The sequence below is a fragment of the Vidua macroura genome, chromosome 5 (genome assembly GCF_024509145.1).
Source record: "Vidua macroura isolate BioBank_ID:100142 chromosome 5, ASM2450914v1, whole genome shotgun sequence".
In the NCBI taxonomy this organism is placed as follows: Eukaryota; Metazoa; Chordata; class Aves; order Passeriformes; family Viduidae; genus Vidua; species Vidua macroura.
In genome coordinates, this window is record NC_071575.1 from 36,856,758 (window position 1) to 37,145,115 (window position 288,358).

At 39.1% G+C, this 288,358-nt stretch overlaps 6 protein-coding genes across 12 annotated transcripts; 4 read left to right on the top strand and 2 right to left on the bottom strand.

The window, feature by feature from the left end:
- The first annotated feature begins 31,451 nt into the window (after positions 1-31,451).
- KRR1 (KRR1 small subunit processome component homolog) lies at positions 31,452-36,601 on the top strand. 2 transcript variants are annotated; one of them, XM_053978667.1, is made up of 10 exons: positions 31,452-31,582; positions 31,969-32,144; positions 32,620-32,754; positions 33,019-33,144; positions 33,239-33,322; positions 33,904-33,960; positions 34,454-34,624; positions 34,793-34,870; positions 35,000-35,093; positions 35,588-36,601. In XM_053978667.1, the coding sequence occupies exons 1-10, from the start codon at positions 31,492-31,494 to the stop codon at positions 35,728-35,730; spliced, it is 1,155 nt and encodes a 384-aa protein (XP_053834642.1). In that variant the 5' UTR covers positions 31,452-31,491; the 3' UTR covers positions 35,731-36,601. The 2 variants fall into 2 exon arrangements, with proteins under 2 accessions (XP_053834642.1, XP_053834641.1); XM_053978666.1 differs by having other exon boundaries at positions 31,453-31,582; positions 31,966-32,144.
- A 1,439-nt stretch (positions 36,602-38,040) lies between these two features.
- On the bottom strand, positions 38,041-49,153 carry LOC128808072 (glioma pathogenesis-related protein 1-like). Its single transcript, XM_053978873.1, has 6 exons — positions 48,794-49,153; positions 44,065-44,310; positions 41,978-42,087; positions 40,168-40,250; positions 39,026-39,052; positions 38,041-38,942 (listed from the first exon to the last, which is right to left on the bottom strand). The coding sequence occupies exons 1-6, from the start codon at positions 48,971-48,973 to the stop codon at positions 38,791-38,793; spliced, it is 798 nt and encodes a 265-aa protein (XP_053834848.1). The 5' UTR covers positions 48,974-49,153; the 3' UTR covers positions 38,041-38,790.
- A 1,952-nt stretch (positions 49,154-51,105) lies between these two features.
- On the bottom strand, positions 51,106-62,445 carry LOC128807747 (glioma pathogenesis-related protein 1-like). Its single transcript, XM_053978315.1, has 8 exons — positions 62,317-62,445; positions 59,729-59,874; positions 55,929-56,103; positions 54,512-54,757; positions 54,003-54,112; positions 53,199-53,281; positions 51,417-51,443; positions 51,106-51,332 (listed from the first exon to the last, which is right to left on the bottom strand). Exons 1-8 carry the CDS (start codon positions 62,443-62,445, stop codon positions 51,106-51,108), a joined length of 1,143 nt encoding a protein of 380 aa, XP_053834290.1.
- CCDC107 (coiled-coil domain containing 107) lies at positions 62,416-70,309 on the top strand. Its single transcript, XM_053977849.1, has 6 exons — positions 62,416-62,612; positions 65,098-65,303; positions 66,477-66,543; positions 67,683-67,773; positions 68,911-69,020; positions 69,632-70,309. The coding sequence occupies exons 1-6, from the start codon at positions 62,444-62,446 to the stop codon at positions 69,919-69,921; spliced, it is 933 nt and encodes a 310-aa protein (XP_053833824.1). The 5' UTR covers positions 62,416-62,443; the 3' UTR covers positions 69,922-70,309.
- Positions 70,310-72,309: 2,000 nt separating this feature from the next.
- On the top strand, positions 72,310-102,458 carry CAPS2 (calcyphosine 2). Its single transcript, XM_053978852.1, is given in 19 exon segments — positions 72,310-72,455; positions 72,750-72,858; positions 75,138-75,184; positions 77,207-77,271; positions 77,393-77,479; positions 80,220-80,407; positions 82,736-82,849; positions 87,292-87,359; positions 89,717-89,836; positions 90,907-90,981; positions 92,524-92,619; positions 92,727-92,820; positions 94,051-94,166; positions 96,227-96,303; positions 97,907-98,061; positions 98,602-98,632; positions 98,635-98,720; positions 99,801-99,897; positions 101,180-102,458. Coding segments are annotated over 18 exon segments (1,770 nt in total). The 5' UTR covers positions 72,310-72,455; positions 72,750-72,780; the 3' UTR covers positions 101,356-102,458.
- A 16,936-nt stretch (positions 102,459-119,394) lies between these two features.
- Positions 119,395-219,915, top strand: KCNC2 (potassium voltage-gated channel subfamily C member 2). 6 transcript variants are annotated; one of them, XM_053978208.1, is made up of 6 exons: positions 119,395-119,714; positions 120,401-121,151; positions 209,539-210,469; positions 212,867-213,034; positions 217,673-217,767; positions 218,787-218,874. In XM_053978208.1, exons 2-5 carry the CDS (start codon positions 120,519-120,521, stop codon positions 217,732-217,734), a joined length of 1,794 nt encoding a protein of 597 aa, XP_053834183.1. In that variant the 5' UTR covers positions 119,395-119,714; positions 120,401-120,518; the 3' UTR covers positions 217,735-217,767; positions 218,787-218,874. The 6 variants fall into 6 exon arrangements, with proteins under 6 accessions (XP_053834183.1, XP_053834181.1, XP_053834182.1 ...); XM_053978206.1 differs by lacking the exon at positions 217,673-217,767 and having other exon boundaries at positions 218,787-219,915; XM_053978207.1 differs by lacking the exon at positions 217,673-217,767 and having other exon boundaries at positions 120,405-121,151; positions 218,787-219,915.
- Positions 219,916-288,358: the final 68,443 nt, after the last annotated feature.

Consider the following 288,358-nt stretch of genomic DNA (forward strand, 5'->3'; position numbering starts at 1 on the left):
GAATTTCTGATGAAACATAGGCTTTTACCTCTGATGCTGGGCACTGTGGTCAGCCATGCTGGGAGCAGGGCAGGCTGGGTCTCACCTCCACAGCCTTCCAGGCATGTGAGGATGTTTCCCCTCACTGAGCACACAAAGAAGCATTTGTGTCAAGTTCACCCACTGCCAAGAGTGTGCAGGCAGTGTCTGAGCTACAGTTCCTCTGTCCCAACTTCTTCACAAAAATTACCTCGGCAGCAAATGTAATATCAGCAGAGTATTTACAAAAGCCAGCTGATGAGACATTATTTTAGTTTTCTCTTAAGAGAGCACAGGTTGGCTTATGCTGGCATTCAAACCCACACCGTGAACCCATTTCTGTTAGAGGGAAACAAGTGGAGGGAATCCTCTCTGAAGTCACCCACTAGAAATGTCCCTTAATGTTCCAGATTAGCCATTACACACACCTCCATTTACTGACATGGGAGCAGGCACACAGTAAATTGCCTAGCAGAAAGATGACAAATGGCTCCAAAATTATAAATGTGCACATCTCTTGGGTATATCATCTGCCTGTACTGCTTCATGCTGCAGAAAAAAAGAAGGGGTGCAGAAATTCCTTCTTCTCACTGGAACTGATTGAAACCACATGGAAGTCATCCTTCTTCAATGAGCTCTGGAAGTTTTTCTTTCGATACTGAAAAAAGCCCATATTATTTTCTCTTTTTTTTACTTTATACATATACATACATACTTATGAGATGATGTCTTGCAAAAGTGAGGAAAATGTTTTATTATACTTCTTTACAGGAGTAAATGTTTTTGTTGCTCAAGGAAACAGGATTTCATTGCTAGCTCTGCAGTGGTTGTGTGAGCATTTATGTTTCTGAAGCGTCTCAAAATCATGCATGTTGCCTTTGTTTCCTTTTAAGTTATCTTTAATTTTCCATCTGTCTCTGACCCACCCTGGTTTTGCCTAAAATGCCAGCTGGCCTGTTTAGCTTCATCTAAGGTGAAAAAGAAGTTCCAAACTATTTCTGGAAGACATTGTGTATTAGAAGGATCAGCACTTAGTGGCATCTTTTCACTTGCAACCCCCTAGCTGACTTAGTTTGGGGTTGTCTTCAGGCAAGTATCTCCCAAAAGGAAATGAGAAAATGAAATGGTTTACTGAACTGACTTTTGTGTGCTTAATAAGGATTGAATTAACACTTGTGTCACTCAAGCATACTGTAAACTAGGATAATTGTTACCATTAACAGCTAAAAAACCCCGTAATACTTCAGATCAGTGAATAGAATAGCTGCTGTACAGCAGCCTGAGTAACCTTCCAGCTGAATTAATGGCAGGTTCGTTTTTACAATGGTAATTTCTTGTTTATATTAGCTGAGAGTCTGTGGTTTCCCAGTGCTGGAACATCCCTCAGTCTTGGCATTGCACATTGTGTAAGTGACTGTCTTCCCAACAAAGGTTATAAATATGGGGGGGGGTGGGTTTGTTACTCTTGGGAGATTGAGAAAAGAACATTCTGATTGTAAAATACCACTGTTGAGACACTGGATCAGCTCTTATTTCACTGAATTTAGAATAAGGTTATTTAAGCCAGTGGAAGGGAATTTAGTGTCCGCATAGAAGTGATTTTTAAAGATTGTTTTTGTGGTTGCTTCAGACTGTGTTCAAGAAGGCCTGTTACTGAAGTAAAGTTCAAAAGGGTTAGGCTCAGAAGGGAAAAAATTGGATCTATAAAGGCAAAAGCTGCAACAATTGTATAGATTTCTCTGCAGAACAGATTTTATCTCATCTTCCCAGTTAGTTCCCTTTGAAAGGATAACTTCAAAGATGTTCTCTGCAATGACAGTACTTCAGTGCTGAACCACAGCAGCAAGGAGATATCAACAAGTTCTCTAAGTGAAGTCCTTTAAAGAAAAGACTAAGTGCCTTATTCTGTTCATGCTCAAATGCTAACATCTTAATTGTGCTGTGAGATTTAGATACAGGCATAAAATCAACAAAACCTTACACAAGCCCATCAGTGAGAGAGAAATATAGACGTGGACACTCACTGCATTCTTTGAGGCATTTCTCAAGCAAACTTCGCTGCTGGCTGGTGTTAAAATCATTGTGGTTCTCCTTCCTTTCTCTCAACCAATTTCTTTGACTGACTTGCCTATGACTGCTTTTTCTAGGACAGAAATCTGAGTGAATCCACAGCTACTTACCATATAATTCATTCTCATGATTTTGGTCAGTTGTGGCTTCATCCAAAGTATCCCTGGGTTTCCTTCCAGACATATCAGGCCAGGTTCTCTTTTACTTTCTGTTTCCGGCTGAGGGAAGTGTTTCATGTCTGGAAAATTACAAACCAACACAAAGCTCTTTCAGACAATTCCTTCATGATTATTACCAATAAGCACTTTAATTTCTTTTGGGGATGGAAAGGGCAGAGGGGGTAATTGCTGCTCCAGACACAGACACTTGCTGTGGATGCATGTTTACAGCAAAATGTGTGGTTTCTCTGCCCAGGGCAAGTTTCTGCCTAAAGAAGTTACCCTTCGATATGGGCACACAGCATTTCACTGTGTTGGCAGAGCAGCTACTTTTGAAGGATTTTTTCTTTTTCAAGAGGTGACTGTGTGTAACTAGTAACAGCTTCTTCAACAAAAGGCCTGATGACCAGAGCACAAACACCTCAAAACCTATTTGTTTCAATTTTTTTTCCTCTGGTAGTAATACTAAGTCATCTATTTTCAAGGATGAACCTTAATTTTCCTGAGCCTGACTAAAGGTCCACCACCAGTGGGTTGTTTACATTTTGTTTGCTGCTTAGGTCTTTTGAGTCACAAAGTATGGGCCTGCTCCAAAGCCCCTTGTCTGATGCTTTGCTAAGCCCATGCTTAAGATACTTGTGCTATCATTCTCTCTGCTGAAAGTAGAGTAGGACCAGTTGAGTCCTTAATGAGATATTTAAATTACTTTGAATGGGATCAAGGAAAGTGTGTGTGATTCATTCCCTACCCCAAAAGGAAGAAACTACCCAGCTACATGGGTAGTTTCCTAGCATAAGGCTGGCAGAGGACACAGTTAAGGGACTCTCAGAGAAAATTATTTCCTCTCTCTTTTTAAATCTCAGAAAGCATGGAAGACCCCATGGAAGACAGCTGCTTTATTCTCTCTGGGAGAGAGCCTGGAGGTTCCTAGTTTGAAAGAAGAATGCAGGGGGAGCACTGGGGATCTCCATCCTCACTGGCACCCTGGGGACCTCAGTGTCAGTGCCCATGTGCTCCTTGCAGGGGGTACCAGGGGCTGCAGCCACGCTGTGCAGCTGAGCCACGGGCTGCAGGATGTGTCCAGCACCACACTGTGGGCATGGGCCAGCCTCATTGCTCATGTCTCCCTCCATTGTGTCTCTGTCATTGTACAGATTCACAGGGAAAAACCCATGGATTTGTGTAAGTAAGTGCTGGAAATGAAAGCTTGAGTTTGCTGATGATTTTTCCCATCGCCCCATGCATCTTGGTATCAAAGGAATAATAAAAAAAAATATATACTCCAGCATTAATTCCTGTAACTTAATAAACCAGCAAGTTAATGCCACAATACTTTTTTTCTATTTTTAGTTTCTTCTGCAGAAGACATGAGTTTATTATGTTACAGTGTGAGGAATGTTTATGTCGGTAGCAGCTCTCTGATGAAGGAAAAATATTAGCTCAGTAGAGCCCAGGTAATAAAAGGGAAATCTGAATCTGACCTATGCTTGGATAAACATCAATCCCATCAAAATAAAATATCTTCAAATTTTAACTCAACAAATTTTAAAAATAAAAACAAAGGAAATGTCTTGACAATATCCTTTTAAATAACCTTCAGATCTAGAAGCACCATTTCTGAAAGTCTATTTAAATTCCTGTAAGCATCTAAATGACTCAGGGGACAGCAGGCAGAGGAACAGATAACAAAAATCAATACATGTTTTTAGTAAAGGACAGTGGCAAAGGAGAATGAATGTAAACAATTATAAGAACAGAAGATTGCTGTAGCTCTAGTAATATTTCAGTCCCTTTCTTCTTGTTCAATCTGCTGTTCAGTTTCCTTTACTTTAGACAGGGGAGTTGTTAAGGCTCTTTACAGCCAAGGAATGGAAGAAAGCCGCCTGCTTTCTTCTGTGTGCTTTTTTAAAAAGCAGAGAATAACTACAATAAAACACTTCCTGACTTTTTCAGGTTTTGAACAGAGGCTTATTGGGAGTGTCCATGGCTCTTTTGCATGTGCAGGCCAGCTGTGCTAAAAACTACTGTGTATTTAGAGCAATGAATTCACCTTTGAGGAAAAAAAGTCGCTAGAGGCTCTCTGGCACCCTTCACACTGTTACTAACTGGAGCTGCCCTTCTTGTTCAGGACTCCCTGGGCATTGATCTCAGAGCTTATGATGAAGGAGCCCTGCAGTATCGCACCAGTGTCACTTGAATAAGAATGAATCTGCTTTATAATGCAGTTTCATGGCTACTTAATTGTTTAAAATATTAATAATTCAGGATTCACAGGGATAGCAGCAAGAATTATGAGAAATAGAAGTATCTGTGAATTAAATAGGATTGCCAGAAAGACAAGGAGAGCTTGTGTACTTATTAACTCAGCTCTGTAAGAATATGAAGTGCAGGAGGTGATACTGGAAAGACCAGATGGGCTTAGCTGACACACTGGTCTCCTTGATCCTCACCAGGGCTGTGTCCTGTAGCACATGCTCAAATGCTTTGTTTGGCCCTGTTTTTAGGTAACCAACTTCAGCCCTACTACACCCCAATCTGTTAATTTTTCCCTTGTTTTCCCTTATCTTTTTTATTCATTGCACATGTGGCGATGAATCCCGGATTAAATGTTACCGCTGTTCCGTGTCACTGTATGGGCATGGACCAAGCAGGACCAGAAATGAAGAAGATGCAGATGTCTTGACTTCTGAAAGCCCCCACAGGTGAACCTCTGCACACTGGCTTCTGGAGCTGAGCTGCTGCCACACCCTGGCAGTGCCCAAGGAGAAGACTAACTTGCATTCATGCCACTTCAACTTCCTCCTTAGCTTGGCATCAGCTGGAGATGGTCTTAAACTTGGTGCAGCCATAAAAAGAGACCTCCAGACTGCCTGGATGTGACCCCTACAGAGGTGTGGTGCCATGGAGCCCCCCACAGAGCAGCCCTCCACACTGGGGTGGGACTGACCATGGGTAGGCTATGTTGAGTCACACAGCCTGCCTAAATCTGCCTCCTGGCTTGAGATAAATTTCTATTCCTTCTTCTCTCACCATGTTGGATGAAATAGCCCAGCCCAGGAAATGCCTCCTGCTCTACTTACCCAGGCTGTGCAGGGGCACAGCTGCTTCACTTCCTATGGCTGCAGAGATTTGAGTCCACCTCTGGAGTCTGCTCCTGTGTCATGCTCAGTACCAGAGCCACAGTGGATCTTTGAACATCTTCTTTGGATGGTGGGCTGGGTTGATTTCCACTGAAGCTTGAAATGAGATGTATTTTTTTCCCAAGGCATCAGTTGTTTAAAAAACAGTATAAAATTGTGGGGGAAGGGTGTGGAGGGAGGGAAGGCAGGGAGGGGGATAGAGCAAGAGGAGTGGGATTTTATCTACATGTGCAAAGAAAAGGCTTTTGCTCCATTAGTCATTGTGTAATGGAGCATCTGGCCTCCAGAGGCGTCAGGGGTGTCGTGATCTCATTGCAGTTGCAAGGTGGGTTCCTCCAAAAACAGTTAATAGGATCAGTTAATGCTTTTAAACCAGCACCAGCTGGAAAAATCCTGCTGTACAGCAGCTTGCCGGAGTGATGTCAGGAGCCCAGGGGCTAGGAAGGGGGAGAACAAAGGCACCACGGGGATACGATGCACCACTGCTGCCTAAACATAGGATACAAATTGCCCCTAACACTAAGCAGCCCTTCTGCTCACTGTCAGTCAGACAAACAGGAAAAGAAACAATTGAATTTGGGTGCAGCTGCTCAGTGTGCTGATGGAGCTGCCCTCTTCCCACGGCCATGGCTGTGTGGAGCGAGATTCCCCCCGCGTTTCCAATGCACGTCCCGGGAGCCAGGTCCTGCTGGCTTGTCTGTCCTGCCCACGCTGCTCTTGGGTCCTGTGTCCTGCCTGTAAGCGCCAGGCAAGTTCCAGCAAGGACTCTCTTATGTGCCACATGTGCCACAGTGAGCCCTGCTTTTCTTATCACTGTTATTGAGTTATTTTCGCTGGCTGTACTGAGAGCTGCACTCCACTGGGTTCATCCCACTCCATAAGACTTCTCTTGCCTCCAGCTGGAGGGGCAGCAGGCTGCTAATCTTCAAGCATCCTATCTTTGGGGAGCCTGGCAGAGGGCTTGGGTGGCAGTGGCACGACAGCGTGGTGGCACAGAGTGAGCCGGCTCTGGGTCCTGGCCGGAAGAGGTGAGAGTCTCCCCCTTGGGTTTCTGGCATGCCTGCTGCAAGGGCTGTGCGACAGGAGGGCTGGGCAGTGCTGTGGCGGGCAGTGTGTCAGGTGCAGGCTGGTGCCAGGCTGACTGGGGCATCTCCAGTGGGATTTAGAAAGGTACCGCAGTTTGGTGCCAGCGTGGATGTCATTCGTAGGTTTGCAGTGTGCAGGCATACTTGAGTGGAATTACAGCATCTATGGGCAAATGACAAGTTTTAAACTGCCTTTCAAAGTTTGGAAAGTCACATTTATAAAGCTTACAGAAGAGTGCCAGAAGAATAAGAGGAAACCAGAAGAAAGTTATTATTAATAAGCACATACGGTCTCATGTGCTGCATTCACATTGAGGGGATGCAACAGTACTCCCCCACAAAACGTCAAGAAGTGGCAAACATCCCTTGAGAAGAAAAGCAATGTGGTGTTTTTATGCTTTAATTTCCCAGCCAGTGATTGTTAGACACTTCTTTGTGATTAAGCATTCTCATTAACTAGAAGGGTCCTTTGCAGAGCTAAACTTAATCTATATGTAACCTGCTTATTGCTATTTGGTGACAGTGTATAGTTTGGTGCCAATGGATCTGTAGTTAGACAGAAATAAAACTGGGAGAGAAAAGATCCCTGAACACAGAGCCCATACTTGTGCCTGTGACAGAAATATGTTCCCTTGCTTTGAAGGAACATGAAATAGATCTTAAAGCTTTGTCGTCATCTTCCTGAAGGTTGACAGTGACGTACTGATAGGAGAAACAGCAAATGAGGTACAGACAGGGCAGTGGCACACAACAGATTGCATGACCTGATAGTCTGGTAGTCTGGTTGCTGTTAAAATACATGCACTTAAAAAATGCAGCCAAGCTTAAATCCAGATACGCAGGGAGACAGTGCAGAGCATCCTTCTAGGGAAAAGGCAGTGCTTCCTCTGAGGAAACTGTGACAGACTGGAAAAGAGCTGGAGACCACAATGAATATGAGCTGCTAACCCATCCCTTCTGCCAAATGATTAAAGACATGGGAATACTGAGTGGGAGTAAGTAGGATATATTACCTCCATGTTTGGCACCAGCACATTGGCCAAATGAATCCATTTCTTGTGTCAGCAATTCAAGGAGAATATTGAAAACTGGAGAGGATTCAAGTAAGAACTACCAGAATGTAAAAAAAAAACCACACAAAACAAACAAACAAAAACAAACAAAAAAAAAACCCAACAACAAAAAACAAAAAAACAAAAACAAAAACAAAACAAAACAAAACAAAACAAAAAAAACCAAACAAACCCCCCCCCCCCACCAAACCATGAGGAAGTCTCAAGGTGAGAAGTCTGTTTATCTTATCAAAAACAAGGCTAGTTCAGCCTGTGAATATCTATAGAGGAAAAAAAAAATTATTAGCAGATAACTCTTCAGCCCAACAAATATAGAACACTATACTATCAAGAGGAGTCAAAGAGAGAAGCATATCTGATTAAAAATAAAGTGTAAGTGCTTAACAAAAGGAGTAATTAACAATTAAGCTAGTCAATAACTACCTTAGATTGCATTATTTTTCTGCTCAAAGAGATGGTCTGGATAGAACAGGGGTTAACAGAGAAATTTGAGTTTGATGTTCTGCAAAATCTCAAACCAAATATTCTCAGCCATCTCTTCCAGATCTGCCTTTGAATTCTGTAATGAATTCTGTTCCTAATTCAATATGGGAAAAGGTTTTATTCCAGTATCTACGATTTCTACCAAATGGTTTTTGCATTTGTCTTTTGGTGGTTTTTATTTCCTGTAATGAAATTTTGGCTGATCTTTAGCTCTGTATGTATAAACATTGCTGGCAGCTAACAACTGGGCTTCAATATCCAAAGCTTCATAGGAGCATTCCATAACATAGCAGCCAGTTATGAGAATAAATTATTAGATTATGATTCTAATTCTCCGTCCTGAGGGAATTTCAGCCAAAATCCAATTTTTTTTAAAGAACAGTCACAGCTTTTCCCAAGGGCTTGCAAAGTGGAGACTGAAAAAACATCTGAACCCTATGTATTTCCTATAACCATATTTTATTGTACTTGTGTATTGTAGATAAGTATTCAGAAGCAGATAATTTAAAAAATAAATCTTGCATTGCTAGTTTGTGTGAAGCCTGGTGACATTTATTGACATGATGTGGCACCTTGTTTAAATGCAGAGCTTGCTGAAATGAATCTCTCTAATGTGATTGCCTATCCTTGTATGCTGTAAAGTCCAAACCAGGTGGGTTTTAGAAGATACTGAGGTATAGGATGAATATTTTACATTTGTTTTCTGGGGGCCAGAAGAGCAGGACTAGTATCTGAGCTCAGTTATTGTACTGCTTGCAGCACCTTGCCTGTGCCTTGTGTTTAAGAGAACAAAAGTTTCCTTTTTTGAGGGATTTCTGGGTCACATCATCCACTGGTTTTAGCATACCATTGTCACAATTTGATTACAATGATACTTTCATAATTTTTATTGTTGGTATTACCCAAAGAGATTACAAAGCTGTGGCATATGGACACAACACCCATGGCATTTTTGTCACAATTCATTTATGAATTAGCCATATGCATATGCTAAAAAATAAAAAAAAAAAAAAAAAAAAGCAGCTGTGTTTAAGGAGGAAATGTTGCCAGATGCTGCATGCAAAATTTGAGGAATGGAATATTTTTATTAGGGTAAGTTTAATGTGTTCTCTTATGTTGTCTGTTTGAATAGCTTGTTCAACTTACTTTTCTGCTCTTGATGCGGAGTGGTCCAAAGCTCTTTAGTTTCATTTTTAACTAGTCTGGTATGTGCAACACAGAGTTATAATCCAGATCAGGTGGATTGGTTGGGACACTGAACTCACATGAACACATTTTCTCCATGAATTTGGATGGGGCAAGCTCACATGTTTAACCAGCTAACTTTTTATTTGTATTTTTACCAAAACTGAGGAAGCAAAGGGGAAAATCCAGTGCAAACAGCATGGATTATTGTCTGGACCTAGTGGGCACTAACAAATGGATTTGCTATTTACAGAGTTTTAGATTCAGTGTTTCAGTGCTTTGAACTTCATTCTTAAAGTCAAACTCTGTTTTCAGATTTATCATGTACAAACATGCAGCTAATTCAAACCCTCTGCGTAGTAATAACAATAATTTCAAGCACCAGAAAGCACTGACAAATTCAGCTAAGAAATCTTCATACCCTGTTTCCATGCTTGTTTTAGAAGTCACTCCAAAGCCATGGCTCATACCTGCATTTCTGTTCCTATGTGAAGCCTAAAGCCTCACATGTTCAAAACATACACATCCTAGAGTCAGAATTTGAGACAAATTTGGTCTAGAGATACGTGGGGGTTGAGATGGAGTCCTCTGACAGAAAAAGGCGCAGAATCAACTTTGTTTTGTTATGTCAGTAACCAGTACAGCATGGATTCTTTAGTTCTGTCACAGGAAAACAGATGTGGTTTTGGTGACGCTTATGTTTCCTTGCTTTTGTTTCTTTTTCTTCTTTCCTTTCTGTAAGAGATGCCTCATCCTTGTCTGTATTTCAAAGCAACACTCCCCACTACAGGTCATCAGTGGGAAAGAGGAGAAGGTCATGGCTGCCCTGTGAAGAAGGCAAATAAAGATCTGGAGTTTTTAATCAGATCCTCTTCCCTCTGATATAAATGACCCATTGAAAACTTAAAAAAAAAAACCAAACAAACAAAAACACGCCAAAACTTTTATTTAAATAAATTAAATATAGATAAAAGATAAAAAGAGAATTCTGTGCTCTTATCAATTCATAAGCAAGTCAATTTACTAGCAAACTTGTTCTAGCCTGGCCACTCAAATGCTTTTGAATTTTTGGCACCAAATTAGTGCTAAGCTTTGGATGAGCAAGGCTGCACTGCAGAATTAACAAGGATAAGGGATAAAGTAAATAGATGCCTGTGTTCGTTCTGTAATTTATCAGCTTTTAAATTCTGAGCTCTGAATGAGAATCTGTTCATATTTCTGAATATGAAACTACAGAGGTGTGATTTCATTCTCAGCCTGCCTTCCAGCTGGCCTCCTTGCTTCTGGCCCTCGGCAGTCAGTAGCACTTTGGGAGTCCCTGTAGCAGCAGGCAGCTCTATGTCAACCACTCTAATGATCTTCATAATGTGCTGATAGTGCCTGCTGTGAGCTTCAGTGTGTATGAGTCATTAGTCCCAAGCAAACGTGCATTAGGTCCCTTGCATTCAGGGGAAGAAGAAAATGCCAGGATGGTATTTTGTATGTTCCAGCTACTGAAACGTGAAAGCAGGAAGAAGAGCAGAGGCAAACAAAGATACCATCCCAAGATAGTCTGTTCTGAGAAGCCCTTAGAGATATAAAGAGGAACATTATTGAATGGTATATTTGAGGTACAACTTTGTACAGGACTGAGTTCTGCAGGGGTGCAAGTCACTCAAGATTGTTCTCGTCAAACTTTCTGTTGGAGATACTTTCATGTATTGTGAGGTTACTTGTGGGAAATAAGTGTTTTAGACCCTTTTATTCATCTTTATCTTTCTCAGACTTGTTAATATTTCATTTGGAGTTAGATATGTACATGATGAAGGTGGAATTATTTCATCAGGACATCCACCCAATTAAATGTCCTCTAGGAATCATGGCAAGTGCATTTAATGCTCCTTCATGCTTCACAAAACAGTATAGGAGCATAAGAACTAAAGTAAAGATGTAATCAAGCATCTGTGTCTGTAAAGACATGGTTAGTTCTGAGAGGGTTATATCTGTTAAAAACAGACAGAATTCAAAAACACAGCTTTGCTCTGTATTCTTCTTGCATTGAAGGAGACTGAGGTAATTCACAAGGAAGCTTTATTTATGCAGTAATGACTCAAGACAAAAAAAAAAAAAAAAAAGAGAGAGATCTTTTAATTATACCCCAGTGACAGAAAAGAATGAAAGCAGTATTCATGGTACCCTGGAGATCACACGGTATCTTGGTGGCAGTTGTTCTGTCCAAACAAAATTACATATGAAGGAAACTATTTACATTTTGTCTAAATATATTCCCCTGAGGATTAATAATTATGGGGAAATTGGGAAAAAATTTGTTTCAAATCAACACTGATTATTTAAATGAGAAACTGGACATTAAATAAGGGATGAAGGATTCAATAAGAATATAAGATCAGTGGTGCTGTTTTCTAGGACATAGAAATACAGGTGCTGGGAGTCAGTCTGTAAACCTGGCTTTTAGGAACTGGATTTTAACTGATGTTGGCCCCACTGAGGATGCAGATGTGGCATAAGCAAAGGTAGCTGTATCCCTGGGGAGAAAAGGGACCATACCCACCCACTTTGAAGGAGGATGGTATTGGGGTTTGTAGAGTTTTGCTTCATTCCTTTGTTCAGAGAAACAAAGACATTTTCAATGTGTATACCTGAAATCCTGCTGCTCAGCATTACTAGCCTGGCTGGCAGAGAGATGCAGCAGCCCACAGACATGGGCATTTGCTTTGTCCCAGACACTTCTGGTAACAGAGAATGTTTATTTTCATATGAAAAAAAAAGGGGAAAAAATGTGTTATCTTTTATATTCTGTATTAGGTTTGCCTCCTTCCCTCTGGAGGGCTTGCACCTTTATTTGGGGTGATGCTGGGACTGGTGAGCTATTTTGGTCATTCTCCATATTTAAAATGTATAGCTTTTTGATGTGATTTTTTTTTTTTTTTCTAAAGCTGGGGGGAAGGGGAGAAAGACAATCACAGCCTTTCAAGGAAGGAGGGGAGGCCAATGGGTATTTTTGGTGTGCTCCCAAGTCATTAATTAGTATCAGCTGATGAGTCAAAAAAATGTGGCTGTCTGCTGACTTGTAACACGTCCTAGTAACAAAAAAGGTTCCTGTAGTGGCAGTTCACCGTTACTAATCCAGAGACAAGCCCTCTGTCAGCCCCACATCCAAATAAAGGCTGCTTTTTGCTTCATGTTTCCTTGTCTGATCTCTTGGTCCCCCCTACCGACCTCTGCAGTCAGCCTGATGGAAATAGGGTTTCTACAACAGCACCCTGTGTGTATACACACACACACACACACACACACACATATATATATATATATATATATATATATATATTCAAATTGAATCAATAAGGATACTAGATTGTGCAATATTTAATAAAACAGTGATCTCCATTGTTAAGACTGTTGAAAACTGCAAAGCAGTTTCAGGTCATTCACTGCCTGAGGCAGTGGCTGAAGGCCATCCTTCCCCCCATATATCATGTGCCCCAGCAGCCCAGTGCTGCTCCTCACTGCCCAGGAAAGGAAGCAGCAGCCCCAGCTGGGATCCACCACTGCAGAGACCTGGTTGCATCTGCTGCAAGACAATCCTCAGGGTCAGCTGTGATGGAGTAGGACTAGGGAAAGGCAAAGGCAGATGGCAAATGGGCTGCTCCTGCTCTGAGCGGGAGGCTGGGCTGCACCCACAACCTGCTGAGGTCCCTTCCTACCTGAGTCACCCTGTGATCCTCTAATCCACACCAGAGCTACTCAGGACCAGAAGCCCTTGCACTCACTTGCCTGAGTCAAATATTTTGCTCTCTGGCCTGCTTCCAGCCTTTTGGCCACACATTTGTACCTACATCATTATTTTGTGAGCTGAAAGTCTGGCCCCTGCTCTACAACTTCAGGATGTGCACAAAAAGAAAAGGACATAGAATTTTATGTTAGGGAAATTACCCAAACCTGTGTTTTCTGGTAGATTTTTATGGTTTGAGATGCAGACTTGCTATCTGCTACCAAAGCTGAGAGACAGGATTGTCGTACAAAACCTTAAGGGCCATGACAAAAGGCATTCAGGGAGGCTGAGCTGGCACCACTGGGGTTATTTGTCCTCTATGATGCTGTTTGACACACTTTGCCCACGACACAGACTGTTGTCCTTTCCTGACCAGAATAATGCTGTGGCAATGTCACAATGAGAGGTCAGACACATTGGGATCACAGCAGAGCTCCCACCTAGCCTGGGGTGCCACAGCATTGCACCCTTCCCTCTGCAGTGGCTGGGAAGCTGTGCTGCTTGTTTGTCAGGATACACCATCTGTCTGATCCAAGCTCTTCCTGCCTGCCCTGCACAGTTGTGTCACATGTCTTCATTCCTCTATAGATGCTGAAAGAAACACGTGTAATCAGGCAGGCAAAACTAAGAGAGACCACATGTGCAAGTTTTTGAAGAAGCACAGAACCAGAAAAGGGAAAGGGGATGATGGCCTCTTCCCTTGAAGGGCTGGGACCAGGGGAGCACCCAGCAGGAGTCAAATCCACCACTCATTCTCCTATGTTTAGTAAAAAAAGCCAATGATGTCTGCATTGGGACTACTCTCAGTGGTCAGATTTCAAAATCCCACTAGTGTCTGGTAGCAAAGAGGAACTGAGAGGGCCTTGGGAAGGTGCATACAGCCACATGGATTCCTTGAAGCTGCTGGTTCACCTTCTCTGTGCTTCCCCCATCAGAACCAGGATAGACCTTGTTGTGCAGGTCAGCTCATGCATCTTGTGAGCCATTCCCCAGCCCCAAAATTCACTAGTGTTTGAGCAGCTTGGAGGCTGAGCCCTGACTGCCCATCTTTGGACAGATGTAGTTGTTTCTGGCTCAGACATGTCCCCACCAGGGCACAGGCTGCAGGCATTTCACTGCCCATTGCCCCACATGCCCTCATGGTGCCCTCTTCCAGCTACCAGCCCACAGCAAACACGGGTTTGGGTTGGATGGGGAAGGCTTCAGCCAGCAGCTCATCTCTCTTAATCCCATGAACCCATCTCCTCATGGAACCACCTCGACCACAGTGTGACTGGGGGGGGGGGGAAAGAGCATTTCTGAATGTCTGCCCATGTGGTATGACCAGCAGTCTACAACATCTGTATTTCACACTGGGATTTGAACTGGCGTGTCCCCAGTCAAACCAAGGTGCTGTGGATCCCTTCACTCCCTTATACAGAGTAGTGAATTATCTAAATGTGAATGTGTATTATCTAAATTAGTTAATAGCTCTGATCAAATGCAGTTATCTGCTAATATAGTAAATGATAGCTGGGCCATAGCACCATATAAGTGATTGCTTAGGAAGGGTAGCATGGTTCCAGGCACCTGCCAGTCATTGCTCATAGTGTTTTGAGACCTATGAATTAGGGTTTTAATGTGAACTTTTTTTTTTCTTGTCTGACTAGTCTTACTTTCCTCCTGGTGAAGTTCTCGCTAGATGAAAACCAGGTAAGCTAAAAATCAGCTTATGAGGCTGTTCTGTATAGCTGCATGGATTTCTATGTTGGTTTTTTCCAGGTAACTGCATATTTCTACTCACTCTTGTTTGACAAGCTCAGAGGTAAGGAGCTAACTGCCATTTATTCATGTTCAAAATAAACTCTGTCACATCTCAGTTTAATCATGATCACTGAATCTGATTTTGAGGACAAGTGCTGCTCAGAACATGTGCAATGTTACAGTCCATGCAATATTTACTGGAAATATAAAGCAAACTAGGAAGCAGGGTGGGAGGGACACAAATATTTTGACACAAATAGACAGAAAAAGCATTTTTTCTGAGTTGTTAATTTTCAAAATAGAAATCCTGCAGGATTTCAAAACAGAAATCACTTTTACGTAATTAAGTCTTTTGAGAAGTTCGTCTTCATGCTTGTCCCTGCTGTGGGACGGCTGCTTTGCTGTCCATAATCAGGCACAGATGGTCCCCCCTGTAGCATCCAAGTGACTTTGTGGTATGGTCAGCAGGCCCCAAGGTGTTTGTGGGGCATGTGGCCTCTCCTCCAAGCAACCATGTGCCAGGAAGGGGAAGGGCTTTAGAGAGACCCAGATAAAATAATGAGAGAAATTAACACAGCCCCCAGGGGCCAGATTTTCAAAGATAAGCATACATGCACTGTTTCCAGTAGTGTTCCTCGGGTACCCAGTATTGTCCACACAGTTTCTACATTTGGAAATATGTCATCTGAACGTAAAGCAAATGAAAATGATGAGCTATTATAGACTTTTATCTCCTGTTCTGCATGAACACCGGGTGTGGAAAAAAATGTGTCTGCAAACGTTAGTAGTACTCTGCACCAAAAATAACTGGGTAGTTTTTGAGCAGGCTGCTTTTGCACGTGGGTGTCTCTCTTTCTGTTTCTGTTATTAGGCTTCACAGATTTCTCTGCAGAGCAGAGAACAACAAGCTGTTATCTTTTGAGGTGCCTCTGTGTTTAAGACCTTAGCTGCAGGTATCTTGGATATAAATAATCCCAACCACATCATGACTGAGTGTGCAGAAACAATGCACTGCTGCTCAGCCAAGCAGTCAGCATCGGGCTGATGTGGGAAGGCATTTGCTCCCATGGCAAATGCTGGCAGGCAGCCCTCATTCCCCACAGTGGGGAGATGCTTGTGGAGGGGTGACAGAACCTGACAAACATGTCCTGTGGACTTGGAGATAGACTGGTGCTTGCAGGGGGCTGGGGAGGAGGGAAGCAGCCCCCCCTGCCCAGCATGCTCTCCTGAATTGCCCTCACCCCTCGGAGGAGGTGCTGTAGTGGGAATGGTTGCTTTATGCACACAAAAATACACAAAGCTCTTCCTAGTGTGCTGCACATGGGACCTTCCTGGGCAGAGAAGGAGGGCCCCGGTGCCACGGAGGCACTGATCTATGCCAGTGCTGTGGGGGAGACAAGCATCTGACAACCATGATGCTGGAAAGCTCCTGGAGGCTTTCCACCATGGGATGTCCCCAACAATCCTGATACCCCTAGGTGCCTTTCCCTGTGGTGACAAAGCGTCACCAATGCCACCACACACCGGCTTTACCTGCTGCCCTCATGGGTGGGAAGGAACTGCCCGAGCATCTCGTGTCAGGGCAGGCCTGATTTTCACTGGTGCCTTTTACATGCTCCAGGAACTCAGAGGTAACAGATGGCAGTGTTTATTGCGTTGCAGTGGTGTCCCCTGCCAGCTTTGCATTGATCCAAGTCTGGCAGCACAGGACAATCCCTCCCATTCATAAAATCCTGGGATTTTCATTGTTTCCTTTGACACTGTTTTTTTTTGAATTATACTGATTTATACTCATGAATGGCCTAGCAATCTTGTAACAAATAACATGGTGGCATGGGGTCAGAGGCAGGGAGGCCAAACCATTTTTCTTTTTGCTCCAGTTCTCTCCCAGGCTGGGTGTGAATTATAGTCTGCAGTTAATGATGAAGTGCTGAGGCTGCTGGAACATTCTGCTTACCCAACAAAAGGAACAAAGCACATCTTTTAGCAAAAAGCAATATTTTTTTTTGTATTTGAAAGCCCAGTGGCGCTCAGAAAGCACTGAGGTTTTGAAGCTGGTGTTTAGGGGGAGGCTGAGTGAATGCAGCAGTAAAGCTGACAGTTTTAGAAGCAGGGACACCTAAAAAGCCTCCTCTAATAGAACAGTGATGCATATAAAATGACCCGGATGGGGTATAGGTCTAACTCCTGCTCATAGCCCTGGCTACAGCTGAGGGTAAATGCCTGTCAGAATAATATGCTGTTATGGCACAGTGCTTTCACAATCCCATATGCTGCTACAGCACAGTTATAACCTAAAGAGCTGGTGAAAGGGAACTGTAAATGTTAGGAACAAATGGGTAATATGACAATATAATAAAATTTCTCAGTACTAAAGCTGTGAGTTTGCCCTGGATTTGATAAATATATGAACTGGTATCTTCTGGCATGGAGATTCAGAGAAACCCTGGGCCATAAGGCCTCTCAGTGGGTAGCAGTAGCCTTGGATGCAACTAGTATTCCCTGAAGTGCCCTAACCCTTGGCAGGAAGGGAGAATTGTTGCCCTGAAGCACCTCACTCCCTCTCCAGAAGTGGGACAACTGGGAAAGCTGCTGCCCCCACAGTGTGATAAATACCCACACCCTACTCATTCAGCACCCTTCACATGGTCCCTATCTTTACTATAACTGTGGATCCAGCTCTCTGCTAGCCAAGCCTGGTTCTCCTCCATTCCCTGAGCATGCTGGGTCACAAATTTCATTACATGGCTTCTGTCTGGTACAGTGGAGATACACAATGCTGTAATCCATACTGTAGAGGGATAAAAAATAAAATTAAATATTATTTATACAGCATATTTCTTACCAAATATTATTAAATATAAATTTAAATTCATATGGACCCACTCACATATTATTTTAAATTTAGCTTTTTTTTTTCCTTGAAGTAATTATATATTTGATATTTAATTCACAATCATGAGTGTCCATTTTAAGGTTATCATGGGTATTAAAATAGCTTGAACTGAAGAAACACTGGTAGATAACATTCAAACACTACTTGTTTGTTCTCAAAGTCCTTGATAGCTCTAGGACAGGAGCTGATCATGTTGAACCAGAGTTTCACCAAGGAGATGCACCAGTTCTCAGAAGCAGCAGCAGCCACTTCTCCAGGTACAGAAGGAACACCCACTTTGTTTTGCTTTAGTTGTTTAAAATCCATGACTATGAATAAGCCTTTCAGTAACCAAGCATATAATTTCCAGTGCAAAATGTAGTTTGAAAAGTTACTGAAACATATGAAACCAATTTACCATAGTTTTAAATTTCAGTACTTTTACTAAATCCCACTTTCCATCCAGAAACAGCAGGATGCAAAAAAGAGTTAGCTTTTTCAATTTTCATTTGCTGTTTTTTGTTACACAGAATGAAGAACCTAAACAGGATATGTTAAGTTATGTAATGGCTTAAACTTGTTCACCATGTGTCACTCTGGATAGCAGAAAAAAAAAGTCAAATTCTGTGCAAAGACTGTATAAAACTCCAAATCAACACGTCTTTGTGGCTAGTAATCAGCAAGGTCTACCTCTCCCTTGCAAAAGAATCAAGGAGAAGAAATGTAACAAGATTAAAAGTAATTATTTAAAGGAAGGTTTCTTGCTGCTAATTTATATTGTAATTAAAGATACTGATTATAATCCCTTTGGTTGAGTTGAGCCTATTCACAGGCACTGTTCTCTGAAAATGCCTTCACTCTTTCCTTCAACTAGAAATCATTGATTTTGGTGGAGAGAGACTTTGAGGAAAAAAATAGTTACCCTTGAGCCTTCTGATGCAAGTGGAATAATATGAAGACCAAATCTGAAGCAGGACCTGGTGGCTAGGCAAGGCAGTCAAACTGAGTGCCATGAGAGGAAATGTTCTTGCTGTAAAAGTGGGCAAGAATAGTCATGCTCTCTTCTCCCAGCTTAAGGATCTGGTATGAAAAGGTTCCTGAACTTGTCCTGTTGCATTGTATGCCCTGACTTTACTTCTCCAAGGCAAAGGTAACTGTTATGGTTCCTCTGGAAGGTGTGATTGAAGGGATATGTGGAATGTTCTTGCTGGTCTTTCTTGTGTGCTACAGGAATTATTCATGAGGTGGTATCTGTTCTAAGGTTCCTCATTCCCCAGAGAGATGTCACAGACTGGCTGTTACCAAACACAGTATCATGAGTTACAAGAAGAGAAGTTTCCTCCTGTATGAAGAGGAATAAATGATGTACTGTGGTATTCAAGACATCAGAGGAGTCATTCTAACTATGAAGAGCATTGTCAAATGGGCAGGTGTTTCCTCGCTGTGATTTCAAAAAATCCCTTTAGCAACTTGGTATCCCATTTCCAAATGGTGTTGCTGTATGCAAAAACCAGCCCCATCCTGCTTTTCTCACCAAAGGCCAAGAGATGCTAACGTACTCTGGAGGCTTTCAAGTGATTGCAGAATACTGCTGGCTCTCAAGAGCACAATTTCATCTGAGCTTCCAGTATTTCCCATGGTGTTTATCCCTCTTGATTTTGCAGTCTAAATGACTCCTGACTCTCTGTGCATTACCCAGGGCCTGCTCTGAAACATGATGCATAAACATGAACATAAACAGCTCAAACTCTTTCACATCTTTGTCTCATTCCCATTTATTCTTTGGTACAAGGCATTTAACATGTTTTAAGTAGTTTTTATCAGTTACTGTTTAGTCTATTATCTTTTGACTATCATTCAATTATAGCGATTTTTAGATTCCTGCAGGGTAGATTTAACTAAATATGTTTGACTATTATCTTCATTGCAGTATTATCTTACTTTTTTTTTTTTTTTTTTTTTTTTTTTTTTTTTTTTTTTCTTTTTTTTTTTTGGTAATGAAGCAGTCCGTGGTGTCAATGCAAATGCTGTGACATTTACAGCAGTTCAGCTGGGAACATACCACCTGCATGTTCCTTTTATTTCTAATTTGCTGATGATTTCCAGCAGTGTGAGAGCACAAGCAAGCACTCTGTTTGATAGCAGTGTCTGCTGGTGCCCTTTTCTTTTTTTTTGTAACCCTTATCTAATTTTGGCAGGACCACAGTTCCTGCTCTTAGACCTGATAACAGGATCAGCACACAGCCCAAGCTTACAGTAAAACGCTTTGAGAATGATTAGGCAGGATTCTCAGTCCATGCTGAAGTGGGGCCACCTGACCCATGAGACAGGGTATCCTTTGGTTCTAGTGAGTTTGTTGGGTAACCACAACACTAATAATCCTAGCACTTATACTGCAATTGGCATGTCCTGTCTATCTTGCTGACCCCCTTTGTTCCCTCTCTCCTGATTTGTAAGTGGTCTCAAGCACTAAGGAAGAGCTGCTGCTTAACTACGGTGTTTTAGAAGTTTTTACATTTTTATAATTTATTTGTGGTTTCCATGGTGCAAACCTTAATGTGCAGAACAATGTGGGGAGAGAACTGGGAGGGTCACCAATCTTAAGGCAAGAAAGAATAATGAAATTAAGTACAATCATATGCAAGGAACAGATAATTTAATTTTGAGTGTTCATATATTGAGATCAATACCTTGTGTTAGACTAAAGCATATCACCCAGAAGGGCAACAAATCATCAGCTGATGCCATCAAGATGCTGAGAAACAATTTACATCTCAGCCCCCTTTTAACCGCATTGTACTTGTGTACAAATGTACTTGTGCAAAAAAATTCATTTCTTATTTCTGCTACCTAAACCTGATAATTATTATCTGTTGATAATTTAAATATTACCACTGAATCATTTATCTGAAATATTAATACCTTCTTAAAACTAGGCATTTTAAGACACTATAGAAGCATTGTCTGCAGATTTTGACAAACAAATGAAATTTTTTTCACAGAGCTCTTGGCAATTTTCCTGTGCTCCAATTCTTTGGAAGATTTCTTCTGCAAGTTAATTTAATTTTGTAAGAAATGTAGTCACTAACTTGACATAGGTGCTCAGGATCACCTCACCAATGCTGTATTTAAGCATTTACATCACTGTGTTGCTCACTGTTTTCTTGTCCATATATCTTTTTTATTTATTTTTTCACAGCATTGTTCTGAGCACTTCAGTTGCATTTCTTGACTTCTTTTAATTCACAAACACTACAGAGTAATTTCTTTCCAGCATCCTATTTCCCACCACACAGATCCAGCAATCCTCATCCCTAGATGTGTTGTTCTGCATTGCCTGGTGTTAAAATCCTTCTTGTTTGGGTGACTTGAGCTGAGCAAGTGCTCCAGCTCACTCTGCATAACTGCCATGTCATAAACAGATTTCCCTTGCTGCCTATGCATCTTCCACACACTGGCTTTGCAGGGTTCTTGAATTACTCTCAGGTGCTGAACAAAACCAGTGCCTTGGTCCTAGGCTGCCTGACTCAGAAACACAGCAGTCCATTTCATGACTGTTCCTCACTGTGAATCACTGAGGCTTAATCCACTGGGTCTGTCCTGTATTATGTAGTGGGGAGTTTTTGTTGATTCTGGTGGGGTTCTTCTGAGATAACACCCAACTAGCTTGTTACAACAAGTATGGATTAGCAGTCTGTCATGTCCACAATTGCCTTTTGCAGACAAACTTATAAACCAGAAAAGTAAGAGATATATTAAACAAAGTCAGCTTGTTCTTATGAAACAATGGCTTCAGTGATTAAATGTACATCTTCTTGATCCCTGAATTGCACATCAAGCTTCTCCATAATTTTACTCAGAATTAAAATCTTTCAACCAGTGACTTCCTACTTGTCATTTTTAATTAGCACATCACAATCTTGTTTAAAATGTTCTATAATGCCTCCAGTACTTAAGAAGTTACTGAAAAAATCATTCCTTTATCTTTTGGGACATTTGGGATGTGCATAACATGTTCTGGTCCTGTTACAGGAGTCAGCATCCTACATCTTCCAAAAGTTGAGAAAAAGCACTTTACTGAATGTTTCTGTCCTTTTATTGTCTCATTTGAAATGTATTTTAATCTTCTGCTATTGGAGGCCTTCAGTAATTTTATGTTCTTGTTTTGAGTAGACCTACTTTGAATAATTTTCCTCAAACAAATAGTAGATTGCCACAGTAAGAAGATATATCTATCCAGCCTTGTTCATGAGACACATGTACTAGGGGCTACCATGATAGACTTTCTCTGAGCTTGGGAACATTCTAGCACATAACTCATGCAGCTCTGGAATGATGGGGTGAACATTGGGATGGGTGCAGCTGTGATGCTCTGTATGGGAAGCTGTGTAAGGTTCCCTCTCCCCTATAACCTTGTGGTTGTGCTAAAGGAAGGCTGGAGCCTAGCACCCGCTGCCTGCCCCACGACTGTCTGCCCATTCTACTTCCACTTTTCTTTGGAGGCTGCAGCAGCAACTTTGTGCTTTACAAGTCTGAGTTCACTTGAGAGAATTCCAAAGCACCCTGCAGCTTTCCCAACCTGCTCAGACTTGGAGTCTCCTTGTATGACAGCCTTTTGAATTGGCCACAAATATGTTTTCTCATTAGCCATTCATGTATTAAATACTCATTTCAGTGATGAAATGCTTGCCTGGGTCTCTCTTAATGAACAAGTGTCAGATGTTTAGCACCAGTAGACTTTATTGCTCAAAGGCACAGGCTTCTTAGAGTTCCTCTCAGTCACTTCCAGCTCTGTCTGACTCAAAATAATGGAGAGGAGGAAAGGGAAAGGAAGAGGCTGTTCCTGTCAATGGGATTCCAGCTGGTTTGTATATAAAATCTTTCCAGGACACCCAAAATGCTTTATTCACCAGTTGGATGTCATATTCTAACTAAAACCAATTATTTGGTTGACATCTACAACCCTGCTGAGGTATGTGATAATGGTGCCCCTTGTCTGCTAAGATAAACACATGCATTCTCCCCGCAGCGAGCAGCCAAGCAGCCCTCGCCAGCGCCGGCAGTGGAAGAATGCACCCCTATTCCCTGCCTCTTTCTCTCTCCACCCGCCTGTCCTGGCGAGCCAAGCCCGTGAGAATACCCTGGCTTAACTTCCTGGCAAGAACCATCATTTTTATGTTGCTTTTGGGCAAACTTCAATGACTCATCTTGTATTCATGCTCATCTATGGTTGGCTTTTCTAAAATTTTTTTCTTCTAATGTTCTGATCTGCCAAGCTGCGAGTAGTTTGCTTAACAATGTGCAGTGCCTAGAGAACAGATGGGCTCTTCCACCAGGTAGCATACAAAAATGAAATTTTATCCATCAAACTTCAGTCTGTGACATTTTATTTGGAATGGCTGTTTTAACAGCTACTTTGCCACCCAGCAGCTCCATTGTATTTTCTTCTGCACTAGATATAACTTCATGACAAACTCAGCACTGAGAAGCCAGCAGTCTGCATTGTGATAGTACCTCACACAGGATTATCTTGAATTGCTCTCCTGCACAAACACATACTTAGAAAAAGTTTGTGTCCTTGAAAATTTACAGTGTAGGCAAGGAAAATGGTTTTCCAAGCATAGTAGCAGCTCTGGAAATGGATACCCAGGTTCTCAGGCACACTGTAGGGCTGACTACACTGATGGACTCCTCTTTTCCAGGACTGGTGCAAACTGTTATTCAACCTACAAATTCTGCTTTAACCCAGAAAAAACATTTTGGAGAAATTACATTATGTCTTTCCATGTGCCATTTCATGAAAAGCTAAGGAAAAAGACAAGAAGGAATGCTTCATACTCTGCTGCTCCACTTGTTCAGACTTCCTTTCCAGAGGGTTGAGTAGTATGATTTTTTTCACTGAAGCTTTGCTTGCTACTTTTAGAAGACAAATGGCACTTTCCTCAAATACACACTTCTCACTTCCATGAAATACCAAGGGGAATGGCTGAAATCAGAGCTAGCCTAGGACTACTGAGAAAGTCACATCTAGAACTGCTGCATTCCATACACTCAGTCCAAAAGTGCTCTGTCAACCCTCATGGCCATCTGTGCAAAGAAGAAAGAGTTTGTTCTTTAGCTGGCTGACATACTTATTTCCCTGTAGGTAAAAGAAATCGGATGTAATAGATTGGACATTCCCATATGTTGCTGGTGAATCTCAGCTTCCTGAAGCTGTTGATAAGTGATGCAATCTTGCCTAGAGCAAGAGCAGCACACAGACATGATAGGCTTTTGAGAGCTTTAAAGATGGATTAAAGCAGAATATTCACAAAGGCTAATTAAGCAACAACAGCTGCTCTTCACAGGTCAGTCTGCAGGCAGTGGGCAGGGGGAAGCTCCTCTGGAAATGACTCAGAGCACATCCCTACATTAAACTCTTGTTCTGAATCATCTTCTGGGAGAGCCTCTGCTCCCCTTGCAGATGCCCATCTCCACCATTTCACATCATTCATCTTTCCAGCTGTTTCCCCTGGGCTCCTCTGCTGTCACTGCAGACATAGACCAGGGGAAATTGCTGTAAAATCTATTGCAGGTGGAAGGATAAGCATGTTGTAAATGGCTTCACAGACTCAAACGGGGTTTGATCTTTACAGTGATGAAACACAGCTTGCTAAATTCTGTGTTTTGAAACTCACTGCTAATATTTTAAAGTGAAAAACAATAACCATATGGGATTTAGCAATTCACATGCCAGGTTATGATGATCTGCTTGGTTTGTCAGTTCCCATCTGCTCCTTTGAAAAATCACCAGGGGATTTCCTCACTGACTGGGCTGCCAGCTATCCTGGGGTGAATACAGGGAACAAGAAGTTTGTATTAGATTTTATGGGCTGGAACATTCAGCATGCCACAATCTCTCTGAACCACACGAATGTAAACCAAGGACAAACTGACTCTCATTAACCCCTGCATTTATGGAGAAAGAGATCTCTATTTACACAAAACTGGTGGAGGCAATGTTCCAGCTCCATATTTCACATATGTGAAAATATATGTCCAATGGCACAGAGAGGTAGGAGGATGAAGATATGTGGGAACAGGGCTCCTCTGTGGCTCATCCTCTGCCTGCTGGTTTCCTTTGAGCCTTAGTTATGGCTGCAGCAGATAGGTGCTTTTACAGCTTCTAGGGACAGCTGTCCATCCCCTACAGCTACACATATGCACATTTACTGATACATCTAACATGGACAAGAACTGAGGTTTTATGTGCTCTGTGGCACAGAAAGTGTGAGAATGTTCAGGGTGAGCCAGTGGGTTGTTGTCATGCCCTTCACCCTTGCTGTGAAGTCAGCCTTAACAGACTTTGCCCCCTGGAGCTTCTGGCACCAACAGCAGCAGTGAACTCGCCCACACAGCCTGGCCCGACTCAGTGCAAGGAGAAACAATGTGGCTGTCTGTAGAAAGTCCTGTATCTCAAAATTAATTTATCTGTGGTTCTGCTGACACCTTCTGATTATGCTTCTCTCCCAGTAAAAGAAAGGGCGTACTGAAATCTATTTCCAACCCCCTATTCCACTGCAGATAGAAGACAAAAGATATATTGCTAATTAAAATGTTCTATTCTGCTGGAAAGCAGTTTTGTAGGATTGATTTGAATAAAACTGATGATGCAGCCCACTCAGATCACTGGGAAACGACCTCTCTATTATGAAGTCCCAGAATAACATAGCCAAGCAATCTTGATTTCCGAATATCTGTCAAAGGAAGAACTTCTTAGTTAGTTACAGCATATAATATGGAAATTCCTGAAATGTCCTCTGCTTAATGAACAGCTGATATTGGCTAACCTCATAGAAATAAGAGAGAATTAGTACCAGCTGCAAAATGCATTCACTGGATAGTGAAACTGGCAGTTGGTATTATGCCTGCTATAAATATTTTTAATTAAAAATTGTTTTCTGTCTCTTCAATTGGTATAATACCGATAATGCTTACTGAGAGTTACTGAAGATGTAACAGGATTCCCCTTCGTGTATAGCAGAGCTATTTATTCTGCTGTAATGTTGCTACAGTGGAAATCGGCATAATAATGTCCAGATTCTAGTGCAAGAGAAAAATAGACTGCTGGAGTGTTTCAGAATAAAGCACATGAGCAGGCAAATTCCTAAATAAAAACCATGCTCAGACTCTGTTTTCTCAGGTATTACTTTATATCAAAAAACCTTTGCAGGGGGTAATTTTCAACTTCAATCCACAGCCCTGGGGTATTGTATGCCTCTAAGGACGGGTTTGCTTTTTGCATGCTTACAGAGAGCAGTACAGCAGATCCTCTTGTGCTGCTCTGGCTGGGCCCTGGCACAGCTCTCTGTCAGGGACAATGGGGACTTGGGGGTGCTCCTCCTGCCCTGAGTCAGAAAGGATCATCCCTTTTCCCGATTGGAAGGGCTGGGAGAGGCACTGGCAGAGAGGACACTTCAGTGCTGAACAGACCCAAGCCACTGGGCACCTCATCTCCACTTGGTGCTCTACTGCCATGACTATCCACAGGTGATGAGGTACACCTGCTCCTTTGGGGAATCAAGAGGCATTAAACCAGCTATGCCCTGGCAGGCACAGCCCATGTTAGGCATTACCTAAATAGGATGGGTACTGCAACAGCTGGAAAAATCTGCTAGCTGTCCCTACTGGGCCTTTGGGAACTTGAGATTGCTCTCCATAATGTGTGGGAGACTTTCTAAAGCTGATGGGACCAAATGCTTTCTCATCCCCACTTGACTCTCTTCCCCTCTGAGGCTTTGGACCAGTATAATGATTTAGGCATTTTCTTCCACTGTCCTCCTCAGGCCCCTGCCTTCGTCCTCCCGAGCTTCCAATACACCTACCCCTGACCAGCACTCACCCTCACTCTCATTTTTACTCTCCTGTGTATATCTCAGAGGTCCTGGTGCAGCTTGCCTTGGTCTGGTGTTTGCTTTCTGACAATTCCCAGTGACTCAAGTCAAGACAAAAGCCTCATTCTGTCAGTCACTGTCGGAATACATGATTAGGCACATTCCCTGCTCCAAAGACCTTTTGATCTAAACCTGCTGGTTTGATTTCATGACACTAAATTCCTTTCCCAGTTTGGCTCTCATCCTTTTCTTGCCCCTAAACTGACAGCAATTTTATTGCAAGCAAGTAATTTCCCAGACAAAGCTACGGTCTCTTTTACCCATAGGTTCTTCCTTCTTATTCTGAGTTCTTCTTTCTGCCACAAATTATGTTTGCTTTGCTATTCCAGCCAGCCCTTTAATATGCATTTATGGTTTACAGTACTCTCATTTTCCAGCTCCTTGTTACTCTTAGAGTTCAACAGGAACTGTCTGCTCTCTTTCAAAGGGAAAGATGAACTTTGCTTGCTGGGGCATTTCCTGAGCTTTCCAAAGAGAAGGCAGAAGCCCCACCACAGTGTGTTCTTGCCTGCCCAGGTTTGCAGTGGACACCAATACCATCATCTATGAGCACCTCTGCAGATCAATGGATTCCACAGCAAAGACAAGTACAAAACAAAACCAGAGAAGTGACTCACACCAGCCCAGAGAGATAAAGGAAGAGAGAGAGGGAGACAGAGAAATGACACCACAACCTCATCTGCCTGAGGGCACGGAGGTCATGTTAGCCAGGGAATTAAATAAAATGGACTTTGCTGAGGGTGGCTGGGCAGGATGGGTTTCTGTTTGATTATTTAATTCTTCCAGGCTACATCCCAGGGTCAGGTCACCTAATTTTATTCCAATAATGAAAGTACTCTATTATGAAAAAGAGATTACATGAGATTATTTTTGTTTCCATCCAATCCAATGAATTGGTTTTGGTGGCCAGTTTGAATGCTATTTTGACCACTTGACAGGTTTTATATAAAATACCTGATAATTTAAGAGCCGGTTACACCAGGAGAAAATCTCACTCACCCATGTGTCTCCTGCACTGTTGTAAACTAAAAGAATTAAGAACACCCTAAGCCAATTCTCTAGTTATTTGAATCTCTAGTTATTTGAAAACAATTGTCTAGTTATTTGAATCAAAAGGCAGTATTGATTATTTAATTATATAGAAATGATCCAGATGCTTAGCAATTACTACAGATTAATGACTGTCCCAGAGCAGTTAATGGACCTTCTTGCTGCCATCAACAAAAGCTGCTTATTAATCCCTGGAAAATGGCTTGCATAACAATCATAACCTGCTGTTAAAAGTTTATAAATAGATGAAAGTGTCACAAGGATTTATGAATGCTAAGGCTGAATGGGATCTGTGTGGTGTTTCTAGCAAATGAATGCCATGTGCATGAGCTCATCTGATTGCTTGAATTATCACAAAATCCCAAGTTGCTCTTTTGGATTGGAAAATGGCACATAAGAAAGTGCCAAGTGGCTGGAGTCCTATCTACTGACTAGGAAATAATTACTTTGCTGCATAATAAAGAGGCACCTTCCTTCTAACAGCAGTGCTCTGCCCTATTTATTGTATCATATAAATGTGTGTAAGGGAGGATGTGCTGTTTCATTCCTTCACTTTATTTTTAAGAGGAAAAAACACTTGCACATAGACACACACACACACAGAGCTGAGCCAGGTCCTCCCACGCACAGCAATGGCTCCAGCAGGTGTAGGGGCTTTGCTAGACTAGGATCTGTACTATTCAGACAAAGGTCTTTGAGACCTTCGAGAAGGTCTCTCCCTCCCCTTCTTCAAGAAGGTCTCTCCATCTTCTACCTTCTGTGCTGGGTAGAACACTGAACATGGTATGTGCTGCCAGTGAAAGGTGATTTTGGAAAATTTGTTGCTCCTGGGAGGGCATGCAGACCCTGTGGGAAGGGGTCATGGAGGGCAGGAATTTACAGCATGCAGCAGCACAGCATCGCCACATGTGGTAACTGTGCCCCACCACTGCGGTGGCACTCACACTGTCCCTCCTGCCTGGGAGCTCAGCTTCAAACCAGTGTGCAGAGGTGTTGGAGTCCAGGACATCCCTCTGGCTGCCCTGGCTGTCTCGAGACCCTAGCAGGGGTCTCAGAGACCCTGGCAAGAAGTCAAAAACATCTGTGGCTTCAATTTTAGCCCATGGAAAACTGCCAACTTTGTATGAGGAATTACAAGTCACAAGGGTTTTAGTAGTGTGATATTTAAACTAACACAGGGTGGAAAAATAGAATTTTGGGGTTTTTAAGATAAGGGGTTCAGGGGACAAGATGGAGGGATTTGGGCATGTCCTGACCTTCTTCTTGTTCTTGTCCTCCATGTCTTGCTGTGATAGTGACACTTTTCTATTGGTTTAAGGTAGGGACACACTGTCCAACATAAATGTTAGGTATTGGTAATAAACTGTAAACATAGTATACGTAACTTTTTGATATAAAAGGTAAACACTGCCCAAGAGGGCACACAGAATGTTATGGCCTCCTTGCTAGCCAGAGCTTGGCAGGTCAGAGAGAAACTGTTACAGATAAGAAGAAATAAACAACCTTGAAAACACAATCAGAAGCATTCCAGACTCCCTCTTCGACTGCATTTGGGCTAAGGGAAGCAAAGACTCTTTTCAGATCTCTCCTGGGGTCACCCTGACCTATAGGAACCCTGAGAGAGAGAAATCCACACAGAGGACCCTGCTCCTGAGGGGTTGCAGAATCCTCGTCCCAGCCACCTGGACAGCAGGGTCAGTCCCTGTCCCCTCAGTAGCCATTGTCCCTGTAGCTAGCTGTCATCAGCTTCCTAACCCCACCGAATGAGCAGTAGCTGGTTATTGCATTTGAGCTGTGAATAGTAAAAATTATATACACGTGCCGTTGTCTGGAGAAGCAGAGCAGGTCTGTGGGAGCATCCTGATCCTATTAGGAATTTAGAGAAGTGGCATCCTTGTATCCAGCCAGACTGCAGATACTGAGGTAAGAGGAGAGATGAGAAATTACTGTCTTCTTCAAACAATCAGAGAGGAGGTGACCTGAGGACCCTTCTCAAATCACATCTTCCATGTCTGTTAGTATTACTGCCTCTATTTTCTGTTATTTTCAGTGTATCTGTGTTGATCAGGCAAAGACACGTTTCAGGGCAGAACTGGATCACAGAGGGTTGCCCATTGTTAGAAAAGTCACAAGGCCCCAGTCCCTTGCCCCTTACCCCACACACGTTCACTTCTCCTCCAACACAGGGGCTCAGGGGCTCAGTGACTCCCCTGGAGCAGCAGCTGGCCAAGGGGCTGGGATGCAGGAGAGGAGAGGGCACATGAGTAGGCTGTCGCTGCCACTCAGAGATGTGGGACGCACACGTGCAGCAAGCACACTACTCAGGAGGTTGGCAGGCTGGAGGCTGCAGCCTGTAATTCCTCTTCACACTCTAAACACTCTATGCATTGCAGCCTCTCTAACTCTCTCCTCTCATTCCATCAGGAGGCTTACTCTCACTGCCCAGCGCTGAGGGCATGCCCCTTCTACAGACCACTTCCGTGATTTTTTTGGTGGGCTGCACCAGAGGAGTCGTCAGACACTAAACAAGAGCAGAACTAAACTAAGTATTCTCCCTCAAACTCTCCAAATCTGCTTTGCTACGCTTTCACAACACATGGCCAGGTTTCAAGTGAGAGAGACGCGCACTGTGCGCTTCACACATTTCCTGCGCCGCCTCCCCAGGACCCCCAGACCTCCCTTCGCATCGACCGGGTGCCTGTAGCCGGGCAGGACCCCGTCCTGTGCTCAAAGGCTTTGCAGCGCTGAGGACAGCCAGCCCGGCAAGCAGCCCCAGAAAGCTTCCGTGTCCAAGAGGTGGGAGAGGCAAATTTGCCTCCCTGAGCTCGTCCAGGGGCAGAGAACCTTTCAATGTCAATGGCATTCGGCATCCAAAGCCCGGTGCCGGGCCGGGCGGGGCGGGGCTGCGTGGGCGGAGGGGGAGCACATTCCCCACCGCCTCCATCCCTCCCTTCCGGTCCTGTCCCTCCCGCGGGAGCCACAGGGAAGGCAGCAGCTCCGTTCGGGATGCTTCGCTTAGGGCGGCGGCCAGTGCCATCTAGCGGGACCGGGGATGGATAACCAGCCTCCCCAGAGCACCGCCAGGACCTTCTGCCGAGGGCCTCGTGGGTTCCCCTTTCAGCTTCTTTCCCTTCTTTAGGAACCGCTCCCGCCCCCTGCTCGAAGGATGTTGACAGACAGAAATGAACATGAATGGCTAAAAGCGTGCATCATCTCGATGTCAAGCTTGCAGACAGAAAGGACCTGTGAAGTCCTGTTTGCTGTGGGAGATGGGGGTGCGCAAAGGGCTGGAAGATGGAGCAGGCGAGGAAAAACAGGAAGGAAGATCCGAAGGTTTTAGGAGGGTCAAAACTGATTTTTAAATTAGTATTTTACTGAGGTATAGATCAGGTGATAGAAATCTCTTTCTCATCATTTAGGTAATTAAATATCGTAGAGTGCCAGTTTTTATGAACAGATGCAGTGAACACCTGCCAAAGACGCCACTGTCCTGCCTCGGAGTGTTCTTGCTTTTAAAGATCTCCTCCAGTTTTTCACCCATTGGCTTTTCATGGTCTCCATAAAAGTCAGCGGAGGAGGCACATTCTTGCTCTTTCATGGAAGCAAATGCTCAGTTACAGGTACAGGAAAGGGCATGGAGAAGGATGCAGAGCATCCCCCAAAAAACCTTAAAGTACTTATTTACTATCCAGATTCATCAACTGAACAATAAGTTATTCAGCTGAAAAATCAGGTCTCACCAGGAACCCCTTTTCTTTAGTGACGAGCACCGAAGTACCCCGGGTATTCCCGTACGTGCTTTGGGGTGCAGGCCCCGCCCTCGCTGTCCCACACAAAGTGCGGGGGAAGTTCCGCGCGACCCCGCCGCAGCGGCCGGCCCCGCCCCTTCCGGCGCGCGCGGACATGGCGGCCGTGCCCGAGGAGGAGGCCGGGCCCGGGTCGGGCCCGAAGCACAGAGACAAGCAGAAGAACAAGAAGAAGAAAGCGGCGCCAGGTGAGGGCGGGATGCGGGACTGGCGGCTGGCCGGGAGGGCCGCGGGCTGAGGGGGCCTCCGTGGGGCGCTGCAGAGAGTACAGGCGGCTTGTGGGTGCTTGGGGCCGGCAGCGGCGGTGCCGTGTTGTGGTGCGCCCGCCGTCGAGGTACTCTGCTTCCTCGCCTCGGTCTGTGCCTTGTTCCTGTGTAATATACTTGAATAATCGTCTTGTATATGCCAGATCAACAGCGCATATCTCAGCTGCGGATTTCTTCTTTTTTTTTTTTTAAATATAAAGACTTTAGGCAGTAATTTTTCTAAGATCAGAAGAGATGCAAACCGCACTTAACAGTATATCAAGTTAATCTTCTTATAACAATAGTTTTGTTTTTTTTTTTAATAGCAGTTGATGAACCTGAACTCCTCACTGTGCCAGATGGATGGAAAGAGCCAGCCTTTACAAGAGAGGATAATCCCAAAGGGCTGCTGGAAGAAAGCAGTTTTGCAACATTGTTCCCAAAGTATAGAGAAGCATACTTGAAAGAGTGCTGGCCACTTGTCCAGAAAGCCTTGGGTGAACATGTATGAACTCTAAATCATTGTCATACTGCACTTCACCTTTTGCGACACACAGGTTTTACTTAAGCTAATAAAAATAGTGCAAGTTGCTTTTCTCATACTGTGTTTGTGAATTTCTACTGTGCTTGCATTTTGGATTAGCAGTGTCATTTTTTTGTCATCAAAATCGGTGAAGAACTGTGTAGCCAGACTTTCAGTTCTTTACAAATGCTGTCAGCAAAGTATTTGCAGCAGCAAATATCTCATCATCCAGGCACTGACAGCTTTATTGTGCTTGAAATCAGGAAGATGACAGAGGTGGTGCTTGGGGCCTTTTGACACATATTCAGTCTGGGTTTTGTCTCTGTGTGTGTGAATTTTCTTAAACTAAAAGTCACTTTAGAAATTTTGGAAAATAGATCTGCATTCTGTTAGTTAACTGCTTACTGCCAAAACTGAATTGTGATATTGAACTGGTGTTTCTTTTCAAATATTGCAGTATGTGAACGCAGCGCTGGATCTAATTGAGGGAAGCATGACTGTCACTACCACTAAGAAGACTTTTGATCCATATGCAATCATTAGGGCTAGAGACTTAATAAGACTTCTGGCAAGAAGCGTTCCATTTGAGCAGGTCTGTAATAAATCCTGAAAGTTTTTATCCATCATGATGCTTATATTTTGTCTTAAATTCTATTATAATATTATACTTAAATTCTATCATAAGACTTATACTACATTTTTAAAATGTGGGAATTTCAAGTAAGTCAAGTAAAATAAAACATAGATTAAAAGTAAATATGTCTGAAAGCAAAGGGAGAAGAATAAATTGAAGTATTCTCTTGACTCTTATGATTAATACATTTGAATTCAGATGACATTGCCTGCATCTCTTTAGGCAGTTCGTATCCTTCAGGATGATGTTGCATGTGACATCATTAAGATAGGCTCTCTGGTGAGGAAGAGAGAGACTTTTATAAAAAGAAGAGCACGACTTCTTGGGCCAAAAGGATCTACTCTGAAGGTATTTCCTATAGGTGTAGTAACCACACAATATTGAGACCCAAATTTGTGTCAGGTCTTCATATTATACTAATTTTTTTCTTTTTTTGGTTTAGGCCCTGGAACTGTTAACAAACTGTTATATTATGGTGCAAGGCAACACTGTTTCAGCTCTTGGACCCTTTAGTGGACTAAAAGAGGTAAGATGAGGTAGATGAGCCATTTGTGTAACAAACAAATTTCTGTGCCCAGCTCGAGGGTGGGCTATACACAAAATCTGTCAACCTCGGCAGTATCTCACTTTTCAGCTGTGTTTTAGTAAGCTACATTTACGTGAATGTCCATAGTATTATCATCTTAGCTGCTGAATTTTGTTTCCAAGATCATTCTGTTTTGGAGGAAAAAGCATCTGTGTGTATTTTAATTACTATGTGAGAGAAGAATGCTTGTCAAAAGCAAGTTCCTCATGACACTGTAACATGAAAACATGAAAATAATGTAACATGAAGATAATGTTTGTGGGGCCTCCTGGAGTCTATTAGAAGCATGACAATAGTATTGGCATTTTTGAACTGCTGTTCAAAATTCCAGCTTTTTAAAGGCTGGAATCAGTGATCTTGGAGAGCTTCTCCAACCTTAATGTTTCTGTAATTTTAAATCTTACTCCTTTGGGGAGGCAGAGGCAGGGAGAGGAAGCACAATATTTTATAGCTGATATTTTAAGTGATTAGCATATGAAATACTTGATGAGCTTTCTGTTCTTCTTTTGTATTTAATACAGGTTAGAAAAGTTGTTCTGGACACAATGAAGAATATACATCCCATATATAACATCAAGGTTAGTGTGGTCCACTGTGCATCTTTGTTTACAAGAAAATGCTATTTCTTTCCGGAGGGTTGTATGTTAAAAACTTACATGTTTCTGTGTAGTAATCTATTTTGAGGATTTCTGTAGTGTGCTGCTTTATGAAAAACAGACTTTGATATCCTTCATTTCACTAGGATACATTGCCATAACACCATTATGGCAGTATCTGCAAAATCAAAGGAAAAGTTTGTATAAACTTTCTCCTTTGATTCTTGGCTTGATACTTGCTCATTTAAACTGAAAAACTTTCTCCAGTGCATCCTGTCCCTGTTTTGAGACATCTTTCTGGTTCTGCTGTTCATAATTAAGCCCCTCTGCTCTTACTGAAGTGAGATGTGGAAGGTTTGAATGTAGCATATTCCCTCTAGGAAAGTCTAGTAAACTTTTGTTTTGGATCTCTTGGCTTCTACTGTAATACTGTTTCTCTTAATAACTTCTTTGTGATGTTCTGAAACCACTGAAGACTTTGATGATCAAAAGGGAATTAGCAAAAGATCCTGAACTGAGGACACAAAGTTGGGAAAGATTTTTGCCTAAATTCAAGCGGAAGAACTTGAAAAAACGCAAGGAGCCCAAGAAGAAAAATACTAAGAAGGAGTACACACCATTCCCACCTCCACAGCCAGAAAGCCAGGTCAGTTGAAACTTGATTTGGTTATGCAGGAATACAGTACACCTGAAATTGTGTTCTTTGTAAAAAGAGATGAGGAAGTTTTTTCTGTCATGTTCTGATTCCCTGATATTACATGTCTGGCTTATAATGCATAATTAACTAAGGCTTCTTGCTACTTGTCTTCCACAGATTGATAAAGAATTGGCAAGTGGCGAGTACTTCTTGAAAGAAAGACAGAAGAAACGCAAGCAAATGGAAGAGATAAAGGTAAAGTTGTACTAATCCAGGGTCCAGTTAAAAAGCATTTGATTGCTGACTTGGAATCTGATTTTTTTTTTTTTTTGTACTTTTTTGCCCTGCTCTATTCCTGCTTGACCTTGTTATCGGTAACTTCAGGCAAAGCAAGCAGATGCAGTCAAGAGAAGACAAGAAGAAAGAAATAAAGCTTTTATTCCACCAAAGGAAAAGCCAGCTGGGAAAACAAAGAAAGGTAACCATTTTTTTCCTGTTGTAAAATCTTCTGTCGTCTATTTCTAAGCTGAGTGATTTTGCAAATACAGCCTAGGAAAAAGAAAGGTCATTCAAAAAAAATCCTGGTGGTAAGATCCATGCCCAGAGTTTGCCAGGGACAGTAGAAAGATCATCTAGCTAACAATTCTACACCTATAAAATAGCAATTCTCCATTGAAGAGTCAATCTCAATTGGTTGTTCTAGCTTCATCAATTTTTACCTTGCAGTTTTACAGTGAAGCTGCTGTGACTTTTACATTCAAGTAAACAGAAAGCAATATTTACTTGAAAAACTTACATCACAGCTTTGGTACAAGACAGGGTAAATAGTTCTAAGCTTTTCTAATAGTTTTAACGTTTTCTAAAGGTTAAAGTAAAACCACACTATGTCTAGAGTAAGAGCTTATGTTCTCAAATGTTTTATTTTTTTAATGCACTGGCGAAACAACAATCTTTGTATTTCTTATTGTGTAGCCTCCACTGAGAAAAAGATTGATATTGAAGTGATTAAAGAAAAGATAAAGAATGCAAAGAAGAAGAAATTAGGAGCACTCCCTGAGGAAGAAGTAAAGTTAAAAATGGCAGCAGATGAAAAGAAAAAAAAGAAAAAGAAGTAATTCACCACCCAAGATGTTTACTTGTCAACTCTGATAATGAATATTTTTACACTCTGAAGAAGGGAGATTTTTTCTGTCAGTATAATGTGGACAAGTAAATGCCTAAGTACAGTTTAATTAGTGGACCTGCAATAGCTCTACAGGCTTGGTGAGGCTGGTGAAGAAAATTTGTGCTACTGTATTATTTGATATAGTAAGAGAATGTATTTGGATAATATCCATCAGTCTAAAGGGAAGGTTTCACAATAGAAACATTGAAAAGTTCGATGTGGAGTGTTAAACATTTGGGCCAGATAACTCTGGGAAGGTGAATGCTCAAGGTAATTCTGTACAAGACTAGCAGACAATATGCAGCCTCAAGTTGTGGTAATAACTTTTGCTAAAAAGGCAAGATTTATTACTATATAATGCTTTTATTTTTGTAAAAGCTGATTTTTTTTGTGTGTCTTGTGTCGATGTTAATAAACTATTTTAATACAATGTTCTTAAATCCTTAGTTAATTTACTGCACAACCTCCATTGTATTGTCCAGGAAACAAATTCATAGTTTCATCTGAAAATCAGACAAACCATAATCTTCATTGCATACCATTGATAAACTGTCATTTATTAGCATTATCTTGATGGGTTTTTACACAGAATATGGTACAAAGTAAGTGTCTTTGCACAGGGATTGTGCTGCAGGGAAAGCAAAAAGTTGTATTATTTACCTTTAAATATATTCTTAGGTTAGTTCCTTCTTGCAAGAATGTCTTAAAAAATTGTGTTCCTATTTTTTTTTTCTTGGTACTTGCCCTATTTTAAAGGAAGTTTAGAGGTTTTTCAATTTCCTGAAACTGTGAAATGTGATGAAATAAAGTGCACCAGCAGAGCAGCTGTTGCTTATTTCATACATCTTAAAGAAGCAAATGTATTGAGCGGGAGATAGAGCCACACTAAAGTCATGATTCTGAGTGCTTTTGCTGGGGTTTCAAATTTTGCACATGCAGTGCAAATGATTCTCCTAAAAGGATGCAGCTCAATGCCTTTTAAGTTAGTGACCTTTTATTTGACTAGTAGATGGAAACACATCCTTTTTTTTTTGTTTGTTTGAAAGATGCCACATTGTAAAGTTTGGGTATTTAATCCCCCTATGCCCATGGGTTTTTAAGGGGAGGTCTTACGATTTCCTAAGAGCTGCTTGCTGAAGTATATAGTTAGATTAAACTGTCAACATTTTGAACTTTAAGGTCTCTGCATTGCTTCTGTTTCTTCTCCTGGAGACCATGCATTAATTAAACTGAGCAGGAGAGAGCTCCTGCTGAGCTCGTTTTAAGCTCCCGAGACACAGCAGTGTATCTGGTTCCCTTCCCTGCGTTCCTTTCCAGTAGGCTACTACCCCCATGGGGGCAGAGACCGTGCTGGACGGTCTGCTGTGGAGCCCGCTGCAGGAGAGTGCCCACACATCAAGTGGTGCTCCCCACGTGCCACTTGCCAGCTGATTTTTAGATGGGACTTTGCAGTACATGGAACTTGAGGCTTAGGTTTCAGACAAGAGTGTCTGTGAGTGTGCTGTCTTGGCTATGGAGGCTCCAGCAGTCACCAAACTAAAATGCATATATATAAAGATATATCAAGCATGAAATTTGTGATTTTGTCCCCAGACATATTTGCATTTTGAAAAATTACTTATTCAAGGAATGCTACAATATTGAAACTATTCTAGTATAAGCAGTACTAGGCAGATAACTATCTGGAAGTGCAATGTGAGAAACGTTGGGCCCCAGTTCCAGTGTTTTAAGTTAAAATCCATGCCAGTAGTAAGATCAGGAGTCAGGGTCAGGAGTGGGCATGCAGAAATACTGACAGGCATTGTGGTGATTGTGGTGACAAAACTGCAGAAATTAAGGGGTGAGGGGAACTTCCCAGCTTCCTCTACAGCAGTGTGTGCAGAGGTATAGGGTGCAGAAGCTTCTCAAAGTATAGACTGGGATTGCTGTGGTCCAGCTGCGAGTTTGTGCAGCTCTGCTGCTTCCAGACTCTGCTTGAGCTGAGTGACTGTGATTGGTAGAGGACATACTGAGCTGAACATGGCAGCTGTCCCCGCAGCTTTCTGCCTGCTCCAGATGTGCAGGTTCCAGGAGATTTGTTCTTTGGCAGCTGCTGAACCAAACTTGTAACTATGGGCACAGTGTAATTTTATTTGGAGTTCTATCTTTCCCAGTATTGTTTCTAGTGTTGTGCAAGTTGGAGCTGAGTCTGGGGTTATTTTGTGCACCAGCAGTTAAGCTTTAGGTTATGTTACAAATTCATGATCGCCATACACAGGAAGCAGGAAATAATGATTTATTCTTTGAAACAGCACTAAAACCCCTATGCTCAAAAAAATAAAAAACCACAACAGGAAAGATTGCAGTGATATATAACCATGTAAACACAAGGGAAACTGTTTAGGCACAGGTGCCTTGAGTTTAAAAGCAAATTCTAAGCAAAGTACCAATGACAAGTGCTCTGTGAGACTGGGAAGTGTGCTGCCTGCCCCAGGATGCGAATGCCAGAGCTCACAGGGATCCAAAAATTCCTTTAAAAATTTAAATTATACAGGCCACTCTGCGTCTTGCTGTAGGAGTGCCCAAGGTAAGAGTGTAGTAGGAATGAGACAGGCATGCTCTGCCTGTGCCTTGGCTGTGGGCTGGGGCCTGGCTCCTGGGCTGGACATTCCAGCCCTTCCTAAAGTGTGTTGGGCAGCTGCCTGCCACCTAAGTGTGCTGCCTGGACAATGTGCTCCTCTACTCACCAGATCAAATGCACACTGCTCCACTTTAAAAAATATTTTAACTGTTGAACTTTTAAAGCAATTTTAACATCAAAATTCATTTTAACTTTTAACTGGTTCTGAGCAATGAGAAAGCTGCTTATCAGTGCTTGTAACTATGACCTGCAATAAGGATGTTATTTCTGTACTTCTAAATCACCTGTGGATGCAAACAATGTCTCTACCAATGTTTGTGCTGCCTGTAACTTATGTGAATGGAACAGATGAGTTGAGCCAAGTGCTCTTAATGGTCTTCTACATGTGTGTTACCCACTGGCAGGTACTAGAGACCAGTATTTTGATAAGAGCCAGGAGGCCACAAATGTCAGTATAAGGAGTAGCGACCTTAAAGCAATAACGGAGATGCAGAACTCATCACATGCAGGCCTGTCCCACTCTGGATGCCACCTGGAATCCTCTGTAAACAAAATAATTCACTTGTTTTCAAGTATAACTGCAACAAGGGCAACAAAAAGAAGCAGTAATTCCAGTGGTACTTACCAATGACTTTGTCACGCTCTGCATTTTCTGGAGAGAGAAAAGAAGTAAACATAAGCACACTTATAATTTAGAAACAATTTGACTCTAACCAAAAAGGGATGAAATGTGAGTATCACAATGGGCTTATAAGTACAGCTGATGTGTTTCTTCTCAGGAAAAAGCCAAGACCTGCTGACTCTGGGAGAGCCCTGCAGTGACTCTCATTATTTTGCTGAGGAGTGGTTTATCATACTTTTTTGACTTCTACTGCCAGTGGCTGGTGTAGAGAGGACTCCCCCCTGGGTGGGCTTCCCAAGATTCTAGGCTTCCAGGTTTTTGCCCTGTGCCCTGTGTTTTGAAAGCTTGCAACTAACAGTACACAGCTCTGTGAATCCAGGACTCCCTTAAATTCCTTAGGCACTGGTGTTTTAACAGCATCTTCCCACTCCTTTTAGCTCACCAATAGTCAAGTGCTGGGGAAAAGTGTGACCATACCCTCAGCTCCCTGCAGGCCAATGGCCACAGCACAGTGCCTTGTCTTTATGGAAATTTCAGGTCTCCTTCCCTCCTGACTCCATGCAGCCATTACAAAGCCAAGTACAAGCATATAAGGAAGGCTGTCAGACTTGAGGTGAGCACTGCATCTCCATGAATGCTCTTGCATGTCAGCCTTGTTCTCTCCCAGTGCTTAGGGGAAACCAGATGGCCTCGCTGATTGTCACTGGAGTGAGCAGCCTTGGCAGTGCCATGACTGCTCTCCCCACCTGTAGTGGCATGGCAGGGGCAAAGCTTGCTTGGACCTACACCAGCTCAAGCCACAGCTCACACATCAGGTGTGGATAATATGGAGTCTCCAGGATAGTATCCCATTCTCTGCTTTGTTTCTGCAAGCAGTAACTTCTGTCAGGGGTAGTAACACCTTACACAGCCTCCAGCACCTGAAGAGCAGACCCCATTCCATCACTCCCCAGGGTAGAAAACAGGCTCCTTCTGCCCTCATCCCCTCTTTTTGTGCATCACTACCCACTTGGCTTCTGACTGCAGTTTTTCAGCCTATATTTAGGAACAGGAGAGTGATGTGCCTCCTTCCTGCCACTATCTTTTGTGTGCTCTTTCCCTTTCTACATGTGCCTGGGGAGGATGTCTGGTTGTCTTCTACTTACGACACAGCTGCATGGTACACTGCTCACCACCGCACTCACTGCACGCTCCTCCGGTCTTGTATGGGCGCACTGGATAATTCCCACTGCAAAGGAAAATACCACTGCTCTCAAACAGCCCTTGGGAAGATGTTAATACCTACTACTAGTTAGGTTTTAACCTGAGTTCTGCTTCACTTGTGTTGATAGAATGATGGTTTTTTTTTCAAGAGTCCTGTCTGAGTGCCCTGTGCTCAAGACATGCAGAGAAACAGAAGAGATTAGGTGTAATGGGACACCCTGTTTAGGAGCTTGGAGACAGCAGTATTGCAAACCTGGGAATTAAAGCAGTCTCAGAGTTGGGTAATTTGTGTGCGTGGAGACTCTGGAATCTCATAGCTGGCTCTGGAAGCAAGAGCAGGTTCAGTTACTGTGTATGTATGTGTGTATTCAGCCTTGAAGAGAAATGCTGTGGTGTTGGAGAATCATAGGTGGTGATTTCATCCATTTGTTGTTTAATATTTTAGGAATGATGCAGGTCTGTCTCCTGCCAGTAGTGTGAGTGGGACCAACTACCTCTGCCCAGGCTGATACTGCACCAAACACATCCTCAGCGCTTTGCTCAAAGCATGGCCAAAGCAAGACTTACGGCATGCCTCAAACTGCCCATGAACCTGTGAGGGATTTTGTAAGCATGAAATCTCAGCAGTGAGATGAAACTTCATGGTAAAACCTCATTACTTTCAGCAAGGCAAGGCTTTCATTACTTGGTCTAAGCTGAAGAGTACATTCACTTGAGGAACCTGTGTATGCATCTTGCCTGGGCCCTTGGCAGAGCTGAAACAAAGCAATGAAGCTGCTGCTTTGCAAAATCAACAGCTGGATGTGACATTACTTTACTTGTTAGCTTGCAACTGACCATTTGTGGTGTCCTCACCCAGCAGGGAAGGGCCCAGCTTCAAAGCCCTCTCTAGAGCACCTTGCCTCTCCAGAGAGCCCCCTGCCTGCTTTGCTGGGTGCTGGTGAAGGGACCACTCCTCTTCCCTATGCCAACACAGGGCAAGAAATCCAGTGGGATTTTGGGCCTCTGCACATTTGGGTGTGGGGCTTCTGGGGAGAGCAGCAGCTGTGTCATTTCAAGGTATCTAGTCAGGGGTACATATCCTTCCACGGATGAGGCACAGGCAAAAGGAATGCCAAACTTGATTGAGTTCAAGGGCTGCCTGGCTTTGGCCCAACATGGTATGCATGTAAAGCTTTTAAAGCTGCATTTATACCGAGGTGGTATTAATTAGCTGGAGAATAATACATCCATCCTAGCTGGATATCCTACTGACTATGCACATGAAGGATCTCTGGATCAAATTTTGTCTTGAGCAGCCCCAGCCTCCTAAGCAGCCCTCAGCTGCTAAGACTGCAGGCTGCCAGCACTGCACACTTCACTGTTTATCCAAGCCATTTACGTAGGGGCTTAATTCCTCGGGCATGTGTGGGAATATCTTCAGACTTTGGGTTTGCACCTTGGCAACTGTCTGGGGCCATCTTGGCATTTAGGAGCAAGGGATTAACTTTCAGATGATGTCTTCAGTATTTTCATGTCAACATCTTATATTTAATCCTTTCTTCCAGTCCCACTGATTTTTATCTCCAATATATAGCCCTCATCTAGCAAATTAAAAAAAGCTGTTTGGACAAAGGTGTACCTCTTTATTTTGGAGACTATTTCCTCCCACAAAAAACAGGACTAAATGGACTGATCTAATAAATTTGCATGTTGCGGAAGGGAAGGGGTAGGACCCAAACCCTGTGAAATATCCATAACAAAAAACCTTACGGTGGCCCATAGTTGCAGACGAAGTGTGCTGCGTTGCGTATGGAGATGTATTTCACTGTGGGACAGAAGTGGACAGCACACCCAACCTTGTAGCTTGTAGCCCAAACTACCTGCAAAGACAGATGGATACACTGGTGACAAAGGCTTTGATTCAGCACCTGAAGAGTTAGCAGAAGATCTGCTCTCCCCTGTTTTATCACATACAAATGGGATGAGGAGGACTCCTTTGGCAGGCTTCACAGGGAAAAGCAGCAATAACGGATCTCAAAATCATCATTTGTTCTGACAAAAGACTGATTATTTTACCCAGTTCACCAATTATTTGTTAAAACTATGCAGAAATAAGACACAACTGGCTGTAACAGATTGTTTTCCTTTCTTGCAAAGGAGAAAGATGAAGTTCATCTCCTTTGTTTCAACCTAATCCATTAGGGTTCTGTCTTTCCTGCTATGGGAGCTGAGTTCACACCTGTGCAGAAAAGGCTGCATGATCTGCTACAGCTCTTATGAAAGCTGGCTGCCTCTTTACTAAATCCTGTGAGGACATACAGCAAATTGCCAGAAGGCTGGCAACTGGTGCCTTGGGAGGAGGATTGTGTCTGGGCTGCAGTCCTGCCTTTTAACATCATGGCCACGACTAAGATAATCTAGGGACAAGGCCATTACTTCACTTACTGATCCTCTCTACCAGAAGCTTTTCTGTGGGACCCAGCATCCTATCAGAGTGCAGCCAAATGCTGCAGTCCTGAAAAAGTAAGTCCCATGACAACAACAGAGGGGAGACAAGGGCAAAGCAGTACTTGAGGGTGATAAAACAGCAGCAATGACTGACTACATGAGCAATATGGAAGTATCCTGGAACATAAATACACTTGTGCTTCCACTGACTTAAAGGGGAAATCTGGCCCTTTCTGTTTATGCCTGTTTGGTACCAGCTCTGGGAAGATGGGACAATCCCCAGACTCCTGAGGGTCTTCTCAATGCAGTGGCAGAGCAGAGGTTGCTCCTGGCACCAGCTGTAGATAACTTCATTCCTGAGGACTGTGAAGGACTGAATAAAAGGACCTTCCCTATCCCAGGAGGCCCTGACTAAGCAGTGATTTGTGGTAACTGCAGTATTGTGCCCAGGGAAAATTCTCTTCTCCACAGTTGAGGAGAAGAGGAATGACTAGTTCCCGGACAGTAAAGACCCAAGGATAGCTCTATGAGGCTGTCATATATACATCTTCTAGTTACAATCACTATCACTGCTAACTCCAAGTGAGAATAATCTTATTTTGTTATTCTACCCCCATGAAACTGCATGGGCCACTTCTCTGCAAAAAACTATGGTCAACAGCACTGTGCTTTAGTGCCAGGTAAGTTGTGGTTTTGTGCAATTTCCAGGTGCAATGTTCTTGAGAGCAAGCTCAAAGAGTAGCAGAGTCACCTCTCACAGCTCCTGCATCCAAGTATCTTGTCTGCACACAAGTTCAGAAAGCCCACCAGCTTTACCTCATCTACTCAAGTCCTAAATGCACATGTGTATCTCTGCAAAAAATACTAAATAGCCTCAGGTCAAAATTTAACCCTAGAGTTGCTGTTGCAAGCTGTTCTGCTTTCCTATAGCTGTGGGTAGTGACTGCAGGGTTGCATGGCAGCTGCAGTCCTTTTCTTCCCTTTGCCTGCATCCTTTGGGAATAGCAGTTGGACAAAGTGTGTATGTGATGTTTGCAGAACTGCAGATATCTCTTTTCATGATGGTACTTCTCCAGCCCTTGGCCTTTGAAGTCTACCTGACAGAGCTGGGACCTCATTCCACTCATGCACTGCAGCCCACAGCCACTGCTGTTGCCTGGTTTTTGGCCATTGCTTGGCTAATCTGACTGCTTGATAGCTGCACTGTTTTCTTCCCAAAAACCCCACAAATTGCCACAGTGACTCTTTTCCTCCCATAATTTGGAACAGAAGAACATCTTGTGCACACAGACATATAGTAAGACTACAGACCCTGGAAAGATTCACTGAATCTTCAACAGAAATGTAGAGGTTTTGTATCAAAATGGCAAAGCTGGTTCATGGTTTAGATGGAGAAATGCAATGCCTACCTGCGTATAGTGGCCACATACTTTACTGCACCTATTGGTGTCGTAATCATAGGATTCGACCTCGTGGTACCAAGAGGCAAGGGCTGCTTTCACGGTAAAGACAGAAAGTGAGCCAGTCCAGATGTTTTCTCCAGCGGAAGCAAATCTGGGGTGAACTTTCCCTCGCTCTTTGAGGTATATATTATGTTTAAATAAGCATTTACTTGCCCAAGCTTTTGCAGTCTTTGCCAAATCTGGATCCCAACTCTGCAAAATAAAGACAATTAAAAATCACTTTGTTATATTGGCAGTGCAGTAATTCAGAGCAGCTCTCAGGAAAAGCTGTATCTCAATAGTGTAGATGCTTTTGGTTCATTCATTTTTTACTTCTGTGAAGACTTACAGAGCTACATGGTAGATCAGTTTGCAGGTTTGTTTCTGATCTGAACTTAAATTGCTGATTAAGCTTGAGGAAATTTTTTGGGGTGGTATATGATCTGGGCTAACTGGCTTGTTGGACACCAAGAGCTACCTATCAGTCAAATACAGTGTTTGTAGCACAATGAGCATTTCAAGGCTGTGCTGGCCATGACAGAACATTAATGTAAATTAAACAGAATTTATATGGAATCTGGAAAATGAGGGTTATGCTTACCACATCAATAAAGCAAAAGTCTTGTGTAACCTCATATTTGCTTAAGGTCATGGCTTGCAGGTCAGTTCACAAGCACAGTGGGATTTTGGGGACAGTTTAAATTCAACCCTTTGGTGATCATCATTGTGTTTGGTGGCTTGAAACCTGAGTGCTGAATTCGTATTTGTGGAATGACTCATTCACCTGCTATTCAATTTTAGAGAATGTGGTTATTTAAGCACCTGAATCATGTAAATGTCTTTTGTTTGCACCGGAGGTGGTGTCTGCTCTTGCTGGGTTTTCTTGTGCACACACCTTGATTGAGCGATTACAGCATTGTACGTCCTGGTAGATACAGTACCACAAATGTATGCTTGTAGTCCTAGTTATACTTTGTGTTATGTAAATGAAGTTGTCCAGTACTGAACTATTTTGTACTGAAGTTTTTTTTTTTTAATAAACTTTTTATTTGTCCTCTTCTGAATTAATTAAAATAGCTTACTTGCTTCTGCAAATGATGGAAACGCTAAGGAAATTGTTTTGAATGGATCAGAAACGATGAAGGAAAAGGTGTATTTTACAATCTACCTTTTTGTAGATTTTTGGTAGAATCTAACAGAGGTAGGTTGTTAGATTTTATGTATATATTTTACCTAAGTAACTTTTTTTGTACCATAGCTAAGTCTGAAACAATATGTATTGTTTATGCTACCAATACATAATTAAAAATCACAAGATCACACCAAAATGCATCTACAGAGATTTCAAAATATTTTTTAACCTATGTTGTCCATTTCTTCCTTTGCCTAATGTTTGTGGAGAGTGTATTTTCCCAATGTGGTGGGGTGGACACTGGCCAGGTGCCCACAAAAGCCACTCTATCACTGCCCTCCTCAGCTGGGGAGGGGACAGAAAATGCAACCAAAAGCTCCTGGATTGAGATAAGACAGGGAGAGATCATTCATCAGTTACTGTCATGGGCAAAACAGATTCAGCTTGGGGAAATTAACTGTATTTATTACGATTTTAAACACCTTCCTCCCACCTCCTTTCTTCCAGGACATAATTTCAGTCCTGATTTTCCACCTCCTCTTTCCCCCCAGCAGCACAAGGGGACATGAATTGGGGGTTATGCTCTGTTCATCAAACACTCTCCTGCTCCCTCCTCCTCATGGGAAGGACTCCTCACACTCTTCTCCTGCTCCAGTGTGGGGGTCCCTCCAACAGGAGACAGTCCTCCACAAACTTCTCTTCCTTCTCATGGGGTATAGCTCTTCCCAAACTGCTCCAGCATGGTCCCTTGCACAGGGTGCAGTCCTTTAAGAACACACTGCTCCAGAGTGGGTCCTCCCTAGAGTCACCAGTCCTGCCAGCAAACCTGCTCAGTGCGGGCTTCTCTCTCCATGGGGCCACAGCCCCTGCCAGGACCCTACTCCAGCAAAGGTTTCCCACAGGATCAAAGCCCCCTTCAGGCCTCCACCTGCTCCAGTGTGGGGTCCTCCACAGGCTGCAGGTGGATCTCTGTCCCTCCACAGACCTCCATGGACTGGAGGGTCACATCCTGCCTTACCATGGGCTGCACCACGGGCTGCAGGGAAATCTCTGCTCCAGTGCCTGGAGCACTTCCTCCTGCTCTTTCTGCCCTGACCTTGGTGTCTGCAGAGTTGTTCCTTTCATATCTTCTCTGGCTGCAATTGCCTGTGCACAACCTTTCCCCTTCTTGAATGACTTATCTAAGAGGCACTACCACTGTGGCTGAAGGACTTGGCCTTGGCCAGCAGTGGGGAAATGGTTCTGTGGGACATGCAGGAAGCTTCTGGCAGCTTCTCAGAGAAGCTACCCCTGTAGCTCCACTTCCAAAACCTGTTCATGCAAACCAAATACACCCATAAAACTTGGACATAAATAATTTAGATAGGAATTCAAGAATTCATATTCAGTATTATATTCATATTATTAATTATATTAATATTCAGTATTATTATATTCTGTATTATATCAAGTATTAAATTTGGGGCAGGGAGTCTTATTTCAAGTAAGCAGTTGGTATTTCCTTGGATACATTTAAGGACAATGGATAAAATCTGGCATTATACAGAACTTATCTTCCAGTCCTGGAAGATAACTCTGCCAGTTAAGACAGAAGCTTCATTTTCTATCTTGCCAAGGCTCTGAGATGATCATCATAAAAGGAGTACAACAGTAGGGGATGCACCTTAGTGTTTCATGGTCTCTTTTTTTTCACATTCTGCTTTTTAAGAGTCCATGCACCTTCTCTCCTTCATTCTACAGTAGTAATAGGTTTAAAGTTTGATAAAGGTATGAATAATACTAAGTTTAAAGTTGCATAGTAAGTTTAAATATACTTTCCATTTTGTGTGAATGCTTAATCTGGCTGACAGATGAAAAGCAGTGTACAGAAATGTTCACAATGATTTTTAGTTTAACTGCAGTTACACTCCACATTTGCTTATAATACTGCACTTAAACAGAAAGATTGGACTAAATGGCTTGCAAAGAAAATGCACAGGACAGGGAGATTTCCATATAGATATCACTGCCGTTTAAGGAAACAATACTTACTTTTTTTTTCCCCCCTCATGAACTGCTTCTCAGTTTTCCTTTTTTTAACAAGTTGCTGCTGACTTAAGGAGGAAAAATTTAATGCATAATATGTGAAAAGTGATGGAAGGCAGCACTAATTCAAAGGAGACAGTTGTAAAGTCCTCATGAAACTAGTGAGACTGCTGTTTTTGAGGAGCCTTAGAACAGAACGAGTGCTTTTGGTGGATGAAAAAGGGCTCACATTTGTCAGGTATAAAATTTTAGATCAACGTTCTCATTTTATAATACATGTATTACAAATATCAGTGGTTGAACTTTGTTACTTGCAATTAAAGGAGTTTCCATTTTGCATGTTCTTTTAAAAACTACTTTTCCAAAATATAGGAATGGCCTGAATTCAATCTTAATTTTTACATATCTAGGGGGACAGTTACCTCCAGCAAAAAAGAAGTTCCCTGTGAAATAAAAGCACCATCTTCTTTTCTGACTTTTTTGACGTGCCAAGGGCCACTCAAAATACTGTTTTCAATTCCATTGCTTTTTCTTTTGTAATAGATTTTATCACGTATTGCACTGCTATCTCAACATTAAATAGCTCCTGGGAGAGGTCATATTTAAGACTAGAGATTTTGCAGTGTTTTGAAAGAAACCTACCATGATTCAGTTTCTGTTTTTGATGCAATTTGTCTCTTTCTTATGCTGCCCTTAGTTTTTTTCAGATTTCAGTTCTTTACTTTTTCAAAATAAAAAAATTAAGCACAATTTAAAAACACAAATACTGCACTTTTAAAACATCCTAGCAGTATTTTGTTTGTTTAGGGATAGTAAAGCAATGTAGAAAATAAAGAGTCCAAACAACATGTTCTGAAGGCCAGGATGCAGAGCTGAGGAGAGCTGATCTAAAAGATTAATCTAGAAGAGAAACTAAGTAAGTTTCCTGTCGTGTTTGCAATTCAAGTTTTATTACTGTGCAGTTACCCCTCCCAAATGGGGCACTTATCTTTTAGTGTCTGACAACCAGAAATGGAAAATGAACTTGGTGCTTTTTGGCTTCCCCTGCAGGCCCAGCCCCTCGGAACTGCTGCCCTGCTGGCTCAGTTGGTGAGAGCCTTGCAGAGGACGCTCAGAGAAAGCTCTCCAGAGCTGTTTGGCAACAGGATCTGCCCTCGCCGACTCGAGCATGAAAGTTGTGCTTCGATGTGCACAAAGCCCACACCTCCGGCTGCCGAGCTGCGTGCGGTGCCTCGCAACCAGGAGGCTTCTCGCACGACACGACACAACACCACACAACACCACTCAGCTGAGGGCTGGCATCTTCAGCTTCGAATGAGCAATTTCAGTCAGAGCTAAACTGCACATATCTGATTGCATAAAGCCAGCTGATAATTAGAGCCTTTTTCTCTGCTTTGAAAAGTGGTCAGTCTTATGACCCCAGGTTTTTGTGGGGTTGTTTTCTGATTTTTTGCATTTAATCACAAAAGCAATCTTTGACAAACATAAACAGCATCGCAATGCCACAGATTTGTATATAAGTCATGGAGATTGCCTTACCATGTAGAGCATGTTGCTGGCTGGTGGATCCACTCTGGACCGCAATGTGTTGTGGGTTTGCACACATTCCTGAATAAACTTTGGATCCCGAGGATCAGGCAACGCCGATGGATCATAAGAATTAGAGGAATAACAAAAGAGTACTAAAGCCAGCACACAAGTAGAAAATCTGCTTGTCATTGAGAAAGGGAGAAGAAGAAAGATAGTGCAAGCAGAAAGTCACCACAGTGGATATAGGGGCACCCCTAGATGTCCCGAGCTGGTGGTGCTGAAATCCGCCAGGCTCCGTGCCTGGCTTGCCTTTATAGAGCCCCTCGTTAGCTGAGGGCAGCTGGGCGTGGCCTGGCCCTCGCCGCGGGCGCTGCGGGGGCGGGCGTGGTGCCGGCGCCGCGAACGCCCGCGGGTAGCGGCGTGCGGGCCGCGGCTGCTCCGGGGTCGGACGGGCCGAGCCCCCCTAAGTCGAGTGTCCTGTTGGAGACCCCGCTGTCTGTTCTTGTGCTGCTACTCACTCGCTGTACAACACACCGCAATGGAACGCCGCCGGGAAAAGCATCAGTGTCGGTCCTGCCCCCGCAGGGCCGGCGCTGAAAGTCGGTTCATTTCTGCGGTTTGTGCATAGGCACCAGCGAAGTTTGCTTCAACCAGTTCCGTCTCCGAGCAGTTGCTCAAGGCGTACACTGCAAATGTCATTAGCTCTTTCCTTACAGTCATGCTTCTCAACATCTGGTCTTCCAGTTTTAAAAACAGTGTTTCAGCTGTACAAAGTGGTTTTAGCTCTACCAGCAGCATTTTACTTGAAAGATTTGTGGGCTGGACTTACCTTAGCCATGGTAATTGAATACAAAGCTAGTCACAGGAAACGAGTCATATTTCAAGAACACTGCTATGAGAATAAGGAAATTGAGCTACAAGTTCACATTAGAGCTGTAGCAGCCTTGTCTCTTTCCTTTTTTCTTCTTTCTTTAATTGTGGTGGGCAAATGTCTCTCCTGTCCTTTAGGCTTCTGTGTTACTATTTGTTTGACCCCTGTAATCCTATTCATAGCAACCCCTATGTATTACAAAAAAGTTTTGGATACATTTTCTTATTTTGATGAAACTACATGGTGTTAAGGCTATTGCTTTTTCTCTTTCTTTTCCTTACATATTTTCTTCCTTTCCACTACAACCAAATTGTTATAAAATAAAGCTGCCTTATTTATTTATTTATTTTATTTATATACTGGTAATTCAGTGTCATTTCACTCTAATCCATCCCAATGGATCTATTAACAAGAACTATGCTTGGGGCCCATTTTTATTCTGTGGGATGACATGTTTCAAAGTGGCTCAGAATTTGAGTCACTGTGTTCTTAAAACATTAGAACAAAGACAAAAGATGAAAAAACAGCTTTAAATATTGATAGTACAGCTATGCATTGCTAATATTAGTCAGTATCTCCTGGCTTGAAAGAGTCCCCTCACTAACAAACATATATTGGAAAAATGGGGGTCAGGTTGAGGGCTAAATGTCTCTTAAAACAAACTGAATCCATCAAAGGTTTGGGCTCTTTAAATGAGGCTGAGATACTCCATTTCTAAATCAGAATCTGTCCTTGGCCCATTTCATTTTCCATCTCTGTTTCCTCCTACTGAAAACTTATGATGGTTGCCATTTACTCTGCATATTTTCACCATCTCACATCCTAAAATTAAGCTTTCCCCATTGACACCCCACGTTAATCCTTTCCCCATTGACACCCCACGTTAAACTCTGTCAACTTTCCCTGGTATTCTACTTACAGAGAACAAGGATTAATTCTGAGAGGAGAAGAACTGAATAGTACAACTGATACACATAGGCTAAATATAGCAAAGGGCAAGATTTACTCCTGTTCATAAAAAGTAATATATACAGTTAAATCTCCGTTGTCTGGGGGAAATTGTGTCTGGGATAACTGAAGGTTAATGAAGATGAATTATTGATTCTTTTGGATACAGCGTGCCACTTCAGACATGTCTTTGTGATGCCCCAGGCATACAGGAGGGTTGTTAGCACATGGAGTCTAGTCTCTGTGGTCCCTCTAGCAACCTACCCCTAGAGCTAAGAGGCTCATACAGACATAGGGGCATGTTGCAGCTACTGCCAATAAATTATACTAGCCACTTATATCTTGCCTTGAGTGAAGAAGCAGCCTTTCCCATGCTGGATAAACATTGCAGGGATAATGAAAGATAACCAAATGTTTGTTTTTTTTTTTTTTTTTTTAAATGTGTGCCAATTGTGTGAGAGTAATACAACAGTAGGATCACAATCAGTATCTTAATTGACCATTACTCATAAAAAAAAGTGTGTGGAAATTGCTGTTGTACTAGAAGTACAGCACCAGCACTCAATACAATAAACAGTGGCCTTAAAATTAAAACACTAAGACAGTATTGGTCACAAGAGGTTCGTGGATGCTCAGCAGGTGGGACGTGTGATGGCATGGGAGGCCTGGGGGGACGCGGCTGCGGTGGCTGGGGCTGTGTATCCCAGTCCGGATACCAGTTGGCATAACCTAAAAGTCAGTGAAGAAACAGGTGTTAAGACCTAGTCTTAGCCATACTTAGAGGAAAGCCATTAAGAACAATTTGATACGTACTTACCAGCTTCTCACATTTTGTATTTTCTGCAAAGAGATCAGAAGAGGAAAGCAATGTGAGTACCATTCAATGGTGGTTCTTAATGTAAAGAGGTAAGCCTTTGCACTGATGATGCCAGTTAATGCCTAGAACATCCTGCAAGGGGGAAGCAGGCCAGTAAGAGCAGGCTCCCAACTGGTGTGGAGTTCATATTTTTTATTGAATTGAAAGAGAAACAGAAAAAAACCAGCTGTATCAGGAAGAATTTGTGTCATGGAGATGAGGGAATAAAAAATAACAACAAAACATGGAATTAATTTAAAATTGTTACATATACCAAATTTAAGTAGTTACAGACAGACAAATATAACTACTAATTTATCACAGAAGTACACCTTTACTAAAAGTTTTGATGCATTTGCAGGATTACCTATGTGCATCCTATTGAAATTCCTCTTTTGCCCTATAGGAGAAAATGGTAAAAGCAGGTGGTAGGATCTAGCACTTAACTTTAAAATTCCCTGTTCCTCCTGTCCCTCCCCCTAGTCGTTGAGAAATTTCTAGTTTTCCTGTGATGCATCAGTCTGTGGCTTTCAGATGAGTCAGTCAGGATATTACAGAAGGAAATAAGAGCACCAAATGCTCAATAATTTCTACAGCTGAAGCTCTCTAGAGCCTGGCTAGTAAAGACCATCCCCATTAAACCTCTGTATAAAATTCATATTTGATTTAAGACATTGCTGCATCTCCTTTAATTAATAAGTCCCAAACTGGGCAATGTTTGTTAAAAACATTGCCCAGTCTGGAACTAGGTAAATTGACATAAAGGTTCACTGCTGTTTGGAGCAGACTCAGTGATGGGGTATGGGCTGTGCGTTTCCCTGCTGTGCCCACACCCTGAAACCAAAGAGACAGACAAGGCACAGAGTCACTCTGGCTCATTAGAGGGGAGGCAAGGAGGAGGGAGCAGGCTGAGCCCCTCGCCATCACTCACTTCTCTCCCAGACCCAGGCAGCATGTTTGCAAGGAACACCTCCAACCCAGAAAGGTTTTTACTCCAACCACACTTCTTTCATTGTTACATCTTTTGCAGGGTTTGGGAGTGAGCTGTGCCAGCTCAGCCCCGCATCAGCTTCCAGCACCTGCCAAATGTCCCACAGCTGCCACAGGCCTGCTCTAAAGGGGTTACCAGTCCTTTATTAATTGCTCCTCGAGATTTGATTAAAGTCCCCTCATGCCCTGAGCCTTCTGAGCTCTGTTACAACTCTTCATTTAATTATTTACCACCAGCACTGATAACACTGAACATAGTAGGGAAAAAGATTACAAACAAGCTCTCACTGCTGTTTTTCAGAAAACTGTGGAAGTTAAACTGTGCTTTTTGATACAGTCTTATTATTAGTTCAGAAATACAGTTGTCTGGAAAATGTGTTAGGACATGCTAAATAAGCAGAAAAGCAGAAGATACATTTCCTATTTCTGCTGAGAGAGAAGAACTAGACAGTGAATATTTGTTGGGGCTAAAATTTTGGATTTGACTTCCTGACCAGATAAAAGGGAGAAAATAGTCTGAGTCTTCTCTACATCAGAAACTCTGGCTTCTTCTTCTGAAAGCCTTCAACTACAAAGTATTTCAATTATTTCCTCATTACAGTATTCCTCCCAGAGTTTGGTACTGCTACAGTGGTGTGCTACAGACCTACTATGCACTTAGTGCAAATTGACTCGTTGTTGTCTTTCCACTGCTAATTATGCCACTTTTGTTTCTGTGCAATTTTCTTACATGATCCCTTTGGTCTTACCACAGAGCTTGTCTACACACTTCTCATTACTGCATCTACTGCATGGCTGTCCTTCTTTATATGGTTTTCTTGGGTAATTCCCCCTGCAAAACAGGAACAGTATTTTGTTAGCTGTCATTGAAAAGCTGTCAAGGGGAGGGAATACCCTAATCAAAAAAATGGCCATTGCAATTTTTTGAAACTCTTTTTACATCAGATTAAAGCTCTCATTGGCATGAGAAGCAGTGGACTCCTGCCACTGAAAATTAATGAGACTTCTTAGGCAATACTGTATTATTGTAAGCATACACGAATTTGCCTCTAGCCCATCATTATGCACCTGGATTCTAAAAAGCAAACATGTAAAAAGTAAGTAGAAATACTGCAAGGTACCAGATAAACTAGAGGACTGTCTTCCTTTTATTTCTTAAATTGCAATGTCTTGTTTGAAATTCGTGTAGGGCCAGAGAAAGATGTAATCTTTCTGAAGCAGGAAGATTACACCTTCCCCACATTTCCTGGAAAGACTGAAATCAAAACATATTTTCTTCCACCATCTGCATTATGGTGAGTGGTGTCAGCTATGATCTGCTCTCCTGCTTTTTTTAGAATGGGATTTTCTGCAGTTCCAGCTATGTCCAGTAGCTTCTGTTCCTAATGGCCACGGGAAGTTTCCCTTGGACAAGTGACATGAGGATGTAGCTTATTCTGAAATTTGTTACAACTGCACCCATCATATCAGTTGGCACCTGATACCAGATCAGTTGGGTTATTTAAAAAACAAAACAAAACAAAAAAAAACCTCAAATGCCACAATTAACTTACGCTGGCCCATAGTCACAAACATGTGCTGCTTTGAATAGTCCTGGAAAATTTTCAACTGTATTGCAGAAGTGAACTGCACAGCCAACTTTGTAACTCTCTGCCCAGACGACCTGCAGGACAAAGGGAAGTATTTAATGCACTGTTCAAATACTATCAAAGCAACAGCATCAAGAGAAGAAGGAGAAGGGAAGTAGCTCAGGGAAATTTAAATCAGCTGACACAGGAGCAACTTCACCCAAAGGGCAGCTGGGACAAATGACAGATTGATAGCCATTTTTGCACTTATTATCTGGCTACCCTTTAAATGTGAAATTGCCAGGGGATAATCCCTTTCCACCATTCCTGGAAGTAGAACTTGACATACCTGGGGCTCATAATATGTATTTCCAATCTCATGCAACAATAAACTGGGGGGTGCAAAGCCCTGCTGTAATTCCTGTTCCAGAGCAATCTGTTCCAAGCGACTATCCATATGTTAGACTATAAAGCACTGGGCACGTAAGACTTACCTGAGTGTAGTGACCACACTTGTCAGTACACGTATTGGTGCTGAAATCGTAGCTGCTGACTTCATTAAACCAGGACCTGAGAGCTGCATCCACAGAGAAGATGTGGGCTGTGCCAGTCCAGATGTTTTCTCCAACAAAGCGAAAGGTGGGGTGCATTTTTCCTGGCATTTCAAGGTAGGTATTGTGGTTAAACTTACACTTCTTTGCCCATGCTTTGGCAGTCTTAGCTAAAGCAGCATCCCAGGACTGTAGAAAAGGAAGAAAGCATACTATAACCTGCACTGCAGTGACTTCACCGAATTCAGACATTTTTAAACAGAAGCTTTTCTGCTTCCCATCCCTGCTTTCAGTTTCTTTCTCTCACTTGACATTTCTACTCCCATAACAAATTTTTGTCTTCTTTCTCCCTTAGCTATTGCAGGATATGCAGGATCTATCCACTGTTCAGTTGTATCTGACTTGTTAATATATTTACAGCTGGAGTGCAATCTTTAAGCTGCTACACCTGGAAGGGGTAACTTTGAAATTTCCAACAGAGGGGCTTGGGGGACTTTGTGCCTAGGAGATGTTGGCTGTCCAGGGATTTGCACTTGGCAATTATTACCAGACCAGATAGGAATTCTGTTCTGCTGGCCAGGACAGAAGGAAGAGTTACAGCTGCTCCCTTCTTAGCTCCTTCTGCCTCTTTTCTCTTTTCTCTTTTCCCTCCTCAGCAGATGGATAAAGCAAATAAAAGACTCCCTCATCTCTGCTGGGCTGAGAAGGAAACACTCCCATCCAAAGAGGCAAAAGTGATAATTCAACAAACCAGTCTGGCAGACTTGAAGATTTTATGCTGACAAGTAAAGTTCAGTACAGGGAAATTCAAGTTAAGGGATGTGAGAAAAAATTGAGTTTGTGTTCCTAATAACAGGTTTGGAGATGGCTATTACTACTTGAAAGTAGTAGACTAAAAAGCAAACAAAGTATTAGAAACTCTTTGCAAAGGAATGGAGAATAAAACCACATATATAATCACACTTCTGCAGAAGTCCTTTTAAATGCTGTGTGCAGCACAGCACCCTACCTCAGGAAAGGTACACTAGAACTAGAAAGGCCAGAGAGAACTTTGAGTAGGATGATCATCTTCAAGTTCAGAGAATTTTCATATAGCAACAGAAAGTGCTCTGCAGCTTCAATGTGAGACATCTGGACATCTTGTGTGAAATAGGTAAATAAGCAGCATTAACTAATAATAGCAGTATTGAACAATACTGTGAAAATGAATGTGTATTCTATTTCATACAAAGAATCAACATATATGTTACAGAAATCATTAACTGAAATGGAAAGAATAGCAGTACAAATGAAGAATAAGATGGGCTAAATGAGAAGCCCAAATATAATAATTTCAAAAAGATCACAAACACCACCTTACCATGTGAAACATATTGCTGGCTGGTGGACTCACTTTGGATCGAAATGTGTTGTGAGCTCTCACACAATCCTCAATGAACTTTACATCTTCTATGTCAGGCAAGGGATAAGCACGAAAGCAAGAGAAAAAATCCAGTAAGAACAATGCAGCAAAGAAAAATGTGGTTTTTGTCATTCTCCAGTGTTTTTTCATAAGTTTTAAAATGAAAAATCTCATAGGTGGAGATGAAACTGGCAAGCAGTTTTGCAGAGGTTGTCCCCTGGGTGTGGAAGAACTTGAAAGTGTCAAACAGGAAGTGAAGAGCAATTGCTTAATCAGGTACAATTCTATCTGACATCATAGCTGGCAGTCAAAGGGTAAAGCATGAAACAGGCACCTGCCATGCATATCAACAAGGAGCAACACTCCAAGTATACTTCTGTCTTTTCTTTGAGTGTGCTCCATCCTGGTTGAATGCCAAACCATTCTGTGACTTTAGGTCTTATCTGAAGAGATGCTGCTGAACAGCTTTCTTAAAACCTGCATCAATCACAAAAAAATGCAGCTTTGACAAAACAGAAATCTGCTATTCAGCTGATTTTCCAATAGTATTGCTTAGTCATACCAGCTTAGTTACAATTATGTGGCAGGACATTACTTCCATATCAGAATTACTCAAGAAATAAACAGAATTAGGAAACCTGTGCTTCAGAAGGAGGAAAAAGAAGGTTCCTGAACAGCACCCTGCTGCAGAACAGACATTCTGGCCTGGTTTGGTGTGTGTAACAAAAAATAAAATTTGGAAATCCCAGGCTTGAGTATGTGTTGGTTCTCTCTTCCTTAATTACTTGCTATTACGTGCTAGCCTGAAATCACTGGAGCAGCTTCCTGTGCTCCTGGAGAACAGCTACAAGATTAGCACTCCTGGTATAACATTCCAAGTCTGATCACTTCTCAGGGCAGTAGGATGGTATGTGTTGGCATTTGTATTGTCTCCCCAACTGTTCTACAAGCTGGTTGAATATTTCTTTTTTCAAACCTAAGCCAAATTGTACAAATATGCAAGAGCATAAGAAGAACCATATGTTTTAAGAGCTAAGGTCTTGTAACCCAGTTTTAGGTAGGTTTACAGGGAAAACCTGTTGCAAATAGATTGCAAAATATGTTAATGGGTCTCATTCCTTGCTCAGTTTTGGTGGTCAGACTTAATGTAAAACCATGATTATATTACAACTACGTGCAGTTTGAACAAAAACACCCATCACACTAAAACTGCACCATTAAACAGCACAGTTTATATGCACTTATATATGCATGCAGTTGAAATTCTGTTTGGAAAATGAGTGGTGATTTTATGCAGTAGGAAATTTTGATGGGTCCAGGATAGTTCAGGTTATAAAATGCTTTTTTGCATTTCTGGCTCCATCTAGTGTCTCTATCTATAATTAAAGCAGAAGTTCAGCCAGCCCTCGAGCATCTATGATATTTTTCCAATAAGAGAGTTTCAGATTTTTGCCAGCATTAAGCAGTGGATCTCAACAATTAAGTTTTGGGATTTGGATAGCACATTATAGCATTATAGCACATTTGGATAGCACAGTCTGAACAATACAAGCCATTGCCTATCCACAGATCTCAAGTGAAATTTGGCACCATGAGCTGAGTACATGCAAGAAGATTTACAGCCTCATGATTTTGAAAAATTCTCCATGTTTACATTCCACTTTTGCACTTCTGACCTGCTTTTAGTTCAAAATGGCTGGAAAAAGAAAACCTCAGATTTTAATTTTTTCCCTAATGTTCTATTTAGTCAGAGGACTAAAACCTGGTGAATTACAGCCTATTACAGATATCCATGATGCCTGGGAGTCTGTGAAATCACATTTAATTTTGTTCTCAAATCATCAAGTTCCCCACAGTATTGTTCCTTTTGTTGGGGAGAGAAGGTCTGACCTTGACTTACTAGGTTGAGTTGAACAAATGGGGTAGATCTTCTGGGTTTTCTTATTCTATCCACAGGAATAGGCAGCTGCAAGATCACTTGGCCTTCCAGACCTGTGAATAAACTAATATTCTGACATGCATTGCTTCTGCTATTACACACTGGCACCTCAGGGCAGAAAACAGATTACAGGACAGGACAGTGGTGATATTGAATTTCCACAAGAATTATTCTGTAAGAAATAATTTTGTATTCATTAAAAGCTAAAAAATCCTGAAATTATTTTGTAAAAATGAGGCTGTAAATAAACACTTTCACAATTAACAGAGAAGGCCATTAGTATGTGGCTGGACTGCAGATAGTTTCACTGTAATTTTGAAGTGATCTGGATATTACTCCTGTAAACTTAAGTGCAAAAGTTTTGGCACTGCATATTTATAGACTAAAGAGTTTTACCTGCCAAACTTAAGAGAAGACAGGCATTACAGTTTAGGCATCTGCTTTGTCTTAGGAGATTCTTCCAATACCTTCTGTGCATGATTAACCAAACTGTATTGAATTCAGGTAAAAATGTTTCATTCTATAGCTAGAACATCTGGATGATCATAAATTCCATTTCTGGAAGACATGAAGACATGGTAGCTTAGTCAGTATTGAAGGATCTCTCCAGTAGGAAGGGTACAGGCCTCAGGTGGACAAACTGACTTGACCATTCCCAAAAGTTCCAGCTCTTCAATTATAAATGAAAGAAGCAGCTGTGTTCATGAAACATAACCATTTTTTTTAATGGATCTTAATATTTAAAGTGGTGTTACCTGAATACTGAGTTAAGGACTAAGCATTTCAGAGACCTTTATGTAACAGCCTCACATATATTTTTGAGATTTCTACCATTTTCTACCATTTTGGGATTCCAGTGATGTGGCTCTCTTATAGGTCTACACAGTCCATCCATTTATGGGTCATAAATTTTACCCATTTTCAATTTTGTGTCTGAGCCTTCAAGAACACAACTGCTCCTGGATCGTGCATGGTCTTTGATTATCAGTTATGATGTTCATAGTGTTTAACCCATGTACACTGCTTGTTTTTTCTGGTGGTTAGTTTCCTTTGTAATGTTTCCTGAAATGCATGAACATTTTGATATGACTTAACTGTGTATACCAGGAAAGTAGCAATCAAGGGAGAGAAAGTTCAGATGTGAACATCACTCTAAGAGAAATGTGCAAAACCCTCCAGAATTCTATGTAGACAAGGTTGAATTGCAGTAATTTAAATGTAAAAACTACCTTGATAGGTGACTTTTCATAATTTATTGTGCCACAGAAAAAATGAAAAATACTTTCCTATAATACTGTCTACTTCTAGCCTTCTAAAAAATCTACTATTGCATCCTGGGATTGGGTTTTTTTTTAAGGGGTTCTTATTTGTGTTAGCTCGCCGAGTCTTGTGTACCCCTGTGCTTCCCCCGTGTCTTCCTCCCCCCGCGGTTTCTGGCCCTATGCTGCCTGCTGTTGGGCTTTCCCCTCTGCCGCTCCTGTGACCACTCCCCCGTCCGGCCCTGGGAACCTCATGTCTGCTGCCCCATCCCCACGATCCCACTCAGCCTGAGGCTCGGTGTCCGCCCCTGCGGTTCTCTGGTTGGTCGCGGTCTTACGTCATCACCGTGGCACCCGCACCGATTGGGTGGGGGGACGTCTGCCCTCCCTATCACATCCCCTATATCATCCCGCTCCCTCCCAGGTCCCGCCGCCATTTACCCCACATGGAGTGGGAAGCGGGGGTCGCTTATCCCCCCCACCGCAGCTCTCCGTGACAATAAAGCCTTCCGCTTTCCTTCGTGGGTGATTTGGACATTCCTTCCCTCTTTGCCTCGTACCCTTGCGCGGGCAACAGAACCCGGCAGACCCCGACTGGCGTGCCAGCAGCAGCGGCACGCAGGAGAGAAGCTGCGGACCCGGGCGTCCGGGGGGAGACAGCGCCGGAGCTGCTCCGGACCTGGGAGAAAGAGCGCGACGCTGCAATCTACTGACAAATAAACAGCAAAACTGAAATCCTCCAGCCTTGCTTTTGGTTTTGTTATAGGCAGAATCAGGGGCAGAAAACAAGAATTAACACTTGAAGAGAAATAAGCGAGAAAAGACAAAAAGAACTTAAAGGAAAATGCTCCATAAATGATTCTGGTAACTTTTGGTGTTTTCATTTCACAATCCAAAGCTTACTAAAGAAGAATCTCACAGATACCATTGTGTCTGGTAACACAATGGTAGCACAGTATTTTCATCTGTAATTTACATGGAGAGCAGTCTAAGCATCTTTGAACACTGAGATAAGAAATTTAAGAGCTGCTTTTACTAGATAAGATCCACTTGACATTAAAATTATCATCTGTTTTAGATCAGTAAAATATCATGTATTTGCTTATAGATGAAACTGATTCTACTGCAAAGCTTATTTTTTCAAGATGGGAATGAATAATTAAGCTTAAAATATTAAGTGTTCAAAAGAAAACTTTACTTTCTCAGCAGCATTATGTTTCTCTGAATTACTACTGAGAAATCAGAATATAATGAATTTTGTCGTTATTTTTTTTCTTTTCTTTTTATGAGAATTGTAAGGAAAAAAAATTACTTTGGTTGGATTTTATCCTTCTATCAACATTTTTACTAAGTAATACCCACAGACATTCTGCAATTACTGTGATTACTTTGAACAGCATCTCCAGACTTATAGAATACTGAACTCTGTGGCTTGGTAACTAGAGAACTGGAAATTATTATTTTATAAAGTTCATGTAGTAATCATGCAGTGAAATGAGAAGTGAGGCTTTCAGTGAGGTCAATGTTGTGGACAAGAAGAGAGAATTATTATATAAGGTACTGAGGTGAGCCAGTGCAGGGGTAATGCAGTACAGTCATTGCTTGATGTTCAAAAAGACAGTGAGCTGCCACTTGCTACCATATGTACACCTCTGTGTTATTTTACAGATGGTACTGATTTACATGGCAGGCACTAACCAGGACATTTTACCACAGACAACTCTTACTTGAATGCAACAACCACAAATCTTAGTACAGTTCTGCACTGCACAGATTAAAAATCTGACCTCACCATACCAATTTAATGACATCAGCAACATCAAAAACTTCATGACCTCCAATCCAAATATTCTCTCCAAGAGATGTGAAATTAGGATGGTACAGATGTTTCTTACTTAAATATAAACACATTCATTTGTCTATGCCCTTGCAGTCTGTGCCAAAGCTGCATCCCAAGTCTACAAGGCATGAAAGTTGAAATAGTTGTGCAATGTTGAGTTACAACAAAATCTTAATCAGATAAAGCTAGTCAGCAATAAGCAGATAAATATCAAACACTGGGGTTTCATAAAGAAATACTTTTCCTTATTTAGGCAAGTACCTGTGGTTTATTTTAATTGACTTTTCCTATTGCAACACAGAAATAAAAACCAATTTAATGAGACAAGTTTTTCCTCCCTTCACTGTTGAAAATTAACTTTGCAAGAGCACTTGCTAGCAACTGAAAAGATAGTTGAAATGCAGTTTTATCTTCAGGCAAGGAATAGCTGGCATGGTATTTAAATACAAAATTTTTTGGGTTTTATTGTTGAACAGGTCATTAAGGGTTTTGATTTGATACATAAAAATTAATTCAAAGTAAAATGCACAGATATTGTAGATTCAACAGTACAAATATTTTAAGTATTTTTAAGAGAGCCTCTGGAAACAAATATTTACTCTTCTTATGGTATGGCTTTAAATACACATCAGGGCAATTTACAAAGACAGCTTCATGAGGTAAATGTGCCAATTCCTGGCCAGTAATTTGTTCTACTATCTCTTCTTTGCAGCTCATTCCTGAATATGAATGATCTTCTGTATTTGTCTTCCAGTCATGACTGTTTCAGAAAGTTTACCATTAAAGTACTCAGTTTTATATCTTAACAGAAGATGCTGTGATTTATTGCTTAGGCTTACTGGTGCTCATATGTTTCACTCCACTCTTAAGTTTCTTTTTGAACTTTACAATTAACTCCACTGACTGCTGATACTCTTTTCTCCCTAAGGCCCTTGGTGTTTTTCAAGCCATACTTTCAGTCATAACTTTCCCTGGGTTTCCTATTCTTGAGCATTTAAAACGGTGTGTGGTGTCTTTTGCAAACTTCATCACTTCCCAAATCACCACCCCTCCCCTTATCTGCCAATCCAGCTTAAAACCGACCCAAGCAAAGGACATTCTGTGCTGAATAAATGAGTGCTCCAAGTGTGTTCAGGATGCTCATCATTTAGCTGCCCATTGCTAACATGTTCCTCTTGGGGCACTAGGCGGACTAAACATCAAACATCGGCTTTTCCTGCATCTTCTTCACCTTTGTTTGACCCTTTCCAGGAAAAATTTTCATTTGCCAGCGGAAATGCCCTTCAGCGCTAGGAGTACAGCTCACACGTGTGCTCCTGAAGGAGAGCCCGGCTGCCGCAGCCGGAGCTGTGGTGCCGTGCCGTGCCGCGGGGCGCCGCCGGGGGCGCTGTGGTGCGGGGAGCGGCCGGGGGAAGGCGGCGGGAAGGCGGCGGCCATGGCGCTCTCGGCCCTGCAGCAGGTGCTGGTCTCGGCCGTGCTCGTGCTCTGCGTCTTCATCGTCACGCCCAGGATGTTCGGGGGAGGAGGCGGCGGGCGGCCTGGCCGGTCCCCGCGGGGCGGCAAGGCTGGCCCCGGCCATTACGATCTCCGTCAGCACGGCAGAGGTAGGAGCCGGGGCGATGCCGCGGCCGGGGTTCCGTGCGGGAGCCGCCGCGGGCTCGGGCGGGCTCGAAGGGAACTCCAGGATCTGAGAGGGATGTATTCATTACATCCCGTCCGGCGGGGAGCTCCCGGTGTACACGGGCTGTGGACGGAGAGGCCTGGTCAGACTGCTTCGAGCTGGCCCGTGAGCGCCTGAAACACCCTCCCCTTCTGCGGTGTTTTGCTGTTCTGGTTCGCCAGTACTTTGGGTTCTGTCTGTGTTGTCTTACCAAAATTGCTCTTAAATGCAGGAAACACCCAGTAATTGGAAGTGCGGAGCGGTGTGACGAGCAGTGCCCGCAGGGGCACAATTGAACAGATGACCCGAGAGGTGTCACAAGGAAAAATCAATTTCAGTAATGAAGCCGAGCGTTGTTCTTAGTAAAAATAAGCACAGTCATACAAAATCTGTCCGGCAGTATATTATAAAGGAGTCCAAGATGCTTGTTTAGAAAAGGTATCAATGAATGGGTTATAGAGTTTACTACTTGTAGGAGCTACAGTGGTATCCACGTATGTTAAGCCATGTCGCTGCATGTCACGATTCATCTCAAGGTCGAAAGGTACACTTTTGTTTTTGACAATCACTAGAAGCCTGCTTTTATGAGGTAGCTCTGTGCTTCATTGATGATGCTTTCCAAGGTGTTTCAAACCAAGAGACAGCTAGTTGCTGTAAGCTTCCAAATGTCTGTGCTTTTCCCTGCTGGCAGAAAGTGGAGGCTTCAGCTGCTACCATGTTCTTCCCACCTGATGTCAAACTTACTGTGCTTCATAAGCTCCTGCCTGGCCTGTTTCGCCTGATTATTTTTTTATTTATAAGGTAGTTGTATATTCCCTATAGATCAAATTATTTTAAAACCAAATCCCCCCCAAAAAAGAAACACTTCATATGCCTGTGATTCTACTGAACTACTGGCCCAGCACTGAGTAAAATTAATTTCAGAAAAATCGCCTATTCTCATCTCTCTGGGTTGGCTAGTAACTCACTGGTTGGCTAGTAACTCACTTTGCTGTTTCTTCTGTGGGATAAACTTGGTGGACACTTGTGGACTAGGATTCAACATTCCTCCACCCTGAAGGTGTTTTCCCTTGCCACATTCGTATTTGTATGGTCTGTAGAAATCTTGTTCATCTGTGATAGTAACTATTTTAGTAAATCTACTAATTTACTTTAAAAACAAATAGAACTTAAAGTAGGGTAAAAGGTGAGTGTAAATGTAAAACTAAGAATCAATATGAAACATTCTGAAAGGTGGAAAAAAATATAATATAAAATGTGGTTTCCAGATTAGTTAACGCAGTTTTAGCAAGTCTAAACCTACTTGTCCTGAAGGGACAATGCCTGCCTGAATTTCCATGGAATGATGAAGGTAGCTTGAATTCTGATTGTATCAGCTAGAGCATTTAGGTTTTGTGTAACATTAATTTCTTCTCTATCTGATCATGACTGTACTTTGCACACTTGAGTTATGTAACTCTGAGTTCCTGAAATGCCACTGTTACAGTAGTAATTGATAAGTAATCATAATGGTATTTTGTTTGGGAGATTTTATAGAAGGTGAACCTTGCCATACCCATACTCAGTCCTGATACATTAAGTTTTAAGTCCAGGCACTCTGTTTAGACATCAGTGTAAAACTTCACAATCCCCCAATCATCTGCTGTCTGTCTCTGCAAACATCTGCATTCTTTAGCTGATGGTAGTGTTCCATATGTGCATGTCTCATGAACCCTTGATTTAACTACCAAATAATCTGTTTCCTAAGTTGAACAATGACATTGGTTGTTTTCTCACCTGCTCCCTATTCTGGTAGGCAAATTACATGCAAAAATACTTCTGACTTCCAAGGTTGCATGTCTTGGGTGTTGTATAATCTTCTGCTAAATATTTGATTTGCAGAGGTACAGTACTTCTAAGCCTGTGGGAATATCCATGTAAAACTGAATTTACTGTCAGATAATGAAAGCAGCAGCACAGCATATTTCAAAAAAACTTTTTTTTTTTTTCTGGGACCAGACAATTCAATTTGTAATTAACTTGGTTCCTTTGGTGCAAAGGAAAAAAAATTAATGTTTTCAGCATTATCAATAGTTTCTCTGAGTATGCTTTAATTTCAAGATTTAAATAGTTTCTTGTTACTTCTATCTTTCTGTGATTTGCTGAGGGTTTGCCAATGTTGCTGTGAAGAAGCTTAAAAATTGTACATTAAAGAAACCAAGCTTGGCTTGAGAGATTGTGCTGCCTAGATTTAACTGTGCATCCTGTTAATGTAAGAATAATTTTTATTTTTTTAAGAGGCTACAAGGCTATCCACATCGTCTTAGAAGAGTGATGAACAATAATTACAGAAGAAGAAAACAATTTCATTTCATTTATTCATTCATTCAGTTGTGGACTCCTGATTTTATTTCTTACTTTGTTGTCTTTCTCTCAATTTCATTTTTAAGGTAGTCCTCAGACAGTTTATCAAGTTCACCGGAAACCAGGAAATTCTGACAGTAATACTTTCCAGAGTATTCAACAGATGAGAAATGCAATGGAAAAAGAGATAAAAAGTGAGAGAACGAGAGGAAATGGTCGAGAGTTAGCGTTCACCCTCATGCCATTGTATGCTCTTGGAGTGGGAATGTTTGCAGCCTACAAACTTCTTAAGGTAAGCCATAGGAAAAGCATTAAATTATTGTAGTTAGGAGAAAGTGTAAATGCTTGGCTTGTTTTTTTTTGTTTTTCTAATTCTGAGTCTTGCTCTGACTTTAAATGTGAAGTCCAAAGTTAAAATTTTAGCGTATCTAATTCTTCCATATGAAGGATTCTGGCTTAGGTATTTTTAAGTGCTTGAAGAAGTGAGAATCTTACTCACCCTGCAGCCTCAAATGAGAATCTGAGAACCTAAACAGTGCTGCTACCTGAGACTGTAACCTAAGTCTCATCAGTGTTTCACTTCCTTTTCATTCTTCAGAATGAGATTGAGTATGGGAAGGAGGCGGACAATTCCTGCAGAGTAGCAGAGCAGTGGTCTTAGATTAGCAGTTAGGTAGAACAGCGAGTAGACATGACCTTTTGTTTGGACTTTCCTGTGATCATGCAGTTGTAACATGCAGGTTTATTTGCATTATGGGATACCTTTTCTACCATTTGTAAATTCAAAAAGGAGAACGCATGATCGGTTGTTTTTTAAAAGGAATCAGTCTTGAAATGTATTATTTATAGTAAGAGATACACAAAGCGGAAAGTGCACCTGGAATATTGTTGCTTGCCCTCAGGGAAAATAAAAATGGACAGGAGTAAGACTGGGGACAACATGCTCATTTCTAGAGTCACTTCATGTTAATCTTGTGTATGAGAAAAATACACAAGATTATGTATGAGAAAAATACCAAAGCTTAGCAAAATGAGTATAGAGGCTGCCCACTTAAGTACAAGGTTTGAAAAGCATGAAAACCTTATTTTGGGTGTTACAATTCTATACACTTGGGCTTGTGGGATTAAAATGTAAGTATTTTTATGATAGTATCTTTATTACTTTAAGAAATAAATTCTATATCCTAATTAATGATAGGAGACTGGATCCAGTGACCTAGAAGGTTTCTTCCGCTTGTTTTTGAAATAGCAATTGCTTTCTTTTACAGCTTTTGCCAGTCATGTTGTGTTTACTTAAAATCAGAAGTGTTACTTTAAGACAGGATGAGGCATCACAGAAGAAAATTTTCATTAAAGTAGCACATTTTCATGGTTGCTGTTTACTTTCACTAAAGTTCTAAATGCAGTTTTGTTTTTAGTACACAAGTAGTGATGAAGTTCTTTAACTCGATTGTATTTTTTAAAGATGAAGTCTCATGAAGAAAGTCACTCCAAAAAGGAAAAAAGTACAGAAGACAAGGCGAAGGAAGCAGGTAAGATACTCATTCAGAATGCATATGTTCTACAAAAATGCTTATTTCCTACTGGAAAAAAACATGTTTTCATTGATGCAATCTAACTAAATGAAGGCAATCTCTCAAGTTACTGAGAGCAGTTAGGAATCTGCAAAAGCCCACTTTGTTATTCTGTATGTTTTAAATGCTTGTTTGAGGTTTGTTTTAATTTTCCAGATGTAATGCTCTTTAAAACAGCTGTTGTAATGCTGTATGATTCTCTGCCTCTAAAATGTGTGATGTTTTTCTCACTTAAGATCTGTTCAGTTTTCTTCATTTTAAGAATTATAATATATCCCAGTTTAATGGGATATAATTAAATAGAGTATTTAAAAATAATAAAATTATCTGGTTTAGAACTGAACTGTATTGATAGTGGAACAGTGTGGCTAAACAATTATAGAGACCATTTATGATTTCTAGGCCAAATGAGAAACTGTCACAAACATTCAAGGTTGATGCTGTTTTCATACCTTTTTCCCCTTTGTATAGACACATTTTTAGTGAATTAAACAACTACCAACATTGTCTGGTGTCTGTGTACACCATGTCTGTAATGAGGTTCAGCAGTGATGTGCTACACTGCCTACTCATCATCCTTGTGTGTTGCATTCTTCTTTCTTCAAGTTTAATTGTATTTTAGGAGGAGTGACTCCTCTTGATTCTAGTGCATTAAGCATTAAATATATTTGTAAGGTGTGAATAGAGAAACACATGAAAGCATATTAAGTATAAATACAGTACTTACCTCTCAGGAAGTCTTGCAGCTGCACAGTTTTTGAGACTGGGAAGGTGAGCTCCACATTCTTGCTCAGTTTCTACAAAGGTGTCTTCTGTTTGGGCACTATTGGAGATAGGTTACTGGGTGGAAAGGACTACTGTTCACACATAATAAGGCTTCTGTTCTTACCCCCACCAATTCCTTTTCATATTGTCAAATTTTTTAGGTGAAAGAAGCTTTCTGGTTTTGAATCTGTCCAATGAAAAATATAAATTAATATCCTAATGATATTGTAAAGACATTTTTTACAAAGTTCTTTCTTTCCTCATCCCCCTCTCCCTCCCCCCCACCTTCGTCTTTTTTTGTTGTATTGTTTTTGTTTGTTTGTTTTGGTTAGAGCATCAGCTTTTAGAACTGGAGCAACATCTAGCACAGACAGAGAAAATGTTAAATTCTTTATTGACTCAGTTGGATCCACTTTCAAACTGGTGAGTGTTTCTAAAAAATCTCAGTGTTGTTTCCTGTATATTGAAATTCGCCAAAATGTTAACAACTACTTCTTAAAATGATCCTTATATATAGGTAAGGAACAGTTTTAGGAACCTTCTTTATTTATTGTTTCTGTAGCCTTTTGCAGGTGATACCAATTATGCCATTTGTGAACTTTTTCACAGACACCTCCCATCTCTTGTTCACCAAACATAATGCAGAAGTGATTATCATGTTACTGTGGCTTAACAAGATGAGCTTTAATATTGACCAAGGAAACCAATAGTGAAAATATACTTAAACTCAGTAGCATTTGAAAGCCCGTGTAGGAAATAGATTTTGGTAGCAGATTGAGTTTCTTCTTTTAGATGTAATTATAAGAAAGAAATAGTTCTCAAGGTATAGCTGCTTTTTAGTGTCTTTTGAAACGAATCTGTGAAGTCTGTGTATTTCAGTGAAATAGAACTTGTCTGTTTTAATATGACAAGGGAATCAGTAATATAAAAGCTTCTTGTAGTTTTTTTAGAGAACTTCTTTTAGAGAAGTTCTTTTAGAGAACTTCTCTTCTTAAGAAGCTAGAGTCTTACTTATCTACTAGAAATAAAAGTATCCATGCAGTTAATTTTCTAGACTGACATCCTTCATGAAGTGCAGGTTAAAACATGTGGAATTTCCTGATTGTTTCTGCAGTGTACTTCTGAATTGGGTATGTGCTGAAACTATTAAGCAGTAAATTCACTGGCCAGTTTGCCTAACAAATTTCTAGTAGTGGTGGGGAGGAAAGTTAAAAAACCTTGAATGAGAAAAGCCTTCAAACTCTAAAGTTCTGTATTAGGCATTGTTGTACTACTAATAACAGTACTTTGGATAATTACTGGAGTAATTAATTTGGAGTCATTACTTGACCTTGGCCATTGGGACTCCAAAGTTAGAGTTCAATGACAATGAGTGGTTGTATGATGTAATGGCCTTCCAACTTCTCAAGAGACAGTTCTCAAAGGAAAGCTTGACCTAAACATTTCACAAACTTCACTATGATATTTATGCACAAAACTAAATATGGCAGTAAGTGTATTATTGTCAAGCACTCCCTCCCAAGATAATCTTTCAGCTGTTAACATCTTTTTTTTTTCTAGTGTCAATGCTTTAGCTTGTGAGCAGAAAGATGAAATAATGACACAGCTCCAATCAATTAGACGACTGATGAAAGAAAGTGGATTAGATAAATCAGAAAACAAGATGAAAGGTAATTTAATTTTCAGACAGATAGATAATTAAGTAGTTTATATTTTAAAAGAATAAATAGATCTTGCTATAATGATGTTCAGCTTCTAAGTCTTAGGTAATTTATGTGGAATTAGTTTTATTCTGGAGGAATACCATTCTTCTTATTTGAGATGTATCCAATTTCAAATTTTTGATACATCATGATTTATTTAAGAATAGGTGCTCAAGACATTGAACTGGGATGGACCACACAGTCACATTCTGTTTTGAGAAAGGAACAGACTACTAACAGACTACTTAGGAACTCCTAAGTAGTCTGTTAGTACTGGACTAACTTTAGGCAAAGGATTTTCAAATGGGGACCTCAGAGGCTGTGAGTAATGCTTACATAAAACACTATACAGCAAATTGTATGTTAGTTTCCACTGGAGACTCCTAAGAGCTGCATAGTAGCCCAAGAGAAATCTTAAATGTTAAGAATAGTCCATTAGAAATTTGGTGATTTTTTGCATTATTCGAGTCTTAATAAAAGAGAAAAAAAAATTAACAATACTCTACTTCTAAACTCACCCTGTAATTCAGAGCCTTACCAGTAAACTTTAATTTTGATTATTTTTTGGGAATTTTAAGATCTTGGACACATTTGTGATGAGAAGCTTGAAGATCTCATTCAGTCATTTGCTGAACATTCTCAAGAGAAAGAAATGGACAACAGAGAAGATGACTGTAATGAAGATTTGCTTGAGGATATTGATAATGATTACAAAATAGAAGAGCATGAATTACACGGTGAATATGAAATACATCAGTTGGAGCCAGATGTTGTAGAAGACAAAGAAATGATAAGCAAAGATGCCATTGAATCAGAAGAGATGGGACTGAGGAGACGCAATAGATATGAGTGGAATCTGCATATGTAAAACTTCCAAAAGCTTATGACATCTTTTTATAATGTTGTATGCACTTTAAACAGAAATGAAGTTATGTGCACTGCTATATGCTTTAAAAAGAGGGGTGAAATACTGCCTCTGCTCGTATCTCTGACAATTCTGTAACTGACTTCAGTGGCAGCAGAATTTTACTCAGGATGTTTACATATTTTTTCTATTTATTTTTCCCTATAAAAATATTTCTGTACTCTGTATATAATGCACTGTAATTATATCTGATGCTTCACTAAAATATTACAGTATCTTCTTGAGACTATAAAGAATAGATGTTTCCTAAATGTTTTGTAACTAGAAAGCATTATGCTACTTGAACTGTGACTTTCTCGAGTTCATTAAAGAGCATGCACTGACGAATTCAGCTCTTTGTGGAAAAACTTTTTCTGGGAGTGTGAAAAGCAGTGTGCATTAAGTCTTTGATACTCATTCATAGTTAAGTTTCTTTATTTGGAGAGAGAAATTTAGCCATGGGCACTATATGAAAATAATGATGGCTGAATTTCCAGTCTTTTGAGTAATGATGTTTAGTTTTGTATGTCAATGTAATCCCAAATGTATTACACTGGATCACTTAATTTCTTCCCCACTTGTCACTGGTTAAACTCAGCAGCTGTCTAATAACTGATTGATACCCATTAGTATTGTATCTCTGTTTCACATTTATTTTAATGCCATAGAATCTGATCTTTTGATACCGTTTTTTTTTTTTTTACATCAGAATTAACAGATGCCTTAGAGGTAGGTCTGACAGTACAGCACTGTTACATTTTCTGTTTTATAATAGCATAGCTTTTAACTAGGCCAGTTATGATGCCTGAAATCTTCTGGCATCCTTATTCTTATAGGAAAATAGCATGTGAATTTGTTTTTATGGAGGAAATGTACTGTACTTAAAGGGACTAAATTTATTATTGTGTCAATCACTGAAATTGAATGAATTGTTCATTCTGGTGTAGACACATGGTATGTGTTTTGTTTTAAAACTGGATCACACAGGCTTGGAAGTAGCAGCATCCAGAAATACATCCTTAGCATGAGTGTGTTAGTAGTTTTGCACTGAGATTTTGCCTAACTTTGGAAAACTGATTTACTACAGAGCCAGAGTTTCTCAAGAGGTGGCAGATTTTTCCCCCAAGGCAGAAGGAGTGAATCAGAACTGGTACTTGGATACAATTTGATTTTAGAAAGTAACTGATGTTATTCAGGGCATTCAGGACAAATGAAACTGAAGAAAAATCAGTTTCAATGAGGCTTTTCTTTGAAATATCTAATGTATTAAAGTGAACTAATGTCAAAGCCATTGATCTGCGGGAACCATGGAGTGGGAACCAGGTGTGCTGCGCTGCTGAGATGTGTGCGGGGTGCAGGTCAGTTCTGCTCCTTCCAGGCCCTGGTGCCGGTGTCCTTTGCCGCGGTGTTTCCCCGGCTGGGGCAGTGTTTGAATCATCCCTGCTGTGCCTTTCACCTCCGCGAGTCTTCGGAGGCTGCTGACACTTGAAGCCCTTGTCCGAAAGGCTCTGAGCTGCCTCGGGCTCATCGCTGTATTTCTGACCCAGGCCACAACCACGCAGCTGCGCTCTCGCCACAGCGGAGGTCTCCGATTCCAGCTGCCGGGGTTTGTCGGGGCAGAACCCGTGTGATGTGTAAGCGCTCGCCTGTCCTGGCGGGGCTGCGGGGGTCGCAGGGCGGGCAGACCCACCCGTGGGCGCGGGGAGGAGGGCCGGCCGGGCCCCGGGCAGGGTATTTCCGCAGGAGTAATCGGGAATTGCGCTTCCCCGCTCCGCCGAGGCGCACCTTGCGCAGCTCCGGTGCGAGGCCTGGCCCGGATTGGCCCCTCCGCGCTGCTGTAGCGGCAACCCCGCGGTGCGGCCGGGCGGGAGGGCAGGGGCGGCGCGGGCACCGTGGAGACGGTGCTGGGGTGCGGGACGGGGCGGGTCCGGCCCTGGGACCGCTCCGGTGAGACACAGCCCCTGCCCGCCGGGGTCGCGCGCCTCTCTTGGCATCATTTCCATGGAGCTGCTGAGCTCATAATGTTTATTCCGCCTTTTGCAGCATTGTTGTTTGATAAAAGTAATCTCAGCGTGTGAACCATTAAGTACAACAACGCTGCGTGCGCCCCCAGGTGGGAGGATGCTCTGTTCCAGGAGAGCCTCCTGGCCGTGCGCGGACATCCTCCGTGCCCTGGGAAGGGCTTCGGCGGGAGGGCTGTGCGGGGCTCCGAGCAGGCCCTGCAGCCCTGCTCCTGCTCGGGAAAGGAAAGGGTGCCTGGGAGTGGGAACTGCTCAGTGCCTTTCGTTTGAAAATGGAGTGTCTGATTGATGGGCTTTTTGTTCAAAACTGGCTGCGTGAAGGAGAAGCCAGCGGAGCAGGAATGCTTGGGGGCACGTCACCCTGGAGCTCTCGGAGCCCGGCAGTGTTCCGGGACGGCCCGTCCGTCTTCCTGAAATGTTCCCAGGGCATCGAGCGATGGAGAGCCAGGCAGCAGTTGTAAGAGGAGAGTACAAAAGGTTTGATGTTGCCAAGGGGTAACAAATCAGTATTACTGGAATTAGAATGTATCGATAAATGGAAGGGAAAAAGGGAGTTTAGCTTCAGGCAAAACCAAATTTGAACAGGAATTTGATTAAGCATTAGTAATAAAAGTCTGAAATTAAGAGGCAGTGAAAAAGAGAAACCGACAGCATTTCATGGCTTGCTGAAGACAATACCAAAATTCCTTCTAATGCAGTAACTTTTTTTGCCCCAGAAGTACTTAGATAAAATAATACATGGTTTTTTCAATAGTATTTTCTGTTTTTCAGTTTTTTTTCTGAAAGCTGCCATTGAATTTGCATGGATTTGGAAGTTAAAGGAGTTGCTGCATCCCCTCGAAGGAAGACTGAGTTGTCATTGAGGGGGAAGAAATGTCAGGTAGTCAATGGAAGTCTTGTGATTGTTTTTCTTCCTTACTTTGATATTTTAATCATACTTCAGTAGGTTCTTAATTTGAGGTTAAAATCCATTCTATGAAGAAGACACCTTTTAAAGAAATTATTTTTGTTGGAAGGGTATAGTTTAGTACGACAGCTTCTCAAATGAAGGCGAGAAATTCCAATATAAAAAGCTATCCTAGAATAACTGCTACTCTGAGGACTTAATTGGAATGTGGGGGATTTAAGAATGAACTAGTACTTGCAGTTAAGAGCAACAGAGGCTTAAACTGTGTGCTGACTCAGGCTATTAGTGAAACTGGCAACAAGTGTGTCTGTGTTTTTGTTTTGTAAGACAGCAATAAACTAAAGCAGCCCCCATAATATAATTTGAAAAGGCATGATTTTAGGTCGACATGAAAAAAGAATCTCCGTGCTCTGTGTTCAGTATGGAGGGAAATTACGTTTTCCAGGTATTCCTAATAGTCTACACTTTGATATAGGGTAGGTGTGAACCCTCACAGGTTCACCGTAGTAGAAACTTTAGGGCTAGCTTTTGATAGTCCCTACGAATATGATCTTGGATTCTGAGTGCCATTATTCTCCTTACTGCTGAGGTAAATATTAATATTGTTAGTAACAGTTGATTTTTCTCACAGATACTATGTACTCTATGTCCATGAACTAAAGTTAATTGCTAATCCTTCCTCAGCCCCCAAGCACCCATTTTAGTTCCTTACTTGTTACATGACCCCATTAGGAATTCTTGGAGTTTGGCTGCCAAAGTTGCTAGTCTTCTTTTCAGTTTGATTTGGAATGAAAAAATACCTTTTGTAAATGATAACACATCAATGTTATAATGTTATTGTTAATGTTTTAACCAGATTTTTGAAAATTATATATCTGGATAACAAGAACATTTGAGGCATTTAGTGTAGGTTGTAAAAGAAAATAAATCTCTTTTTTTTCTCTAATCTCTCATCCCTTTTTTCTTTCTTTCTTGTGCAACTAAGTTTCCAAATTTAGACTCTCTAGTCCACAAGATTTTTGGTAGTTTGCAAAAGTAAATCTTAAATTAAAATTATGCTGAAACCATGTGCTTCACCCCAGTGTTCACTATGGTTTTTGTTTGCATTCTTCCTGATTTGTTGACTTCTAGAAAAGGAATTATATTAAGGCTTTAACATCTAGAATTAGCTGTGTTCTTTTCCTCACCACAGTTAAAATGGTACAGAAAAAAGATAAATGTGTGATGTAATGCCTTGTTTTTGATGCCTTGACGGTCTTACGTAGGTGACCACAGGGTGGCGGTGCTCATTAGGTGCGGAGAGCTCTGAAACCAGGGTACCCGGGCTCGTTCTGGAGTCACTAGAGGGTAGTGTTGCCGAATTTCTGCTTCGGGAGCAGCTACAAGGCTGTATGGCAAGAAAGGAGTTACAGTTTTGTGCTTGCTCTCAGATCGTGAAGGATGTTCGAGCACTGCTGGAAACAGGATTCGGCTCAGTTTAGGCTGTGATGCTGAGTTTTATGAGCTGAAAAGTGTGAAAACAAAAATGTTAGCCCTGGTTCTGAATGTTCTCAAACCATTTTTTTGCAGACTGGGAGGCCAGTTAGGCAAATTGTTATTTTGTGCTTGCCCCAAGCAGCCTGCCCTACGGATTTGCTGCTAGCTGTTTTAAAAAGCCATAGGGGGATAGGTGATGCTTTGGCTTGAGTCTTTTTTCTTGCTATGTTCTTGCTCAGTTGAATTTGGAGATCTGTGGGCCTTGCAAAATAAAGTGAACTGTCTAATCATCATCACAAGTGCTATAGTAAAGCTGAGATGAAAGTTACACCAAGTATCAGGGGTTCTTTGGGGTCTGAGCTAGCTCCTTGTGAGCTAGCTGTCTGTCAGTCTTGTGGTTTTGGTTTAAGGGTTGGTTCCCAACCGACAAGGACAATGTGACCTAAAGCCTTGTGAGCAGTGATGGTACAAAGCCTCAGGAGCACAGATTATTTTTAATGTATTATTAATAGCTGATGTGGATGCTGTCTAGATTCTTAATGGCTGGAAGTCTTCCTGTCATGATGAATATTCAGTCTGCTAGTCTCATGATGAGTAAGAATTAGCTTTCAATGAGAAGTTTTTGGTTTTTCCCCCTTGTTAGTAGTGTCTTAGTCAAATATGTTGGACAGATACTTTAAGCCTCTAATTTTAAATATTTTAGGGGAAATTGAAAGGGAGAACTATGTATTTTAATCTGGATCCCCTAGGTATGTAATAATGTGTCATTCTTTTAGGGCTGGAGACCAAATAGACAGGCTACACACAGTCCTCACCCACCAGAGTAAGTCTGCTTCTATTTCTGCTCAGCTTGTTTAATTGTGTCTGCAAATTGCAAAGCTTGGAAATTGCATTTGCATTTGTAGTGATGTGCAACTTAGTATTCCATGAAATTTATCATCATATGTTTGTTTTCTGTGATTTATATATGAAGTAGAATATTTGATGCATTATTTACTTTGGAATTAAATTGATTTATGTTTGGCTGAGTGGAGGTGTAATTACAGAATGGGTAAAGATGGAAGAGACCACATTGGGTCTAACCCACTGGTCCATCTGTGTGGGAGGATGGATTGTAAGAGAATAGAGATAGTGCTGAGGGCAATCTCACCCCTGAGGAGTTGCAGCTGTACTAATTACCAAAGAGTAGGAGCAGCCCTGCCCTTAATAGGTCACAGCTATGTCCAGTAAGGGTGGGTGTTATAAAACAGTGGGTTAGCTGGTTGAGAGGAGAGTTGGAGTCAGTTGGCTGTGCTGCTGTGAGGTGTTAGGGGCAGTAAGGGTTAGTATGCACAGCTATGGACAGAAAGGGTTAGGTAGTTGTGATAGGGACAGGAAGAAGCCAGCCAGCCATGCAGAAGAAAGAGAAAAGGAGCCAGTGCTGTGAGGAGCTGCCCGTGAGAACTCACAGAGAGAAGGCAGGAAAGTTTTACAGTGAGATAACAAACTGGGATGACAGTTTCCATCCACTGTCGATTGGTGTCAAGCACTGACACCACAATTGGTGGCCCATATGGGGATGAGTTCTGACACATCTGGTCCAACCTCCCTGCTCAAGCAGGGTCAACCTAGAGCACATTGCTCAGGATTGCATCCAGATGGTTCTTGAATATTTCTAGTGAGGGCGACTCCACAACCTCTCTGGGCAACCTGTTCCAGTGCTCAGTCACCTCCAGTGAAGAAGGTTTTTTTGGGTGGAACTTCCTGTGCATCAGTTTCTGCCCTTTGCCTCTTGTCCTATTGCTAGGCACTACCAAGAAGAACCTGGCTCTATCCTCTTCAGAGGGTGTCACTCAGAGCTACATATTTGTACATTGTTTTGCTTGATTTTTTTTTATGTGTCTGCAAAAGGAGAAAAACAGTGTTTTAACTATTGACTGCTTTTACAAGTATTACAGTAAAAAATACAGAGAAACTCTTGTGAATGGTTTTTACAAGCAATGGGAAATTTTGTTTATGCTTTTAAAATTTAAAACCTTATAATGACGTTGGCACATAAGGAATATCTATTCTTCCAAGGACCATGATTGATAGTTTAGCCAGTTTTATTTACTGAAATGCCTTAAAGCAAATGTATGTAATTGTTTTATAAGTGTGTGTGACTATGACCTTTGATTCTTCCAACCAACGTCAAAAAAATTCCAGTTTCTGTGTACTGTCTGTCACTATGTAATAAAAAAAAGACTGTAAAATAAGGTACTCTCTTATTCCAAGAAGTTATAATAGAATTGCTTGGAAATGTTGGTGGTAAAATATAAAAAAATACATATTCGTGGTGCTCTGCAATATACCTGGAGTAAAGGCAGAAGGCACAGAAATACTTTGATGAATTGGAGATGTTTTAATTTCTTTAAGCAGAACAAAATATATTGTCTTTTACTGTGTTAATCTCCTATGAAAAGTTTGGAAGATTTGCATCCCAAGTGGCAATTGCTTCCCTATTCCCTCTCTGTTAACTGATTGTAGAGGAATGTTGACATGAATGTGCTGTGGAAGACGAGAGTAAGGTATCCCTGATTTATGATCTTATTGTAGTAGCTTCTGTTGGGAAGTGAAGAGAAGCCAATGTGGGAATAAAGAAGGGTCCTTTTCAGCTGCCAGGGTACTCTGCTGCTGGGGAAGAGAAGCTCAGTGGCCACTTGCTGAGCTGAAGTAAGAGGGGGCTAATAGAGATTTGCTGAGTAGGCCATATCCAGTTGCATGGAAATTTTTGTGAAGGACCTAATAATAACTAATAGGCAGTGCTTTTATTATAGTTAAAAAATAAGGGAATGTATTGATGTTAAAATTTTTTAACTCCCTGCAGGGTGCCATGCCTAGATCTAGGGAGGCTGGGAGAGTCTGGTGAAGAGATAATTGTAAATTAATTATGTCTCAAAAAGTTTTTAGAATTCACATTTTTCAGGAATTTATAGAAGTATCACTTTGAATATAAAACAATTATGATTGCTTGTCCATTTTTCCTGTGATTTTAGGATGGAGACTTGCATAGCATACACTGGAAGTTCTTCTCATAGATGCCAACTAGATTCATCTTCAGAGTGGAGAACGCCATTACAGACTCCATATGCACAGCATCAACATGTCAGGCTGTCACTACAAATATCTTTATAATATACCCCTTTAGCAGTAATTTAGAGAAGCATGCATATGTTTTTATGTGAGTTCTTTTTTTTTTTTTTCCTTTTGGTTAAGCTCGTATCTCCAAGTGCTGTTGGTCCGAAATATTTATAGCAAAGTTCTTTTACTGAGATTCTTTAGCACATTTAGAAAAAATCATTTTATTACATAGCTTAGTTCTTTGTTGATTGATGCACTTACCCTTTTGTTGTACTTTTTTTTAAGAGCTGTATTAATAGTAGAAATGACAAAGATTAGTAGTAGTAAGTGTATGATTGAAGACAAAAATCTGTGTTTACAAACACTAAGCATTATTTCTATGGAATAGTAGTTACTTCTGGTGAAAGGAAAACTTCTGGAATTACTTGCAGCCATTTAATGTGTTTTTTCTTAGGGTTGTTGTCTTTAAAACAGAACTGTGACATAAACTTTGGAATTCTGTCTAATTTGTTGATTCTCTTTTTATTGTTAAAATTTCCTCATCATGTTAGCTTTTTCCCTCTGGATGACTAAGAAACTTAATCGTCACTAGTCTTAGGTGCTTTTTAAGTAAAATCAGTATCCCAGATGCTAATATTCTGGTTTACAGTACATGCAACATTGTTCAGGATCAATATCCACTATAAAAGTTCTAAGAGTTAATTTAATTACTCAGTTTTTACACTTCCCTGAATGCATGAAAAGAGTTCTTTTGAACTCTTACATCTGAATTAAGTATCAACAAAATAAATGTGACAATTTTTTATTTGATCATGAGACATCTTATCTCCTGCCTTCCTTTAAACAGGTGTCTAGAAAGTTGTGTCAGAACAAAATGGAGATAAAGATGTTGAACAAATACAGACTGACAAAAAGTCTTTTCAGTTCAGTACTGTAGTATATGGTCTGAAAATGTAATATGTTATAATTTTTTATGTGACAGGAACTAGCTTATTGGAGAAACTATTAAAAATACACTGATTAAAAGTCCATTATTTCAAAAATATTTAACTTATGTAAACTTAAGAAATAGCCAAATGAGTGTTTAAAAAAACCCCAGGATTTTAACTAGAAGGAAAACCAATTTAAAATTAATTTGTACATAACCTGTGCTCCTTGAAACAAATAATATAGTAACTTGAAGGGCAGAACTCCAGATTGGCTGGAGTTCAAGGTGAATCTGCCAAGATCACTATTTGTATGTTTCCCTATATAACTAAATGGTTTCTCTACTTGAAAAACAATTTCATTTAAGTAAAAACTGAAATGGTAAGTGGTTTTTTTTTGTCTTTAAAAAAATTCACTAAGAATGTACTAGTTTTTAGAATGCATAGGTATTTATACATGTCTCAAGATGTAACTGTAAACATGTAACTCCAGATAGGTTGTTTTCCTTTCTACTGCCTTGTAAATGTGCAATGCAAACATGCTTCAGTTGTTATGGCCTTTTTGGGTCTGGATTCTTATCATTACACTGCTTACTTTACCATTTTTTTTAACCGAAGTTTGTATGTATAACTCTATCAAGCTGCAGGAGTGCTAGTAGAAGGTTGGTGTTGCTAGTAGAAGGTTCTCAGGGTCTCTCTCCTTGTATTTTCTGCTTTCTTTTATCTCTTGTGGCTTCCTTTCTGTCTTCTTAAATACTGAGTGCTCAAAGTACTGGAATGTATCTTCTGATTACTTACCCTTTCTCTTTCTGTCTCTCTTTCTCCCTCCTCCCGCTTCCTCTCTCCTTTTTTTTGCCTGACTTGCTCTCCATTTTTTTTTTTTTTTGAGGAGATTTTTAAGCTGTTTTAAAATATTTTAATGTATTCCTCTGAGAGGCCTTTATTTCTGCATTTCTTGCTTCTGGGGCTCTGACCAAGCTTTTCCTGAGCCAGATAGATTCCAGCTTCTTCAGTAACTGTGTAAGTAAATCTTCCTAAAATAGGTCACTTTTAAAAATTTAAATATACTCTTATTATTCAGAAATTAACCAGGGAAGGGATGGGAATCCTCTTTTGAAGGAGAAAGTTGGCTCTTCAAAGACATAAATCTTCTTGTGTTTTGATAAATGGTTTTCTAAAGCAGGACTGTAACATGTTTTTGCAAGATGAGTTGCAAGCGTTGAGTAGAGATGCTAGAGAAAACCACCTTACTTTTTTTTTTTTTTTTTTGTTAGCACTGAAGGAATAAAACTTAAATATTGAAGGTGATAGTTATTCAGGGAGGCAGAAGAGAATGAAATCTTGGACTTCTGTCATTGCTGCCCCTTCTACTGGTGCCAGTCTCTGTTGTGCAGAGCCCTAACCTTAGGGTGTAAGGTTAGGAAGGTACTCAGCTGTGCAGCTGATGTTGTTCTAAGGAACTGTGTCCCAGTTCTCATTGATCATACAAGAGTACTAGAACTTCTGACCAAAAAACATCCATCCATCTATTTTCAGCCATCCAAAAATCAAATGTCAGAATTTCCATTTTAGTGATGTTATATGGTAGAACCACTGAATCTGACTTCTTTTTTAAAAGTAACGTAAACTCATAAATTTGAGTATGTGTGTTTTAGATTTAAAAATGGTGGAATTTGAAGAACTCAGTGAAAATTAAGCCTGAATGTGCAGTCCTGTTTGCATTTTTTCTTAATTTGAAGCATCATGTCAAGAAGTTTCAATCATTATACTGGGTAGGAACTAAAAAAATGCTGTTTGCATTCAATAGCCCAGGCAGAGGCTTTCATACTGATTACTCATTGCTTTTATGTTCTGTTTTGGAGCAGAACACAAGACCAGAAAATCTACCATCCCTCACAGACACATCCAAACCGAAGCACGGTCAGTATGAAGCAGGTACAAAGGAAGAACATAAGCAGCATCCTCAGAGGATTGCAGAAAAGAAAAAAGACCACCTTCAGTGTCCAGACACTTCAATAAAGGTAGCTGGCAAGTAGAAATTGCATTTTTAAAAAGTAAATGTACATCACTATTTAATTATCTGTTTGGAAAGGTTTGCACATGTATGTTATTAAGTTCATGTTTTTATTGTAAAGAAATAAAACCATGTAATATAAGTGTCTAATCTGAGGAGAAAATAAACTGTAGGTAGGTTGTTTCAGTTGTTGTCGAGAAAGAAACTGAAGTGCTCTGAGAATTTATGTATGGTAGTGTTCTCTGGTAAAGAAAGTAACTGGCCTTCCTAGTGCACTTCTAGCCTGAGCCTGAAGATTAGCATGATTGATAAGGAAGAACCTAAAGTCTATAAGAAGAGGAGAGACAGCTGGAAGATCATGATCAAGTGTTATATCCAAAATCAGAAATTCATTCAAGCTTTTTTATTTTTTAAATCTAGACGTATTTTAATTACTATTCTGTAAATTGGGACTTTAAAAAGGAGAAATGAAAGATTTAATCTGTTTCCTAGAGAACTATTAACACTGAAAATGCAAAGGAATATGGGGTTAAAATAATGAAAGATATTATCTATTATATATATCTTATATATTATCTATTATAATGAAATATATTACTTTTTGCTTTGATGTGGTATAAGATTCAGTACAGTTGGACTGTAAGCTGCACTAATTCTGCCAGGTTTCTTTTGTGTTTTCAAATTAAGGTGGAAAGAAGGGTAGATCAGTGGAAAGAAACTGGAAAACAAAGGGATGAAAAACACCAACTTTCGTCTTGTTTGGAAGAGGTAGTGGAGAAGAGTGCTTGAACAGGGAAAAATGCATCATTGTAGGTGTAAGGAAGCAGGAAACCTAAGTAAGCAGCAGCTGTGAGGACTGGTTGAATGCTAGATTCTGCTGAGGATAGATGACCATTTAAAAATCTTAATGGAAAGTTAAGTATGCAAATGTTGATAGAACATATTGTGCTCATTGCTTTTCGGAGAAAAGGTTTGTGATGAATAACAATGAGTTTACTGACTTTCTTAGCATTCAGTAGAATGAAAAGGGAAGGTTTTTCAAAAGACAGATTGTTTCATGTATTATAGATAGCTTTAAAAGACCTTTCTCTTCATAGTTGTGCTTCTAGTGATCAGATAAAGGAGAACCTGAAAAAAAAAAACCTATTAAAAACATTCTGTGAATAAGAGGTGAATGAAAAAAGGTTGAGGTATTTTGTGGATTAGTTTTATGTTTAGTGGCAGATAAGATTTTCTTTTCTGGAGTTTTCTTATAGTTCGGTGTTTTTCTTTTTTTTTTTTTTTCTGTTCTAGTGATTCCACTCTAATGTACTGGTCTGACCCTCATATAATCTGTTTTTCAAGGAGTGATTCCTTTATATGCGCTACTGCAAGCCCTCCAAAAGGGTATTTACAGGAGCAGCCAAGTTATCTGAAAATGAAGAAATAGATGGCAAATGTATGCTGGGAGAGAAAAAGCAGGACTGGCTTTTTTTTTCTCTGGTGATTTTGGGTTCCAGAAAGATACTTGCTAAGCACTAGAAGCATGTGTGTTAATTCTTCTCACAGATTTTAGTATAATGTCTATCGGAATAATTTTTTTGTGTTAGATATTATCACTACCCGATGAGATGAATAAATAAAAAGATTTCAATACACTTGTTTTGCTTGATTAGTGGAACTTGTAACAACTTCTCTTTTCAGTAAAGAAGGTGCTTATGGAGGAGATTGCTAAAACTGTTTCTGTCAAAAATTCCTGTATCCTTTTTTTTCATATTGTCCATGTAGGAAATATTTCCATAATACTCTGGGACTGGTTTACAAGACTGTTAGAAACAGTAGCATGCTTTGGCTTTTCCCTGTCTAGCCTGTATTTAACTTCTTCACTGGCCTCTACAGTGAGCTTTGAGCTTTATATCTAACAACATATCCTCTGCTTCCACTTGGTTGTTCCTGTGCAGAACAGAAGAAGGATGAGTTCTTGTCTTCTCCTTAGAGATGCTAAAGTCTGCTTTCTCCGACTTGCTGCTTTTTTTTCATGAAGCTTGTAGGAACAGAGTATTTTTGAGATTTTTAAATTTATTATTTATTTTAGTATGAATGAAAACTGGTAAGTATTCAAAAGATACAAATCTTGCTCTCTAGTCTTTCCTTGTAAGTTCAGTTTCTCTAGAAAGCTAGGCTTAAAATTCTCTTTTAATTAGCATGAAGTGGAAAAAGTGGACACTTTAAAAAGTAAAGAAGAAAGAAAGTAGTACTTTTAAATAAATTGTTGAGGAAAATGTGTGGGTTTTTTAGTTTGTTTTTATTACAATTCATTAAATTTGAGTTATAAGAAGAATGTGTTTTTGTGTAGGGTACACAGCTTGAAGATGATGATTTTGGAACCCTTGATAAGAAAGCTCTCCTGCAACAATGCTATACAAACAAGCCTTACAATATGCAGCACAACATAATGAAATCAGAAGCTGTAAGTATTTTGACTGGTATTATGCTGCTAACCACCTAGATGTGGAGAATGGCTTCCCTGATGTTCAACAGAAATTATGCCTTGGGAGATTTGGGTCTAGTATGTAATTGCACCCATTGAAATCATGTGAGTTTAAACACTTCTTTCAATGGGAACTGAATGGAGCAATCCAGCGAGCATTTTTAAAATCTTTTCTGCAGTTCTAGTATTTTATGCAGTAATCTATATTAATGAGAGCACAAATTATAAGTAATATATACAGATACATTCATACAACTAAGAATAACCGAGGTAGTTGAGTGAACCTAAACATAATGTTACATTCAGTGTCAGAAGTTGGACTTTGATCATCCCTGTGCGTCTCTTCCAGCTCAGGATATTTTATGATTCTATGATTTCCTCTGATCTGTAGCTTTTTAGCTGAGCCTGTGTTCAATGGTCCATGGATTCTATAATTCCATCAGCTAGTATTAGATTGAGTCAGCACAGCTTTGGCTGTGTCTTCAAGCTCTAGGGATTGAGCTTCTACAGTGTCTCTAAGTAACATCATGTGGCATGCTGTTCTCTGTGTGAGGAAGTTCTTCCTATTGTCCACACAAATCCCCCCAAGGCTCAGTGTGTAACCTTTACTTCCTGTTATACTATTGGCTTCTGTTAAAAAAATTTGATTATCTTTTCTTGGTAACTTCTCTTCAGAATGCCTCATAGCTGCTGGTTCTGCAAACTAAACAAACCCAAGCTCCCTTAGCCTCTCCTTTCAATTGCTTTTGCTCTGGTTTTTAGTCAGATCCTTTCTGAGGGAAGGAGGGAGCCCTGAAGTCTGGAAACTACCATGGACTCAGTAGCATGCAGAGAGGGGAATTAAAACTTTCCTTACATGGATGTACCAAATATGCTTCTTTAATTTATTACATAGATGTGAATTTTACTCTTTTTGGGACTGAACAATAGGAGTCTTGCCCATCTGAGGCCAGGCCTTGAATTTAGGATCATTTACAGGGATGAAGAACCTTGATTTGCTATTGCATGATTCAGTATTTGCATATGCGGAGTGATGGCTTTTACAACTGGTTTTTGTAGGGATCGCTGAAAAGGGTTATGCATTCTAACTTTCCCATGGAATAATAAGCCATGAGAAATTTTTTTTTTTTTTTAAAGTAAATAGTAATTTTAATTAATTTTATTTGATTGTCACTATGCATTGAATTTTGCATCATTGCAACCATTTGTTTGATTTCTAGTCTTGCTGAAATGAATGCAGATGTTGCTCTACTGAGGTCATGGTTAATTTTCATGACAAGAAAATCTTTTGAGGAAGTACTTAAGCTTTTATTTTTAGAATAAATTTAAAAATCTATACTATCAGCTAAAGATAATGGAAAAGAGTCTTGAAGTATCCCTAGAGTAACTACTTAATGCTAAAGGAAGTACAGTGAAAGCCCTGAGAAAGGGAGCAGTGCAGAACCACAAAATAGGAGATATTCTGTAGCTGCCATGCTTTAAAATAAAGCCAGCAGGTGTCTGAGCAAGGTGTTACTGAAGCTCTTCAGAACCCTTTTGTTATTCATTAGCACTCATGGTCAGCACAGGCTGACTCACTCTCTTTTGAGGACCATCTCAGGCTCTCCTAGGTCCAGCTTCTGATAGTGGTAGAATACTGGAAAAAGCTGGCAGTAGTAACTGCATGTATATTAATTCCGTTTTGTATATGTTGCCTCAATTCTTGGCATTTCATTTTATCTACTTGAAAATTTTGCTCAAGAATACACAATGTTAATATGTCCTTTTACTTGTAATCATTAAATGTCAAATGTTTAAGTAGAACTTCTCTTGATTTTTCTGTAATTTGGGGTGAAAGTTTGCTAGTGGGTTCTGTAGGGCTCCATCTTAGGCCCTGTGCTCTTCAATATCTTCATAAATAATTGGACACAGGACTGGAAAGGATACTGAGCAACGTCACAGATGATACAAAAGCCATAAGGAGCTGCCGACCCCTCGAAGGCAGGGAGGCCCTGCAGAGAGATGTCGACAAATCAGAGGGCTGGGCAATCACCAACCACATGAAGTTCAGCGAGGGAAAGTGCTGAATTCTGCACCTGGGACAGGACAAGCCTGGATGTAAAGACAGACTGGAGAACAGTGCCATGGAAAGGGACCTGGGGGTCCTGGTCAATGGTAAGTTGAACATGAGTCAGCAGTGCCCTGGCAGCCAGGAGGGCCAGCCCTGTCCTGGGGGACATCAGACACAGCATCGCCAGCTGGGCAAGGGGGGCGATTGTTCTGCTCTGCTCTGCACTGGGGCAGCCTCACCTCAAGTGCTGAGGTGCCACAATATAAAAAAGTCATGAAGCTATTAGAGACTGTCCAAAGGAGAGCAACAAAGATAGCGAAGGGTCCAGAGGGGAAGCCGTATGAGGAGCAGATGATCTCCTCACTTGTTCTGTTCAGCCTGGAGGAGACTGAGGGGAGACCTCAGTGTGGTCTTCAACATCCTCATGAGGGGAAGAGGAGCGGCAGGTACCAATCTCTTCACTCTTATGACCAGCAGCAGGACCTGAGGGAATGACCTGAGGTTGTGTCAAAGGAGGTTTTGGTTGGATATCAGGAAAAGATTCTTCACCCAGAGGGTGGTTGGGCACTGGAACAGGCTTCCCAGGTAAGTGTTCACAGCACCAAACCTGACAGTTCAAGAACTGTTTGGATAATCTTGGCTCTTGGGTACATGGTGTGATTCAGGGGTAGTCCTGTGTGGTGCCAGGAGTTGGACTCAATGTTCTTTGTAGGTCCTTTCCAGTTCAGTTTGTTCTGTGATTTTGTGATTCACAGCCCATTGCCAATAGATGTTATATATAACCTCTGAAGAAGGTTGGTTTTCTTTGAATGCTCATATTTAGGGAACAACAGTAACTACTTTTGCAGTGAGAGCTGCTACAAATTCAATGTTTGCCTCTGCCCTCTGCATTTTTGTAATTTCATAGTAGATCTTTTGTCTAAGAGCAGAATGGAAGCTGTTTCATGAAAGACTACATTCAGTGACCTAATATTCAATTGAAATTTAAGGTGTAAGGTTTTCTTTTTTTAAAAAAATCAGATTCTTTTCAGCATGCTAACTGGTTTGGCTCTATAACCCAGGTCCATGGAATAAGTTATAACAAATACTGCTCTATAATATCACTGTGTCCTCCTAAAAATCATTCTTTTTAATACATATGTTGCAACAGTTAATGGATAAAAAATCAATAACTCAGAATAAAGCACCCTGTAGTTCTGATAGATGCAAAAATGAAACATGAAAGCAAATTAAAAAGCCTCCTATCTCTTACAATTCCAAAATCATCTAAGGCTTAAAATCAGTTTGGAATAACCAACAGCTGATCTGGTGCATTACTTATTTGGGTGTTGTTGTGGTTTTTTTTGGTTTTTTTTTTTTTTTGGCTAGTGCCAGTCAGTATTTATTTGAAGATTGTGAATTCTACCCATAACATCTCTGTGGAATTAGGAATTATCTCTTATAGGTACCTGGGAACTCTTCAGTTCTTTCTTCATCCACACAAAGGCTAGATGTCTCCAGAATTTGCTTTGCACACAAGACCCATTAGAAAAATATCTTAATTCTTTAGTTTCAGAATATATAAAAAAAGTAAGGTTGCATAAACCCCCTCAGTAACAATAATCTCTATTTTCTCATATATAAAATTATTTTTTTTGAATAAAAAGAAAAAAAAAAGTAAAAAAAAAATCAGAAACGTGGAAGATTCAGAGAGGTGCTGAGGCCTGGTTACTGCTGGTGGCCTTTATGCTATCCTGGGACATTCTCTTGTGCTTTGGTTTCTCTCTGTAACAGGTTATGATCAACGCTTGCACACTTTACAGTGAATGGCACCACGTTACGGTTCAGTGTTACTCTAATAAAAATAAGAAGATGATCATGTTAAATCCCCTTTCCCCTTTAGGATGATATTTCCTGAAAGGTTTTTCAGATTGACCTGTCTCAGCAGAAAATTACTGTGGCATGAAGGAAAGAAAAATCTTGCAACTTAGACTAAGTCTTAAAAGAATTTTTTGGACTAAATATTGCTGGAGGTAAAGTTTTAGTCTCTTAGTTGGAATCTGTGTCACCTGAAAAACATGGAATAATGTGACTCTACTCAGGCTCTATTGTACTTACAGAATGTATTGGAAACTATACAGAAATAAGGATTTTGTCTGTAAATACTAGAGTTCTCATATTTATTACAACTAATATGCATAGACAAATTGAGTGTGTAGCAGAGAATATTATAGGTCAATTTTTATGCAAAGAGACTATTAAAAATGTAAAAAATATTAATTGTGGCATGGGTAAGTTTGTGACCTCTGAATGCTGTCTTAAAGGGTAACTTATTATTTGAAGTGCCTGCTATTATATATTTCACTAGTTCTCAGCCAGTTTTTCATTGCAGAAGGATGTTGCTGCAGAGAGGAGAAAACAGGCTGTTGTAGAACAAGTTATGGTGGATCAATTGTGTAGGTAAATGAATTTATAATGTAAAATTTCCATTTTTCCCTACAGAGGAATTTAGATCCATTAGTGTTTGGCTTTTCTTGCTTAAGAGTTGTTTTGATCATCTTGTTCCAAGTCTTAGGAGGTCGTACGTAGTAGTATTATTTGCAAAAATTCTTTAAGTGAAAGACTTTTTAATGCGACTTAAAATATCAGTTTAAGGTGCCATGTGTATGTTATTTTTTTTTGTGGAAACAATTCCTAATTTTATACTTAAGCCTATTTTGAGGTCTTTACAATAGCACTAGCTCTCGAAAATAACCCTCTTGCACCTCAAGAAAATATATGGATGCCTGATCTTATAAATTACACCTCCTCAATGTTTCTTGTCCTTTCTAAAAATCTTAGCTTCATTAATATTTATTAATTCTTTATTAATACTGAAACAGCACCTCTCAGGCATAAAGGAGTATTATACCAATGCTGGGCATGTAGGAAAAAAAAGGCACTATTATAAATTGAGTTGGTCCAGGTTGTGCAGTAAGATCTCCTGCCTTCATTGCTATCCCTTTAGCTTCAAGAAAGCATTGCTTCTGTGCAGAAAGATCCCTCTATTTTAAGTATGCTTTAATAATTCAGGGTTTTATGCAAGCTGTCTGGTTATGACAATATAAGAATATGCAAGCTAGTTTAATATAGTTTCATGTTACTTTATACTTACAAAAAATTATCTTTGGGTACGTCTAGATTATTTTGCGTTCTGTGCATAGTTTATATTCTCTGGAGTCATCTGCACTGGTGTTCCAGCCCATCAAATCCTAAGATTTTGAGTTTGAAGTGTTGTTGCACTTCACCATTTTAGTTTTTATTTGTTTCTGTTACAATGGCAGTTTAAATGACCTATATTGTTTAAAAGTCTATTAACACTTTTACACTATTTAAAAGCTGACATGACAAGAAGGTTGCCTGAGGGAAACAAGACTGTCATGAAACACAATGTTAAATCCCAATTTTAGTCCTCATTTAGCTGGATTAAAATTATGGAACTATACAGGGTTGAAACCCCCCAGTTTTCAGATTAGTGCTTGGCTTGTGTCATATCCCTTTAAAGATTATTACAGAGGTGATCTTAAATACACTGGTTATGTTGAAGTGTTTCAGTACTACAGATGTTGCATTAAATGTACAGCTTTGTGCATCTTGGATCATGGATGCCCATTCAGTGTTTATCATCCTCCTGTTGCTTTGCCTTATTTTTTCCATGTATTCCTTCTCCTACTCTGAACCCTTTTGTTGATAATGTCACAACAATATTCAGTAGTGCTGCAGCTGCATCAGCATGAAGTTTTAATTTAAAAACAAAAAACTCTGTTTATGTTTCAAATATAACTCTGCCAGTAAACAAATTGGTATCAGATATCAGGATGTTAATCAGAAAAGATTAGTTCAAAAGTGTTGCATGAAAAAAAGCTATTTAAGGAAATACAAAGGTATTTTGAATATTTTTTGTAGAGCAAATCTTGCAATTAAATCAGTGTAACTGATGTGTACAAAGATGTATCTGTATAGATCAGAGAGCAATTTTAGAAAACAATAATAGCCATGAACAATTATTTTTCCCTTCTGATAACCATTTCAATAGCATAACAAGCATCTCATTTATTTTTAAAGGTTCTCTTCTTTTGTTTACTTGTTGAACTTGTACAGAGACTATCAAAATGTTCAAAACCCAATCTGTTCCTTTTCTGCCTGTTGGCACTTTGAGATCCTCTCACCTGTGTAGTTAGCACTTTGAGGGAGGAAGTGCCAATGTTTTTGTTGGATGACAGGTTGGACGGGGCTTTGAGCAACCTGGTCTAGGGAAAGGTGTCCTCCCCACAGCATGGGGGTTGGAACTAAATGATCTTTAAAGTCCCTTCCAACCTTGGCTACTCTGTGATTCTGAGATGATGTTACTGGCCACTGCTAGTAACTGATATCACTGATATTGGAGGGAGCCATGGTTAAAGAATATCCCTGATGGAATATTTACAGAAATAGTAGAAATGATGAAAAACTCCACAAGCCTTCTTAATAGTAAGATTTATTTTATAAAAAGATATATAAAATATACTTTAAATAGTATGTATCTGCATGTAACATTACTACATAGCAGTGCACTGCCAGAATATTATTGCATATGTTTGATTTTGAGAAATAGACTTAAGAATTTGTAAAAATAAACAAAAAATTAGGCCCACAAATTTATGCAAGCTTAGTGGATAACTCCACGATTGTTTTACTGTATTATTCTTGGTTGTTTTCTTTCCTGCATAAAAATATGTAAGACCTGAAATCCAGTCATACTAACAGTCAGAGGGCTTCTCCCTGCTCTTTGTGGTCAGAGCTGTTATAAGTGATCCAGAGCAGTCCACACGTTCTGATGCTTGCAAGGAAGCTCAAGGACTTTGGAGAGCTGGGATGGCACCAATGCATTTTAGAAAAAGGACACTCCATGAAACGAAGTAAGTTTATAAAAATAAATTTTCTGATGTGTATTTTTTTTTTAGCTCTGTGAATTCTGTTTCCTTTTCCAGATGTTCTGTTTTTGGCTTGGATCTACCAGCTTTCCTGTGATTGTTATTGCCTAGTGAGATAACAGGGACCTTTCTATGTGAATTCTCTGTGTATTATGATTGATTCATAGAATTTATAAAAACTGAGAGAACACTGTTAAGCTTATGTTGATGTTATTCATCACAAGGATTTTCCAGCCTTTTCCAAGTGGTTGGATGCTTGCAATCCTTTTGTATTCTTATCCTTAGGTGCATAAATTGCATAAATATGCATCTGTAAATGCTAATGTAGATCTTCACAATAATCATACTTTTCTTTCATGTTTTGATTTCTGCTGCAATAATTAACCCTATTGGCATTTAAATTACATTCCTGGACTATCAGCATTGAATTTGTTGCCCCAAGGACTTAAGAAAACCTGAGGAAACACTGTGATCCATAAAATTAAATGAATCTGCAGGTCTGAGTTTTGTTATGTTTTTTCTAAACATCCAGGCAAGCATTTCTGCTTTGTGCATTTTAACATCCCACTCTAAAGTCTTTCACATCAAATGCCATCTTTGTATTCTTAAAAAAAAGGAAAAAAAGACAACAAAACCAGTCTCAATTTCTTACATCCATCACATAGACAAATCTCCATTTCTGGAACTAGTAATAAGGCCAGTATAAAATATTTATGTGGATAAAAATGCCCCAACCTGGGTATTTTTGCAAGAGAACGAATTGGTTCATGGAAGTGTAGTGAGTAGTAGAGGTAAAGGTTAATTCTTTATATAAGTGGTTGCAAACAAAATTTCCCATTCATATCCATGTTCTCTGTGAATGTACTCTTATATAATAACTGAACATTTTACGGCTCTGAGTTGCTTTCTAATTCAACTACAAAGAATCATCCCATCAGCCAGTTGCCAAGGATACTGTGTTTCATGGTTTTTGCTGTTTGAAAATGAAAATGGTTTTATGTAACATTTATCTGGGAGCATATAGGTATCATTAACATGCTGCATTATTTTCACAGATTAAGGACCAAATCAGGACTAACTGAGAACATGCTCGCCAACAAGCTATGCTTTGATAGTAGGATTATATCGAGGTAACCACAAATTTTGTGAAGCTTTTCAATGCTCTGAATTTGTGAATGAGGATTACTTTCTTGAACTGATTAATTGCACTGAATGTTTCTGCTTCCCAATGTGTAGGACACCCACATGTACTACATCTGTGGGTGTCAGTGTGTAGTACAAATTTTGATGTGGCTAATGGATAGTGGCTTAACAGTCCCATTGTACAATGTTAAGATCTGTAAGCAATGTTATGTTACCATCATACCCATAGCTCTATTCAGGACAGTTACTGCAGGAGCTGCGTAAAGAGTCCTTTTAGCTCAGTTTAATCATCTCAGTTGATTAAAATTATTTTAGTCTTATCTTAGATGTGGCAACTACTATAAGTAGTAATGGTTTTGCAACTTGTTCATTGCTCCTTATATATTAAATTTTAGAACATCTTTCAAACTGTTCTGATTTGAGTAGTGGTAGCATAAATATATTTTTCAGTTTTGAAAGTGATGCTTTTCTGCAGCTGTTAGCTGCATACTTGTTAGACACAGCTGAATATTCAGCAACATACTTTAATATACCTAAATGAATGCAGTAGTCCTGGTGTATGTAATCCTTTAGTTAATCAGAGAAAATCATATTGGCATACTAAAACATGAAGCCTTGAGAGGTATTTTTAGCATTATGGAGAATAGAATATTGAATTAAAATACATTATTGAATCCACAACTTGAATTTCACGGTGGGTTAAAGAAAATAGTCAAAGAGCTCTTTAAAAAAATAAAATGTACAGCATGCATCATTGGAAATAAAATTGATACTGAGAGCAGCCTTGAGGAAAAGAACTTGGTGGTGCTGGTGGATGAGAAGCTCATCATGATCTGGCAGTATGCCCTTGCACCCAGGAAACCAGCCATGTCCTGGGCTGCACCAAAAGAAACATGGCCAGCAGGGTGAGGGAGGGGGTTTGCCGCTCTGCTTCTCTCCCTTCAGACCCCACCTGCAGTGCTCTGTCCACCTCTGGGGTCCCCAGCATGAGAAGGGCCCGTTGAAGTGACCCACAGGAAGGTCACAAAGATAATCAGAGGGATGGAGCACCTCTCTTAGGAAGATAGGTTGAGAGAGTTGAATTGTCCAGTCAGGAGAAGGGAAGGCTCCCTTGCAGCATTCTAATGCCTACAGGAGGCTGCAGGAAAGTTGGGGAGGGTCATTTTTTAAAGGGTGTGTAGTAATAGGACAAAGGGGAATGGCTTCAAACTAAAAGCAGGGAGGTTTAGATTAGATATTAGGAAGAAATTCTTTACTGTGAGGGTGGTGAGGCACCGGAACAGGTTGCACAGAGAAGCTGTGGATGCCCCATGCCTGTAAGCGTTCAAGGCCAGACTGGATGGAGCTCTGAGTAGAGTGGCCTAGTGAAAAGTGTCCCTGCCCATGCCAGGGGTTTTGGAACTAAGTGATTTTTAAGGTCCCTTCCAACTCAAACCATTCTGATTCCAAAATAAATGTTACTTATGTTTGGGTTGAATTGGATTTATATGGATGAAAAACATAAAAGTGCTTTTCAATTTTCCTTCTAGAAATGGTCATGATGCTTGTAGGGAGTTGATTGGATTTTTTTTTGTGTGTGACAAATCCCTTACTGTGTATGGATTTCAACAGTTTGGAAAAAACAGGTAGGAGGAATTACTTTTTAAAAAGGTTTAAGGAAACATATTTCACTGTATCCAAGAAGCTTAAATAAATATAATTATTTTAGTACCAGTTTTGAATTATTTCATAGGACCAATGCCTTGCCTTTGATTCAGAAGGGAGTTTATCAACATCAACGTGGACAAAGAAAGGAAAAGTCTTATGATCTTAGTGACTTCTATGTTGTAAGTATTCTTCTGATGAATGTAATACTATTTTTTTGGAGGTAATATTTGGATATTTGAATTGTAAATTGTGATCTAGCCTTCTGGGAAGACCAAAAGTCTTCCCTTTAAGTGACATGTTTGAATTACAGATTTTCAGAAGTCTGGATTGTTTTGTTGTCCCATGTTTTAGAGGTTCCCAATTTAAGTTTCTGATTAAGCTGCACTTTGCAGTTCTCTCCCTAGAGGGCACAAGACTGCTGACAGAGTGGACCTTTTTTGGGCGTAGTGATCCGCTAGGGAATGAGAGTCCTAAAGAAGACCCAAGTACTTGTTGAAAGTATATAACCTTTGCAAGGTCTGCTGGCATTTTTAACTCGAAGCAATGATTAAATATTTTTAAACATGAAGAAATTGCAGGTTAATTGTTTTTAGCCTACAGTTTGAAATGTAAACAACCAGCTTTTTTGAGCAAGTGTATGAAGCAATGTTAAGCTTTGTCTACCAGCTAATCTGATGACTGATTAAAAATCATATTGCACCTTCTGTGCTGCTGTACTTGTGTACTGGATAAAGTGTTCATGGTTTATAAATACTTGAGCAAGTTTTCAAGTACAGACTGTTTTCACCAAATTCTTCAATGCCTCTGCAAATCTGAAGAGGAAAAACTATGTTTGTGAAAAATGTAGAAAGTAAAAGATGTCAACATTAGTTTTTAATGTGTTTTGTCTAATCACATGCCTATCCTAACTGCTTACACAACCACCTAACAGGTTCAAAGATGAAATAGATGAGTTTATGGTATGGAAGATAAAGCTACTTGTTGGAATTTTCATATTTTGTTGTCATGTGTATTTTTGCAGCCTGCAGATGGAAATGTGTTCTAAATAAAGATGCATCACAAAGTCATCCAGAAAATGTACTGCGCTGAGTTCAGTACTTCCTTGGAATGATGCTGTGTCTGTGAATCTCCACACCTGCAATCATGCTTTCTGTGCTGACATTAAGATATGCAGATCTCTCACAAAGTCCAAGTGGTTGAGACCCTTGCAGTGTCTCTGTCTCCTTCTTCCAAATTCATGAGTTTTGGAGACTTTATAAACCAAGCCTGCTCAGATATTAGAGTTACTTCATTTTTTTATTCTTCTCAGCATTCTTTGCTTTTAGTTTGCTGCTTTTCTTTATTTCCCCTTCCCCTCTATTTATGAAATACACAACCGATTTTTAAATCATTGTGTGCGTTAACAACAGGGAGCCAATCTGACTTTCCAAAGTGCTGATCATAACCTTCCAGAAAATGTTAAGCAGAACCCTTTCTTCACCCTTCGTGTGATAAGTATTGATGAAGCAGCTATGGATTATCTGAAGTAAGTGCTGCTAACTGCTTTTCAAATTACCTTTCCTTCCTTAAGGAGAAAAAAAAAAAATTTAGCTCCTAATACCTTATTACTTATACTGCTATTTAGGCCTTTGTTAGGAGAAATTAGTAATAGATGTTAGAAGATTTTACGTAGTTCAATGACTTCCTAGAATAGTAAGGAGTAATTTTAAAGAAAGAATTGAAATGTGAAGCTGTTCTTTTACTTTGGTTGAGGTCACATGTTTTTATATACAAATCATATACCTCCTTTTTTTTCAGTTTTCAGTGCCTCTTGTCTTGTCAACAGGCACCACTGAGCAGAGCCTGTCTCAGTCTTCTTTACTCCTTTCTGTCAGGTATTCATACGTATTTGACGGTAAGATCCCTCAAGGCTTGTATTCTCCAGGCTAAACAGTTCCAGCTCTCCCAGGCTCTCCTCATATCTTATACTTTGATCCCTTCCTGATTAGGAAGAGAATCATTTTAATCTCAGTTAAATATGTTCAGTATCTAAAGACTACTTTGTTAGCAGAACTTGACTATTATTTTCTTTTTGCAAGTGTTTAGACACAGGAAGCTTGTTCTCAGATATGGTAATATTCACTTAAAGTCCCTTTAGACTGAAAGCTTTGCAAGGGAGCCATAGTAAGCTAACAGTGCACAGAACAGTAAATTCAAATTTAATTGGTTCTAGAACTGTGTAGTTGTATGATGCTTAGTGCTAATTGTTCCCTCTCGGCAAGGTTTCAGTGAAATAAAACACAATATAGTTTAATTTCAGCTAGTTGATGTAAGACATTTTACATCTCAGAAGCCTATCATTCAAATAAAGCAGCTTTTTCTATCATTTGTGGCCAATCTTATACCTGTGAAATTTGGAGTTGAACCAATGTTATCTCTGAATTGAAGAACCATAAAGAAGAGCTCCTCAATGGGTTGTAATTTTGGATTTTTTGCTACCTGTGGGGGAATAGATTATTTCCTTTTTTATACTCTCTGTATTCTTTCCATTACTGACTAAGTTTCTGTCTTTTTCTTCTGTATGAGGATGTTATTGAGCTCTCTGTTCTCTGGTGCATAACTCTTGAATTGAATCCTCTTACCTTCAGAAAATCCTTTACTGACAGAAAATCCTGTTCAGCTACAGTCCCAAAGATCTATGCAGGTTCCTAGATATGCCCTTCTGTCACAAGCCATGAATCTTTTGGTTTACATATGTTCTAGAGGGAGTACGTTGTCCTCTGCAGGTGGTTGTTGACTTTCCAATTTAGATGATCTGATTGTAGGTAAGCTTTTAGGGACTTCATAATGGAAGGTATGCAAAGTGGAGATGAGAAGTCCTACTTGATAGCAGAGAGAGAAGTCTTTGGCCTCAGAAAGCAGGAGTATGTCATGGCAAAACACTGATGAGCAAGCAGCTCAGAGTTGATGATTTTCCAGTAATGATTTTCCATTTTTTTTTAAATATTCTGATTAAAATAATTGTAGGATTTTTTTGGTTTGGTTTTTCTTTTTTTTTTTTTTTTTTTCTTCCAGTAGGTTCTTCCACAATATTTTTTATCAACCTTTATAGTAATTTCTGATGGCTTGTGGGAAGCCCTTCTCAGAAGGGAACTTAGCAGAAAAAACTCCACAAAATTTAATCATAATTTCTAGATATACTTTTGGTCTACACATTTGCTATTTGTGTTCTAAAGAGAGACTTGAAAAGTATTTCATGTTATTTTCCTGTTGGTAATTAAATGTGGTTGCTTTAACAAACTCTTCCAGTGGTATGAGATTACTTCTGGAAATTTTATGCATGGGAGGAATTATCCATGGTTAATGAATTAGTAGAGGAGATTTCAGTTAATATTGTTAGAAAAGAATTTCTGTGTCTCTGCAGCTGGTCAGCAAGGACTTTTGTGGGTGCCTTCTCAAACTCAAGCAATTGGATATTGTGTTTACAAGGGTAGTATATGAATTAAATATAAAGTTGAATATGTTGGGATTTTTTGCTACATCTGTTTCAAATATAGTCATATTACATGTAATTTCACCAATCAAGACTAATTTTGACTTCTTTAGAGCTTCCTCTATGGAACTCAAGGAAGAGTGTTCCAGGCAAGTGGTTGATGACAGCGAAGTTTTCAAGAAGATCCAAGGTTTGTATCTACCAGAACCCATTCAATTTTAGTTTCTCTATCTTTACAGCTCAGGGTAATGTAATGTATAATAGTGATGTAATGAAGATTTTATTTGTGTAACTGAAATTAAACAAAAGTTAGATATTTATCAGAATATTATTAGAATCTGATACCAGCACAAATCAGTCATAAGAAAGCTTTCTCCTGTCTCTTCAAATAAACAGTCTGGGTAAAGATTGTGCAGAATGTACAGAGTAATTATGAATGTAACCAATAAAATGTTAATCTCTGTGTCGACATAATCTCTAAAAAAATTCTGAAACATAATGCTGATGCACTGACATTAAATTTGTTACTGGCCGAGTGTACAAACTCCATCTCATTTCTTCCAATAATTTTGTGCTAGATAGTACTTTTTTGGCCATTGTTTCTATACATTGATAAGTTGCGTTTGATATTCTCTATTATTATGATTTTTAAAAATCATTAGTATAATTGTGTACTGTACTCTGGAATATGTAAATAAACTCTACTGTGTTCCTATTTACAGTCTTTAAGACAAAGGCATATCTTTTTGTTGAAGATTATGGAAGGATGTTTGTACAGTGTTGTGCATTATTTTTGTAACCTTGTTAAAAAAATGGTTGACCTGAGCAGCTCAAAGCTCGTAAAATCTCCTCTGTTTACTGTCATTAACTAAACCTGCTGTAAGTAGGCACTCTTTGGTCACTAGAATCTGCTTGGATATTTACTTTTCCCAAAAAAATGTTAGAATAATAATTAGGGTTATTTTTTAATCTTTTAGTTATTCCATTTTCCCCCTTGCATAATAGACACAAGCTGACTTTTCAGTTATCTGACTGCATCTAAGGTTTGCTGGTGTGGCCTGGAAGAATGTTGTGTGTGTACATCAAGGCGCCTTTTAATAAACACCTGAGTTTCAGCATCACTGGAAGAAACTTCCTTCTTTCACCTTGCCTCTGTTTGTCTTTAAAATTGTAGATACAAGTAACTTGAAGGTAATAGCAGGTGACTTCTGTTAACAGAGTATGCTGAGAAACTCGGCATACTCTAAGTGAATATGCTAGCTGAAGTATTTAATAAGTCTTACCATAGAAATTGTGTATAATTTGGGAATGATTTTGCCAAATTAGTCATGTTTGTTCTTGTTCCCACATATACTTAACAACTTTGTGGAATAAAGAAGCAACTTTGTGTCTCATAATAGAATATTTATATTGTTCTGAAGTTCCAAAGTTACTTTGTATGTTAAATCATGGCGTGTAATCAGATCTCACAGAAGTAGGCAGTTTTACAGTCTGAACAATTTGAGGGCAACAGCCATTCTTTCTTTCCTTATGTGATCTCTTTGAAAAAAGTTAGTTAGATATTGCTTGTTAGACATACTTTATATGATTTTTCACTCAAATGTTAAATAACTGATGACTTCCTTTTGGACTGGCATTTTTTCATCAAAGACAAGGGAGCCTGAATGCATGGGTATGTCTTTCTAACCAGCACCATCATATGTAGAAATGGTGTTCTTTACTTCTATATTGTCTTCATAACAAGTGGACAACTTCAGGTAAACGTTGTGTCCTTTATTTCTCTAAATCCTCAGGTACATTCAGAGAAACATTAAGTAAAAGAGGAGTTTGGGTTATAACAGGCTTAGGAAAGTATTTCTGACAAATAGACCAGAACAGAAATGGTTTTCTCTCTCAGGCAGCCTTGAAAGAAGCTCTAAAAGTATTACATTTGGAAATGCCTGAAGGGGTGAGTCTAGCTGAAACTGTAAACATGGGTATTATCTTTTTTAATTTATGAAATTGCTTCTTTTCTTTGCTTAAATCTATAGTTTAATACCTGGGTTGTGCATGCTTTCTTTTGGGTTTTTTTTTTTTCCTTATGGTATGTTGGCATTTCTGCCCTCAGTTCTATGTGAAGTTCTTAAAAATAAAAAAAAAAATATTTTAAAACATGCAGTCTTTTTTTACATCATGACATGAAGAAGCAAGTGTGATTGCAACCCATTTTTTCTCTTTAGGCTTTAAAAAAATAATTTAGTTTATGCTCTTTACTTAGGTTTTTTTCTTTGTTTTATATATTATGTTGTAAAAGTAGCTCACAGCTATCAGAACTGTGAATAATGTGAATTATGGCCATCAGTGACATGCATTATTGTAACAAATCTTTCAGTGAGTTTGAATCTAGAAGTTTGGGGGGGCTTTCTGAGAATACTGTAATTTCCCATTATGGCAATTGTTCTATTTCAGGATATAGTGAATAACTTTGGCAAATATTTTTAAATTTCAGGACTTTGAATCCTTATGGCTTATTCTTGATGATAACGAGAAGATAAGGTTGACTATGGAGAATTTACTCATGCCATCTTTGGAGAAATGAATGAATATAGGAAAACATTTGTAAGAAAAGTAAGTTTTATCGCAGATATTTTAAGTGTAAATATTTCTCAGTCTAACTTTGGAGTTAGTTATTCATCATATTCTAGTTGTTCGGTTTTGTTGTTATTTTTCTTAAGTTCTGTACCTGGAAATTGACTTCTTGAAGTTTCAGATCAGTTTATTAACAGAAAGGTAAATTAGTGGACTGCATGCTGTTCCATTGTTAAATTAGTTAATTTTAAATTCTAGAATTAATTCCTTTATTATTTTGAGTTTTCATGCATATGTGCTGTTCTTATAGTTCAGTCCTGTGTATAAAGTGTCTGGCACCATGAGACGATCTCTTTCAGAAGTCTGTTTCCTTATTTTGGCAAATCTACATGTGTAGACTTTCTTCCCACAGTGCCTGAAATAGGAGGCAGTCATACTTGCCTCCTTTGAGGCTAACAGTAAGAGTCATTATATTTGTGAGACATGTCATATGTGAAATGGCATTTGTTATCTGTCTATAATGTAATGTGGAGCTGTTTGCAGTATCAGACACTGATCACAAACCAGCCAAAGGAGTAGCAACTAGTTATCAAGATCAAGAGAAACGACATATACTTTCATGCTTTCAATCATGGAGGATCTGACTCTCCTGGCCTTACATATCAAGCATGTGTATCTGAGTAAACTGAAATGCAAATGAAGCTGCTGTTAGCAGTGCTGGAGAGGCTGTGTGGAGGCTTCTGTCAGAATGATGTGGAATCTTAATAACTGGAGGAGGCAGAAGGGAAGCAGCTAAACTTCTGATTCTAAGGACGAGCTAGAAATTAGGGAGAGAAGACAATTTTTTTTTGTGTTGGCCAGGGGACACACATTTGATGTGAAAACTGTTGAGGTAAAATAATCATGAAACTGCATAATCTGGAATGACTTTCTCGTATCTGATGCCTTACATAAAATAGGTAAATTGACATAATCCATTGCACAAAAAGCAAACATATGTACTAATAGTATGTTTAAAAGTATGTACTAGATAGTTAAGTGTATTTGATTGTTTCATCTTTCCACTTTTTTTTTTTCCCCCTGAGATTCCTATATGAAACTCTTCTTTTACCCCTATAGGCTTATATGAAACTAGCTTTCAACAAAACTGGGAGCGTGCCTATGGTAGACATCAGAAAATGTTACTGTGCAAAGAAACATCCTCTGGTATTGGCAGGTAATTCATGTGAACAAACAAACAAAAATCTTTAACTACGGAAATCATCTTGTTAGCAGAGATAGCAGCTCCAGAAACTGGTTGGAAATACAAACTGTTTTCATATTTACTTAGATTTGAGCTGTTAAAGGGGAGTTTTCTTCATCTGAGGACTTAAAATGAGTCTCTCAGAACATGACCATAAGTAGTAATGGAGTTCATATACACAATTTTAATACCTGCCCTTTATCAAGCTGCTAATACTGCCTGTATGCAGAGTAGTTCTTTTCCCTACCTCTGTAAGCAGTTATTTCGCAGCTTTCAGCTGTAAGTTACCAGTGGCAAATATGATATTAATAATTTTTGCTTAGTAGGATACTCTCCTTTTCACATTACTGTTTTCCATCAAAATATGCAAGGATTCCAACTGACACGGAATGTAGTCAGCACTTGAATAATTTATTCAGAAGGAACTTAATTTATTTCTGGGATGGGTTTGTCATCCTGTGCAGAGGAAATGCTGGCTTCTTCATTATTTTTTCAGGAGTCTCAAAAATGTTTAAAGTCTGCTATTGAAAAAAAATAGAAATTTAAATATTTGTATGTCAGTTTTAGAAAACAATACCTCCATGTACCAAACTAGTCACTGCGAAAGTCTCCATGATGTCATGACCCTTTCTTTCTTACCTGTAGAAGAGAGGGGTTTTTTTTATATTGCCGGTGATTTTAATGGTAACACATGAAGTCACATGGGGGTATAGGTATACAGTATGTGATTTTTTTTTTTTTCCAGTGCTGTAATGCCATATTTTTTGTACTTTTTTCCTCAATGAAATAATCTCGAGTTATAAATTATCTTTATAAAATTGCTAGGACAAAGATGTAAATTGCAGAACACTTTTCAAATGCCAATTTCCTTCTTAAAGTTTTCCCAGAACTTTGAAGTTCTATTACAGTAAACATACACTTTCTTACAAGATAACTTCAGAATTTTAGTTTACAAATGTATTATGCAGCTTTTGCAGTAATTTGAAGAAAAAAAATCCTGTTTTCATAATTCATTGCAATTGGCTGACCTCATGTCTTCTGTTGATACTTAATTCTATCATGCTATTAAAGTAAGGTAATTTCTACAGGTGGTAATAAGTGAGCCAATTACTTAATTCTGAAATCAGAATATTGAATTTGTTCATGAAAAAATATTTGCAAGCTAAAATTTTAAAGTTTCTTGCCTGAAGTATATTAAATGCTACATATTCACTCTTCTTTAAAATGCATTCAATAGAAAAATACACTTTCACAGGCAAAACTGCAGAAGAAGAAATGAAATCATCATTTCTAGAAGCATTAGGAGAGTCCTGCAGCAACCCAAATGAAGTGTCCTGTTCTGAGTTTGAAGATTACTATGAAGGATTAAATTTTTGAATTGTGGGTGATGATGATTTTGTTAATATCTTAAAGAATTCATGGGGAGTTTAGAGTGGAAGATGACAAAAAAGAAGGGACACTTTCTAAACAAGGAGTGACTAAGAGAGGATGTAATCTTGATGTGCATTACTTTATAATTGGTGTCTTAAACTGATTTCAGGGACAGAAAACTTTAGATGCTTTCAGAATAATACATGGCAAATTTCATGGAGTGTCTGTTATGTTATGCTAGCCACTCTTCTAATAAAATTCTGTTCATGTCTTTTCACTGGAAATTATTAAGGCTGTTTCCCATACAAAAAGCCATTTTTTTTAATATCAAAATAATGTCTCCTATTTTGAAATAAGAGGGAATTCAAATACTAAAATGTCTGAAGGGGTATGTGCAAGAGATAATTTTGTTTTATGATGCATTGTGAAAAGCTTCAGATTTGACTGCATAAATGTGAATAATAGGTTTCCTTCAGAAATTTACTTTCAACAGTCTTCATCTTGCTTATTTCTTCCTATGCTGGTACTAAGCTTGAAAGAGAGCAGGTCATCCTTTTCCAATTTTGAGGATGTCTGCTGCACTGAAAATGCAGAGATGTTTACAGCATTTAGCCCCTTGCCCTGTGCACCCTCTTGACTGATCTTGCTTCGTCATTTTGATCAGGCATCCGAAGCTGAGCATTGACTCTCAAAGGCTTTAGTAACACACGTGTATTTTGTAATGCATATCTTCCTTTCCTGTATTTTGCTAAATGGTTTTCAAAACAAATAATTTATATTTAAATATGTTTTCTTTATATTGCTGGGATTTTTTAGCTAAAACATAGCAATTATGTATTTTGTCAAACTGACATATAGCATTTCCTATCTATTCTGAAAGTATAAAACAGAAAAGTATTTTAAAAAGGCCCAAAACAACCAGCTCTGCCACCACAAAAATTAAATTATAAATTAAAATATTCTTTGCTATTTCAAATGTTCTGACAGGTACACTTTTCAATGTAATACATCTTGCTAATTCTGTAAAATTCTTTGTGTTAAGAAATAAAAATACACAGTTAATGAGAGAGAGACTTTGATTTTCATACACGTCACTGAAATGAACTGTATGTTGAACTGCATTTCTTAAGCCTGTGCAATTAAACTATATAACTTTGCTCTAAGCTTGTCTGCCTGGTTTTGAATTTATAGTCTGTTATTAAAACAGTTTTCCTTTGAGACAGAATTTGTGTTTCATAGGAATTAAAAGACAGTGCTGGAATGGATGCTGAAAGGAGGGACTTTGGTCCCCTGTGGCTGACTAGCATGCTCTAGATATAACACTTCCTTGTTCTAATAACTTGTGTGTTTTTATGTCTGGATTGTTGGACCGTAGCCTCAAATGTAACAAGTATTGGAGGTTCTATTCTAAATCCTCAAATGAGGGATCTTGGGGGGGTTCTTTTAGGGCTGCAAAAGTCTGTATGTATTTTTGTGGATATTCTCAGCTTAGAGAGAAAGGTTTTCTAAGCAGGCAAGAGCCAGGGAAGCAGTTGGGAAAGAATGTAAATAATTCTCTAATCTATCTTGTTGTTCACATTGTTTATAGATATGTTCTGCCACTGTGCATCATTCACTGCCCACCAATGGTGTGAGATGTTTTTACTCTAAGACCAATGAAATCAGTCTTCTCGATGTTCTCTATATAGAGAGCGGTACATTTGAAATAAAGGGAGTTCATTTTCTTTGCCTTCTGATTTGGAGTTCTCTGTTCCCATCCTGCTCAATGGCATCATATTTTTATACAGGGAAAAGCAGATTTTGTCAATGCATATTCTAAGCAAGAATTCCAACTCAATATGATTTTCTTGTTCCCCATTCCTGCTGGAATTTCTCTTGCTAGCAAGGTTTTGTTAATTAGTGTTCTTGGAACTGGTGATTCTGAGAAGGGCAGGTAATTCTGAGGAGGGGTTGTAGAGGGATCTGCTTGTTAATGTGTTCATTCAAACTGTTGAAAAAATATCAAGTCACATTTTTGTTAGTTTTTTAAATAATCATGTGCTCTATTTAGACTTTTTCACTTAGGAGAATTGTACCAACAGATAAAGCTGTAGCTCAATTTAATGAATGAAAGTTATTGTGAAATGAGGTATTGACATGTTTCTTTATGCAATGTTTAATTTTATTGTGAAGCTTTTAGGAAAATTGTTCCACATTTTCTTATGGAATAGAAAAATTCAAGACAAGTAGATGTATACTAAGTGTGTCTGCTTGTCAGAAGAAGCTGTATAAGTCATATCTACTGCAAATTTATTTTGTTGTTATAATGGAAATGAGGTGCTGTTATAAGAACATAGCTTTGGTAGTTCTGTGTTGTTTTTTTTTATCTGAAGGCAGATCCCTAACAGGATAATCTAAGATAAATTCTGAAGGTCAAAATTTTCTTGAAAATGAAAGCAGTACTGTGGTAATTATGTGAAACCTGCTAGCTATGTAATTTCTATTAACTACAAAGTCATTTACACAGGTTCTGCTTGACCAACTTATCTCCTTTTATGATCAAGTGACCTGCCTAGTAGATGAGGGAAAGGCTTTGGGAGTTGTCTACCTGGACTTCAGTAAAGTCTTTGACACCATTTCCCACAGCATTTTCCTGGAGCAACTGGCTGCTCATAGCTTGGACAGGTGCACTGTTTGCTAGGTGAAAAAACTGGCTGGTTGGCTGTGTCCAAGAGGGTGGTGGTGAATGGAGCTACATCCAGCTGGTGACTGGTCATTGGTGGTGCTTCCTGGAGCTCAGTAGTGGGGATAGTCCTGTTTAATACCTTTATTGATGATCTGTATGAGAGAATCAAGTGCCTCCTTAGTAAGTTTGCAGACTGTGTGGGAGTATTGATCCACCAGAGGGCAGGACGGCTCTGCAGAGGGATCTGGGCTGGATCAATAGGCTGTGGCAAATTGTGTGAGGTCCTACGCTTGGGCAACCAGGCCAAGTGCCAGGTCCTACACTTGGGTCACAACAACTTCATGCTATCTCTACTACAGGCTGGGGACAGAGTGCCTGGAAAGTGGCCTGGTGGAAAAGGGCCTGGGGGTGCTGGTAGGCAGTAACTAAACATGAACCAGCATGTGCCCACATGGCAAAGAAGGCAAATGGCATCCTGGCCTGTATCAGCGATAGTGTGGCCAGCAGGACCAGAGCAGTGACTGTTCCCCTGTACTGGGCAACAGGACAAGAAGAAATAGTCTCAAGCTGCAATGAGGGGATATTAAGATTACACATCAGGAAAAAATTTTCACTGAAAGGGTGATCAAGAATTGGAACAGGCTACCTAGAGAGATGGAGTAACCATCCCTGTAAGTGTTCAAGAAATGACTTAGCACATGGTGGTGTTTGGTCAAAAGTTGGACTCTGAGATCTTTAAGGTCTTTTGCAACCTTACTGATTCTGTGATCAGTTGTTGCCTCATTAGATGTGATGTCTATGATGAATTTTTAATAGCATTCACAAAAGTCACTTTTATCTGCCCACAGTTTCTCATTATCTAAACTTCAGATGGTGGCAAAGAATTCAAACCAAATTCTTCCCAAGGTTTGCTCATCATGCTTACTGTGAGTAGAAAAACACAGTAACTATTCAAACCAAGATGTATGGTATCTGATTTTTCATTAAGAGTTGTCTCAATGGTCTGATTAATTGTGTTCTGACTTGCTCTTATTTACTTGTGAACATTTAATGGGCCTGAATCCTTTTATTTAAACAATGCTTTGTAGCTTTAAAACCATCTGGAAATGTCTACTGTGTTTACTGCTTTTAAATGCATTTCAAATAAAACTTTCTACATTTCCTATCTTTTTAAGAATTGCTCATGTTTTCCAAATTAGAGTTGTTCTTAGTTAAAGTGGGGTTCTCAAAGAAGATTCTCACTGAAACTCACTGCTTAATAAACTAGTTGTCTTCATGCCACCATGATTTACACTTCTGCTAAAAAGTTATAGCAATTTGCTGTAGTTGAGAGCATCAGAAATGCATTATGGTGTGAATATATTTTGTCCAGTTAGATGTGCAGGCTCCCAGAAGAGTACAAATTAGTTAAGTGATTTAACTCCTTATTCTTAAGGTCTGTAACTACTTCATGACATGAATATGCACTGACACTGTAAGCTGAAATGTTTAAGAGCACTTTGAAAAATTGAAGCACAGGCACACAAAGAGCAAACCTGCAGTAGCTTCACTTTGTCTGCTAATGCAAATGCAGCATCCTCACCAGGCTTGGCTTTGTTGCTGAGAGGAGGCATTTTTACTGATTCACACTCAAAAACTCATTTCTCTTCCATAGGTTACTGCCAGGTGATCTAATTGTGTGCATCTTTGTGGCCAGAACAACAAAAAGATTAAAAATGTATCTACCACTGTGTGTTTGTAAGGACGTGCTGTTTACTGTTGGAGTTTGGGTTTTTGTTTTTATGGGCATTGGTTATTTGGTTGTTGGTTATTTTGGTTTTTCTTTGTGCATTTTTTTATTGTGTGAGAGGTTTTTTGTGTTTTTGTTTTTTATTTGTTTGTTTTTGCTTCTTACTGTAGTTTTATTTTTGGTTTGGTTTTGAGCATGCTATCTCTACATAGTAGAAAAGCCTAAAACTGATTTCTGATGTGTTGAAAAAACCAGGTAAGTTTCTGTGGAAGAAAAAAGGAAGGTGGAAAAATCACATGCATTTTTTTTCCTTGATATTACTCTAATAGTTTATCCTTCTTCTTCATACTTAGCAATTCAGAGACTGAGATAGTTCAGTACTTGCTTTTCATGTTGTTAACCATCTTGTCTTTGAGAAGTTGAGTCAGAACTACTCTCTTGTAACCATCAGACATCTCCAGTGATGCAAGAGGTCTATTTAGGCTATTTGTTTAGGGGACATTTCAAAATATTAACCAGATTGGAAGGTACTTAGGAAAGAAATTTGGTAAGACATTACTTGCATGATAACCCTATGAAATATTTTTATTTTGTGACTCCTGTACTTTTGTGGTGTCCCTTTTTGACTGTGAGGAACTTGAGGCCTAAAGTTGATAAAAAATACCTTTGAGAAAAAAAAAAAATGTTATCACAGGTTTCTTAATGTTTATTAGAGCATCTGTTGTGTTTGCCTGGAATTTGTAGTATCTGACTACTTCTTTTCTGGGTATTTTTTTCCTCCTCTCTCATGTGTTACATATTGGGTGAAATTAATTGGATATGTGCACAGAAACTTCAGTATCAGAATTTGCTGCCACTGTCAGAATTTAGTGTGTCCACTCTCCCCAGAGAAACAGCTTCGAGATAAGAAAAGTAATAGCCATTTCTTTGTGGTTTGATTTTTTTGCTTAATTCTCATGAAAGATGTTTAATATTTTAACAGCTTTTGCTGTAGGCTCTGTAACTCTCTAAACCCTAGCACTAACCCTAATGGTGGCTGGGGGCTGAGGCTGAGACCCTCAGCACCCTGGGTGGCCCAGATGAGGGGTCACAAAACTTCCTTTGGGATAAACATGCCTTGGATGATAACTGCTTTACACGGCTTTATACTTCACATGGGGGAACCCCACTCTGCTATAGTAAAGCACAGGTTAATATCAGTGGAAGCTAAAATAACAGCTTTGGAGATGTATCTAAAGCAATATTCCTTTTTTTCTTACAACTTGTGTTGAGTAAGTGAACACTTAATCACTCCTGTGTCTAATTCTGGGATCCTATGATTTGTCTTGGCATGAATTAAATCCTGCACTCACAGTGGTAAAATTATTCCCCTGAAGTAATTTCTTTTGACAATAGCATTTGCCTTGCAGATGCAGTGATTAACTGTAGGCTTCAGTTATGAATACTGCAGTTGTTTTCATCCTCTAGTCATTTTTGAGTTCTTCTCTGTTCTCAATGTTTCATGACCAAAGGAAACAGCAACAGAAGTCAAACCAGTACTTTTATTTTTCCCTTAGAACAAGCATTTTGCAAGTGCCTGATGTAGCAACACAACTTAAACCAAGATATTCTGCTTTTTATGGGTTTAATATGCCTTTGAGAGGTATCTGTTGTAGATATTATTGTTGCATAGATCCAAGTAACCACAGGAAACAGGCACTCCAAAAATTCAGTTATTTATTTATTAAAACCAGTGCAGTGAGAAGGGAATCAGTTGTCAGTGCCAAATAATTAACTTTCCATATTCTTTGTGTTTATTTTTTGATACTTTTCATCTTGTTTGAGACTATGTGATTTCTAAGTTCTCTTTCCAGTTTTATCTTGGTATGCCTCCAAACTTTTCTTTTGGGAGCATCCTTCTTGGAAATGAGCTTCTTTAGTAACAGCCATAATGCTAAAATATGTTCGGAAATAAATCAAAATATGAACTAACATCGAGCAAGAAAATTCTCTGGGGAAAAGGATAGGAGACAGGACAGATAAAAGCAAATTGCAGCTGCAATGGCAGCAGTGGTCTTTAATATTTTTTGTTCATTCATATCTTTTGAGTTCCCTCTTCCTTCTGGAACACCAGTCATGAGGCAAAGCCTACCCTGTAGTATTATTGGTCCATGTAAATACTCTTCCTTCACATAAAGTAAGTCAGAATAGATCTGTCTGAAGGAGATTTTACAAGGTTGTCTACTCCATTATTCTGTATTATCTGAAAAAACTCCAGTTATGGTGCTTTCTCACTTGTAATGGAGACTCCACCACATTCCCAGGTAATCTGTTCTATTGTTGGTACAAGCTGTTTGCTAACTGACTTGAATATTTCTTGCTATGGTTTAAGCTGATTACTCTTTCCACTAGCCCATCCTTCCCTTATGTAATGGCTTTGAAAACTATTATTACATCCCCTTTGATCTGAAGTCTGCTAAATATGGCTGTTTAGGAAAATTGCATTAACAGGACATTCTGTTAATGACATTCTGAAGACCATTCTCATTTTTCTCATGTAAGTTCCAATGGGTACTTTCCTTGTGTTGAATTCAATGTTCTACACAAGGCGTAGTGCTCTGGTTAAGGTCTTGCCAGTGAGGTCCTTGCATTATAGAGATGTTATTTTATAACAGATGTCTTTCCTCTCTCTCTCTTTCCTTTCACAACCTGATTTTATTAAGTCTTGCTGACATTGTGATTTTAACTCACAAATTTTCTTCTCAATAATTGATTTTTCTTGCATCATTTCAGTTGAAGTGAAACGGCAAAGTTCTACCATGCTTTGAGATGTGGGGAGATGTTCCTGCTGGAAAATCTGGCATGAGTGTTTCAGTTTTGTGGGAGCTTTGTGCTTATGCTTCTTTTCAGGCTCCTAACAGGTTTACATCAGCTTTACCTGACTAGAAGTATTATTTCTCCTTCCCAGTTTTGTTTCATAGGATACCTGTTAGTGAAATCCACAGCATAAACATGCAATCTTTAATGGAAAATAAAGAAGAACTGAACAATTTTATTTTTTTAATCCTTATTTTCTTAAAAGCAGGGGTAAGGGTAAAAGGAAGCTGAACCAAAATGTAAGGTGTTTAACAGCAGCTTTTGTCAGACACTGTAAATAGTCTCTTATGCATTTAATAAATGTAATATGTTTATGTATGCAGGTATTTATTAGAATAGGTTTTACCATTGCTTATTGTTGATACCATATGAAAATAGAATTCATGGAAAATACTTTGTGTCAGCTGAAAATATATTTATTAGACTTCCAGATGTAGTAATCCCTGTTGCAGTCTGATGCATAGAAATGCAGGTAAGACAAGCCAAAGCTTGCTTCTCTACAACAACGTTCAAGATGTAGGATATCTATTATTTCCCGCTCCTCTCTTTTACTTAAGTTAGGTTGCCTCTAATCTGGTGAAGTGAAAGGTTTTATTCAGTAAACATAGTGGAGGACTGCTGTTTCCAGGTGAGATTTTTCTTCAGCTCCCTTGTCAACTTGCTACTGTATTAATGTCTGCAGTGCCTTCCTCCTCCTCCCCTGTGAAGTTACTACCATAAATAATACATAAAACTGTGAACTGCCTTTCACCCTGAAGGAGCAGTCCACAAGGTTGCTTTAGACACTAGTCAGGATTATGTCAAGATTACTAATTTTTTAGTATTCTTTTTGGCTTAATTGCATTTTTCTCTCACTAAAATGAAAGGAGTACTAAAAACTGCAGCTGTATTAGTTCCAAATAAACATGGACTACAAATTGTTCCTTTGCATTTCAACTTCAAAGACAGTCTTTTTGATAATTTGTTAGATTGAATTGTGCTCTTGGCCTGTAGAGACTATTTGATAGCAGCATGAATGTAGGCTGTGCATTCTTAACTCATCTATGAGCAATTTAAAGCCAGAAAAATATGTTTTTTAAAAAAAATCAACCCAGAATGAGGACAACATCAGTTTAGACTGAGTTTTAATTGCTGGTTTCTAATATCCGTCTTGATAAAAAGTGTTCAGAAGCATCAAACAAAAATTGGCATAGTAGGTGTCAGTTTAGTGATCTAATAAAATGTAAATGGAGGCTGGTGTCATATCTGTCCTTCTGGAAATGCCTTATGTCCACTCTGTAGCATGCAGCTGATTGTCCTGTCACCAAAACAAGATGTGGAGATGCTTTTCCCTTTAGGAGAGATGATGAACCATAGGACTTCTTGCCCATCTGTATTCTTGAATGCATTTTGCCTAAGGGAAGTGCTGGGTGGATGTAGGATTCCCATCCTAGCATATGGAGCATCCTAAGAAATTGTCAAAATTATTATTAAAAGCCTAAGCCAAGGAGTTATTTAAAAATGTAAATGAACCTGATAAGCAGTGGTCTTTTTTTCCCCCCACTATTAGTATAATATTCACATTAATTATGATACTGCTAGATTTTAAATTAGAGCTTCCTTTTATGGAGGAGGAGTACCAATCTTTTAGTCACAGTAGTGAGAGAAATTTAAAGGTATATTTTAGTCGGAAGCTCTGCTCTCAGAGCATCTCTTTTTGCATTTTTTCTTCTACTCTGCCTCCCCTTTTGCTGCTGAATCTTTTTGAGCTGAGACATGTCACTGACTGCGGTGGTGCGTTGTTTCTCCCGGCTCCTGGCAGCTCCGGCACCTTTCGGCACTGCCTCCCTCTGGAGCTCGGGCTCAACGCTTCTCTCCCGCGTGCCGCTGCCATGGCGTGCCGGCCAGGACTTGTCAGGTTCTGTTGCCCACGCAAGGGCCCGAGGCGAAGAGGGAAGGAATGTCCAAATCACCCACGAGGGAGGCGGAAAGGTTTATTGTCGTGGAGAGCTGCAGCGGGGAGACCGTGACCCGCGCTTCCACTGCCTGCGTGGAGGAAATGGCGGCTGGGACGGAGGGGGAGCGGGATGATATAGGGGGTGTGACAGGGAGGGCAGACGCCCTCCTGCCCCATTGGGACAGACGCTGTGGTGATGATGTGGAGACGGCAACCAACTGGAACATGGCAGGGGCGGACACGGGGCCTGGGGTGAGTGGAATCGTGGGATCGGGGTGACAGACACAGAACTCCCGGGAGTGGACGGGGGAGTGGTCACAGGAGTGACGGGGGGACGCTCCAATGGCAGGCAGCCTGGAGCGAACCACCGCGGGGCGGGGGGAAACACAGGGGGTGCATGGGGGCACACAGGACTCAGCTAGCTAACATAGATTAGAACCCCTAATCTAAACCCAAACCCGGGATGCAACAAGTGACTGTTTCATTAATGTGCTTTCTAGCTTTGAAGATGTGTCATGGCCTGAGCTAGGCACGATGCACAGTACTACATTGGGATATAATCCTTGCCTCAGAAAATGTAAAATATGAATTGGAAAAAAAATATGAGACCAGGAAGACATGAGGATGGGAGACAGGGAATACTGTGTCAATGATACAAACATCTCACTTTTAATGTAATAGCAAGCATCTCAAATTGCATCTTGCTTAACAAGTACCTATGGCAGCAATTATTAGTGTGAAAAGATTATTAGAAAGAGCAATTCTTCAACTCTGCGTTGCCTAGCAGGAACACTAAGGTAGGTCCCTAGACTGGCAGGGGTTTAAAATATTATGAGGATTTTCTTTGTTTAGGTGATTTGCAAGCAGATCTTTAGAAGCTATTACTTTTTAGAGAGGGCCTTTGAATCTCCCATGTGATATTTCCTGGCTGCATAAAGTTTTCTAAAAAAACAATTGTTACTTGATATGAGAATGCTTCTTCCATTTTGGCAATCAACATTTGCAAAAAAATCTAATAGGAAGGATTTTGTTGGCTCTGTGTGTGTGCTGTTGTGAGCCTCGATCTTGAGAAAAAGCAGATGAGAACCTGTGCAGTGGAGCACAATGACAGCAAGGGTCTTCCCTGCACATACCTTGCTAGCAGCTGTCTTGCATATTTAAATGGTGCTCCCAACTACAGCTGATTGACTTCTGTCTCTCTGCCAGTCCTCTTAAAGGCGCAGTTGCAAGCTAAGTAGAAGGGTGGAAGTTACAAAACTAGCACCTTGAATTCCCACCAGAGGCTGATAGGAAGTTTGTACCCATGCTGCTGCATATGCACTGTGATCTTGAAGTGAAAATGTCTTCTTAAAAAGGGGTATTAAACTTTCAGGACATTTTAGCCTGTGTGCTTTCAAGTTGTAGGGGGATGGAGGTTTTACAGCAACCGATTCTCAAGAAGAGGAGAGTTGTGGCAGAGTCTCGGTTAGTCCCTGGCAGGCATGTGCTGCTTTAGGCAGTTGCTTTATGGTTGTGCTGTCACACTCTTTAGGCTGCATGTTTATTCCAAAGAAAAAACAGCCTTCCAGAACTTTAAGGCATGTATCATTCTCTTTCTGAATATAGAAAAGTTTATGGAAATCACCGTAACTATAGTGACTAGCAAAAGTAAAGTGGGTATTCACTCTTACTGAACACAGATGTTAGAGGTTGAGCCCCATTTCTTTGATTGGACAGATGAGATCAGTCCAGGACCTAACACCTGTCTCTGTTCTGGGTTCCTACTGCAGGAGGTGTGCAGGGCCTCAGATAAGACTGCTTATGCCCTGATGGCCCCATTCCTTCAGTCCAGGCACATCTCTCCACATCTCCACTTACACCCACATGCACAGGACAGGTAGGTGGCTGTGGCTGGTGTTTTATTGGTGTTGTTGTACCTCCTGTCCCTGACCCAGGTGGTGTGCTTAACAGTATTTGCTGCAACAGCAGCCCCTCAGCCTGCACCTACCTCACATTTGTCCAAACCAGCTCTTTTTTTCTTTTAAGGAAGGCATACTTCTTCTAGAGCACTGCAGTTCAAAACAAATTGGGAAAAGATCTCAAGAATATCAAATGTTGCTGAAATGTTTACAAGACCAGCATGGACATGTCATGTTCTCTGACAGCTAAGTGTAACAGTCAATGTGACCAGTGTGGTTTTACTCTAAGTATATTACCTGACTTGTTAAAATACATGGAGAAACCTAAAATTTTACAACCTTGCATTATTTTCCTAATACTAAGAAGGGCTACTAACTCACAGTTAGTTATGCTGTTTCTGCCAAGACTTCCCACCTCAGCATGACCTTGCACAGCTGTTTAAGGCTCACTGGCACCTTGTCTCTGAGGAGGAAATGCTGATGATGCTACCTGCAGTGGATCTGGTGATTCCTATCTGGCTCTCCCTGGTCTGGTAGGGTAATGGTTCCAGTTTATGGGTCATGGCAGAAATGTGTAGCAGCGCCTCTAACTTTGGCAAGCAAGACTGAAGCACAAGCAGTGGAGATGCAGTGTTTATCTCTTGAGAATGCTATTCTGTTTCCATGGTAGTAGACAGCTCAGTCCAGATTTGGGCAATCTTGTCTGCAAAGTAGCACAAAAAAATTAGGAGAGGAAAAGCTTGACTGCAGCTGAATGGAGGCAGTCAAAATTAATCAAGCTTGCATGCACTGAGATTGGGTCTGCCATATGAGACTGCAGAAACTAATAAGAAACCTCTTTGCTTCCTACACTGCTCAGGCATCTGATTTCAAATCTGCCTGCCTCAGTCAGTGATGCTCTGTGGGAGACTTCTGTGCCTTGAACTCTTGGAGTTGCCTTTCTAATAGGTAAACTATATCTGTTCACAGTGGGAAGACAAAAGAGTTGCAAAACAAAATTATTAAACTTTGACACAATAGTAGAAAATTATTATTACAAAGTATCCTCTATATACTGATAATCAATTAAATTGCTGCTGTTTTGGGGTTGCCTCAATGATCATCAGTGCAAACATCTTCAGAATATGATCTATTAAAGCATATTAAAGCCTGTATTCTTGAGGCATTTGTATTATGGTCTCTTCCTAAAAAATAATGGAAAGAATGAAGTTTGCTAGTCATGGGAAGGAAGAAAATGATAGATGAGGTTTCCAGTTGAATGTTGGTGAAACACAGAAACTAGGTGTAACAGTGCCAGTCACTTGAAAACTTCTGTAGTCCTTATAGTGTGTTTTCATTGCTTTTGGTAACATGTGAGGGAGGGTGTGCTGACTTCCTCAAATAAATCACTGTCATATGTAAATTATGTATCAGATTTGAACTGATTTTAGAAGATTAGTAAAAGTTAGCATTAACTGAAACACAAGACTCCTTCCAGAATATTTTATTGAATAGGCCTAATCTTTTAAAAACACAGACTAGCTATTCAATAACAGTTTGAATATTAATTAGGTAGTAGATAGAGTGTATGCTGGAGGATAGATAATTTAATTTACCAAAATAAAAGTGTAAAGGTCTCTTTTCCATTTTTTCTCTACATGTCAAAATATGTCCAAGTCAGTTTGATCACTTCAAAGACTTAGAAACTAAATACCACTTTAAATTTCTTTGCAAGATTGTTGACTGTCCATATACAGTCCTCTATAAATTGTCTGTTTCTTAATACAGTCTTTGCCAATTAAATGAAACTGACAGATGTTTCAGGGCAAAGTGTGTTACAGATGTTTTTGTTTTGTTTAGGGTTGTTGTGGTTGGTTTGGGATTTTTTTGGTCTCTGTTCTGCAGAGACTTCTAAAATTAGATAATAGTGCACTTCTGTTTAGATAAGTTTAGTTCTTATAGAGCACACTCTTCTGTGGCTGAAGAAACCTAATTGTCCTGCAATCTAGGTGATGTTTTATTATTTATATTATATGAATGCTTTAGACTTGCAACCAGATGAGGCCCTCATTATACTGACACAAAGTTTTATTATTTATGTGTTGCTCAAAAACTTCAGTTAAAATTAATGAGAGAGATAAAAAGAAGAAAATCACAGAAATTTTAGAAGCAGAGTTTCCCAAAATTTTCATTACACTGCCAGGAAACAGGAACTCCTCCAAGTTGGTGGAGGCTACCTTGGCTCTGCTGGCCATGCTGTAAGACAAGATACACAGCTTTGGCATTTCCCCATTTTCCATCTCCCTGCCCTTTCCAAATAGAAATGGAAAGCTTTATTCCTTTTGAATGAGGAAAGCTTGTACCCAAGAACTGTTTGGAGGTACTGTATTCATTTTCCTGTCTCTTGGGACTCTGTATGCTTGGAGAACATTCAAAGACCCATTTCTTTTAGTCTCTTTAAGTACTAAGAGCACCTGGAAGAAGCTCAGTCCATGTATTTACACTTGAACTAAGGAGTAAGTGGCTGTCGAGGAGCTCAGTACTTTCTCACTGCCTAATGAGTCTTTAAAAAGGCACTCTTCCTGAGAGGTGCCAGACCCTTAGAAGTAGCATCATGTGCTGGCTAGATATGAATGAGAAAAACACATCACTGATCTTTCCCTGAAATTGAAGGAAATTTTCAGGATAGATAAAAAATTAATTTCAACTATTTTAGCACTGGACACTAAAAAATGTAAGTCTGGACAGAGCCTGAGGCAATATCTCCTTTTATAAGCAGAATATAATATCCTAAAGCTCTTGAGAAAATCTGCATCCCACAAACATGAATCAGCACTGATGAAGGCACTTGAATCACAGCAGAAACAGGCAAGTAATCTTGCCCTCCACCATCTTGCATTGCTAATACCTCTGGCATTAGTACTGGGAGGGGCAAAGGACACCCCAGGGTCATGAAGGAAAAAGGCAATGACTTGAAGATTCTGGTGAGGTTGACACTGGGCAAAAGCCATGTGCTATTTACCCCTGATCTAAAGGAACAGTGGAATGGTGGCAGTTTCTAAGGGAGAGTTTCACCAGGTGAGAAGAGGTACCTGTGAGAACAGATACCTTGGAGCTGAACGTTTCTGAGCCTGGAGGAGGTGATCTACTGGAAAGGGTGCACTTGCCTATGTGTGTTCTTGTAGCATCCCAGGCAAAACAATCCTGACGTGGGGGGATTTTCACCCTTGAATACACCAACCTCTGCCTTTCTTTTACAGAGAGAGACCCAAAGCCATTTTTAATGTACATACACTTTAGAATTCCATCCCCACCACGAGGGAAGGCAAAGATTTAACCACATAGCCTGGAATTAGGCAATGCAATTAGTGCTTACCTGTACTTTTTTTTCTACTGCGTCATCTCTTCTGAGGAGACCCCAGTTTTGTTTTCACTATTTTTAATTTCCTTGATAAGTGTAATATACAAGAACTTTTTCCAGGTTTTCATTTTTTAATGAGAGATACCACATTCCCCAGAATTTCACAGGGAGCTGAAATTTAGGGGAAAGCATATGAAGCACACCTGTCTGTATAAAGCCTCTCATATATAGAACTCCTGCATGCTAGTGTGGGACTAAGAGCAGGCCGACTTCATCATAGCTTTCACATTTTGTACGTCTGTCTTGTCCAATCTTAATTTTATTCATATTTCTCTACAATAAGACTTTTTTTTTTCAATTATTCTGTGTTTTTGATCAAACCAAGCTTATATCTCAATTGCATTAACTAAAAATGCAATCTTGCACTGTAATTTAAAAATAATGACATCTTTCTGCTAGCTTTGTTTTGAGCTTCATCCAATTTGACTACACCATGGCTGTTATAGTTACATTATATTATACAGTTATATTTCAGAGATGTTTACTTAATCTATTAATTCAGGGTTTTTTGCAGTTTCAGAGTAAGATTCTGACTGATCATCAGTGTACTTCAGTATAATGTGGCTACCATGTTCTGCAAGATGTGTACATGTAATTATAAACAGTAGAGATTATTATAAATAATAAGGGAAAATAGCAAAATACATGAAAGAAAGAAGTAGAGGCTTAATAAAATGTTAATGAGAGTGGATATTTAAAATAAATAATTTACTTAATGATTGATAAAATTGTTATAAATAGATCACATTTTACCTTTGCACTGTCTTCAGTTATAATTTTTGATTATAAAATTGATTATTTTTTGTTTCCCAATTTGACATCATATGAATAATATGGAATAGTAATCTGCACTAGAAAAACTTGGTGGCTTCAACCTCTCATGTCCTCCTCAGGATGACAGATGTTATTTGGCCAGGGTAGCCTTCCTAGGGACCCACTAGTTAAGAGGGACAGACCTCCTCCAGAAGGTGATTCAGAGCATGACTTTAGCTGAAGTACACTGCATTTTTCCTCACATTTGCTTTTCTTTTGGGCAAATCCCTATTTCCATTTACTCTTGTTGTTAGACAGCTGGTAACCCAATGAGTTTGCATTACAATACTCAAGCTGGCACAATGAATGATTGCTCCTAGTAAGTAAAATGCTCATTTGCCTTGGTTTTCTCACTGTGATCATTATATGTAATTTTATTGCTTTGCTGGTGAAAACCATAACACAGCACCTTTCCCTTTGTAAAGGAATTATTAGCCAGCAACAAAAATCAGTTGTACATTGCTCAGTATCACTCAGTTCCTCAAATAAAGCCCCAAATTCTGAGCTACAGAAACGTTTCCACTTATCTTTTAAATGAATATGTTTGAGCATGTGTGTAAATAGTTTTTGGGTTTGTTGGGTTTTTTTTCCCCTTTGCAGACATATTTCACTCAGCAGACACATTTCTCTCTCTTACATATGTCTCATGCTTTCACTCTTACTGGAAGCACTGAGGAGTGCAAAAATTCAGGTCAAACTCTTGTAAGGAGGAAATTCATTCATAAATGTCATTATGTCTATGTAGGATATTATGATTCAAGAAAATTTCAGCTCTAGAAAGTCAACATCTAACATAATTTCATCCTTCATTGAGAAGTCTGCCACATGATGAAACTACAAGGAAGAATCACACACAGAGAAATTAACAACATTTTATTTAGTAACAGACAAGTTATAGAATGTGAAATTTTTAATATTACTGAAGGACTAATATATTCTGGAAGAGAACATTCCCTTTCTTACCAATTAGAATTTTTTTTTTCTGTTGCTATTCTTACCATGCAGTAACCCCCCCCCCCCCCCCCCCCCGTGCTTCATAAGTCTGAAGCATCAACCGGTTGCTCATAATAAATGCCTTTTTCATGGCAATGGCATTACAGGTATGACTGTAAAGATTTTATTAGATGCCATCCTTGTTAGTCTCAGGTTTCTAAGGATTTTGGGTGGGTTGTGAGGGGTTTTTTTGGGGGATGGTTAGTGGGGCTGGGATTAGGGGGTTTTTGTTGATTTTGTTATTGTTAGAGCTTTTGTTTTGTTTTTTTGTTTTGTGTGTTGGGTTGTTTTTTTTTTTTTCTGGAGGGGTTGGCTTGTTAACTTGGGCACAGATGCAGGACTTGAGCAGACGGTGACAGTTCAGATGGAAGTCCTGGTACTCTGTGATGGTACAGTTTGTGTAGTGTTTTGGCAGCTACTGCCACCCTATGGTTTTCCATAATGGATGAATGCTGCAGAGCTTTAATGTGTTGCATTTCGCCAGGAACCTCTTATAGGTCAGAGAGAAGACAACGAATAATCCTTTTGTCTTACTCACTTTTTCTCTCTGAAAAGGGGACACCCTTTTCAGAAAAATCCCATCTGCAAAGAAAATCAAGTATGGCATGAAAGGCCATAGGTGGCATTAGGATGGTAGAATCTTTTCCACTGCATTTGCAGCTATGTAATTGAATATTAATTTTGGTTCCAAGGGCTTTTGCTAACTGATTATATCTGCTGTGGCAGGATAGATTTTACCTTTTTTTTTTTTTTTTTTTTAGGAACTTTAAAATGTACATCTGGAGAAAGCTTCTGTTTTGGGAGCCTGTGTTTAGATCATGAATACCACATATAGACAGATCTGGGTTAAAGCAATCTGGTCTAAGCAAAGTGTCCTCAGAGCATTGCTTCCAGCAGAGCTTTGCCCTCCAGACGCAGGCAAGTGCCCAGCCAAAGGCTCTGATGCGGAGAGAGGACGTTTCAGATACCATTATTCCACTCATTGCCCTCCTTCAGACCAGGGAATACCCTTTGCGTGGAGGAAGACTTTTTTTTTTTTTTCTTTTGAGGAAACGGCAAGAGGGATCACCTCTCATGTTGTAGATCTTCTCTTTGGGGCTGGAAGCTTCTTTCCGTTTGACCAACCCAGCTGAAATCAGGCAGCACTATAGGCTGTAGAAAATAGCTGGCTTGGAGGCAGAGATATGGGACTCTCATATTAGAGATATATTGGTTTCCCTCATATCTTATTGGGGACTCTCAAGTTCCATCCCCTCTGCCACACCTATGCAGTGCACGAAGTTTGAAGTGCACCCACTGCTCTATTCCTCTTAGCCGACATGAAAACTGGATGCCCTCTCCTTAAGCCGGATCCCCAAAGCCCACAGCCGGCCGGCGCAAGAGCTGGCTCTGGGGCTCTCCCAAGTCGGGGCACTCCCCGCCGCCGCCGCCGCGGTCCCCCGGAGCCCCGCTCATTCCCTGCCCCGCCCGCCGGGGCTCTGCGGGCGCTCTGTGACCCTCTCCTGGGGGCTGAACAGCCACCTGTAGCTACGGCTGATTTTTCTGCATTTCTCTGAAAAAGAACTATTTTCAGCCCTGCTCCCTTCCCACTTGTTTTACTTAAGTGAACCAAATGTCCATGTATCAGCAGCGGAGGTGGTGTCTTTTCCGGAAAGATGCAGCGTTTGTTTTCTCTATCGCCTCCCTGCGCCCCCCAGGCTGGTAGTGTGGGACCGGAGGAGTGCGTAGGGCCGGCTCGGCTGCCCCTGCCCCCGCCCCGGGGCGGAGCTGCGGCCCCAAATGAAGTACGATTTCACACTTGGACCCGTCTTCCTCGAGCGCCAGTGGAACTACGGCCGTCGCGGTCCCCGCTCATGCCTCTGTGCTCCGCCAGTGCTCCCCGCTCCCAGCGACGACGTGGAACAGCCACATCCCCCCTGTAAAATGAGGGGAGCGGGATCTCCGCGCGGGCGGCGGGAACCGCTGTTACGCCTGTCGGAGTTGGGCATGGAGGGAGGTGAAACAGCCACCTGAACGCGGAGAAACACCCGAACCGACAACAAGTAGTCTCGCCTGGCAGGACGGCACGGAGAGCGGCTAGTGCTGGAGCCCGCCCGGGAACAGAAGCCGCTGTCGCTCCTCCGGCAAAGGTAGCGGCGGGGCGGCGCGGGGCTGGCGGGGGAGCGGGAGGCACCCGCGGCAGCGCTGATCCCGCCTGCCCTTCCCCGAGATGCGCGCTTGGCTTCGTGATTTGTCTGAGAAAGTAGAGAGCCGAGCTTCACACAGATAGCTGTTCCCAGAGTATGCCTGCTGCCTGCGCTTATGGGGTGCTCTGTATTTCTTCCCAAAAAGCAACCCTTTCCTCCCTCCCACAGTGGGGGGTGGGAAGGAAGAGAAAAATATCTAAGCCTTATTTTTTCCCCCTCGTTAAGCTGTTAGGATACTAAAAGATAGATACCCATTAAATAATTAACCGTACACTTTCTGTTCCATCAGCTCGGTTCACATAGCCCCGCGAGGGAGAAGGGGGTGGGGACCGTGGCGGATCCATACGCGGTCGAAGCAGCAGCAGTGCCATTTCGGTAGCTTGCTTCCAGGGGAAGCGGGAGACAGCCCGGAGCTGTGCCCGGAGCGGGCAGGCGGCACAGCGCTCCGCTGAGGAGCGTGCGGAGCTGGCCGGCGGTGGGTGGCGGGGCGGGCCGGGAGGGCTCTCCCCGAAGTGCGGGTCCGCGGGAGATCTTGGGAGGGGTCTGGGACAGGCCGTGACCGCGGGGAACGGTCCTCCTACGGGGGTGCTTGTGGGGCTTCTCCTCGATTTCTTCTGTTTGCGTTTAAGGCAGAAGCTCGTTCCCCACGGACCTGCCGGCGACCGGCTGCCCAGCGACCGGCGCGCCCCCCTCCCAATCCCTGCTGCCGCCTCCCGCACTCTCCCCAGTCATGTCCCACCCGGAGCGATGGGGAAGCTCGAGGACAACGAGAGGGTGATCCTCAACGTGGGGGGCACGCGGCACGAGACCTACCGCAGCACCCTGAAGACCCTGCCGGGGACCCGCCTGGCTCTGCTCGCCTGCGAGTCCCAGAGCGAGTCCCCGGGCGGCGAGGAGCCGCCGGCGCCCCCCAATCCGCAGCCGCCTCCGGCGGGCGGCTGCCCGGAACCTGGCAGCGGCTGCAGCCCCCGTGGCAGCGGCGGCGCCAGCGAGTTTTTCTTTGACCGGCATCCGGGGGTCTTCGCCTATGTACTCAACTACTACCGCACCGGCAAGCTGCACTGCCCCGCCGACGTCTGCGGGCCGCTCTTCGAGGAGGAGCTGGCCTTTTGGGGCATCGACGAGACCGACGTGGAGCCGTGCTGCTGGATGACCTACCGCCAGCACCGCGACGCAGAGGAGGCCCTCGACATCTTCGAGGCACCCGACCTGCTGACGGGCGAGCCGCCCCCCGACGGCGACGACGATGACTTGGCCGCCAAGAGACTGGGCATCGAGGACGTGGGGGCGGCCGCCGAGGGCAAGGGTGGGCGCTGGCGGCGGCTGCAGCCCCGTGTCTGGGCGCTCTTCGAGGACCCTTACTCCTCCCGTGCCGCCAGGGTAAGCGCCGCCGGCCGGCGCTCCCGCCGGGCGCTGGGGAGGCCGAGGGGCTGCTGGAGCGGGAGCCGGCATCACGGGGAAGCTCGCCCCGCTCGGGGTGTGCGTGCAGAAGTGATGCTTTGGTGGGCCACTGCAAGGGGGGACATTGGTCCACGTGGGGTGGTGATACTTGTCCCCTGACATCTCCAGGCAATGTCAGGCAGCACGGGGGTGCCGCTGTGCCATCATCCTTCCCATGGGAGTGTAGGGGGTGAGGTGGGAGCTGTGCCCCGAGAAGCCTGCAACCCCCTGGCCTGTGTGGGGTTGTGGAGGGGGTGACTCACTGGTGGACCTGTTTGTGTGTGGGTGTGAGCAGGATCAGCCCCAAGGCACCCTCATCCTCCCTGAGCGCCTGCATGAATGTGCATTTGGGGCCGGGACAGCTGGCCTGAGGTCTTGGGTTTGGGGTCAGGTGGTGACAGTGACACAGGAGAGCGACCTCAGTCCATTCTGAGCTTTGTTCTGTTTGCACTGGTAGGTGATCCTGATTCAACAAAGTAAATGTGACAGGGGGGGTCACCCTGGCTCTTCCTCCATTGATTTCTCAGGGTGACCCTGGCTGGCTCAGTGACTGAGGGACTGGGGACAAGACAGTATGTGATCATACTGACTTTCTTTTACTTAGGGATTTTATATTTTTATGCTCATTGCTTTATGCTTTGACTTGGGTGACTTGGATTTTAGTTCTGTCTTTTCATTGTAGTTTGTCAGGTCAGTGGCGACAGGTTCGCTTTCTAACTCAGGGCTTTGGAGCAAACAAATGGTTGTAATTCCTTTGAGAGAAATATGCAGTGGTGTCTCTAATTTAACCAGAACAGCAACCACCAGCAAATCCTCCCTACAATACAAGACAAAAGGACTTGTAACAGGAAATGCTTGATTATAAAATGGCAATAAGTATTTTGTAGCGTATTTATCAGGATTTCCACGAAATATTTAGAGCTAAACCTCATTCTGTAGAAAGTGCGGTTATGGTGGGTGTTATCTCCTAATCAGTTCCACTTAATCCGCTGGCAGTCTCATAGGTGTGCATATAAGTGTGTGGTTTAGTGACTTCTGGAATTGTACCCCATGGTATGATGCCATTTCTACCCACTTACCCTATGAGCTTATTGAGGTAAGTTAAACAGAAAGTATAAGTCCTCACACTTATTACTATCACTTACGGAGTGCCATCGTTGTTAAGTTTTTGAATCTTGCCTACCAGTATGTTTTCCCTCAAGAGCGGGCTCCAGTTGATTCTTAAAATATGTTTTTAATAAAGAATGGGTTCTGAAGAAAAGCTACCAGAAGTGTCTATCTTTGCTCATCAGTGACATACCCTCATCTCGCATCTCAGCTGCCGGCATCCTGAAGAAAATTTGGCTGTCAGTTTCCTGACAGACTGTAGTGTATGAGGTGATTGCCTGCAGGTTTTCTTTCACCTACTGTCTTGTGGAAAGTTGCTGACAATGTCAAAAATGCAGCTTTTATGACAGAGAATCTTCTTGCTCAACTTTGCTGGAGAACTGAGGAGTATGGAGTAAATGTTAAATGGAAGATACCAGGAGAAGTAGGAAGGTAGGCATGTTGTTGTGCCTTGGAGTTGAAGTTGGGCTTTCAGTCCAGTCTTTGACAGAACCTGTAGGCACTTGCTTTCCAAATTTTCCATCTGTACTAGGTCATCCTGAATCATTAGTTTGGGTGAAGATACTTCAAGTTTGCAAAATGAATACTGTAATTAACACTATAGTAGGAAATTGCAGCATGGCAATATTAATCTCTTAGAGTATTTAACTTTTTATAACTTAGCTGGTTTTAAAGATTTTATTCTGATTTCAAACCCAGGCATCCAGAATAAGGCAGTGTCAGAATCATAACAACAGTGCCTAAATCTGTATTTTCATTTTCTGAAGATCTATACTTGATCTTTCAGGTAGGGAGACAATTTTGAAAATTTCTGGTGAGTTTTAAAGCATTAAAGTGAATCTGTATTTAAGGACTCGCATGCCCTTAGTGAGCACTCTTGAACACAGTAATTTAAGGTGATGGTAACCTTAGTTTGGAACTGAGACATTGTTTTTCCACACCTGAAACAAGAACCCTTATTTTTTCAGTATTCTGGCAAATACATTCTTGTTTTATGTCAGCAGAGATGATGACTAAGTCTAAAAACATTTGAGTGAAATCATGGTCTTACTGAAATCAAGACAAAACTCTGTGAATATCAGTCTTTGCCTCACAGTGTTAGTTACTGACTCATATACCACTTAGATTATGGTGGGGCTTCTTAGTGGTAAACTTTCCTAAGAACTGTGATAATAATTTTCTTTTAGCATTACTGATTTAGGTTCACTAGTGTCTTTTTTGGGAATTAAGATGCTGATAAAAATGGAATATTATCTGTTAATGAAATGGTACTTAATATTTGTGATTTTCTTTATTCGAAACTGTGTTCTCTAAAAATAGAAATTTATAGAAATTCAAATATAAGTTGCCATGGTAACCTCTTTGGGGATAGTGCATGCATAAGATTATTCTAGCAAGACCATCCAGTGATGTTATATAAATAGTGGAACTAGTTTGTTGACAAGAAGGTTTACTTTAGTTGAGATTCTAAAAAAATTCAACGTTTAGTGCATGCAATTTGATAGTCAGATAGTGACATCTACTAAACATGGGGCTTGTAAATATGAAATATAATCCATGTATATATGATTGCTTTGAAACCTGAAACACTTTCCTTTGTTTTCCAAGTTCAGGAGTTAGGTCTCATTGTTATTTCTGTCTTCATATTACCGTTTGGGATTTCATGGACCGTGAAATGAAATTAAAGAGTGCAGCTGTACTCCTTTCACTCCACGCGTAATAGAACAATCATTCACAAAAGGCTGTTTGACACAATGCTGGTAATGTAGATATGGAAATCTACTGGCATAAGGTGCTGTCATAGGGGGAGGAATGCTGGGCGACTGAATCTTTGTGCGTTGGTTTAAACTTCTCTGAAACAGACACCTAATTCTTATCTGACCAAAACCTGTGCACTGTTTTGTTGGTTAATATCTGTAAGTGATTTTGGTGTCCAGTGGCTCCTATGTGATACTTGTTTGGTTTAATAAAGTGCAAAGATACATTTAAGTAGTTTGTAAGAAAGCACAAGAAGCAATATTTAGTGCTGAATTCAAAAAGTGTCTGCAGATGTCCAGCAGGAACTGGAATGCCAGTGCTCATCTCGGATATCATATTTCAAAGTAATTACCTCTAAAGCCTTTTTACTTTTGAATAATAGTTGAAAAATGATGCTGTTTAAAGAAGTAATTAGTATTTGTCATTGATTTTTCCTAAGGATTATCGATTACTTCTGTACTGGGTGCAGGAATGAAAAATGGCCCTGAAATTCACCAAGTCCATAGCTATATATCCTTAATGTTTTGGGAAGACTGTAAATCTGTTCACGGATAAGGGGCAGCACCTTCCATGTGGGGTAGTTAATCAGTGCGGCAGTCAGCATGGCCCAGGGCACTTGAGCTGGCACTGCTGTTTGCAGCAGCTGAAGGCAACTTACACAGCCCCTTTGCTATGGTTTTTATCTCTAGGAAAGATCATCATTACTTGGTTTACAAGGAAATATAAATCCTAATTAGCAAGTATTTGTCAAGTTTGCTGTAAGTAAATATTCACTGCAATGCAAATAAACCCACAAAAGCCTTGCAGTCTAGGCATTAAGATACACCCTGCAAATGTTCTTAAAAATACTGATGCTGCTTCATAGTGACATGGGGAGCTGTATTTGAGAAGTGGGTGGTATTTTTGGAGGGAAATAAAGTTCCCCTCTACTGCTTTATATGATGTTAACTTGTCAGAGATTCCTTTCAGTAACCCATTGCATCTACACCAGCTTTGGACATTTGGTGAGGTGAAGAATCAGCTGAAATGAGTGGGATGGGAGACAAGAAAAATATGATTTTATAGATTCCCTCGAGAGGCTAAAGATACAGAAATTACGTTGGAGAACATTCTTATCAAAGATAACTTATGTCTTTATTTGGTGGCTTGCTTATGTTTTCTCCAGGTACCTAGATACCTGTTTTGATACCTGTCAAGAAAGCCTTGATTTAGGAAGCCTGTCATGTACTATGGTGAATGACTGAAGTGAGTTATATTTTTAGGGCTTTGCCTGTTCTGATGCAAGACAGCTTTTATTTTTGGTGGAAACAACACTGCTGCAGCAGTCTGAAATACTGTGAATGGAGTGGTGGAGGTACATTAATCTCAGAATATATGTTTGTAGATTAATAGTGAATAGCAAAGGTTAGCTTTCTTAACTGATAGGAAGCCCTTTAATACATGAATGGAAATCTTTACTCTGTCTTTTATTCAATGAGGAAAGCAGGTATACTTTAGGTTTTACCATTCAATTATTATTTAGGCAGACATTGTCTGAAAATAGCATAAAGAAAATAGTTAAGGTGGATGCTTCAAAGAGGGTATTCCTTTTTTTGGTAATCAAAGCACTGGATTTATTTACAAGTGGGAAAATAGTCAATTACATTAAATTAGTGAGAAACAGTCATTCTGCTTGAAGCATTTATGCTGTGGGAGCTGTCTTTTTTAAAGACACATCAAGATGGTTCCTAATGACAAAAGTCATAATGCATTATGTTACAGATATTCATACACTCTGTAGCTTCATGCATACCTGTGCTGTCTAAATCACATTGTAAGTAATTTTTATTCATTTACTTCTGGCATGCTGGCTTTAAAAAGTCCTGATTGGAAATTCTAGCTTAATACATGATGTATAATCATGTAGCTTAATCTACCTAAGTGTAGATGGTTTCTGATGGTACTGACATCAGTGAGGTAAAATCAGCAAGATTTCTGCCTTCCTAACTTCTGCCTCTTCCTCTACAGCTGTTCTGCCTGATGCTGCTAGTGTTTCCATGGAAACAAGCCAGCTCTTTGCTTCCTCTTCCCATTGAAAACAGCCTTCTCACTGTCACTTATTCATCTGGGAAAAGGATTTTGTCATGGCTCTGAAATAAATGACACAGAGATGATCTGTCCTATAATTTCAGAAATAGATGCTATTAGGTATGTGCACGTGCATACATCCAGATTGTCCTTCAGTGACTCTAAAATACTTTGGTTAATGGACTTAGGCTGAATTTGCTTTGGTGTAACTGGAAGTGGAAAACAGCTAATTAGACACAGCCCAATATAGTAACAGTGTGAGAACTATTTTAAGTTGAGAAATCTGGCAGACAATGTTCTCTTTTTTATGTAGTTAGTAGTTGTACTTTTTTAGGTAGTTAATACAGAATGTAGTATTTGTCATGTTTGTTTACAGTGATAAAATTCTTAAATGGTTTACTTTGAAGATGAGAATTTATTCTCAAAATGATTAAGATGGTGGTGAGAGGAATAGCTCACAACTTGGGATGAATATTGTATAGGTTTCAGTGCTACTGTCAGATGAGGAATCACGTTATCAGGCACATCATGGGATGCAGTCAGAATACAAAATAAGTGATGCAAGAAAACTGGTATCTTCAAGGTCCTTTTATTCTTAAGATGTTTGGTACTTAGTCCAAAGTAAATATATCAATCAATACCCTGTGAAGAAATCACCATTTTTGCTTGGTTTGGTGAATTTGTGTTAAGTCATAATCAAAAAAGTTCAGAACTCAGACAAATTCCATATCCTTGATTAATATCCTTCACTGTAGGGACTTTAATATACTGTAAGGGAAGTTTGTGTAAAATTTGCCTATCCTTCTCTGCTTAGTGATCACTGGCAGAACATGATTGTTCTCTTCCTATGAAGGCACTTTGCAACTGGGGTAGAAGAATTAGAGAAGAGGAAAGGCTCCCTCTGTAAATTTTTAATGTTTTAATAATCTCTTATAAAAGTGATGTCCAGTAGTTTTAAGATGGAAGAAACAAGTTCTTCTCATGATCAAGTGCTGTTTCAGCACTGTTCATTTCTCCAGAGATGCTTCCTGCTCGTCCTGTGATTCAGATTCATGGCTCATCTTAGGGAAGGAAAGTTTCCTTCAGCCATGACTGGAAAGAGAGGGTTTATGCTCTCTATATTTAGCACCCAATGGAGGTATTGTGTTCCCTTTTAATTCTCTTTACTAAACTTTTCTTTAGACCTCACTTCTGTCAGCATGGTTTATAAAAACTTACTGATTCAGTGTAAAAAGTTGTGGGGATTTCTGCAGGTTTATTTTTTTGGTTTTTTTTTTTTTTTTTTTTTTTTTTTTTTTTTTTTGTTTTTGTTTTTGGTTTGGGTTTTTTTGTGGGTTTTTTTTTTTTTTTTTTACTTGTGAGTAAATTAAGCAAATAAAATATGGGTATAGTAATATACAGAATATCAAGCTATCATCTGTCAGTCTACTTAGTGTATTTCTTACAGTTATACAATTCCTTTACATACTCTTGTTCTTTCACAAGCACACACTTTCCTAGTATAAATCAATAATTGCGTAGGAATAAAAGTTTTCTTTTACAGAAATGCTAAGCAAGGCTATTCAATGATTTTATATAGAGAGGAAACAGGGGAACTATGTCCAGTCTTACTTGTGCTCTTACTTCCAAAGAGCATTCTTCGTGACACAAGGGCTGAAACATGAGAATATTTCGCACGTCAGAAATAATTTATTGAAGGAAATATTCAACTGGGGTAATGTGCAAGGGCATAGTAATATAAGTATAGCTTGGTGATATTTATCAACATGATAAAAGAGATTCAAATTGTAGTGATGACCTGGTACATTTTTTTTCTATAGTGGTATACACATGTATATGTTGATATAACTAAATGGTAATTTTGTCAGATGCTATAGAAATAGCTGTAGAGAATGAACATGAATCACACATTCTTGGGGCTTTTTTTTTTTTTTTTGTTCTACTAGTTTATTTAATTAACATCTTTGTTGGTACTTTATGATGACTAAAGCAGTTTTGAAAGAAAAACTCCACTTCCATCTGTTAATCGGAAGTGTTAAAAATAGATTGCCATCTAATCACATGAAATACAATGTCTTGTGATTTGTGATTTGCTTTACAGATTTTCTGGCTGAAGTGGTGGCTTGATGCTTAAAAATCAAATCATCTAATTATGTATTATAGTAGTGTGCTGTTATTCCCCCTGCTGCTTTTAAGTTGAAAATTCTGAGGTGTTGCTGTGGTTTTTGTCTTTTTACCAGTAGGTAAATTATTACAGTAGTGTGACAATTCAGTTCTTTCTTGTTACAGACAGCCTTTTGTAGTTTCTTAGTGTTTCTTGGTGAAACTTAGATATTGGGTCTTTGATATACTCCAGCAAAAGGCTGTAAACAGAACAGTCTTTTAGCCCAATGCAAAATAGTGTGGTAGAGTTCATTAATATGCATGAAGTATGACAGGGAATGTGATCTAAGCTTGTTTCTGAAATAAGTATAATTTTAAATAAGTATAGGTTAAAGTGTTTGCATTTTCATTAGTGTATAGCATAGAGAATTACATTTTTCCACTTTGCCTAGTCTTTATAAAGGGTAAATATCCTTTGAAGATTGGCATTTGGCTTGGATAACTTTTAGAGTACTAAAGATATAGTAGATATATAGCAGTAAACTTCTTTTTAACTGTTTAAACCTTACCCTAAGATAAATAATTCTTCTTTGGCAATGACTTTCACCCCACGAGCACATCTGAAATTCACCTTGAACATTCTTCCCTTGGTCTGCAAAATTATTGTAAAAATTTGTAAATAACTGAGTTGGGATGGAGTTATGCCTTTCTACAGCTTCCTGAGAAGGGAAAGTGGAGAGGGAGGTGCTGATTTCCTGCTATTCAGTAACAGGATGTGGGAATGGTTTAAAGCTGTGTCAGAAGGTTAGGCTGGACACTAGGAACCATTTCTTTACTGAGAGGGTGGTCACATACTGGAAAAAGCTTCCTATAGAAGTGGTCAATGTCCCAAGCTTGTCAGCATTTAAGAGGAATTTGGGCAATGCCCTTAAAACCATGCTTTAACTGTGGATTCAGCTGTGAAGTGGTCAAGCAGTTGGACTACGTTATTGTTGTAGGACCCTTTCAACTGAAATAATCTACTCTATTGTAAAGAAGTAAGTTCTGGTTTTCCAACCTTACCTTCTTTCCCTTACAATGGAAAATCAAGTCCTTTTATTTAGCAATGATGGTGTTTCATATTTTCATGCTTTAAAAACAAAAGTGTGTATAATAAAAGACATATAACAAATTACTTTTTTTTTTTTAGGGTAAAAATAAAACAGGGTAGGATTTCAGTGTAGGTATTGAACATCAGCTTTTCTGTATAACTCATTATCTGGTAATACTTTACGTTAAATTGATTTAAGCACCTTAGGCACCTTAATCCTTTGGCCAGTGAATTTTATTGTTGGCTGTATTAGAGACGGTTTGAATATAGTTTCAAATTTGAGAATTGAGACTCTTGACAACAAAACAGAGTTGTTTTCCTGATTGCCTAGGTGATATACCTGTGCAGCTTGGAAAAGAAATGGCTGTGGTTGTCATTTTCTCCAAAACATGCATGTGAAACTAATAGTGCAGTGACCTGTGAATGGTCAACAAAACTGGTTTGATGCATTGCAGCTACAAGGTTTCCTTGGTTAGTCATTGCATTTTTTAAGTTGGTGCTTTGATAGCAGAAAAAATAAAATGGAGGAATTAAAAATGAAAATAAATATTTAATAACAGAGAAGATTATGTCTTGGGAAGGAAAAGAGCCATTATGGACTGAAGCAAATAACATGTTTTCATTGTCTTGATTTGTCAAATATAGCCAGCCAAACCTTAAAAATGGCAAAGATATTTCAGGTTGCATGTGTATTTCTTTTGACTGTGTTCACTGTTTTAAGGATAGAAGATGCTGGGTTTTTATGAACTGCAGATTTATCTACTTCATGCTTCAATTGCCATTTCCTTAATCTTTTAGTGAGATAGGAGTTTTGATCTTTCTATCTTTTCAAAATTAGTTCCCTAATGACTAGATGACATTTTTGAAACAGCTATGGTAAGTAGGTACAGTCTGCACCTCCATCCAGGAGCTATGACAGCAGTAAGTGTCCCTTAGAACTATCATTGAAGGCTCTCAGAATTGGTTCTTCTTTGCTTCTTCACTCTTCAGCTGCACTGTGTTGCATTCAGCATCTTGCACTGTCACTGAGCCAATGACTAGCTATTCTAGTACTTCTGAATCAATGCCCTTTCTAATGCTTTTTTATTAAAATTTACCATTTTGCTATGGTTTGAAGTGCAATGATAGCTGTAGATACCTATCTACTGCAAATACTACTTTAGTAGCTGTGTTAGCAGTTTTTCTTTGAAAGTATGATAGCTTGCCTCACTTACTGAAATGAAAACTCTGCATAATTTCAATGACTTTGTATTCTCAACAATTGAAAGACATTTAAATTTAGTATTTGGTAGCAGAAATGTACCCATTAGTCTCTAGAGAAGTGAAGATGTAGTTTATGTTGGGTTTGTATTTCATTACAGCAACCTCTCTTGCAATGCAGTCCTGACAGATTTGTGAGATGAAGGCATTACTCTTTGAAAAGATACCTGCTTTCTTCAAATATGAAAAGCTAATTTTCTAAAATGTGAAGAAATATTAAAATCGTATTTTGTACTGCTGCTGTTTGTATGCTGCTTGCAAATAAGGATCAGGAGGTGTCTGTTAGTAATTATAATGAACAAACTTTGCAAATCTTGTTTTGTTTGTTTACTGGCAAAGCAATTTTAAAATAACAAGGTAATTGTTACAGTTTCCTAATCACAGGGTGAGTAACATGTTTCCTCCAGAAACTCAAGCCTTGTCTGTGTTTGGGAAAGCCTTCGAAAAAGTGGAGGCTAGAGGAAAGTGTGTGACCTAAATTTTTCATTGCAGTTCTACTGTTCAGGCAAGTAGTGTGACAACTGTGTGCACTGAAGAAATGTGAAAATGGGGTGAAATGTGAGTGTGAGACAGGAGGGAGAATGTTCTGGATCCTAGTGCTTTCAGACTTCAGATGTTCTTAGCCATATATATACAAATGTGGGTGCAAGTATTTTCTGTGTCTGTATAGATGTACGTACATGCACAGACACACATACATTTATAAACAAACTAATACATAGGTGTTTCTAACCTGTAATTATGGTAGTCAGTAAGATTTTCTTTTAATTTTTTTTTTTGATTCCCAATTTGTCATTGAAGATTTTAATGAAGAAGGCTGCATCTTCTATTTCATTATTAATTCAATGTTCTTGCTTTTACATGTTTAATTCAGTTCCTGGCTGTAAGTTTGAGTAGAGTTTTGTGGACTGTATGAGTATCTTGCTTTTTTAGGCTATGATGGATCAATCTTACTAGATGTGCATCTATATTACAGTGTTGGCATACAGTAATTTATCATGTTTGATAACAGGAGTAGTGTTCCATTCGTTATAAATTTTATCTCACTGAAAGTGGGAGAAACCTGAAGGAGTTACATAACTTAAGACACCTTATTTTCTGTGAACTGCTATCTCATTGGTGACTCTCAGGGCTGAATAAAGTTATTCTTGTTTGTCAAAACATACATTCTTTATGATATTTTATAAGACATTTTAAGAAAGTCATGTCTCCCAGGGATGCAGTTTTCTCTCCTTCAGCTTTAGTAAGGGGATATATTAAATAAAATCAGATTTAGCAATCATTTACATCAGGTCATGTTGATAACACACAGAGGGATTTTTCATCTTTGAAGTATTACAGCCAGTTTTATTATTAATCTGACTTTTTTTTCACTTAGTTCTTTTTTTTGAAAGGAATAGAGGATCAGTTCAAGTTAAGTTCATACATCTCTGCTTCTTGTGAGGATTATTGACTAATGAGAAGCATGAAACTACGAAACCAACATTTAAGCAGAAGATGCAGAATGTCATAATACAGTGAAAGCTAGGAATGGTGTAGGGATTATATGACAATGAACTCATTTGGTCAGCCTTGGAGGGACATTGAGATTGAAGAGGGATCAGGAACTGAAGTGCTATCAGAGAGTTCTGGGAATCCAGGTTTATGTCTTCTGTGTTTCACCCTTGACTGGAAACTGAGGAGATACAACTGCTCTCTTACCTTACAAAATAAAAATAAATAAAAAACAATTAGTGCTCAAATAACAAGAGTTTCTAAAAAAGAAGGAACTGAATTTTTATTTTTGACTGTAAAATATAGTGCGAGTGAGAGCTAAGGTAATTTTAAAAGAATTTTGGGGATTGTTTGCTGGTTTCTGTGCCTGAAAATGTAAGCATACGTAATCATTTAACAGTCCATTTTTTCTTTCTTTTTTTCTGTTGTTGGGTTTTTTTTTTCACTCAGTGGCTTTATGGTAGAAGTAAGTGTGACCGTGTAGTAATTTGAATGTATGCAGTAATGAGGATGGGAGGAAATCCTCAATGTATTGATAATAGTGTTTGCAGAGCAGAGTTGGAAGAGTGTATTCAGAGAAGAAGGCTTATATCCTACAACTGAAGAATACAGAAAAAAAAAAAAAACAAACATTTTGACTTCAGTAAGAAAATAGTGACAATTTTGAGGCAAAGTCTACATGGAAAAAAAATCTTCAGTCATGTTAGTAATAGTTGCTTTGTTGGATGTAAACAGAAGGAGATTGAAATAAAATCATAGAACAGTAGAAAAGACCTTTAAAATCATGAGTTAAGGAAGAGGTTGGCACATACTGGTCTGCTATAATTTTTCTTCCACAATTTTATTAAGTAAAAAGTTTGCAGAATTTGATACTCTTCACTAAAGGTCTGCAAAGACCTTTGGTATTCGGCCTGTGCAGTTAAATTCTAGCACAACAGAATGTAAAGTCTCAAAGTGAAAAATGTTGTTCAATCTTTGCAGTTGGCTCTACTGTCAATTTGATCTGCAGTATATTAGAGTGATAAATATGTTGAATGAGCTCATGTTGATTGTTGATTGTGTTCTGTAGCTGCTTTCTAGAGGATGCATTTCATCAGGCTTTAAAAAAAAAAGACGGTAAGATTCCAAGGGCATGGTCAGTGTCATCAATACCTATGGTAGCACCTAATTTTGTATTTCAGGAGCATTTGCATTAGTTACTGAAAGCTAGTTGCTATTCTTGGCTGCATTTTAATAGGTTAATAGTTTGTACTTAATTATATAGATCAGTATTGGCTAAGCTTACAGCAGTCTTGTAATTGAGTTACTGTAAATTTTGGTATGAGAGTTTTTCAACAGAAATTAATCCTTAATTCTGAAATAATCCCCATCTTTGTGTCCTGCTTTTCATGTACAAGAGCTGTAGCTTTAAGTTCTCTCTGTAGAGATGGATGAATTTGTGAATGCATTTTCATGAGCAAGATGTGTAACATGTTGTTTAACAGTTTATTATGAAACAATGCCAAACATTTTGCTTATTGATCAGAAATGTGAATTGTTATCTAATGTGAAAGCTATGAAGAGGAAGAGCATTGCCATCAAAACTGAAGTGTTGTTTTGAAGATTCCTGGGGGCACTAATATTTTGATTTTTTTCTCTTTTTCCTCACAAGGGGAAGCTATACTGAGTTACTATATCAGGAAATACATTTTAAGGAAGCTATACTGAATTATTACAGGAAATTCATTATTAGTTTAACTGTGGTGTTTTCTGTTGGGGAGTAACAAAACAAAACAAAACTAACATTAGTGTATCTAGCCAAGATTTGAGGATGTGCTTAAAGCATATGACAGTATTGTCTGAATGAATTCCAGAAGATGGCAGTTGGCAAGCCTTAAGTCTGCTGTGATTGTGGACAGGCAAGTGATTTCTTCATTCAGTTAATTGCTTTGGAACAAACAAGATGCAGGGTATACAAGTGAGCCCAGTTTTTTTTTTTTTCTACCTGAAATGATGGCTGCCTATACTTTTGACAGAGAGTGACTGTATTATGGGGATTTCTTCTGAGGCTTTTGAGGTTTGAAAACTCTTTTCTAGTGTGTTGTTAATAGCTGTGTAATACAGGGCTGGATTTCAGCACTGATGCCTAATACAGAGTAATGTCAAAACTTAAACCAACATACAGCATTTTACTTAGAATTCAGTGCACATTCCCAGTTAATAAACCAATGGTAAAGTATTTGTCAAGAGAAAATTTATAGGACTATAACTTTATGTCTATCTCACCCACTTTCTCTTTTGTTCATGTACTGTGCTGATGTTGTGTGTTCCAAATTTGGCAAAGCTGGTTCTGAACCAGGAGTTTAAGGACAGATCCCGTTTCATGTTCACTGTGTATGTTAAAAAACCCCCAAACCTTCCATTATAGGAAGCTGAATTCACAGCTGGTAGCCATGATAATGATTTGCAGTACATTTTAAACTAGTTTGGCACTAGTTGTTCAGAAGGCTCTCCTTCACTCCTGTGATATTTATTAGAGTGAAAACCCTAATAAATGGACAGATTTTCAAAACTTACCTAGATAAACACTCACCTTGCTTTTTGTGAAGACTGGAGTTCATAGTACTGTTCTGTTGAGTCAAGGCTGTTTGTGCTTAAAAGAAGTACACTGTTTCCTGCATTAGTCTGGCAATCTCTGAGTCAGGAAAGGATTTCCTAGAATATGTAGGGAACACTGGACAAAGTGAGCATTGTCAGATTGGTAAGTTAAGTGTGCTAGAGGGTGGAAGTGCACCTATAAATAGGAAACCAATCTGCAAAAAATGCATAAAGATCTTGAGGAGAGAGGATCTTAGAGGAGAAATCTAATTGGGGGATACTGAAGAAAAGTGATGCATTTGAAATGGCAGTTAAATAAAAAGAAAGGTCAAGAGTGAGAAAAGAAAAGGCCTGTGAGGGAGGGGTGTTTTTTTGAAGACTATAAATTAAGTAAGGCTCCAAAAATTAGGAACTGGTGGTGCCCTGAAATGTAGGTTGTGTTGGTTATAGTTGCTTCTGGATTTGTTTTAGTCTGCTGACTAGGGAAGAAATAATATACAATTAACAGTTTTGTAGGGTGAAATATTTGCATTTATCACAGTCCTTGGGAATTCTTCAGCTGATTAAAGTATTGGCAAGGGAAGAGAATGGAGAAGGGCAGGGGGAAGCCTCAGTGTCCATTTGTACAAAGCTACAGTCTTAGGTTTAATTAAACAGTTGGTTTTTTTACTTTTGAAAAGCAATATATTAAATCGTTGAGTTTACCATGTATCTCTCTGAAGATTTATCTGAAGAACAGTACTATGAACTCAAATCTTCACGAAACTTCTGTTTACCTCTGTAAGCTTTAGAATGGGATCCTGTACATACACTTGCTTTTTATTTATTGGAGAGTCCATAGCTCACAATCCTGGTGCTGTGCTTAATAACTCTCTATTAAACATGGTGCCTACGGGGAACACTGGGTTCCAGGACGGTTTGGATGGATGGAGATGAGAGATCTCTGAAGTCAGGTCTTAGAAAACGTGGTTTATTATAAAGGGTGAAGGGCCCTGCGTGGAGTTGCTAGCTGCAACTCGTGGCAGGCCCAGGGAGAGAAAGGGAGAGAGGGTTCCAGGTGAGTGTCCCAAGAGGAAGTTCCAAGAGAACATCCGGTCCCTTGGCCACATCTTATCAGGGGGCTTCAAGGTGGGCTGGAACAGGACTTGGGCCAGTGGGGTTACAGATACCTGATACTTCAGGGGAGGGTTACAGGTATGGGATGAACCATACATTGGGGAGTGAGACAGGACATTCCATTTGACCTTTGGATTTATCTGTAGGTAAAAGGCATTGGTTAATCAGAAGGGGGGATTGCTTTCAATCTGGCTATACTATTGTTTTCTAGTTGCTCAGTAATTAAGGTTTGGTATCTCAAATCTTGTTCTCATCTCAATATCTGTATTTTCTAAATCTTTTGCCAGGCAATCATATTTATAGGGCTTTCCTATTTCATCTTCCCCAACAGCTGCCTGTTGTGCAGTATCTGTTGCTTTTTAGATAAGAGATTTTGAAGTTAAATATATAACATGTGGCATTGAGGTGTAACTGTGTTAGATAAACTGAGTTAAGTGTGTACCTGTATGTAGCAATATTGTGTGTACCTGTATGTAGCAATATTATTATTTAAATTATGAATTTCAAGCAAACTGAACAGAGCTGTTTTTTATTTCAGTTCACAGGAAAGTAAAATAGGTCATGTAGGAAGAAGAGAGGCTAATAAGATAAATGTTTAATATTTGAAATTCAGGAAAACCACTAAGTGGCAGAGAGTTTTATTTTTAATTTCAAACTCATTAGTTTTTACAAAATGGCCTTGAATAAAATTATCCTAAAGGGACTGTCTTATACATTCTGAGCTGATACACTCAAGTGAAGGCTTTTTTTCCATCTTACAACCTATTTTAGGGCTGTTGTTGAAGGAACATTGATACTAAGAATGATGATTCCACTTTTTGTGGCAGTAATCCATAGCAGAAACAGTTCACTCTGAAATTCCCCTTGAAAATAAAGTAGGACTCCTACAGCCAAGCAAAGGACTTCCAGCTCTAGATCGCTTACAAGCATGACTTCTTTACACAGGATCAGAATTAGAGAGGCATGCCAAGTGAATGATGAAGCAAGCTGCCTCTTCTATGCTGCTGTGAATATAAAAAGACATTAAAAATCATAAACACTGTATATAAAAATACCCCATTTCTTATTGCCATATTTAAAGTTTACCACAAAAAAAAACAAAAACAAAAAACAAAAAAAAGAAACAACCAAAAAAAAAAAAAACAAACACCAAAACGAACAAACAATAAAAAAAAAAAACTAAAAAAAAAAAAAAAAAATCCTAACCTCTACTTCAAGGATACATTTTTATCATTTTTATTACTAGGTTTAGGAGACTTATGTGTCCATTCAATTAAGACGAAGACCCAGGTAGAGGAAGAACAGTAAAAATCAAAAACAAAGCTTGGAGATTTGTAATACCCCTTTTCCTGAATTATAAGTAATGGCAGTTGAAGTGTCAGACAGTCTTGATAATCTGCTTTGTCTGTGTTCATAATCAGACTACTTCATGAAAATTTGAATTATTTTGGAACAAACAGGAAGAAATGGAACAACCAGCCATATAAAAACTGGTATGTGTGAATGATGATTTTATGCCACCTTTCATCAGAGATTCACTTCAGAATGCCTTATTGATAATAGCGTGGAAAGGAAAACTCTGCCTAGATATGCAGTGTCAGAGACAGTTCTACTTCTCCAATAAATTTAGATTTTTCTTTTTTTTTTAATTAAAACATATGAATCATAATCATCCTTATTTTATTAATTTGTTACATTTTGGAACAAACTGATTTTCTTCAGGCTATTTTCTACTTTTTCTAATTCACTTATTTTTCTGCTTGGGTTTTTCCTTTTTTTTTTTTTTTCCCTCCTTATTATTTGAGGACTCTAAATTGTTTAGGTAACCCTTTACTCATCTGTGGAAGGACTCATCAGCAAGGCTTCTTCCTGTAAGTGTGGGTTTTATATCTCTAGAGCTAGTGGTATAACTCATGAGTTCAGATATCTGATCCTGTAATACAGAATAAATGGGCAAAGTCCATACCCCCTTCTTTTTTCATTTTATTGGGTATTGTTAAAAAACCCATAAATCTCTATAGTCTCACTGTCAAGTATAATGAACAATATTATTTTCTTTTCAAACACAGACTTAACAATCTTAAAACTGCAGAGAGAGCTGCATCTAGTTTTTAATCCTATCTGCAGATGTGTTATATCCCTGTTACAAAATACTCTAAACAAAGTCTGCCTGAAAAGCTCTCAGATGTTGTGGTATACTTCCTCAATTGCGTGGCTTGGAGGTCTAATTCAGTGCATCTAATATTAGGAATCTAAGTTCCCCATCTTTTTAATAGTTTGAGGTACAGACCTAGATGATTGAAAATAGCTGACAGAGATGCATTCATTTGGACACAGTAAACTCTCTTTGAGTGTTTTAAATATCATCCTGCTATATGTGTGACTGAAATGGGCAATTGTGCTCTCTACTTCATTGTACTGCATTTGTTTTCCTATAAGCTCTACTAGTGTGAACTAAGCAATGTGCAAAATGAAAATTCTATTTGTGGCCTAAATGTAGAATTGGCACTGATCTAACGAAATTGTAAGCTAAAGCTGATTTACCTAAATCCATGTAGCAAGCTTCTATGACCATAGTCAATCAGTTAAAGAGTGCCCAGTACTCATTCAGCTTAGTTTGGCTTCCAAACCCATTTTCCCACACTTAACAGAATGTACTAGAGGCTGTCTCTGATGTAAATAAGTTACTTTGCAAATCAGTTTAGCTAAACTGGAGAAATTTCTCTGTGATTTCTGTAAAGGTCGCTTGCAATATTAAGGTGTTCTGACCCTTGTAAGATATTCTAGGAAACCACTGTTGCATGCCTTGAACTATCAGTTCTGGTTCTGACTGCTTGAGGTGTTTGAAATACAGACATGTAACCAGAAATGGTTTTCTTGAAATTAAAGTATTTGAATGAAATCAGGTTGAACTGATTCTTAGCTACTTTTGAGATACTTATTGCTTGTGTTTAGTACTTCTATTTTTCCAGTCCTTGCTGTAGCGTCTTCCAGCTGTAGATTCCATATACGTGCAGACTGTTGTTGCCATATGTCTGCACATATTTGTTTTGTGTGTGTTTTGGATTGCACAGCATGAGCCTTGGTAGGGAGAGTAATGAGTTCCTACTGCAATTCACTGTCAAGTTTGTGACCTCATCAAAATCTAGCATATTTTAGAGAGCTTGGGTGTTCTTTTTTCATCAAGTCAGTAAAATCATCTTTATTCCATTCTAGCCTATCTTCTTAATGTTAATGTGGAGGAACTGTGACAGCTGCCAGCATACTTTATTGCAATTTATAATATCACATAACCACCAATTGACTCCTCACACTCTTGCTGAATTCCCTCCTTGTTTTCCATGCCCCCCAAATGCACAACAGAGCCATTGAATTATCTTGGGATGTGCTTTGGCTGCATGAACCATATTAAGGCAGACCTCTAAATCTACTACTTCAATATTGGTGATTTCCATTCCCCTCGGCGCACCCCACCTTCAGCATTTCCAAGCCAGGGAGCAGAGGCGGGGATGGCTGCATCACATGGGAGGATTTACATAAGGCTGGGATTTGTTCAGAATCAGCAGAGAAATTCTTGTAGTAAATATCAGGCTTGTGTTTTTGTGGTGGATTGCACCCAGGAGGATCACAGTCTGTTTTCCTCTGCTGTGTGGGGCAGTGAGAGCAGTACTGAGTGACCTGCCATGGACAGCTGCCAGGGTAGACCTGTGGAAGTCCATGCAGGTACAGCCTTGGTTTTGTCTTTCAGGCCTTTTCTTGTGACAGAGTCAGAGACAGACCAAAACATAAAAGTTGTTTTTCTACATGAGAGTATGGTAATCACAGTCAAAATGGATAACAGCACGTTTTGATTCTAAAAGGTATATAAATAGTCTCTGTTCAAAGGGAAAGTAAAGCAGGGGCTCAGCAGGAAGTCTGAGAGGAGGCTGCAGTAGGCACACACCTGCTCAGCAGTGCTGAAGTGATGTTCAAGTGGAAAGCACAATGTGCTTATGCAGCATCATGGTAGCTTACTTTAGTTTCTTTTTATTTTATGAAGCTGGTATAATTCCCTAACTGTAAATTCTAGTTCTTCTGTTTAAATTTTTGATACAAGAAACTATTGGGTAACTTTTTGATACAATAAACGATATTTTTACCTATTGCCCTCTTCTTCATTAACTGTCTCCTTTGCACTGCTGTGTATCCCTGTTCATTTTGAGGAAATAAATGTGGCCCTCTGTGTTGAGTGGGTTATGCAGTTGCAGCTTTTATATAATTTCCTCTGTCTCCCTGGGGAACAGAAACACCAAGATCTTCAAAAGATCTTTTTGTCATTGTAGGTGATGGACACATACTTTCTTGTGGGTCTTGTGTATACTCACCATATATAGCCTTTAAATGTGAAAAATTGCAATAAAAGGCACCTATTAAAATGGTACAGTTAGCATCCTGAATTAGGGAATGCTAAAATTCTGTCTTTAGCAGTAACACCATTCTATGTACATATTTAAGACACAAGATTGTAGTGCTGGGTGATACTATTCACTTAGACTGTGAGGGCTGTTGCTGCCTCTACAGTTTGTTCACCAAACTCCATTGTATGATAAAGACATACTGGTAGGTAGTTACTAGTTTTTCATGTCCTTATATTTCCTTGAAAACTTTGCAATGGATTCAGTATCTGGTGTGAAAAGCAAGGATCCCAGTGTAGACTGGGACTTGCTTTCATTTGGGAATACTGTGTATTATTTTGTGCTAAAAGAGTTTCCCTTTCATTAGATTATATCTATTCTACCTCTGTGGGAAGTGAAAATATTCTTGTAACTTTCAAAGTCATTGAGTAGATGAAAGGAAGAGATTCAGTGATGAAATGAAGAATAACAAGGTGGTGCTGTAGAGATGGCCTTGGTTTTCTCGTTACACATATTAAGCTGCCTTCTCAACACTGCTGTGGGCATCAGAATGATTTGTATCCATTCAAGCTGACTTTTTATCGAGGTTTACTAATGTGCACACTGGTCTGTATAGAGAGTTTGCTGCATACTGTTCAGCAGTGTCAGAGTAGAGTACAAATGCAGACTTTCTATCAAAGACCAAGAACTGCCCTCCAAATACTGCCAGAATAAATAAACAAACTATCATGGAAAAACTGCTTCTGAAGAACAGCTCTCTATTGCAGCTTTGTTTTTCTAGAAGCTGCAATAGGGAGGGAAGCTTATTTTCTTAACTGCAGTTAATGACTTCACCCATTTCAAAGACTGTCTCCTAGTTTACTAGAAAGAGATTGCTTGCCTACATGTCATTGTAAATGTCATAAATATGAAAAAAATTCCTTGATTTAAATTTCAAAGCAACAGTTCTTGCCAGTGGGACCCTAACCTGTTCATGCATTGTGTAGCTGCTCAGCATCACTTCAACATTTTTTGTTTGCTATTTGTATTATAGTTTCTAGCAAATGAGATGAGTTGTGAGAACCAGGTTTGCTGCTTTACTGGATGGTGGATGCTTATGTGATACATTAACCTCATACTGATGCATTTCTTTAATTAAGTTTGTTCCCAAGGAAAGTAAGAATTATTACATTTTAAAATGTTTATGCTTACTGTAAGATCTGACTTAGAGAAATTTCTGTTTCATGATTTTGATCTGAGGACATGCAAACTTCCAAGGTTTGGCTGTTGCAGAGCTTATGTTTAATTCTGGGTCCAAAGTAATATTTTATTTAGTCAGGAGTCAAGCAAGGTAAACATTAACATCAAGAGGCATGAACTATCTCGTTTGCTTCAGTGGATGCTGAAGCTCTGATTTGACCAAATAAGCATCAACATGATTAACCCTTTAAATGATTAACACATTAAAAGAAAAAAAAAAAATCTTATTTTTCTGGTTATGTAATCTTATAAAAAATATACGTCCATTAACTTCAAAAGATTGTAACTTAAGGGACTAAGATTAAAACTAAATCTTCAGATAGACTGATATAATAAAAAATAATGCTTTCATTAATTAAATTGTGACATTCGAGTATTATGAAGAAAACACTATAAAATCTATGTGACTTTTGTGTTGTGGTTTACAAGGTCTTGTTGATTTTATGTAAAATAGAATTGTCTTAGTAGGCACAAAAACTATCTTGAATTGAACAGCTGTATAAATATTTCCTGATGACTCCCTTTCAACAATAGCTGACAGACCAAAAAAAAAACAAAAACCAAAACAAGAGAAGAATAAAAAATACCTGTTTATATTACCCTGGGCTGTAAACACACCACAGTATTCCTCCTTCCTGAGATTACACAAAGCTCTGTCCCTTGAGCTTTGCCAGTGCATTAGTGCCCTCCTCCTTCTGGTGAATCCCTTCTGAGTGGCTCTTCAGGGCCAACAGCAAAGTTCCACCTCACAAGGACTTGTTGGCTGTCATCCAGGAACAGGAATAGTTTAGTGATGCTGCTTTTCTTCCCAGGGTGTTTGTGACATTGAGTGGGCCAGGCTCATTACATCTTCTGCATAAATCATTTGATCATTGCCTAAATTCCTGTTGAATATTATCTTTTCATCATAGCTTTTCCAGTATCCATACCAAGGAGAGCTTTCATTGTAGGATTAAATTGGAGGTGGAAGGATTTAGAAGAAGTTTCATTCAGTTTTAATTCAGTGCTTTAGTTTAGCCAGAACAGATTCTGATGATACTGAGCTGAAGCCATAAGCATGAAACAGCATGACTTGCTCCTATCTCCTTGCATCTTTCCACATTCTGTGGAGTTGTCAACACCCTTTAGGATTTAAAGTTCAAATTGTAATTCTGTAGCTGGACAGTTATAGAATAAATAAATAATTGTTTTGGATGAGAAAATCCATATTTCATTCCCATCCATGCTTGTTTCATGTTTTGTTCGTAATTGCAATAGTACTTTGTCGGTGTTTTAAAAATGGTAGAAATTGTTAATAATTAGGAGATTATATGTTTCTAGTCACATAAATCTGAGAAATGTGCATTTGCCAGTGGTATGTAGAATAAGAGAGTGGTCTCAAATTGTAGGTTAGGTTTTTGTGTTGTCTTTATTAATTTTTTTAATGCATTCTTACTCCACGTTGTCGATCTGTATAACTGCTAAAAGCACAATGTGACAAAAGTAGTTCCCTATGACTCCTATGAGAGAAGTGTTGTGAGCTAAGAGAATTATGGAGTCAGAATGGAGACTGGAGTTATTTGTGTTCATATTTAAATAACTCTGTAAAAACAGTGATGTTGAAGAGAGCAGTAGCTCACCAGGAAGAGTTGTCTGGGAGGTTGGAACATTTTTGCTCTGCAGTCTCTATGGGCAGTCATGAATTCCTGCTCCAGGGTTTTTAGTCACGAAGCAAGCTTTAGGCTTTTTATGAGTCTGAAAGGTGACTAAGGAGGTGCAGCATCCTATTGTTTTGGCTACATCAAATTCAGAGTCATCATTTATGTTTTCTGTCACACAAATAAAGATTTATAAACCTGTTCAGCAAAAAAGGAGATGCCAGCCAATTTGTACCTCTGTATCTAGAATCCATATGAAAGACTTGCACTAGTTTATAAATAATCCAGTGAGAGATCTAAATAAGTGCAGGGAAAATAGAAACATTTATAGTCTATGCCTGTGCCAAAAATACTTCATCTTAATTGAGAGATCTTATCTTATGGAAAATGGTAGCAAGATTTTTACCTGAAATAACATCTGAAAACAGGTTCTGAAAGACTTGAAAATAATAACAGAAACCTTCTGAAAAAGCCTCCAAAACCTTGACATCAACCAGACTTTATCTCCTGTGTATTTTATTTTTGTTCAAGTGTTTCTTTTTCCAAATTTGCCATGCCTTCTTATGTTGTGCCTTTTATTGTTAGTGCTTATGCAAGGAAATGTCTTTTTTACACTCTTAAATACTTTTCTGAAGCAGGGCTATAATGTTACCAGTAATGAGTGTCTTTTATAGGTGGAAGTACATTCAAATGCATGAAAGGCTGCTGAAATGCTGGGTAATTATTAATACTTGGCTAGTAATAAATTTGTCAAACTGCATCTTAGAAGAGATAGAATGTATTCATAAATTTGGTATTGTTATTGTTGGATAATTTGGGGAAGGAGAAATAATGGGAAGGGACAGCATTTTAAATTTTTTTGAATCAGCTACTAATCCAGAAATGTCATATTCAGTAGAAATCTCACTAAAAATCAGCAAAAAATGTAAGATAGGTTTTAGCATTTTGATACTGAGAGAAAAAAAAAAATCCAAAAAACTAAACCCTGACTAAACCAAGAAAAATGTCCATTATGGACTGATCTCTTTTAACATCTAGTTTTTCTGTGTGTTCCTCAAACTGAGAAGTCCCATTATTTTTGTTGTTAAGGTGACTGTCTCTGGTTAGGCATTTAGGGCTTTCTGGGGGAACCAAGAAAAAAGCAGGCAGAATTTAGAGCTCTCTGGAGGACTTTTACAGTAGCAGCATTAAAGGGCAAACCATGCTTGGATGTCAAACACCCAAAGCAAAACCAACAGATTGCTTGAGTCAGAGAAGCTAGTGGTGTGGGTTCAGGCTGCCTGAAACGTGTACCAGGACGCCTGAGCCATGTGCACTTCAGACAACTTCTGCGTGGCTGTCAGGAGAAGGTTCATTAATTTCAGAATAATAGTTGTCCTGGGAAAGGAAAGTGGAAATCTGGGCTAAGAATTTCAATAGAAGTAAGAGATGCAAATGATTTAAAAAAGAACAACCCAGAGTCTGGTATGGTTGGTGGTCTTGATGAGTCCATTAAATCTCAGACTCAAGTAGAGGCAAATTTTAGAAAAATATAGATGAGATTTCTTATATAAACATGAATGTATTTCATTACAAGCCTGTGTAGATAGATGTAGTGAGACTTTATGAATATCTGTTGACTTTTTCTCAGAGTTCATTATGCAGAAATATGTCTCGTCTGCTCATTTTGAAGTTTGGACATTAAACTTAATTGATTCATAAGAAGATGACATGGATAATAGACTGCTAATAATGTGCATAACTTACTAAGGTGAACTTTGTTCTGCTGAATTAATAAGTGAATTTTAACAAAGATAGTCCAATTGCCAACAGAAAGGGAACAGAATTTCTTTGTATAAATAAGATACAAATAAACGTTATCAATTCAGAGTCTTCTCAGTGGAGGAGAATGACAGAAGTTTCAATATGAGAAATCACAAGAGTTAACGTCGCTGTTACAGCAGTTATTCTGAATTAATGGAGTATGACTGCATGCAGGCAAGGGAAGAGCTTTTTCTCTTCAAGAAGTATTATCCTTACAGACACCACTGGGAAAAAAACCCACCGCAAACCAAAAAAAAAAAAAAAAAAAAAACCAGCTTTAGAAGGCATCTCTGCTATTTGGAATGCAAATTTGTAATTTGTGACATGATGGATATTCTTTACACTGAAGAGTTTGCATTAGTGCTGTTGTCCAGGTGTCACTGAGCTGTTGTACAAGTGTGTAGGCTTCTCCCTGCCCTGTCAATGGCAGCCGTCCTGTGGGGGCTGAGTTATCTGGTGCCAGTGGTGTGAGAGTCTGCTGTCGAGTCCCACCTGGCTGGTGTTTTGGTAGCTTGCAGACCTATGTGAACCTTTCTCTTCTAGAGAACTTTGTGGACCTGCAGTGAGGGATTTTCCTTTCCCTTTCACAGGAAAACTAGGAACTCCAGCCTATGTGCTTCTCTCTTTACATGTGTTCTGAAGTCTTTTACACAGCACTCAGTTTTAACTTGGCTTTGTTGGTGAAGCTCATCAGTCTCAATCCTGTTTGCAAAGGTTGAATGACTGTTTCACTTTAAAACTCAAAGCAGGAGAACTACTATTTCAAGTAAACAGTAATTTTTCACCAAGGTGAAAAAGTTCTGATTGAGTCAGAAATTCAGACCAGAACTGTTCTTTGCAAGAGTAGTTACTGGTTGCAGGTAAATAAGCTTTTGAGGAGAAAGGGTTTGTACAACTTGCTGGCAGTTTCACTCAAGAGGAATGTACTGCTATGTGTTCCCTGTGCAAGGAGCCTTTTACAAAAGTATGGTCCTTATGTTTGCTATACTGAGTGCTGTTTCTCAGTCACTGTAGTATGAGTTGAAATATGAATTAACTCAGTTCAGTGATCTGTTTTATGGAATAATGAAGATGGACAGAGTCTGAGGTGAAGGCCTCTTGCACAGGAACATCCGCAGACACATATGGCCACCATGTAGGCTCATTTTGTTACTAATATTTTTGCTCACAGCACTGTCAAGGTTAACTGTCTTCAGCAGATGTTTTACCAGGAGTACTACATTCTTGATGTTACTGGAAGGTTTTCATTGGAGAGATACAACAGCATGTTTCCCTGGTACTCACAGTGTTGTAGAAAAACTCAGAGCAATTCTGCTAAAGCGAGAAAGAAATGCTAAACTAATGGAAGCACATGTCTTGAATATTTAAGGCTAACAAGATCTTTGAATGATCAAAGCTGCAAATAATTCAATCAAAAGGGGAGGAGGAGGAAAGAAGCACTGAAATATCAAGTGGCCCCTGATACCTGTATGACCAGGTATGTGGATTTCTCAAATGAGCCCAGAGTTTGAGCAGTGCCAGGATTATTTTGACAGCTATACAGAAATGGGCAATGTGATAATTCAGCTTGTGATCTTCTACCTGGGGTTTGAAACATGACCTTTATGTCCTGTTTTATTGGCTGATTCGGCTGCCTTAGAAATTAATAATTGGCCAGGTAAATCTGGATATTGAATACAATTGAACCGACAGTAGAGAGGGAGGTGATAAATGACCCACATAAAGATCTTTTTCAACCGAATCCAGAATATACATCGTGGGGGGACTTTTGGAGCAAAATGAACCTCATGGTTGTTTTCTGTGTTAAGGAGGCTTCTTCAGAGAAGGAGAAGCAATGTGGTGAGGGAAGAGCATAAAGGCTAGTTGAAAAATGCCTGTGTGTGGTTGAAAGGGCCAAATACAGTACCTCTGCTCTTCCTTCTGGCCATCCCAGGAGTAACAAGCAGTTCCAAGTCAATTTTCTAGGAGTGATAGACAGAATCTGCTTCATAGCATTTCTGGTGTGATTATAAACTGGCACTCTTTTTGGAAGAATCTGATCTTGTGAATACAAGATTACATTGGCTATTGCAATCAATAGCTTTTTTTTACAATAGATTTGTATTAATTTTCTTAGTAGAAATGGGTGTTTTGCTCTCTGTATAGTTTCAGGATATATCCAAGACAGTCATTCTTTTGATCATGAGTTTCTGGCATTTAAAGAGTACCAAGCAGTCTAATGGGCAAGTGGGAAAAGCACTAGAGAGATCTTTCAATCCTGAGGAAACCAGGTTAATCATGGTAAATGATTATTTGAAGAAGTCTGCCAACGTGAAGACAATTCTAGCTTATTTATTACTGATAGTAAATAGAACTTGAAACAGCAGGATTTTTTATGTCCATCTATTCTATATGGAAACTCTACTTGTCATAAAACAATGGAAAATAGAATAAATGTTTATTTTTTTCTTAATTTGGAACAGATAGAATAAGGTGAGAAGAACAAAAAGAGATGAAAAATGCATTTTTCTTAAATTCTCTCTGTTTATATCTGTCTGGGTTTTTTTCAATAAAGTGTGTTAGTATACATAACAACTTAGCCATATTTTTAGTGACTTCAAGACAAGTTGGCTACTAATGATGGGAACAGAGGCTGGCAGATGACTACCCCAACTCCACAATAACATTTGTTAAATCCGTCTTTCTTTTTGCTCTGTTAAATAGAGCTAGTAATCTGAATATATTTTCTCTTCAATGAAGAGTAATAACTACTATAATTATTAATGCAATGCCAGTCACTTAAACATGTGGTATTTAGTATGAGTAATAGTCTTTCTTTTAAAACAATTTTTACTCCCACGGTCATAATTTCATTACTTCGTGCCATGTTATTATTAAATGGAGTATACCTAAATGCTCTTCAAAAAAGATATTGCTGGCATTTTCAAATTAGTTGAGGTCTAATTAAACTTCCACCATAACAGATCAGGTATTTGGGGTTTTCCAAATTATCTTTTTTTTTTTTTTTTTTTTTTTTTAATAGCAGATAAAGTGCCAAGGGAACAGAGAGAGAGAGGGAAAGGCAAGTTGCTGTGACATGATATATTTGATCAACCATGCCAGAGTCCTTTTCCCATGTGGTGGGAAATGTTTAACGCAAAGTGCCAAGTGTGTCAAGACACAGCAGAAAATTAAAACTGTCACATTTGAATGTCAGTTGGGATGCTGTGGAGCGTTATAAGACAAAGTAAGTACATCTGATTTGTTGAAGCTGATGGGATTATTGGAATTGGTAAAAGTCTTGGAGAAGCCCTTTTTGTAAAGTTAATGTTACTAATCATTGTCTTCAAGCCTAGAGCCTGTTAGGTTTTCATTAGCAGGCAGTGAGGTTAGGTCCAAACATAAGGAGTACTGAATGCCCTCTGTTGATATAGAGGCAAATGGTCTGGTCTTCCCAAAATCACAGAGTGATAGAATGGTTTGTGTTGAAAGGGACCTTAATCTAGTACCAATGCTCCTGCCATAAACCAGATTTCTCAGGGCTTCATCCAGCTGAAACACTTGCAGGGATGGGGCATTCACAACTTCTCTAGGCAACTTGTTCTCGGGCCTCACCACTCTTACAGTCAAGAATTTTTACGCGATTTCCAGCCTAAACTTCTCTTCCTGTTTAAAACCATTGCACCTTGTCCTGTCACTCCTTGTTGTTGTAAATAATCTCACTCATCTTTCATGTGGGCTCCCTTCAGGTACATTTAGGTCACGTGGAAGTCTTTGCTTTCCAGGCTGAACAAACCCAATTATCTTAGCCTTTCCTAACAGGAGAGATGCTCCATCCCTAGTGCATCATCTAGAACTTGGTTTTGTTGAACTGCATGAGATTCCCCTTGGCCCATATTTAAAATTATTTTTAGGCCTGTGAAACATGTCAAAAGAGTACTACCTCCAGTAAAATTGCAGGAGGGATCATATTATTATTCACATGTTTTATTTGTTTGTGTTCTGAATGCAGCATGAGTTTCTGATTTGTGGTAGTTGTATTTTTTTTTGGTCTGGATCGGATGTAAATATTGGGAATAGGTTTGAATTTTTCAGCACTGAAATGTTTGAGAATGAAATATTTGAAAAGAGAAATTGTGGCTCTATTGCATCCACACTTCTGGAGTTAAGAGAAGTGTCACCTGATTGTCTTTATCTTACATGCAATGAATAAAACTGCTGTCACATATGAGTTCTTTTATTCCAAAGGAAGAATTAAATGATATTCTGGCTTCTTTTTGCTGATGTTCTCCTGGCTCAGAGTTGTGGTTTTCAAAGGAGAAAACCCAGAATTTGTGCCAAATTGTATTGAATGCAAATAATGTTTCAGCTTATTAAACTGCTCTGTGATTTCTGCTTGACAGTGGTCAATAGTCATTTATCACTCATCTTGTAAATTTCTGTAAACTGGGTATAATGGACAGTTGTTAGTTTAGTGGAGAAACTCTTTGTTAACACCACAATAGAACCTGTGGTGTACAACAATTTTTTATTTACTGAATACATCAGAAAGCTCTTATTACTTTAATTTATTTCAGGATTTTTTCCCCTCAGTATCATTACCCTTTATTAAGTAGGAAAGAAGTCTCATTTTTGTATGCAATAATTCCAAGGCTAAACTTTTGATAGACATTCATGTTCTTAGGTTTTTGCTTGTGGATCAGATGTTGAAAAATATTTATTCTTTTAACTATTCCATGGAAAATTGGCATGGAAAATTCCATTCCATGGAAAATGTTTTAATGTTGTGAGGGGTCATGAAATGATTATTTTATATTAGTTCAAAATAAAGTGCATAAGAGGCAGTTGCTTAAGCGTTTGGCATGGGGTTCTGCTGGGCATATCTGCAAACCTTTAGAAATTAATTTAGTATGGGATGGAAACCAAAATATGGTGCTGTTTATGAGACTCTGAACAATTTTAGGTGTAGTATCAGCTTCTTGTTAAATGTCACTGTCACAACTGATGGAAGTATTTCCTAGACCTGATTAGGATTTTTATTTCATGCTTGCTCTTCTTATCTTGATATTTACTTGTATAATTTGAGGATACAATAAGTCTTTTTGCCATACTGATTATGTATTTATTTTCTTTTAACATTGGTAGGAGTTTGAGCCACATTTTTTTTTTCATTTTCCTCATGTAACACAGCCGTATTTACAGTTCTGGTCCAGTTAAGATCATGAAGGTACTTTTGAGTCAGAGTTGAGCCAATAGGCTTGCTTATTGGCTTCTCTGTTTAGGCTAGCTGGAGGGCTGAGGTCATGGCACACATACTACAGTAATCAGTGATCCCAATAAATTCCAGTCAAATCACAGACTGGTTGAGGTTGGAAGGGGTCTCTGGAGGTTGTCTAGTCCAAAACCATACTTAAAGCAGGGCAGCCTGGAACAGGTTGTTCAGTAATCCTGGGTGAGTATATGAAAGGGTGAGGACTTTACAACCTCTCTGGGTGACTTGTGCCATTGCTTGACCCATTCTTGCAGTAAAATGCATTTTTCTTGCATTAAACATTCTTGCATTAAATTTCCTATATTCCAATTTGTGCCAGCTTCTTTTGTCCTGTCTCTGGGCAGATATGTGAAGAATCAGGCTTTTGTCATCGTTCATTTTCACTGATGCTTGACTCAGCTGGGATATACTAAACTTGGCTTGAATCATTGTGATTACCTGCATCAAGTTTTTTGTATGGAGAGGCTTAAAGCACTAAGATAAAGATCTAGTTTTTTTCTAAGACCATATGGGAAATCAGTATTTAATGTTCCATTTGGTGTGATTTACTTGTGTTGCATTTTGATGATTTTTCATTATGTGTTTAAAATAAACTATCACTCCCGTGATTAAAAATAAACACTTGGTATATTGGAAGAAAGGTAAATTTCTGTTTCAGAAGAAGCAGCACCTTCCTATTGCACAAGCAGCTGGTTATAGTTTTCCATTGGTGGAATAGTGGGGTGGGGTTTTTTTCAGCAAGGAAGAAATACAGCATGGAAAAGAAAAAGTCCAAATGTTTACTTCACAACACGAGGAAGATTTTTACTCATCTTGCCTACCGTACCAAAGGGTGAGAGCATTTTTCTCTGTTAAAGTTTGTGTAGCCTCCATGAATTTATAATTGCCTACTCTGAGCAATGCATGTGAAATCTCCTGTTTTACAGAGGCACATTTCAATAAATCTGCTTGAATCATGAGCACAGCGCACTAGCAATAAAAACCCATCTTGGATTAATAAAAAATATTTTTGTTTATAGTTTCTTCAGTGCTGAGCCATTTCCCCATTATGTAGAAAATTTGAACAATTTGAAGCAGATTGGACTCTACAAGTGTCTGTTTCCAAAGCTCTTCAAAGCTGTCCAAAGCTTTTAATCTCATGTATTTGGGGTCATCTGTGATTGTCAGAAAAATATCATACTGTCTTGAAAACTTTTTTTGGGTGGCATTATTTACTCTACCACTACACTCTACCCTTGTTCCTAAGCTACTACAACAGTTCTTCAAAGCTTATTTAGCAATCACATTGCTACTTGTGTCCTCAAACAATTTAGGCTATGTCAGTGCTTCTGTTATAAGTCATGGTTTTCAGAATGTCACTACAGTCTTTCTTCTCAGAAATATCGCTGACAAGGTATATTAATAACAAGATTTGGTTTTAACTGATTTGTTCTGACACCTAGCTGTTGATGACTTTGGCTTGGGTTCAAAGCTTGTATGAATCCTGTGGGTTGCTGTATTGCCTCACCCCAGCACGTGGCCCCTGCCTGCCATACATTATCTTTCCTGTGGAAGGCTTTGCATTATGGTGAAAGGATAAAAGGCTGCTGTGAGGACTTTTCTCCTCTAAGTGCTTAGGTTAAGAGAAACAGCCACAGTTTCATTCCAACTAAATGTGAAATTTGAGGCCAGTTTTGTGGAAAACAAACAGTTCTGCTATTAAGACATTTAAACACATGGTTTGCTGATTTAACTAGTTCATGTTCTCTGCTAAAAGAAAAATATTAATTTGTGAAATCATTCTGCATCTCCAACAGCATTACAAATAAAATTTATGTACTTGCTTTTCAGATAAGTAGAAATCATGGCTTGATAATTACTTAAAGAGGAAATAGCAGAATTAGGTAGAAATATCATGGTCTGCTTGTTTTAAGCCTGCAGATTTGTATAGGGGCATGAGCTGTCATAGAAATATTTTTTTGTGGTCTAGTGGGACATACGTGCTTTGAGACGATTCTTCCCTGAATAGAATAGATACACTCAGACTCTCCAAGAGTTAAGGCAACAGGACATTGCAGCTGTTGTACTGTAAGAAGTCTGCAGGCTTTGTAAAGGATAATTACAGTTCTTTTGGGAAATAAAAATCCCCTCTCTTCAGAAGCTGCAGAATATATGATTAGATATCATGAAGCATTGCCTTGGATTATAACCAGTCTGATTGCTGAGCCTGAAAATCTGGTCCTTTAAACTGCCTGCTGTTTGATAACAACTCTGTGTCAGGATTTGGGATTACAGCAAATGACTCCAAAGAGCAGAGGTACCAGAAGCAGATTATAAACAGCCCTTACACTTCAACATATTCCATTGTGGCAGGTCAGGATTATACGTGCATTGTACGTAAATGGTGAGAGGAGAGTGAAAACTTTGTTTATGAGGAAGTCAGCAAGACTAGGCATTCCTTGAATATCTGCTCATCTGGGAGTCCTCTTTCATGAAGAGGACAGCCATGGGTGGCAGTGCTTAAAAGGGGAAATGCTCAGATGCCAGGAGAAACTATATATCTTTGCCTTCCTTTTTTTTGGTTACTGTTTTTATGCATTACGGCTTTTTTTGTGGACTCTAGAAGCAAAATCAGTGTTGATTTAGGCTAGCTTAGGCTTTGCTGAAAGTAGAACTCATTCTGTCCAACAACAAATAAAAAAATTATGGTAAATTTATGGATGGACTTGGGTGATAATGTTGCTAGAAATTGAACCAACTAGTCTGAGTTCATGGGTGTCCAGCTTGATGATACCCCCAAAGGAGATATGACTGGTATTGGCAGTGTTTATTTCTATCCTTTGTGTATGAGTCATTGCCCACAGCTTACTGGAATTGTCCCTTGTCCTTCTGTTGTATATCCTATCTTCTCAGGGGTCTTCTCTTTATTCCTTTTTTTTCTTTTTTTTTTTTTTTTTTTTCTTTTTTCTATTTTTCTTTTTTATATTTTCCTTTTTTCTTCTTTTTTCTCTTTTTTAATTTTCCTTTCTACAGGGGTTTTCTTTTTCTTTTTCTTTTTCTTTTTCTTTTTCTTTTTCTTTTTCTTTTTCTTTTTCTTTTTCTTTTTCTTTTTCTTTTTCTTTTTCTTTTTCTTTTTCTTTTTCTTTTTTTTCTTTTTTCTTTCTTTTTCTCAGAGATGTCAGCACTGTTAAAAGTAGGGGAGCATTCTGATCCAGGTTTGAAAGTCAAGAGTGGGTTTGTTGGTTGGTTGGTGTGTTATCATCTTAATTCCATTGTAGAATGGGGTCTGGGTCACTTCCTTTGATTTTTAGGTCTCTTCTAGGACAAAAGTGTGGGATTTTTTTGCTTGGAAAGGGTTTATTTTCTTTTAAATAATATGGCAAAATGTTTGCTAGCAGCACCATGGAGTAACTTCTTAAAAAAAAATTAAAATAAATATCTGTTGTTTGCTTGCCTGCAACAGTAAAACTTGCTTAGTTGACCTGTGGGCTTAGGATTGATGGTGGTGGTAACATGTTCTGTTCTTCTGTTCTTGAATGGAGGTGACATTTCTGTCTTCTGGGTATTTGCTTTTTATGAACTCATTAATATTGTTAATGTCTTCTTTTGTGAGTGGAGAATATAGTGCAGAGCATTGCTTTGTGCAAGACTTTGTTTTTGGAAAAACACAAATTGAAAAAATATTTCATTCTTTTCAGTTCTTAAAAACTGCAACTTTCATGTGTAGGAAATGCCTACAAAGGTGATTCAAGATACTTTTTCCATCAGTGTGGAGTATTTGTTTTTTAAAAATTATTTAATATTCAGTTTCTTTAAGCATTTGCTAATTTACATTATGTTGACATAGTCCAGATATATTGTACCTTTTCATTCAATAGGTCTTTTATTCAAACATATTAACAGATTCCCATGTTTAATGAGTTATTTTAAACTTCTCTTGCCATTACTTAGGCTGCAGCTGTTAGAAGAGTTGACTAATGATTGCTCTTTTATGTACATCTGTGAGGGAATTGTTTACCTAAATGGCATTGATCACTTGTCTGTGAGCTATGGGAGTGTTTATTATAGAAATTTTCTTTTACCAAGAGAAATAAAAAAATGCTTCAAAACCTTCTGAATGGAGCAGTGGTCCAGGCTGTGTTTGGAAATAAAGCTGCTGCCTTCAGAAGGTTTGCAATATGCCACCATAGCATTGAACTCCCAACTATAAAACTTCTGGAAGCCATCACCTCTTGCTGTGTTTGGGGTGTAGGAGGCAGCATCACAGTAGCTCTTGGGCTGAAAAAGAAGTGTGCTGTGAGCTGATGTGAATTTGCAGGGGTTGTACTTGCAGATGTCTTGGGAAGCATCTTGAGACTGATCCTTCATTGGGGTCAGAGGTGGGGCCAGGTCTTCTTGGGGCCTTCCTTGGGGCCAGAGATCAGTCTGGACATTGATAGGATAACCAGTTTATTTAAAGTACTTATCATGGACTTCTGTATGGATAGATAATAGATAGTAATGGGAGAAATGCAGATTTCTCCTGTATTCTTCATACAATTGAAATTCACATCGGAATTAGGATGAAGATAATTAATTCTGTAAATTTTTCAAACTAAAGGTTTGCTAAAGTTTTCTTCTCAACTTACATTTCCTCTTGTGGTTTTTAGTTTTTACTTTACAAGATTTATTCTTTTATAAAGAAATGCTGTCTTACATAAATTCTGATGCTTTTAGCAGTGTTTCTGCTTAAGTTGGAAAGACTGAGGAAATTCACCAGCCTTCTTTGTCTGTTTTCCATGATATAATGCCTTTTGTGACAGGCATTGGCAAAGAACTGAGGTGCAGAAAACTGTGAAATACATGGAAATCCTAAAGCCATCATATAAAAAATTGAATATCTTAAGTGTATGAAGCTCAGACAGCACATCATCCTGCTACATATTTAACAGTTTTTCCTGAGTAGTAGGCAGCTAGCTTTGGAAAGTCCATGAATATTTAATTCTATGAGATGAAAAGTAACTCTGTAGCAAGCATATAAGACTTTTTGCTGTTGTTGTGGTTGTTTATTGCTTTTATTTTTGTGTGCTTTGTTTTCATATGGATGAATCAGCATTTAATCTCCCAAAATGCTTCTAAAATTATTCCCATCAACTTAGTAGTACTCGCTGCTGAGGCAGACCTCATCAGCTGGACTTTCCCTTAGTGAAGATGAGAGCTAAGATGCAGAGCATGAATGTTTCTTTAGTCTTGAGGCAGTTTGTGGCAAATAAAGATAAAGGGAGTTGTGAAACTATAATGCTGAATTTCAGTATTAAAATATAGTTTGAACCCTTTTTGCTGCTGCGAACTGTAATGTTCTGTAACCTTCTGAACTGAGGGGAGAAGCAGAAACCTGGGATGTTGGCAAATGGTTTTTTTGACAGCAAGTAGCTGGCCAGAATGAGTTGCCTTATATAAGGTGTTTGTCCTAGTTCTGCTGTTTAGGCTGTTGTAGTTCGGCTAGAATACAGATCGAAGAGAAACATGATTTACAGGTAAAAATAATGTCTTTTGTGAGATCAGAAGGCACAGAGGGAAGAAATAGGAAAGGCTTTGGCTGTGTAAGCCCTTGTCAGATGAGAAACAGTAAAAACAGAGATAGTAGGTTGATAACAATTGCTATGAATTTAATTATGTAGATCATCTAGACAAGTCAGAGAAAAGAATTCTTCCTACCTGTGGTGCAGAGTGCTGCTGTGATGGATCATATTGTTTGATCTGGAGGAGGAAAGCCTTAGGCTGGTAAAATTTGCTGACATACAGCTTTTCCTTCAAGTCTATAGGTATGTTAGGGGGAATACGTGATCATTTTTGTCTGGGAAATTACTTTGTCACTACGCTAGAATTTATTTTGCTTCTTGCTGACAGAGATCCATTAAATTATTTTAATGCAGTTTTAAAATACTGTTTTATGTCTTTTATTTCTTCCCAAGGACTATTGATTCTGTTGCACTCTGCCCTCATTTTTTTTAAAAAAAGTTTTCTTTCTTCCCTCTCCCTCCCTTTCTCCCTCCCTCCCCTACCCATAAATCTGCTTAGCTTACATCTCGCTCTTATTTTGCTTTGTTAATCAGAGTTCTCTTTTCTGTGGCAAGATATCAGGAAGGTAACTGAACATGCCAGTACAAGTTCCCCAGATGTCAAGTCACATGCATGGTATCTAGAATGCAATGACTGCTCAGAAATAATAAAGAAATTATCTTTATGCAATGTTGTTGGAGGCAGAGAAAAGGAAACCCTTCAGCAGCTGCCAACATTTATTTAGTACAATTGCTGAAACCAGGCAATCAGTCTACAGCTGTAGTTCTGAGGTGGCCAGGACATCTTCTGTAAGGGGCGATCAGCTTAATAACTGTCTTTTAAAAAGAATGGAAGAGCTAGTAATTGGTATCAAACTCCAAAGTTATCCCTTGGAGCAGAACACGTGCAGTAGGAAAGCCAAGAGCACCTGCACAGTTCACGGCTGTTGAAGGGGGCAGAAATCTGTGGAAGAGACAGTTTATACCAGCTGAAGAGTTGTCATCAGTTGGTGTTTTCCTTCTGTCAATCCTAAAATGTGCAATAGTATTCTAAGTGTGTTATCCCTTAAAAGGAGTAAGCCAAAACACACAGAAAATACCTACAATAACCACAGCTCCTCCTTTGAAACTGAGGATTTGAAACACTGGTTAGTGTGTGCTTGAGAACAGTTCAGAGTAATTTGTGCCTGTGCCTTGTGTGTAATAAAATGTGTTTGCTTACACAGAGAGCAGTTGAAGACGAGAAGAGAAGGTTTTGTGACAGCCTGTTGAAGAGGTTGTGTATTGTTGAACTGTATTTGGAACAGGAAGCTCGCTGAACCTGCTGCCTTTCTTCAATGTGCATAGTCTAAAGAAGGCTGTACAAATGGGCCTGCACCTGCCTCCCTTGAAGGGACCTTTGCTTTGCAGATCTATCAGGAAAGATGAGTATTGCAATTAAAAAGACACAAAGTGACTACATTTTCCCATTTGCCCATTCCCATTTCTTGCTTTTTCTTGATTTTTTTCCCCTTCTGTGTGTGTGCCTAGCTTTCATGCAAGGGTGGTCATGAGGATTAAATATTTTGTCATGATATTGCAAGCTAGGCAGGAACTCCTCGAGTCCTTCTGCAGGTCCTGAAAGTCCTGATTGCTTTTCCTTTCGCACATAAGCTTGAAACTTTGCAACTCTTCAAAGCCTTTAGGCTTTTTCCTCAGCATATGTTTATTCCAGCAGAGTACCACAACGTATTACTTCATTACATTCATGCCCCCTAATCAACACTGTCTCTGAAGGAAAGACAGATGGAATTTGTTTGCTTATGAATTATGCAAAATTATAATTTATCAAGTCCCTGAATTTTAATGGACAGATGAGCCAATGTCTTTTGTGGGTGAGCTGGGTACTATGCAGTGTGTAGATGGACTACAGTTGCTTCAATTTGCTAACTGGGCTTTCAAGTACACCTGTTCTTCATTGTGGCTTTCAGCTGGAAAATCTCCTATCTAGAATCAGACTTGGAATCAGATTTGAAACAAAACCAAAAACCAACAAAGAACAAAAGAAAACAAACAAACAAAAAAAAAACCAAAAAAGAATAGCTATAAATTTAGGTCTAAAAACTTTTTTCTCAGCTGAAAGAAAGTACTTTTTCATGGAACTTGATAATAGAAACAACTGTTTGTTGAGAAATAAAAGTATAATTAGAAAGCAGAATTTCATATTGCATGCTAATGGATGCTGAAATAAGAAGATGAGAGAAATATGTGTAGTCTATTGGCACCACTTTAAATTTTGCAGATTGTATTGAGTCAGAACCATTTTGGATTGAAATGACAGTTTGTGGAAATTCCATTTTTTTAATGTTCTGAGAGAAACAATATGAAGCTCCAATGCTTTTTTTTCAATTTAAAGGGAATGAACTGGAAAAGATAGGAGGCAGCAGATGACAGGTGTGTTATTTGGCTGTTGCCTAACTTTATTTACTTTACATACAGACAGGAAATGTGCATCTTTTTTGTGGCTGGACAAAGTTTGATGCAAGATTCTTTTAAAAATCGTATTCCGTTTTGGTTTTGAAAGACACTGCACCCACCCAATTTCAAAGTAGTAACCCTAAAGTACAAGGAACTGTATTACAGTCTCTGGTAGTGTAGTAAAAGACAATAATTAAGGTTGCAGAATGAATCAGTTAAATTACTGTGAGTTTTCTTGTAAACATGAAGAGTTAACCGCCATGTAAACTTAATGAAAAGAACCAGTATGTAAAGAGAAACAGGAAAAGTAGGTATTAGCAAATTAATATTTAGTGGTTAGTTTTATAGGCCCTCTTCTTCATGGTGCAGGAGAATCAGAAACTAAAAAGATGAGCTAAGGTAAGCTTTTATATACACTAGTGCCAGTTCATTGACCTTGGTGTGATTGCAACGCTGTAGCAAATGCTGAAATGTGTCTGTTAGGAGGGAGCCAGAATGAAAAACCATTTCCTTCACTGCTAAGGGCAAAGGCAGATGCCCTTTCCTGCAGGCATCAAAGACAATGTTAACAGTTATCTGTGTATTACCACCAGGATAGAGGTTATTATGACTGAAGAATAATAGTTACAAGGAAGAATAATTTATCTATTTGTCATCCACATCTTACAAAATGCTTTAGGAAGGTATTTAGAGCTAAGATGAAAAGCTTTGCTTTGAAATGAAATGAAGATATTACAGGTTTTTTTTTTTTTTTTTTCCTATGGGACTGATAAGCCATAGGAGAGGACAAGTAGTCCCAAAATAGTCAATGATGTCTTTTTCCTAGTTCTCCAGTGACTACTTTTTGGTGATTACTATTTCCTGTTGCTATTTTTATGCCAGAGAGAGTGATTTTAGATGTTGATTTTGGGGATTGAAAATATTTCCCACCCTTCAAAAGGGGAGTATTTTTCTGCTGATACTGCAGGACGCATAAATGATGAGCATTGATGACAGCTGCTCACTCACATTTGTCATCATTATGTAAGCTGCCATCTGCCAGAAATGGGCACTGTCCGAATAAAAAGTAGAGGAGCTCAGCTGAATATCAACCACTAGGCTGGGCTGAGCTTCAGCAGAGCTTGAAAGATCATCTGGTCGTAGACACAGCTTCTTCTTCCTGTGACTAGCTTTCAGACGAAATTGTTGCACCTTGTTTGGGTAATTTGCATACCTTGCTTCTGGTGCTGTGCTCCCAAATGAACATTCAGCAGTGAAGCACAAAGGTGATGATCTAAAGTGTTTCCAACATTGCCACTGACCATGATGGCCTTTATACCATGTTCACTGTGTTTTTCAGTGCTATATTTAGGAGAAATGTTGGATGACCTGGTTATTGCTTTTACAACAGTACAGTTCTGAAACTCTGCAAATAAGTAATGAAAGCATCCTGTGGCCAGAATAGAAGGAAAAGTAATGACTGATCTGAAACAGAACAATAGAACTGTTCTTTATTTTGCAATATGGTGTAGCTTGGAAACAAGATAGATCAATCTTTGTCCAGTTAGTAAAAGATTATGCATGAGAAAATTCCAGTTAAATATATTTTAAAAAGTCCCAATGACAGTTACAAATTGTTGTAGAATCAGCACAACAACATGAGCTAGTGTGTGCCCAGGTAACCGAGAAGTCCAATGGTATTGGGGCTTGGGTTAGAAATAGTGTGGCCAGCAGGGTCATGGCAGTGATTTGCCCCTTGTACTTGGCACTGTTGAAGCCACACCTTGAGTCTGTGTCCAATTTTGGGCTGCTCTCTACAAGAAAGACATTGAGTTGCTGGAGCAAGTCCAGAGAAGGGCAGCGGAGCTGGGGAGGTTTGATGAGGAGCAACTGAGAAAGCTGGGGTTGTTTAGCCTAGAGAAAAGGATGTTCACGAGAGATCTCACTGCTCTCTGCAACTACCTGAAAGGAGGTTGTAGCCAGGTGGGAGTCAGTCTCTCCTCTAGGCAACCAATGATAGAATGAGAGGAAATGGCCTTGAGTTGTGCCAGGGGAGATTTAGATTGGATGTTAGGAAAAATTTCTTTACCAGAAGGGTTGTTAAGCATTGGAAGCAGCTGCCTGAGGAAGTGGTTGAGTCACCATCCCTGCAGGCATTTAAAACAGGTGTAGATGTGGCATATAGGGACATGGTTTAGTGGTGAACTCCAGTGTTAGGCTAATGGTTGGACTCAATGATCTTAGAGATCTTTTCCAACCTAAATGGTTCTATGATTCTAACATCTGTGCTGTGCTTTTTTGCAAGTTTGTCTCCTTATTTTTAAGTTGCAGCTACATTATCAGTAATCTAAACCCAGCAGGATAATATTCCGCATTGGCCATTATACAGTAATACTGTAGTGATCAACAGCTGAGACATTTCCTACAGCAAGAGGATTTTGTTTTGTTCACAAGCATTAGGTTGCTGTAATGTTCAAAATTTTCAGTCAAAATTACTGATTGACTGTGAGTCTTGATTAAAAAATAATATTGAAACTTCAATTTTTCTCACGTCCTGTGGGTAAGAGTCATCAGAGAGCACTGATGCCTGCCTCAGCACTGCTACAGCACAGTGCTTAAACAGAGCAGGAGACAAGCAAGGGCTGAATTTTGTGTACTTGAGAGGTTTACTGCTCTGTGTTGACAGTGACACAATATGATAAATCCTTCTGTTCATAACAGGACATTTAAAATGTGATTAGTGCATTTAGTCAAAACCTAAATATAAATAGAAAATAACCATGCATATAAAAATGTTTGTTGTGTGTAGTGTTTTCCCAGGAGTAATAAATTAGCCAGTAAGAGGTTTTGTACAGTTTTGTGATGTTTATTAGTTACTGTGCCATGTTGTACTTTAGGAAAAAAAAAAAAAAACACCTCTATTCAATTTGATGAAGCAGTAGAAGGACTTTTATTTGAACATTTTGTGACTACATGTCCCAGATGATGGGTGCAGGGAACAGTAAATTTAATTTTTGTTTAACTTTATTTCATCAAATGCTTAATGCATCAGAAATAAAAATGTTTTTTGTTGCAGTTTACACTTGATCTCCCTTATCTGAGGGAGCAGATTTTGTGTTAAGGAATTTGGAAGTACAAAGACACCAGTTCAGGGTCTGCAGAGTTAGCCCTCTGGAGCAGAGCTATGGACCACACAGTCAGGTAGCACCTGGTATCAACATCCAGTATGTCCAGTCTGTAGACTATAAACAGTTCTGTACACACAGCAGCAAACAGCTACAGATTTTCCCCCAAGCCTAGACTCCTCCTTAACCTCCTCTCTGTTTCTAACAGTGACACAAAGTCTTCCTTGTTCACACTTGCATTATTTATGTTTTGCTGCCAAGCCTTTCTCCTGGCTCTTCTTAATCCACCTTGAAAAATCTAGGTTTTTCCCTCCTCTTTTGGCTTTGCTAGGAGGCAGAAAGCTACAAGTCAGCTATGTTTTCTTTTTCTGTATATAACGCAAATCTCTTTTACTGCTTTCCAAACTCAGTAAAAGTCAGCTTCAGGCATCAAGACCACCTGTTTTCTTCTGTTGGTGACTTGACTTTAATACTAAATATATCCACACCATCTTACTGGGTGTGATACATTTTTCAGTAGTCTGTGGCAGTCATACTGTAATGCCTAAGCTTTGAAGTCTCTTCAGTCATGTTAGCTTGAGGCTTAAGTTCACGCTGTTTGTTAATTCAGTTTGTTTCAAGGGATGTAGCCCTCTATTTGTGACATGAGAAAAGAGCCAAACTTCTAGTGGTTTTCCCTGGATGGTATTGGTTGAAGGAGGACCTTCAACCAAAACACAGGCATGATGATTCAGACTTAGATCTTCCTAAAATGAACAGAGTATTTCAAAGCCTTTGTCACTTGCTATTTGCAAGGGATTTAGGATGAAAAGGCGATGAAACATCCGATACAGACATGTGAACTATTCTGCTAATGTAGTTAGCTGTCCTTGGGTGCCAGATGCAGAAGTACCTTAATTCCAAGTGATTTCGCAACATTTAGAGTTAGGAAACATTTATATTTCCAGTACTTTTAGAATATTTAAAATAAACCTGTTCTATTTCAACAGTTACAGTGGAACAGCTTCTTCTTTTGTGTTGAGTTTGTTTGTTTTCTTCTTATTCTTTTCCCTTTTAATTTTCACCTGAGAAATGATTCATAGCATTTGTTAAATCTTTCTGTAACATGAAACATTTGGTCTGATTCTAAGAAATTTTTAATTGTGCATTTGCTGTTAAGATAAAATAAACAAGGGGAAAAATGGAAAACTGCTTTGTGCAGAAATGAAGCTTCTACAGCTTTGAGGAAATGACACTGTAATTAAAGCTGAGACAGATATTTTATTAAAATCCCTTCTCTTCAGCTGTGCATAGCATGTTGAAAATAATGTGATAATTTATCATGTTGATGCCCTTTAATGGACAGTTTGTGGAGAGAATTTGTACTTAATTCTGAGAGAGAAAATAGAGTATTTCTGTGTATATTTAGACTGAACTTCTGTAGAAAGTAACTTGGAAGCTGGCTTTAACTTCCTGTTTTGTCCCAAACTCTATGTGTATTATTTCCATGGATGTTCCAATAGAGTGGAATTCTGTCTTCTCCCAAGAGCCATAAAATCAGAGTTTGGGTTATGACATCAGTATACATGATATTTTCTAATGATGAATGATTGCTTTGCCAGAGCAAAAGTGGAAAGGGGGCAAACAAAGAAAAAAAACCCAAAATAGATAGAGTTGACTAATTCTTGTTTTGCACCTGTTACTGTACCAGGTGGAAGCTTTCCATTTGGGATTTTGGGGGAAAAAATAAAAAAGAAAAAAGGATATGAGTAGGTATTAGCATACTTGCTCTCATTTGCTCCCATCTCAGCCATATTTGCTATTGAGCTGAAAAAGCCATTAGATCAGACCTTTTTTTTTAACCAGGAGAGTTGCTCTCTTCTGTCTTTCTTTTACAATTCAGTTCTAGTAAGTCAATTAAATGTCAGTTGTCATTTTCACAGTTTTTCCATCCTTCTTTTAAAACCAGCAACATATATTTTTCCATTTAGGAAAAAAAATATAGAATAGACAGACAAAATATTGAAGTATTGATGACTTACTCAGACATGTTCGATAATTAGCTCTTCCCTTTGTTCTAGTCTACAATGCTTCATTTTCTCTTTTCAATATTTTCTTATTGCAATCTTTTAAAATGCCTTCTTTTCATTTGCCAACAAACAGTGTGGTTTTTCAGAGTACAAAGAATCATTTCAGGTTCTTTGAACACAATGAGAACCAAAACAACTCATAGCTGTTGCCTGCAGTTAAATTTTCTGTTATTTTTTCATTGCAATTCCATTTTTTTTTAGTTGCCTATATTTTTTTCAAAATCACTCCATACTGGTAAGTATTAAACTAATTTGCACTGCACAGAAGGCAAATCAAGCACATTTATTTCCCTGGCAAAGGAGAGCTGTGTTTTAAAAGGTTTATGCTTACATGAGGAACCCAGGTTATATGCATGAAATATAACAAATTTCATATATACATACAAAAATTCACAGTAGTTGCAAAGATGGAAATATAAATATTTGAGGAATCTAGACTTTTTTAAAAAGAAGTGTGAGTTTTGTGATAGCAAGTAAGAGGTTTCTATTTTTAGGCAACAAGAGTAACAAATGCTATTTTCAGTTTTCTTTGCTGGTGTAGGGGCAGGGTTTCCAGCAATGAAAAGCATATAAGGTCTTAAAAGTGGTTTTTAAAAACTGTTTAAGTTGATAAGTGATGCCTCATATTAAGTTTGAAAACATTTGATACCAGGTGTGCGGGCTAAACAAAAATCCTTTCAGGTGAGGGGAAGGGTGACTTTCTGGCCTGTACCCTGAGTCCATATAGAAAGTTTACCTTTTGACTGTGAAAATTCATGGTATATTGTCAGATATAGAGGTAAAGTAGGGAAACAAACTTTTTTTTTTTTTTCCCTATTGCAAGCTTATATTTTAAAAAAATTATGTATTTTTCTTAGCAACAGGAAAATGACAAAACAACTACCATGAAATACTACACAGCTAAAGATCTCGGCTGCGAGGAACACTTACCTAAAAAAAACCCTACTCCTGCTTCATCTTTAGTTATCTTTTGTGGGAATATTTTCACAGGTGCTTTTTGAGGAGAGCCTCCCCAGTACAGGTGCTGAGCTGGAGGGGAAGACCTGACCAGCAACTGATCAGATCAGATTAGTAAAAGGGTAAGCTCCTGTCATCTTGATCTGTAAGATGGAATTTGTTAAGTTGTTCTAATAAAGTCTGTGCGTAGCAGCAGATAACTTATTTTCAGTTGCCAGTTTTGGAGTTACACTGCGATTTGTAATTATTTGGGAATAATTATTAATAGTGCCATGCACCAGAAAGGTCTGTGATGCTTCAAAGGGTTGCGCAAGCCCTAGAGGGATGCTCTGAGTTCTGCTGTGTGCGATTGCAGAAGAAAGTTATGAGGCTTGCATACTTCAAAAGTCAAGGCATGCAAAAGTTCAAGCAGCCCAAGCAAATTCTCCTCCTCCCTTCTGCTTGCTCATTATAGTGCATATAATTGCTCAATCAGTTTCATTTCTTTGGCACATCTCCTTTAGCAATTAAAGAGATTTGATGATCTAAGTATGAATGGAGTTCTTAAATTATATTTTTTGGTATTGAGGTTTTTGGCCAAGTAGAAATGCAGACTTTCTGCTTCATTACTGCTGCTTTGCCTTTACAATCAATTTTTTTTTTGACCGTGATCTGGTCTATTAAAGACCTCTCCTGGGTATCAAAGCAAGATGCTGTTTTCAAATGTCTATATGGTGCATAATTTACATTTTTTGGTCTGTGGTAGCATTTTTATGTGCTCCTATAGCTGAAAGAAAAATTACACATGAACAGTACCCTGTCTGCCAATATTTAATCTCCTCTATGACAAAGATTTTATTTCCATACAGAAAAGAAACATATTTCTTGGAAAAACAAAAGACTAATTTCTAGGGCTGGAGTCTTAACTTCATGTGTCCAGAAAAATGATTCTAACGTGATGCAGACACATAAAGGTTTAAGCCTGGGATAGTTTAAGCCCTCTCTGGAGTGTATAAAGGAAGGTGAAAATATACTGATCAGTGTTACAGATTTATAGTGTAAATAACAGTAAAAACAACGGCAAAAATGATAATGATGATGATGCTACTGCTACTACTTTTGCTTTTGTGTTTTCAGTAAGAACACCGAGCTTTCTTTAATAGACAGAGCAGTCTTTGCTTTAGTTTCAGTGGTGTCAGGCCACATGCAGAATTGTTCTGGATCTGGTCTTGTCGCTAGCAAAATAAAATTAATCCATTCTTAAATGTGACCTTAAAAAACCCCGTGACTGCACTGCACTGTCTTTATCCCTATAGAATCAAGAAGATTCAATGTAATGGCTTCAAATCAGCACTTTTTGACATTTTCATTTCTTGAAGAGCACTTTCCATAAAGATAAAGGGAATAAATGGGTTACAAATATTACTGTAAAGGATTTTTATGATAAGGCAAAATAGTCTAAATAAATGTATAGTGACTGATTATACTTTAGACAGAAGTGGTAGGTGAAGTTTGATAGATTTGACATGTACTAATGACCTCTAAATCTAGCTGTTGCTGACTTACTAGTTAGTAAAGACAGACGCTAATGTCAAATCTGCAAATACAAACTATATTAAAATATTTGGATTTATGTTCATAAAATATTCTATTCCCCTGCACACTGAGACAATTTATTCCAATCACTGAATTGTGAGGTTTTGATGAGGCTACTGCACTTCAGGCTCATTTTTAAAAATCAAATAGTTGTGTTGGTTTTTATTCCTGTCTCCCTAAACATAGAAATGCTAAGGCTAATGCTGAACTGGGATGTTAACAGTGAAAGTGAAGCAAGGCAGAACATTTAAAAAAGCTGGTATTTATGTTCATGAAAAATTATTTTAGAAGGAAAAGGAAATTGTTTGTAAGTGAAACATAGAAATATGAATCAGGAATGATCTTTCTTTGTAACTCCAGCAGAAGATTTAGAAAGTAATTTCATATTTCTCAATGTTTTTGTTTCCATGTCTGTAAAATGGCATGATAAAGGTGTACAGGAGAGCTTAGTTAATTCAAGGCCGCAGAGGTTTTAGAGACCAATTGATGTGTCAGATGAAAACAACTGCAATTTCTTTCAACCTGAGAAATTTACCTTATTTAAATTGACTTGATTACCATGCTACTTACTTTTTTATCTAGAGCATAAAGCTATTGAGTGGCTCATTTTTGTAAGTCATAACTTTTCTAAGTCATAACAAATAGTGGAAAAACTAGAAATTAATGTCATTTTCATATCACACAAGAGAGACCACTTTGAAAATCTATATTTAATTCATTCCAACACTGAAAGAATGTGGAATTCCTATCAGAAATGTGCAACAGCAATAATTTTCAGGCGTTATCTAAAAATAGAAACTATTTTAGATTTTCAAAGAATGTAAAACTTAGAAATGCTGATAGCTTGAACTCAAAAAACTTATTTGGAAACCCCTGAATTAACTAACTTGCACAGATTTTTAATGGATGGTCTGCCCTTCCTGGCTATCCTACCTGTTTGATTTTGGAAATGCTTTTAGAGTTCTCCAGAGATCATTTGTTTGGGTTAATAGGGAGCTGAAGTTCCTTGGAAGTACTTTGGTTAAGATGATTGAAAAAAAGTTTTTGACTTTGAAATTTGGATCTGCTTTAATTTCACATTAGAACAGATGGTGAAAAGTAAATATCCTTCAATACAATTGTCTTCAATTAGTCATACTTTTCTACTGGAAAAAAACATTATATTTTATAAAATAACTATCCCATTAGGATTGAGCAAAATATTGTTTTTTATTTATTCTGGATTAGAACATTTATTGTTCTACAGTAAAATATTTAAGAGCCAGTCTGTGCAAATGAAGCAAACAGCTGAAAATAAGTGAATAATGAATTAATCAGATGCATGTTACTTACTAAAGTGTCTCTAAGGATTTATTGCCTTAGAAATACCACGTGTATTTTTCTGGTGGAAAATCAGTCATCAGGAAAATACTGTCTTTGCCATGAGTAACCTCTCTGGGAACAAATACTGACAAGAAAAATCTGAAACCATATTAGTTCTTCATCTGGGAAAAAATACTGAAAGTACTAGGATTAACTTTCTTTTGATTAAATGATAGGCTTTTATCAAGGTAGACAAGCACCGTATGTTCAAAAATTTTATTCCTAACATATTATTGTAGTTAATAATTTTCTGTACTAAGAAATATGGATACATAAAACAGGTGAAAGGAGAAAGTTATTTGAGAACCAGAAAGGAAACTCTTCTAATGTTTCTTTTCAAGTTTGCAAGATCTCAAGGGACTTGTTTGCAAGCTATTATATAAGAGAGAGGAATGAGCAACCTTTCAAAGTGCAGGCCTTCTGAGCACAAAATCAGTGTAGATTTGAAAACCAAGTAACCAAATTTGTTCCACCTTTTCCTCCTGTACTCAGCACTGGTGAGGCTGCATCTCAAGTCCTGTGTTCAGTTTTGGGCCCCTCTGTACCTCCATCACTGAGGTGCTGGAGCAAGTCCATAGAAGAGCAGCAGAGCTGGTAAAGGATCTGGAGCACAAGTCTGATGAAGAACAACTGAGAAAGCTGGGGTTGTTTAGCCTGGAGAAAAGGAGGATCAGGGGAGACCTAATAGCTCACTGCAACTACTTGAAAGGAGGTTGTAGCCAAGTGGGAGTTGGTCTCTTCTCTAGGCAACCAATGATAGAACAAGAAGAAATGGCCTCAGGTTGTGCATAGGAGGTTTAGATTGGGTATTAGGAAAAGTTTTTTTCAATTAATGGGTTGTCAAGCACTGGAACAGGTGGCCCAATGAGGTGATTGACCATCCCTGGAGGCATTTAAAAGAGGTGTGAGGACTTGAGGATGTGGTTGGTTGGTGGACTTGGCCGTACTGGGTTAATGTTTTGACTCAATGATCTTAGAGGTCGTTTCCAACCTAAATGGTTCTATGATTCTATATTGTACCTTTATACTAAAAAGGATGCCTGCCTCATGCCTGGCTGTAACTTTGAATGAGTTTTAGGTTATACAGTCCACATCTCTTACAATGTTTAGAATTGGAATGATAGGAATTAATCAGTCCAGTGCACAGGCTCAGCCTCATGGTGGTAATCAAAATGAATGTGCCAATGTCTCTTTTTTTTTTTTTTTTTTTTTTAATTTGAAGAAAGAAGCTGTGATTTTGATTACTAGATCCGTTGACACAGTAATCTCAGTCCTTCACAAGGCATCCCTACACATCTGTAGTTTTGCATATTTCCACATTGTCAATTCTTAAAGAAAAAAATTATCAAGTGTATCTGAGGCTCTTCCTTAGCTACTTGTTTTATTAATGTCTTACCTGCTCTACGTGTTAGTTCTTACACTTTTTGCATGGCAGCTTCAAAAGTTGTTTCACAATCCTGCCCAGATACAAGTGGTTGCTTCATAGATGTAAAAAGCTGTCTTATCAGAGCTAAGTTGCTCACTGCAACTAAATCAGAATCAAGTAAAGAATCACGGTGTAAGTAATAGGCCAAAGGTGGTGTTGTGAAGCTCTGTGACTTAATAAATTACAATATTTAATTGTCTCTTTTCCTTCTATTTTTAGAACTGTGGACATTTGTTTCATTTATGTAAAAATTAGTTGAAAGAAATTATTTACTTATTCTTACTTAAATCTAACTGTGCAGAAGACAGAAATGTCTTAAAAATTGAGAAAAGAAAAAATTACATTCCTCAAACTTTGGCTTTAAAATTTTTTATTTCTGTCCTGTTTATTAGTGACTTTGGAAAAGAACCATAACAAGTGAGCTTCAAGTTGGCTTTTCAAAATGGGAATTTGAAATGCTGTAGTTCCTAAAAAAAAAGAAAAAAGGGATTGTTTGCACATAAAAATCTTTGTTTTCACATAAAGGTCTTTGTCTCACTAGAACAGTTTTTGTTAGCTAATCATGTGTGGTTTCCTACATGAATTTTCTTTTGAAAGCAATGACTTAAATGGAAAATCACACAAGTTAAAATGCTTTCTAGAGATCCTGTCCTTAAAAATGGTAGTTATGAAGTGTAGGTTAAACCATACTGATTTTATATTGTGTTACACAAAACTTTAGAAGGCTATCCAGGCAGAAAGATTTGAAATACCATATGCATCATCTAGTATGAATATGCATGGAAAATTAACTGAATGGTAATCTAAACTCATAGGCAATTGCCTGTAGTTACGCTTTTTAATATCTCTAGAGAAATTTAGAAGAAATCCATCAGGGGAAGATTTTCAGCTTTCTCATAAAGCTTTTTCCCCCCCCACTATTTAAACACAAAAATTAAAAGGCAGATATCTGTGTGACAGCTATTGGAAATAGGAAACAAGAATTTTTTATGAATGGGAGTAGGATTATTCTTAGCAATTTATGTCAGGCTTGTAAAACATCTTTTGCCTACTCTTTCAGAACTACAGTAACAGATTCACACTGAGCTTGAAAGATATCTGGGCTTTCAATTATCTTTATTCCTTTTTGTTCCTAATGGATTGAACAACATTTGATGCTATCTCAGGGTTGTTGCCTATGCTGGACAGCCAGTGATTTCACCATGTGAAACCTCATGGGGAAACAGGATGTGTCTGTTTTTTTTGAAGTTCCAGCAGCTTGGAGTCTGAAGGGAGCTACCAGGTCTCTTGGATTCTCCAGGGTGAAGAGTCATCTTAGGAAACAAACTAAATTGTTTATAGTACCTCTGAAACCTATGAAACCTTTCAGAAAGAACTTCCCTGAGAAAGTTCTCTGCTCACTTTGAATATGTCCCAGTGGACACAATGTGTACACGATGTGGTGTAGTTGTACCTAACCAGTAGGCCAAGCATAAACAGGCTTTGATTTAGAGTCTGTACATTAGTGGGAAACAGGTAGATGGAACTCTAAAGAACTTACTGGTTTTAATCATGCTTCCCAGAAAAAAAAAAAAGAAAAAAAAAAAAAAAGTGTTGACTTTTGTCCTTTAGAGCTTCTGATAATTGATGTTCTACCCCCATTACAACTTCTGGGAGCTATTCCTGAAGCTCTACACTTGTTTATTTGCAGAGGTGGGTATGCTCATTGGAATGTCATATGCATAAACCTCTTGTAAATCTCTTTGGGATAGTGGTGGTGATGATGATGTCATGATGATGCACATACAGGTTAAAAATAAAACTAAGTGGAAATTTCTCTTGTAGATATTTAATTCCTATTTTCTCATATTACATGGTTTGTAGCTGGGGACCATGCAGAATTTCTTCCTGCAGTGGTATAAGTTGTCTAGTGTTGTGCATGTGGGTCACTGATGTGTTACTCTTCATACTGATGGTGGAAACGGTCAATGAGTAAACCATTCTCTTTGCCTGGCCTAATCCATCTAAACATTATTTGTCTGTATTTAGCATCTGCACTCTCACCACAGTCCATGGAAAGAGTTTCCAAAGGATAAGATGAATCTCCTTCCTGAAATATTGCCTCTCTCCAAAGACAGTAAAAGAGTAATTCTGCTCTTGGTTCCTCATCCAGCATTCCTCATCCAACATTCCTCATCCAGCATATTGCTTTCCTGAAGGCATCCCTAGTTCAGAATGATGTTTGACAAAAGTATTTGTGTTTCTCCTAACGTACTGCCTTTTTTTTTTTGTCGTATTATGTGCAAATAGGTTTATATTCAAACAGCCAAAGGTATATATTAGTCCTACCTGGATTTATACCATGAAAAATGCAACCGTTAGTATCTACTTTCCTACTCCTGATTTGAGCTTGGCTGTTGTGGTACTTCAGGTTCTTTGACCCAAATCCATCCTGTTTCTTAGTCCAATCCTACCTGCAAACCTATCCAGGCTAGAAGGTCAGTCACTTGGGTGTGTGCATGACTCCTTAGCTGGAAGAACTTGACATGTTTTACACTTGAGGTTTAGACCCTGTTCATTCAAAATGAAGCTTATTTGCATCAATTAGGGTTTTTCCCATGGCTTCTCAGCAGCCTTTTGCATGCTAGTCATTCCAGCTGTTGCTAATCCTTTCTGCAGTCACTTTCCTTCTTTGTTTAACACTGGATTTCCTTCTTGAGGAAACCTTACGAAGGAGGAAAAAGGCAGAACCATTTTGTGTCTGGAAATGACAGTTTCAGGAAAAGTCAAAGCAGATTCTTGGACCCATTTCAGAAAAATTACCAGCTTCATCTTCAGCCACGTGGTGTGAAGGAGCTTTTTATTCAGAAAGGGGAAAGACTCCTTTAAAACACTGTTAAGCCTATAAACCAAACTGGATGATTTTTTCTTTTAAAAAATGTTTTAGTTAGGATTTACTTTTATGAAGCTTTCCTGAGGCATGATATTTAGTTGAACTGTTGTCAACTGCAAAAGGCAGTTGAAGTCCCTTAAGCAAATGTTAATTATCTACACTACATAAGGACAGTAAGTGCTGGAGGAAAGATGCTGCCTGCAACCTTGTGGTAAAAAATCAAAGATTGACTAGAACACAAGGAAGGTAACCCTTGGCTAAAGTTAGACTCAAAGTGAGATGTTGCCTGTGAAAATCTGAGCTTAAAGCAAAAACACATGATGGTTGGGGATTTCTGCTAGCTAGAAAATCTTTCTAATAAGAAAACAAGGAAAGGCAGGGTAGTGCTACTTTTAGCAGAAATTCTGCTCCTAGGCTCAGGCTTGGACTATACATGGAAGCTGTGACTTTCTGTCTCTTCTGTAAATTTTATTTAATGAGCTGTAAATGTTATGTGTGAATAAGCATCTTAATATTTCTGAGGTTGTCTGCCATGCCAAATACTCAGTTCACCCTCAGATTAGCCTATAGACTATGCACATTCCATGACAGATTTCACATCTAGATATCTAAACATTGAAACTGAATTGAAAAGACTGGTTAAAGATGTATGAATGTAGACTTCATAATTTTTAGAAAATTATGCTTTTGTTCCTAAGAAAACACTTTAAAGACAAATTTCTAGGAATTATTTCAATGAGTATTTATTAGAATATGTGTCCATCTCTCTGCAGGCTCATACAGTCTCAAGCCTTTTGAAAAATTAGTGGTGCTTTGGAGTGATATGCTAGTGCAAAACCAAGTATCAGTCAGACAACCTAAAGAGATGTAGGAGTTGATGCAGCAAAAATATATGCAACCAATTTAGAAAAATGGTTCAATGATAATTTTTTCATAGCCCATGAAAATGTCTGGTTTGACTCTGCTGATATTTTTGGTAAGAATCATTAGGAATATGAGTTTGTGTGGGTCCAACTATTTCATTATCCAGGGAGAAAAAACACTAAGAAAATACACATAATCTGGGTAATCTTAGTTGAGCTTAGTGACAATGTTTTTACTCTATAGGAAAAATACTGCAGGAATTAAGAAATAATTTCCTCTCCTTACCCAAGTGCTGTGGAAAAAAATGGAACTGTGAGTACTTCCATGTTTTAACAACCAAGTGTTTTCTATTTCTTTTTGAAATAGCCATGTGGTGTATCAATCCAGAAATGAAACTGGGTTGCTGAGCTTCCAAGTGTACTTTCTGTCTTCTTAATGGCCTAAGAAAACTATAACTGACCTCCAGTCATTTGTTTGCGGACTAAAATAAATCAGTGTGGGAACCATTCCTTGGTTACGTACTGATTTTGAGCATTTCATTCTGAATCGTAATGCACAATGTCTGCCTACATTCTTGCCTGCATTGATCATGCTAAAAGAAAAAAGTTAAAAGTTTCAGTTAATTAATTCTTAAGACTAGTGATTTATTAAAATGTCTATTGATTTTTTTTCTTTTAATGCACATCAAGCAGAGAAGCTGCCAGATGAAAGCTGGTTAGCTCAGTGGCTTGGGAGAAGTTCAAGGCCAGCACTGAAGTTTATGGTATGGGTCCAATGGCAAATGAGAACTCATAGAATTCACAAAAAAATTAAAGAACAAAAGTTATAACCTTACTGTACAAATTGCACAAGAGTATCTCTTAACAGCACAGTTCATAAAAATAAGGAAGCTAATGTTTATATCAGCACCCAAAGTGCCTGTCATTCAGATGTTGTAGCTGCATAGGGTAGTTCTGACATAGGATGAAAAGACAAAATAGTTCCTGGCTGCATTACTTGGTAGGAGGAATGTTATGGAATCAACTTCCTTATTTGGCTTGTCTGGTCCTGTCTGGAACACAATAAGGCCCAAAAGGTCCATCTACTAAGAAATGGTAGGAAATGCTAATGGATCCAATTTTTTTATCATCTTTAATCCTCAATTCCTTCTAGCAGGTACATTGCCTGGTGGTTGCTGGTATTTGTATTGCATTTTCCTTTGAGGAGACAGAGAAGAACCTCTGCAGCTGCTGAAGTTAAACCACCTTGGACTTAGATTGTGCTTTGCACTTTGTGGTGCTTCTATGGGTGTAAAATTTCTCCTGGAACTGCTTTAGTTTGTTCTGTCATGTCAGCTTCTCCTTGCACTTGTCTTTCTGTACCCTTCAAGTTCAGAAAAAGGACATCTTCAGCAAAGCTTCCCATTTTTCCCAGCTTTCTCTGTAGAACTGAGTATGTCAAACAGTTTATGTGTTCTGGAGCCCTTCTGCAATGGCAGAAAAGCATCTTTGGGCTGAGATACTGCGTCTTCCAAGAATGCTTATTTCTCTCCATGGTCTATAAAGACAACCTAGATTTAGATATCTATGGTTCAGGCATCTGCATTTAATCTTTAATGCCTGCTGTATGCTGTGTATGCTAATTGTCCTCTTATAACATAAAATTAGTTATAAGAATAAAGGAGAGACTAACCCTTCCAGATTTACTCTTCTAGTATCATTTCAGTGGTGAGGTCTAAGGATGAAAAGGAAGAAACTGGTTGGCAGGTCCTGTTGGTTGAATGCTGCGTTAGAGCACTGTCAAAGCCTTGCTTTACCTGACTGTAGAGAAAACCTATTTTTAAGCAGCTGGGAGGAAGGCAAGTTTCTGTAGTGCCAGCCTTCATGTACACAGGTTCTAGGAATATGTGTTCAGCATGAGCATGGAGAACACACAGTCTTGTTTTTGAATATGCTCATATGTTATGAATATATAGTGAATGAATATAGTTCATTGAAAGTGCAAGGAATGTTGTCTTTACCAATGAGTGAGTGGTGAGATATAAATTCAATGTAATGCATGTGTTTGTTTATAAGACATTTATTTATAACACATAAATTATAATGTATATATACTTATATGTAATTTTGGTATATTTGAAAGAGAGAGAAAGAATCAACTACTGTGTAACTGTTTTAATTTGACACAATCCATCCAATCTCCTTCCATTCTGCTTGAGTAGTAGATATGGTGTACCTTTTAAGCATAAAGCTACAGGGCTTAACAGATTAATTGCTGTAATGTAAAATGACTCCAGTGTCCCTGCAGATTGTGCTCTGTGAAACTTGCAACTAATTAAGGCTTGTTGGCTATCCAACTTGATTCAAGTAGAAATAACTGTACACAAAGCTATATTTTTATAATGAATTAACTAAATAGCATATTCTCTAAGCTTTTTCAGAAATTTGTTGTATGCTTACATCAGATGGATATATTCATTTAAACTTTTGAAGCAATTAAGCCATTACTGTTTTCTTAGATTTGAATTACGCTAAAAGCTCTTGGGGCAGGGACTTGTCACTTCGGAGTTTATGAAATTCTGCTGTCATTGCAATTAAAGCTCAGTACTACCACAAATTATTTAATAGCAGAAGGTAAGAATCCTTGGATTTCATATATTTAGGATGTGTATTAAGTAATTTATTGAGGTTTTTATTTTGCTTTTTCTGAATAAAGCAAATTTTACAAGGACTATATTAAAAATTGGCCATTTCTTCTTTTTATTTTCACAAGTACTTTATGAAAATTACATGTTAATTTGGATCTTCCTATGTAGTAGAAGCTGTAAAATGGTGAGATTTGTACATTTGCTTTTCTCTGAAGAAATGTCTCCTTTATACAGGCTTATTTTCTTCCTTATGTGAATTTTTTTCATATTTATCAGGGAAATAAAAAGCCCTTTAAAATGCAAGGACAGTATAAATTAAAAAACAGGGAAACTGAAGGTAAAGCCTAGAAATCATTTAGGTAATGATCTGGATGTGCACATCTTAACTTTTGAATGAGTCCTGGTAGTTACAGAGATAAAAAATTTAGTAGTAGTTGAATTGTAGGTTCTGAAACCTTCTGTGCTGAATTGATGGCAGTTCATGAAAATATTTAGAGAAACTGTTAACTGCAGTATTTATGAGTATTTGCAAATCCTTAATGTCTGCTTAGTAGCAGTCAAGTAACAAGATGAACAGATGTGTCTCCCAAGCTTCTTAAAAAGAGCTTAAGAAGAGTGGGATATGACTTATTAAGCATAACTAATGCTGCACACACTACCTCTCTCTTCATCATAAATTCAAATTTGCATGGTGTGGTGACATTTCAGTTATGAATAAAGCAAACCTGTGCTTGAATGCATCCTAACTGTGGTACATTTATAGTGCTAACCCTTGACATAATCTCTGTGATGTTTGCATGTTTAGGAGAGCTGCATAGATCTATTTTATTTTCAAGATTTCAGCTAACATTTTCAGGTTATTTGGACATATGGAAAGGAGGCAAAACAATCCCCAGCCTGATTTTTGTGAGGCTGCAGAGCATCGGGAACCTGGCAGAAATATATTGCTGCTGGTTTCAGCATCTCACTCATTGTTAAGGGGCTTGGGGAAGGTTTTCTCACTATCTTCAGCTCAGCCTCTGCGGTCCAAGAAACAAGGTGACTTTTGGGGACTGTCTCCTGACACCTATCCTGATCATTATCTGCAGCTGAGTGACTTTTCCTAGTTGCTGATGCAGGCCTGTGATTAAAAAGCATTAGCTCAGAACATATAGTTTGTTCTAGAGGTTTATCTAGAGTAATTTGTACAATGCATAGTCATCCCTGTCTCATTTATCTAATATGGGTGGAAAATAACTCAGGTTATGAAATTTGCAAGGAAAGCTTGTGGCCATAACATTTTGAAAATAAAATGGTTTATACTTTTGTTGTTCTTGATGCAAATTGGCTGATGAAAAATGAATGCAGTATATTTTTTTCTGTAGGGAAACTGAAATCCTTTACCCTGCACAACTCTAGCTCATCAGAGCTGAATGACTGTTTATATCTTTGGTTTCTTTTTTGTGGTGTAGTATGGAGAATGGCAATGATAGTTACTGCTTTAATGAATATGTCACTACCTAATCACACTGCATCATATATGGTGAAGTAATGTTAGAAGTACTTTGGATGTGGGTGCTTATGCAGAGATTCCCACTTCTACCTTTCAATACATTTCACATCTAGGGAACTCTGTCCTGGCACTGCCTCTCTGAATAATGGCGTGATGGTGTCCTCTTCTGTACTGTTTTCTGTACTTCTTCTGTCTTTAGATTTTCTGGTAAATCACACCTCCTCCCTTGCTGAACAAGCCTTTAAATTCTGATCTGGTAGTCAGGAAACTCTGCAGCTCCCACATGGATAAGCTATACTCAGTGATACTCAGTGCAGCAGATACCTTGTGTGCTCACTGCATGCACTTGAACTGTAATTCCTTGTGTGTTTACCTGTCTCACTTCACAGAGGAGCACTATTGCTCCTTCCCTTGGACTCAGACACATGTGCATCTTGCCTCATCAAATTTTCTCTTTCCTATTGACACAAACTCCTTTGATTACAATTTTGATGCTGTCAAGGAAACAATAGCAATAGTTTGCTTGGAGCTCTGGCACAATGTAGGCAGATCATGAATGAGAATACCAAATGCAGTCTGTTTAAAAATGCTGTGTGGTATTAAGAATTGAACATTTCTATTCATCTATATTGACTAGATCAACATGTGATCAATGTTGTATTATTTTAAGAGTCTCTGTATAATTTCTGTTCTTATTTCCCCAAAAGTAACAAGAAAATCAGTGAAAACAAAGCTGTTCAATGAATTTGTCATCTATTCCATCCAATGCTACCAATAGATGTGTTTCATACAGGCCATCTCTTAAATGAGTTAAGATTGACTTTGTTTTCTTGCAGGCTGTTTTGTTTCACCATAATGATATATCATCTCATTGCTTTTATGTAGTAGGTGGTCTTATTTCATAATGCTTTTGTTAATTTTTCTCAAACTTTGCCAGGCCAAAGTTAAAGCCCACTGATCTTCAAAAGTCACCTGGAAATCTGATGAGGACTTGTATGTTTTTCAAAATTTCAGCAAGTCTAGAAATTAGAAGCAGAATTATGTTATTAAGGGCTTTGGCAGCTGGTAGAACACAAGAAGATGTAACGGGAATGCTTAGGACCCTTTTCAGGAGCAATACCATTACCTTTGGAGGAATTCTGACAATTTCAAGTGTTAATGCTACTGGACACTTGAAAACACAATATTCTCTCATCTATCAGGTGACTGAATGAGGTATCATTATTTTGTAAGCACCTCGGTCCTGTGCATTGGATAAAATTCATACTGCAGATAGTGTTGCTAAATCTTTGTCAAATTTCTGACTAAGCACCCACTTCCAGAAGGAATTATTACAGGGAAAGCCAGATGTTTCCACTCCTCATGTTGTCTGTTTTTCAATTCCTTGTCCAGTAGATTCTGGTTTCTTTTAACTTTTCAGGGAAGTTGTGATGGAGGATGAGGGAAACAAAGAAGTAAAAGAAGATAATAAGGAGTCTATTGTCTTGTGAGAAGACAGTAACTTTTTGATTATTATGCATGGATATATTACCCATACATCTGATTTGTTTGAAATAATATAATGGATATCCAGAAGCAAAACAATCACATTGCAAAAGCTGGCAAATATTGAGATAGAAAGTCACACAAGATAACAACTACAGGAGAGAAAGGAAGAGCCCTCTATCAATTTCTGAATTACCAATGTGTTTTTCAGGTAAAAATAGTGGTATTTTTAGTAGAATCTAAACATTTTATCATATTACAAATGTGAATGTAAGTTAGAAACAAAGTAGTTTAAACAGCTCCCTCCAATTTTTCAGCTGCTTAGGAAGATCCTATATTTCTCTTAAAGAACTATTGAAATTATTTTAAAATTATAAGGGAAAGAAACCATAGCTATTTTCCACCAGGGTTTAGCAATTCTGTTGAAGAAATCAGGCAGTGACACATGGAAAGAGAGCCCTGTATACAAATAAATCATTCTTGACATATCCCTTAGGCAGTTGGCTTTCTTATGCTCCGCAGTGCACTGGGATGTACTATTATTATTTCTCATGTGATTATATGTGTGCATATGCTGTCACTTTCCATTGCTGGAATAAGCTGTTTGAGCTGGATTTTTTAAATATTCCCTCTTTATTCATCAATGAAAAGTCAGTTTGATGCAAATGAAGGCTTTACTGAATTTCATTAGCAAGGGAAAAAAGTCTTTCTCTCCTTTGTCCCATCTCCAGTTGTACAGCTAAGACAAGTCAACAACCTTTAAGGTGTTGCCTTAGATGCTGCAAGTGGTGTGAAGTAAAATTAAAAAGATGCAGCTTTAGCTATCCATCTCCCATTTGAATGCCTCCAGTTTGAGTGTGTTGTGTTAACAGCTAGCATTGAAACCCAGAGGAGCTGTGTGAGTATGCATTATCTCCCCACATGTAGGCCTAAGGAAAGATACCTTTACCCATGAAGCAGTGGGAGAGATAATTGTCTTTTGTAAATCACTGCATGATGCCCTGTGCAGTTTTCTGGGTGATTTTATTTGTGGCTTTCTGTCCTTCCATCACGTCTGCTTCGAGCCTGGTAAAATAGTGATGTTTTCAGTGCATTAAATCAGGACTAAGACCTCTGTGACTCCTGGTCACATTTATATCTCGTTTATCCTGGAGGGAAGAAGAGTCTGGTTACATTTGTTTGTTCATGAATGCTATTCTGTCATATTCCTTTTGACAATTATAATTTCTCACTGGCTTTAAGTGCTTGTTATAGGGGGAGACACAGTGTTTAGCATCCTTGTCAATATAGGGAATATAACATGCTCAATATTTTGCAAAACTTGTATGGATCATTCTGTGGCAGATTGATTATTTTAGTAAATATTGCTGGAAGTTTTATTGCTGAAAATGGATCATTTTTTTTGTTGATCACTGGGTGTTTCAGGATGTGTGTTGCTGTGGAAAGGCACAGTTTGGCTACGGTGAGAGAAGAGCGGCTTTTTAATGCAGCAACTCTTGTTCGCCCTTAGGTTGCCGTTATTTTCCACCTCTAATCACAAAGTTGTGGGGGAAGAGAGGAGATTTCATCACCCAAATCCAGGCATTTCAATAACCAGCCACAGCCAAGGGTTTATCAGACAAAGCTATATGCCATACTGGCCTATGGCGCTCCTGCTTTGTTGCGGACCCATCATTTTCCCTCTGGCTTTGCTCCCTTTGCAGTTTTGCCACAAAGCTTTGTGCAGCTGTGCTGTGGATTTGTTTTGGAAATGAATGACTTAAGAAGTACATGAGCTAGGAAAATTTAAGTCAGAAAAGCAGTGTTTCTGGTGAAAACACAGGCAAATTCAAAGGATCTTCTGAGGAACCTTATGTTTTATGTGAAAAGAATGAGTGATTCCTTGATAATTCTCTTTTTTGTACAGAGGGAAGTGGCTGAAAGTTAACTGGTGTCCATGTGTTTTATAAAACAGCAGAGGAGCCCTAAGTATGAATTGCCCTGCTTTGTGACTGTAATGATGGATTTTTTTTTTTAACAAGCGTTCCTTTGCTCACAAAATATGTAGTGTCATGTATCTTGTGCAAACTGAGTTGCTACCAATGACCTGAGCACAAAAGGGATCTTTTCCTTGCATTTATTCATTTTACCTTCAGTGGTTCAGTGGTGCCTGCTCTCTCTGTCCTTTTTGAGGGCAAAAATATAACCTAAAGCTATTTTGTGTTTCTCCTTTAGCAGCTCCTCATGCCTGAAACTTCTGAGATTTTCCTCGTCCCCTGGCTGTTGTGATGGCTTTTGCTGTTCGCAATTAATAGTCACTATGCTTTGCTGCAGCTGCTTCAGAGCCTGCTCACTGAGCCAGTCATTTGGGCAGAGGAGAAGTGAGAAGTGAGAACAGCCTGAGGGGTTCGCCTTCAAAATGCACCTAGCACTTGGCTGATGACTTCAGTCAAGTTTATTTCAAAGTGTCTCTGACTAGCTGTACAGGCCATGTGAGTTATCTTGCCATCAGATGTGCATGCTGTATCCGGCACAGACCTCAGAAGGTTATTTCAACCTTCTATTATTAAAGTGTTTAAAAATAAGCTGTGGCTTTCAGCTGCTGTCCAAGGTGAGGGGATGGTCAATGCGACCTTGCCTGCTGGAAGCACAGCTGAAAGCCAGCAGATTTAGCTCTTCCCACATAGTCAGATGGAGGTGAAGAAAACTGTGCAGCTTCCTGTCTCATTTCTTCCCCATATTCAATAACAGACTTCTTCGCATGTTATGATATCTGTTGCTAGGAAGGAAGACTGCTTTTGACTCTATGTGTTGCAGAGGGTACATAGGAACTACTTAATAGGTGAAATTATGGGTCCATATGACAACTTCAGATCAGCCAGCAGCATTTTTTCTTTCTTTGCTTTCTCCCTTTTTAACTGTGGGATCAGTCTTAATACAGTAGATAATATAGAGAGAAAATTCTTTCATATAGAAGAGGATACTGTTTTAGGATTGCAAAAATTGTATTGAAACATACAGAAGAAGTTTATTTGGAAGTGAGAAATATGCCTTTATGCATGTCTATACGGAGATGGTAATTTGAAATGATTTAGTTTGAAATGGTATACATACTGTCACTTCAAATACATGTTATATATTTTTGCAGAGAGGGTATGGGGAAATAATGGAGACATAACTTTCTAATCCTTGTGGTTGTGTGTATGCAAATGCCTTAACAAATAATTTAGAAGAAAGTATTCAAAGCCAAAGCCTTCTAAACAGAAAAGTGATTTTATGGCTAGCCCCAAGCATGTGTCCTAAGAGACCATTGCAGAAATGTGTGTTTTCTATAACTCATCATTTCATAGTTTATTTCATAATGGATATCATAGTGAATCAACTGGAGTATGAAATTATGTAAAGCAACCATTTCAATACCAAAAAGGAAATGCAGTCAAAGCAAGTATTCAAATATCTTCCTTTATTCCTTGTTAACATGACAAATAGAACAATAGTCAAATGATACATCCACAATAGAGTCCAGTAGAATTGAAATTGTACAAAAACCGTCTGTACTCTTTTAAAACTCTTTCTTAATGGTATCTTATATGTAACCTTCATAGTCAATGGCAAAAATGTTTCCCTGCTTCCTTTTAATTTTTCCTTTCACTTCTTTTGCCCATCTGACATCTTCAGTTTCAGCCCCTCAGTCAAATGGGTGTTCTCAGAGTGGCAACATCCTGACTTCCATGGTCTCTTGTGTAAAGGATTCCAGTTGGTGTCATGCCCATGTTGTTCCTATGCTGTGAAGCACCTACTGTACAGTGTAAATCTTACTGCTAAATTATCTTACTCACCCATGGTAATATACTCTGAGGGCCAGATGCTGACACATCATGGGCAATCATGTAGGTGTTTTGTGGGCTGAACTGTGCCTCACCTCCTGTGTACTTTGTCTCATGGGACGTGCTTTTCATTCTCCAAGCTGCTGACTGCTCACTGCACAAACTTTCAAAATGACAGTCCTGGACTTGTACTGATAGTTACACCCTCCAGCTTCGTGACAGTGCCCCTTTTGCTGCATTTTAACTTGTTGCTGGCTTCTCTGACCTCCTTTTAACTCTTCACAGCTCTTTGACTGTCAACAATTCCAATGTTTCATTGAGAAGACCTGCAAGGAAAATACAGTTCTGGAGAGGACTGTATAAAAAATAAAGTTTCGTTGAATGTTAGGAAACATTTATTGTTTCCATCTCTTCTGCTCTCCCCCACCTCATATTTTAAGAGGCAGGTCCCCGAAGGTGAGGAGAAATAGCCTGTGAAGCAACAAATAAATTTGCCCTTTTAACTTGCAGAGGTGGAAAATACTGGGAAGGTTCAGCGAGGGTTTTGTCATGATCATCTTCTGAGCTTTGATCAGTGAAATAGAGACTTCTCAGCCCTCTGAGTGGTGGCAGATGAAACAAGGGGAGGAATGCTGTTTTACATTATATGATAACATGTTTGATGGAATTCTTCCTTTCCATTGGCTTCCTGCTGGTTTTGATGGTGAGTCAGAAATGCCACCTTCAATCCCACGAACCCTGAGAAAGGTAATAATAAGTAGGCCAATGAAGCATGCTGCAAATATCAGCTCTTCATGTGAAATGTGAGCTGAACATTCTGATCTTTGTTCATTTAGCATGCTTGAGATGTATAACATCTCAAGGGCAAGCACAATTTGATAATTTTTTGATCTGCAAAAGGAAGGCACTTGGTTTTATATCTAATTAATTACTGTTAAATATTTGTAAGCAGGTGGACACAGTCCATACAATGGAGGTAAAGATAAGCCTTCTTGGAGATAGAAAAAAAAATCATGGAATTATAAATGTATGGGAACTTAACTTTACAGTTAAAATGAAAATGTCACTGAAGAACTTTCCATTATCTGAAAGCAAATTTAAAAGTCAAACCAAACACTGTTGCACTACCATTTACTTCCCTAAATTGATGTTGCTTCTAGGTCTCTACAGCATATTGATCCCTGTTTGGTATGTGAAAGAGAAAAAATGAAAGCTGTATCAGTTCAACTCACAGGTGAACCTGCCTGTTAGTACTTAGGCAATTTTTTAACATTATGTTATGTTGAGGGATGAAGGATGAGGAGAGTAAGGCAACTAAATACTTTAAGAATTCTGAGAACTCCCGAGGCATTAGTTCATGAGTCAGACATCCTTTCCCCTTGGGAGGCTTACTGGTGGAATCAAATGAGAGAACAGAGTGTTTGCTTTCTTTTTCACTATTACTTCTGTAGCAATAGGGAAAGGAGTTAATCAGGTACTGAATTTTTGCTTTGATTTTCTTCTTTAACCAAGGAGCATTTATTAGATTTTTGTTTTGCCTTGTTTTGTCTTGCATTCATAATTCCATAGGAAGATGCAATCTTTATATGTGTAGGCTAAGGATGCAAAAACAAAAAGGAAAGTATCACAGATACTTTTTAATTATATGAAAACCATATTTATTTGTTAGAGAATGAAGTTAAATAATGCCTTCAAAGCCTATCAATTTTTTTTATTTTTACTTGAATTTCATTGATTTAAATGCTTCTAATTTCTAATTGCTAATAATTTCTAAGCTTTGAAGATTTAAAGAGCTATCTACAGTACAATTTTTGCTTCTTTTGAACTTTCATTATTATTATTATTTTTCATATGTTTCAGAACAAAAAAGAGAACATAGAGGCTAAATGTGCATCTACCAGGCAACAAGTCAAAGTTTTCTTTTCATATGCTGAAAACCTAGGGATGTAAATGAATGTATTTACCAGTGATTCTAAAGATCAGCAATTTGAAAACTTAGGTTTTAGATCCACAGGGACATTATTTCAGTTAATGCTTGCACTCAGTGCTTATAAATCTGCTTATGTCAGTTTATACCTGCTGCTGTTTCTTATACAGGAGAAGTTCACCAAGCAACAAAATTATCATCCACCTGTTGTGGGTGTATCAAAGTGCTTACTCTTTTCTATTAATCTGTTTATTTTTACTGTTGTTACATATATATAAAGTCCTGAATCAAGAAATGCAAAATATGTTAGAGTAAAATATATCCAGCTTAGGAAAATGTAGCAATGATAATGCATCTAGGAAACAGGACATTGGTTGTGAATATTATTGACTCATTTATCAGATATTTTGAAGGGGGATATTAACATTGGCTTCTATGTATCCTGGCTGTGTATATGTATTTTGTGAAACAAGGTCATAAAAATATTCAGGAGTGCATTTTTTATAGAGCTAGAGTATTGCAGAGTATATATTTTTTCTAAATTGGTTTTCCTATGATACCATAATAGCTTATTTTTAGATACAATAATTGTATTAGGAGCTATGTAGCATTGTATGTCTTCAAAGCATTGATACAATGGAGATAACATGAAGAATCTTTTTGAAAAAGAAAGAGGCTTTTTTTGTTTTTTTCTCATAAAAGAAATGGTGTCGTCTATAATTACTTTTCTTATGTTTGAATTCAATGGCATTCTACCTTGGGAACACAGGGGAGAAGTAGGCTTTGTTAGTAGTTCTGTATTCAGAATGGGAAGTAGCCAGATTAGACTGGATTTGGGTAAACCAGAAAATGTGATGGCAGTTTCAGTGAATTAGAGACATTCTTCTGAAAATTGATATAAGTGACTAGTGAGGCTGCATAGCATGGGATGGGAGAGAAATTGTCACTCCAACCTCCTGTTAATAAACTTACTTCACTTTATTAAGTGTCAGTTTCTTAATTTTTAAGGGAAAGATGCAAAAGAGGTGTGCTGTGATGGTTTGCTAATGTTTGTGGAAAAGGTTTGTTGTGTTGCAGTCACTCTTGCTCTCAGCAGCTCTCAGTGCCTCTGAAGAGCCCACTCGCAGCCCTGAAGTCAACTGAAAGGTTTCATATGAGTGTTTGTGTTAAGATACCTTTGAATTTCCAATGAAGTGATCTCTGAAAATCCAGTCTTGTTGGTAGGTCTCTGGGAGACCTTCAGAACTCATGTTCTTCTAGTCATGATGTCTAGCTTGAACAATAGCCAGGAAATCCCTGGTTTAATGGGTTTGCCTCTGTTTAATAGAATTTTGCTAGTGTAACAGGATATACTGGTCCCTGGGGTTATAGGCATTCCTTAAATCATACTGTATCAAAGATACTTTTCTCTTAAACTTTCTTGTGCACTGTTTCTGTAGAGCAAAGTATTTCTAAATTTGTATTTAAAGTAAGAAGGTTTCTTCATTACAGTGCATTGTTGCCCTAAGATAGAGGTTCCTTTGTAGACTTATTAATATCAGATTATTTCTCTACCCTGGGTTGTATAACTGCTTTTGCACAGAAAGAATTGGCCAGTCATTCAACCAAATAGACTGTATCTCAAGATCAAATTAAGATGTCACACTTTGTTTCCTGATGAAATTGCAATGTCATTCTCTTGCTAAAAATTTCTTCTGATCTGGCTTTAACAGTACATTGGGAAAAAGTATTTGAAAACCTGTTCTTACATTACAGTTTCCCTCAATGCCTAACTTAGCAGAAATTTCTTGGGACATAATTTTATAGCTACTGTGTAACTATAGTCTGAGATACAACAAGCAGAAATTATTCCGTTGTGTTTCAGGATCTGAGGCAAACATTTAGATTTGAAATTAAAAAAAAATAATGGACTTTCAAAGATATCTGAAGAATGTGATGCTGTCTGGTCATAATTAAATTATTTTGGGGTAATCTCACTGATTTTTTTTAAATCAAATTTTACAAGTCTGTAAACATTTTGAATCTTCTCTCCAATATAAAATCTCATATTCAGTGCTTCAGATTCTCCTCATGTTAAGTAAACTTTACATCTATACTCTCCCTCTCCTCAAAACTCAGGTAATTGAAGCCTAACAGGTCTAAGTACAACTGCTGTCACTATTCGTCTTTAGTCTTAAGATATCTGCTCTCTGAATATGAAATATCCTCAGGTTGTTTCAATGGTATTTGTATCCCAAGTGCATGAGAAGTGAAGATGGGAGGCATTTTCTCAAATGCTGGTGTGCACAAAGTTGTTCAGACTGATCTACTTCCATAATCCACAGTCAAATGTCCACTCTCATGCCCTGCGGTTCTGTTCTAAAGGAGACCTCTTCATGGGCCAGATGAATGGTAACTTAGAATTGCTCCACTCTCTCTGTTGACTATAAAAAGAGGCTAGAAGGTAGGAATTCTGTGCAGACTCATTGTAAATGTCAGAGAATATCTATTTTCTGGAGCCCTAGTGAGCTTAAGGAGAACATAGACCTTAAAATTCCCTAAGTGGGGCAGCTCTGAATAAGGAGAACATGTATGTTTCCTAGAAAATTATGAAGACACAACAAAGAGTCAGCTGGTAATTTTGTCCATCTCCAAGCTCAGAGGACAGATAAGGAGATTCTTTTTTATCATAGTTTTGATAGTTTTGAGGACTGTAAGTCACATGGTCACATGTGACTATTACCTCTGAATTTGGCCTTATTAAGCTAGGAACCTGAGAAAGGTAGAGGTTTTTAGCTTGGAAGGAATTGGCACATAGATGCCAATTGAGAAAAATAGGGAAGTGCTAGATTTTCAATGCAAGCCTATTTTCCATTAACTTTGATGAGATTTATTATTTACATAATAGCAGGAACTTATAAGATGTTAGAAAACATCCTTTAAAAGCACCTCTTTGAGATAACTTCCAGCCTGGTTAAGGTTTTTGTAACATTTGCCATTCAAAGGTGGTTTGTGCATGGACATTTTAGATACAGTAATTGTAATAGCAGCTATGTAGCACTTTATAGTCTCAAAGAATTTCAAAGCACATTTTCTTAGTATTATATGTGGTTTCAACTGCCCTATTTCAGCACTTAAGAAACATACATCAAAGAGTTTTAAATCCTGCCAATCCTCCAACCTCTACTTCCTCCTTTCTACATAATTAAGTTGATCTTTCAAGACAAGTTGACACATGTAGTCAATTGGTTACAGGGATTTTTAAGATCATATTTTGTATTCTTCTAAGAGGCTAGTAACTATGGTGAAATCTAACTTGGGAAATTTTCAGCTTGCACTGACAGTTCTGCATTATTAAATTCAAAGGGCATATATGCTGGTTGATTTCTGATTAAATCTGTGTCTTCTGGAATGCTGTGTGTAGTTTATCTAGACGGTTTCTTTTACAGTCAGATATTAAGAGGGAATAATTCACTGTGTTATGTGCAATTATTTGAAATAATAGTGTTCTGATCAGTAATATTTCCAGAATTACAGACATTGGCAATATAAGCTGCAATCAAATGTTCATTATAGTTCATATTGTTATAATTTTCCTCCTATTTAGCTGCTTTCATGCATTATTAGTTGCTGTGAAATTTATAGGCAGCTAGAGAAACAAACAGCTACCTAGTGTGGAGCATGAAACCTGCATTTAGTGATTGCTGGCATCTTGACTGATGTGCTATTATGCTGAAAATAATGTATATAAACAGTTTTCTGATGAAGGAGGAATCGTTAATTGGGAGTTTGACCAAGGTCAACTAGATATTAAGGAGAAGGTCATGGGCAGAAAATTGTTTCACCAATAAATGGCCTGATAATCTGCAGAATGAAATCAGGTACTTTACATGACTGATGGCCAAAAGGAAGAATGTAGTAGGCGCTACAAAGATAAAATATTTAATATCATCACACTGAGCTGATGGTGGGTCAGATGCTGCTCCTGTCACACCACTTTGAATCTGCACTTCTGAAATTGCTGAACCAACCTGGGTTTCTGTTGCTCTTGTTTTTCACTACTGCATTGCTATTTCTGCTCAGTGGTTTCTGGAGCACATGTAGCTATCTGGTTTTATCTCCACTTGTTCCTGCATCCCTGTAGGATGCAGGGATCCCTGTAGGAGCAGCATCCAAGGGAGTTGAGCCAGGGAAGGTGAGAGGGATGAGGATGTCCCACTAGGGACTAGGACCTTATGCCCAGGGCTGTTTGCTGCCCTTTGGCTTGCTGAACCATCATGAACCAGCCTTTCCAGCTGGCACCAGGGGCACAGCTATGATGAAGGACTGTTACATTCAGTGGAATTAGTCCAGGCTTGCAGTAACTCAAGTGGCCTATTGTTGACAATGGCACACCTGTTGTTGCTATGAGAAACCTACTACATACTGGCAAGAGAGAAAGATTGCAGCTTGAATGTTTATGGCATAGTTACTTACCTTTTCATTAGGAAATCAAGCAAATTAATTGTCTATTGCATGATCAGGTTAAAGACAAGATGATTTTTTAATGTTCCTGGTGAAAATATGGTCTCTCTTTAAATGTAATCTGCAACCATCCTGAATAGAGAATCTAGGATGCTGAGGAAGTTACAGAGCAGCCTGTAGCAATGGCATATTTTCAGTTATGTACATTTGCCAGGGAGAGATCCTGTCTTCTAAGGAGCAGCTCTTTCTCTCTGTCCTTTGTTACAAGATCAATTCCCAAAACTGATACACCAACAGAAAGATAACACTTCTTTCATTCAGTGGTTTCCACTTATGGTCATTGTGATCAGCTCCTTCCTCATGAATTTTCAGTGCTAATTCACCATCTGCAGACATGCCTGTGCAATACTAAAAGTGTCTGATCTCATCTACACACAGTTAGTAGTCTGAGTCTAAACTACACATCTAAACCCAGTCTTTCTGTGGAAGGTGGTTGATGTTTATGGAAAGCTTGGTTTTGTTTGTGGCCCAAGTGACTGCCAAAACATGTGTGAAGGGCTAATTATGTTAAATAGGTACTAGTGATCAGAGCATATGTTCTGTCCATGTCCCATTTTTCCTTAACCAGGCTGTCTACTTGAGGAATTAGGATACTTCTCCCATCTTCATCTGACTGAAGGTCAGCTCTAAGAAAAGGAATTACAGTTATTTGTGGTGTACCTCTACACTGCTGGGCTAAGAATAGCTCATTCAAAGGTACCCTCCAGCTCCCACTTGTTGATAGGTTCCCTCAGGTAGACTGGCTCCTATTTCAATGTTTCATTCCAATATCTAATGTTGCTTTTGGAGATCCTGGTGGGTTCTTCCTTCTTTTTTATTTCTTCCTTGAGTCTACCAGGTGAGAAAATAAACTTTTGAAGCCTGAGATTTATTTAGTCTTTCTGTGATTGTAAGAAAATCTCTGTTACGGTAGTCAAAATGTGAAATGTGTTATTTCCTTTTTTTGGTTCTTACATTTTCTTCATTTCTTAGAATTTTCTCTTTAATGAGAATGTAGGCTGAAGATCTAAAATCTGTTAGAACTGCACAGAATATTCAAACACACATGAGAACACTTACACACCCAGAACACGAAGGCCTTCAGAAAATTTAAACCTTTGCCTCACCATGTTTTTACCTGTGATTTAGATCAACTGTCCAAATTACATGTATTTGAGAAAGCAGGAAATTCTGAAGAAGTGCTCCTTCAATACTGCATGGTGGCAGCAAGCCTCTGAAATAAATCATCCTATTTGCATGTAACTTACTAAAAAGTAAATAAATGGACATTGAATTGAAAAAAAGTTTTATTTTTCTGTATCAAGTGTGCAAGCCTTCCTTTCACTCCTAACTTGAGAATTCCTCCTGTCTCATCCATGAGATAGTCAGCCCACATATGATAGCAGCTCTCAAGTCTAGCCTGAGGTTTAGAGTAAATTCATGCTGAAGATCAAAATGAGGCTTCTAATCAGCCTTTAATTCAAAACATTTCTGCTGGCATTTCATCAACTTCTGTTGCATCTAAGATAAGAATATCACCAGAGGTTGAATAAGGCTGTGTTTATTTTTTCATTTGTACTGAGCTACATTATGTGTCATAATTATTAGCACTATTCTTAGAAATTAGGACTCACTTTATGAAAATAATGTTTGGAAATAGCATCAACTGTTTGTCTCCTATAAGTCATTCCAGCTAGTAATCTTTAAAAAGGCAGTGTCATAGTCTTAAAAGTGCCTTGAGGACAGATGGGTAAGTTTTAATTTACTGATGTTTTCTGTTACACCAACCTATCCACTCATGCCTTACAATCCTTACTCATGGTTTACAGTGACAACCGAGTACTTTAAATTTGACTGGTTTGGTATGTAAAGATTCCAATGGCTTGATGCATACATATCATCCAGATTTAGTTCAATGAATACTTCTACCATGCCATTAGCTTAGTGGAGATACTCAACGGCACCTGGAAGAATTGGAGCTTTCTCACATACCCTGTCACATAGATCAGAATCTTGCTGCGTGTCTGCATATCTTACAAGCCTGTACTGAATATATTTGTTAAGTACTTTGAAATTAAATTAGTTTTTCCAGATTTATTTGGAGTAAAAGAAAGATCCTAAAGTCCCTGTTCTGAGCAATGGATGTCAGCTTTTGTTTTATGTCTTCTCTATAACTTTATTGCACCTCATAGGTGTAGACCAGTATAGTACCAGTCTGTGCACATCGAGTGAGCTTATGCATACATGGGCACATGGAGTCAGTGTCACATTAACAAAATCTATGTGCTTATTGCTATCTTACCAAGATTCTTAATCACGAGCCTTGTTGCAAACTCTGAATTGCAGTCAGTGTCTCAGGTGGTTACACTGCGAGCCTAGTCTCCAATTTCCACAGTTCTATGAGATTTGGTTTGTTTCTGTTCTCCATTCCAACAGCATAAAACTTCATTGTGTTGTACTAAGTTACTTTGTTATTATACCAGTGCAGTTGCATTTGTAATCAGGTCTTGTATGGTGATGATCAGGCACTAAAGGACTACAAGCCTGAATCAGCTTATATTTTGGAAAGAGTGTTATTGACACTGGGAGCATTACAGGCAGCCTGGATTTGCAAGAAATGAGGGAAAGATGTCCTTGCCTGTGCATGCTGTTGCTGCGCTATAATGTGGATGCGTGTACACCACACTGAGTCTCACCTAATGGCATACTGCCTCCCTGGTGTGCCTTGTAAATGCACATTCAACTGGTAAAAGTTCTTTTGCTCTGGCATGTGACTTGCCTTATTGCCTTCTATGTTCTTTCACGGGCCCAAGTTTTCAAATGGGCTGTTTCTGATGTCCATGTGAATCTGTTCATAAAATGGAAGTCGACCCTATATTGCATTAGCCAGTTTTATGCTTTGTCATTTTTGCAGCCAAGAAACCACTAAAATGTTTTATTATCTGGCACTATCTACACAGAATTTGAGTCATTTTGCTTGGAAGTTTTCCAGCTACCTTATATTCTTTCCTTGGAAAGTTCAAGAATCTCAAGGTCAAAACAGTTATAACAATGTCACACTGTGGCCTCTTTAGCCTCTTGCAATGTGCATATTTCGGTAGCAGAGAGCAGCAGAAAACAAGTATAATCATGTCTTCAGACAGTACTATTATCAGATTAAGTAAGATAAAATAAAAAATACTTTAACTCAACCAGTATGGGTAGTGACTTTATGTTTTCCTGTTCTGGTTTTCCAATGTGGTCATGGATTTGTGACAGTGGATAAGGCAATATACCAGTGGTCGGTTCATCTGGAGTGGGCTCAGGTCTATCTACAAGTGCACAAAAACCTTCCCAGGCTTCATCCTCAGTTTCTAACATCTGAGTATTTGGATTGTTAGCCAGTGGTAGATGGAAAAGGATTTAAAAATAGACATTTGAATACTTTTTCTGGTCATGTCTTGCATATTTTTCATGCATTTGAAATAAAATATTAATATGAAGTTTTGAAACATACATTTTCAGACTTCATATCTGAAGCATTATATGACTTGATAGCATTTGATAGCCAAAATGTTTGATGAAATCCCTACATGTAACATGGGAAATAAAACTTCCTTTATTTTAAAATGTAGACCTATACTCAGTGATCAAAACTCCATCTTAGCTGTCCTGACATGTATTTCTAACCCTGTTTTTCCAAAAGTACTCTCATAGCATGTTCCATATTGGTAGTCTGCTAAGAGAAGCAATATTTCTTGATTCCCAAGCTCTTGCTATCCATAATTTTCTAACTTTTAGAATATTTTTCTAGGCTGTATTGTGTATCTCTTCCCCAGGATGCCTATTGATATTCAGCTGAAATTTTATGGCTGAAATCTAAAAAAAAACCAAACAAACCAAAACCAAACACCCCCCACCACCAGTGAATTTGCTCTATGCACCACAGTTATCCGTATCTGAAGGATTAGCTGTTTCCTACTTATTTACCTTATGAATAAACTACAGTGAACTTACGAACAAGAAAGGCCCCACAATAAAGAGGCTTGTGTAATGGCCATGTTCAACAAACCCTCTTAATCTTGGTAGTGGTGTAACCTCATGTAACAGAGAATTTTCTGAATCTCAGAAAGTTTTTGCAGATTGGGCCAAAAGATAAATATGTATATGTTAATGTGGGTAACAGTGAAAGCTGCATTAGGACATTATATAATCAAAGAAAAAGATGAAATATTAACCAAGAGAAAAAAACTTACAAAAGCTGTGACAACAAGGCATGAGCTCTAGAAGTAGGAACATAAAGTTTGCTATAAATCCCATGCAGAAATGAAGATGAAAGCTTAAGAGTCTCAGTTGAAACAAAGTGAAAAAACTGATGTTTCTATTGGGTTTATTTTCCATAAAGCCAAAGACTCTGTCAGATTTTCACATTCAGATGCATGCTAGAGGCAGCCTGGGCAGACAGCCCTCACCAGAGCAGTCCTGTGTTCTGCTTATCTCTCCCTCTAGTGAGTATCCCCAGTTTCCACTGCAGGAGGTGCTTAGTATTTCATAGGGTTGAGCCTAAATAGCTACATATATTTGGTTCCATTTGAGTTCCACATAGCTTTTTTATTTTTTTCAATAGAAATAATATTGGTTCCAGCTGTGCAAAATGGAAAATAAAAACCCCAAACCCATGCAAACAGCTCACCTTTGCTTTGTCTAATTTCTTCTGGAGCAAAGCTTTGGTATTGAGTTGAGTGCCTGGCCAAGCCATTTGTCTGAAGGCCAGTTTTTGTTCTGGACTGGCAGTATAGTATTTTTGTGAGCTGCCCCCTGCTATCACTGCAGCTGCACCTGGCAAGAGGAAACAACCCACAATATAAAAAGCTCATCAGAACAATAATGTCTGCTTCTCTCTTGACAGGTTAATAAATTGCGTGCTATTATATTTTGTGTGTGGTTTTGGATGGTTTTAATACTTCTCTTTCACATGTGCTTCCCAGTAGGATTTGAAAAGGCTGGTGCATTGTCTGCCTGTCTGTCACTTCAGATGATGCTTGATGCAGAAAGAAGAGATGGAGAGGAAAAGAATGAGAGAGAATATGTTGGGGTGTTACAGTTAGAAAATCTTACTCACTGGGAACTGGGATAAAATAATGGTTATGGCTGACTGGCAAACAAAAAACATTTTTTAATAAATTTTGGGGTTTGAAGTTTGTTTAGCCCATTGGAAGGCAGGGAAGGGTGGACTTCTCATCAGTCCAAGGCTGCAGTTTGGGCATACATTGACTCCTGAGAGACTAACATGGTCTTTCATCTCCTCCATGAGAATCTGGACCCCTGGACACTGTTGTTTTTTTTTTTTTTTTTTTTTTTTTGGTGGGACATCTCTTTTGTGGGGGGTGAGACAGAAGAAATTAAACTCTCTCCTGAGGAGACTGGAATCCCCAATGAAAATGTCATGAGCAGTTCTTGTCTGAATCATAATCTTAATCTTAATCTTGGTTTTTCATCTCTTGAATTACATTATTCTAGAAATTGAAGTAGTAGTGTGCAGATGATGTGCTAGAACTAAGGGAGTTGACCGGACATCATGATTTTTCAAACTGGAACATTTCCAGATATTGTATAACACTTCTTTATGTCCTCCCACCCAGAAATATATTGAGACTTCTGGGAGGAAGAAGTTTGACAGTTTTCAGTGTTCTTGGAAGATCCACTGCCACAGAAAATTTTGAAATATTTAAGTGTCTTATTAATGCATTAAGTCTGTATCAATGTCCACATTGAGCATAAAGAAAGATATTACTAGAAGACTGTTATTCATGTCTGTAGGTTTGGAGGACATCTATTGTATTGCCTGAGACAGAAGCTTTGTCTCCACACAAGAACTTGGCAGTGAGAGATCCTGCATGCCATGCAGAGTGCTGTCCTTCCAAACATTCACAGTAAGCTGGAAAGGTACTGGAATTGCTAATGGCTTTCACCAGGCACTGCTTTTGTGTCTGCTGTGTGGTACTGATGCAGAAATCGAGGGTTCAGCTTCACATGAATGAAGGTGAAGGACCAAGAGAGAAAAAAATCAAACCGAAACACAGTGACTTATCAAAATACCCTCACTTATAACTGGATGTCATTCACAGCTTTCACTTCTAGATGAACGCAATGACAGAGAAGTGAGAGGCCTGAAGGTCTGGGAAGCAACCAAACTGCATAGATGTGGGAGACAGGTTATTTTTATCTGAACTTGATGGTTTTCATCTCTGTTCTATATGAGGAAGCTAGAAATAGTCCTTTTTTTGGTACTGGGATAATCTATAATAGTGTTGTGGCCTGAGAGCTGCCTGCTCTTGCTCTGGTGGGATGGAATTAAGCTCAGGATCAGGAAGCACTATGGGCACATGGGATTCAAAATCCAAGCCCACAGAGTACAAGTGGTATCATGGATCTTTCTGGAGTACTTGATCTGGGGAGGATGAAAAATATTCAGTATAGATGACTCTCTTTATTTACTAATTTAGAAAGTAACTTCTCCTTTTATTGTTTTCCTCTGGAGAAGAGGAGGACTGGGTTCACAGATGGGAGTCTGTCAGAACCCAAAATGTCCCTCAGACACTTTTGGATGTTCTGGGCCTAGGTCAGAAGCATTTGAGACCCTGGCAGGCAGCCAGAAACCCCTGTGGCTTTGAATTTGATCCATGGAACAATTTACCAACCTTGCAGGAAGAACAAGAAATCACAAAAGTTTAGATATTATAGTAGAAGTAGTCACAAAATGAAAGGAAGAATTTTTGAGTGCTGTACAGGGGGGTTTTAGGCCTTGTACAGAGGGGTCTGAGTTTTGTATATGGGGGTCAGAAGTTCTAAGATGGAGGGATTTAGGCGTGCCCTGTCCTCCTTCTTTCTCCTTCCTATCCTCCATGTTCTTGGTGATGTTGGCACTCACAGATTGGTTTAAAGTAGAAAGTCACTATTCAATATAGGTGATAGGCATTGGGGAAAAACTATAAACATTTAACACGTAATGTATGATACAAAAGATGACACCAGCCCCCTGGGCGGTCAGAGAGGGAGAGACGCAGAGTGAGAGGATGTCAGAGACAGTGTCAGTGTGTGTGTGCCTTTACCTGACCTGCTGAAAGAACCGCAGCCGTTCAGGAAGAAAATCTTTTAGATAACATACAATAAACTACCTTGAGACTGGACGACTGAAGACTACTGAGTCTTTTAAAGGCCCGGGTTGGAGGAGAGACTTTACCACCTCCCGGGGTTGCCCCAATCTGGGGGTGAGCCCCATCAGGAGTCACTACTCCTGCTGAATGTATTTATATGAATGTATTTATTGCAGTGCTAAAAATACCCTTTGTCACAAGATTCTTCCATTTGTTGGGTAGAGATGCTACTCTCAACCTTGGTACCTTGCTCACCTGGCACCAGTCACCCTCTGTCTCTCCCCAGGAGCAAATTCATAATTGAACTGAGAGACATGCCCCAGAGCAGCCTGATGTAAAACTGCAGGTCAAACACAGTAATGTATAAGTAGCCTGTACTGCAAATATAATTATAAACATAGAATACTTGGTAAATCTTGTACACAAAATCTTGAATGATTTTGTTCTGAGCTATTCATCTGTTGAGGGCGGGGGAAATATCTGACTGGCTGGGCTAACATTTATATTATAGCATCTCCTTTAGTAAAGGAAGAATCAGCCTTTTATTCCTAAAATAGAATACTGTCTATGTGCTGCAAACTAGAAAGAATCCTTTGATGCATTGAAGTTCTCTTCTGTTTCCCACAGTCTTCCTGGTTTGTTACATACAGTCTATTAATGTGTCTCTGCTCTTGCTTGGCAAAGTAATCCTGAACACTGCTAGTGATAAGCTTTAAACTATTTTAATGATCATCATCTGTCCAAGTAGTTTCAGTCCAAAACCACCCCCTCCCCCACCCCCGAAAAAACCCACAGCTGATGTTTTAACACAGTTTTGTTATAGTTCTGAAGGGACATCTTAAGGAACAAAGAATCTTAATGATCAAGAAGTGGATTTAGGAGGCTGGTAAGTACACTGGAATCCTGCTAATTTTTTTTTATTTGCTTTATAAACACCACCAGTGACCAACTTCTGCTGGTATGTCACATGCATATTTCATCAGGGACAACACTTCTAATTCCATGTACAAGTAACCTGCTCTTTTTTTAAAGAGAAGTATGCAGGCAGATGTAACTAGTCTTGAAAGGAAAGTGCCAATAGTATATATACCACGTAGACCTTAAACTAGAAATAGAAACTGCAAAATGTGCCTCAGTGCAGGATTGCGTACCACTACTTTTGCAGATTACATTCACAAAAGGTCTCTAGTGAGCATAATCTGCCTGATAGTGGCAGCAGGGCTAATTCATTCTCCCATAGTCCCCTTTGTGCATAATCATCGGCAAGATCTCCAGACATGTCAAAGATCTCCTTTATTGCCTGATTTCCTAACTCTGGTTTCACCACAGAAATGCTCTCTAGAGAACTCCCTTAATGCAAAGTTTCCACTGAATGCTGCAAAAGTTGCTTTTCACTGAGAATCATTAGAAAGACATCAGCCCAAATAATAAATAAAGAAATAAAAATACCAGCCCATTGTAAAGGTAGCAAGTGCAGAGTTCTTTACCTTGCCCAAAACCCTAGTTGCACAGAAAAACATCTCCCCCAGCCAACTCTATAGCATGCTCACTCTGACACATACATGATAATTGGAGTACTTCTTACTGCTGGCTGCTTTACTGTAGGTAAATTTTTGACATCCAGAACATCCAATTTTTTATTATATTAAGTTTATATTTCTTCCCACACTCCTTTGTGTGGAGAATGTAATTAAAAGATCCTGGAATGGGTCCATTGTGTGTATTCCAGTATTGATTTTTTTCATAAGTAAGCTAATAATGTAAGTTAAAAAATAAGTGGCATTTGGAATCGCAAGGATAGGGATAAAGATATTTACTTTCTGAATAGCTGTTATACCTCTGAAAGAGATGCGTTGTCATAAGCAGTAGACAGTCAGTAGCTTTCCCTGGAATTTTGGGAAGGCTTCTTCTGAAGCCTACTGGGTTGGGATGAATACTCTTGTCCATATTAGAACCTGGTTGTGAAGAACTATATATGACATAGTGGCTTGACAGGTCTGACACAGCAATTTATTCCTGGGTTTTCCTGAGGTCACAAAACAAGTCCTGTATTGTTGTTCCCTTCTGCTGCTAGCAAGCTTCTGCTTGTCAACAACAAGCTCTTGAATAAAGGAATCTTTAGCAGGACGATGCACGTTCCTGATTTTTGTCCTTGTGCTGATCAGTCCAGCCCTGAGTGTAAGTATTAGTGTCAGTCCCTCAGCCAAAGTGGTGACAAAGCTCTAAGAGAATGTTTAAGCTAAATAATAGGAATACATTTGAAATTGTGCTATTCACAGAGTCAGTGCTAATGCTTGCAATGGCAGTAGCTTAGAACATAATCTACGTATTAAATAGATGTGTAAATTGGATTTGGAAATATTCATGGGACAAGGGGCTGGGGGAACTTCTTGAGTCTCTGAGTCCAATCTTCTCTTATCACAGGCCCAATGTCATATAATCTCTCTGATAAACTTGTGTAATCTTTTTCATATGCTTCTCCCAGGTTCTGGAGGAGAGCCTTGAACTATTGTTCATCTCAGTTCAAGTGTCTTCTTTGAACAGAGAATGAAAGCTGAATGTCACAGTTGTCTGAGTAGCCTAATAACTGTTGCACTGGTGGCTTTTCTCTTTCTTACTTTTGCTTTCTCTGTTCAATTGAGCTGTCACTTCTGCATTCCTGGAGACAAACTTAAATAGCATTTTAATGTATTACAAAGTGAAAGTAACCTACATATAATTATTTACCTATCTTTCAAAAAACCTTCAACAAGATTCTGGGTAACTAGTTGACCAGTGCAATTTTTTTACACCATGGAGCCAAAAGATAGGTCTGAAAAAAACATGTGAACTAGTGTTGTCTTGGGTGATAGGCTTGGCTCCTCAGGGTTCAGATAAGCCTAGCTGATGACAGTTGCAACGAATAATTAATGGTCTCTAAATTTAGCTTTGATCTATGTGATTGTGTTGTGAACTTGAAACCATACTCACATACATCAAGATCGGGAGTTTCAGCAGTCTTACCCTTCCCTCTCTCATAAAAACACCCTTCTGACCTGAAATTCTTCTCCAAGTGCATCACTCTTTCAGCTGTACCAGTGTGTTAAGGTGCATTGATTTAGGTATCTCAAAGAATTATTTTTTTTTAAATACTAAGACTTTCCAGCGGGTCGTGTGAGACCATGGAGGAGTTGCAAGGACGCTGTCTTCTCTGGCCTAGGAAAGGGGTAAAGATGAGATACTCTTTCTGTTTTACAGACTGTCCAGTGATTTAATGATAGAAAAATATAAATATTTCTCTGAAGAGGAGCTGTTTTAATTTTATTAGAAGGTAGATTTTTTAAAATTAGGGTCAGCATATATGCTCCCTTCCATTTTTTCTGGAATCCAGTTGATGCAGGGGAGGAAGTCTTCGTCTCAAAGTCAAACCAGGTTTGAAAGAACCTTCTTTTTCTATCTTCCTCTATCTTCTGTCTTTCATTAGACCAGTAATTCGGTTGGAAAAATCAGATGAGTTTCCAGGCACATGTGCCCTTCAGAAACAAATATAAAAGTCACAGAAACTGCACAGGGAGTGTAGGCTGGCATAAAAATCCTGGTTAGGTTGTGAGATGAGGAGAAAAGATACATGACAGTGAGTGGCTGGACCAGGGGACCATGGAGTGGTATCAGCACTGGAGCAGAAGGAAGGTCTCTCACTTTTGGAGATGGAAAACAGGAAGGTGGTTGTGATTTATGTCAAAGGACAAGGGCTTGAAGGTCCAGAAATGTGGAGTGAGGTAGAATGATACAGAGAGACTAACAAGCTGAGAAAACTAACTAACTGAGCAAGTGGCCTGGGACAAATAGCCAGGTAGCCTGTGAGGTGAAGGCTGAGTCTGGGGCCTGGAAGAGCAGAGGCACATCAGCTCTGGAAAGAGAGCTGCATATGGAAATAAAGAATGATTAGAGGTATAGGATGTGGATATACAAATAAGGTAATAATAGGTTGCTCAGAATAAGAGAGGAAGAAAGTCTGGGATCCAGCAGTGAATTTGGGGAACAGAGCTGGGGCTGAGAAAGGGAGGGAAGGACAGGAAGAGAAAGTACTAGGGCAGTGACACATTGGAGTTGGAAATGCAGAAAGGGTCAAACTCTGGACATCTGAGGGAGGAAATAAAATCTGTACTTCCTGGGGGATTTTCAAGGTAGAACCAGGGAGCTGGAGACTGCTGAGTCCTGGAACTGTATGCTCTGCCATGAGTCAGTTTAACTACTCCTGCTGTTGGCTGCCCTGCTAGTGCAAATGGCAGAGAGGTTTTCTCTACGGGATTAGAACTGTGGCAGTTCAGACCACAGGCTGAAGTTTCTGTGTTCATGATTTGCTTTAATTAATTCTAGATTACTCCACAAAGCCTGTTCCATTGGAAGCTCATCATTAAGACTATCCTATCAAGCAACTATGGGTTAGGCAATGCCACAGTCTGGATATCCTATTCCTTATGGTTTTGCTTTCCCATAACTAAGTTGCAATCATGCTAGTTGCTAGTGCTAGTTGCTATCAAATCTATTTTATTACTGCGGTGCAGGTATGACAAACTAACCCAGTGCTACTTAAATAGTGTATGGAAGGAAAAGCTTCCAGTCAAAGGAGACCTGTTAATCAGTGGTTTAAGGACTTTGCATACACTTTTGAGTAGCAAGGAAATTGCTCCATCCCTTCAATTTTTAAGAAGTTAAAGTTTTAAGTTTTCTTTCCAGCACTGGCAGTAGAAGTCTTATTATGTTGTACAGGAAAGACACAGGCCTGGAAAACTAGTAAGTAATTCCAGAATGTTTTGAATAGCTTCAGGACAACAAAAAGAGGTTACATTAGTTGGTTAAAAGGCTTCTCTGATGAAAGCTGGGATCGGCTCTATGACAAATCTTAATGGACGTCAAGCCTCAAAATCTCTTCTGAATTCACCCAAGTGTAATTTTAAATTAGGCCATCAGACCTGTTTTCAGGGAGAGGAAACATAGACATAAATGAGCCTGAGTGCTTAAGTGAGACAGAGATGATACGGATGAAAATGTTTCTGTAATTTAAATGGATGTGAGATTTATGTACTAGGCAAACTACATTATAATAGAATTTTCATTAATTTATATTAAGAATGTTTCTCTTTTCTCCATTTGTCTGCATGGGTGTAAAAGTCTATTAATAATAAATAGTATTATACTGAAGATTTTTTTTCCAGTTTTGACCTATTGAGCCAAATGAGAACTTCTCATGATAAATCAAGTGCGGAAAGAAAGATACTGCCTGTGTAGTATTTCAAGTTGCCAGGTCCCAGAGCCTAATCTTTCCTGTAATGATGTGAACAGCGGGTAGTCTAGAGAAGGGCAACAAAGCAAACAGAGAGGCTAATTTGACACATTATGTAAATTTGGGATTGGCTGAAATGCGCGCTTCAAAATCTGCATTCTTCTTCCCTTCAGACAATTTTAGCTCATTTTAGAATATGCTCTTTTAGTAATAAGAAACCTGAATGTCTTATACCAGGCCAGAATACAAGCTGTGAATTCCTCTTTTTCTCACCTTTGCTTTGACTCCGGGAAGAACATCCATTGCGTTTTTGCAGCTGCTGTAAATATTTTGCCTGTTTGATTTATAGCAATGTTTAATGAATGAGTGGCAGTGGTTTGCTTATCAAGCCACATAGCCATGCAGGCCTTTTCAGTAAGACAAGGTCAAAGTGAGCCTTGCTGTGCCTTTTCAAAAAATGATTGCTAGAATATAAATGCCAAGTTTAGTTAAAATAATGCACACAGCTAGCTGTTAAGCCAAAAACGTTGCTGCAACAGTCACAGCCCAGAAAAATCACAAGTGAAGCAAGCTTCATAAATTCAAGTGAATGGAAACAGAAGCTTCCAGAGGCAGCATAATTGCTGTTCAAGGACTTCTGCTGAGTCTCCAAGAGGCAATAGCATGCAGTGGCATGTATGTTGTGTGTTGGTATGACATGTTTTACTTAGCTGCTCCATGGGACAACAAAGTCAGATGATTTTGATTTGCCTAGTGGGAAACAACAGTGGTCATTTAGGAAATTAGTAATCTTCTTAGATGTTAGACGATGAGGGATGGAGTATGAGGGAGTGTCCTGGGCAGCAGATCAGTCCTGTCCCCGGGAATCCCACTGCATGAGGTGTGGTCCTGCCACGGAAATTAATTCTCAAGTCTTCTTTCCAGTTATTTGGCAGGGGAAAAAGTTTTCCATGCTGAGCAGGAGAACATATGTCTCATATGAAATCAGGGTATCTTTGTTAATCAGTTTTGAATTCTTTGGAAAGATATATATCAATTAAATGCAGTTAAAATGCAGAATGATTTGTAACTCTGTTTTTCTTTATGATCTGCTTTAAAATGTAGATGTGATTAAGATTGTTGAGTCAGACATGTATCTGGGTCAAACTGGTGTTAGACTGCTGATTTACCTAACAGCTTAGTTACAGTGACTTAATTTTGTGCCTGGATTTCTAAATATGAAAAGATGCATTAATAACCTTTTTATTTGTGCTCTAGATGGTAATGAAAAACAACAGTTTTTTAAAACTATAACAAATGAGAAAAGAATGAGCAAGCAAGAGAACATTTGTGTTCTCACTGCTACATACAGATAGTAGCCACTCTCATCTGTAAATACTACTGCGCTGTAAATCTACACATTGGACATTAGCTATAGGCTGTTCTTAGGCAGTATACCGATAAAAATGTATTGACATACCTTTTTTTTTTTCATTCAGTTATGAATATGTGTAGAATTGTAACAGCAGCAGTTTAACTGCTAAATTGAATGCCAAATGTTGTTAGCAGGAGAGGGTACAAATGAGGTAGAACTGTACTGGGTATTTGAAAAAAGTAGACCTATCTTTTGTAGGATGAAAACAAAAATATTGGCAGGAACTGTTCTAACTGTGGCTTGATGTTGGTTGAGATATTATGATGGCCAGAGTTTCCCAATTAGGATGCTAAGGTTGGGCTGTTAAATCTTTATGTAGGCATTTAAAAAAAACACTTTAATGCTGACATTCCACATTATTCCCCAGAAGGAGGATGCCTTACAGATTTTTAGAGACATAAAATTGGTCTCAGTGCCTGATACTTTATGTACCGTGTTTTTGTTTGCCCTTTGATGGTTTATTTAAAATGCTATGTCTGTATCAATTCCTTAATCTTTGGAGAGAAATAATGTGATACATTATGATTTATGAGTGGTGAAGTAAATTGATAACATGTTTGCCTTGAGTTTATAGTTTAAATGCCAGTAGTTTGGTTAGTAGGTTTTAATGGTATTTGTTTTCTTACCAAGTATATCCAGATACAGTGCACTGAAAATGCACCATGCCATAAAAACTTGTGACTTTGCCTTCTTTTTTTTTTTTCTCATGAAATGATAGTTTTCCAAAGGTAACTTAGAGCTAAAGAATAGCAGCTTTGAGAAAGAGTTGTGAAGAGACTGATGGTATGTTTGGTGAGGTATTTGGGTTTATGTGAAATTCACATTAATGTTCAAGTTCTGCCACGCAGAACATTAAACTATATAGATAGGTAAGTTCATCACAAGAACTCATTCTGAAATCACATGATGATTTTAACAGTCTCCTGATAGCCAGATGGAATTAAACAGAGGGAAAAAATCTATCATGTTGAAATCAGAAATGAGGACAATCTGTCAAATCTAAACAAAAAGAGCTCTCTTTAAAGCTGGAAGTGGTATCTAATTCTGTGATTTCATTGCCAAGGTTAGTTGCTACTTTGAGTGAAGCATGTCATGTACTTTACAAATGCAGCTTCTTTTTCTGCATAAGTAACATTCACATTTGAGTCATATTCTCATTGAAAACCCAAATCCTTCAAATTTATTGGATTTTTTATGGGATTTTTTTTTTCTTTTGAGACTTTGGTTTTATATGCCTAAGCAGCTATAAAACTAGATTAAAAAATCAGTATTGCAAGTTAGTTAGGACTGATTAGAAACAGTACGTGGTTTTGGCTCTGTTCCCTGTTTGACTGGGTCTCATTCAGTCCCCCTACAGAGCTAGGGGGATTTCAGACACTGACAGTTTGAATTCCTGAAAGAATAAAAAGGCTTCTGGAAAATATTACAGGAAAAAATTATGGAAGATTTACAGGAAAAAATACTTTTTTACCTGAACCTTGAGAGATACCAAAAAAAAAAAAAAAAAAATCAGTATCAGCTTATAATGTTTATGATGGGAGAATATAATTTTGGTATAAAAGCTATTTAACTGTTTTAGCCTAAGAAATAGCTCTATGAGTCTTAAAATACATGTGAAGAAAATTTGTAAAATACAATTTTGTTATGCATATGTATGACTTAATTCTTGCAGTCAGTGAGAGTGGAGCATGTAATAGATAGGTGAGGTTACTTTTTGTGGTCAGAGGGTTAGTATGACAAAGAAACTGAATCAGTTTTTTTTTTCAAATAATTTGTTTTATATTCTGAAATATGAAAAGATGAGGCTCAAACTAACAGATATGAACAGACATCACTGGGAATATTTTTTAAATCTCTAAAGTTTGGACTTTTTTTTTATCTATCAAAATGGATATGGTACTATAAAAAAATACTGCTTTCCTTTTAAGTTTTCTGTTATCCTACAGAAGTTACCTGGTTTTGAGGGTTCTGGTTAGCATGAATGATCTGGGAAAGCAAAGAACCCATGAGTGGAAACTCCTCTACTCTTGTTTTGGTCAGAAAAAATTAAGTGGTTCAGTAAGCTCTTACCTTTTGTAATGAAAGCAGGATTTTGGTTATAATAGTGAGCAAGCCATCAGAGTTAGTTTCTTTAGAAAAAAACCCATCACAGTCTCTTTTCTTGGATGCTTTATAGTTGTATTTTTAGTCTATGAGTGTGGTGGGGAGGAATATTGATTTTTAAAAATCGTTGTAAATTCTAGCAACAGACATGTATTAAATCTCATAATGTGCCTGTGAAGAAATTTATTTAAAGCAACATTTTAATCTTATTTCTTTAAAGGCAATTCTGTATCTGCATTAGAGAATATTAAGTGTTGTATTCTCAAGGGCTTATTAAATATTCAATCATTTTCTTTTTCCATTGTCAAGTATGTCAAGGGCAAACTTTCTATGTCCTGGAATGTAACCCAAACTAAATGATTCTTAAAAGCTGCTATTAAGTGATCATGATAGAAAATAGACATTACACTGTGAGGGGAGCTGAAAGAGGAGGTGTTGAGATCCAACCCCAGAACAAGTTGTATCCAGACAAGGTACAAACTTTTTTTTGGGGAAAAAACTGAAATATGGTGAGAGATTTTATTCAAAACTTAAATGTGAAGCAAGAAGTAAGGATGACTGTGACTATTAACACTTCGCTGTGCATTAACCTCTTCACTGACTATGACTGTCCATTTTGGAACACTAAATAATTGTGTAGAAATAATTGGCTATTTAAGGGCATGGCATTGAAAGAAGAAACTTATTTTAAATATGAAGTAGGGTCAGTCTGATTTTATGAATACGTATAATACATCTGAGTGTGAGGGTCAATTTCCAGCTCTGCTGTTGCTTTGTTCGGGCTCTGTCTAAGCTGTTGAGCTGTAGAATGCCTCAGCAACACCCTGGCTCCATCCTAGGACAACAACCAGTCCCATGTCTGGGTTTGCTTGGAAGGGAAACGTGTGTGTGAGTCAGATGTGAGCCACAGCATCCTCTGACCTTGTGCCTTTTTCTACTGGGAAATACAGACATGGCCTATGAGGTAAAACTGTTGTCAGGTCATTTGCAACCACAATTTTTAGTGACCTTAATTTTTCAAGGCTCTTAAGGAGCTATGTGCAAGGTGAAACATGACTTTGGCCTCAAAAGTTCTGCTAATCTGCTCAATTTGGTGTTCTAGAATTGGCTGTCAATTTTGAAATTGCTTTAAACTCTGAACTACTCAGTCCCCCATGAAACACTGAATTCAAAGTAAGAACCATAAAGTTTTTACTTCCAGCAAGTTATCTGCAGGCACCTCACACTCTAGATTTATGTGCTTCATTGAAAATTGAGTTATAGATGATTAATCCACTTACTATGAACATTAGTAGAACTTGGCAACAGATCTTGGCTGGTGATTCTGTCAACCAGACAAGCTGGAAGATGGAGTCTCGACTGTCTGAACATGTGATAGTGACACACAAGAACAAAATTGGGTGCACACTGCCTTCAAACTGTGAGCAGAGGGAATCAGCAGCCTACTGAGAGCTTTAACTGCTTAATGAGGAATGCTCTACATGCTATGTATTACATACTGAACATTTCACTGAACATTTCACTGCTCTCTTCTGGCAAAAATGGGCTGAACTTTTTATTAATTCAATTTCTGTTAATTTCAATTTCAAAAATGGTGGCCCCAGAGTGTGTCTACAACCATTCTGTCACTTTGAAAGATGCTTCCTTCAGGAGGAAAAAAGAAAACCTAAATGAAGAAAGTTAATTTTATCACATCCATTGAAACAAACAAGAAGCAATTACTTTAAAAAACCCAAACCAACCCCTTTTTCAGAAATGAGGAAAAGATCATAATTACTTGGATATTATTTGAAAATTTTTCTTCAGCTTTTTTTTGAAGACTCTCAAAAAATGTGTTAGGGCTGCAATCTTTGTTTTAAGAAAGGGGGTGAATAAGATGTTTTGCTCTATACCATGACTGAACTTGTCTTGCAACTAGTCAAAACCAAAGTTTTCAGAACTTCTCACAGTAAAAGGTTGCTAATGATTCAAACAGAAAGTTGTCTCCTGGTGTAACCTTTCTGAAATAATAATCAGGCTAATTCCTTTTAGATTTTTGTCCTTTATAAAGGAAAAAAGGAAACAAATGAAAAGTTGTGTGTGATACCCTGGCTGTTGTGGACCGAGAAACTATTGCAGGACTGAGGAATTGGACTTGGTTGGTAACATCCACTAGAGAATCTGAGTTCAAATCTGTACTGTCTTTTTCTGAAATGTGGTGCTTGCCCACATGACAAAAATTGATGTATTTTTAGAGGCTAATTACTTTAGAGAAGCTGGAATTAGGATAAAGGAGAAGGAAAGCATAAAATGGGGATAGCATATGACTTCATTTAGTTTCTGTCATTGCAGTTGTGTATGAAAAAACACGCTAGAGACTTTTCAATACATTGCCTGGTATTATGTAATATAATACTAATGATGTATCTTTGTTAATATAAAGTTAATCCCTAAGCATTTTTTTGACTGATAAAATGTGCCTGCTTGCATTGGTCTTTGCATCTGCTTCTTGCATGCTCTCTTAATCTTCTGATTTTTGCAATAACAGTGTAGGTCTCTCGTGTATGAGGCTTCATCTTGCTAGGTGCTATACAAGCTCTGTCCTGATCCAAGGAGCTGGCAATTTAAAACCAAATGCAATGAGAGATAAAAGGAATGTGTGTCTTTGCTCAAAATCAGTGATGGCATGCATAAGCATGGCAAAATGTGTACATTTTATTGTTTTATGTTTCTATGAATGCTTATTGCAGGCTTACCCAGAAATCTGTCACCAGATTGATCGTGTTTTCTTGTCTTTGTTCTAATCTCTGGAACATGACTGTCTTTAGGGTAGATTTTGGGCATGGTTGAATGTCTTTTTCTTTTAGGGACAGTAAAACATTGAAGGGGGGTGCGCAGCTAAAAATTTCAATCTGCCTTGCCAAGTGCAATGTCAATGCAGTGTCAGTGTTAAACAAAACAGTAATAAATAGCTTGTTGGGCAGTTCTACCTGTAGTTACTCTCTTGGTATTTGGCATTTTTTAGAAGGTTTCTGAACCTGAATGGACTCTGAAATACAGTCCAGAAAACAGTAGTAATTATTTACATACTGTTGGGTTCACTGCACTGTTGAATTCACAGTTAATCCGTGTCATATCTGAGTTGTTGGTAAATTATTTTGTTGGTGGTAAATTTTACTTTGGTTAGGCTGAATGTAGTTTTCTTTTATTTTCAGACTAAAAAAAAAATCACAGTTGTCTGAAATCACCAGTGTTGCCGTTGAAGAGGTTGCCCAATATTTTATCTGTCAAAAGTTCCCTCCCAAAGTACAAACTACAGTGTTGACTTAGCTTCAGTGACTCAGCCTCAAAAGATTTGTTTGCTTTTTCCATCCTTGACTGTGTAGAAGGATTCTGGAGGATGCTCTAGGAGACACCCAAGGTTCATTCTTAGCCCACCAGTGTCTTATAGTCTGATACATTCTCTATCCCTCTTGTGGAGAAGTTTTGCAAAGGTCTGCTGAGATTAATTCAGTTAGGCTGTATAAATCTGGTTGTATTTGCTGACTCTAGTTGTCTTACACAAGATTGAAGGTCTTTTGTGTATGTTGGTGTCAGGCGCTTTGAGCTATGAGCATGCAGCAATTCTGTAGTTAAGGCAAAGGCAGAAAAGCCTGTTCAGTAAAAATCAGACAGTGTAAGATTGTTTGCTTAGCTTGTGGCTAGAAGTCCAGACTGGATGATAAGTGTTCAGTTCATTCTCTGATTCAGTAGTTTTTGAAAAGTAACAGATTTAGAGTGTTTGCAATTGTAGGGCATGGTGTAATAACTTTTCTTTCCTTGATTGGAGAAAGGAAGCCATAAATAACCTGCAAATATCTGATATAGGTGGTTATATGGAATTTTTCACAGATCCATCTCATGAATCTGAATGTAATAAATTTGCCAGACCTGCACTGCAAATTTAAGCTTGTTTCCAGATAAAAGGAATTATCTTTACAGGTTGTGGAGACAATATTTTTTTGTCTAACAAGTGTTCCATATTAGAAAAATACCAGCATTCAGTACTGTACGAGCCCAAATGAGTTCCTGTGGCACATAACACTAAATATGAATGCTAATACTAAATTAAATCATTGATATCCAAAGTACACAAAATCAGTTTTGCCACAATGCTGTATCCTAGATTAAAGTGGCTTATGGCTGTTATTTTGTCTGCCTTGCAACTAGATTTTTTCCAATGCCATTCAAGATTTCAGTATGGTAACTAGATACCAGATATTTTTAGCCTGTTTAGGCATCTTTTTGCCTCCTTGAGCTCCTAACACTTTTAAAAATCTTCATGTCTCCAGAAGGCTTTTTTACCCCAGGATAATATTGGCTATAAAATGTTTATTAAGATGCAAATTCAAAATAAAAAATAGCGTTATTTATATACCACACCACTGCTGTCTGAATGCTAGATAATATGGTTGTAATGTCATTGAAAAGAAGTTGACCATTATAGCGAAGGAACAACTGATCTCAAAACACCTTTTCATTTGGTGTATATTCCTCAGTGCAATGAAAATCTATCTCCCGCTCTAGCTGTTTGGTTCAGTGTTAATTTTTGAGACCCTGTCCTGGATGTTCTCTGTTATTCAATGCTTGACTGTGATAGCTGAGTTAAAGATCAGGCAGTATGTGCTTTTTAAGTCCTAAACAATCTTCTGTGATGGCCGTTTCCAGGTTATTTACCTGTATTTTATCAATTCACGTGCCCCTACTAGAACTGAATTTGTATTTCCCTTTCTGTTTGGATTGCCCTGAATTTGTAACCTATTTAGCAAGATTGTAGATCCTAAGACTGTTGCAAAGTTCTGCTGCCACAGTGTGCGAGGTTCTGCGAGGTTTACTTTTAGTGCTGCCCTAGAGAATCAGTGATAGATGACTACAAACATAATAGGCTACACAACCAACTCTGCCTGTAACAAAGAAGACATTTTCTATCAGTAAATCTCCTGTACAAATACAGGAGATTTACTGATCATTGAAAATCATTGAAAATCTAAAAGAAACCCAGAGTTTGAATCTGCTCCTAGATCCCTGTGAGGTGCTTTTCAAGACAGGCGTGAATTCTGAACCATAATCTCAAGACCATTAGCGTCAGCCCACATTTTCCAGTGTGTGAGAGCTGGACCAGTGTAAGTACTGCTGTGGTTGGTGTGTATGGGGACTGCTTACAAGGAACCTTGACAACTGAATCAAATTCAGACAGTTTAGTACAGACTAAAGAATTCATTGCCACTTTCTTAATGAGTTGCATTTTGTAATGATATCCATTGCCAAGACTTTTCCTGCTCCTGAACTCCTGACCTGTGTGTGAGAGCTGTCTGCTGCTCTTCTCTGGCCTAGATGGAAATTTTTATGCGTATGAATTTGTCAGCCATTTGAGGAAGAATGAGTAAAAGTTTTACTATAAACATAGACATCATTTGTATTAATGTGAAGAGCTGTGTGATTCTGATCTCTTTTATCTCTTTGTGTTTCAGTTCATCGCTTTTGCTTCTTTATTCTTCATCTTAGTTTCAATCACAACCTTCTGCCTGGAAACACATGAGGCTTTCAACACTATTATAAACAAAACTGAGCAGGTCATCAACGGGACAGAAGCTGTGTTACAGTATGAGATTGAGACAGATCCTGCACTGACATACGTGGAAGGAGTCTGCGTGGTGTGGTTTACATTTGAATTTTTAGTACGTGTTATTTTTTCTCCCAACAAACTTGAATTCATCAAAAACCTCTTGAATATCATTGACTTTGTGGCCATCCTGCCCTTTTACCTAGAAGTGGGCCTGAGTGGGCTCTCCTCCAAAGCTGCTAAGGACGTACTTGGTTTCCTCAGGGTGGTAAGGTTCGTCAGGATCCTCCGGATTTTCAAGCTCACCCGGCACTTCGTGGGCCTCAGAGTGCTAGGCCACACTCTGCGAGCCAGCACCAATGAATTTCTACTGCTGATAATATTCTTGGCACTTGGTGTTTTGATATTTGCCACTATGATCTACTACGCAGAGCGGGTGGGAGCCCAGCCTAATGACCCGTCAGCGAGTGAACACACACAGTTCAAAAACATCCCTATCGGCTTCTGGTGGGCTGTAGTCACGATGACCACCCTGGGATATGGGGATATGTATCCACGGACTTGGTCAGGCATGCTGGTGGGAGCCCTGTGTGCACTGGCAGGAGTGCTCACCATAGCCATGCCTGTGCCTGTGATAGTTAACAATTTTGGGATGTACTACTCCCTGGCCATGGCAAAGCAGAAATTGCCAAGGAAGCGAAAGAAGCACATCCCTCCTGCTCCTCAAGCCAGCTCACCCACCTTCTGCAAGACAGACTTGAACATGGCCTGCAATAGCACACAGGGTGACATCTGCCTGGGCAAGGACAACCAGCTGATGGAACACAACAGATCATCAGGTAGGACCCCACTGGAAATGCATGTCCTCTGAAAACACTTTATAGACCAGTATGTTTGGTAGGGGTCAGAAAGCAGCCAGTCTTTCTGCCAGGAGAAGATGTAGCTCCCACCCTTCTCCCCTCCAACATTTGCGTGTCAGTCTCATAGAGGACAAAAATAGGCATAGTGATGTTCCCAAACCTCTATGTAGCTGGTCTATACAGTTTTGCTTGCTCTGTTGAGAATGCTTTCCTGCTGATGATATCAACCTTTTCTTTTGCCTGTTGTTTGTTGCGTTGTATGGATGTTTCTTGTTTTTCTGCATGACTGTGACTATTTGAGCAGCCACTGTGTCCCACCCTGTTGGACTCCATGGTGTTTTGCCTCAGTGTCTGTCTCTTGTGTCAGCTTTGCCTGTGCCACATCGTGGCCTGTTAAGCAAGATTCTACAAAGAAGCAGTCATTTAAAAGGAGCAGGTGCTTTACATCCAAAGCCCAGCACTCAAAGGAAATAGGAAGAAATTTTCTTTCTAGTTTTCTTTCCATTTGGCATTCTGCTTCCCTGACTAAAAGAATCTCCTTCATCTGTGTTAGATGAGACATTGCATGATATTTACTATTCATTAAATTACACTAGCATAGCTGATGTAAATCTTGTCAAGAAAAAAGAAAATGACAGACCTTAGCACCATCATCACTATTACAGTTGATTTTTTTTGATTTCTATTACCTTATTTGTTAGCGTTCCAAATTATGAATAAGGATTATTTTGTGCTTTACTCAGTGAAATTGCATATCAAATGACAGCCTCAGTCCCTCCAAGCCACTGCTCCATATTCCAAATCTGTTACAATTAAAGAGTAAATTTTACCTCTCAGTATAATTAAATAGTTTAGCAGCAAGAATATTTTTTTTTGTTTCTTAAGTGTATTTATTCTTAAGCCAAACACAATCTGTTTAAAAGCGCACATACCAGTCATGAGACTCCAGCTGTAAAGCTGCTAAAGAATAATAAGAGCAAAACCACTCATGACTGGTGTAATTCAGTAATTGAAATATAGTTTTTAAAGAGAAGAGTCTGGAAAATCCATTTCTGAACAATATCCTTCTTTGGTCTGTTGCTCTGTTACTGAATAGCATTTATATTCAAAGAAGCTTGGTTTCACTCTCTAAGTTACTGTTCACAAATTAACATAGTTTTTTGAGTATCCTAAATGTATTTAAAAGGATGGAAATGCTTGAAAAGACTCAGACTGACAGTAAAATATAGTTAGTTTTTCAGTGATTTGACTGATACCCACTTTGAGATAGCATCTTCAAATTGTTAAGGATAACAGCTTTTTCATGCCATCAGGTCCTACCAAAGGTATTCTGAATGGAGAAGGCTCAGTGTGATCACTGTGTCTCTCACTAAGAGATACTTTTTTTTGTGTCTACAGCTTTATTTACAAGGGGTTATAATCCTTGAAGTTAGAGAGAAAGCAGACATGCAAGAAGGAGCTATTTTAAAGTGTTATCTTTATTTTCAGTAGTGCCACCACTCACATCACGCCCTGTAGCTTTTTTTCTAGTAGAGAATGTTATTAGAATCACTATGAATTATGTGCAAAACTTCAAGGCTGAATTCTGCCCTTTGCATTCCTAGTTCAGGAAATAAAAAAACAACATGCTCAGGGTTTATATTCAAAGGTAAAGATGAAGTTATGTGCTGTACTGAGAAGAGATCTTTTTCTGGAAGTGTGGCCTGAATTTGAAATGGTAGATAATTTTAAAAGAGAGTCCTTTGGGAGTGACAAATCAGGAGAGGTACAAGTTTTTCTGTTTTACAAAATAAAGTAGAGACCGAGACAGCATTTAATGTTGGATACTTATGATGACAAGCAGTGCAAGTGTAATAAATATGAAAATGAAAGCTAAGTGTGTTAATAAACAGTGTATAGTACCAAATATTGAAAATATAGTCCTTCTGAGTGAGGGCTTGTCTTTAAAACATTAAACTATATATTCTAAACAAAAATGCCTAATATGACCTCTTGTTTAGCAAAAATGATAGACAAAATAGTAAATAAGTGTCTGAAATATCCAAGGCTGACTGTATTCTGACAAGTTACAGTCCAGAGTAGGTGACTAACTGAGCCTTGGTTTGATTATTTCTTAGTTCATGTTAGTTTAATCTAATTTTATACAAATTTTAGAAGAACAGGAAAGTCAAAAGATCCTTTATTCTTGAACAAAACATATATCTTTTTGCCATTTTGTACTGATTAATGATGAACTGCAATCTTGTTTTCTTCTAATGATTTACTTTATATCTACTTTTTGAGTGATGGGAATATCTGGCATTCAGCGTAAGCTCTTTGTGATGTCTCATTTCTTCATTCATTATTGTCTGTAAATGGGCATGGTGCTTTAACCAGTGTTATCAGGTGAAGACAGTGCAGGAAGTGAGCAGCCACTCTCACCTGGTGAAAGGCTCCCTCCCATCAGACGTTCTAGTACAAGAGACAAAAACAGAAGAGGGGGAACATGTTTCCTACTGACAACAGGTGATTACACGTGTGCTACTGATGGAGGGATCAGGAAAGGTATGGACTTCTTTCATTAGATCATAAAAGGTTACTCAGCAATGTGCTTGTGAAAAACAATCTTAGAGTAAAATGATGTGCACAATGCTCTAAGAGGAAAGACTGTACTCACAATGTATCTTTTTTTCTTTACTCCTAGTCATTCTTTTCCTTTTAGAAACACTCATCCCCTTTAGTCTTCAAAAAATGTGCTTGCTGTTGGACCCTCATTTCACTTGTGTCTTCATTTGTCTGTAATCTCTAGTGGAAAAGCCTGCAATTCAGACCTTGCTCATTCAGCCACTCATCACTCAATGTAACTTGTCATTCTGAAAGATGAATTAATCATATTATAACTGTGGTCTGCTCTTAGTAAAATTTACAGCTGAATACACTTTAAAGGTTGACATGTCAGAAGTAAGCAACATTTCTGAACACAAAAAAGTATATCCTGAGATGCTATTTAGATTTCTTTCAAACAAAATTTTGAGCTTATAATGCCAAAATATATTTTTCTCCCTTGGCAATACACCACTGATACTAAAAGATTACTCTCTACCCCAGCCATAATTCAGCTATGTAGTAAAACAATGCTTGACCTTGCAAGGTGTTAAAAATATCTTTCTAGTTATTTAGCCTCTTCAAATCTGATTAGTTGCTGCTCAGTAGGATGGGAACGCCTAGGTGGGGTTTGCAAAACTGTTTCGTGCTTGCATCTCCCACATGACTGATTGTTTCTGCCCCAGCAGGCCACATCTGGCTGTGGCTGCAAACCTAACATCAGGACATAGCCTTAAGATCAGTTTGCCAGTGGTAGTCTTCCCATTTCCTTAGCTAGGAACTGCTTTTGTTTCTTGGCAAATTATATTCCTCTGACCGTGTATCATTCGGACAGATTTTGCATTCCAGAGTGCTGAAGTGTAGTTGTTCACCTCAGAGTTCATCTGAAGTAGCTGTGTGGCACTGGACAAATATTTTTGCCTGAGATTTTTCTGGCTTTTTTTTTTAAACTTGCTTAGTATATAGCAAACATAGCTGTCCCAGGCAGCCATATATCTAAAGGAATTCTCTTGCGTTGTTCTGAAAATGCTCTTTTCAAAGCAGAAGCTCAGTAGGTTAAACCTGTGAAGGCAGATATGCAACCAGTTCCATGTGTATGGCATTTGCAGAGTATGACTTTCTATGCTCGGGCATTTTACGTACTAGTGTATATAATGTTTAGCTTAAATGAAAAGTCATTGGAAGCATGTTTTTGCACAAATTTACTACATTTTCCACTGAGCGTATATTTCACTGTCTTCTCAACAACTAGGATTATTTAAAATACCTCTAATGCTAAGAGTCTTTGAGGAGGTCAAGAACACCTGGATAAGGTAGAGTACCATGGCATCTTGCATGATCAGCTTTTTTACTTCACTCAGCAAGTTATGGTGGTAACCATGACTAGAGCAGATCAGAAATAATAAAAGAAGTTACCCATCACCTACTAAAGATATATTTTTATAACATTAAAACCTATTTTATCCTGGAACATTTTGATTTGTAAATCTAGATTTAAAAGAAAATGGTTTTATAGTTTTTACTAGAAAAGTGGGGCTTGAGTTCAGAATGGACATTTTTTATTATGAGAAATGTGCTCTTTGCCTGGCTCTGATGATAATCTTAGTTGAGGCTGAAATGTTTTAGTCACTGACTTTGGAGTGTATTTTATACAGAGTAGGGAAGTTAGCCCATAAGCAGAAAATATCTTCAAATAATATACAAATGGATTTGAATGCTTGAATGTCATTCACACATCAAGTCTAATACTTTTACATTTTATTTTTACTCTTTCTTTCTTTCCTTCTTTTGGTACATTCTTCTTGTTTGGTTTGTTCCTTGGTTGATTCTTGGTTGTTCAATTATAATTTATTCTGAGCTTTTTTGCATTGCCATCTCCAAGATGATACTGATTAAGAGCTGATCCACTAAAATACCTGAAAAGTACTGATTTTGGATCATGCATCTCTCACTATTCATCTTGTGTATCTGGTTTTCATTTTTTAGGAGTTTCTACTTTATTTATAATCTTTACCATCTTTCTCTATCAGTTCTTTCCTTTTATCATTAGAAGCGTAGCAAGAAAATAATTTTAAAAACTACTTTCCTAGTTTCTATGTAAAAAAGCTACCTGATTATTTGATTTTTCTTTAATAAGCTTTATGTTTACAGGGAGTTTAAATATATACACTAGCATTGTGCTTCTCTTTATTTCCCTTTTCAAACATAATTCTTTCTAGTCTGTGTAAATACTGATAGAAACTCAGAAACTGGAGGCTGTTTCAGAAATGTATCAGAATTCTGTAGTATCACAGTCTAGCCTGCCCTTGCCATCTGGAGAGAACATTGCACAATGTTTTAGCAAACATGAGGTTATACATTAGCTTTAAGTATGGTTTTACAGTATGCAGGTTTCAGTAAGAAATATGTTATTTGTCATAAGGGGAGAGCCTAAGATATGATTTTTCCTAAAGATGCCATTAACTGTCTGTTACCTAGAGATCTGGCATTTGAGCCAGTAACCACTTCAATCAGAAAAAAACAAACAAAAAAAGAAGTTTGCTGACATTCCATGTGGTGTTTAGCTTTACTGTCATTTGTATTTTAAGGTTTCTGTGGGAAAAGTCTTATTATTTCACTACAAGCAATTTAGATCTGAATATCTTAACCTGACAAATGCTTAAATGTATACTTGTCATCAAGGAAATAAGTAGTACCACTGAAATCAGTGAGACTTCTCATGCTTGCACTGTAGCATGTACCCATGTACTTCAGGAGCAAGGTCTTGCCTGGCTTAATCTTTGTTGTTTTTCCTTGCTGATATCTTCAGGCCAACGAGCAGATCCGTTTCCTAACAAATGGGGTTATTCAGCAGCTGCTGAAAATACATGAATATGAAGATAGTGAAGCAGTGAATAGCACTGTTTTTCACTGGTTTACAGCATAGCCTCTACAAAGTGAAAACAATCCACAGTAGCAAAAAGTAGGTAGCTAGAGCTCACAGTGTATGTGAACAGAAATATCTGCAAGTGCAATGTTCCCTTCAAATTGTGAAGCTTTATGTGGTTGCCTCATTTAATGATTAAAAATTTACTACTTGCCTGTATGGATTAATACCGTTGATTTTGCTCAAAACATCTGGAAAAGAAGCACAAATTCAATGTTTTAAGTTTGCCATTTAGGAGGCATTTACAGATATGTCAAACTCTGCTGTCTTATTAGACTTCAAAATTAGAAGCAAAGCCTAAGGGTTAATATTTTTGAAGATAAGGCTTCTTATATTATCATTCAGTCCTCTGCAAAACTGATTTACACATACTGTATAAAATTTATCTGGTTTCTGGTTTATTTATTTTAAAGAAAAAAAATTGTACTTTATTAGGAATTGAATGTAGCAGAGATTATGTGATTCTGACAGTTTCTGTAGTCTGTCTTAATGGGTTTTTGATTATGCTTAGCCAGATAGCTCAGTCACCCTGGTGGGATCCCTTATCTTGCTCTCTGTGCAACCCAGCTGAAGCCCACAGTGTGATACTAAATGCAAGATGGGATGTGGAAGAGCAGGTCAGACCTCTTGTGTGGTGGTCTGTTTAATTTTTTGGGGAAAAAGTGGATGCATTAATTTGTAAATAATTTTATTTATTAGTATCTTTTGGTAGTAATGTGTCTCAGCACTGAGTTCTTTTGCAGGCAGATTCCCTCTGAGTCCCTGATAGCTCCTTGGATTACATTACATTGTATTGTTTGTCTTTGTCTATTTTTTGGCTGAATTCAACTGATGTCTGTGCATTTTCTCATACAAGGCTATGAAAAATCTCGAAGCTTAAACAACATAGCTGGCTTGACAGGCAATGCTCTGCGGCTGTCTCCAGTAACATCACCCTACAGCTCACCTTGTCCTCTAAGGCGCTCTCGGTCTCCCATCCCTTCCATCTTGTAAACCAGATGGCATCAATCGGCTACATAGTATTAAATAAAATACTGTTTGCCACATATTGGAAATAAATGTAGCGTTAAGCATAGGCTCCACAAATATGGTCTAACTCCAGCACGATACAACTGCCAGTAGTAAGAAAAGCCACTTGGGTACCTGAAGATTTTTGTCTTGGCTTTTAAAGATACTTCATGTGGCATTTCTTCTTTTATCTACTATATTGTCCTATTTTCCTGTGGCAATAAAAGGACAGTTATTGGATGCTGTTGTCCATATAAATAAACATATTTTCAGGGAGTTCTACTTAAAATAATGTGCTTCCAAGTAATTATTAGTCACTCCATTGAACCTCCATTTCTTGTGACTCTAATCCATTCTGAAGATGTCTGCTCTGAAGGGTTTGCTCATTTGCATGGACCATCCTGTCTCCATCACCTGACAAGCAGTGTTGCGGATCGTGGAGACCACAGAGGGCTCTGGATGTGTGTTCTCACATTGTTACCATCCTGCTGAAATGAAAGCACTGATAAACTGGTCTGCATGTGGGATTGTTTTTCTGTGTTTAACCTTTTCCTTTATTTTTTAACTATCTACTTGTTGATAAACGACTTTATTTTGCGATTAACTTATTTTGGTACTGGATTGCTGTATCAGAGTTCTGAATGTCTCCGGTTGTTTGCACACAGATAACTGCAAAGAGGTTGTCATTACTGGTTACACGCAAGCAGAAGCCAGATCTCTTTCTTAATGGCTTGGGGAAGGCACAAAACATGCAAGAAAGGTAAATGCCATCCAGACTTGCAATTTTAAGCTAGCAAGTGCTGCTTGGTACTGTAGTATTTTCTCTACTCCAGGGCTCTTCAACATTTTCAGAAGCTGAGTACCAAGTAAAATTGAAACAATTATTGGGGGCTTTTTTTTACCATTGAAAGAGGGTAGTAGTTCACAAGTTGGGTTTTTAACCAGCCTTATACCTCTGGCTAGTGGGCTTCAAAAATTTCTTCAGTCAATGTTTTTTGAGGTGCTTTGTCCTATATGTTGTTTGTCTGTCTGTTTTGCAACCTGTCTCCTTGTATTCTCCATCTGTCTCCATAAAGCACAGAGATACTGTTAAAATGCCCCCCTCTTTTAAGTTGAACTAAGAACACTTTTTCTCCTTTTCTCTTTTTTTCATATGGACTTTACATCCTTATATAGATAGAAATATACATATTTTTCAAGTGCAGTTAGTATTGTCTAGACTAACTTGTGTGCACTCCTAAGATTTTTCCAGCGGCTTTTCAGCACTGACCAGTTGCCTATTGCATCAATCTTCCTCCTAGCAACCAGCATTCATTACAATTTTGAAACTATATCTCCTCTAGTGGCTTTTTCATTCAATACTAACCTCTGTTTATGCAACAGGACAAATGCAATGGCAAAGTTGAGGTTCTGGGCTGGTGAGGAAAAATTACCCTTAAACTGTAGAGTTTTAGAGCTACATGGGGAAGACCATAATGACTGAAATCTTAAGTGATCCTTGAAATTGTTGAATAATACCTGACTTTTTTGTTAGGAAAAGAAATTAAATTTATTGTTGACCATGTAATATGTTCTTCTGTATATAGCTAAGCCCAACAGCATGACCTGCATGTCAGAATTCTTGTACAGTAATGTATTTATCAAAGTATACATTTCTGATATTTAGAGATGTACATTGATTTACTTTTGGTAAAATATTGTCAACAGAGAGATAATTGCAAACAGCTTTTAGCAAATGAATTAATATAATATTTGGTGCTGCTGTTATATTAACTACAGTGTTGTACAGAATTTATCATGGATTTTTGACTGCTGAAAAAGGGACAATGGAATTTAGCCATACCAAGGACTGTACTGGAAAGAGACTGCTGCTGCTGAATGGACCCTGATAAACGACTCACATCTTGAGGAGGTCACTGAGACTTTGCGTGTGAAGCAGAGCTTGTTAAAGAAGATGAGAGACTGCTCATAATTACTGCTGCCAGAGGAAGGGGTGACTAGTCACTATTGATGAGTCAGTGTAAATAAAATGTGTGTGCATGGAAAATCAGTTTTTATCTATATCAAGGAAAGCTGAATTCATGTCATCATTGCTAAGGCTCCATGCAAAGACCCCCACCCCTGTGTTTATTATTCCTGGCTCCTGCAGTAAGCTGTGCTGTGGATCATACAAAGACACATGTTTAATAACGATAGTGATGTAAACTACATCTGTCTTGACTTCTGTCATACTAATGGCACATATTGCAAAACTCACAAATTTGAACAGAATAGGTTTGCATAAGTCCTTGCTTTCTCAGTTTGCCATGACCTAAATTGTTATGAATTGTAGTGTACCTGCCAAGTCCTAAGTTTACTTTTCACTTTGATAACAAAAATGTGACTGCAGACAAACATCACTGACTTTGTTCACAGCACACAGTCTTCTTTCATTGTTACCTCAAACTATAAGTATTATCAGAAATAAAATTCTGGCAGCAAGAATATTTTGTGGTTTTTTTTTTTTTAATACAAAGTGTTGCAAACCAAACATCAATAAGTATAAAAATTGTATTAAAATTATATTCTACAAATGTATATTTTACAGAAAATATATATTCTTTGATAAGTTATTTTCTGTGATTTTTGTGGTAAATATATCTAGTCTATTCTATGTTTATGAGACACTGTAGTGCTACGATGTGGTAATTATGTTCTCTCCATCCTATTCAGTGGGAAATTCACCAGAATCTGTTTTGTCACCCTGGTGTCCCGATTGTAGGGACCTGTCCCAGTTGTGAAACTCTGTATCGTGGAACTTCTGTGAACGTGTCAAGGTGCATGCACAATCCTGGTGGAAACCAGTGGAAATGTAATACGTGAATTGGAGAATAAAAGGCAAAAGACCTGGGGAGCAACTTGGAACATATCTTCTGAACTGGCTCATGAGCTTTCTTTAGCTGTATCGGTCCCCTGCCTGGTACTGGCCATCCTAGTTCTCAAATCAGCCTCCTGGAATGCCTGAGAAGCTAATTTAAAAGCTAACATGAGCTGGCTTCTGCAGCAATTGAAAATTTATCAGCTTGTTAATGACCCGCTGCTTCATGTGGAAGTTTCTGTCAGGCTGGGTATTTTAAATCTGATGGGAGTTTTGTTGCATCCTGGAGTGAAGTCAAACCTAAAAAAGGAGGTGATGAATGGTTGCTTAAAGCTTCTAATATACTGTATTTGTGGCAACCAGAAATCCCCAAATACACAAGCAGACTGTCTGAAAGCAGCGAGGTAGCTAGTACAGTTTTAAAAATGATCTGAGAGGCTGTAACACAGTGTTTTGGCATATGTGCTGCAATGTAAGAAAGGTTCCAGAAAACAGGATCAGAAAACAGGTGTTCAATTTTAGAAAATGTGTTACATCATTATGTCAGGAAAGCTCACTGTGCTGTTTGCCCAAGGGTTAAGAGTAGCTTGTACTGCGATTGTGAGCTGTACCCAAGGGAAGAAGAGGTGTAGTGGTCAGCCAGCACAAGGCTCACAGCCAGCCCCAGTCACCCAGGGTGATGTCTGCCCCAAACACCTAGAGAGAGGTGCCTCACTTTCCTCAGTGCAACACAGGGACAGTGATGATCTCCAGATGGGATGCAGTCAAGGGGGTGCATTTTGTTGGTCAAGATTGTAGAAAACACTGATGGCCAAATGGTGTCTGACATCTTCTACTATCTCTGGATGGTAAGGAGCCTGGATGGATGTCCACCAACACAGGACCTTGAGTCTAGAATATCCTGGACTTGGTATAATTTTTCTGCTAGAGAACCAAGCCCATGTTTGAATGCTTTCTTTTAAAACACACCAGGAGGACAAGCTGATAGTGAGTCTGGTAACTGTTCATGTGTTTTGAAACTACAACCCAATTCTGACTATTCTAAGAGGAAAAAGGTGGCTTAACCACCAGCCCCTTCCTGTTCCTCACCTGTTTCTGGGCTCAGAAAGGGGTGAAAGGGCATTTTTATGAGAGGTGGGACACCAAGGTTTAACTTTCTCAGAATGAGGAAGGCTTTGAACCTAAACCTCAATATTCAGGGTACTGCGGTGTCTCAGATACAATGTAAAGACTGGGCTGTACATTCTCATTCACTTCCGTTTTTGGCCATCTTTTAAAGGAAAGTAGATGAATGATGAGAAGCCAAATTTCACCAGGAGAGAGGAGTTTTGGTGGAAGCAGGAAGATGCTGTGTGGGTGTTCAGGGGATCAAATACCCATCAAAGGGTGTTTGTGGCCATCTCTGGGCTTGACACAGAAGTCTAAAAACTTATTCAATCCTTGTTTAAGTATTACTTAAGGGTTAGAAGTCAAAACTAGAAAACAAGCTGTGAATTTACAAGCAATTCATCTTCTAAGACAATTTAGGAGAAGCTGTTACTCATTTGCCTTTTAAAATTGTGAAGTCAAGATGTCAAAAGTGGGCATCCTTTTGAAAGATGAGCTAATACAACAGCAGGGTTTGTGCAGAGATCAAAAGCTGTGATGTATTTTGGAGATGAGCAGATTATGGGATGTTTGGACTTTGAAGGCAGTTGTTCTTATGTGGCCTCATTCAACACTAAGAAAATGTTGTGCCAGCAAGTTTTGAGACTTTGCATTATGAGTTTTTATAGGTGTGTACTGCAAACTGGTGCCAGAATTGCTAAGAAGCATGCAGCTAATGATAATTAATATCATCCTGTATAATAAGGGGGCTTTCTCATGTGTGAAAAAATTGCTATTCATAAAAGTTCTCTTACAAAAAGTGTGAATTAAATTAAAGCTTCTAAAAGAGAGGGAAGTTTAAGGAATCTCTTCAGATGGGTAACTGAAAACTATAGGGGAGAGGTATCAATGAGCAAACTTGCCAGCATAGTTATGTGAAATATGAATTTTAAAAGTCATGAATGAAATAACTATATGAAGGAGAGCATTTTATCATCTGAAAAAATCGTGCAGAAGTCAGAAAAAGGAAATTGGAATGGAAAACTACAATTATAAAGAGAAAATTAATTTATTAATATGCTGTATTACAAGCAATGGCTTGAACAATTCCATAATAGAGCCTTTGAATACTGAGTGAGAAGAAATGAGAAAAAAAGAAGAAAGGTTTCTACCAGGTCAAATTTTTCAGAATTATTAATATTTTTATAATACATTATCTTCCTCTTGGAAATAAACTTTATTTATTTAATTTCCCAAGAGAAAAGTTATTTTAACGATGGTGGGTTTTAAAAGTCAAGAGTTGGCTTGAGAGCAAATACTGAGCTGTTAGTGCTGGGTGTTGGGTACCTAGCTGGTGTGCCATTATGAGCATTTCTCTCCTACTTCAGTGAATATCCCTTGGACATGTTGAAATTACAGAGGTGTCTGATTTCTAGCCCCAGAGACAGGGATCTGTCACATGCTGTCCCCATGGGAAGGCTGGGATGCTCTCCAGCCAGGCATGAGTGGTGTGGAGCTCCTGGCTGTGCAGCACAGCCTGCCGAAGCATCCCAAGTTTGGTCTAGGTGGGGCTTCTCATGGCCTTCTGGCAAAATAGGCACGATTCTCTCACCCTTCACAACCTCCTTCCCAAAACCCAGCCTTCTGTCACTTGCATTTTTTTATTACCAGCATGTTGATTAACAGCTGACAGATTTCAGATTCATGCTTTCACAGCTTCACATTTGCAGATGGCAATATTAAAGCATATATTTAAAAAATGAAGTTGGAGGTGGACACTTTTTGAAAATTTGGCACAAAAATGTTATGCATTTCATTTACTGTCTCCTGTATTATTTGCAGGTGGAAGACTGGAGATCAGTTTAAACCTAGGGCACAACAAGGCAATTCTGAAACTTTTAGGATGTGTTCCTTTTATGTTCTGCATCTGGTTAGAGCATTGCTGCATTTTCTTAACACATGAAACTCTCCATTTTGTCCTCAAATGGGATTTTGTGATAAGATACTAGAGCAAGTCAGAGAATACTATTTTAAATTGGAATTGGAACTGGCTTCCCAGGGAAGGTGTGGGATCACCATCCCTGGAGGCATTTAAAAGACATGTAGCTGTGGCACTGGTGGATGTGGTGAACAAGGCAGTGTTGGGTTAACACTTGGACTCGATGATCTTAGAGGTCTTTTTCAAATGTAGTAATTCTATGATTCTTATAGGATTGCAAACATGAATTGTACTATGCAGAAAAAGATATCCCTGAAAATACTGAAGCTATAAAAGATGACTATACCTTAACAACTCTTTGTTTTGCAGAATGGTATGGGCACCTTTTCTAAAAGACAGAAAGCAGACAATTTTGTGTTGACCTCCTCAGAGCAGTATTACACTTGCATAAGACAATGAACTATCAAAAGAGTAAAGTGGAAGTTGTTCTCCTTGACCATAAGACATCTTATTGCAAAAGTAGCAAGATCAGACTTCTTGAAGAAGCCTGGCCTTTTCAGTGAGGCAATGCAAAAATCCATCAATCTGAAGAATACTAAACTGTAGCCACATTATCCTATTAAGCTGATGCTAAATATAGAAAGGATTTTCAGTTCCTTACAGGGATTTCCTGGCTTGTGACTAAATGCAGCACCAAGGCTTTACAAAAATCTTATTTTCTTCATGCCTTTGAATGTTTTTGGTACAATGAAGTTTGGCAGTCTGGTTGTCTTCAGATGATGCCATTGTTTAGATGCAATTTTTGCATTTTTCTAGCGTAAAAATAAGGTTTTTTTTCTGGAATGGAACACTGGAAAGAGGGGGTAGAGGGAGCACTGAACAACATGGTTTTCTTAAATTCTTATGAAATCTGCCACGTGAAGCTGTGACCACATAGAAATAAAAATGCACAGCTTTCCCTATGTCAGTGTCATAACATTGACTGTAACTGTTACATTTCTGAAACTCCTCTTACTTTTGTTTGGAAATTACAGCAACAAAATTTACTTATTTACTGCTGTTTATAACCTCTACTTAAATTTGAGAACTATGCTTTAAATCTCGGTGTAATAGAGCAATTAGACACCTTAAGAGCATGAGGACTGTTCTCAGAGAAGAACACATGCACAAATTTAATAGTTCCATCTGTAATTACTGAAGTGTTTCCTCATTATCTGAACATGGTCCCAATGTCAAATAGCCTCTCTGACATGAATTGCAAAACTGTCCTTGGCTTACTTAAGCAAGACTAGGTCTTGGGAAGCAACTGGCTTATGGCATGGGCATTTCCAGGATGTTTATCACCAACATCATAGAATCATAGAATAGTTTAGGTTGGAAAAGACCCTAGGATCATTGAATCCAACTGATTACACAGCAAGTCCAAGTCCAGCACTATACTAGCTTTAAGTGCTACATCTACACATCTTCTAAAACTGCAGAGTGTTTGGCAGCACCTCTTCTCTGTGCACACCTGGTGCAAACTCTAAGCAAGCTGCTTGGGTATTTTTCTCCAGAGATAAAGATGGATGGTTCATGTCTAGAAACTGATGTTACCTTTGTCTTAGATGCCTCTTTCATTATGGGTCAAACTGATAAATTGATCTTTGTGAGTGTCTGTTGACAGAAAAATATCCAGATCTGTCTCTCTCCTCGAGCAGGGACTGTGAGCCAATACAGAAGTAATATGGCCCTGCTCCAGTGCTTCTCACAGAGTTTTGCTTGCTCTTGCAGATATGCAGCGCCAAGACATGGACATTTCCCCTCTACTGCCTGAGAAACAGTTTCATTTTCAGCACTTGTGTTCTTTTGAGAAAGGAGTGTGCAAACAGAACCTGTCTGGGTGGCAGCTCGTGCTCAGGTGCACATGGGATAAACATGTTCCCACACTGACTCCTGAGCTTGCTTCTCATTTTTTGGTGTTGCAGGAAATCTCTGGTGAAACCATCCTGTCATGTGAGTTCCAGGTGTACTTCAAGAACTCTTAGTGGAAGAGCATTTGACTATATTAGAAGCTTTAAGCAGAGTTCATATTGCCAGTTTGCTTTTATTTTTTTCCTTCTGCAGTCTACTGAACCCACTATGCAGATTATTCACTTGTTTTCTTTGCATGTGCCTTCACTGCTCTCTGTCTTTTGCAGTTTTCCTAGTTTCAACGCTGCCCATCCTGTATTCAGGACTTACCCACATGCCTCCTTTGCCTGTCTCCTCATTACAGTGCAGCTGTAGCCTGCATGAGAGCTGCTGGGAAGGGAAAAGGTAAGTGAATTTGGACCAGAATCACGAGGACAGAGGAGCACAGGACTGAGACTTCTTTTTAAGCCAGCTAAAACTTGTTGGAGATGTCATCTTTTGCAGTTAGGTCCAGCCCAGCTTGGAATGAATTTGCAGTTCTCTGCAGCATCTTTTGTATAGCTGCCACAGTTGGGAACATTAAATTCTGGAACCACAAAATGCTGTCTAAAAAGCAGCACAGCTGTCAATGAAAAACAGTTTGCAACTGGAATATGTCCAGTGCCTGGGCCACTGCAGAGGGACATGCCAAAAAACCAGAAAGAGATGATTGCTTAGAAACTAAATTCAGAAATTAGATTTTCCAACCACATATTCACTGAACTATTCATTTACCAATCAATATGATAGTACTGAGCAGAATGATTGGAGTGCTGAATATATCATAAGCTATCAAAAATAATGACAAATACTGACATGAATCTTTCTGCCCTTTTTAAAGGCAGTAATAGTAAATTTCCTTCAGATCTGAAGATAAATATAACAAAAATAGGTCCATTAGCTAAATTAATGTCAGGAATTATGCATTCCTCAAAGGTAACTACAAGAAATTACTTAAAGAAAAGTTTTTATATTCTAGTCCTAGACAGAATCTCTGAAATAAGTTTTAGTCATAATCCTCATACCCTTCAACTAGGGCATATTTCTAGACTTCTATTGTCCTTATTACTAGAAAGCCTGATTCACTTATCTGTGTTTAAATCTTTAGACAGTAACAGGTAATTTTTTTATTCACTCATTTCTGCATTGCCTGTGTCTTTTTAAAAATACTAAACAAACTATGTTATATGCTTATTCAAATTTTCAGATGAGATGTTTTGTAACAGCTGGCAGGGCAGGTGGGCATATGCTTAGCAACAGACATGCTCCAGGTTATGCTCTGTAGTTCACAGTAGATCCCTGGGGAAATTTGTGGGCCTGGCTTTGTCTCGGTGGGGCTGTTACTACCATGTCTAAGCTAAAGGAAAGGGTTGGAACTGAAGCTGTCTGATTCCCCATAGAAGTTTCAGCACACAGAGCAGAGAGGTGCAAGCATCTGTCTATGGCCAGCACTGGAATTTGATTCACTGCCTTCCTAAAAAGCCCAGCCCAGCCCACTGGGCAGTGTGGTTGTCCTCTGCAGGGCACAGCCCTGGTGTTACAGCTGCACTGCCAGCAGCACTGCCAACACCCTTTTGGGTTCTGGGTCTGATTTCAGCCCTGCAGCTGGCTGCCTTGGTTGGGATCCAGCGGTGGTGTGTGGGGTAAGTGTAGCAGTATGCAAACCTTGATACTAAGCTGTGCAATTCCTGACAAAAGTTTTAGGGAATCAAATGGAACGTGCTGTCTGTCCAAGAAGTAGTATTATGTGACAGCCACCACGCTGCTGTGCTGCAGCATGTGTCTATGTCCCCTTCTCCCAAGGATTTCACAAGGGTGTTTTCTTCCTTTGAGGTGGGCTTCACTCACTGGGCTGCTGGCAGGGAAGCGGAGCTGTGCAGTGAGTGCCAAACATGTCACAGCCCCCTCTGCATTCCCTTTTGCCTCCATGGCTTTGCAGAGTAGTCACATCATCACAGAAATATTTGTATAATGCACATCTCAGTCTTTAACAATATCATGTGCTTGGTATAAGCTGCAAATTGGAGCACATGGCACAAGGCAGTGGGAGGCAGAGAATCTGCTCCAAATCTCTCTGTGGGATGCCTTTGGAAGCTCAGCTGTAGGTGATTTTATTTTCAGAGATAGAGGACTTTGTGTTTTTGCCTATTGAGTAGGTGGATAGATTTGGATTATACAGGTCCTGGTGGGAGGAGGACAGAAGTGGTCTGGATGGTCCCTGTGTCTATGCACTGGCCTGTCTGCACCAAGACCCAAGGGATCTGTTGGATGGAGACTGTGCTGTGAGAGGGCTTGAAACGATCTACCCAAATCAGTCTCAGTGGCCAAATCCTGCTGGTCCTCATATGCTGGAGCACAGGGAGCGAGTGGACTGGAGGGGATAAGCTGTGCTGCACAGGGAAGCAGACACTGCAGAGAGGCAGGTCACAAGGTGCCCTTGTGCCAGGGCCTGGACACAAGTATGGGACACCTTGTTAGGGTGCAGCATCACCCACTGCATGTCCTCTCCTGATCACAGCCAGAGACATTGGCCCCTTTGCCCCTTGCTCCTCCTCAGTCCCCTTGTTTCCTCTTTTAGGGCTTGACTTGGCTCCTACACACTGAGGGAATGCAAACAGCATCCCCCAGCATGCATGCACAGAAAAACATTTGCTCCTTGAGTGCTCCGGTTATGAGATCCTCCTTTCCTAGGCATCACTACAGCCATCAGCTTCTCTCCTTCCTGATCCATCTTTTGCACCTCATGCATCCCCAGCAGCTGGAAACTGAGAAAAAACTCTGCATTTCTGGTCCTAATGCAGTTTTCTTCCTGATGCTCTATGTAATCCATTGTCACAACGAAGGTGGTGCCAATATGTTTGTCACCACAACCAGCCCCACATGGTGTGGTCAAGGTTTGTTAGAGGCTCTGTGGGCTTTGTGTGGACTCTAGAGGCCTAGTTGTTAGAGATGCAGTTGTCATTGTGCATTTTGCTTAAGGGATTATACTGGTTTTAACTGGGGCTGTGTTAATTTTCTTCATAGCAGCTCATGTGGGATATTTTTTGAATCTTCAAACAAAACAGTGTTGATAACACACCCACGTTTTAGCTATTGCTGGACAGTGCTTACACAGGATTCAAGGCCATTTCTGCTTCCCAGACTACCTTGCCAGTGACTAGGATGAGTGTGCGCAAAAAGTTATGAGGGGACACAGCTGGGACAGCTGACCAAAGGAATGTCCAAGACTACCATATGACATGATGCTCAGCAGTAAAAACTTGTGAGGGAGGGAACTCTCCAGAGCTGCTGTTGCTTGAAGTCTGTCAGCATTGGTCAGCTGGTGATGAACAATATTTTTGGCGTTTTTTTTAATGAGTTTTTTCCCTTGGCTTTGTTTTTCTATTTTGATATTTTTTATTTTACTTATTAAACTCTCTTTATCTCGTGAGTTTTTTCCATTTACATATACTCCCAGAGCCTGCTTATAGTTGCATTTAAGTGAGAAGAGGGTGTGTTTGCTTTGCTTGGATGTTTTTACATCAGATTAGGCTTAATTATTGAATTTAGTGTATACATAGGAAATTAATTTTTTTCCTTTTCTTGCAACACTATTTTCTCTTTCAAGACCAAGTTAAGGTAGCTTTAAGGAGACATCAAAAGCACAGCAGCTGACATTGAAATGCCAGTACTGGCTTCAAACAACTGCATGTGGTCTTTAGCCTCATTGGATTACAAGGCCACCAGTGTTTCTGAATAAATTTCACATAACATCAAATAAATTACAATACAGACTAATACAAATGATGATCTTCCCCCCACATAGGATTCTAAGCAAAACTAAAGGAGAATTCTATCCTTTCACTTGCATGGTGGAGCTTCATGGACAGCAGACTTATTGTTAAATATTCAAGGAAGGATCCCAGGAGCTTTTGAAAGGTGCTTTGTGCATAAGGTTCTCTGCAGGGGGAAGCTGGGACTTGGGTAAACATTACTCTCAGCCTTGGAAAAGGCTCTTCTTTGTAGGCATATGTGCTGTAGAGAAGCAGCTTATCTCTTTGGTCACAGGTGGCTCGGGAGGGTGGATGATAACTGGGAAGGGTGACTGATAACCTCTCTGAGGCTGCCACACAATGAGCTGCAGGTGAGAAGTCTGCAGAGGGCCTGTGAGTGCTGAGGCATTGCCAGAGACCACTAATTTCCAGTCATGCTATACTAGCAGGCAAAAAAAACCCAAACCTGTGTCATTATCCTCGCCTCGCACTGCAAGAAAGGGAATGTTATCTTTCTCATCAGATACTGCTGCAGGTAATGCTTGTGAGTGTGATTGCAGTGAGCAATATGTGTGCAGATGGAATGCATGTTTCAGAGCTCAGCACTGAATTTTTAGAGCAATCTGGGCTAGTGTGTTGTGCCATTGGTTACCATCACATCATACAGAGCTGCCTGGAAAGCACAGAGAAGACACAACTCTGTCTGGAAGCTTGAATCTGGGTTTGTGCCTCAAGCCAGCAAAGCTGTGGCAAGCTGGCTTTCACCTCTGGGGAAAGGTGTTTAGTGGTCAGGACATGCTCTCTCATCATGCTGTCTCTTGGGCAGCATCCCCACAGGCTCCTTTCCTTCAGTGTATGGGCACTTGACAGCCTTCCCCTGGCTTTAATTCAGACACGCTCATTATGCATTTGGAAGCCTTCATCTGTGGACCTGGATTACAAATTTATTTACCAGCACTCTCTTTTTTTCTTTTTTTCCTGGAGAAAAAGGAACAAGGATTGATAAAAAAGTAACAAAGATAAAAAGTTATACTTACAAAGCAGTACTATTATACTTACAAAGCAGTTCTGTATATCTTTAGAACACTTCTTTAATACAATAGTTGTCTTAAAATAGTGTTGTCAAGGAAATCCCAGAAAAAAAATTACTTTGGAAAAATTCATATAGTTTAATGGATGTCCATTAGTGCACTTCCTTACTTTTTGTTTCCTCAGTCATTAATCAAAAAGATTAATATTTACTATTTGCAAACAATAAAATTAAAGTAATAGCAAAAGTAAATCTGTTCAGTAATAATCTCAAATGATTGATACTGTGTTTTTGTCATCTTGATCGCACTGGGTTAATTTTTTCCCATCTCAATAAAAAAAAGAAAATTTTTTAAACTTTTTTTTTAGCACTATCAAAATATGATTTTTTTCTTGTGGAGTGCAGAGACTGCTATATGTTGGAGCTAACTAGAACTAGAACTAACTTTGTACATCTAGCATGTGGAGAAGTGAAAACATAATGTTTTTACTGGACAATAATAAAGAGATTATGGCAGCTGTTGTGTTGTGTGGATCCTGTTCAGAATTAAGGGTTCTTACCCTTTTGGCTTTCCCCCATTTTGTATCAAACACTTAATGAATGCCATTGTAAGGTGATATTAACATGAACAAATATAGTTAACATCACAACAAGTTATGATGGAAAGCTGAAAGAAGTACCTTGTGTAAAAAGTCTTTGTCAAATTTCTGTTTCAACAAAGTTACTTTCAGATCCCATATCTATTAGTCCTTTTCAGTGAGACCATGTTCAGCTGTCCTTAAGACACATTTGTTGAATCTGCTTGAGTTTCTGGATAAGCTCCTTCTGCCATGGTAGCCTTTGCAAGCACGTGTACATTCTGAAGAGGAATAGCACATCAGTCCTGTTTCAGCATGCAGAGGTTAAACCTCACTCGTCACACCGACCCTCCATGCAGGGAGAAGACAATTAGTGCTGCAGAGAGAGAAGTTATTTTGCTGCAAATGTGTGATACACACAAACGTGTTCACAAGAACATCCAACAAGTCATTAAAATATTCAACCTAACCCAAAAGGTACAAAGACTATTCAAACATTCCTAATTGACATGAATACAGAATTCCTCTTATGTTCTTCTATTCATATCATAACCAATCTCATTTTAGGGAAGATATTTCTTCCTGCCAAGTAGGATTGGGAGCACAGTTTCAAACTAAGGTATTGAAATTTGCTGATTAAAGTGGTATGACAAGCATGAGAGCACACAGTGTTTGCCCACTGCTAGTGACAGGAGGGATGAAAGATGAGGGGAGCACTTGAAAGGGCAGAACAACCCCAAATCAACCATAGGTGGGGTTGTTCCCATGGAATAATGTCAACAAACCTGTCGATGTAGTCTGGGGTAAAAAGAGAAAAAGGTAAACCCCAGCCTTCCATCTGGAGACCTGGTGAAAAAGTTTAGAAAGATTTGCTTTTCTGTTGATCTTACTCAAATCTCAGTGCAGCTTGTTCTCATAACTTTATGAAGATTATGTAATGTAAATTGGCTACAGCAAGAGTTCATTTGCAGTTTGATGAAGGAGAAACCTGGTGACTCCTGGACAGTGGAGAGAGTTGGCACTGGCCACTGACTAGAAAACTTGGGGACCAGTTGCTGCACACATTAGATTAAGATCTATCTCTGCCTTTAACATGGGATGCCCATGGTTCCTTTCCTTCTTTGGCCTCTAACTGCAGGTGTGAGAAGACCCAGATTGTTGCATCATGCTTATGGTCAAGGGAAAGTTGAACTGCAGAAAGAATGACTAAAAAATAAGAAAAAGGGGAAGTACAAGGACAATAATCTTTCTTCAGTTTATGTGGTTTTATGTCTCACTCTGCCTCTCAGCATGGAAGGCACTTACAAATGTAGCTCTCTGGGCCACCAGAGGAAGGATATAAATAGTTTTGATAGAATCAGTCAGACTGATGGGCTGTGAATGCTTCGTATTGCTTTACATGCAGCCTTTGAGCTTCTGCCCACATTTCACGTATGCCTCACCAGCAGCAAGATAAGTTTAGAAATATGACTTTTCCAGAAAACTCACATGAAAGTGCACACTGGTTTGCAGATTGGCCTCAAGCACATTTTTGTTCTTTTTCTCAAAAAAGCATCAAAATGGCATCTGCCTTCATATTTTCAAACCAGAGTGACCCTGTGAAATTGTCTTTTGAAATTGCACAAGTATGAAGAGTCCTCATGCAAGATGAAATAACTATCTATTAGTTATAATAGAAGACAACCTTAAGATTAAGAATAATGGAATTGATGGAAAAAAGCCTTAGTGAATGCCATCATGTAAAGACATCAGAAGCCACTGATGGTTAATGTCAGAGTCCAGGATATCCCTCTGGCTGCCCTGGCTGTTTCGAGACCCTGGCAGGGGGGGTCGGAGACCCTGGCATGAAGTCAGAAACATCTGTGGCTTCAATTTTAGCCCGTGGAAAACTGCCAACTCTGTATGAGGAATTACAAGTCACAAGGGTTTGAGTAGTGTAATAGGTGAATTGACACAGGGTGAAAGAGTAGAATTTTGGGATTTTTAGTGTCTTGGCGTGATGGTGACACTTTTCTACTGGTTTAAGGTAGAGACACACTGTCCAACATAGATGTTAGATATTGGCACATTATTGTAAACAGACCGTATGTAACTTTTGATATAAAAGGTAAACACCACCTGAGAGGGCAGAGCAGATTGCCATGGCCTCCTTGCTAGACAGAGCTCAGCAGGTCAGAGAAAGAGTGTTATAGATAAGAAAAAATAAACAACCTTGAGAACATGATCCGAAGCATTCCAGACTCCTTCTTTGGCTGTGTCGAGCTAGGAAGCAAAGACTCTTTATGATCTCGGGGTGACCTCAACCTTCTGAACCCTGAGACATCGACAGGTTAATATGTAGTGTGCCAAGAGTAGGCATTTTCAAAGTATGAAGGTGTCTTTGTGCAGACCAGGAAAAAACAGCAAAGATGCAAGAGAAGAATAACATGCTGAGTCTCAAATTTTTACTGCAATCCACCCATCCTAAGTCTGCCCCTGAAAAGATTAATGTCCTAGAAATCTACTATGAAAGGAAATCTAGATTATCTGCCCAAGTGAAAAACAGTAAAGGAATAAATGGCAATGTAATAATTCAAGACTAAGCTAGAAAGCTTAGGTTTTTTTTACTGCTTTTGATTATATAAGTAGATACAGAAAATGATTTCTGAGAATGGATCTGGGGGGAAAATATTCTTTTACTGTATTTAAAGTCTATGAATTAAAATTTAGGAATATATTCTGGACCTAATTATTTTTCTTTTCTTCTTGTAAGATTTCTCCTCCTCCAAAAATGTTCATATTGATAGAATTTGGGAATACTATCTAACATGTGAAAGCACATCTGAATATGGCTTATTGTGAGTGTAGAGTCTATGGTGTTTAGTGATCCATGTTTCATCTGTCTGTGGTCATCTGTGATTGATTATAACAATCATATTCCTTACTGGACTTGCATTTCTGAAATAAAAATTACTATGTGGGAATTAAAAGTTTGTTTTTCTACAGTTGTGTACATCCACAACTTTTTCCATCAAAGGCCAGTGCAGTAAATATTCACAATCCTAAACTTTGCTTGTTCTTTTGTGATAATTAAAATAGTGCATTGAATTCATATCATAGTCTGTGCAGAGATGGGTTTCACTCAAATTAAATGGAGGTTCCAGTAATATTCAATGACAAAAGTGTTTGTCAATTCAAAAATGTTCATGGGTATGACTCTAATAAATGCATTACAAAATAGATGATGACTCATGCAAAATATTTGAAAGCATGTGTTCTGACTAGAAAGGAGTGTCTGCTAGTTTAGAAAAATATTTATAAACAAGAAGCATTTTTTTCCACCAGATTAAACAAATTGATGCTTACTTTGCTCCAGGCAGCAAGTTTTTTGCCTTCTCTGTACCACCAATATAGGTTATTTCACTTGTCTTGTCTTGTATTTTGCCACATTGAGAAACCTTTAGATATTCCATAATGCCACAGTTCATCTGAGGTCAACTGAGGTCAATCTAAAATATGTCTGGTTCCCCTCTGAAATTTTTCAATCCCTGAATGACCCTCACAGAGCCTTCTAAATGCTTTTTTTTTTTCTGTAAGCATTTAGAAATGATGCACCACTCTGTTTCTAGAAAAAAAATCAAAGAAATTCCACTACTGAAATTCCTCTCACTGGTGCAAGGGGCTGAGAACACAGCCCAGGCAGCATTCTATAGGGATGCTAATTGCTTCAGTTTCCTTCTGCCAAGCCTCACCCTTTTTATCTGAGCTCTGGCTCAGTTTTTATCAGACAGTAGAGAATCTTGTACTGGTCCTTGTTTGCTGCACTTGAAGTACAGGTATCTGTGACCACTGGGCCCTGCTTGCACTTTCAACTCTCACCTGTCTGGAACTGCAGGAGTCAATACTGCCCTTTGGAAATGGGAATGCTTTGGTCATTTCCTGGTAATACTTCTCTGCTAGGACTGCCCCAGTATTTTTAATATAATTTGTAAAGGTCTTCATTATCTGTATGTTTAAGTATCCAGAAACATTCTGATCTCCATTTTTCTTCACAGTGTTGTAAAAGTTGTCCAGTTCTCCATGGAAAGCTGAGAGTTTATCTACAAAGCACATCTTGGTGTTTAAAGCGCTATCTGGCATTCACAAGATTTAATAAAATCAGTCAACAATTAGCTTGTTCAGGAGACTGGAATAATGCAATTATGTGTTCTCCAGCACCTGATAGAATTTCTACAGCCTCTTGCTATCACTTACTGTGTCACTGTCACTGTATTCTGCTGCCACAAAACTTCATGACTCCTTTAGCTTCTTGAACATTTCTTAAATTTTCATCCCAAGTCCACTTAAAGCCTCTGCCTTGTAATTGCTCTTAATGCTGGCAATCTGAGCAGGGAAGTCAGCCCCAAACCCCTCACTTCTCTAATATTTAGAGTCTTTGGTATCCTTCCCCTCCTGGGTGACATACACTCTAGTGAGGGCACCAGAATTTTAATTTTTTAACCTCTGCATTTTTTCATGAAGGTTTTTTTTTCTTCACAGCAGTGCTGACCCCATGTTGTTTATCAGATTTTCACAGCCAATCTGGAAGTTGTCTGCTTTATCCTTTTTTTGTAATGTTTTGGCATATACATCATTTAACTCTCTCCAATGTAAGGCGACCTACTTCTGAGATTGAATGTGTAAGTGCTTTCACTGTGCATGTTTCTGCCAGAAACTCTTGGTCATGACTGCAGACCACCAAGATGAATGTCAAGGCTAATATCTAAACCTTCATTCTGAGAAATGATCCCTTCCTAGCAGAGTAAGTAGGTACACTTGAATGCATGCACTTATGCAAGATCCATTGACTTCAGATGTGCTTAAACCATGTCTTTGAGTGTCTTAGTGAATCACCTTTATGATCAAAATCCAGATTTCAAAGTAATGCCCTTTGAGCAGATTAAGATCTTGTAAGGTATTTCTGTGAGAAACTGCTTAAAGATTATTATCTTTTCTAATTCTTCAGTAAGGTGACTCAGCTCCTTCTGATCATTCACAAATATCTTCTGGAAATCTTTAACCAGTTCAGGAAAATTCTGACAGCTTCAAACTGAATCTGTCTTTCAAAGATGACTGTCACCTCTGCTTAGTGATAGTCAGAGAGCAGGAACAAAATCCCAACAACCAGCATAAATTAACCTGAAAATAGCAGCATTAAATATTGAATGGCTCTGGAGACTGCACATCTTTGGGTTATTCATTAGCATAATTATATGTAAGGTGTTGTCCAACAAAATTTTTCTTTGGGAAATCTCATACCTTTATGCACAGTTTATGAAACCCACCGCCTCAGAGTGTTGTTCCATATCCCTTTCTGGTCTCACCTGTAGCTCAGGGGCATGAAAGGACTTGGGCACTCACCTGAATTGCCCCCTCCGCCATCAGCACTTACATCCAACTGCCAGAGCCTCCAAGACATCACTTAATATTGCCTAATCCCAAAGAGGTCTAGTTCTTCAGCACTACCAGAAATAAATCTGTACAGCTTCCTGCACAGCTGCCTTGGGTGTGCCAGCTTTCTTTGTCTTTGGCAGAGCAGCGAGTGGGCGGCTGCAACCCTTCCCCAGTTTTGCAATAGGGGCTTCATGTGCTCAGATTTGTGGATGGAGGTATGGTTGTCAAATCTTGAGGACCATAAGTTGCTTCTGTGCACATGGAAGTGGGTCACCCATGTCCTCGAGTATGCATCCTTTCAGACTTCCCTGAGCTTCCTTGCCCCCACATTATGCTCTCTAAAGAAAGACATTGCATTCTCTACATATTTTGATCTTAACATCTTGATAAGGGTGTGTATCACAGAGAAAAAGCTGATAAGGTAATATTTCAGAAGCTGCATTAATAAAATATAAACTTAAATACAATTCCTTAGAATATCATAGGGCTATTTCCCACAAATAGAAATTGGTAAATTTTTTAAACACTCACACCATTTTGAACTGCAAATTTAATAGGAACACCTGAGTGACAGCTGGCTTTCATGAACAGAAATTTAGCTTGAAGAAAAGAGGTGATCAGGCTGGCCTATTTTGGGGAAAGGCTGGCTGGCTGGGCACAAGGGATTCACAGGCATGGAAAGCATGTAACTCTCAGATAGTCATAAGGGAAACTCACAGGGTATCAGGCTTGCTGCTGTGAGCACTGATCCATCTCTTTCCTTAGAAACATTTTTACAGCAGCTAAGTAAGAGCTGGTGCTGTTCTTTCTGTACCTTGTTCAGAGTGCAATTCTGAATTTAACCCTGTTAGTGGAATACAGCCTCTTGAAATTTACTCTGTATTCCATAGTTATCAAATATCTGTTGCCCAAGACCTGCTTTTCTGTATATCCCTTCTCAGTCCACTGTGGTAAATGCACTACTACCTTACTGGTAGTATTTTTTCCTTCTTTCTTTCCTTCTTAGTTCGACTTCCTATCTGTTCATGATGCCTTGCCTCAGACAAGATCTTGGCTCAGTTTGCACAGACCTGATGAGGATGGGGTCCTGGAAGGTATCTGTCCTGCAGGTAGATATAACCTGGTTGCCCTTTGATGGGCTCACTTCAGAAAGCAATCAGACTCTCAGGGTGCAAACTGCTTTTCTCTCCTCTCCTTGGTTTCTGGGGCTTGCAGCCTGCTTTGTGCCACCCAGGGATATAGTGCAGAGATGGCAACATAGCTCTTTAAAAGGGGAGATATAACCTGATACACAAGAAGCCTGCAATTTAGAGTGCTTGAGTTGTCTTCCCAGGTTTGCTTCTGACTTGCTGGGAGATGTTGGGCTCAGTCTGTTCTCCAGTTCTTATACCTGCATTAGTATTGTAATATGTGCTGATGTCTTTAATAAAGTGAGTTTTATGAATGTCAGAATGATGATTATTTGGCTCAGATTCATTCTTCTGAAATGCTTACTCACATTATTTTTTTTTTCTTTTCAGAGATTTGAAAGAAAATTTGGCTAGATTGTTCCTTTCAAGTAAAGCAATCTCACATTTGCCATGGTTGGATGCAAAGTTGTTCAGCACTAGCTTGCCACTCATGTTCTCAAAGAACTTCAAAAGGGATGCTTTGATGCATTTTATGGACTCCTTCCAGCTGCTGTATAGCTCATAGTGTCTGTGCTTCTGTAGCAAATTGTGACTTGTGGGTTTTTTACTATTTTACTGACTGCCTGAGGAAGTAGTCTGAGGAGTGCCTTTTGAACAACACACAGGAGCTGGATATCAAGACTTCAGTCATAAATGGAAAAAAAGCAGCAAAATATCCTGTGCTCCTGAAAAGAGATAACCATTTCTAAAATCTACAATTTCCTATAGCTCCTTAGATTTCTGCAAAGGGAAATGACAGTGTGTGGCATTGTGCTTGATTCTGGCTTAATTTCCCCCTGTTTCTCAGCTTCCCAAAGGGGTTTGTTGAAATCCTTTAACAGTCCCACTGGCACAACTGTTATCCTCTCCAGGTGGTAACTGGGCTATTAAAGCTCCTCTCCATGGGAGCTCTCCGAAACTACTCCATGGGTAGTGCTGGAAAGGGACCCAAGAAGTTTTAGGAACCATTTAACGTGGTGAGAACGCCTGATGCAGCCCTGTGGTGGCTCTGTGTGCATGAGACCATGCACTGCTGTCTGTAAGAGGAGTACTGGCAATGTCCTAACAAAGCCCTGCTGCTCTCCAGGGCTTGTGTATGGAGTGATCTGTGTTGTCACTGCAGGATCCTTCACCTGGGGATTTGCTCCAGCATCCCCTGGCCATGGGGTAACCTAAGGATAAATGCCAACCTGTGAGCTGCACACGGCTGACTCAGAACTCCACGGGTCCTGTGCTGCAGCCAGGCAGGGGTACCACTGCCGCAGCTCTACATGCACAGGAGGTTAGCTCTTAGGGCTTGTAGCTAATTGCTAGACTTGAATCTTTACTTTGAGCCTGTGCCCATCTACAAAATGTCCTGACATGCTGGGGTCAAGACCAAAGCTGGTAACTGCCAAGGGATGACTGGTGCTTTATCACAGGGGTGAGGGCTGTCAGTCCTAGGCGCGGGCCTGACTAAGCCAAGACTTTGAAGCTAATTGTGCAGAAACTAAAGACTGTCACTAACCTGACCATCACATACTCTGATTTTAAAAGCCATTGCTTTGAGTGGCTCAAATATGAATAGTTTAAAAGAAAACATGCATCAGACTAAACCAAAAATCCCCTCAAAACGGAATGTTCCACATGGTCCAGACATCTACCTCTGGGGCAAAGCTGAGAAACTAAACAGTGTGTGACTGATTTTTAAGTCCATCACTTAATGCATTGTCTGTTGTTCAGATGCTATGATGAGGAACATGCTATAAGAGCTGACATGGAACAGAACAAGTTTGAAAAAAGTCAGACATCATGTTGAATTTGCGATTCAGATTGAAGTGCATTAATAATAAATTGAAAACATGTATTATACATGGAGGTTCCTATTGAAACATTTCTTGGGGGCAGATGAATTTTAGTGCCATAGCAGAATGATAATAGTTTTAGAGGAAATGTAGATTACTGTCATTTTTCTTGCAAATTGTGTGGAGAAAAAAATTATGAACAATGACAGGGCTGCTTACACAGGGTATATCATAGGGAACTCAACCTACTGCTAAGCTCTGCACTTCCATCTCCAGCCTCAGAATCAGATCTTATGAATCTCTTTGGTGATGGAATAATAAAAAATATGCTGTGGGCTATGGGTCCAAAAATCACCAGGAATATGTCCAGTGATTTCAAAGGAAAAAATGTTGATTCTGGAATTAAAAACCTCTAATTGAAGTCACATTGTCCCCAGAAATCCAACCCAATCTTATAAAAAATAAATGAAGTAGTGGAAGCTTTCTGGATAGTCATTTTTGAGCTTAACCTTAAGGATGATGTGTTGCAAATGGTATTGGGAGGGATTTCTTCAAATCTTCCCTCCTCCATTAGAAGGCAGAGAGAGGTAGACAAGGGGTGTAGTCACAACAGCACATGCTCTGATTCCCTCAGAGCCTGCAGATCTCCCTTTGCCCCAAACCTTCCATATAACCCTTTTCTTGTGGTATTGGGCTTGTGTGGCAAGGTACTGGTAGTGGTAGGGCTACAGGAGTGGCTTCCATGAAAAGCTGCCAGAAACCTCCCCTGACTCTGATAGAACCAGTGCCACTCAGCTCCAAGCTAGACCTGCCACAGAATAAGGCCAAGCCAGAGGTGTTAGTAACACCTCTGTGATTACATGTTTATGGGGGAAAAAAGGAAGAAAAAAGAAGTGGTTGCTTAGAAGTAATAGTGGCCAGAGAAGAGCAGAGTGAGAATATGTGAAACAACTGTGCAGACACCAAGGTCAGTGAATAAGGACTCCTTTCCCTGAGGAAGAAACAGTGGCAGAAAGAACATGTGATGAACTGACCATAGCCCCATTCTCACCGAGTCCCTGTGCTGCTGTGATGGAGGACACTGAGAATCAAGAACAAACTTAAGCCCAGGAAGTAGGAGAGAGATTGGGGAAAGGTGTTCCTAGGATTTGTTTTACTTCTCATTATCCTGCTCTGATTTTGATTAGTAATAAATTCAACTGATCTCCCAAGCCAAGTCTGCTTTGCCCATTACAGTAATCAGTGAGTGATCTTTCCCTGTCCTTATCTCAGCTCAAGAGTCTTTCATTATATTTTCTTTCCCTTGTCCAGCTGAGCAGGGCAGTGATAGAGCAGCTTTGGTGGGCACCAGACATCAACCTACCATGCCTGTAAGGAGTACAGAGATGGTTTTAATGAGATCTGCCTGTACCCTGGAAATAGGAGAAATGGTAGCAGGCAACATCTGGTACTCAAGAGGGAAAAGGGAGATTTGCTTATGCAGGAGGGCAAGTACTGCTAAATTCTTAGATAACTTCAAAATCTCCTTCTGAGTACAAAGTATCTTTGCTCCTCCCCAGAGCCTGGAACTCACCTCAGGAGCACGCTAGGTGGCCCTAGGAGCTCTGGGTAACAGAGCTGCTCTTTACAGAGGTAAAGGTGCCGGCTTCCCCCCGAGAGTTCTAGTAGAGATCCTCTCACTGCAGAGAGACTAGAGCAGCTTTGCAGTTCTGAAACCAAACTCTGGTCCTTGTCTTTCCACATACAGACCTTTCTGTTGAAACAGTGCTTGAGGACCCTCAGGAATTGTGTTTCACCTTTTAACCTCCCTTTTGTCAACTGTGAATACTTCATGCTGGCAGGACACTCCTTTCCTTCTTCCTGCCTGAGCCATGTTGGTAGCTTTGGGCCCTTAGAAATGATTGGAATGCCTGCCCGCCATTCAGTGCCTTTCTATTTCCCTAAATCTAGGTCAGAGAGTGGCAAAGGCCAAGGAAATGGCAGCTTCCACATCACTCAGAGAGTCCTGTGACCTACCGAGCACGGGGAGCATCACCAGCCTCAAAAAAGACACCCTCATTCAACTAGGTGTTTTCCTCCTTCACATGCTGTTGTTGCTAGGATAGGAATTTTACTCCCCTTTTTTGGACATTTCTTCCCTGCCTTAGTATTTCTGGCTATTTTCACTCAGCTTTCACTTTGGATCTGAAAGGGTTGGGCAGGAAGCATGCTTTCCCAATTATAAGGGTCCATTTTTTTTAGAGAAATGCTACCCTTATGCAGGAGCTGGATGCAGGAGAAGAGGAGGTTGTGCCTCTGCCTCTCCTTTTGGTGCTCTCTTTAGCTGGTGGTTTGACCTGACTTTGCCCTCACTTGGATTTCTGCATTGAATACATGGGGAATAACGCCCATGCCAATAACACATTCTGCTTTCATGGTCATCCATTTCCAGGCTTTCTACTGCTAAAAGACAGTAAGAGCAGACAGGGAAGAAAACACTGCTTCCAAATTAAGGGAAGTAAATGACTTAGATGAAAAAACAAAGCAGAAAAAATGCTTGAGTTTATCAAGCATTGATTATTGAGTTTTGCAGAGTTTATCAAGAAAAAACCTCAACACAGAGGTGAGAGAGAGCATCAACATCAACAACTCTGAGGCTCTGCCTCAGGCCTGGATGTCCAGCTGCAGTGACACAGTCCCAGTTCCTCTGTTCAATACTCTGCCATGGAGCCGTCAAGTCAGGATGGGCAGAAATGGTGATATGGGTCCCATGCTGCATTTCCTTCAGTATTTCAAACAAAGACTTAGGCACTGGTGTGGGTAGTAGCATCCTGACCCAGAAAGAAGGGATGAAAAGGAGCCACACAAATTTAGTGATTGTGAAACAGAAATAAAATACAGCCTCCTATAGACACTGAAGATTTTTCATCTTTTAATTTGAAAAAGAAAAGGTAGGAGGCAAGAGTATTAGGATTGAAAAGCAGACTTTTATAGCTCAGCAGAACATGCAGACCTCTTGAACTAAGACACTGAGAGAGAGCCTTTATCTGAGAAGAAAATGTGGAGGCTTTATAAGTCCTAGCAAGGTATTGGCACAGCTTCTAATGGCTTCTAACGGCCCTGTTTCTCTTTGGAATAAATATTTGTGAGAAGCCTGAAATTTATTTTAAAAAAAGCAGCCATACTTGACTGTTATTGGCAGAACAGTAGAATAAATTAAGCAAAGTCCAAGTACGTGTCTCAGGAAAGATAACAGAGCAGTGAGAGTTAGACAAGGCAGCAGAAACCTGGGTTTCATTTGACATTTGCATATGAGTGGGGTGCTGGAACTCCCACGCTGGTGGATTTAGAACTAGTCAGCAGTTAGTGGTGCCTAGAGGATGATTCAGTTATCTCCAAAGAAAACACAAGGCATGATTCAGATGTCATTTACAATGCCTTTGAGGAATCAAGACATCTCCATTAGGCTGTCAGATATGTCGCAGGATCTACAGGGTCACCTGTAGTGACTGCTGGAGGCAAGGCAGATATCCAAGGCCATCTCAGATGGCACCAGAAGGCTAAGTTGAAGCAATTAAATTAATTTGAAAATGTATCCTGCAGCTTAGGCACCACTGTTTGTCTTTTCTTCACTGGCTATATTGGGAAATAAGATAAATTGGCACCCAGCTTACATGTAGATAGCCTGCATTGGCTAATCAGATCTCAAATGCTTAGGAAGCTTGTGTCAGCCTTGAGCTGTTCAGTTACAGTACAAGTAACTTGTGCCTTAATTTTCTGTATCTGTGAAAACAGAGATATTGGTTCAGGTTTTCTTTGTAAATTGCTTTAGGGTATCATGAGCAAAACTTATGTAAATTTCAGAGAGAAAATAAAGTTCTAATAGCAATCAGTGCTAGATCAAATGCAAACTTACAGAAAATCAGCATAAAATTGGTCATCTACCCTTTTGAAAGTGAAACCACTGAGTCCTCAGCTTCACTATTTTCCAGATGTCAACATGGAGACACTTTAGAGAACAACTTCTGTAGCCAGTTGATTTAGGAAACCACAAACTAATGCAGTTTGAATTTCTTTACCATTGGAAAAAGTTGGACTTAAAATTGATCCTCTTACTAGATCTGCTGTTTCTAATTTTACAGAGAGAGTATTTGGGCCACTTAAGGAAGCAAAGCCACAGAAAAGCCTCATTTTTTCATGTCTAGATGAGGATCTCTCACTCATCTGGGTGCTTTTAGACAGAAAACAGACTGTTATAGTAAACAGTCCATGTTACAATTTTGTTATGAAGGAGGAGTGTCATTCTTTAGTAAATCACAACAAACCGCCACGTTTTGGAAGAAAAGTTGTGGTATCTGGTTGTAAACAAATTGGCTGAACTTTTCAAAGCTTATACCTTCCAAGAAAGAATCTTAAGTAAGAAACAAAGTAGGCAAAACTAGATTTAGTAAAATGTATAGCTTCTAACTTAACTGAAAAATTCAGCAAATTTTATTCTATAGCTGAAAGCAATCATTGGTTTGCAAGCACACATCATAAAGGGTGCTGTTGGAGAGGTTGCAACAGTATTTCAGGAGATTTCAGGAGGTTGTTTGTCTATCAAGCTTATCTGTCCAGTGAAACGGTGATATTCCACTTGAGAGAATTTGTTCTTTTGCATCAAACTGCATCTGTGTGCCCAGTTTTCAACTAGGTACCATTATCATGAGCTCTTTCAGCATGGAGAGAAGCCAAGCCACTGCCTGTCAGGGCTGAGGTTTGCAGGATGGAGCACCCATGAGAGCCACAAGGCAAGGAGAGCCACAGTCCCTGTTATGGACACTGCACAGGAGAACTGCCCTGACCAGAAGGGCTCTTCTCCACTTGGGGTCTGCAGGGCCTTCTCATACCTTTCTTCATATTGTAGACATAGCATGGACAAAGATCTTCACTTTAACTTCTGTACTCCCATTCCCCTTTGCACAGCATATATTAATGACAATCTTTATCCAGCTGCTGACCTTTTTGCCATGTTTGCTGAACACATACATAAGCTGTAGCAATTTATCTGGAAGAGGAAATCCCAAGTTTGCTAGGGTGAAATGAAGCATTTACAAGGGTTAAAGAGAAGGTGAGGAGAGAGTTGGGAGTTGGGGGTGTTCCTTGTATAGCCTATACTTGCAACCAACTGAAATACATGAGTTTAGGGAATGTACTAATTCAAGTCTAAATTGGAGTGGCTACAAAATAAATCTTCCCCTTCATTGCTCTTCAAACATTCCTCATGCTTATGAGGTCATAGCAAAAATATTTGTGACAAGATGAAATATGACAGATTACTTCTGTGGTTTACAAAATTTCAAGTCATGCTGTGAAATGATGACTCTGCATTTTAACCCCCAGCAGAAATTTGGGCAGTTTCTCCTGATTAAATTCTTGAAATATGTGTTGCAGACCTGTTCTCCTCTATGACAGGACATAAGAGAGTTTGCAATTCTTATTATTACTTTTCATCTTACTGTTAAACTATTTTTTGTAGCCAACCATTCATTTTACATGTCCTGATTCCCTTAGTAAGTTTTATTTAGCCTGGATCTAAAATCAAAATACTAGTAATATATAGATAATGATAGTGTTCTCACAGTAATGAAGTTCAAATAGCTACAGCTGTTTTTCAGTCTGTGTACTTTCATCAGCCTCGAAAGTTACGTTTTATTGCTATCTATTAGAAAAAGTGCTTCCCATTACTGAAAGATATAATTATATTCTATTCTAACAAAATTTAACTGTGAATTTTCAAAGGCCATTATATATGTTCCTTTCAGAAAAAAAAAAAAAAAAAAACCCAAAAAACAAAAAAACCCAAAAAGAAATGAAAAAAACCAAATCAAATGCAAAACAAGTCATCGAGCTTAAACATTCAAAACTAAGCAAATAAAACAGTCTTTAATCATGAACTAAATAATACTAGAATGAGAATGGCCACTTATCAAGATGCTCCTTAGAGGCAATGAAGAGACATAGACACCTCCTATTCATGCCATCCCTAAGAAAAGAATTGAAAGCTAAATGGGATGACTTCTTTCAGATGTCATGTTATTCAATTTAAAAAACAGAAATGTCTACCTTAGACAAGATGTCAGACTTTAAGATGGTGACAGCTAGGTGTCCAACCTTATCAATCATCATTGCTGTTAATTACATTCATGGGAAAAACTTCACAACTGCTTATGGCATCAGTGCTGAAGACATGCAGGTAATGGCAAACAGTTTCTCATGCCCACTATATGCAACTGTTTGGATGTCAATCTATCTCTGTTGGTGAGCTCTGCACGCCTTTCAGTGTCTCATTTTCAGCTTTTACATAGAGTGTTACTAGAGTAAAATGTCACTTGTCTCAATGCACTGGGAAATCAGTCTTACCTAGCTGACTGAAAATAATATAAATGCCTAAAGTTGTGTTAAATGTTTTCTAATAAACTGTTTTTGAATCATCCAGTCAATGACTGTTCGGAACTAGAAGAGAAAGATGTTTTTCTTATAGCAGAAGCAGCTTTCTTGTCCAGCACTGAAGTGCATCTTGGAGCAGGACATTGCTCAGCACAGATTCAGATACTAAAATTTCCATTGCTTTCTTTATCAGCAATGGAAATTATTGCATTATTCAGAAATGCAGCCTGGTTTAATAGCGTGTAGTTATGATGGTAAACTACAAAGTATTAAAATTGGGATCTCATTAACTGGAGGATCATATGTAACCACATTACTTTCACAAATGAGCTGCCTTCTGAATATTGTTTTCTGTATCCTTCCTCAGCCTAATGGTGGGGAGATCAGCATTGAGATAAACAAACCTTATGCAAATTCTGGTATCCTGCTTTTATTTCTTTGCTTGCTTTCATGCTTCTCCTTGGGCTTGCAACTGCATCAAGACAGCAAGGGGAATAGGTGCTTTCTGAGCCTGGCACACGGCAGCTGCTTGTTCCAGTCTCCCTGATGGCACTTGTGCCTGCAGTGCAGTCTGTGGCCATGCGAGCACTTGTCAATCATTTCTGTGAAGTCTGTTGGCCTGACCTTGCCTCTGAGACGTCTGACTTTGCTAAAGTAGTGATCACATATCTTTTCTACTGCTTATTCTCCTGCTGGAATAAAACACATGGTAGAGAGAAGTAATGACATCTGGAGTCATTGCCCATTGCTACATGAAGCAATGTCTAAGCCCTGGGGTTAACTTAGCCAACTATTCAGAATTCATTAATCAGAATCCAAACCATTTGAATGATGTCTTAAAAATGAGGACTTAAAAATAATAAGTGTGCTAATTCTTCCCTATTATGCACCTGTGGATTTTCCAGTTTTTCTTTGCAGCTAGGGAGGGTAGGTATTAAATAGACGGTCTGTTTAGTCTATGATTTCAGAAGAAGTTGTTACTGGAAAACACCCAAAATATTAAGCCATTGTACTATGCTGCAACAAAGAGAGAAGATTTGTATATTTATCCATGTATTTCAGTTAATAAGTAGTTATTGATGATATAACAGATTTTTTAGACTGAGCTGAAGTGTGTTTTCTTACAAGATGAGTTTGGATGCCTGAAATAAAGCATTTTCTCACACCATTTATATTCCAGTCAGAAAAACTCAGCAGGGATGTATATATTTTTCCTGTAGTTCATTATATTCCAACATTATTGGCAAATATTTATCTGTTGGTTGCCTTGTCTTTTATTGAAGATGCTTCTGAAAGATGCTTTGGTGAAATTAGTCTTTTCTTCAAGGAGATCTAAAACATTGAGATTGTAGAAGAACATTTCTTGGTAAGTCCGTCTTTCTCAAAAAGAGATTGGAACAGTTTGTCTCACACTCTGTACTTGTTCAAAGTGCAAGAGTGTCACTGCCCCAGGGCTCAGCTTCCATCTCCTTTCTCTCTCCTGGAACCCATGTATCCAACCAGAGTGCTCTCCAACAAGTTAGCTGTCTTCATGGCCAACATCAAAATTATTTGTAACAACATAAGAGGTTGATAAGATATGTCTCGTCTGTCAGAAACAAGATGAGTGACAACCACAGCAGTAGTCACTAGAGGAATTGCTCCAAAAGCCATCACTGAATCTGTTTTAAACTCACACTCATATATACACACATAAAGTACTGAGTCATGATATTTAAGTTAATGTTTTTTCTACGTTCATAACTGAATATTCTTTCTTATAAGTACAAATTCCTTTCTTACTCCTTTAGCTCACAACACTTCTGTACTGGCTGTACCACCACATGAGAGAAGATTTTCACTGGGCTGTACAAAGGCATCTTCATAAGGCAGGTCTTGGTAGTGGTGAAAAGACCAAGCTGTAGGCACAGACTTTTTAAATAGAGTGTAAGTAGAGAGGCCTAACACAAAAGATTTTTTTTTTTCCTGAGTGACATATGGACTAGTGAAACTGAGAACCAATGAGATTTTCCTCAATCTGAGGTATAATGAATTCCTACAGTGTTCTAGGTTTATCAGTATTCAAGCAGAGGATGGGCGTAGTGGGTTGGCCCTGGCTGAATGCCACCAAAACCACTCTTGCACTCCCCTCTGCAGCTTGGCAAGGAAGACAAAATAGGAAGGAATAAGGGTTCATGGATTGAGATAAGGGCCAGGAGAGATCACTCATCAAATACAATCATGGGCAAAACAGGCTTGAATTAGAGATATAAACTGAATTCATTGCTAATGAAATCAGAGCAGGATAATGAGAAGTAAAAAAAAAACACCTTCCCCCCACCCGTCCCTCCTTCCCAGCTTTACCTCCTTCCCCAGCAGCACAGGGAGAAGGGAATGGGGGCTTATGATCTGTTGTTTTTCCTGCTGCCCAAGGAGGGGAGCCATTGCCCTGTTCCACTGTGGGGTACCTGCCATGGAAGACAGTTCTCCATGTACAGCTGCAATAGGAGTCCATCCCATGGGCAGCAGTCCTCCCCAGACTGCAGCAGCGTGGGTCACTCTTTCACAGGGTGCAGTTCTGCAAGGAAAGGCTTCTCCAGCTAAGGATCCTCTCTCCATGGGCCTCCCACAGGGTGACAGCCTCCTCTCAGGCATCCACCTGCTCTGGTGTGGGTCTCCTCCACAAGCTGCAGATGGATCTCTGCATCCCTGTGGTTCTCCGTGGGCTGTAGGGGCACAGCTGCCTCACCATGGTCTGCACCAGGGTCTGCAGAGGAATCTCAGCTCTGGTGCCTGGAGCACCTCCCACCCCTCCTTCTCCAATGACCTTGTGTCTGCAGAGTTGTTCCTCTCACATGTTCTCACTCTGCTCTTCTCTAGCCACAACTACAACCATGCAGTAACTTTTCTCTTTCTTCTTAAATCTGTTATCACAGAGGTGTTATCACCATTTCTAACTGGTTCAGCCATGACCAGTGGCACATCTGTCTTTGGAGCTACCAGGGATTGGCTCTGCTGGACATGGAAGAAGTTTCTGGTTGCTTCTCACAGAAGCCACCACTGTAGCCCACATGCTACTAAAACTTGGCCATGCAAACCCAATACAACGGCTTATAATAGGCTGCAGATATTGTAATACTAATCATAATATCCTAAAACAAATTTAAAGGATTAGTCTATATAATTAATCCATATGAGGAAAATAATAAAACGTGTCCTTCCTGATGGTGGCTGAAGGCTAAGACTCGTAACACAAGGCTGATGTCTAGTGTTCACATAGATCAATCAAATTCATTTAATTGTGACTATTCTGAAAGGATTTTTCAATTTTAGTTTACGTATTTTGATCTCATCGGGTCATGAGTCATCATTTTCTGTTACGGTGCTGTATTTTTTCCACTATTTTCCTTTCACCCTTGGCTCATTTGTATGACAAGCTGGAAATGTGCATTCCACAGTGAGTGACAGCACTTGTCTTAATGGACAGAAATTGACTGTGGGCTACCCTTGCAAAATAGCACATATGAACACTACTGCATTTTTGGGGAATAAAATACTTTCCAGAATTGAAACAAATGGCAAAAGCAACCCTTAAAGTAAAGCCACAGGCTGTAGGGCTTCTAAATGCAAATCTTGTTTTGGATCCTAGGTGATGAGCAGAATTGAGGAAGGAGCAACTTAATCAGATCACCCAACAGATTTTTTTCTTCTTGAGCCAGCTATATTTTCTGATCTTTCTCTCTAGACTGCTCAAGGGTGGTATAGTCCTCAGAAAGTGGATCAGAGACAACTCTCCATTTGGATTCATCTTGGACTATGTTGAGAGACTTTTGTCCTTGCTTTGAGAATTGAAGTTGTCTGCAGAAACTCTTGAACCTTCCCAAACCAGCCACAGGGCAGGAAAATAGACCTGCAGGGTGTCTACTCTTTTAAATAAGCAGCATTTATTACTCAGTGAATGAGTAATTTCTAGTACTCTTTTTTTTTTTTTTTTTTAATCTCTCTGGTTTTTCCCATTCAAAGCAAGAATAGTCTGCTTTTGTAATAGGGGATATCAGTGTTCAGCTAGTCCTCAGATGCATATCTGGTTTGGTACTTGGACCTGGTGTTGTCTGGAGAACCTCCAAAATGGCTTACATGGCCATCTTAGTCAAAATGTTTTAACCAAAGTAAAACCTCACAAATTCCAAGCCCTTGATTCAGACATGGTAGGTGTTCTAATTGGTGGAATGCTGTACTTAATGCTGTACTTAATATAATGGCAGTGTTGTCAGACTCTGACTATTCTGAGGGTAAATACTTCAACATAGAATACATTCCTCATGATAAAATAAGGCAATTCAACACAACATTGACAAGTTACTTTACTATTCAGCAACCTGGCCATTGGCAATATAAAAATCATATCATTAAATTAGATTTGACATGCATCTTTTGATATTTTGAAACATGTTCATAAATATTTTCTTTCCCAAAAAGAGAAGAGTGAACAAAATTACATCACCTCTATGTAGGCAGATCATATTAAGCATACAATTTCTTTACCAAGATAGGAACTCTTTTTTTTTTTAACTAAATGAGATGATCCCAGAGTAAATGGGGAAAATATTTCCTTTAGAATAATGGAATAAAATTATGGAACAAATAATGGGATGTAATAAAATTATCTTTAATGAAGATTTAATGAAGAAATGTCATTTAATTGCTTGATCTAGGCTTTTCTGCTCTATCCTGTTAGATATGTTGTCCTGAATGTAATTAATTCTAACTGAAATAAAATTCTTTGATTTAAAATGTTCTTAATTGAACTTAGCAGCTAACCAAACTTTTAAAACCATATAAAATAACCCACAAATTAAATGATAATTGACATGGAAGTCGTTGGTATTGCTCATTAGAATTTTAGTGCCAAAAATCTTTGGTTGGTTAATTTTAAGTGGTTTTAAGTAGATAAAATGCAATGCAAAAAAGTTGTGATATCTCATTGAAGAGAATGTTATTAAAAACTTTAGGTTTATTACTTTTATTTAAAGGAAGGAGGCAATCAAGTACTGCTGAAGTGTTTGAAGCAGGTTGTTGGGACCAGTTTACAAAACCCAAGCTGCATTGCCAAGGAAGAGGTACTTAAATTTGTGTATGCGATTTGTCTACACTTCCTAAATGTTCATGAATCTATTTGAATTGCAAGTTTCTCACTGTGATCCAATACAAAAAAAAACCCTTTGTTGATGCACGCAGTATTTATTTGCAGTGCTAGAACAGAGTTAAAAGTGCAAGAGGAAGGCTTTTACGAAGGATTTATGGCTTTTTTTTCCTGTTTTCTGTCAGTGAATTAAATCCACCCTGTAGTGTCACCTGTCCTTAAAGATGGACAGGACTGTGTCTGAGTATTAATGAAGCACCAGCTGTGATGGATGCACTCAACCCCTTGACCAAACCAGCAGTATTTTGGTACAAGCTCCAAAGGAGGTAAAGCCATGTTCCGTAGCTGGGCCAAGAACTTCTCTAGGAAACCCACAAAGAAGTGGAGCAACACAGTGGGCATTGAAGCTTTTGCAGCTCTGGTCTCTGTGTAAATCAGTCTAGCTTGATTATAACTTGATTTTCATTTGTATGTTTCTTCCATGTAGCAGGTAATGGAGTGAACCTTGACATCAGAATTTGTTATATCATGCTTTTGCAGCGTGATCTTAAAACGACTTTTGCTAATCTCTTTGAAAGTGGTTCTTTAAGTGATCTAGATCACTCATCTGATACAATTTGGCATAGTCAGCAGGATCCTAAATCAGCACTCATGACACCAGCAGACATGGGCTTACCAGACTGGTAAGCTAAAACTGCAGTCGTACTGCAAACCACGACCCCACTTCTCCTTTCTCTTTCAAACCTGTGCCATAATTGTTAATACTTCTGTCAAAATTATTAACTCCTTCAGATATTCATACCTGCCTCCCTTAGCTCTCTTCCCTGAAAATCTGGAGGCTTTTCAGTCAGACAATTTTTTTTTAATAAAAAAATTTTTAATAAAATGTTAAAGAAAAAGTTATTTTTAATTCCCAAAAATAGCACTCTTGCTATTATGAAATATGGTGGGATTTGGGCAAAGCTACTTTGTTGTCAGTTGTTTGTCATTCCAGGGTTGTCTTGTCTTTGTAGTTCATTACTGGGCTCTCTCCAGTAGGTCCATGTTTCTTGTGTACTAAGGAGCCAGGAACTGGACTGAGAACTCTAGATTTGGCCTCACCAGCGCTGTGTAGGAGAGAACAATCACCTTTCTCAGCCTGCTAGCAGCAGTTCTGCTAGTGAAGTCCAAGACACTCTTAATCACCCTTTCAGAAACAGCATGCTGCTGGCTCATGTTCGGCTTGGTGTCCACTGTGACCCCCAGGTCCTTTATCGCAAAGCTGCTTTCCACCTGGGTGATAAGAAGCATATTTTCCAGAAACCTAAATACTTCCTTAGCAAAAAGATGTGGCTGCATTATATTATTTCAGGGGAAAATGCTAACAGTCCACTAATGTCTGTTCTCCAAGTTAGTGCCCTCCTGGAAAGAAAAACTTGCAGATGTCGGTGGCAGCAGGGCAGAGTGCCATGAAGAGCTATTTCAGGTCTCTGTGCAATACATTCCCATGAAAATAACAATAATAAAAACTTTTCCTGCTGATTTTGTTATAGCATTTTCCTACTGTGTGAGAGTTTCTCCTGGCCTGTTCTTTGCTCAGCAGCAGCCCTTAGACAAGGCTGAACACAAGTCTGCTTTTTCTTTAATCTCATGATGGTTTTAAATATAATCTGCTTCCTTAGCAGAACCCTTATGCTTTTTCACCAAGTTGCATAATCTCACTTTTGCTATACCTCATGGTTACACTCTGTGTAACTCATAGAAATGAATACTATTTTGCTTAGATTCCTTTGAAGATGATAGAATTATCAAAGCCCTTCAAAGGCACCACAGACATATTTTTGTAAATTATTAGGCATATTTAAGCCTTCCATCATCATGATAACCTACTTGTATTAGTCAAAAAAGGAAAGGAAGTAAAGGTCTTTTTTGCAGCTGTTACTCAGCTGACACCCAGCACTTGGATCCTCCTTCTGACTGTATCTCCTCTTACTAGTCATTCAGAGTATGGGGCTTTTTCATTATGCCTTCAAACTGTTCATATTGTTGGCATCTAACAAACAGGACCAACAGACACATATTTAAAAATATTTTACCCCTTGGCCTGTGTTTCCAGGATATGCCTCTAAATTCTTACATGACATCTATACAGCAAAATTATTTTCAAAGGGGGACAATCATTGCTGCCCCATTCTTGTGCAACACTGATATTCTGTTCTGCCTGCCTGATCACTTACTATTGAAATATATAGTGTTTACAAGCATCAAAAAAGTAAAATCCTTACATAAGAATGAGAAAGTCACCCAGTGAGAACCAAAACGAAAAAAGGAAAGTTGAAAGACTTAAGAAAGAACACATAACTGCATGCAGGTTCGAAGGAAAAATACTGGATCCTATGCCTCATCTTCTAAGAAGAGCTACAATTTTTGCCACCTTATTTAAATTGTATTTTGGAAAAAGTATTTGAAAAAAAAAATCACTTTAAGCTCCTTGGATATGTTTTCCAGTCATGCAGACAATTTCTAAGTCCTTTTGCTCAAGCATCAGGCTTACGTGCAAAATAATCCCCCCAAACACGTCTCTCTTGGAGATGAAATTCATGTGTTTCTTGTCTTGCCCCCAAGCAAATGCTTTGCATGAGTCATTTATTGTGGAACTATTAACCCTCATTGAAATGCACATCTAAACTGACACTTAACCCTGATTTTTTTTTTTTAGCAGCACATGAGGGTGTGGGTGATACTTACTTGGATAGCACCATGCAGCCTGGAGGCTTTAAAAGTGTTTTATTTACATAATGTCTCATTTATTTTTTAAGAATTACACTCTCCCCATCACTGCTGTGATCTTCTTTGGCATAGAAAATATCCAACAGCTGTTTATCAGCCTACAGAAATGCTGTGTAATAAGAAGTAAAAAGAGATTGTGCATCTAACTGTAACCATGGAGTGAGTCAAGAAGAAGCACCATCACGAAAAAGGAAGGAAAAAAGCAGTCACTGGTCTTCCAACTTTTATTTGTTCAGTCCTGCAGGTCTCTGGCAGACAGAGAATCAGATGGGTTAAAATACCATTCACTATGTTTCCACCCATGATTTGTACAGCCCTGCTGGTCACTGGCAGGCCCAGTGCACTTAGGCACAGGAACCATCCTGGGCAATATGTAGGGAGCAGTATTTTACATAACCTGAAAAAACAAATGCATAAGCCAAGATTTTGAGAAATGACACATTCTTTGGATGTGGAATAGAAGATATTTTTAAATGGAGTGGAGCCTGTATGTTTTTTTCAGAAGCAGATACCTATGAGAGAACAAACACTAATTTCACCATTTGGTGCACCCAGTATCAGCCACAGGAGAGTCAAAGTAATAAATTGCAGGAGATAAATTGCACAAATCTTTAGAAATTTCACACCTGCTGAAGTAGTTTTCAGTTTTTTAATTGTTTAAAATAGATTAGTATTCTTCCTCACCTTTGATTAGTATAACAGCACAGGAGAAACATCGAAACCTCATTAGCTGGAGTGGCTGTGTGATCTTAGAGTTTAAACATGTTAGATTACCTCAGCTGTATAGTGAGACAGATATTTATAGAGCAATAGGAAAAAACACTGCTGTATCTTACAGGTAGGAGAGTATTTGTGTGTAGGGAAAAGCAAAAAACTTTGAGTTGTGAAAATTGTAGCTCTTGCTAATTATAAGAGACAGAATTTATGAAGTGTGGTATTAAATCCTAGGGGGAATAACAGAAACTTTACTAAAAGATAATACATTGTTCAACATACAGTGTATATAAACATGTTGAAAACCAGTTCATGGAAGCTTGCCTTGACATACAGAAAAGAGTGTAAATCAACTGAGCAGACATTGGGATGGCAGGCTTTGTGGATTTGTCTCTTCAGAAGGAACATTTGGTAACAAGTATTTTGCCATTTATCATTATCAACTATAATTGCAATTGGAGCAACTCAACACTTTGTTCTGAAAGTGTGCAAGCTATGTCATCAGATATTGGTCTAACACAACAGAGGGCCTTAATGTTCACTGACAAGAAAACTTTGGAGTATTTAACACACTTCCTCATCGAAACTTTAGGTAGGTTATTAAATATGATTGTAGAATATCTGTGTAGAGGGAGAAAGAGCGTCAGCTACAGATTTGGTATCTTGTTTAGTAGTGCATCCCTTGCAAAGGTCTTCCAGATGCTCTTGTCACAGATACATGCCAATATTTCTATTTTGGGATTCTAGCATTAGTCAGGCATATTCACCTGATTACAAGAGAATGACAGAATATCTAAATTCTAGAGCGCCAAATCAATTTAGGTGTTACATGTAAAGATTAAGTGATAGTGATTAAGGAAAGACAGAGATTAAATTTGTAAATTATTCTGATTCTCCAGGATGAGGTTTTTTTGCTCAGTGGTTTGAAGAGTGGCTGCTCTCATCTATCTTTTTTGCCTGATGGCAGAGACTTGCAGGGGGACATGATGGCTTGCTGTGAGCCTACAGCCTGAAGAATACCAGCTCTTTAGCTGGCTTTCCATTTCTAATTTTGTTTCTACTAAATGCTTTTCTTCTTCACCTATCAGACTCTTCTGTTAATAACAGCATTCAGATAAACTACAAAGACTGATATAGAACGACAACTGCACATTAATTTTAGCATATGGTCTTGAAATTTAAGCATGACATATCTGATGAAGACGTGTTTAGTCATCTCAGTCACCAAGATCCCCTCTACAGACAAGGGAAAGAGTTCATACTTCAGGAAGGTCATGCCTTCCATCTAAAGACAGGGGTTTAAAGTGCCTTTCAAGGTGCCTGACTCTCCTCCATCAACTGTAGATCAGATTACAAGCTTTCACTATGTGTCTGGGCTTTTGATCCCTAAAAATAAGATAATTCCCCAGCTGAAATGAGACAATTCCCATCTTTGGAGTCCAGAACTGCTCTTTATATGTTCTCTCCTGGTGAGAAGGAGAGTTTGAATAATTAGCTGTGCTGAGGGAGGGGATTCATCTCAACCAATACTGAAGAAAGGTATAGCATCTGTGGTTTCCTCATTTCAAGATACAGAAAGCTCCAAAGGATCAAATCAATACTTCAGAAAGATGGGGTGGATTGTTCTGTGATGATGTTATCCTCATCATAAAGAAAAACATCTTTTGTAGTCAAACCACTAAATGGTGAAAGTTAAGTGAGCTGAATCTCATTAATATGGCAGCTCAGATTGAAATGAGTCATTCTATTGGGTGTTAGTGTCAGAGTGGAGGGGCTGGAGAGGTGGCCTCTGTGAGAAAAGATCAGGGGCTACCCAGCCCATCCCAACAGACTCCAACAGACCTTCTGGCAAAACATGGCCAAGCTGTCGGTTCCTCTGGAAAAACATGTCTAAAAAAGGGCAGAACGCCACAGGGAGAGGAGGAAGGAACAAAATTGTGAGAAAAAGCAGAGAGAACTCAAAACATCATATGAGCAGGAGGAGGAGGTGAGGCTTCAGGTACCAGACAAGATATCCCTTGCAGCCTGTGAAGAATCCATACTGCAGCAAAGGAAAAATATGAGAAGGAGGGAACAGAGAGAGCAACTGCTGTGTACTGACCAAAATAACCCAGCTCTGTGATGCTTGCAGCAATGGAGAGGAGGGTGGAGAGAACCTAAGTCTGAGAAAAGGGGATAGAAAAGTGGTTTTTAAATGTTTGCATTTTTATTTTCCGTTACTAGAATTAGCAATTATGTTTTGGGGTGTGGTGGGTTTTTTTTTTTTGTTTGTTTTTGTTTTTGTTTTTTTTTGTTTTTTTTTGTTTTGTTTTGTTTTTTGTTTTTTGTTTTTAACATTTCAGTTAATTTTCCCAAAGTTGAGTCTGTTTTGACAGTAACTGGTAAGTGAACTCCCTGTCTTTTAACTGATGTGGTTTTTTGCTCTTTCTTATTTTCTCCCCCACATCACCAAGGGGGTGGTGTGAGCAAGCATCTGGTGGGTGTTTGGGTGTTAGCCAAGGCTAACCCACCAAAGGAACATTTATCTTTATTATTATAAATTAACTTCATGTGCCTTTTCTAGGGAAGAAAAAAAAAGACTCCAAGTGTACAACGTTGCTTTGAAATATTCAGTAAAATTCCACATATGTTATCTAATACATGAGAGAGATAGCAAAAATTCAGATATTGACAATATTTCCTTTTCCCAGATATTTCATGAGGGAAGATTAGAATAGTCTATGAGAAGGTGAAACAGCTTTGGCAATATCAAAATATTTCCAGATGTACGTGCAGAATATGTGAAAACCTATGCTAATGTATGCATGAACTCAAGTGGCTGTCAGATTTGCATTGTAAGATGAATAATTGAATTGGGAATGTATTTTATATTCAAAATTCTAGTTTTATGATTTTTCACTTGCTCTGAAGTAACAGAAGAGCAACAGCCTTTTCAAAAACTGTAATAAATCAACTGGATTTTTTGGTTTTGATTTGGGGAGGTAAAACATTTAATTTCCAATTTCATCTTTTCAAAAAAATACTATAATAGTTTTTACTTTAAAACAGCTTTTCAAAAATATTAAAACTGGGCTTTTCTATATCATTGCATTTATTTCCTAAATGAAAGGCTGTCAGTACTGACATATATTAAAAACATGTCATGGTGGGTGTGTATACCACTTCATCAGAAAAAAAGATTCTGTTTAAAATATTCTGACTAACAGACCATTTATCTCAGGCCATCCTTATAATCCTCTTCGTCATCGAGGGCAGAGAAGGTTTTCTGTTCAGAAACAAGATGCAGTAGCCTTCTTGGCTGTTGTCACAGAAGTCACCTCCTCTGTAGTCATGATGGTTACATAGCAAAAGCCCTAACCTTCTCTCAGCTGTGCCTATTCTACTTTCTACCTGGACTCCCACCATACTGGCAGGGCTGCATTCCTTGTGATTCTTCTTTATCCCTTTCTCACTGAGAATGAGCAAAACCCTTCGTGTTGACTTTATCTTAAGTGCTAACTGTGGTATGATGTTTTGAGAACAGGAGCACCTTGCAGAGAGTGTTCACTGACCACTGTCAGGTGCAAAGAAGGTATTCAGTGTGCTGGACTGGAGCCCAATAATGCAGTCTTGCAGGTGCTATGAGAACATAATATTCAAAATTTGGTGTTCTTTAGGTTTAGTTGCAGCTGGGTACTCCTGGGAGCAGAAAGTAGTTCTGTAGGCATTAGGACAGAGTAAAAATGGACAGAACTATCTGAATAGGATATGCAAGGTGATTGCACAATACCCATCTCAACAACCTGCTGTAAAGGTAAACAATCTGAAGTAAGGCTTCTTTTAAAACAAGATTTTGGTGGCTCTTTTAATTTTTTGCCATGGCTTTTCATTCCTTGTTTTAGGCCAGGACCAACACAGCTATTCTGAAGTGCCTCAGCAAACATATGGTGCGTGTGCTGTTTCCATCATTAACCAGCCAGCCGGCAGGGAACGGAGTGTCTGCTTGAAAACATTGTGGGAATGGGATTCCTGGTACTGGGAGTGCAAGCATCTATGACTGAGACTGTGGATATGCCTCCTTGCCAGCTAATATCTGGACAGAGCCAGAAATTGTGCATTACAAGGCCTAAGTATAATTTTGACACGCATCATCTATTGATTCTCTTCACAACTGGTTATATTTTCACTTGTTAGAGATACCTATTCACGGAAACAAGCATTCACACTGGGCTTTTCCAACAGTGGTGCTGAAGTTACAGAGCTGACATGTTGTGTGCACCCTGCTAGCTTGTTGACAAAAAGAGAGAAAAATGTAATTTAATACAGATGTTTGAGTGCAAAAAGTAACAGCAACACTTCAGCCTTCTTCTTTCAGTCCTGTCAATCAAACATATCCTCTCCACCAGATAAGTTAACATGCCCTGAAAAAATGACTGTTTATGACAGGCATGTGTGATTTTTTTTCTCTTTTTTTATTCTCTGTTCCTTTCACCTATTCATATGTCTATTTGTTCAGAAGACTGCTCTAGATATGAATTCAGATGAAGTTGTGGCCTCACCCCTAGAGCTTTAAAAATCTTTGTGTGTAAATAATTTTAGCTGCACAGTGGATCACTACATACATCTGAAATCAGTTTTAAGTGAACATACCAGATAAATATATTTGCATTTCTGAAAGTTTGGTCTCAAACCATTAGTTTATAGACCCTTTTTAAAAATGCATTTATATTTGAAGAGGTGTGGTCTTCACAACAAGCTCTGACCTCACCCCTACCTTTTCCATTTTCCTGTCCTTTTGATAACAAACCTTGTCTATTTGTACTTATTTCACCTCCTAGCTTCTGTAAATCTTCCCATTTAAAGTTGTACATGAATCTGCCTTGAATAGATGTTGTACTTTGGTGTCCTGAACAGGAAACAGATGTGGGAATGCACATTATGGGGACCAACAGCAGTTTAGTCTTTTTTCACCCAACTTTTGTTACTTCCATATAGATAATTTTTATTCTCTCATTCTTAAAATAGGAAAATGCATATGTCCAGAGACTACCTGATGCTGTGGTCAGTTTCTAGCTGGTGTGATTTCTCTAGTACTAATTTCTGAATTCAATATAGAAAATCCTTACTAGGCCCCTGTCAGCCGGTAAATAACATCTTTATGAGACTTTCAATCTAGTTTCTAATTTATAATGTTTTTCAAAAAAGAAACTGGCAAAGGGAGTCAGCTATATTTTGACCTTGCTTATACTGAATGTTTGTAACTATAGGGAATTTGAGATCATCCTGATGAGCAGGAAGTTTAATTATCTATTCAGTGAGAATTCTTAGGCTGAGCTCTCTCTGCCAATAAACCTTGATATTCATCTTGCCTAATTCTTTGTAAAATTAATGCAGAAAATTCTTAAAGGCAAAAACGATATTTTGACTCACTGTAAATTTATAGTGAGTGATACAGGATGAAGTAATTTGAAGGGGGGAGAAACCAGTCTGTTCTATGCTGGTTTTCTCGGATTCCATGACAAAGGAGTGAAGTAGCATGCTGGGCCCAGGATAGGTACATGTTTTTGGCAAAGGCCAATGAAGTTTTCATTCTGCTTCAGACAGCTGTCCTGATGTGAGATTTTATTTTTCAGCAATATATTTCAGCATGAACAGCAGTGCTAAAAATATAGCCACTGTTAAAAATATAGACACTTGTGTTGTGTGCAGACGCCTCGTTAGGACAAAATTTAGTTAGCTAAGCATGTCTAGAGAGGAGTCCAAGAGACTCTCTGGGCCCCATGAGACTGTCCAGAACAAGGAACCATAAACCTGTCTTTAAAAAGATATATTTGAAAAAGAGAAATACAAGACAAAGATGTAACTGACACTGGGAACCATGGCAACAGGTGGGGAAATCTCAAAAGAGCAGAGAATCCAGGAGCATGTTTTAAGACTAAAATGTATTACTCTCCTCTCTATGAAGTCCCTGTCATCTAGGGAATTGTCCTTCTGCAGCCTGCAAAAATTCACATTGTGGAATGTTTTGGAAACATGTTAATTTCTTTGAAAGATTTCAGATATGTAAGTATGAGGAGGTATCTACAGGGAGTAACTGCACTGGGGTGAAGATATACAGACAGGGGAAATGTGCCCCAAATGTGCTTTGCAGAGCTCCATCCTAATAAAACATAAGAATACTAGATGTGTCCCTGGAATGGGAATACAGAATCCTCTAGGGTCAGGTAGCCCCTTCTCTCAATCAGCTGTGGGAAGCCTGCTCACGTGCTCATGCCAGGTTGGTGTGTGACAGGACACATGGTCACCCAGTTTGTGCACACCTTGATTTCTCCTGCAGTCCAGGAACAGCTGACACTGGGTGGAAACTTCAGTGCCTGTCTGAGATCTCTCAAGTTTAAGGAAATTGATTCTTAATAATCCACTTAATTCTACTTATCTTCCTCATTATTATAGCAGGGCAAAGTTATCATGTTTTAATTTATGGAGCTGTGCATAACATTTGTCAGTGTCTTGCTACTTTTTACTCTCATAAATATGACACCAAAATCTTATTTGCTGGTAATATTTTGAAACCATGTTACATACCAGAACTAAGCACAAAGTTTCTGCACTTTTTAGTGGCATAAATGATTTCTCTTGGAATTTTTTGTATAAAGATGATGAGACATGTTTCACAAAACATATGAACACCATAATCCTAGATCTCTGGTTTATATGCTTTTGAAAGATTTAACATGACATTGAAAACACAAGCATTTAAAAGAGAAGGAAGCAAAGTCAATATATGGACTTGCACATAATTTTCATTCTTTTCCCCCAAAAACAAAGAAAAAACTCCAGCATTATTAAGAAGTTTTTTTAACTCCTTAAAATGCTTCAAAATTATAGATTGATGGTTGAAAAGTCCAAATATTTGGACAGAAAAAATTTCATACAAAGAGTCTGAGAAATCATGGACCTGAAATACAAAACAAAGGACATATTATTGTTTTTCTTTTTTTCTAGTAATATTCAAGCTACCAGATCATCAAAAGATTTTACTCAGTTTAGGTGGGCCAGAAAGCCATCTTTTTATTCAAGAGGTCATAAGTGCATTGTGGCATTTCAGCTTCCCTTTGGGTATTTTGTTCCTGATCCATGTAGATTCCTAAATATCTCATCAACTCCACCCAGAAACCTGTGTTCATCCAAAAGGATAACTGATATCCTATTGCTGACCCACCATCATTCTAGAAGAATTGTTGTCCATCATTCTAGAAGAATTGTTGTCCCCCAGATTATCTGAATATATTCAGAATTGAGGAATGCAAAATCCATTGCAGTACGCATGCTTTCAGACAATTTCCATTAGAGAGAAGTAATAATGTTCTTTTATCTTTTTAATTTGTTTATTTGTTTCTTCTCACTGAAGAAATCTGACTGGAGGTTTTTGAACAGGTTGCCACTCTTGCTGACTGTATATGTTTGTTCCTAGAGACCTTTGTAATGCTGCTGTCTCCCTCCAACCTAGCTTTCTTTCTTTATACAGGTATCGTGTCTTTTTTCTTTTGTGCTGATGGCAGCAAAACATGTCTATCAAGTAAAATCCTTTCCCTTAACGTTTAATTATCTTTGAATTTGTGTAGTGATCATCATTTGTTCCATTGACTGCCTCCTTTAAGACTGGCTGAGAAAATGATGTGTCCCAGTTGACAGCCTATTTTCCAAAAATAACAACATGAAAAAGCATGAAAGGCTTGTCCTAAACTGTGTTAAGAAGTCCTGCTCAGCCTGCAGTTTAACAGAAATTCTGTCATGGGACATCTGGGAGCCCAGTTGAATGATATTTATAAAACAGCAAGAGGCCAGTATTTTTTTCTGTTAAGTTTTGATGAAGTAACAGGTAAAATATCGTCTCCTTTTGAAATAATTGGGAGGTTCACAATAGAGATCAGTGCTAGCTTTTATTCAAGGGAAAACTCAATATTGAGTGTTATGCCTTGTGTCTTCAGGACCTAGAACTGATCCATGCTGTGGATCACTCATGGTCACTTTTTTCAAATTTTATTTTAGGGACTGGTCCACCTGCAAAATACTCACTTTGGCTCATGAAACAAATTCTGAACCTGGAGCACTAATCTGGTCTTCTCCTGACTCACCTAAGTCAGGAGATTTGTTTATTATGGTGGCCGCAGCAAGTCCCAGTGTCCGAGATGTGTGGGTGCCAGCAGGCAACGTGTGTCAGTGGAGACCCACCTCCTGGGAGCAGCCCAGGGCACAGACCCCAGAGCCCTCCCAGCATTGCCAGGAGCCAAATGCATCAGCCTTCAGACAAGAGTTTCTGCCATCAGCATGCCACAAGATTGCTCGTAAAACATACCTGGCATCTGACTAATTTATAAAACCTACTATAACTGATCAGGTGATCAATCCAATGCCAAAAGAAAAACAACATTAAAAATTGGAAGAAATTCTTAAAATAGAAAGTATGAGCACATGTCTGCATATAGCTCAACAGATGGCATCTCTTTAAACAGGGTTTATCCATATGGCAAGCAAGTAGATTGAATCTATGCTGTATAGGATCCCAATGGAGCAAAACCCATTTTTTTTTTTTTTAGTTGAAGAGTGTACACTATATATCTCACTTATGCTTCAGATGACAACATAAGTAGTTTTATGCCATCAGCTTCTGGTTTTAGTTGCAAATAATCACAGAGAGAGGGAAAAGATGAAGAAATATCAACCTATCAGCACGTTCGGAAACTCTCTGAGGGTTTGAATGAATAGAAATGAAGAACAGGAAAAAAGAGACATTCAAACCCCAGTAAAGAAGTTTTCATAAACAGTTTAATAATTTAATAGCTGGCTAAGAGAAAATGCCATTACTGAAGCTGCTCGACCACCCAGTCATTAGCACTGACAGACAGCAGTGTCCTGCAGTACCAAAAAGCCCATGCTAGTTCAGAAAGGCTGCTGAGGACATGCAATTTCTCTAATACAGTAGATATGTGCCCAGGTAGAGAAGATGTGTGAATCAGAATAAAAACATCCCTTGTCTATTGATCCCTCACAAGTGCTTAAGCATTCAGATCACGCACTGGTTACTGCTCCTGAGCTGCAAACTCTTCTCAGCGGAGATACTCCAGGCATAAAGGAAAGGTTGTAGCCAAGAATGTATTACCTGCTGTGGCACAGAGATTACACTGCTTACACAGGAGGAAGCCTACCTGGCAGCATTACAGTGCAGGAGAACTGGGAAGAAGCCAATTTTATCTATGGAGAAAACTTTAAATGTAGTTTCACCATTCATTTCAAACCAGAAAGTTTCCATTCCCTTTGAAAGGTAGCATAGCAGGCTATGGTGTTTGAAAACAAAGAAAGCAGATGTATCAATATGAAGTATCTTTATTTTAATGTAATTTAACTGATGTCAAGTTCAATAAATCTCACTTACTTGTTGACATACAAAGTATTGAAAAATATTTCTCTTTTTTAACAAAAAAAAAGTAATAATATAAAGAGCTCAGTTTAAATATTTCTTAGCTGAATAAACATGTGTCTGCACATTTTGTGAAATGGCAAATTAAATATAAATAGTTTAAATATAGTTTTATATATATAAAGTTATATATATATATAGTTTTATATATATATATATATATAGTTTTATATATATTAAAAATTATGCAGTTATCCACATTTTTAATTCAGTTTAACAAACACTTATTGTCCTCTTTTACCAACAATATCATCTTTGGAACCAGGAAAAGATAAAAGGTTGCATATGACATTAAGGAACCTGTCTGGGAGAAAATATACCTGAACTCACCTGTAAAAAACCGAAACAGGCTGATGTCAAACTGTTGTGCTTTTACTGCTACACTTCATTACTGAATGTGCCACTTAAAGTAAGAATGGACTATCAAAGAAATTGAGAACAGAACTTTATTTTCAGGCTTAAATTTTTTCTTTCAAATGAAACATGATATCTGAGCACATTGCTGGTTATTGCAACCACCTTGTGCCTGCAGTAAAACCTGAAGACACAGATTGCAGCACCTGCATACTGTCTTGAAGTCTTTGGAGGCCTCTTGAGGGCAATAAGGTGTCTATGCAAATTATGGTGGAAAACACTAATAAAAGCCTGTCTTCAAAAATCATTAAATTATTTCTGGGTCTCTTGTTTCTCAGTCCCATACAAGGCTAGAATGATGCAGTGAATAAAAATTCAGTTATTTGCCATCCAGCTACCCAATCCCACAAAGTCTATTGAATTTCAGGTTCCAGCCATCCCAATTTTTATGATTCTCCACAAACATATGGGGTATAACTTCATGTTCTCTAGAAAGATGCCCCCCAGAACAATTAAGAGGCTAGGGAAAGAGTTTGCCAAGCCACTTTCGATCAATTACCACCAGTCCTGGTTAAATTGATAAGTCCTAGTTGACTGGAAATTGACAACTGTGATGACCATCTACAAGAAGGGTCAGAAGAACAACCTGAGGAACTACAGGCCTGTCAACCTGACCTTAGTACCAGGGAAGGTCATGGAGCTGGTCATTCTGAATGTCATTGTGTGGCATATGTAGGACAACCAGGAGTTCAGGTCCAGCCAACATGAGTTTGTAAAAGGCAGGTCCTGCTTGTCCAACCTGATCTCCTTCTATGACAAAGTGACCTACTTATAAGATGAGGGAAAGGCAGTGGATGTTGTCTAACTAAATTTCATGAAGGCCTGATACTGTATCCCACAATATTTTCCTGGATAAACTGGAAGTCCAAGGCTTGGACAGGTGTACCCTTTGCTGGGTGAAAAACTGTCTGGATGGCCAGGCCCAAAGAGTGGTAATGAATGGAACTAATTCCGGTTGAAGATCAGTCACTAGTTGAGTTCCCCAAGGCTCAGTATTGGGGGCAGTCCTGTTTCATATCTTCATCAACTACCTGGGTGAGGGGATTGAGGGCATTCTCAGTCAGTTTGCAGTGCAGACACTGGAGGAGTGTTGTTCTTATGGACGGTGGGAAGGCTCTGCAGAGGGATCTGGACAGCTGGATTGATGGGCTTGTCCAGCCCAGGACCATTGTATGAGGGTCAACAAGGTGAAGTACCAGATCCTGCACTTGGGTTGCAACGACCCCATGCAGCACTACTGGCCGTGGACAGAGTGGCTGGAAAGCTGCCTGAGGGAAAAAGGACCTGGGGGTGCTGTTATACGGCTTCATATGAGCTTGCAGTGTGCCCAGGTGGCCAAGAAATTCAATGGCATCCTGGCCTGTATCAAGAGTACTGTGGTCAGCAGGACCAGGGCAGTGATTGTCTCTCTTGACTTGGTACTGGTGAAGGCACAACACAAATCCTGTGTTCAGGTTTGGGCCCCTCACCTCAAAAAGGACATTGAGGTGCTGGAGCATGTCCAAAGAAGAGCAGTGAAGCGGGTGAAGGGCCTAGATTACTAATCTTTTTAGGAGAGGCTGAGGGAGCTGGAGTTGTTCAGCCTGGATATGAGGAGGCTTGGGAGAACCTCTGCTCTGTACAACTACTGTAAAGGAGGTTGTAGTGAGGTGGAAGACAATCTAATTTGCTGTGTCTCAAATGAAAGCATGAGAGGAAATGGCCTTAAGTTGCACAAGGAATTAGATATTAGGAAACATTTTTTCACTGAAAGAATAGTTAGGCATTTCAATATGTTGCCCAGGGAGGTGGTGGAGTTGAAAGGCTCTGGAAGTGCTCAAGAACTGTCTGGATGTGGCTCTAGGGAACATGGTTTAGGCGTGATTATGGTGGTGCTGGGCTGATGGCTGGACTAGATTGTCTTGAAGGTCTTTTTCAATTTGATGATTCTGTGATTCTGTGAAGAATGGGTGCTATTGCTAACTATAACTACCATTAATTATTAAAATTAGTCATCAGCGTACTGTTATGTTTTTCCCAAATCCTTCCTGTTCATAAGACACAGAAAGTATATTCGACCTTTCAGACTAGAAAATGAGGCTCAGGAAACTGTTCATCTTTTTGGCACAAAGAAGGCTAAGGATTGGTAATTCTATCCTTCCCTCCTTTATTATCTATAGAAAGAGGATGTAAATTTGGGAATATATATCAGGCTGGTGAGTCATGCTGATTAACAGATATTTAGCCAGGCTCATTTGCTTAACCTTTCTGCTTGTCACATGTCTTGCCACAAACTTCACTGTGCATTACAAAGGATTTGACATCATAGAAATAATTATTCCAAAATGATCCTGATAGATAAAAAAAAAAAAAAAAAAAAATTTGATCCTAACCCAACATTCTCTGATGAGTTTCTGGGTCTGCAAATCCATAGTCATGTTTTATTTATAGCCTGCCTATGATTCATCATTAGAATTTCTTTCAGATTTTGAAACAAAAATTGTTCTTCCATGCACGAGTGTTTTTAGATAACCACAGCTGCTCCTCACTAGCTGCTCTTTCAATAGCAGAAAGCCTAACACTAGTATTCTTATGCATCTTTACTCCTATCTGCTGAAATTCAAATGTATTTCAACACACACAATCAATCCCATTGTAAGGAATTCAGGCAGCAGCCACCGCGGCCAGCATTTGGCTTGTCAGCAAAACCTCTTTTCGTTCCAAAGAGGAACAGCTGATGGAATGAAACTTTGCTCTTGGCTAGAAAGCTTTGAAAGGATTGTGCTATCCCAGTTCTGCCCTGGCTGTGCCAAAATGCCTCTGAAGATGTTTAAAGCAATTGTTAGAAACTCTGCTAGGTAGGCAGCAAAGAAAGGCAGGATACTGCTCAGCCTTTCTGCTGCTTTGGCATTGAGGGCTGCAATTTGAATTTTTCTGTGTATTGCTTGGTGGGTGGTAAAAAGAAGAATGATCTAAAGTGATTTGTCATTGAGAAAATTACTTCTGGAGGTTTTGTGGTTGCAGTTTATATTTCTGCTCACTTGATTTAAAAGGTTTCTCTGCAAATGGACAATTTTACAGGTTGTCTAAGAAACAGAGCTTGAACTAAATATTTCTGGTAATCATGTCTCAAGGATAAATTTTGGTCATCTCTGTGCACTAAGGTTTGTTTCCATAGGCAAAAAGCCCTTAACTTAAAACCCTATGTGCTCTTTCAGGATCTAATCAGACTTGAATTGAGAAAGATTCTGAGTTAATGACCAGCTCACCTACTCTGGCATTTCTTACTGTGTACCTTTACAGACAGTGCTGGAGAAGTGAGACTACATCTTCACACATATGACTGGCACAGGCACATCAAATGGAATTGGATTGCTGTCTTCCCTTTGCTCATCTCGGTGTTGGAGATGGGTACAAATAAAACTTTGATCAATGCCAGTAGGGATGAGAGGCATGAGTGGCAATGTAGTTTTTACTACACTTGCAGCATTTTGTGTGTTGAAAACAATTGAAACATTGTGGCTGTAATCAGCACATCTGGGGAACTCATAAGATGAGTTTGTAATCTTGGCCTAAGGTTGTAACATGAATGCTCTTGTCACTTATACTACTGGCAGCTGACTGCAGTCTGACAGCTTGCAGAAGGCAGAAAAAGCTGTAGGGAGTAGTTAAGTGGATGATTTTTGACTCTCTGTAAACAGAAAAGGAAAAATAGAGGTCTTTGAGCAGTCCTATAACTCCAGTATTTGAAAGTCTGCTATTTCATTCCTGTGGGCTGCCAGAATACTTGTCTCTTTCAAGAATATGTTCGTTCCTCTTTCCTGTAATTATATGGACCTACAGAGCAAAATGTCTTATACTGCAAGAGTACTTTGTCTACTCCCATAAAAACAACATATACACCCAGGAAAGTAGAGCAGCTTCACATAAATTTTGCTTTTCTCATTTAGAATTACATGTTCATACTTATTCACTAAATATACATCTGAAAAAAAAAAAAACAGTCATCAGGAATAAGAGATTTCTTTCCAAGAGAGAAGGTATCACAGATAAAATATTCATACTGGGATCACTTTTCTGCTGTTGGTAATCCTATATTCAATGTGTTTTGGAGGCCGATACATGTATTTTCTATTTGTTTTGTATGTTCTCAGTTAAAAACACATGCATAATTTCTATTCTTCTTTCAATATGATTTCAGCATAAACCTGTTTTCTATAAATTTATTTCCTGTGACATATTTGTATGGAGATTACCTCTTAAATATGCTAAGTGGAGAGGTCGGAACTCTCTTTATTTGTTAAATGAATTAGTGTTAGAGGTTCTGTACAATTCCAACATTGAAAACATGAGAAAGACAGTGAAGGAGAGAAGCAGTTAGAATAACCCAAAGAAAAGTATTTTGTACATCAAAAATCACAGGGTTGCTAACAAAAAACTCAGCTTTGCCAAAAAATTCCATGTCAAGGAGTTAACTTAGTTTAAGCTAAAATATAAACACCTCTCTCACTGCCTCACACACTGCAGAAAATAGATTAAGTATTTCTTTAAAATGTGCCCTTAGAAATCTGAACCTGGCAGTTATTGGTAACTGGGGGAACAACTGAATGTCTTTGAGCTCTGATTGGTTGGGGTAAAGATCCATGTGTATTTGGATACATAGCTGAAACTGATCCCATCTTTGCTTTGTTCTCTTCCCATTTCACAAGACAGACTTTGGGCAATCCTGCTTCTCTGAACAGACAACCAAGGCTCTTAACATACAGACCATCTCTCTCCCTCTCTCCCCCAGTTCACATTCATCTCCAGCCATGTTTAGCACTTCCTTTCTGGATATGCGCACCACTTTCATGACTGCTACTGCGTGACTGAGCATATATCCAGGGCTTCATGAAAAGCTCTGATCAGGATTTGGTTTACAGTGATACACAAGTGTCTACAGCCAGGGTAAGGGGAAGCCTGCAAATTTATGACTTTTAAAGAAAACCAGGTTGGATACCTTCTGTGCATGAGAAAGACTTACAGTAACCTTAAACTTAGATTAATAAGAGGAATGATGAAATAGAGATCATAGTTTTACATGAAGAAATGGACTGCTCAAATGAGAGGAAAAAAATGAAGGATCGAGAGGCAAAGAATTGCTGATTGATCACCCATCATGACAGAAAATCAGGAAAGAGATAAAAAATAGAAGAAAGGAGTAACAGTCCCTGTAGAGGAATAGCAAATTTGAAAGAGAATGATCAAAGGAAAAAAGTATAAGGCTTATGATTGTTCTTTTGATGGTGGTAGTTCTTTTGTTACAGGAATCAATAAAATAAGTCTACTTATCTAGCATCTGTGGTGATTTAAAATTTTCCTGCCTGGGGGCTGCTTTTTACCATTTTCTGCTGGAGGTTGCCCAGCCCCCCAGCAAGGCAGAGACAACAGCAATGGGCTTCCTTCATCCCTTTGACCATCTGGCAGTGTGGGTTTGATGGCCAGGGGTGATAAACTTGATTTTACCTATGTGACTTCTCACTAAAATAGGTGCAATCCACACAGACAGTGAGTAAAGCAAAAATGGCTCACACACACGAAGAATAAACAGGCAGATCCAGGCACCATCACTAAGCCTGCAGGTCCAGCAGATAAGGTCCATGTACAAAGTCCCACAAGATAGCACAGTCGGGAACCTCTGGCAGAAGATTGGTTGTGAACTGTTTTTGCAGCCACAACAATTCAGAGGCTTTTGAGGGACTCATATGTCTGATAGGTGGCATGAGGTATTCCAGTCAAACAAATAAGGTGTTTCTTCCCTGGGAGCAATTTTTAGGATGTTGCCATACTTTGTATCCATTTATTAAGAAAGAATTGAAAAAATACATTTTTTTTCTCCTCAGTTTGTGAAGCATGGGAGAACCAAATGAAAATTGCACTGCAGCACAACTAACTCATTTACAGAAAGCTATCCCTGTTTCAGGGTCTTTATATGAAATCTCTGTGAAGCCACAGGGGTAAAGAAGAGGGCCTCAACAATTCAGTTAGATTATTGTATTAAAAATATTCTCTGAACTATAATACAATTAAGTCACTAGAGTAAAAAATAAAAGATGCATTAGACCAAGAACATGTATTACATTTTGATGGGTACCATAATTTCTGGGAGAAATAAATCATAATCATATATTTCCTGTTTGAAAGCCAAGGGATGTGCCATCTCTGCCTGGAGCTCTGGTCAAATTTGTATTCTACAGAAAATAAATTAAAATTTTCTGAAGTTAAACCTGGGAAAATAAAACTTTTGCATGCGGATATTTTTCCTTAATATAACCAGTATATATGGTTAATTTGAATGCACTGGTTTGGAAGCTCCAGCTATTTTTAAAAGTCATCAAAGTGATATATGCAATCATTTGAGAACAAAATATAATTTCATCATTTGTTCATAATGTTCTAATTTTTTCCTCAAAATTTTGCTGAAAATGATGGAAAATGAATTGGACTTGAATATTAGGGTCAAAATTTTCAAATTTGAGCACCTAAAATTAGATTTCTAACTCCATATTTAAATAGCTAAATATAAGTAGCCTGATTTTCAGAGCTGCTGAGCAATCCCAGCTGCCACTGAAATCAGTGGGAGCTTTAGGTAAATACCAGATTACTTATTTAGGCTCATTAGCATGAAAAAGACTAAATAGGGATTGATACACTTTAGCCAATGTTATTAAAGAAGGTTGTTTAATAACAACCTTCTTTGTTGGTGTGGTAGGGCAAGGGTCTGTAGAAGGGCACAGAAAACTCTTGGTGAGTTTCAGAGGCCAAGCTGCTGCTGATGTGGGCACAAACCCTTCCTAAAACATCTTGCCCATTAGCTTAAGCCATAACAAAGGGCCCCATGCCTCTTTTGAATGGTCTCTGGGAACTAGGCTGCAATTGCTGTCCTAGAAAATCATTGTACCAATCTCCTTAACTGTCTAAAGACTTTTCTTGATGTACAGGCTCAACCAAACCTTTTCAGCTTCCTTCCATTCCATTCTTTCAAATGCAAGGTGGCTATTTGACTTCTTCCTGTCCTGTTCCTGATGTCTGCCTTCCAACAGCACTCTCCAGCTGTGCATGGGCTCCCGCACATGTCCCCATACTGTTGCCTGTGTCAGAGAGGGGCAGCCCTGCAGCAGTGCCTGCCTGTGGCTGCTGCCCTCTGCTCCCAGGTGTCTGGGCTGGGAAGAGCTGGCCTGTGGCTCCATGCACCTCCTGGGCGCAGCACACTCCTGACAGCTATCCATGGTTCTGGGTAAAGGCAGCTACTTGCATTTCTTGCATTTTTCCCATGCAATGTGGTCTGAGACAATAGCACAGATCCCACTCTGCCTCACGCCCTGGGATAAGAGAGGCTTTCTTGCACGGGTACTGTGCTGGGACTTGCACTCCCGGACTATATATTGTGAAGTAGTGCTGTCTGATGTTGTTGGTTCTCCATGATGTCCTCAAGCCTCTTTCCCTACAGTAAGAGTTCTATGATGTTTATCTTTACTCCTAATGGCTTTGGAAGCCTCAAAAGCTTCTTCAAGTCCTCTGCAGAGCCCAGGAGGAGCAGGTGCCCAGCTGCTGGCCTTGCTCTCTCTCTCTCTCTGCCAAGCCCTGCAGTGACTGGATACTGCTGATTATGAAACAAAACAAAAGAGAAGCAGCTTCAATTGAACAAGCAATTGGTGCTTGAATTTTGAACAAGCAAAAGATCAAAGAGGAAGCAAAAAAAAACCCACAACTTGAAAGATAACAATTCAAAGCATCAAGCAGATGCTTTATTTTCCCTACTTTGTGGTACAGATGCAGAGAAAAGCCTCAAGTCACTGAAGTCAACATCCAATCTGACAGGAGCCAGGGTTCCACATCCAGTGTTTCAATCCCTGTTTTATGTCAGAGGTACTACATTCTTCACATGTTTTGGGTTTTTTGATTTGGTTTGGAGTTTTTTTTTTGTCTCATTCCACTTTATTTTCACAGCCAGGGGAACTCTATTTTTTAACAAAGTTCTCAGTCTTTCCTAGGAGTAAGATGGATATTCTGTGTGTAAACCCTGGTTTCCTCAGGCTTGTGACCTTCAAGGGTTATATTTCTGTTTAGCTTCTGGAAGCTTATTTAGCTGTCATGGTCTCAACTGAGGTTGCAACAGGATCTGGCAAAATATAATTTATGCTTTCAGTTTCTAATGTTCTATTTGATGGTTAATAATTTCACTGGGTATCAGTTTGTAGTCAAGTCTTCCATATAAAATATCTTCTTTTAAAAAATAAGGGAAATACTTATTAGTTAACCTTTTCGGTAAAAATGCAGAGGAGAACTGTAAATATTTCGTAAGGGAAAAAAAGTAAAAAAAAAAAAGTTTGGCTTTGTTTATGTTAAGAAAAAAAAATCAAATTTATATAAATTAGAAGTTTAAATGCCTCCATGCCTGGGAATAGGGGATCCTTGGGAAAAGTGGGAAGAACAGACTCCTATTTTGGTATCAGTACAACTTTCTGTGCTGAAAGGAAGTAAAATTTGCACTCAAAGTCAGTGGACAAATTGCACAACTTAAAGACATTGAATAAAAGAAAAGAGAACAGAATGTTTTCAAAGGCATTTATAATCATCACAGCGTGAATATTGATGGAAAAAGATGAGGACATTAGGTTTTCTGAAGTGCCTGAGTGAATTATAAGCCTGAGAATCACTGAATTTGAATGATGATTTGGGACACCTGCCTGGTGTGACACAACACTTGGGCAGTCACCCCTGTACTCTTCACAGTTGGCCGTAAGGTATTTTGACAGGAAATTACTACAGTCAACACTGAATGGAATAATGTGAATTTCTGACAATAAGGGAGGGGAAGCTTTTAGAAGATTTTCATGAGACACTTAGAGAGAAAAATGGTCTGGAAGAAAGAAAACAGAGAGTAGCTAAAAGAGGCTATATCAATAGTCCATGGCAAGAAAGCTTTCAATTCTTTTTGTAGGTAAACATCTCTGAACACATGTTTTTGTGCCACATGTCAGATATTCACAGTGAATTGCCTTCCACTGTTATTTCTAATGATGGCAATAGAGATTATATTTTGATACAGTAAGTTATGAGCAATATCTTGTCTGACAAGTGTTACTTCTTATAATTTTCATAGAAAATATTTGCTGCTAGACAGTATTGCCTCCCTCTCATACTACTCCACCATCTCTTGCAAAAATGAGTCTTTAATACTAGAGTTTCTACCTCTCCCCATCCTTTTGCCCCATCCCCCACCATTAATTTCCCCTTTCCTGTCACAACCTGTCTCCAGTTCTGAGGTCTGTGGACTATTATCTGCCTCTCATCTCTTCAGTCCCTGCTATTTCAAGCTCTCTTTCCTCCTTTATTTCTGTTCTCATTATCTCAGCCTCACCTTCAACTCTGTTGGCTCCTGTCCCACTGCCTGCAAGCATGCTCTTGCATATTCTAGGTCAAAATAAGGCTTCTTTATTCAACCTGCCCAGTTACAATCCTATCTCCTTCCTCAGCTTTGTTTTCAGCACTCTAAGGCCCAGATCCAAGGATCTATTTAGGCTCCTAACTTGTCCTTGAATGCCTAAAAGTATTCTTAATGCAGTAATGCCTCAGTTTTCTTTTCTTAGCTCTCATGATGACCTTTTAAATGTCCCTTGTACCTTGTGACTGCTGAATTACTTTTTTGGGAAATAACGTTTATATGCTTTGGTTCTTTATGGAAGAGATGCTGTAACAATTGAATAGGTTGTACTTGTGCTCCTACAGCCCCAGCATCATTCCCCTGATACTAGCTACTTCCAAGATGGAGCTGACAGGAAACTTCTTACTACGTTCATATTGGACTGGTCATCACAAATTAGTTCACAAAAACAAAACAAGAAATGAAAAGTAATTCCCATGTTCATTATATTCTCTCTCCATCAACAAGAAATCTTCCCATTTTTTAACAAGACATTGGGCTATTCAACCCTTCTATAAGTCTGCAGTCAAATAGGCTCTGAAGCTGAACTAACAACAGCTGAATAGGACAATGACATACATGACTTCTTCACAATAATCACATCTTAAGTTTTCTAATAAGTTTAATTCTGTGGAAGAAGTGTTCAGGACAGAGAGGAGATGGGAGAAGCTCAACACAAAGAACAGAGACAGGTGGAAGGAATTCAGCCAGCAAGCATGGAGAGAAAGACATTCCTTCACAGGGATTTTGGGTAGAGCTGTTGAACCACTTGAAGGCTGTAGCACAAATTTCAGAGCATCCATAGAGACGACCTGGGTGTTGCAATGTGTCATATCACAGCATCTTTTAACGTTGTAACCATCTATCAGTACTCACAATACAGCACTTAAAAACCCAACTGTGAGGGTCTGTGAACTGGGATTCACAAATTCCAGCTGCTGGAGAAGGCAATTGGGAAGTGCTGTGGACATGTCAGAGCATTTGAGTACTTTTCTTGCTTATTAGTGTTTCAAGTCACAGGCACTTGCAGAAAATGATCCCATCTTATTCATTCCTTTGGGACTAATGTTGCTGAACTGTTTGCTGGACTCAAGAAAATGATAAATCCAAGTCCTTAGTTTAAAAAAAAAAAAATTATAAGAAATTAGTTTTGCTTCCTAAAGCTGGCTGTGAGGAACATGAAGATCTTTAGCAATACCAAGTAATTGGTGCTTTCCTTATTAACTCCCTGGCTTGTCAGAAGCTGGCAGAGGTGCTATAAAGATCTGAGCTCTGTGTTTACGCCTCTGAGGTCAGCCAGCCAAGGTTCCTTCTTTGGATTCAGCTCAGAGATGTTATTCTCTTAGTTGTGCCTGACAGTATTTTATGTTTCTTAACTTCGCATATGAATGGTTAATAGCCTGGAATAAATTTTGGAAGGACATCTAAAACAGAGCAAAACTGTAGAATGATGACTGCTGTTGGTACAGGCAGCAGGAGCCTGATTTTCTCATCTGGGGTTCAGGAGCTAAAATGTTTCCAGTACTGCCTTCCCATGTCTGCCCATTGCAATACTGTACACAGATGTTAGCAGCAAATCTACCAGGACCTTTACAGTGTTCTGTCTCTAAGCTGACCTCATTAGTATAAGCTTAGTTTAAGTGTTTCATCTTTGACTCCATAGATGGTTGGAAATTACTTATTTTACAAGTGGGTCGTTGCTTTAATGCCAATATACATACAGTGGTTGATCATATGTTGGAGTCTCTTTAAATTTTAGATGAACAGAAAGCTGTGCTAACTTTCTTCAGTAGAGCATAAAATATCTTCCTCTCATAGAAATGAAACATAGCAACAGATAACTATTTAAGTGATGTCAATAGCTACATTTTCCTTTTAATAATTTAGACACCATAATATGATTTTCTTAGCTAGATCACTTACTGTCTGTGTATCATCTCAGATCAACCACAGAACACCAGAATTTATTAATACAACAGAAAAACATAAAATATCATTTTCTTCTTAAAAAATCCATTATAGTGTCAATAGGTTCAGCTGACTTTGAGCATGTGAATATATTTGAACCCTGCTATTCAAGGCATGATCAGTTACTGAAATCCAGTGGTATACAGAGAGGGATGGAAGGGGCATCCCATGGTGATGTGACCTGAGACACAGTGGTCACAACAGAGGGCATGCTGGGATATTTTATAAGGTCCAAAGACAGCACTGAAGTTTTTGTCCACAAACCTCAGCAAAAGTTAATTAAACTTTGTTGAGCTGTGCTCACTTATTCTAGAAGCCTGAACCAGCAGCCTTTCAGTGATGTAGCAATAAAAGCTGTTCACCTTGCATGTCATAGAAGTCTAGTCTGGGAAATAAAAAGAAGAGAAGGAAAAAATGAGAAATGGATCTGAGATGAAAGAATGGAAAATCATTCTGTTTTTCCTTTCTTGCCTTCCCTCCTGGAGTGTTGCAAGGACCCACAGAATGTGGAGTCTGGCATCACACTTCACCCTATGGAGGCTGGGTTTACAGCTGCCCTGGAAACATCCCTCTTGCTGCAGGGTGAGCAGTGCTGGGCTTGCTGCCAGTGAGAGGTCTTTGCTGTGATTCTGCATTTGTTTGAATTATGGGCTCAGCTCTTCCCTATGCTTGGCTGCTGGGTAGGGCCCATGTGCAGATACTTGGCATCTCTCTGCCCCTCTCTAGAGCTGTTCAGGAATGCTGAAGAAGCTGGCAGCTTTACAGATGTGCTGGGATTCCCACTGTGGTATGGACAGCAAGTCAGGGCTCAGCTGGGCACTTGTGAAAAGCTGAGTCCCCCTGCCAGGTGTCTGGCAATACTCACATTCTCCATTGATCTAAGCAAGTGACACCATCTTCACATATATTTAGTAAATCAATTTTGGTAAAATCTGGAGAGCAAAATAGTCTAATGAGATGTATTTGCTTAACTTGGCACACAACCCTCCTGGCTATTGGATGACAGGGAATATTGCTCAGACCAAGCATAATTTCTTCTGCTTCTAAATACTGACTGATGTGTATTCAATGTGATTGTGTGCATTTATTACTTGAACATTAACAGTGTAATTATATATACAAGTATGCAAAATATGTCTATGCATGTATCTTTGTATCTCGTCAGTCATTAATGTACTTAAGTCAGGAAAAAACATGCCTATTTAAATAATATTCTTCTATACTTTGTTCCTGATGTTGCCTCCTAAAATCACATTGAAAACAATAATAAAAAGCTGAATATAATGCAAAAGTGATGGACAATTAGGTCATGGAAAGAAAACAGAATTTTGTCATTCAATATGATATTAAAGAAAAAATTGTCTCAAAATCTGAGGGTTTTTTGCTTTCTCTTGTGGTGGAAGGTGATAAATGTCAATTTGGAAAGGTATTTATTCTTAGGATTGAAGTCTTAGGCTACCAGGGTAGCAGCACTTAAGGTTCTCACTTTGCGCATTTCCCCTGAAAATGGAAAATAAATAACTCTGTGACTAAGCCTTTTTGATCTCCATTCAAAATCCTAAAATAAAGGCTTTTAGATGCAAACCAGTTCCTTACAGTAGCAAGCTCCCACTATCACTTACTGTAGCCTCAACCCTTTTCTGGGGCGCCCCAAATAAATAAGAGGTAATGTACCTCCTTTCCTGGGAAGAAATTCCCTCACAGTTGTTGGACTAGTGCCAATGCCCTGAAGTGCCTGAATTTTTAAGGTGGTGAAATATCTGGGGATCTGGGATCTGTGCCTGAGAGCTCTATCCATTAAGAAGAATGGATAAGGCAATACTTTTTATTGTAACATCTTTATTTTAGGCAGTTGGCCCTGCATCAGCACCCATTGCCCCTCAGAGCCAGGGTGTGTCTGTACAGTTCCCAAGCTAGAGAGGAGCCCAGGGGAGCCAGCACAGGAGTGCAGATATACATTAGCCAGAAAGGAGGAAAAGTGTGAAGAGAATTGGATCTAAGTATTATATATGAGCCTTTATTCTAGCACTTCACTCAAGATTCATAAGTCATCACGAAATGACGTTCCTAGGCCTTTTCCTGGTGATGCCTCTTTATGAGCTAATAGGTCAGGCATGATATTGGGATGCAGGAGATTGAATTTCCATTAGATTTTTCCTTCTGCATTAGTATTTACTTTCATGTTTACCACCTTCCAAAAGCATGATACAAACAGGAGCATTATAACCCCCCCTCCTTCTGCTTAATTGCTTCATGTGTGGTTCATTACCATACATCATATGAATGGATGCAAAAAACAAAGGCCACAGTTCTTTATACCTATGGTTGGGGGACTCATTTGGAAGTGATGTAACTTGGGCTTCAGTTGCCTACTCGTGCTAATGTTTATGGCCTTTTTATTTAGTCATCACTGAATAAATGCATTTAATGCATTTTTTCAGTGCTTCAGAGACAAAATTATCTAGTACTGAGTTGCTCCTAGGAATGCTTAGATCTTTGAGCATCTAAGTATTCCTTTTTTTTTTTTTTCTTTTGGAGATGATCTTTGACCTGCTGGCCCAAGAACAGAACTTGGATTTTTTGCAGTTGACAATCTCATTAGTGTTTATATATTTTCCAGCAGGATAAAACCTAATAAATAGATACAGACAAAATAGCTTTAAAGCAGTAGGGACTTTCCTATGATACTATTATTCAGTGCATTTTCTGGGTTCTGGATCAAAAGAAAAAGATCATTTATCAGAGGAAGTCAATGATCATTTATCAGAGGAAGAAAAAGGTTTAGCTGAGTTCAGTCCTTGGTAAATGTCCCTCTGATTTGGGACGTGCTATTTTTGGTGCTTTGTTATGTTATTTGATATACATAGCTTGTAAAGTATTTGAAAAAGGTGAAGCCTTCACAAGAAGTACTCTCAGTCCTGTAGCATCCAAGGTCACAGGGCTCTCACAAATAGGAGAGTGCAGATAAAGAGAAGCTGGCATGTGTCCTGGAAAGATCCTACCAGTTGATCAAAAGAACACACTAAATCCTTAAGCAGTCTTTTTCCACAGTTCCGAAATTAGGGATAAATTGAGACATGGGTTATTTTTTTTGTTTGTTTTCTTTGTTTGTTTTTGAATAGCTGAGACAGCAATAAATAATGAGATAGAGATGCTATTCTGTGTATCCAGTGGAGATGTATGAAGATGGAAAAATTAGATAAATGTAGAAAAGAAAAAATTGAGAAAGAAATAGTAGAAAAGCCTTGTATCGAAGTATTCCTATGATTTCTTCTCCCAGCATCCTCAAGTTTGCAGACCTGATCCTTCTCCTGGCCATCTCTGGGACCAGAGCAGCAGAACACAATACAAGGATTAGTGCAAAACCAAGAGAGGTAGGACCTGCAACATCTGTGCTAGTCCCAGATTGCTACTATGGAACCTTAATCCACTGACTCATGGCTGTGACTGCTGGGGAATACAGCAGCTGGAACACCCTGGAGAGCCTGTGAGGGTGGTGGTGTTTGCTCTGGCTGTGGGTCCTGCAGTCTGCCCTTCTCTAAAGCATCCAATGCAAGTTGTAAGAAACCTGCAAAATCTAAACCTGTAATTTTAAAATTTTCTTACACATTGTCATAAACTAACCTCTGACAAAGCATTTGTGAAGGCACATTCTGTCTGAAATGTAGGAAATAAAGACTGTCCAAGAGAGATTCTCCAATGCCCAGGTCTGAGTGAGGTTTTCATGTGAAGAATCTGAACACTCTCCTAGGGAGAAAGTGTTCACCATTTTAGTAAAGGGAGAATTAGGAAGAACGTTTGGGCATGTTAAAGTCCTTTCAAACAGACTGCTTTCCACATTGCAAATCACCTGATTTCTCACCTGGAAAGGCCTTTAGTGTGCTTGTGGAGGCTGTTGTCCATAGTGAATAAATCAAAAGTACCCACTGTTTGAAACATAATTATAATTGTGTCAGGCATCAAATTTCATAGCTGTTCAGTACAACAGCAGACTTCAAGCTCTCCTGCAGTGGTGGGAGGGATACACCCCACAGTGAAAATATTCATTTCTGCTGATACTAATGCTTTAGCAATTACTTGCTCCATTTCATTTTAATCACCTTAGTTTGTTTAACCTAGAACGATGAAGAAGGAGTAATGAAGGAATCCAATTACTACAGCTCTACTCAGGAAAAAAGAAATAGAAATAGAATTCTGAGCATGTGTGGGTTTTTAAAATAGTACTGTGATGACCTGCCTAAGCTAGAAAAACAGTTAAGAGTGACTCTCACTGTATTCCTGCTAAAAAAAAAAAAAAGCTGCTCAGAATGAGTAAACATAACCTGGTATTAATTTTGGAGAATAGTTTATTTTTATCACAATTTAATTGTGCTAATGTTTTAATGTAAGTATGGAAAAGAATGTGAATAGGTTGCTTGCTTTCTCTGCATCAAAACTGATAATGGTTTAAATTGTTTTTGCTATTCAAGCAAAAAACACTGAGTACATCCAGAAGTGAGTTAAAATACAATCTACTTCTCACAAAAGACAGAACTTTCAAAAATTGCATTATGATGCTAGCATAACATGTTGTTCTAAAGAAAGTCCGAGAACCAAAAACGGTGTCAACTTCAAAGTTTAAGAGATAATAGTTAATTAGAGCTGAAATCACTGCTACAAAGAAATTCAAGTCCTAGGTCCTGCGCATCCTGATGCCATGAGCAAAAAACTTCATACATAAAGTGAACTCAAATAAAATCAATACTGTCAATATTTGTGTTTAGTAGTGAGGGTGTTAACTGTCCATTAGTGCCCAGTCTCACACTGGTGTTTACCAGACTCAGGATTTAAGGCTCCTTCTAGCTGCCTCATAATTGTGCCAGCACCCAGCGCTTGCTGCTCTGTTTTGCAATTGGAGTTTCATTTTGGGTGGGCCTGCAGCCCTCACTGTTCTGAGTTTCTGTGAGAAACAGGAAAGAACCTCTTGTTTTTCACTTTGTTATGAGGTACTCAGTTTCTGAGCCAGAGACACATTCAGGTTTGCTATCTGCTTTTCTTGCAGCAGTTCTTTGGTACTTTTGGGTTTGGTTCTGCAAGTGCTGAAGGTATAAATAACACTTGGTTGCTGACCTGGAGGTGCTCGTATTGCCTACCTGGACTTCTCACTTTGTAGTCCCAAGGACACAAAGTATTTCATTAGGGGAATGATGAAGAAGACCAAACTGAAACCATATAGTAAAACAAAACAGAGTTAGCTGGTCATTAGCAACCTGGACCTTCCTGAAATTAACAGTTTTTTCCTACTGTCTGAATGGATAAGGGGACACATTTCCCTGACACAAGTGTTGAGGACATCCCTAGACAATAAAGTACAATCCAGCCCTTTCAGTTAAATCAAGAAAGTATTACAAATTTTTTTTTTTGGCCAGTGGAAAAAAAAATAGATATTTCTTGATCCCCAGTCAAATCTGGGCATCAAATAAAATTATTATTTTCTTCTTAACACTGTTGAAACCAAGACTGTATAAAAGTAGTTTCTCCAGTTGTCAAAACCTATTTGTTCTTTGTTTTCAAGATCTGCCTTTTCACAATCCAGGGAGTAGGACCACTAACCCACAGAGGTGAACTAACACTGTAAATGTTTCTCCAGTTTACTTTTCTCTAGCAAATCAAAGGAAGGGAACAGAGTATCAGCATATTGAAATCAGATTCATTCCTGTTATCTGTTTCATGTTCTGATTTCAAAGACACCAAGATGACCTTCATGCCTGGTAAATACAACTCATGTTTTCTGAGTGGTGACATAGTTTCCTTGTGCTCTGCACTTGCACACACTAAATTATTGTCCCATTAGCACTCAGGGCACACATGTCTGCTAGCCAAGCTGGCAACTGGCCCTGCTTATTAAATTCCCTTCTGAAATTATTTAAACTTATATGTAGTATCTGTATCAGCATTATACATGCTTAGCTCACATCTCTCCTCTGTGGAATCAGGCTGTGGAATTCCTCTGTGGAATCTCATCCTTGTGTTGACAAAGGGAGAGTAACAATTCTCTGACTGACTTAATGAAACATTTTCCTCTGTGTTGTAGCCTGATAGAAAGTGAAATAATAATATTTGCTTAGAAAAGAAAGTTTTCTTTTTGCAAGGAGACAGCTTTTGTTCTGTCAGGAAGATATGTATCTAAATCTAGGTATGCCCTTTCTCCTGCCAGTGGCAAGCTGGAATTATGTGCTTCCTGATTCTCCATTAGGGACAAAGATATCATCAGCATTTGGGCTCCTGGCTGCCCTTGCACAAGCTCTAGCAGCAGGTGTTATGCAAAGATTGGAAAAAGGTAATATTCTTCACAGAAATAAGAAAACCAGCAGCTTGTAGGTGTAAGTGTACAGATGTGCTTTAATACTGTGCATGTTTCCTTAATGGCCTTAATAATAATCTAAATTATTTGTAGTGTTCTTGTTATGTTAATGTTTTCGTAAGAGACTAAATGCTACTGAGATTTGTTCACATTGATTTGAATTACTCTTTTTTAGTACTGTAATCCTTTTGCCTAGGGGTAAGCTATGGCTGAACATATTCATGCAATTTTTCTGAGTGAAGAATAAAGTTATTGGTCTATTTACAGTCTTAGAACATGCTACTCTGAAATGGGGCAGTTTCAGTTGGAGTAGAGGATGGGCACTGAAGGATGATATGGTGGTTTTACCATGGTATGAAATTCTTTATCCTACCCCTCAACATGTGCCTGGCTTGCAGGGTGTGCAGCCTGTTTGGTGCAACCCCACTGGGTACAGGGTCCCTGGGATTCAAAGGACATCCATCAGCAGGCCTTGAAAAGCAACAGCCTCTATGTAATCATGACACTGGTTTGAGACAGAGGAGAAGATCATAAAGATGACAGAGGAAAAATAAAGTGACAAAGGAAAGGTGAAAGATGGAGCAATAGTGTATTTTATGTTTGCATTTGCACATTTAACAATTCAGAAATTTCTCTGACTTCTTGGTCTCTGCATTACTTTTTCTTTTCAATTCATTTAGAAGTTTGAGCACTTCATTACAAGATTCAGTGTCAGGACAACTTTCCAGCAGCTTGATAATGACTTTCCCCGGCTAATGAATCTTTCTGTTGTGCTTGCTGGGGCTTATTCCACTGATTCACATATTATCTTACAGGGAGTCAGGCAGCCTCAGGTTATCAATTAATAAAAGATACTCTTTTTTACTCTCCTCTACTATTATGTTTTTGATTTAATAATGAAGTATTTCCTGACCAACTTGTTCATCATCATTCCAGATTCAAATTTCAACCTAAAATGAACAGGAAAAAAAGTAACCCAGGAAAAAAGGAGGCAGACGTGATGGACATTCACATTTACACAAACACGGACAACTGTGGGAACAGGATTCACTGGAACTTCTCCCAGCAGTCCTACAGCTTGTTGGCATTATTGCTGCCTTCCTCTGCCTCCCCTCCAATTTGCTCTTATTCTTTCTCTGATGATAATGTGAGTGGGGAGGCAAGACGAAGTAAGTGGCTCTAAGAAAATGGGAAGAAAGGGAAAGGAAATAATATGTTACAGCAAAAGCCACATTATTGAGGTTTCCTGCTTTCTGAGTTCAGCAAGGCCTCTCCCCTCCCTTCTTTGATTTGCCTTGCCTGCATGCTTGAGGCAGTCACCCAAAAGCTCTGCCTGCTGCTGCCAGCTCCTGCTGCAAAGGTGTGAGGGCAGCTCTGAGGACTAGGGAATGCATGGTTCATGAACTCCAAGAAAAGAGTTCTGCTTGAACCTGCCTTAGGGTCACAGAGACCAGGACAGAAAAACAGTTGACAAATCACAGTTTTCATGCAGGTCAGGTGTTGTCAGCTCTGCTGGATGTCTGAGTTATATTTTGCTGTTTTATGATGAAAATGCTTCAAATGCGTCCCAAAGGTGCAACCTCTATTGAGCCAGACACCACTCAAATTTTTTGTTAAAGTAATTGCTCTTGGCCACATGTTCATGTACTGGCCTGTGTCTCTTCTCCCCTTATGATGGAAGTGCATCACACAAGGCACTCAGAAGAACACAATTTACCACAAACCATCCTACACAAGCCCTGAATTTGTCCTTCTGCCACAGACAACTATGCAGCAGATGTTCAGACAAACGCTCTGCAGAACACCCCTTCCTTACATCCCTGCTCAGCACAGGCCACAAAATGCTCACAGTAGAAAAACTCAGACTTCTAGTATGAGTTTAAAAGCCACAGCTGTGCTGTTTTATGTGAACAAAAACAGAGGGAAGACCATGTGACATTCTTGGGATTAAAAAAAAAAAAAAAGCCTTAGAAACAGTTAATTCCTTTATCTTCCTTCAGAGAAAGTTGAAAATAAACCATGGTAATGTCAATTGAGAAAAAATTGCCTTCCAATCTTAAATTTGACAATAGTAAACAAGACACACCGAGCAAACACTTCTGAGGCCTTTATACCACGGACAAACTGTGCACTTTTCTTTCTTAGTGTTTCATGAAGGGGGAAAAACCTACCCAAAAGCATGGTATTCAAGAAATATAGATCTAGTCTGGTTACTTCCATCATAATTACAGCAGCTTCATTAAATTATTCATTAACCCAACCTCAGTATGATGCTCCTATGTGTAGCAAGGTGCTAGTAACAAAAATGGAGATGTTGCCCCAGTTAATGTTCACATAGGACCTATGTGAAGCAGTTCTGCAGCTTCTGATTTTCACTAGTCCCATAGCTGTAGCAAAAGCTTAATTTGTATACGACATAATATAAAATATATATTATTCAAATGTGAACAGTTAAGAGAAGCTTCTCCTCACAGGAATTCAGGACTACACAGCATGTTATGCAATGGCAAGGGCCTATGTGAGCTCAGGGGTGATGTCACATGCAAGAGTGCAAAAAAGCACTTACACGTGTAACACAGACTTATGCAAAACATCTGTATCACTGATTTTTTTTCTATGTTACAACTTTAATGAAAATCTGCATAGGAGGTAGAACACTTCTCAAGGATTAAGGGTTTTAAACCAGTCGACCATTTCTTTGTGATGTCATGTAGAGAAAAAAAAAAAGACTGTGACCCAATTAGAAAAATTTGCTCTAGTGAAAAATCTTTATATTCTTTTTGACGGGTTGAACAGGTTGTTTTAAAGAACATGACTCATGCCTACAGCCAATTTTGATAATTAATCAAGAAACTCAAGTGAGAAATGCAAGAAATGAAAGCACTAGATGCGAGTATGCAGCAATGAAGTCTTGGTTTACACATAACACATATGGTTTACCTGTGAATTTCATGGACTGAAAAGTTGTGTATAGTGTAGCAGACGGAAAGCCTCACTTTGTGTCACCAAATACTTCTTGTAGTCCAGGAAACAGTAAGTAATATGTAATTTCATGTAGAAATTGTGAGAACTGGTGGGCTGTGGTCCTTAAGGTGTGTGCACCAGGAACACCAATTTGCATGGATGGGATTGCCCATGGGTGCAGTGCAAATAGAAGTCCTGCTTTTCAGTGGGTTTTATGTGGCCATGCTGTAATGTTTCCCTACTGAACACAAGGCCATTATTTTTGTATTGTGCCTGCTTGCAACAAAGCACTTTGCCTGTACTGCTGTTGGCTGTTTATGGCTATCAGTGAAAATGATGGGAATGAATGATGGGCTCAGCCATAATCTTAAAATGGAGGATAATTTTGCCAACAAATCTGTCTAAATAGTAGCACAGATAAGCAGCACCATCATTTCCTTCATCTCTTAACCCGTGTTATTCCCATCTTTGGGTCCGGAAACACTAAATTCAAATCAGAGAAGCTCTGCAGGTCCTGGTCTTTTGAATACATTGTTTTTATCCTTCTGTGCTTCAAGACTTGTTTTATTTACAACACATTCCCCTCCGGCTTCCGTCTCCCCTGTTTTTTTTATTCTGGTTCTCTTTATTTCTTTTTTCACATCATTCCTTTTCTTGCTGTGACCTTTTACTTTTTTTTTTTTTCACACTCATCTCAACCCTTCCTCTCAGGCAGTGTCCCATTTTCTTCCTTCCTTTGCTTGTCAGTCATAATCTCCTCACTACTAACTAAGCTGTTATGCTTGACCACAGCCTTGTTACATCTAGTCACTCAAGTCTTCAAAACATCTTTCAACTGGAAGAATTTCCTGTACTAGTCTGTAGGAAGTAAAGCAGATCTGCACATCAGAATTAGGTGGAGGGGGAAATTTGTTATCTAAACCAGACACCAAATTATTTTGTTGCTTTGGTATGGACGGTATATAGGCTATGTTTAGTGCAATGAAATTGGGATAAAGGATGGACCAGCACTGGCCTGTGATTATTTAGTAGATATTGAGCTCTCTGAAACTATTTTGGACCATTCCAAAGACTTCTTATCTAGCTGGTGCCTGGCACATCCTGAGGGATGGCAGTCCACAGACAGCTGTGCTGCAGATATCTTGCCTCGGGGAGGATCCTGTGCTTGGTGGAAGAGCTAAAGAGTAAGTCCTCCCTACAGGAGCTGATACCCTGCTAGGCAGTGCCATTATAGTCAGAGTCCTGTGGATCTAATTTATTTCACTGCAAGAAAACAATGATTATTGATCAACCTGGTCTAGTGGAGGGTCCATCAGACACAGCAGGTGGCTTGAATCCAGATGATCTTTAAAGATCCCTTCCAATACAATCCATTCTGTGATTCTGTGATTCTATGATTCTATGAAAATATGTGTGTTTCTCAAAACTTAAAGATGCAGGGAGCTCTTCATCAGCTGTTACACATCTTTCAGCAAAGGTTCAGGGTAAGAATCTGTTCCACAGAGACTTTGCATTGGGAAAAAGCTGATCATACTGAGCAGTCGTCAACTGTGAAAAGGAAAACAAGCATACCCATGAATAGCTACATTTTCTTGATCATTTGATTTGGAACTGAAACAGTACTAAAAATATTCAGGACACATTATAAACTGTTCATAGTGCTCATGCTTTTTTGATGCGCTATCTTTTACTTACAAAGAGATGTTAGTCTAGGCCAGGTAAACCACAAGTTCTGTATTTTACATTACATTTGAGTAGTCTCACAGGCATGCTACATATCATGTATTTTAGAGCTGGGAATTGGGAGAGAAAGAATTTGGTGTTCGGAATATTTTCTTGTCTTTGACTGTTATAGGACAATGGCCAGGAATCCTAGCTCTAAACTTATGTTTGGAAAGTAATTGGTGTTGCCTTTGAATATGAGGAATGAAGACATTCATCTGATAATGTGATTTCTTTTTTGCTAGAGAAATATTATGGAGATATTGTTTTGATATCTCTATTCTTCTCACAGGAAATGGCATTGCATGCAGTATCCTGGTTCTCACACATTAAATAACTTCTGGTTTCACAGCATCACAGAATGGGTAAGGCTGGAAGGGACCACAGTGGGTCAGCTGGTCCAACCTCCCTGCTCAAGCAGGGTCATCCTAGAGCACATTGGACAGGATTGGATCCAGAGGGTTCTTGAATATCCTGTATATCTTGAACATGCACAACCTTGCTCAGCAATCTGCTCCACTGTGGAGTCTCTGGCTCTTGGCCTTCATGGGCACGTGGGCAATGCTGGCTCATGGGTAGCTTGTTGCCCAAGAGGACTCACAGGTCCTTCTCAGAGCTGCATCCCAGCAGATTGGCCCACATTGTGCTGGTGCATGGTGTTATTCTTCCCCAGGGGAAGGACCCTGCATTTGCTGTTTTTGAATTTCAGAAAGTTCTTTTCTATTCAACCTGTCAAGGTCCTTCTGAAGATCTCACAGCCCTCCAGGATATTGGCCAGTCATTCCAGCTCTGTGTTGTCAGTGAACTTGATGAAAAGGCATCTGCTCCTTCATCCAAGTCATTGATGAATAAGTTAAACAATGTTTGACCCAGTATTGAACCTTGGGAGACACCACTAGTGACAGGCCTCCAACTAGACCCTGTGTCACCGATTATGGCCCTCTGGGATCTTCCAGTTCTCAATCCACCTTACTGTCCACTCATCCAGCACCTCCTGATTTTGTTGATGAGGCTATTGTGATATTGTGTTTCGCTGACATGTTTGTTTATCTATATGACTTACATCTGCATGGTTGTTCAAAGGTGTATTTTTTATGATACTGATGGTAATAGACTAATCAGCAATGGGGTAGTAGAGATGATCTGATGGAGTGGTGATTACCATATCTGTGGTGGGAATCACTGGGAAAATACTTCAAGTGATGGAGGTATTTGCTCTGTGCTAGATGTTCACTGAAGCATTAGTAGTTCATGTTATTTGCAAAATAGACTTGTGTAAGGAAGACTTTGCATGTTAAGGATCTGCTTGAAGATGATGTAAAGAGGATGAAAGCACAGCACAGAAACACATGAGCTTATAGAGAAGAGAAATAAGTGGCAAAATTGAGTAAAAAATTTCCACACAAAGGTGATTGTCCTCTGACTCCTGATATTCAAGAGATACAAAACACCTTCAACATATGTTCCTGGGAAATAGAATTAATAAGTCTCTGGACTTCTAGGAGTCATGAGATTAATAGACATACAGGTTTTATGGCACGTAATAGTTTCCCAATCTCATTTAAACTCTTGATGCTGCATAAATAATTTTTTGTTGTTCTTTTATGGACAACTCCAATGAGGATAAAGGAGAGATACTAAATGACTGAGGATTGCTTAGTTCTATTCACTATGAGCTGTTCTTCTCTATTGCTTTCTTTAGAATAGAACAATCTCTGCTGAAGCTTCTGATGTTAAATGATAAAATGTAAAAAGATACATTTTTATAATAATAAAATTAGGTCTTATTTAAAGAAAGTGTTGTAAAAAAATAGAAATGTAGAAAGGTATTTCCTTAATTACTGAACATTTATATCTCTATCTACATTTGATTTGAGCAAGCAGAGTTAATTTAACCTGATTCAGCTATCCCTCTGAGTTTCAGAAAGTAATGAAAGTTCAGAAAATGCTAGACATGATTTTTTTTTTTTTATGGGGCATCTTATGTAATGGAAGATCCAATACAGCATATTATTTTCATATTCCTAAGTGCATTATATTCAGAATTAGTCTAATGTTCTGCCATTAAATGGTTTTCTTCCAAATTAATTAAAAATGATGAAATATATTGAAAATATTTAAAGATGCTCCTCTCTGATGAAGCTATAGAAATATTTTCTCTCAGTATCCATACAGAATGGATTTCAGAAACTTTTAAAATATTGATTTTTACTGATTTTTCATGCTTTCAAACTAATTTTATCTGTAGATTTAGCATGATTAATAAATTGGTGTTCAAAACCACCAGATGTAGTGAAATATACAAAACCTGATGCAAGTATTATTTCAACAAATAAATTGATTCATGATAATTGAGTTGCCTTTCAAGAGAACTAGAAATGGACTTTAGAGAAAAGATAAGAAAAAAAATTCTCTTAAAGGAAAAAGGTTTTCTGAAAAGATGAAACAAAACCCTTATCCTTGTTTTTTTTTTTTTTCCTGGA

Coding starts and splice junctions, on each gene's coding strand:
- KRR1 (XM_053978666.1), top strand. CDS start 31,492: ATGGCGGCCGTGCCCGAGGAGGAGGCCGGGCCCGGGTCGGGCCCGAAG. Junction 33,145..33,238: donor CAAAAGGATCTACTCTGAAG/GTATTTCCTATA, acceptor TTTTTGGTTTAG/GCCCTGGAACTGTTAACAAA. Junction 33,961..34,453: donor ATCCCATATATAACATCAAG/GTTAGTGTGGTC, acceptor AAACCACTGAAG/ACTTTGATGATCAAAAGGGA.
- LOC128808072 (XM_053978873.1), bottom strand. CDS start 48,973: ATGACAAGCAGATTTTCTACTTGTGTGCTGGCTTTAGTACTCTTTTGT. Junction 44,311..48,793: donor CCAGCAACATGCTCTACATG/GTAAGGCAATCT, acceptor TTTATTTTGCAG/AGTTGGGATCCAGATTTGGC. Junction 39,053..40,167: donor GTGTACCATGCAGCTGTGTC/GTAAGTAGAAGA, acceptor TTCTCTCTCCAG/AAAATGCAGAGCGTGACAAA.
- CCDC107 (XM_053977849.1), top strand. CDS start 62,444: ATGGCGCTCTCGGCCCTGCAGCAGGTGCTGGTCTCGGCCGTGCTCGTG. Junction 67,774..68,910: donor TTGGATCCACTTTCAAACTG/GTGAGTGTTTCT, acceptor TTTTTTTTCTAG/TGTCAATGCTTTAGCTTGTG. Junction 69,021..69,631: donor ATCAGAAAACAAGATGAAAG/GTAATTTAATTT, acceptor GGGAATTTTAAG/ATCTTGGACACATTTGTGAT.
- LOC128807747 (XM_053978315.1), bottom strand. CDS start 62,445: ATGGCCGCCGCCTTCCCGCCGCCTTCCCCCGGCCGCTCCCCGCACCAC. Junction 56,104..59,728: donor GTTCTGTTGCCCGCGCAAGG/GTACGAGGCAAA, acceptor AAAACACTGGAG/AATGACAAAAACCACATTTT. Junction 53,282..54,002: donor GTTTGTGACTATGGGCCAGC/GTAAGTTAATTG, acceptor CCTGTTTTGCAG/GGGGAATTACCCAAGAAAAC.
- KCNC2 (XM_053978211.1), top strand. CDS start 120,519: ATGGGGAAGCTCGAGGACAACGAGAGGGTGATCCTCAACGTGGGGGGC. Junction 121,152..209,538: donor ACTCCTCCCGTGCCGCCAGG/GTAAGCGCCGCC, acceptor TTTGTGTTTCAG/TTCATCGCTTTTGCTTCTTT. Junction 213,035..216,855: donor TGATGGAGGGATCAGGAAAG/GTATGGACTTCT, acceptor TTCTCATACAAG/GCTATGAAAAATCTCGAAGC.